Source organism: Haliotis cracherodii, unplaced genomic scaffold, assembly GCF_022045235.1.
Source record: "Haliotis cracherodii isolate W230 unplaced genomic scaffold, xgHalCrac1.p SCAF_4, whole genome shotgun sequence".
NCBI classification, from domain to species: Eukaryota; Metazoa; Mollusca; class Gastropoda; order Lepetellida; family Haliotidae; genus Haliotis; species Haliotis cracherodii.
In genome coordinates, this window is record NW_027266297.1 from 15,549,466 (window position 1) to 15,769,807 (window position 220,342).

The 220,342-nt window shown below is 40.1% G+C and overlaps 1 protein-coding gene across 6 annotated transcripts; it reads left to right on the forward strand.

Annotated features, from left to right (window-relative positions):
- The first annotated feature begins 4,296 nt into the window (after window positions 1-4,296).
- Window positions 4,297-203,427, forward strand: LOC139478597 (microtubule-associated serine/threonine-protein kinase 3-like). 6 transcript variants are annotated; one of them, XM_071261144.1, is made up of 29 exons: window positions 4,297-6,178; window positions 57,851-57,962; window positions 97,559-97,757; window positions 102,892-102,980; window positions 118,994-119,022; window positions 128,976-129,049; window positions 159,795-159,867; window positions 160,788-160,869; window positions 164,673-164,860; window positions 168,461-168,481; window positions 171,643-171,718; window positions 172,661-172,870; window positions 173,451-173,549; window positions 175,323-175,449; window positions 175,741-175,811; window positions 176,122-176,210; window positions 176,632-176,806; window positions 182,509-182,600; window positions 182,854-182,934; window positions 183,393-183,463; window positions 184,351-184,467; window positions 184,877-184,987; window positions 185,454-185,681; window positions 189,059-189,210; window positions 190,879-191,120; window positions 191,908-192,068; window positions 193,474-193,653; window positions 195,683-195,900; window positions 196,972-203,427. In XM_071261144.1, exons 1-29 carry the CDS (start codon window positions 5,076-5,078, stop codon window positions 197,920-197,922), a joined length of 5,421 nt encoding a protein of 1,806 aa, XP_071117245.1. In that variant the 5' UTR covers window positions 4,297-5,075; the 3' UTR covers window positions 197,923-203,427. The 6 variants fall into 6 exon arrangements, with proteins under 6 accessions (XP_071117245.1, XP_071117247.1, XP_071117246.1 ...); XM_071261146.1 differs by having other exon boundaries at window positions 193,474-193,638; XM_071261145.1 differs by having other exon boundaries at window positions 189,059-189,195.
- The last annotated feature ends 16,915 nt before the right edge of the window (window positions 203,428-220,342 follow it).

A 220,342-nucleotide genomic window follows, 5' to 3' on the forward strand; every position in this document is an offset into this window, starting at 1 on the left:
TGACGCGGCTGGGAATTGAACCATAGCTGATATACTGTGAAACTTTGATAACCCAGACTCCACATTACACGACATATGTTATCGCCGATGTAGCGTAACGGTCGTAGCAAGTCTAAATGTCTTTTAGTGACTCCGTTTGTATCGAACTACGGATATCTCGATACTACTTCAATGGTCCTCTGTATTTCGAGTTAACCGGGGCGACGGGTAACCCAGACGTCAAGCTCCTGGGTAGTCTGCGCTTGTGTGCTCAGTAGTTAGCGTAGCGCAAGCGCAGCCTACTCAGGGAACCAGGCTGGTCTTCAAGGCGCTTCAATGCTTTGCAGAATTGCTTCCCTTGGAAAGCCTTTGATAGTGAGTTCGAATCCCAGATTCCCCCTCGTTATGGTTTGCCATCACCATGCTCGTGCTCGTGGGTGGATCTACACTTCTGGTAGAAACTACCATTTTTAGTCTATTAGTCCTTATAATGATAAGATACAGCAAAACCCTTAAAAATGGCAAATTTCTACTACTCTACATCTGTTTCCTGTCAGGTATGCGGAAACTCCCTCACTTACTATCCCGAGTTGTCGAGGTTTCGTTGTACCGTTAATTCGTAATGCGACATTTGTCAATGTCTTTCCGGACCACAGTCGGAGTAAATTTTGTAGGATTTTTTTTTCTGTACCCGTTTTTATAAATTATCTGAAAATCTGAAGCTGATAACGTAGGATATAAAACGTGACGGTTGTTATCTCGGGAGAAAGCTGTATCTTTACGTTCTATATAAGTACTATCTTTGCGCTGTTATCACGAACTGTAATTCATAAACCATGCGATCCTTGGCATTAAAACTTAATAAGCCGCAGTAAAGGTGATGACGATTATTGTCGTTAAATGTCATGGCTATATACGTGAATGATATATATCTGATATCTATGGTTTAATCGGCAATATCCTTATATAAGGTATAGAAGCAGAAAGTTATTGGTTCTAAACTTTGTCAATACTTTTTATATCAGTACAGACAAATAATGTTCGTAATCTAAAAATTAAAACACATAAAAAATATAATATATATACATTTGCTAGTTTGTATTGGTTTTTAAATGTTGATTAGCTTTTAATTTGCCGAAATTAATTGTCTGTATTGATACATGTTACAAAGTTTCAAACAATAACTTTCTGAATCGTTATTTTTTGGTTTTGGGGTCGGGTGGGGGTCGGGTTGGGGTGGGGTGGGTTTTGTTAGATTTTTAGGTCACTGACAGACAAACAAACGATTGTATCTGAAATCAGTATTAGAAAAGAGTTTAGAGGGGAGAAATGTTATAATGAAAGTTGTCATTGACTACATCCATTGTTTGAAAGGCATTTATTAGAGGTTAACGGATGACAAATGTATCCCGAAAATTATGGACAACAACTTCTTTGTTATTCTGTAATATCTACGTTGCGGTATCGATTCTAATGCCATTATATGCGTCTACCACTTTACCACTTTGGTGGAACCCAAGAATATGGTGCAATTTGAATTTGGGATTCGAACCCACGATCACAGTATTCTGACAAGCCTATGGGATGCAATTATGTCATTGAAATTGCCTGATCGATTTTTTAAAAAATATGACACATACATACATGTATATTGTGTTATTGCTTCCTGAAAAAGATTTAACCGGACTGATAATGAAGTCAGCACCATACCCCGCGCGTGGGTTTCACTAAACTGGAAAAACGTCAAAGACCCGCATCAGCTCGGGCTTTCCTCCCACATCATGCAGACATGCTGTAGTGTAACTGGAATATTGTAAAAGAAACTCACTCATTCACTCTTATAGGGCCAGTGATGTCATCAAATGAACGTTGACGTTATATTCCTCTATTGTTTTTATATGACTTAGGAAAGTACGATCTCGCTTCAATGTCTGTCAAAGCCAAAATATATTCATGTGACAATAACGTTACTTTTAAAATAGAAGTCAATATTTAATATATGTTAACCATTATATGTTTATAACACATTTACTTTTATTTTAATAGTAAATATATATATATGTGTTGTCTCACTTATATCTGTAGGTGTAGGTAGTTGTAAACGTCTCCCACAGCGCCACGCGCCACACCCTCTCTCTCTCTCTCTTGCTCTCTCTCGAGAAAAAAACAAGAATAAAACAAACAAACAAACAAACAAAAAACAAAAACAAAACAAACAAAAACCATATCTGGACTCTGTTTTATACAACTGATGAAATCACTTGTTTATATATATAAATATGACTGAGACAACACGGTGTGTAAATACGTTCCGGGTCAGTTTGCCATTTCAGCAGTACATTTCTTGTGAATATGTCTTCCTCTTTATATGTAGGTGTCTGTTTTAATGGGGTATGACTAATCGAAGGCAATCCTCTAGAGTTTACGAGTAGCGCCTCTGGGTATATCTGCCACTAATGCAGGGGCCTGATGTGCCGCTGATGTGGGTGAGTTAATGTGAGTCAGGGGGACACAAGTAGACGGAAGGAAGCGGGAATAAAGGGTTGTGGGAAGTAATTAAATCTGTGATGAAGAGACTAAATGAAAGCGAAAGGTGAATGATGAAATCAAGTGCGTCTGTTCAATCAGAAATCATCTCAAAGTTCGGTTGTGTGGGAGAAGGTTAGAAAGAAGTTACATCCTTGCTTTGTATTGGAGAAAGTTAATATGTACTTTTTGTTTTGTTTGTTGTTTAACGTCGTACTTACCAATGCTCCAGCTATATGACGGCGGTCTGTAAAAAATCGAATCTGGACCAGACAATCAACAAGGTCATCGAGCCTGACCACCCGTTCCCGTAAATCGCCTTTTTGCCTTTTACAGCAATCATGGGTTGCTGAAGATCTATTCTACCCCGGATCCTCACCTATATTCAAGTGTACAAAGAAAACAGTTCATTTTATCTATTCATATAAATAGATGAGCACCAGCTTATGTTGGAAACAAATATTTGAACCCCCCCCCCCCCCCTGCACACACACACACACACACACACACAGCCACGCGAAAATCAAATGGATGCTCCATAAACCCACAAAATACTATATAGAAAATTGATGAGTCGTTCTCCTTATGTTCAATACAGCCAAAGTCAAGTGTATGTCAGAACAATGTGTAATCTGAAAACGTAATGACATTTATTTCACACTTATATATAACAAGTCGTCTCGACCAGTGAAGATCCGGTGTAGAATAGGTCTTCAGCAACCCATGCTTGTCGTAAAAGGCGACTAACGGGATCGGATGGTCAGTCTTACTGACTTGGTTGATGCATGTCACCGTATCCCATGCAATTGCGTGGATCGATGCTCATGATGTCAATCACTGGATTGTCTGTTCCAGACTCGATTATTTACAGACCGCCGTCATATAGATGGAATATTGCTGAGTGCGGCGTTAATCAACAAACAAACAAAACAAGTCGTCTCCCTTTTTTCGTTTTGACTTTAACTCTGTTGTTATTGCATCGCTCGACTTCTGAATGAACATTGGAACATGATATGCCTGCTAAAATGCGTGCCTTTTGTCTTTGTGCACGTGCAGATAAGCCTTCTTCAAACCCATAGGTTTACTTGTTGATGTGGTTTTCTCGGACTTTCTTACAGTGGGTATCAACCAGTTCATAAAAGAAGGTGAAATAAGCGTGCAACAACGCCACTCGAGATTATATACTGACAAAAGTAAGACATCGATTGCTTGATTGCGCAATGGCAATAATGTCAGCACGGGGCGCTTGTGCGCTATCTACCTGCTCGTCGTCACACTCGTTTGTCGTTTAGAAAACACGGAATTCTCGCATTGTCTGACCAAATAATAAATAAGGCGAATTAAGATACTGAACAAACCATAGAACGGATCGAAAATAAACAAACCTTCAAGATAGCTAAATAGTAGAAAGATATATTTCTATAAATAGCTAGATAGTATTTTGTACTTTGTACTCAATGTTTATTCTGAAAATTGATTTATAAATTTCTTCCTTAAAGTGTTTTTCGGTATTGAAATAGAGTCTATTACCTTTAAACATTTTGCTTTAGCGTTTTAAAAACAATCCTTGATATTGAAAATTAATGTTTCACCATCAGAAATTAATTTCTTATTCGCGAAACTATTTGCAAAATGACCCTCTGATCTGGCCACGCGGTCACTCTTGGTGACGCAATGTGAAATTTCTAAAGTTGGGACTTTGCATGTCAAGGTCATCTCACTGACCCCGCGACCTCTAACCCGGATAGATTTTCCGCTAACGTCACTCCCACAATGCTTGCGTACGTAAACTTCTGAATGGAGCCTCTGAGGTTTCCACAGTGGGAATCCACGCGAAGTTGTAGTACACCTTCTGGATGTTGTTATGTTCGTAATGGCTTGGTGAGTGGAAGGATTATCGTTATGGTGTTGTGGTGAATACTGGACTACTTCGGAGACGGTGACCTGCCCGCGGATTTGCCAATCCGAGGGGGACAACAGTGGCCCATGTATGGAAAATGGCCGTCACAACAAACCGAGAGCAGGCCCTCGCACATGGGATAGCGAGCTTGTATGGACACTGACTCATGTATTGTTTCTCAATCATGAGCGTACAATTGCGGAAATAAGCTGTTCGGAACACAAGGTTAATCAAGCTAATGAAGCTTGGTGGCATTTCATTTCACTATGTTTTTCAACAGTGAGAAAAGTTAGGTGTGAAGTAAACAGTTTGTTTATATGCGAGTTACCAACACCACGAAGTGAAATTTACCACACGTGGGCATATCACTAAGTTACATTTCCTATGAAAATTCAAATTAAGTTGTAGATGTAATTGAGGGTCTAACCATGAGAAAAGTATCCGTGGTCGGGATCTTTGTTCTGCATACGGCAGGCTGCGAGTTGGACAGCCAGTTGGCTTTCAGGCCGGTGAAGAGAGTGGAGTGTAAACATTGACAGTCTCCTTGTGGCATGGGAATGTATTTGATAGAGGAGGTGTAGTGAATCTCACATTGTGTGTTGGAAATCAAAATGAAGATTGACTGGAATGCATTCTTAACAAAGTGTTAAATCTACATTAATTTAGAATCATGTCCACGCCAAGGAAATCTTTAACTCCGCAGTTTCAGCAGGCAGCGAGGAAAACAGGTACTGTGAAACGACCGAGGGTAGGGTCATATAATCCAGAGGAAACACGGGGGAATAAAGGTGCAGAAGGAAAAGAGTCTGTGATAACTGACTTGAAGCTGAAAGAACCACCAAAAACAAAATCAAGAAGCAAAACTGAAGAGGTTCCAGATAAACTCATTGTTGGGAATACTGAAATATCAATATTGTCAACAGTAAATATTAGTCCAGTGAAAGATGAAAGTGTTGGAAGTTCAGTCCTTCATACAATTACGGAAGATAGCAAAACAGAACGTTCTATGGAGGAAGGTACAGGAGATTCTACTATGGATACAATTGAGATATGTGATAAATCAACATTTGAAGACTCATTAACACCCATAAAAGATAGAAATAAGCTTTTAACAGAAACAATTAGTACTTCCAAAGAAGAGGAACTGAGCTTTAGTTTGAGAGAAGACAAACTGTATAATCCAACTCCATCTAAATCTGTGGCAAGTCCTCGAACACCGACCATAGCATCCCAGGCCGATGTCAAATTTTTCCTCAATGCAGATGGAGATGAGTTCAAGAGACCCGAGGGCACACCTAGAGATTTGACATCTACCCCTGTAAGGAAAGAAGGTATTTTGAAAACTGTGACCCCCCGACATAGTTTATCAAGAGAAAATGCATTTGATGATGTCGAGGACATGTCCATTTCCTCGTCTGATTTTTCTCCATGTAGTACCTCCACAAGTTTTGAGAGGTACCGTGGGGAAGATTTTAGTGATGAGGGAAGCATAAGTGACAGTCGTTTACGTGAAAGTGCAGAGTTCAGTGACGACACACAAGAATTACACTTACCAGAGACACATTTTCCTTTCAATAAACAGTTACGCATTGTTACGTCAGTTGATAGAGCTCTACATCCGAGACGTCGAAGTTCAGCATCTTCAGCTAAGCCTGTGGGAAGGTCTTCATCAGAAAATTTTGACCATGTTGCTTTCTTAGAATTTATGAAGAAAGTACAGCTGTCATCCTTTGCACAGTATTTTCCAGCGACGATGACCTTAACCGAGTTCAGGTAAGAAACATATTTCAAAATGTTTCTTTTAGGAATGAAGGCATGATTTAGGCATATTGATTGGACTGTTTTTAAAGTGTGCCATTTGTCGTGTTTGCACTTCCTCAGTGATACTGGATTCTTAATTTGTCTTTTCACATGCTTCAAAAATAATTTATCACTTGACTTTAAACAGGAAAGACATTTCCTTTGACTGTTACATGAGTTTTTATGTGTATTATGAGTATGATTATGCACAAGATTTCGTGCCAATCCAATCTTTTCAGTCAACAGGGTCAATATTACTGGATTACACTGTCGCGGCTTCTTAAAGTCTGTCACATGATCTTATGTTATTAAGTATCTTTCAAAACATTTTGTTTTTCTCAATTTCACATCAATTTCTTTACAACAAATAGATGAGACAAAGACACACATTGAATACATATTCAATTTAAGGAAAACAGTCGCAAAGAAATTCAGTTAAAACATTCCTCTACTGGAATTTTGGAAGCCTACCAAAATATTGAAATACTGCTTGCAAAAGAGTACCTGGCAATATGTTTTGTATGGAGATTTACTTTCTGTTAGTTAAACTGCAAATTTGAATCATTAAAGTTTAAAGCATTGATAAAGAACTAAGTGTAAAACTGCTTGAATCATTTGCATGAATAACTGACTATGGTTATGACCCCATTGAAATTAACACAATTATGTTTGTAAGTTTGAGAAGTTTTCTAGCAGGCAAAAGGCAGATCTGTTTAGAACAAGTCCGCAAAACTAGTTTGATCTAGTCAAGTTGACGTTTTTTCACATTCTTTGCACAAGTTGTGACAGTGTATGGATATTTACTTAGTGTTGGTGTTCGCTAAAAGACTGAATAAAGCGGCACTGATGTATATTCTATTTGAAGCATCTTTACACTAATTACATACATATGATGCATAGAGAGTGTTGTAAATGGATAAAAACACTGGTGTACATAACTGTATGGTTGGTTCTTTTTGAAAACGTGGAAGATACATTGATTTTTATTCCTTCCTATTTTTCAACAGATCCTGAGAAAGTACGAAACCAAGTATATTATTTTGTACTGCAACATGAGAGCGATACTGTCAGTCATCGTTCCCCTACACACTAGCTGTAACATGTGGAATTTCCCTTCAGCCAGTGTGGTTAGAGATTCTTTGTACTGACATTAATGGTTTCCAAGAAATTGAAGCTTCCTCTGAGCCAACATTGTTACCTAGTCATTTCCTATCTGTATTTGAGACCCACTGTTCCCCCTTCATTAGAGAATCTCCCATCTCCCTCGGCCCCATCAAGCTGTGCACTGGAGCATGAATTCACAATCATCCCACACACCTGTAGCTGTGTAATAAACAGTAGCTACACATGCATGCTATTTGTGGGGTACCATTTGTGGAGGGATTGAATTAGCAAGGTGCACGCTCAATCTCTATTTCATAATTGCTGTAATTTGAATTCTGCATATGGAGTTCGTTTCATGCAGCCCTTACGTTTTGATCAAAGAGAAGTTTCGGCTGTCTTTGTTTGCAGGGAATATGTGGTGAACATGTGGCTGTCAGGATTTGGGATCGACCGAGCTCTGAAAGTCTACTTTAGGTTAATGCTGGAGTGATTGATTGAACAATCTGTTGATACTTCGATCTGGCAGTACTGCTATTATCCATCTACTGTCATGTCTAATCGATATGGAACAAATTTTTTAAGAATTTGAAAATAATGATACATTTATCATCTTTTGTAATGTTATTTCAATATATATATTCACATAAGGATTGTGAGAGTGTTTACCGGTAATTTCAAGTTTTTTACTGGTAAAATTAGGCATGGATCGGTCATTCATGTGACTGCCAGTCCATGTGGACCGGCAAATAGAGTACCTTATAAATGTTTGTTGTTGAACAAAACATAGGTGATATTCATATAAGTACATTTTTCGAACAAAGTTAGCTTGTTCGTTACTATCAGGGTTTCCCCTGGTCTATTTCTAGATTAAATATCCATTTCTAGCCACTTCGTCTCAATATTAAAAAAGCAGAAGAGAAAATTGTAACAGAAGTTTGTGAGGATGACGTACAGATCTAACTAAGTTACTTCAGAGATGACATCGTTGCACTGAACATGATGTTGAAAGAATTAAAACCAAATCATTTGATACGTTATTTTATTTGTTGAAAGTTGGGACTGGCAAAAATTAGAAGGGACTTGTAATCTTTAGAGGTGCCTGTCCACAAGGACTGGCAGTTTCAAAAGCCAGCGGGAACACTGTATATTCAGAGCCATAGCCAGCACTACTTGTGGTTTTGACATGTTGAATATATTTCCAGAAACTATTAAGATTGTTTTCAGAAGAGACCATTCTTTCTTCATGTTTGTCCTCTGACCATGAAGGATGTCATAAAATGTATTATTGTACAAAACCGAAAGTGTCTCATTTTAATGCTAATGAGTTAATCTTATGATGGCTGTGATAGGCTGCTATATGTTTTGGTGAAGAATGTGCAGAATTTTATAATTTAATCTCAATTCTTAGAGAATAAGATTAGTCCTTATGTTCAAAACATGAATATCTGTCACTGTCTAAATGAATGCATCTTCTCGATTTGTACACACCCAAATAAACAGGATTGCAACTCGAAAGGGTGCACGGGAATCATGCACGTTGAGATGCCCAATGCTAACACCGTTTTCGTGCCTGCGTAATTCCCGTGCACCCTTTTGAGTTGAGTTGATTGGTTCAACTGTGTCATATGGCCCTGTGACGCAGGCGTAGCATTATGCAGATGGCTGTTTCAATGAATGCTCGTTCCACCCGTGACGAACAGGTCTGGTTGTTGATGAAATATAGTAATAGCTAAATAGACAGATCTTTTATTCATGCGCCGATTGTCTTTAAATGTAATATCCAGTTATGTATGACTGTTTAATAATCTCATACCAACTTTGACTGGAGTAGGTCCGATAGGTTTTCAGATATTGTAGTAAACGTCTGTACCTTAAATTACCTTCCAGACTATACAACAACAAAAACAACAACAGCAACAAAAATTAATCGATGCAAATGGGAAAGGCTGTCCATGGTGTAACTATGAGTATGACTTGATAATGATTATTAATATAAAGGTAATCTAGCAAAATAAGAGTGGGCGGTGGTGTGATATTTCCTCTGCACTGTCTGACATGTTAAAGATGGCTGTATAAACACAGGAGCTGATTTGCACCACGATGCACTGGTGCACTGATGCACCGATGCACTGACATCAGCGACATTAAGTGTTTTGTAGCATCTATTGCGCTATTCACATTTTATGAAAGGAAATTATCCTGTCATGAAGTTCTGGCAGTTGACATAGGAAATGTGTTGCTCTTTACAAACTCTCCTGAAACATGTTATAACTGCCAGTACCTCCAGGACATGTTTGATAGGACATTTAAAAAAAAACTCTTTAAGGCCTTTGAGAAAAATATTCTTCAATGGCTGAAGATATGAATCAGACAAAACTCTTAGCTTTAGGTGATGATTGGGTAGGATGACTTTTGCAGACTGAAATTATGTAACCATGGTAACTATTTCCAGGGGTAAAATCAGGGGTAAAACCAGGGGTACAGTTTAAGAACGCAAACCTGCTTGGTAGCATCTGGGGGGTAGTAGGGTCGTGAGGCTTGTCATGCTGATGGCAAGGGTTTGATTCTTTACAGAGGTATCACTGTACAATGTGAGAAGCCAATTCCTGGTATATTCTGTCATCGTATCATGGTTAATTGATTTTTATTTTCACTTGTCTGGAAAAAACCCAAAAACTTCAAAGTTTTCATCTATGTGATGGTTAAAGTGACAATGCATAAGGAAATGTCACTAATCGTGCATGGTGTTTACTTGAGTCCTGCATATGGCTGGAATATTGCTAAAGGTGGTGCACTCACTCACTCACTCACTCACTCAATCACTCACTTTAATTTTGTTGTTGTTGTTGACATCGAACGAGCCAGCGTGTCTGGCAGCCTTCAATATTCAGCATGTTCAGAAAATCTTTTAACAAAGGTATAAGCCTTGGGCAGGTGGGTTAGTGTTAATTTCAAACTCTGGGAAGCCAACTACTCATAATCAGTGATAAGTCCCTGTATGACCACAATAGTGATCAGTCTCTGCACTTGTTCCATCTCTCAGTGCCAGTCTCACAAAGCAATCTTAGCGCTATGCCAGCTTTAGCTAGGGGTGAAGTAAGATTTACATCATTCATTGCTGTAAGATTGCGTTGTAAGACGGGTCCTCCATGCCTGAACCTGATTATTGTTCCTCATTATCAGCTGATTGTGGTCAAGGTGTTTGTAGCAGGGCTACATCTGAAGAAAGGTATCACAGTTTGTACTGGGACTAAAATGTGTCATGTATTTCAAAATATTTGACATATGAAACCCCTATGCATCATTATCATGTAATATTCAAAAGAATTTTAGGACCACCTTATTCTTTCATATTACTATAGTAAATCTGTCTTGCTGTGATTCTTTGATATTACTATAGTTCATCTGTCATGCTGTGATTCTTTGATATTACTATAGTTAACCTGTCTTGCTGTGATTCTTTGATATTACTATAGTTAATCTGTCTTGCTGTGATTCTTTGATATTACTATAGTTAATCTGTCTTGTTGTGATTCTTTGATATTACTATAGTTAATCTGTCTTGCTGTGATTCTTTGATATTACTATAGTTAACCTGTCATGCTGTGATTCTTTGATATTACTATAGTTAACCTGTCATGCTGTGATTCTTTGATATTACGATAGTTCATCTGTCATGCTGTGATTCTTTGATATTACTATAGTTAATCTGTCTTGTTGTGATTCTTTGATATTACTATAGTTAATCTGTCTTGCTGTGATTCTTTGATATTACTATAGTTAACCTGTCATGCTGTGATTCTTTGATATTACTATAGTTAATCTGTCTTGCTGTGATTCTTTGATATTACTTTAGTTAACCTGTCATGCTGTGATTCTTTGATATTACTTTAGTTAACCTGTCATGCTGTGATTCTTTGATATTACTATAGTTCATCTGCCATGCTGTGATTCTTTGATATTGCTATAGTTAATCTGTCATGCGACCGCCTCCGTGGTCTAGTGGTAGAGCGTCCACCGTTCGATCCCCGACCGCGTCATACCAAAAGATGTTAAAAGATGGTACTTGTTGTTACCCTGTCTGGCGCTCGCCATTAAGGGCCTAAAACAAGGACTGGTCGGCTTGGAGTCAGTATGCTGTGTCTGAGTGGGGTATTCATGTTAAACTGTGGCATGGTATCTCAGTGGGCTAGCACTATAAATCGGCATCAGCCCGGACTAGTACAAGCAGCCACAGATACACACACACATGCATGCACGTCGTTATATAAGTGCGATAACCTTGGACGCGACGTTAAACCCCATTTCACCTCACCTCACCTCACCTCATCTGTCATGCTGTGATTCTTTGATATTACTATAGTTAATCTGTCATGCTGTGATTCTTTGATATTACTATAGTTAATCTGTTATGCTGTAATTCTTTGATATTACTATAGTTAATCCATCTGTGCATGACATCAATTATGGCAAAATGAAAGAATAAGGTGCCCTTTACTTATTTTGCGTGGTATATTTTTACAGTTGCTTATTGGAAACAGAAAATCTGTTTGGTGCATGCTCGGGATTGCTTGTATATTAAAAAAAGTACTGTAGAAACCTTCAAATGAAAAGATGTTTTTAAGATGCAAGTGAAAAAGGTTAAAGAGCCTTCATCAAGAGGGCTAGGAAACTCTAGGCATCAGAATCGATGGACATCTTTCATGTCTGGCTTGCACAGTTTCAGAATGATTAGAATACTTATAGCTCATGTAACTCATTGCCTGTGAACATGGTGAAAACAACCTGCCAAGTTTTAGAAATATGGGCTAAGGGACCCAAACAGTTTAGAAATAGAGGGTCATATATGTTTATGTGTGTAAATTACCCAAAAGCAATCTGAACACTTCAAACAGTATGTTAGAAAAACTGTAAAAGGACAAAGAATGTTATCCCTATAAACTTAAGAAATCAAATATTTAATACCATTCCATAAATCGAAACCATAGTAACACTGAGTCAGACCAGACAGATATCAGTTCGAAGGCAAGTGAGAATCTGGAAGGACTCTTTGTCCTCTTCCCAAGTCTTGTTACATTACATAGACCACAGGACGGAAATGAGCTATGGACCAGTCAGATTTATTTCATGGCGACAACCCCTGTGTGGAACTAATGATCGATGATGATGACCTTGGCTATCTCAAAGTACTTCAGAGCAGGCAACAGACTTTATACATGATGCATACGTGTGGAGGAATGAGGATTTGTATCTGGTCAGATCCCGAGACCCCTATGTAATCCTAGTTAATGTCTTGTTAATAATTCACTTGCAGCCATGCCATTGCCTTTGCTTAAGTCCCGAGGCCAGATTTATCTTCTTGACGCCACTGTAATCCTATTACTTCATGAGCCAAGAAGGAAATTTGGCATTCAGATTTTCTTTAAAAAACTGTTTTGGGCTTTATTGTGCTGATTCTTGGACATCATGTAGAGAGATAATATGCTCGGTATAAGAAGTGCCAATGTTGAACTGATGTGGGAATGTTTGTCAGCCAAGTGTGAGATGAATGTTGGAGAACAGATGAACCAATTTCTGACATTCCATGTCAATATTGGCATTATGTGTGATGGGCACTTGTGGAGGCTTATTTATCTGGTAATGCCTTAAAGTCATAATGAGCGATTTGTTCATGGTGGTTGGACAAATAGTTCATCAAGGACAAGATTTGCATTTATGAATGCTGTGTAATCTTTTCCACTTTTTGTTTTGTTAGTTTTGGAGAGTTATGACATACGAGTTACTATAGAAAGCCACCCATGTCGTCTGTCTCAAAGTCCCCAAACATTTAATATCATTTTCCCTTCTGCCCAGCCCTTACCCTAATGCTATATTATAACACTTAATGAAGCAAGTCTAGATCTTCCAATCTCACTTGGGCTCTTTTTCAATTTGAATGGAGTTGTTTGTTTCTATCAAAATTATATATTTTCACAGGCTAAGCGATGGTGTATCAAGCATGTAGCTGTCAGGGATAATGTTTATGTAAGACCTTATAATCTGTTATGACAGATTCTTGTAAAAACAAAGTTTCTTTTGACAAATTCCAAATTAGAATTGAATTTAAATTGATACTTTAGTTTTAATCATTAAACACATTACAACCAACATGAGACCAGCAACATGGCGATATGTATCCACAGACCACTGAGGTAGAACCCCCGGGTATAATTTCACAAGAAGCCATCTTGTTCTTCTTGGTTGTAGTGATTTAATCTTATCCATGTGAAACAGTGAGGCCTGTGAAAATATCAATTTGCCATAAGAATCCGCTGGGGAGGGAGGGGTGGGAGAGAATCATAACATGCCACCAAGGAGAACGCTGTGGTTTTGCATGGCCTAGATACATTCATTGACACCAGTCCCAAATGGGAAGACATTCCTTGGCTGTTGCGGATGCAGTGTGTGGGAAGACAAAGGATTCTGTGCACTGCATTGGCAGCCAGTGCTTGTTGGTCTGGTGGTCTTGCTTCCTGTGATGTGAGAGCATGTGCAGAGAGCCATTGTGTCATCACAAAGGATAATTGAATTTGTATGTTGTGGTATAAGCTTGGATTATTATTTGTGTGATAAGTTTTCATGAAAAGTTTTTAATGCCTGGCTTGCATATATTGCAACGTTTTGTTGATTTTTTTTATTTATTGATCACCATGGCAACTTGACATGCTGCATCATTAAATGTCACAGCTTTGCAGATGCCTTCAACATCAGTTGCATTGATTAGAGTGAACCTTGTTGACTTCACTCTTGCAATCATCTAATGATGTGATAGCTTATGATGGTGACTGCAGTTTTCAATGGAAACTCCCTATGCAAAAATTGCATTTTGTTTGTGAAAAAATCGGTAACGTTGTTGTTTGGCCTTAAAGTGTCTTTGTGTCAAAGGATGTCTTGTATACTGAAAATACACATTTGGTTATTAGTTTATTTTTTGTTTTTGTATACAAGTCATCTAATCGGGTGCGGATCCACGAATTTCCGAGATTTTAGTGACCCCAAATTTGTTAAAATCTGATGGCTTCAGTGGGGCCAAGCTCCCTGACCCTCCCTCAGCACACCCAAATTATGGATCATGCTCCATTGAAAAGAAGTTTAAGCTGAAAAGGAAAATACCCATTCTCATCCCTGTCTAATGGGCAGGCACTCTTTCTCTGTTTGGTTGATACCATATGTGAAATTGTCAGCTTTGCAACAAAGTTTGAAGTCAGTATGTCAGAAAATGACAAATAGTGTTGAAATTCTACATTTTGTAATTAGATGGAAAAAATCATAATCCAGGTGACAAACATAGTTCTACAAGAATATTGATATGCCAGACAATGCTGGCGATGAAGATCTGAGACAGGCAGCCTTGGAGTAATTGTTGCCCCTTGTTTGAACTCCTCCATAAACTTACCCTCGGTATTAGACGAACATTTAGTCCCAGAAATACAGTTATCTTATTCAAAATATGTATATTAAAATAATCAGTTAAATCCAAATGCATCCAAGAACAATGGTTTATTTCAAAGAGCTGAGGCAATATTGACTTGCCAAATTCTAGACTTGAGTTGGATTCAATATATTTATTCTCTTGGGTCTGGGAGGCAGACTAACTAGGTTTGTTCAGTCTGAATTTTTAATCAGTAACATTTTGAAAATACACACTGTTTCTGGGTGATAGGTTTCCTGCAAGCATGGCCATGATGCCCACTTGGTGTTTTGGAACAGATTTTTATTATCAATGATTTCGAAGAAAAAATCTGTAGCTTTGTATTAACAAATCAATGTCTAGACTAGCATTTCTGCTTTGGTGGTGAGTTTATTGAAAACATGACATGACGTTGCTTGCTGACACTGAAGTGGTTGCCATGAGGTTGTGACCGTCATTTCCAAGAGAGCGTGATCAGACAATATGATCTGTCGGCCATATTGAAATTTCTGAGATAATTTGTATTTCATCAACTCTGTCCTTACATACACTGCAGGCTAATAATGCACAGGACAGGATTGCCATTGATTTTGGAACCAAATATTCGTCTTCTGGCAGTCGGAAAGAGCAAACTTGTCAATCACTGCAGAGTAATTGATTTTGTGTCGAAAATATGATCAAAATTACTTCATCGAATGTGCCCCTAAAGAAGATGATGCATTTAAATGTCAGACTGACATTATCTTTTATGTTTCATCCTTGTTTGGAGATTTGATCTTTGCTTTCATGTAGAGAAAAGAGGGGAAACTCGATGAAGGATATATTGATTGTAAATTTAAGAGGACATAAGATTAACTCAATCAAGTATTTAGGAACAATAATTTAAAAGTGTCAAAGGATTTGTGATTGAGATGAATATTGTCATACTTATGGCAAGATTTCTTGCTTAGACTCATAAGGTTGTTGATTTGATCATCTGTAGTTCAAAGTTTGAGCCCTATGTTCCAGTTTATGATAGCAACTGTGCAGTGGAGATAAAATATTGTAAAACTCTTTTGAAAATGTTGAATAAAGCTGTCAGTGAGATTGCCTGTTCATTATCTCAAGTTATGGATGCAGTGTTATTGCATTTCTCCTCGTTTCAGCTGCAAAGATAAAATTTTGTGATAGAAAATTGTGAAAGAAAATTTAAGAGTGTCAGAATAAGCATACAAACCTGCATCATGAATAATTCATGAAATATTCAGTCCTGCTAAGAATGTTGGTCAAATCAATAGCATTAGCTGATGGTTTGTCTAGCACCCTTGTAAGGTCCTTTGGGTCCAATGTATAGGGACAATAACAAGTTGGCTGGAATGCTTGAGCTTTGATGCCTGATTTTATCTTTAACCGTTTCTCCAGAAGGTCACCCAGTCTTGTATTACATGCAGGGAATAATCTTCCCTCCCCATGCTACTGTTGAGAAATGACGCGTTACAAAAGAGGTCTGTTAAAGCAGGTCACCTTAACTTAAAGTGGAGTCACATTTCGAGAACTTTCATTATGCATCAACACCAGGATCAAATGGTTCCTGTGTGGTTGTCCAAGGTCAAACATGTTGTTTCTTCCAATGGGTGAGTGAGTGAGTATGGTTTTATGCTGCTTTTAGCAATATTTCAGCAACATGTCATGGTGGGGAACACAAGAAATATGCTTCACACATTGTACCCATGCTGGGAATCAAACCCGGGCCTTTGCTGTGATGAGCGAACGCTTTATCCACCAGGCTACCCCAACACCCCTTATTCCTTAGCTAAGTGGATAGTGGTTTAAAGAGCTGTATCAAAATTGACAATTGTCTGTAATTGATTGGCACCGCCTCCGTGGTCTAGTGGTTCGGGTCTGGGGTCTGGGGTTCAATCCCAGGCCAAGGACGTTAAAATATGGTACTTGTTGTTACCCTGTCTGGCGCTCAGCATTAAGGGGCTAAAACAAAGACTGGTCGGCTCAGAGTCAGTATACTGTGTCTGAGTGGGGTATTCATGTTAAACTGCAGCATAGTATCTCAGTGAGCTAGCACTATTAATCGGCATCAGTCTGGACTAGTATAAGCAGCCACACACACACACACGCATGTGCATGCTCGTCGCTATATAAGTGCAATAATCTTGGACGCGACGTTAAACTCCATTTCACCTGACCTGTAATTGATTGCGTACTGGTTTTTTTTTACATTGAGTGATTGAATTTCAGATAAGCAGTTAGCCAATTGATTATAGGAGCTATCACCACTTTGTAAAAAGATTGCCAGTATTGTGTGTTGATGATTTACTCTTGATGTCATTAGCATATAGGAAAACAGCACAAGTCCTGTAGCCTGAAGAGTTAATTGTAGGATATTTGAATATCTGTATGGCATTACTGTCAATGTCAGTAGTCTACCTAGGAATAATAAAACAGCAGCTTTGACCTTGTTTTATGGATTTATTGTAATATGACGGCTGTATTTGTTGTAACTAAAAAAATACTTTTAACTTGTACCAGAGGTGAAGATCAATGAAGAGAGATTTGCATAGGTCTAGGTCACTATGAAGGTCATTGAATAAGCGGTCGGGTAGCCTAGTGGTTAAAGCTTTTGCTCGTCACACCGAAGACCCGGGTTCGATTCCCGACATGGGTACAATGTGTGAAGCCCATTTCTGGTGTCCCCCGCCCCCCCCGCTGTGCTATTGCTGGAATATTGCTAAAAGCGGCGTAAAAACATACTCACTCACTCACTGTGTGTATGTAGATGGTCTGTTTGACAAGTCAGATGATAGTTTTAAAAAACTGTTGGAAGTGTTTTTTTATTCTATTTCTTACTTGATTTTATCTTAAAGATGAAACATGATGACTACCACAACATACAATACCAAGTCACTGAAATCTGATTTGATGATGGCACATCTACTTGATGGTAACATCTTAATAGAGCATGGAACTTGAAGATAAGAGTTTTATGTCCCTTCAGGTAAATGGAATGTTTGCCCATGCCTGATGTCCTGTTATTTTACCCATGAAGATCCGGGGTAGAATAGGTCTTCAACAACCCATGGTTGCTGTTGAGGCGACTGTTTGTTGTAGGAGGCAACTAACGGGATCTGGTGGTCAGGCTCACTGACTGATGCATGTCATCGTATCCCTATTGAGTAGATCATTGCTCATGATATCAGTCACTGGATTGTCTGGTCCAGACCCAATTATTTACAGACTGCCATCATATAGCTGGAATATTGCTGAGTGTGGCGTTAAGCAACAAACAAACAAACAAACAAACCTTGTACACATGGTAAATGCACTTGAAAATATGATAAGGTAACAAGGCTGTTGCTGTTTTTGCTTGTTGAACTTAAAAGTATGAATGTCCATATTCACCTCAAAAAGAACAAATTGCTTTTCTCCTACATGTGTTTCTTAATTTATCCTTAGGGTAAGATTAGTTCCAGTGATGAACATCAGTCATGGTCATGGCATGACAACTTTGCTGGGGACAAAAAAATGAAGGCCTCAAACATGACAGATCAATTTTGTTTCTTTTACACTGTCAGTGGGCTGAAAATCCCCTCCAACGACATGAATCTCTCTGTCTCACTGGAAATGTCTGCAAGCAGATCAAGAGGCAAACTAGGGAAGCCTTAGGATCGGAGGACTTTTTGTCCAGATGATGCCTATATCATTTGGAACTAGACAAATCTTCTTGACAACAGGACTTCTCATTTAGCACCACACAACCCTGCTGACAAGTTCTTGCAAAACCTTTTTGTGCTTTGCGTTCAAATTCTAATTATGGCTTCTTTGTTGTAACTAAGCACAGACTACTTTGATGTAACTTTCAATTTCACCTGATGCAATTTTGCAGACATGAAACGCCCCCATTTATCACCAATTTGTTAGGATGAGAAGTTGAAATTGCTGTTGACCATATGCAGAGAAATCTGGGTTGAAGATATAATCTCATCGTGAGTTTGGGCATTATGAGGTTGCTGTATTTAACAGAACTTGAACTCAGTTCTCTTGGCAATTTGCTGCTGGAAAGATTCAGTGTTTTTTTATTTCTCTTCCTTGAAGGTTGTTTTTGTGAAGAAACACGTTCAGAAATAACCTGTTTGTCGTTCAAATCAGAGCAGTTGGTTTTGGCACAGGTTTCACATTTTTTTCTCCAAAATTTGGAGATTATTAGGTTTCTGTCTATTATCCTTAAAGCTTGTGCTTGTTTTTGAACGTGTGATTGGGTTATGTTTCACTGGTGCAGTCATTAACAGATTAACCTTGTGACCTTCATTTCTAAAGTTGTCAGTTCTCAAGGTCGACTTGTTTAGTCTGTACAGACACTACTTAACAGGTCATTATTTACAGATTTTCCCCAATAACGTGGGAACTCAGACATGTACGAATTGATGGTAAGTGTCCAAAGTACCATGAGGATCTTTGTGAAAGTATTGTTTTGAAATAAATATTGTTATCCTGTTAGATCAGAGTATTTGATAAAATTTGTGCTGACTGTTACAAAATAGATAGATATGGAGGTACTATATTTTGTTTACTTAATATGAGAACAGATCTGGCTGAAAATAACTAAAGAAAGTAAATTGGATGTGGGATATTTGATATCCATTTGTTTGCTTTTCTTTTTTTCTCCCAGTATTATGTAAACTCCCCTGACTTTGTATATGTGGTAAGGTGTGGCAATTCACTGTGCATTGTTGAGTCTTTTAGGCTTTAAGGGCCAAAAGGTTTTGAGGCCGCTTGCCTCAATCTACTGACACCATTTCAGTGGATCCTTGTGTTAATGTATAGACTTCATTAGCAAAGCTAACTATACCGATAGACATTTTACTAGACTCGTGGCTAAAGTCAGAGAGTGTGAATGTGGGTTTTAATCTCAGATTTGCCCTGATTATTATTCTTGGTTTGCCTGCACCAATTCAGAATTATGTTAACTCTAAGACAAATGGGACGGGTGGTCAGGTTCACTGACTAGGAGTGAGTGAGTGAGTGAGTGAGTGAGTTGGGTTTAACGCCGCTTTTAACAGTATTCCAGTTATATCGCGGCGTGTCAGCTTAATGTGGTAGGAAAGCCCGAAGTGATGCTGGTCTCAGACGTTTACCACTTTGGTGAAACCCACGATCACGGGTATGGTGCTGACAAACCTAGAAACATAATTGGGACGAACCGGGATTCGAACCCACAATCATAGGTTTCTGGTGTGCCCAAGGGACGCAACTCTGCACAGCGAATCGCGGCGCCTTAGACGACTGCGCCACCCGTGCCGCCCCACTGTCTAGGATGATCTATGCCATTGTGTCCCAAATGCGTAGATTGATGCTCATAATGTCACTCACTGGATTCTCTGGTCCTGACTCGATTTTGTGTGTCATAAACCCGGAATACTGTGGACTGCAGTTTTATACAACAAACAAACAAACAAACAAAAATATTATTCTAGCCAACCATCACAACATAACACCAACCCCTGAAGTGGTCCAAGTGAACCATTGCATTGTTGTCTCTTGTCACATATGTTGCATTCTTCAGCTGGGTAAAAACTAGAGTCAACAAGGTATGCCATATTTTATGTTGTAAGCATTGCTAGGACATGTATATTCTTCAGAAATGTAGATGTACAGGTGTACACAGTGTTGGCGGCATTTATTACGTATTATCAGGCTATATTTCATCAGTGAATAATGTCAGGTGTTGTTGACACAGGTTTCGTCCTGCACAAAGTAGATATATATTTCCTGAGTAGCCTCAACCATAATTTTTAAGTGATTCATATCACAACAAGTTTTTGTGTTTTACAAAGGGACCGTATAACAAAAACAAACAAACCTAAAGTTTGCGCTGAAGAAATGGACTTTATTATTATTATCATTAAAGTAGTACAGTCTATTTGTTTGTTTGTGTATTGTTTAATGCCACTTTTAGCAATATTTGAACTATATCACTGCGGTCTGACAATTATAGTCTGGACCAGACAATCCAGTCTTTGACAAGATAAGCATCGATCTACGCAATTGGGATATGATAACATGTGTCACCAAAGTCAGCGAACCTGACCACTTGATCACGTTAGTTGCATCTTAGTACAAGCATGGGTTTCTGAAGACCAATTCAAACCTGGATCTTCAGGATACATTTTACAGTTACTATAGGCGTGGGCAACCTGTTATTGGGATCCCACGAACCTGTATGTCCCAATAGCCAGTCAGAATGGTGGGGTAATGGAAATACAGGGTTTGACATGGCCATGAGTCCAAGATTCTAGAAAGTTGTAAATATTAGGTACAAACTGCATCACATTCACTTCAGACATTCCTCCTTCATTTCCATGACTTGCTGTGATGTAACAAAAATACTGTTTAATGCAGTGTTAAAGCATACTAATTCATGTTGCATATTTGAAAGGTTCTGTGGATATTCTTCTGATTGTGAGACACATCATTTTCACCCCTCCAGACACAAACATATCAAAGCAAGCTTCCTGCACTCAATCATTCACTGACCTAAATATGTCATTTTCAAATTCTGTTTTATTTGCCTGTATTTTATGCTGAATTTTATAAGACCTGATGCATGGTTTGATCAAAGCTTTAGAATAATATTAACCTTGCAAGATTAGGGATTTTCGTGCATTGTCTTTTTCCATATGGGAAAATCTGATTTCAGTTATGGAACGCCCCCTCCCTTATTTGCTGTGGGTCCTTGCAATGGCCATTCATCAGGTTCTTAGGTAAAGTTATGTGATGGTGTGCAGGGTACATGTTGTTACAAAAGCCTGTAAATGTTGGCTTCATGACTTTGAATTATTGCCTTATCTTGTAATGATTGTTGTTTAGGGTATATGTGTCATGGCACAAACTACCTATAAAGTTGAAGATTTTATATTGGAAACTTACAACATGCATTAAATGTTTGGAACTAACTTATACTTGTTTAGAATTGAGTTAAGTGTACATTTGTGGAGTGTTCAACCTGATTATTGATACTGAAGAATATATTTTTAAATACAAGAAATTTTAAATTTAAATTTAATATAAATTTTAAATTTAACTTTTGATACGATCATGAAACTCTTACTAATACATTCTTCAGCAACTCATGCTTGCTGTTAAAGGTGTTTGATGTAAGAGGAGACTAACGGGATCAGTTTGTCAGGCTTGCTGACTTAATCCATGCATGTCATCGTTTCCAGTGATTGACATCCTGAGCATTGATCTACCAAATTGGGATACGATGACATCATCAATAAAGTCAGTTAGCCAGACCCCCGATCACATTTGTCACCTCTTACGACAAGCATGACAAATTCTAATTAATGGGTCCTTATTTATGGTCATTTGTGATACAGATTGAATATTGATTATGGTGGCGTCAAATAACATTCACACGCTCACTGAAACCAGGCAACAACATCAATCTGTGCCAAAACTAATTTTGGTCAACCAGCCCAGGTGCAACTTTAGCAACTAGTCTGTGGCGCAGGTCTAGAAATTTTCTGTTAGGCCAAGTAAGCTCAGAGAATATTTGTCCATATTATAACTCAAATGAATGGAAGAGACTACTAGCCCAAACTTGTCTTCCTGAGACTTGTATCTTCTACAAATGGACTTAAGTCCATAATAAATAATAAATTTGACTAGACACAGGTTTGGGGCAAGTGTGTGCAGTCACAGACTGCAATACGGTAAGGTACCCTGTGTTGTTCCTATTTGTATACAGTCATGCCCCGCTTATACGGACTTCATATAACCGGAAACCTTGGTTCCCGGATGATTTTCATTCAAAACGAAATAATTACTATATAAATTTACCCGTATATCCGGAAATTCAGTTTCCGGAACCGGACGGTCATTTTCAAACACAAAACACTGAAATGCACACAAAATTGTCTCACTTATCCGGACAATACACTTCCGCTGGTGGTAATCCTTCCGCTAGTGGTAATCCTTTGATTCGTGAGAAGTCAATTAACCAAGTGACACTGAGTTACGTTTGAGACGAGCTTGTTTATTGTACATGTAATCCCCTTCAATAAAGTTGTGTCAAAGTTCAAAGTTGTGTAAGAATTGCCTGTCAACTCACAAGGAGGCTCGTGCTGGACAATTTGGAATTATTGTTTAAAATTCAAACCTCAAAATGTGGTAAAGTTCCATGACAGACTTTTTGAAACGTGTATGAATAAAGATTGAGTGGATGTATCTGTTTGCTCTGTCATCTGTCATGAGTTGCATAATTGAAGGGAAGTAACTCTTCCAGTAAGAAGTTGGTTTCAGTTATACGGAAATTCGTTTATACGGACGAATTGTGAAATGACGCAAATGTCCATACAAACGACGCACGACTGTACAAGCATCTGACACTCGGTACCTCCTTGTTATAGTAGTGCATGCAGGTAAGACACTGTACATGGCAATGTCTGTTTATAGTGCTTATCAATAAAAGTGATTAAAAACATTTCTGGATAAGGTTACCTTGCTCTGCATTCTTTCAGCCAGGTTGTAAACTACCAAAACAGTTAACTTAAGGAACACCCAATTTTTTCATATTAGTAACTACAGTAACATGAGTGAGTGAGTGAGTTTGGTTTTACGCCGCTTTTAGCAATATTCTAGCAATATCACGGCGGGGGACACCAGAAATGGGCTTCACACATTGTACCCATGTCAGGATTCGAACCCGGGTCTTCAGCATGACGAACAAACACTTTAACCACTTGGCAACCTGACCGCCCCATAGTAACATGAAAGAATCAGATGTTCTTTAACTTCTTTTGAGTAGTATATACAGTTACATTAGTGTGTATTGAATATTCCTGTTACATGTTTTCAAAGGTTTTGTGTTCAGAAAGGTTCTAATGTTAAAAGCAGAAGATAAATTGTTCTCTCTTGGTTTACAGGGATGTAATTTGGCTTTATCCTGCTACTTGCAGTCTTTCGTTGTGGTCTCATTTATCAAATGGATGTTGACTTCATATGACAAAAGTGTCAAGTAGGTTTGACTGAAATTTGATATCAGGAAGATGCAGAATACTCTGAAATATGATTGTGATGCTGTGTAGAATTGATGTTACTATTACTAACAGGTTATGCCTTTCACTAGCCTGAGGCCAAAGTCTAGTAAATATTTTCACAGCCTTGTAAACCTCTCTTTAAAACTGTTCATATGACTGTTCATTAACTTCTTTGGCACAAGGGATGACAGGGAGCGAGGAGTGAAATGTCTGACTTCTGAATAGACCTCAAAATCTGACAATAAGCTCTGTGATTGATTTTGACCACAGCTGTGTGTAATTTAATCAGTATTTGGTATAATTACTAGGCTGTAACAGAATGAGCTATCTTGTATGAGGAAGTCATTAGCACCAGGATTCTGATGCAATTTGTCTAGACATGACATGTTCTGATCCTGACATATTAGCAGGGGTTATTTGGCTGAGTGGGAATGAAAGATAATCACCCATGGTCACAAACAAAGGAGATATTTTCAAACCTAATGTAATTTTGAAAATAAAGGCTTCTTTTCTGGAATGTTGTATTGATTAATACTGAAAAATTCAGAATCAAAGGCTTTGTACCTGAGAGTACACGATAGATGTTATTACTGGTATGTTCATTCTTATGCTTCAACAAATTCAATCTAACATTGTTTTTTGAGAAGATAGCAAGTTCTTTCAACATGTGCTAAAGACAGATGCATCACTACAATTTAGAACTTGGAGAAGTAGTGAGTGAGTGAGTATTTTTTACGCCGCTTTTAGCAATATTCCAGCAATATCACCCGAAATGGGCCTCACACATTGTAACCATGTCGAGAATCGAACCCAGGTCTTCGGCGTGACGAGCGAACGCTTTAACCATTTGGCAACCTGACCGCCCCATAGTAACATGAAAGAACCAGATGTTCTTTAACTTCTTTTGAGTAGTATATATAGTTACATTAGTGTGTATTGAATATTCCTGTTACATGTTTTCAAAGGTTTTGTGTTCAGAAAGGTTCTAATGTTAAAAGCAGAAGATAAATTGTTTTCTCTTGGTTTACAGGAATGTAATTTGGCTTTATCCTGCTACTTGCAGTCTTTCGTTGTGGTCTCATTTATCAAATGGATGTTGACTTCATATGACAAAAGTGTCAAGTAGGTTTGACTGAAATTTGATATCAGTAAGATAGCAGTACAGTATTACAGGGCTATGCGGAGAGGAAAATTATGTGGTTCAGGGACTGAAACAGACTAGTTAAAGCATACTCATGGAAAATAAAAATTTGATCCTGAAAGTAAATCCCTGTTAAATTGCAGTTCCTACTCGTATTCATAGATGCAGGTCAGTGAATGGCTGTATCTTGTGAATAACTTGTGAATAACTTGTGAAAGCATGATCATTGTACCAATGGTAACCAAATATTAAGTCCCAGCTCTGATTGTCTAAATCAGTAAGATTTAAATGAAAATATTGAGATGTATTCTCCTGTTGGAATCTTTTTGATGAGGATTTTGTAAAATATGTGAGAACCTACCGAAATCACAGCACAAAAGATATCCGATTGTTGGCCCTTGGACCACAGAGTAATGTCCTGTAATTAAATCTCTCCATGATTACCTTGCAGAGTTCTACTTCATTTATCTCGGAGATGAGAACCATTTCGCCTCCATCACAAAGAGGACGAACTGAATTTTATTGGGCTATTTGGTTGGTACCCTTAAGTGGTTTTCCCATAGCTGATCCAGACATCATTTATTTATCATGGATGACCACCAGGTACCCTTATCAAGGCCCTTATGAAATTATCTTTGGTTATTCGCTTCCCAAATGGCTTGATGTTGATAAAGTTTGCTTTTTTGTGATAAGATGGGCATCTATATGAGATATTGATTCGTGATAGGACTTTTGAGACATCCCAGGTTGGACTGATTCTGTGAGGTTGCCATGACGCCATGATTTACAGGAATCTTCCTCTTAGAAGCAAACTGTCCTGGCTTTGGTATCGGAAATTGACAACATAGCGTTGCTGTTAGGAGATTACAGGGACACAACCTGTGTTTACATGTTATCAAGGTGATCGATTTCTATCATTGTGAAAGTCACATTGAATGTCCTTGTGAAAGAACTGGCAGTGGGATTAAATGCATGTCAAATAATTGTGTTAATTGCCTGGACTTTTTGGTTGTGGAACAGATGCTGCCATTATCACATTTACTGTCCACTTAGAGCAGTTATAATTCTAACTCCTGTTTAATGGCATGGTAAACATTGCAGTGCATACAGGACCTTTTGTAGCTTGTGATGAAAACAGCTCCTTTTTATGTGCAGCTTTTAGTGATTGCTGAGGTAAAAAATATGATTCTCGGTGTTAGAATAGGGTCCAGGACACTGTTCTGTGAGAACAATGATTGCAGTCAACCTATGCGAAAGCATTGGAGTTTATTATTGAGTGATAAGATCACATTGTGGAACAGGTCCCAGGGGCTTTGAGGTATAGTAGTCTAATAAGGACCCCTAAGAGTTTAACTTTAACATGAGGATTATAACAATTCGCTGTACAGAGTTGTGTGCCTTAGGCATACCAGAAACTAATGGTTATGGTTTCAGATCTCAGATTTGCCAGTTTCTAGGTTTGTCATCCTCCTCCTTGTGGGTTTCACCAAAGTGACAAACTTCTACCTACATCACTTTGGGCTTTCCTCCAACATCAAGTCGACATGCTGTGATCTAAATCCTGTACCGTTCATAGTGGAGTTAAACTGAACACACTCACACTTATTCATTGTAAAAGTATACACAGAGGTAAGAAAAAGAATGGGAGTTCCGAGAAAATGACCTCTTGATTTAAACTCTTGAATTATTCATCAGGATATGTTTATGATCTGGGAGTGTCAGTTCAGAATATCAGAATTGTGGACAATATTGTTAGCATGGTTCAAGAAAGTGCAAGCTAGAAAGTGATTTGGAAATCGTCAAATGTAAGATTTTCTTTATCCAGGAAAAGTTGCTGAGTTGCTATTAATCCTGAAAATAATTTCCAGGATAATTTTGCTTTTGACAGAGAAATCCTGCACAATCAATAATAAAGTGTACAGGTCAGAAATATTGCTAGATTTAAAAACCGAGCAGGAAATGGATTGTGGCCATACATTTGGTGGTGACTGATGCCTCGTCCTGTCAGATTGAAGTGAATGATTATAATGTTGCAACATGCATGTTGCCCTGACCCAACACTGAGGTGGTCGCCCCATAAAGTGTTCCTGAGCTTGATTTCTAGTCCTGCACCATGACCGTGGAATATATTTATTTTATGAAAAATATATAATTCTAGAAACGCATACAAAAGCAAGTCTAGCCAGGCCTAGTTAGCTCTATTCCACATGAAATCAGCATAGGGATTTAAAAAAATTTTTTAGAGTCAAGAAGGATATTGTGCAATATAGGATTTTAGAGACTAAATGTTAGTCTATTTGATTTCCTACCTGTTTGAAATCTGGTGAATTCACATTGCTGAAAGCAACCTATTCACTTACTCACCTGTAGAAATGATAGGTCAGACATGAGGACTTTAAGGCCAAGGGTCTTGTGTCGTGTAATAAGGATTGTCACTGTTGTTTTCTCAAGGGTTTGTGGTCCAAGTTCCCTGGCAATCTACGTGACTGAAATATTGTTGACCTATGATCGGTAAGAGGACATTATTAGTTTTAGGAAAATGTGTTTAGATGTCTTTTTCATTCATCAGTCATCGATCACATAAATCAGCCAGTGCCGAAAATGTTCCATATGGTTGTCATCATTTTGGATCAGCCTATAGGGGGCACGGGTGGCCCAGTCGTCTAAGGCGCTGCAATTCGCTGTGCAGAGTTGCGTCCCTTGGGCACGCCAGAAACCTATGATTGTGGGTTCAAATCCTGGTTCCACCCAATTATGTTTCTAGGTTTGTCAGCACCATACCCGTGCTCTTGGGTTTCACCGAAGTGGTAAACATCTGAGACCTGCATTACTTTCGGCTTTCCTCCCACATTAAGCTGACATCCGTGATATAACTGGAATACTGTTAAAAGCAGCGTTAAAACCCAACTCACTCACTCACTGGATCGGCTTAGCCTATTTGACCTAACTCTGGTTTGTGTTGCAGACTGAAGTTGTAGAATGAAAACAGGGTGACTTTAGTATAATCCAAGTCAAGTGGCTATGAGTTGATGTCAGTAAAGGAATCAAGTTATATATAGGCAGGGTTTAAGCAAGGAATCCAGGGATAAAGGTATCATGATTATTTTATTGTGGCCAAACACTCCACGATGGGTAGTAATTGAAGATATTTCCCTTCCTGTTAGGTTTTGATATTTCTTGTGTTTGTATTGACGTCAGTACGTTCCTCAAATACTACTTACAATTAGACCTAGCATGTAAGGGTAATGGATGCATGAAGTATCCACAATTTGACCAACATTCAGTCCCGCCTGATAATTGGTCAGTCTGATGGGCTGAACGCCTCACAGAACACAAATTACACACATCTGAAATAGTTCCCTTGTGATGAATGGTTGGCTGGGAAGTCATATAGCAAATATTCGTATAATTGAACCTTATTGAGTTCATTAAGTAATCTGGCCAGTTTACAGGGACTGATCATTCATAGGAAATATGAGGGATTGAATTTTTTGGATGTATTTGTGTCACTGGTTGAAACTGGAACATTGCCGTTAGGCCCATGACGATTACTGGTACTAAGATAATTGGTTTGATAGGAATTTATCGGGTTGTAAAATGTGTAAACTGGTATTTGTTATCCTACCTTAATATAATTCATAATCATTTGCAGTTATGTTTTTGAAATAATCAATAGAAATACTCTCACAATCTGATTCATTATAAAATTTGCGATAAAATAGTTATTACAAGACCGGAATCTAGTTGGCAGCAGTCTGTCAATGATGTTACAAAACATGGGAAGTCCATGGGAGACAGGAAGTAATGCAGTGAATGTCAGTGAGGAATTATTGTGAAGGGAACTGTTATTTGGACAGTTGTACTTAGCACTGTAGATTTTAGGGGTATTTTGGTACGATGGAAAATGGTAAAACAGTAACTGGTTTAAGATTTTTCAAATGCTGACATCCCTAATTGCCGTGAAGTTTCATTAAAGGGACTGGGTTTTGAAAATAGAAAGGTCCTAGCAAAGTTGACTCAGGTTTTTTAAACCACTTTAGCCCGAATGTACGGATGAATTAATCTCACTGTTAAGGATAATGCTAAGTACTTAGACAATGTCTCTGTGTCACACAGGGGATCAATTTTAATGTCTAGACTGATGCTGAACGACAGGCCGTGCAGTGTAATTCAGGAGGGCAGAGTGCTATATTGAACAGACAGACATATATTATTAAAAGTGTCACGTGAAGGTTTACAATAGTTAGATACGTAATATACATAAAACCACCATTCATCCAGTCGATATATTAGGCTTAAATAATCTATATTAAAATAAGCAAAAAACTACATAATAAAAAGTATGTTATAACAATAGTAGTTGTCTTTTGTACATTAACAGATGATTGAACAGATAAAATTTTCAACTCTGATGACATTAAAATATTTAACAATTTCACATAATCATAGAAGGAGGTAAAATCTATCAAAATCAGAAATTGATATCTGAGGTCATGGTATAAAGAACAATTTTATGAAAAAATAAACCTCATCCATGCGCACACAAAATGGCCATACTCTGTCATACAGTGAGTGGGGGGTTGAAACGACCTGTTTCTAGGGACAGCTGTAGATTCCTGCTGCATAATTTGGAAAAATTCTGTCTCTTCTTTCTTCTAAATATTGTATGTTGATCAGGCTCAGGCTGTCGATCCATTATTATTCTACCCTTGAGGGCCTTCCTGTTTGGGGAAAAGCGTCTTATTTTAGTTGTCTGCCTGCCTGCTTGCACAAGTGTTTTGGACAGGGCATTTAGCCTGACACTGTTGCAGGACAATGGGCCAGGGTATTCAGCATGCTGCACTGGATACTGCTGTAGTTTACTTTGGTTCCTAGATTTTCCAATGTTTTGGAATTCCTGTATTTTCTTTTAGTATGAAAAATTAAACATGAGGTTATTTATCACAAATTAATATCTCTGAGGATTTCGGTGCAAAATATGTCATCAGTTCCCGATGCCTGCTGTAAGAACCTAGAATGAGGATTGGATTGTTGTAATGTGTACCTCATGGATGATTGTTTGTCTGGTGTTGTGGAGTGTTGTTCCTGCTATCAACCACTACTTTACCTGGCCCAGACTTAATTTTTACAAGCAAGACTGCCTTGGTACAGCTGAAATATTGCACGCAACATTCATTCATCTACCAAAGAAAGTGATGTATCTGACCACTTTCTTCCAATCTGTATGGGGCAGTACGGTAGCCTAGTGGTTAAAGCGTTCACTCATGAGGTTCGCGGAGGCCACTGTTAGATTCCACACATGGATACATTCCTTGTGTCCCACTGTCATGTCACCTGAATATTGAAAAAAAGATGTAAAAAACATACTCAACTCTCCAGTGATTAAAACATCTTCTTTTTTTTCTTTTTTCTTTTGTGGGTTTGTGTGTTCTTGTATTGCATAATCCTGTATTCCAAATAGGGTGCTAAGCAACTGCCAATGTATGGTGATAGATTATTGACACTGGCCTGGAATCTGTACACAGCAAATAGGGAACAGTCGAGTATTGTTGGTGTCGTGATCCTGGTGATGTGAATTGACATTGCATGGACAGCTATGCGTGATGTATCAACACAGTGTATTGCAGCATTGTTACACTGCGCCAAGGACCAGGAATCAATTAGCTGCTTGCTCTCCAGCAATATAGATAATGCCCAGTAATAGGTGTCTCGACAGGTATTAAGTATGTATGTAGGATTTGTCATGGTGTTTGTTTGAGAGACTTGTTGTTTTGCCAAAGTTCTTGGAAAATCACATGAACATCGTGTACGTATTTTATGGTATGATTGGTTTGACATCATCATTTTGTTCTAGAAGATGGAGTTTGTAAAGTACAGACTTGCAACAGGGGTATATAGCCTACTAGATGGTGTGTTTGCTGGTCATACAAGAAGTGCAGGTTTGCATCCACATATATATATGTATGATGTCCCTGAATACCGCCTCTGTTCCCAGAGAGTTGAAGGTCGGTGGTTCAATCCCAGCCACCTCATACCAACAGACATTACAGTGAAACCTCTATTAGACGCCTGGGCTTCTATTTATTTCGGACAAGCCTTTGACCGGGCGTCAATTAAAGCCCGGCTTCTATTAATACCCCCATTTCACTATGACCACGAATTTAGGTCCCAAAAAGGGATCATTAATTGTATCAATTGATCGACCCGGCGTCTATTAGAGGCCCGGCTTCTATTTTTGACACTGAACAATTGACCCGGCTTCTATTAGAGGCCAGGCGTCTATTAGAGGAAATACGGAACTTGTCGTTACCTTGCCTGGGGTGGAGTGGTTTATCCATGTTAAACCTGTGGCCTGGTGTCTCAGTAGCTAGCACTATAAAACCAGCATTACCTCAGACTAGTACAACTACAAGCAGCCTTGCACATATGCACACATGCATGCCACTTGCTCTGTAAGTGCAATAATCTTGAACGCCATGTTAAAACCCATTTCACCTCCCGCCTAGTCCCAGACAACACTCACTCACTCAATCACCCTAATCGAAAGACACTCTTGTTTGCTAAAATGCTTCCATTTTGCACCAAAAATCCATTTTATTTTATTTAGCCTGTGCACAGATGACTATTTGTTGTAGGATACCGGCATTCAGAATATGTATTGTGTGAGAGGAATATGACTCACTTGAGACCACTACTGCTGAAGATTGACATTCAGTTTTTGCAATCTATGTCAAGTCCTGTCAGTGCAGCAATCATTATTTGCCTCTCAGGAAAACAGTCTTAATATTTCATACTTACTGGTCTCCAGGGTTTTCTAGAACATGCACTAATTACTTGAGGTAGAATTGTACCCTCTGTGTGGGACAATTTAATTATAATACTGAGGTTTCACTATTGTTAAACCGTGGCAGAGTAGGCTTAACTGTTCACATTGAATATGTGCTAAGTTGCAGTTTCAGACAGTGCCATTGTGCCTATTCAACTAACTCATCCGCACCAACAACTTAAACTTAAAATTTTATAGGTGTCAAACGCTGCACTCAGCAATATTCCAGCTATATTACAGCGGTTTGTAAATAATCAAGTCTAGGCCAGACAATAGAGTGATAGACATCATGAGCATCAATCCACGCTTTTGGTGCGTCAACCAAGTCAGCCAGCCTGACCACCTGATCCTGTTAGTCGCCTCTTACGACAAGCATAGTCACCTTTTATGGCAAGCAATGGGTTGCTGAAGACATATTCTATTCCGGATCTCATTTAAGAATGAGTTTCTGATTTGCAAATATATTATTGTTGTCATGAACTGAGATTGATATAATGGAAGTTTGCATGTATAAAACTCATCCGATGGTAGCAGTACCCAGAGTTTAGCAGGAATTTGTTTCAGAAGTAAAGGTCCCTAATGAGACATAATGACTTGTGTACCTTTGAAAAATGTTAGATGAAAGAAAGTTTGTCCCTGACTGATAGCAGTGACGTGTGAGTGGCCAGGGTGCTGTGGAGCAGCAGGTTCTGGCAGCTTCCAGAATGTTCTTTGTGGCGGCTTCTTGTTGCCGCGGTCTTCGTCCGGTTTTCACCTCCCCAGACAACGAATACAGTGATATATAACACAGGCTGCAACTTATCCAATGGTCTCAAGCTGGATCTTATCAAATTTTGTTTCATATTGTACGCTTAGAAAGGCATTTATAAAGTAAACTATGGTCATAACGAACTTAATGGGACCACTAATTTTAGTTAATTATAACCGTTGTTTGTTATCATCATATATAGAGCATATATAGAGCAAATGGATGTGACCACAAAAAAAGTTTGATATGTTCGCCAGTGCGTTACAAGCTTGTTCACTATAAATGTAATTTACTGTACTAAAATCAACTTAAAAGATCCTAGGAGACATCTTTGGGTACAGACTGTGTGATATATGCTACTGAGTGATTAAATGGTTATTCAGTTTGTGAAACTATATTACTATAGAAACATGTAACTCCATATAAATTGAAAAGGAGCCCAAGTGAGATTGGAGATTCAGAGAAAATCTAGACTTGCTTCATTTGGAGCTCCTGCATTACAAAAAGGGCAGGGGGAGAATAATATGGTTCTGGGACTGTGAAACAGACTAGTTAAAGCATAAACATTGTATATAATATGATTCTGAAAGCAGATTGCTGTTTCATTGCAGTTGTTACTCTTAATCATAGATGCAGGTCAGTGAATGGCTGTTTAAGCAACTGTGAATAACTTGTATAACTGACAGGTATATCAAACTGTTGTTTAGTTCCATCTGTTTCCTATATATTTGCTGTATATATGCTGTATATATAACGAACTACAGTTATAACAAACTAAAATTAGTGGTCCCTTTGAGGTTGTTATAACCATAGCTTACTGTATATTTGATGGGGTATGTTGATTTCTGGAATACAGAACTTAATATTTGTTTGACATATTTTATCCCTGGTGTGCAGATATGTTGTTTGAAGATTGGGGGAAGAATTGTGTTCACAGGCCAAGAGGCAACAGTCTACAGTCCTAGTTAGCTGGATTGTGTAGGCTAGGAAGTGGGAAAACAGGAAGGGCTGTGCCAGAGCAACATGCCTTCAGGTCAATATACTCTGTGGGCTGCCTTCATTTCACAGCCACACTGGAGAGAGTCACACATATCAATGATGAAAAAACATGGAAATTAGATAAGGGTCAATATAAAGGAATCATAGAAAGGGTCAGTTTGACCGAGGGTCAAGTGAAGGGTCAGATTGACTGAAGAAGACTTAACAACTAGCCTCTGAAATGAATTTTACAGAAAAAAACAGTTGTTATATCATCTTAATAAAATATGTTAAAAAGGATCCCAAAGACTCTCTTCATTTTTAACTGAAACTGCAGTATTCTAGACTTGCCCTCTACTTTAGACTTTCATGGGAGATGGTGGACATGCTGGTTTCAGGGTTTGTATGGCAGACTGTGACTGAGGATCACATACAGGGTTTGGCAGAATAACCCTTTACTCTTTGTAAGAGACACTGCCTAGTATTCAAAAGAGTGAGTAAAGTGAGCAGGTGGCAAAATGATTTTAGATACACATATAAAACGATCTGGTCATGCGAACACTGAAGTTTACTACATGAAGTTTTATCTTTATTCAAACATATAAAAGTCATAAGGAATGGGTGCATAGTCAGAAAGAAATGGGAACATTAGTGACTTGTAGTGTAACCAGTTATAGATAATTTTTGTCATTAAACAATATATCACATGACTAACCCTAACCACAGGTCCGGGTAGTCCTGTGGGTACCCGGGTCCTACTCAGTACCCACCTGACCTGAATACCCGAGTTACCCGTCCAAGCCCTAAACTGGTGCCAAATGATTGTGACATGTTTCCACTAATAAATGCATTGTAACTTCTTAAGTTTGACCCAGCACTTACTGGAGTCTGGTGTATATTTTCTTTTCATCATTGGCAGCAACTGACTAAGTCTTGTGGTGATTGCAGGATTTTGTATAGACATTCTCAGAGGCCATAAATCTACAGCAAGACCCAAATAGAACTTCAAAACATCCATATTCAGGTTGGAATAAAGTTTAAGTTAGAATCCTATAGCATTGCATATATTGTGACAGCCTGCAGTCGCATGGGGACAGCAAGGGCAGGATGTGCTTACCCTTTCCGCAATCGCTTGGTGTCATCACTGATCTATGATTTATCTATGAAATTATATCAGTATGTATGTCTCAGATAAACATGCCTACATTTCCCAACAGTGTGAGCATGTAGTATGTAGATCCATACATACATATATCTGGAGATTGAATGTCAATGTGGTAGGCCTCCACCACTGATCATGGGCTAGGGATGATCCCACAGGGAATGTATCAATTTCATGACATTATTTTAAGACTTGAAATTGCTGGTTTGCCTTGAGAATAAAATATGTGCATTTGTGACACATGATACGTGCACCAATGTCAGTGACAGTGCATTTGGTTGTTCATGGGCATATTTGCCGGCCGTTACTAGCAGCACACTTGAGAAGGAGGGTGTATGTTTGTTTAACTCTTGTGATTATTTGGAGCTGAATGTTTGACATGATCCCTGTGATCAGTCAATGGTGGTGTTGATACGACAGGTTGACTACTAGGCTGTGATTACAGTGCTGTACGTCAAGTGACGGCATGACTCGAGTGACAGCGTGACTCTGCATGATATCACCATGGGTCGTCACTGTGCTAGAGTTGTGTCCTTAAGAATCTCATTTCAAAGCTTTACTCCTGATACCATGTGCTTTGTGTAGAGGGTATATATTATGGAGTGCCCTTTGAAATGTGTTTGTGGATTTACCAGTAATTTGAATTTATATTCAAGACTTGATAATGGTATATGTGTTATGGGAGAGATTGAATTTTGTTTGTCCAATGAAGCTGGTTTTGATGAATTCATGTTTTGAAAAAGATACAATAGCTCCATTTTGCTCATTGTATGAGATGAAAAAAAGTTCTGAATAAACTTTGTGTTGTCATTTTGTTGAATTTTAAACATGTTTTTGTGGTTCTTTATAACAACATAGTTTACAGACCTGATTGCATGACACCGGACTATGCATGCATTGTTGGTGAGGAAGTAAAATCTGAACAGTGTTAGAAAAAAGTTTTGTGTAGGCACTATACTTGTCATTGTATATCTATTTAGTGAGTCATTTCAGACATGTGGTAAGTGACAGCCTTGATTCAGATGTTTATATACAGTGGAACCTTTGGACAGTTCTGTTTCAAGTGAAATTGTGAGATGCTGCGATGCTGGGTACATAGTCTTCCTTTATGGCAAGGGTAGGGTGCATGGGACATAGCTTGTATGACAAGTATGGGGTGCTAGGGAAATAGTCTTCTTGTAAGACAAGCATGAGGTGCTAGGGACATAGTTAGTCTTCTTGTAAGACAAGTATGAGGTGCTAGGGACATTGTCTTCTTGTAAGACAAGCATGAGGTGCTAGGGACATAGTTAGTCTTCTTGTAAGACAAGTATGAGGTGCTAGGGACATAGTCTTCTTGTAAGACAAGCATGAGGTGCTAGGGAAATAGTCTTCTTGTAAGACAAGCATGAGGTGCTAGGGACATAGTCTTCTTGTAAGACAAGTATGGGGTGCTAGGGAAATAGTCTTCTTGTAAGACAAGCATGAGGTGCTAGGGACATAGTTAGTCTTCTTGTAAGACAAGTATGAGGTGCTAGGGACATTGTCTTCTTGTAAGACAAGCATGAGGTGCTAGGGACATAGTTAGTCTTCTTGTAAGACAAGTATGAGGTGCTAGGGACATAGTCTTCTTGTAAGACAAGTATGAGGTGCTAGGGACATAGTCTTCTTGTAAGACAAGCATGAGGTGCTAGGGACATAGTTAGTCTTCTTGTAAGACAAGTATGAGGTGCTAGGGACATAGTCTTCTTGTAAGACAAGCATGAGGTGCTAGGGACATAGTTAGTCTTCTTGTAAGACAAGTATGAGGTGCTAGGGACATAGTTAGTCTTCTTGTAAGACAAGCATGAGGTGCTAGGGACATAGTCTTCTTGTAAGACAAGCATGGGGTGCTAGGGAAATAGTCTTCTTGTAAGACAAGCATGAGGTGCTAGGGACATAGTTAGTCTTCTTGTAAGACAAGTATGAGGTGCTAGGGACATTGTCTTCTTGTAAGACAAGCATGAGGTGCTAGGGACATAGTTAGTCTTCTTGTAAGACAAGTATGAGGTGCTAGGGACATAGTCTTCTTGTAAGACAAGTATGAGGTGCTAGGGACATAGTCTTCTTGTAAGACAAGTATGAGGTGCTAGGGACATAGTCTTCTTGTAAGACAAGCATGAGGTGCTAGGGACATAGTTAGTCTTCTTGTAAGACAAGTATGAGGTGCTAGGGACATAGTCTTCTTGTAAGACAAGCATGAGGTGCTAGGGAAATAGTCTTCTTGTAAGACAAGCATGGGGTTAGCTTGGGACATTAGTCAGCATTAGAATCCCAACAGGGTCATGTGTTAAGAAAGCTGACTTGAGTTTATTGATTTACAAGGTCAAATTTCAACAGATTTTATTATTAAAACTTTTTGACTTTATGTTGGAAAACATAATCCGAATGTGTATAAAAAATATTTCATCATTTTCGACCCTCTGTGGAGCCAGATAGTACTGTGATACATGTTATTGCAAATCTTGCATTGGGAAATGTGTCATTGCATGGAGCTTGTTTTGTTGCTTGTGGTCAGTGATCTCGAGGTCAAGTCTGATACAGTATGATAAGAGCTGAGTTCAATCTGGGGTCTTGAGAACTTAAGTGTTTATGTTCAGAATGTTTATTCTGTGTTAATCTGGTCCAAATTATTGTTCGTTCTATGTAAATATTGATAGCTCGTGATGAAGTGTGTGGATTACCCAAGGTTAAGTGGCCAGTTGGGTTCGATTGACTTAGCTGATGCATGGCAACATATCCCGATTGCAGAGATCAATTAGATGATCGATGATGTCAATCACTAGATTGTCAGGTCCAGAGTTGATTATTTAGAGAAGGCTGTTATTTAGCTGGAATACTACTGAGTGCAGCGTCAAGCAACAATCAAACAAATCTTACCCCTTAGAAAAATGATCCAAACAATTGTATATGGCAAGCACACCCAATGGACAGCCTCATTTGTCTGTGAACTAGTCAAGGAAACCAGAAGTAAGATTCACTTGCAAATCCGTGAACCAAACTCAGTATTCTTCGAGTGAGTTTATTTTATTTATACAATACTGCAGTGATATGTTTGCATTATGTACGAAAAATATTAAGTGAACATTTTAGTCAGGTTCAAGATTGCAATTATCCATGAAAAGTAAAATGGAACTTTAACAAGATTTAGTTTTGGATTGGCTGTGGGGCTGTGATACCAATGGCCTTGAGTCCTACATTTAGCAGTATGTTGACAACTTGACATTATGGTATGAATCATCCCTAAACGTACCATCACAGAGGAATGTCGGATCATTTGAAATTGTTTGAATGCAGTGATTAGGCATCTGATGGCTGTCAGTTTGACAGTACAAAGCCTGATACATACTGAGGATATTTGATCGTGACCAACAATTTCAAATGAGTCTGTGAGACTGGTATGTAGCAAGTAATGCTTATCTTATCCAGTCAGTCAGGTTCATCGTGATGCAGCCTTATTAGACCTGACTGATCATTATTGGTAAAATAGAAGTCTCCCCTTTGGCTTGGTTCCTGTTGCAGAAGTATGAAGGTTTGGTTCAGTTGGATAAAATTGTGACCCTGTGTCTGTTACAAATTTTAGTTCCCAGTTGTTTCATGTCCTTCTGCCATACAGTCAAGGAGATGTATTGGGGTGGTGGTGGTGGCAAGCCTGAGGGTTGGGGAGGAAGCTTGAAATGAACCAGTGTGTATCATCACCAGGTGTGGGGGCAGGGGTGGTTTCCCTGGCCCTCATTGCTGCAGTAGGAAGAGTAGAGATGCATCCCTGGTTGTGGGTTAGCCATCGGGATACCACTGATGATGCTTCCATGATAACTGAAATGTCTGGTTAGCAGGCTTCTCGTGTCAAAATCTTTTGATTCTACAAGGCAGAATTTGTCTCTTGGCATCACCTTTCATTCGTTTTAGTGTTGTCATACGGACCTTTATGAACATGTGCTTCCTCAACTGAACAGAATTGAACTTAACGCAGACTTTGGACTTATGGTGAAAGACACAGATTGATAATTTGAGATATAACTCATTATTTACTGATTAAGATATGTTGTCATGCACAACATGATTCTCACATGTGGATCAGGAACATTTCTTTTAGGATCATCAAGAACATCTTTGTTTTTCCTTTAAAGGGCAAGTTCACACGGAAATGAACCTTTTTTTCTTGTACTTTTTCGACATTAAAAGTGTTAACATAGAAGTGTCATAGACAAAAATATAAAAAACATCATATTTAATTAACATATTTTTTGCACTAAAACGATTTATATTTTTCACATTTACCAAGTGTTCTATTTCCATAACAAAAACACCATGGCTTATGTCCCTTGCAATATGACGTCATTGGTGCCAATTGATAAACATTATGACGTCATCATGCTTTGTTAGAGCCGCTTCACGTGGTGTAGGTATAGTTTTGTGATTCTAGCATCTCAGATGCCAGCCAGAATTGTGTTATGCTGAGTCACCACTGCGCCGGAGTGTGTCGTAGACCATGTTGTTTTACCGCAAACTGGTCCTTGATATCTTTTGCGTTGAGAATAGACAGGGACCCAGTTGAATTGGCACCAATTACGTCATAATCTAAGGGGGATAACTCAGGCCTATTTCGCTCGTAAAACGAAGGCCTCATAACGGCATATCACTTTCGTACTATTGTGAGCTTCCTACTTTCACTGTGAAATAAATGAGTGTATATTTTCAAACACAGATACTAACTAATTCTAAAATTGCGTTTTGTTTAGAAAAAGAAAGAAAGTGATTTTTGCGTGTACACTTCCCCTTTAAGTTAGGGGGCGGTCGGGTAGCCTAGTGATGAAAGCGTTCGCTCGTCACGCCAAAGCCCCGGGTTCGATTCCCGACATGGGTACAATGTGTGAAGCCCATTTCTGGTGTCCCCAGCCGTGATATTGCTGGAATATTGCTAAAAGCGGCGTAAAACCATACTAACTCACTCACTCCTTTAAGTTAGGAAGTTGTTTTTAATAAATACTGGAAACAATTTTGCCTCAGGGAATACAAAAAAAATAGTAACTGGTTCACTGGATGTCCTAATGAAAACTTGTAAAATATTGAACTGGAATGAGGGACAAATTCAGCTGTACTGGTTAACTGGAAAGTATTTGGCACAGGCTGTTCTTGGTATAACTGTTTCAGTAAACAAGAATGTTGCTGGACTAGATAGTGGGCGAGACTCTGCACCCCCCTCTATGCAGGTAGTTATTATGAGAATCAAAGTGAATCAGTAACCGTGCTGGCAAAGTAGTGTGACTGCTAATGGGAGCACATGAGCAGGGTCATTCAGGTCAGCTCCATCTCCTCCTACTCAATCTTATTACTGTTGATAGGGCGGACACTGATATATGCTCTGCCGATATCTATGTCACGGCTATATAACTCCACACTGAATATCTCCATGCTCATTCAATCATAATAACAGTGTCAAAAATATTCTTCTATTTATGGGGGTAAAGTCTCAGAGTTACTATCAAAAAGCAGCTCAGAGTAGCCCAAACTTGGCCTTTAGTGCATGAATGGTACCATATTCACCAACAATGTTTGATATAGGAATCAAATTAGAAGATGTTATATTTATTACACTGCTATGTGGAAAATATTGGGTTAAGGATTGAAAGGTACTCCCAGCTCAGGTGTTGACTAAAAATAGATTCTTCAGAAACAGCTTCTTGCCATATGGAATAAATGTCATGAATGTCATGAATTAAACACACTGTGTGTTGGTATCAATCTCTAATTGGAGAGTTTAGATGAATTATTTTTTTGGACAGCAGATTGTTTCTTTTGCAAAGTATATCCTCTGGCCAAGGTACAATGTCAGATCTTTCACCTTAGTTTCTATACACATGAAGGAGGGTTCAAATCCCAGGTTTTCCCAGACTGTGAGTCTTGGATTGTCAGCACCAATTCCATGAATGTTAGTTCCATCAAAGTGGTACGCATCCAAGACCTGCAGCTGTTTGGTTTCCTCCCACATGAACCTGACATACAACTGAAATACTCAAAGTTGGGTTAAATCCAGTTTACTCACTCACTAATTCTAAGACAATTATACTGAGAAGGTGTAGTTGTAGCAGGTAGGATGAAAGTCAAATTTGACTTTGACTTGAGCAAGTACGTTAAGTTAGCTGAAGATGGAAGATGGAAAATCTACATTTAATTATTCCAGTTTGTATGCAGTGTTTGAAAATATAAAAATATAATAAAAAAATCTGTTTTTCAGGTGTCCCTAGATTAATATATTATGACATAATCCTCTATGACTCTGTTCATGACACTTAAATCTCTCTCTCTTCTGAATTAAGTATCATATCTCTACCATACTGAAATGTCAATATTGAACTTTCACCGATCTAATCCATTATCTTACCAGACAAATGCTGCGTGGGGAGATTCTGCATATGGAGATTCTAAGGCTCCTACTTCATCTCTCAACAACCTGTTCTTCAGTGTTGTGAGAGTTTTATGGTAATGTTTTCTAACACACAGACAAGACTCATCAGCCGAGATTCATTTGACGGGGTCATGGCCGTAGTCAGGATAGTTTGTTCACCCCACCTTACGTCTGTCGCTCCCTTGGGAAGTTTAGCTTTCAGACAGTAGGCACTCTCTCGTTTTGTCTGAACTATAAAGGCAGCTCAAACCCATTTCATTAAGTTTTGTGCCACCTTTGTAAACTCTTTGTCAAATGCATGATCGGTTCATTTAAACATTGCAAAGGATATTTCATTGAAGTAGAACTTAACCCTTGCTATAAGCAGTTGTGAAAATTTTGAATTTCAGAGAAATATTCATTTGATAAGACATGACCAGTTTATTGTCCAGTGCTGAGATTTGAAGATTTTCTAAATTATATGAATGAAGTTAGTATCAGTGATAACCTATGGTTGCGGGTTTGAATCCCGGTTTGAATCCCGGTTTGAATCCCGGTTTGAATCCCGGTTCGGCCTGATTTCTAGCCTTGTCAGCACCATACCTGTGTTTGTGGGTTTCACCGAAGTGGTAAACGTCTAAGACCTCGGGCTTTCCTCCCACATGAAGCTGACACGCCGTGATATGACTGGAATACTGTTCAAAGCGGCTTTAAACACAACACACTCACACACTCGCTCACTCATATTTCGATAGTTAATCTGAGATGCCATGACAGACGAAACATGAAACATGAAAGAATTGTGTGGTCTGTAACTATTTTGGAGTAATATGTCATGTAACCATGGCAAGGCAAACCAGTGATTAATAGCATGAGCACCATCCCATGCCATCAGGATGCGATGGACCACTGTCAGTTGACACATTATAACCCCTGACCCTCTTCAGTTGCATCTCATGACAGTCTTGGGATTACTGGAAACCTTTTCTGCACTGAAATGCTAAACTGGGCCAAACATTATCTTAAAATTGCAAATAAAGACCTGATAAAGAAAAAGGTTTGCCCTTAATGGTAATTGTTAATATAATTTTGTGGGAGTGAATATTGTTTTCATATTCATGTCACAGGATGAGAAACACTTGACTTTTAAAACCTTGTAATGTTATTTTAATTGCTTCGGTTGTTAGAGGCGAAAGGGTTAAGGGTTTTCTATGTTGTTTATTGTGGTTTAGGGAATAAAAACCTGCCATACAGGCTTGTTAATGGTTTGTAGTTATATGCTATACGGGAAGAGGTTAGCAAGCTCTATGTAAAATTAAATGGATAACTGCCTCCACGTGAAAGTCAATATGATGTTGAGAAGCTGAATTCTCCTGAGGTGTGCTTGTTGTTGCTGAGTAAAGATCACGTTTAATGACAGGGTTGGCTTAATGACAGCCTTGGCGGTGTGTTGCTGACTTGACATTTCTTTGTGAACACCGAAAAAATATGTGTTGAAGAAAACATTATATGTCAGTGAGTGTCTTGTTCTTAAGTATATCTATATCCTTGAGTTTGTTTTAATATCATTGCAATGACATCATTATGGAACTTCTATTTTGAAATAATTTTGATGTTGATGTGTAATTTTCGATGTTTATGAATTGCATTTGACGTTCAATTTCGAGGTTTAATCGTATTAAACCATACAAGTGCAAGTGGGATCATTTTTTCTACTTATTTGGAGCTCTCACCGCCTATTGTTATAACACCCACGCTGTCGCTTGCCGTGTATTGGAAGCATCTAACAAATATGGCCGACATGTATCCGGTTTAATTCAAGTGTACCTAGGATGACTTCAGTATTGTTTCTTTGAACGGTTCCATTATTGATTCCCATTTCTTCCCCATGTTCATATATGGTGGTATCTCCCGCACCGGCAGAATAAGTTTCACTTGCTAATTTAGAAATTTATTTTTGGAATATACCATTCTGCAAAAATGAGTTGCCATCTGCCTAATGTTATAAGTGGTAGTCCACAAGGAAGTGTCACTGATCTTTCGTGTCCTTTACTCAGGCACTGAATCGTATCCCTTTCTTGTTCTAAGAGCCAATTCTTGATAAGGGATTGTACCAGTGTGTGGCATAACTGAGTGTGTCACGGGAACCTCACATTGCGGATCATTGCTCATGACATCAAACTCTGGTTTGCCCTGTCTCTATTAGATATAAGACTCTGTGGAGGATTTAGAAATGGGTTCCGTCCATCCATGTGCCTGCGTGAGTGTGTGTGCGTCCCGAAATCGTTTCCAGAGCATAACTCAAAAACCGTTTAATATTTCTCTACGAAACTTTGCACGTCTATCAGACTCATGCTGAACTGGTGCCTTTTGCTATTTAGGAATTTTAGAAATTTATATTTTTTTACATTTCCATGGCAACAAGTTGGACTTCTATAAGGGTGGTGTTCATTTCTGGAACGTAACTCAAAAAACGTTAAATACTTATAACAAATAAACTTAAATATTTCCTTGCCAAACATTGCATGTCTATATATAAAGCACATACTGAACTGGTGCCATTTGATATTAAGGAGTTTTGAAAATGTTTATGTTAGAATTTCCATTTCAGCCATTTTGACAAGGCTAAGAAAAATGTTGGGTCAGAAACCTGGTTTGGGACCATAACATGTTAAAATGGGCGGGGGATATAGATGACTTCGTCTACTATACGCTTGTTGTCTCTAAATTTGATCCCCAAAGCTTTTATTTCGTGATGAGTAAAGTGAATTTTGGAGAAACGTGAGATGTCTTTTGTCTCAAAGCTCAGATTGATTTTTGGTTCATTAGAACTGACTGGGTAGAGAATTCCAAGCCTTGGAGCCAGTGGGAGGAAATGGATTTTCTATCGACACAACCAGTGACGCCAAGTAAGATGGCTGGCTTCAAGTGATGTTTTTCTTAGAGATGAGACTTGTTTTTGTCTGAGATGGTTTTACGAAAAGGGGCGCTGTGTTGGTAAATGTTTGTAAATGATGATATATAAAAAACATGTTAAAAAATCGTCGATTTTCTGACATCAACTGGGTCATAGTTGCTCAAGGTTGTGGACTAGAATGACTCTCTATGGCCTTTGTGGTGCTGAATTACTGTTTAATGAGATAAGGGAGTGTGAATTTAGAATAAAATAATTACTTGAATTGAAATAATTATGCCCTGAGTCACTTAGTGTATAGACGTCAACGGTAATTCCAGTATGTCACAAACTCCATCAGCAATAGGTAATATAGGTAATATTTGTTTTTGCTGTAGATATATACATTCCCAGGAAGATATGGGTATGTTAAAAAATCTTCTGTTCACATATTGTTATGGTATGTGCAGTGAATTGAATGCAGATGAGTACATGCATTTAAATCTGTACATGTTTATCTCTGTCTCACATGCACATTGTATGTACTGTATTTCCTCTATAAGACGAGGGCCTTCAGTACACGTTGGCCTCAAAATGATGCCTGTTCGTATGCTCTGTCCGAAAAATAGAAGCTTGGCCTCAATTAGACGCTGGGTCTACAGCGTTAGAAATTGGCGCTAGTCCTGTAGCCCTTGACAAACTGACCAATAGTTAAGGTATCATAAGGACAAGTAGAAAGTTACCATTTTTAAGGGGTTTGCTATATGTTATCATTATAAGGACTAGTGTACGAGAACTGTTAGTTTCTACAGCTGGTCTATAGTTCAATTTTATGCTGTAATATGTTGGTGATTAACAATGACCGGTTCCTGAAAATGTACCCTTTGTATGACTGTAGAATTTGGGATTCGGTAAGGTGTGTTGCCACTGTGCCACATTAAACAGAATACATGCCAGGCCTCTAATACATGCTCGGTCAACCACTTTGAGAGAAATTTATAGACACTGGAGAAAATTGGTATATGGATACATGTTTGTTTATGTGTAAGTTGACCCATCCTTACCATAGTCTCCAGACTGTCGATTGTTCAGGGTTTAATGTGCAGCGGAAATAATATCCCGAAAAGTTTGCCAAGTGTACAAATTGACTCGAAAAGTTTGCCAAGTGTATTTAATTGAATAGACTACTGCCAGTGTAGCCAGTCGGACCTGTCTGCTGAGAGGTGAAGGCACTGCTTGATGTAGTCAGCATTCTTGAGAAATGAGAAGGCATCAATGTTTATCACTGGCTCCCCGACAAGTGGGACAACTCTATTCCGCACTTTGACAGAAGCTGGTAACACTGACTGGAACAACCAGATGAACTCGCTCCCAGGCTGTGGCTGCTCTGCCAAATCACCCTGTTTATGTGTTGGAGGTATCTTGGCACAGACTTGTAGAAAGGTGTTGAGAACTGATTGCTAATTTGCTAGTTGGCAGGATCAAAAACAGCCATTAGTTTTGTATATGGTGTTAGCCTAGAGAGGTATTTGGGGGTTTAGCTGTGCTGACAGTCGAGTGCTTTCTTTCACTGGTCTTTTGAGAGGAATTGGTATGAGAATTCCTGGTAGCATGGTGGCTTATATCTCTTACAAACCCATGACATACAGCTGTATGGAGTTAGATTAATCCCTGCCAGGAGGTATTATGTATGTGAAAATGGAATGTCACAGTGGATCATGGATATCAACTGAAAGGAGGACATTGACTTCTTTGACTACTGAGGCAGATAGTGTATTCATTAATATGATATGATACTGTACTGTTATCATTTATATAATACTGTAGTTTACATACTACAATTAGCCATCTGGTCCCTGCATTGAACTTTTGGACATCAATATTCCTCATGATATTGGTGACCATGGTTCACAAGGTTCAGAGTATTATTATTGTTTGTGGTCATCTCGTTTGGGTCAGTCTGATGCTCAGAGATATAAACAAACCTGTTACTTTTTTGCTGCACATAAACTGAGTGATCAAGACAATGTTATTCTTCAGACAAATATTTTTTCATGTTTTAGAACATGCCGGTGAGTGTGGAAACATTAAATGTGTTGTTTTCCTGATCGGTAAAATTTATTCAAAATTGTTGCCATATTTTAGGAGCAGAACACATTGCAAAGGGACATTACTCTATTGTTTCAGCTGTAAATGAGGATGGGTGGGTTGAAGTTAACAAGGATCAAAATGTGTTTCCACATTTGTTTGGCAGTAAAAGTAATGTCGGTCCAATAAAAAACATTGATATATTAACAAAAAGGCAAACAAAAAATAACCCCTTGCACATCAATACTACTCAAAAGAAGTTAAAGAATACCTGATTTTTTACATGAGTGGAGATAATCTTTCATTGCCATGAGAGATTAACTATAGTCATATGAAAAGTCGGGTGTTCCTTAATTTCTTTTGAGTAGTATAGATCAAGATGAATTAAACCTGCTGGCTTCCTTTAGTGTGTGGTTGCAGTGGATGATTCCTGCTGTCACAGAAGCCTCTAAGTAATTGAGTCTGAACCAGGCAAATCAGTGACTGAAAGCAGCAAACCCAGGAAAATTATTCTTTCACCAGTAATATTTTTGTAGGGATTTGAAAGGTTGAGGAAGTAGTCTAAAAATGAGCACTGTCAACGATAAAATTCTGATGTACACGTCAGTTGATATATGTTGTGATTATTTATATGGCTTATAGTAATTGTTGATCTCCACACTCATCTCTATTGTAAGTGTTGATGTCATTAACATACTTCTGGAGGTTTGATTGCAGCCATTATATCATTTTGACAGTCAGAGCAGAGACAAAAACACAGTCAACCTATAAAGAGTCACAAGGGAAATATCACCTATAACAGCTGGCTGACCGCTGAGTGACACTTCCTTGACCCTACTGTCCAGTGCAGAGACAGACCAAAACAAAGTGGGCATGGTCATTGTCCTTTTGAGGCGTGGTCATCCATAGACATTTATCGGAGTCTTTTCAATAACTGACTATTCATGACGTCATCAACACGCCTTGAATGCATAACATGGCTCAAGGGGTCACAGGGTCAATGGCCAAGGGCATGTGTTGACATTCAAGCCGTCTTATATTATTTAACGTGACAGATTACATTTCCTCGCATGTTTGAGGTACTAATTGCTACCTGGTTCGACTGGTATGTGGTCCGTGTTTCTCAAGCAAAATCCTCAAGGAAGCCATTATTGTGTTGATTGAGTGGTTGAAACTTTCGCTGAGTCAGGTAGCAGACTAATATATTGCATCAATAAATATACACACGAGTTCTTACTTACGACTTGGCTATACAGTTGTAGATTTATTGTTGGCTTAAACAATCATGTCCCATGACTTGCAAGGAGAGCCTGGAGTAGATGAAAAGCCAGCTGTATAGTGTTTCGTACAGACCCCATCTGCGACTTAGTCACTGGTCTGAAGCCTCAGTCTAGGAACATTCTGTTCAGTCTAGCAAGCTCAGTTAATAGTAGTCCAAATTATAACAGGAAAATCTAATGAAAATGATGTTAAGAGCCAGGCCTGTAGACTCAAAAGACTTTTGCACCGACTGCAGGCCCCAGAACAAGAATATTAAGGCATCTTGTATTAGTCCAGTGTTCAAAGTTAAAGTGTTCTGTCCAGTGTTCAAAGTTAAAGTGCTCTTGTCATAACCCTAAAGAGGAGAATTTAGATGTCCCCAGATTTAGATACTATATGAGCAAACATCAAGTACCCTGGGATCTTAATTTCTCACACTCCAAGTCTAAACTAGACTAGATTTCTTTCGTATCTGTTAATGAAGAAGGCTGTTTGGGCTTCTTTCTATAATATCATTTAATGTGATTGTTAGCCTATTGGCTACAGTACACACAATTTGTTGTGAATAACCCAGTGTTTGTAATTAAGGATGAATGTGCAGGACCGTTACGATACCCCAAGTATTTAAGATTGATGATGTAAGGTGGATGAAAATATTATAATATAAACACGGGTTGAACATCACGGACTACCTCATTTGCCCACAGGGGTGGTCAGGTAGCCTAGTGGTTAAAGCATTTGCTCGTCACACTGAAGACCCAGGTTCAATTCCCAACATGGGCTCAATGTGTGAAGCCCATTTCTTGTGTCCCCCCACCGTGATATTTCTGTAATATTGCTATAAGTGGCGTAAAACCCATCTTTTTTTTAGTTAACTATATATTGATCAGTTCAGTTTCCACCCTTGCCAAACTAGGCTGGTATTATGGAGTTACAATTTGGCTGGACTATCGAGTGTATGCTTAGTCCAATCAAAATCGCGAACCGAAATTGAAATGCGGTTCGTAAACTGTCGTGCAGATTTAGGTCGATTGCAGGATTTGCAAAGCATGTGCACCGCCAATTCGTTGTCAGCAGATATTTTCCAAATCTTTTCATGTGCTCACGTGATTTGATGCATTTTGTGACATAAGACCCGTTTTATCACATTATAGATATTGATTACCGATCAGACCATCCTGACTCGGCGCCACCATTTTGTGTAAGGCAAACGCAAGCGATACGAGAGGTGGAATCAGATTGGTCCATAGGAGAGGCTTAGAAGGGACATCACTTGTAATAGCCACTGGTGGCGCTACGATCGAGCCTAGTAATTCCAGCCTAGTTCGGCAAGGGTGGAAACTGGACTTTTAAAGTCAGTTAACTCTCTTGCCTCGGTAAGATGCGTAAAACCATACTCACTCACTCACTCATTTGCCCACATTTAAATGTGTTTAAAGGTAGGCTGATCTTTAATCTCTGAAATGAAAATATGCTTGAGAGTTTGATTTGTTAAATTGTATCGTAATAATTTTTAGAAAGAAGGGCTATCGATACAGATAGTAAACTAAATATCGCTCAATTGTCAATAAGTATCACAGAAGTGACTTTTGAGTAATTATTAAAAAAGTAAAAAAGAAATCAACATGTTACATGCCACTTTTTTTTTAAACAGGGTTTTCACATGCTATATGAGAATAGGGACTTCTGAACTGAGCAGATGTGAGAAATATGTTTAACTGATATTGTGCGTTGTCTGATTGGCTCTATCTTGTGTTTTGGATGGGATTATAGTTCAGCAAGGAATACACCATTGCTGTCAGATCCTGAACTGTGATGGGTATCCCAGTAATGTGTCTAAACTAAACCTGTTCAGTATAACTCATTTTCAGCAGCTACTATGAAAATGACTGTATATATGTCCTCAACTGACACTGATAATTGAAGAGAAGTGTTACTTGTATGTTAAGGTAAACTATGGGTGACAATCTATATTCAAAATTTCAGATGCTTCAATAAATCTTACTTTACTTTAGGCGTGCAGTGTGACTCAATACTTAGATAAATAGGCTAGGTGGTGAGACATCATTCACTTAAAATGCCTTAGGATGTTAGTCCCTGTGGCAGTTTAAGATCACTCTATGACAGCTGCTTGTCATGGACTAGCTATGTATCTGACAAACCGACCCATCTGTTCGGCTGAATTTATTACACAGTGGCAATTAAATTTGTTACTCTATGCTTTGAATAAAGATAACAATGATAAAAAAGATCGCTGATTAGGTCTGTCATCCGACAGATTGCAATTATTGACTTTAGTGATGGTGATTATGATGATGTTTGTTCGTTGTTTAATGTCGCACTCAGCAGTATTCAAGTTATATGACAGTGCTCTGTAAATAATCAAGTCTGGACAAGACGATCCAGTGATTGACATCATGAGCATCAATCTATGCCATATGGATACGATGGCATGCATCAACCTTATCAGCGAGTGTTACCCCCCGATCCTGTTAAGGACAGGCATGGGTTGCTGATTACCAATTCGAACCCAGATTCTTCACAGGACGGTTATGATTATGATCAACATGAGTCATATGTTGTGATTGATTGGTTCTGTGTATTTTATGGAAGATTCAGATTCATGGTCAGAACCCAATTGTTTGTTGACATTCTGACAATATGGCATCGATTATTCACTGGTAGGTCCACTCGCGTTGCAGATTTTTTTAATGTCGTTGTGTACGCACTCTGGTTAACACACCAAATTTTGTGAAAAGGAATCCTTCAATGTTTTTGTCATAACCTTAATGTTATAAGTTAAGGATTTTGGACCCTTCGATTCAAGTACCATTGGAGACGACCGCAAGAAGAACCTTAAACACTCTGATGCACTGACCAGACAGCAGTTAACTATATTTCAAACAAATGAATTAACTTGGTCTCGTCGCTATATGGCTGGAAAAATGCTGATGCGACGTTAAAATTTTAACTCACTCACTCACTCATACATATGATAATGCTGGCTATAACATCATGTTGTTACGTTCACACTGATGTATACCATGATATACACCATGTTGCACTCCATGTTACACATAATGCTATACAAATGTTAAACATGTTACACACTATGTTACACACTGATATACACTTTGTTGAACATGTCATACATCATGTTACACACCATGTTACACACTATGATGTGCACATTTAACATGTCATGCATCATGTTACACACCACATTATGCACACTACAGTGCAGGGCAGCCCATCCTTGCTGACCTGATGATGATGATGATAAATTCAGGACAAACACCATTGAGCTACATCCTTACAAACCTACAAGAAACAGACCACTATTCCCCGGGCTTATTCCAACCATTCCTATCTATCAGTGTACCGTATGCATGGTGTGTGATACATGGAAAGTCTGTTATGCATCAACAAGTGGCTGAGCTATATTGGATTATTCTCCATCACCGCACCATGGCCTCCCTCAACTGATGTGCTCTGTTGTCCATATGTATGCATTACGCTGCATTACGCTACAGTGTTTCTCCATCAATATCGAAGCAATATCAAATGATTCACCCATCTGTCCGCCTCTGTCAGCTTTGTCTGTGCTTGCATAAATATTTCATAATAATGGATCTGGTTTGTGTTTTGGTGGCTGTTGGCTATTCCATCTTTGGGTTGATAGTGCTATGTAGATTGTCCAAGGTATATGCACTGCCGGTTTGAAATTAAGGATTAGAGTTGAGGGTGTTTGTCATAACCCTAATGTTGAAAATTCATGATTTAGACATATGTAGATTAAAGAACTAAAGCAAATAACCTCACAGACCCCAAGACCACTCTAACACTGCACAATAATACTTTGTACCATGGTAGGGATATCTAGCCAAAGGGTCATATATCAATACAAAATGATTCTTGTAAGTAAGTAAGATGTGTCATGTAACTGATAATGATTTTTTAAACATAAGATCTGAAGGATAAGTCTTGAAAAATCTAGTCCGTTAAGAAATTCATTTGGTCTTGTGAACTGAGCTGATAATTAGTCCCTATATTTTCACTACAATCTGCTGTCCTGTGAAGATTCCAGGTTAGAATTGGTCTTCTGCAACCCATGCTTGTCATATGATGCACCTAACAGGATCAGATGGTCAGACTCACTGATTTGGTTGATGCATGTCTACTGAAAATGTTGCCACAAGCTTGTTAGGGGCTGGGAGATGCTGATTGGCACAGATTGTAAAGGTTATGTTAAAACTAACTTGCTGACCACTGTAGAAGACCCTTCATGTATTTTGTTTTTCCAGTCAAGATTTCCTTGGGGATTCTAGGAAGAATGGACCCCCTGTACGCCACGCTTGTCATTAGCACTACTGAGGATTGGGTGGTTCAGTCCTGTGATTTGTCTGGTTGTGTGTTATATATGTCGATGGCATGGATCCTTGATCATGCTTTTAGTAACTGTTTTGTCCTGTCCAGATTTTGATTTTGTGGATTAGAGTCGAACAGCGTCCACTGACTTACCCAAATCAAGAAATCTTTCAGGGTCATAGTTATGAATTATCTTGAATAGGATGCAAGGAGAAATAATAGGAATTTAGAGAGCATGTGTGTCAGGGACAATGATTGACCAGTCAGAGGGTGTGCCTTTGTTTTCAGTCCTGTGTATTTTGAGTAGATTTGACATTTTACCAGGTGACACAAGCCTTCTATGCAGGAGTGCCTTTATTGTAATATGTTGATTCTCATAAAAAGTTGCTGATGTGGCATTTTTAGTAATCGCTCACGCTGAAATATTGATTGCTGGGATGATAATGGATTTTTTCTGGCCTCTTGTCATGTTGGTTGGTAAAGCACATGCAACAGAAGACACAACCTGTTGTGCATGTTCTTGTGGAATACTGCCATCAGTGTGCCTGAAAAAGCGGATGGACTTCAGGTTTGTTTTGAATAAAATTTGAGGTTGGAGTTTGAAGTACATTTTATTATTATTAGGATCCTTTTTACTCTGACGATCCCAAGATAGGATTTCTGGCAGGATTTGAATCCCTGTGGTGTGCCAGAATCCTATGATAGTTGGTTCGAATCTCAGATTCTTTTTTAGGTTTGTTCGCACCTACCCCAAAGTAGTGAATGTCTAACACCTGCATCACTTCAGAATTTCCTCCCACATAAAGATGACATGCTGTTCAAAGTCCCGTTACACTGTATTCACTCACTCTACAAGAAAGATGGGGTTTTATGAACCTACATTTGTTTGAAAACAGTGTCTGTTTTGTTTGATTTTTGTTTACTTTTTGGGGGCAAATATGTAACTTACAGTAAGGCAGGCTCATCAAGTGAATCATGATCCTTTTCGTCAGATAAGGTCAGTGCAATCATTATCAGATAAGGTCAATGCCAAGAAGTCATAGTGCTGTTTCTTCCCATGCCTTTCAATGTGTTAAAGGGAGACTATGTTTGATAAGATTTACAGTCCCAGCCAGTTTGAACCAGGATGTTCAACATCCACTTGACCATCTCCGTAGTCTAGTGGATAGAGCATCTGTCCAGCGAATGAAAGGTCCGTGGTTCGATTCCCTGGTCCAATCATACCAAAAGGACATTTATAAATGGTATTTGTTGTTACACTGCCTGGAGTTTTGGCCTTAAGGTGATGGAACAAGGACTGGTCGGCAGTCACTACAATGTGTCTGAGTGGGGTATCAATGTTAACACACACACACACAAACACACACACACACATGTCCATGCACATCGGTAGATACATGCAGCAACCTTGAACGCAATGTTGAACCCAATTTCAACCCCCCTCCAACCCCACACGTATGTCTCCTTACTCAAAGAGTATTTTATAAATCATCCAAACAGCTGATACTTTCCCTTTTTGCCTGTTGTCACTATCTCAGTTTTACACCAAAGATTTATTTCAACAGCAAGGTCTGATTTGAAAATGGTGAACAGGGGGCAGATCAAGCATCCCCCTTTGACATATCCTGACAACAAAGCAATTCTCACCTGGCTGATAGTGGTTGTAGCTTGTCAGTAGTAAAATGTATTTATAAGAATGTTTGACATTTGTTTATGTCAAGCCTTGGCTGATTGTCACCTAATCAATGCCTTAATATGTTTCCCTACAGATAAAAACATGCTTGATTAATATGAAGCAGGGTGAATTGTTATCAATATGTTTTAACTATATCCTTTTGCTCCAGGTTCATAAATCTTTTAACATTGTTGCTTTCGTTTCTTAATTCATAATACTTTTAACGCTTACAGGGTTTTGTAATGTCTTTCACAATATTGAGAATCTCAGTTGATTATTGAATTGCAATGTGTGGTAATTTTCATACAGAGAAAACGGGAGAATGTGAAAGCACTTTTGAGCCACAGTGAATTGTCAGTAGATTTTAGTCCGAATATATCATATGATACTCCTCAGGGAGCTGTGAAGGTAATTTGAGTGCACACTAATCCATGGACTGAGAGAATAATCTTTTAGTGTGGTGAGAAATTATTCATTATTATTATTTTGGATTTTGCTATTTTACTTTTTATCATTAACCAAGCTAATTACAAAAACGTCCATTGCCTTGAATCAGGCCTCAGACAAAGTGGCTATGGTCACTGTTCAACTGTGCAAGTAGCTCCAGACTGTTTGATCAGCGTGTGTGTCAGAGAATATTGTCTTCTGCTGCAGTGTGCAATAATCAAGCTGTATATTACAACCTGTCATTTGATTTCAGAGTGCCAAGGAGGTGGCCTTGTTTTATTGTCAATGGCAGAATTGAATGAAGTGTTTTAGGGTTTTATGGAGTCAGTGTGTATTGTAAAACAACTGGCCTGAAGTTATGTCTGCATGCATGTTTTTTTTTTAGGGGGAACACACTATGTGATTGAAGGAAGTATTTTGAAGTACCGTAAGATGTTTGAGTTGGTCATAAGAAATACAAAAGGATGTTTTGATGGATGTCTATGAATCCTACCCAAAGATTCCCAACCAGATGTTAAGCCTTATCATGGGATGTTATTGTGTTTTATATGAGAGAGATCAACAACTTGGCTCACTGATGGCAAAGTGACCTCTGTTCTGCCTACTGTGTGAAGCACCTGGACAACCACACATTCCTCGCAGTGCTCCCAGCAGGGGGCGGAGGATGGAAGTGCAGTTACTTATTCATACGTGAATGAATGATTCAGTGCACTGAGGTCAAAGGTGATGAGGTGATGCCTGTATGGGATGATGACGTAAGGCTGTCAAGCTGAAAGTAATGTTACCTTCATGAAAAAAGAGGAGTATCAATCAATTATTTTTCCTCCACCCAATTAGTACTTGATTTAGGGGTATAGTTTCAGCAGTCATGATCTGTGAGTTTATGCACATCAGTTTTAGTCAGTCGTGTGGACCTTGTGTGACTCTGGATATGTAAGTTATTGGTCATGTATTTCAAAATTGTCAGCAATTTGAAATGGATTTTCATTGTATTGTATATTTATTCCAGTTCATGCAAAAAACCTGAGATTTTGTACCAGAAAATGTTTTTGAAGCAAAAGCATTTTCAAACGAATTGTTTTTCAATTATGTAAAACGGATTGGCATTTTGATGGCTCAAATACATTCGGTATCGAGATCAACTTTTCAGAAATCTTCTCATAGTTAATGCCAGAAATAAATATTTTTCAAACCTTGAATTTGTAAGTCATTACATTATAGAGGTTTGGAACCTTTGTGTTCTCAAATGCTTTCCCCAGAAATCTGTATCTCCAAATCTCTGAAGTTACAGTAAAAGTAGTTATAATTCTCTTCTGTGTGTTTTTATTAAATAAAAAAATGGTTTCAACATTCAAGTCTCATGCCAAATTGTTTCTCAGAGATTTTAGAATGCTATTCGACCTTGTGTGACCTTCTCAGAAACTGTTTTGGATAAATCCCTCAATTTCAAGTTCCCATGGTTGATGGTCTGGCCTGCGAATGTTCTCATTTGGCTCTCATCCTCATCTGCACCGAGGCCTGTATTGATTTGAGTTGTCAACGATTTTCATGGTTTCTTGTGTTGCTGCTTCTTGGGGAAGGTTGAACTGCCTCTGTGGGCTTGTGGGAAGAGTGTCTGCCTGGAGAGTGGAGGGTTGGTGTTTCATTCACCAGCCTCGTCACACCAAAAGAGGTTCAAAGATGGTACTTGTTGTTTTCTGTTTGGCACATGGCATTAAGATATAATAAAGAATAGTCGTTTCAGAGTCTGTATACTGTGTCTGAATGAGGTATCTATGTTAAACTGTGTCATGATATATAAGAAACTGTAGAAACTGGATAACAACTGGTTTATTGCATATTGTGACGTTTTAATGTAGATTCCTATAAAGTCATTTGGCTTGTTGTTTTCTGTTTGGCACATGGCATTAAGATATAATAAAGAATAGTCGTTTCAGAGTCTGTATACTGTGTCTGAATGAGGTATCTATGTTAAACTGTGTCATGATATATAAGAAACTGTAGAAACTGGATAACAACTGGTTTATTGCATATTGTGACGTTTTAATGTAGATTCCTATAAAGTCATTTGGCTTTGTCAGAATTTTTTATCCGTAAAGTTTCGGTTTCTTATTTACTCACCAACTTCTAGAATGCTAATCAACAGTGCATCATAGTATCTCAGTGGGCTAGCACTATAAAACCAGCATTAGTCTGGACGAGTACAAGCCGCTACTGACGTCCACACATCACCATAACACAAATGTTCATGCAAGTTACAATATAAGTGTAATAATCTTGAATACCACCCTAAACCCCAATTTACCTTGCCTCACCCTTGGGGAGGCGTTGGTATTGCCATCAAACTCCAGTGTTCCCAAGGAGCCATTAGGTCAGGTGCCATCAGCTCAGATGGTGGAGAATGAGTCCCAGCATATCTTCAGTTTGCTTGTCACAGTAGTAATTTAAAAACATATCTTGACAGGTGTTTCTTTGTAGGTGAAGGATGTTCAGATTATGTGTAATCCATTGCTTGTCACACATGTATTTTTGTATGCAAGACTTAATAACAGAGTCGGCAACACTTGCGTCAGACAGAAAACAACGACTACTGCTGTTGACACAGTTTCTTGTCACGAAATTTTGTTGAAAAATACATGTTGCAGGGCAAGTCATTGGTGAAACTGATTGAAGGGTTCAGGGCAAGTCACTGGTGAAACTGATTGAAGGGTTCAGGGCAAGTCACTGGTGAAACTGATTGAAGGGTTCAGGGCAAATCACTGGTGAAACTGATTGAAGGATTCAGGGCAAATCACTGGTGAAACTGATTGAAGGGTTCAGGGCAAATCACTGGTGAAACTGATTGAAGGGTTCAGGGCAAGTCACTGGTGAAACTGATTGAAGGGTTCAGGGCAAGTCACTGGTGAAACTGATTGAAGGGTTGACTGTTGAAACCAGAGAGCAACAAAGTACTGTTTATAGTTAGATTCGGCAGTGTTTGTAAATAGCCCCAACCTGTCATTTGACATCATTTTCAGTAGATTTTAGTGTTGATGTCACACTGTATCAACACAATCGGACAGGTTATCTTGACTTGAAGTTATATGTATTCATGAAAATCGGACCACACAGCTGTGTTTATGTTTACTTCCTGTGAGGATTTCCTGCATTTGTGGGTCATATTGAGGGTGCCTGCAGCATTTTGAGTGTGGGTCTTGGTGAGATAACATGTGTGTGTATGTTTGTTTAGTGGTGAAGCTGCTCAAGCGAAGTACCCAATTCCGCAGACAATTGTCTTGACATACAGCTGTCGCGACAGCCGTAACTTAGGTTGTGTTATTAGGTAGTAAAAGCACCGTGCAGCATTAGAAAGCTATTAATTGTTTACCTGTCTGCAAAATTGATCTGGCATATTCCTTCTTGGTTGGTAAAAATGGTAGTCCACAAGGAAATGTCACTTGTTGATTCTAAATTTTCCATTTGGGCACTTCAGTTCATTCGTATCCTGAGTCTGAATAAATTCAATATGAGTGAGTTAGTGAGTGAGTCGGGTTTAATGCCGCTTTTAACAGTATTCCAGTTATATCACGGCATATCAGCTTAATGTGGGAGGAAAGCCCGAAGTGATGTAGGTCTCAGACATTTACCACTTCGGTGAAACCCACGAGCACTGGTATGGTGCTGACAAAGCTAGAAACATAGTCGGGGCGAACCGGGATTCGAACCCACAATCATAGGTCTCCGGCGTGCCCAAGGTATGCAACTCTGCACAGCAAATCGCGGCGCCTCAGACGATTGGGCCACCCGTGCCCCCAAATTCAATATGAGAATATGATTGAGTGTTTAGTTGGGTTGATGTTTGTTTGTTGTTTAATGCCACACTCAGCAATATTCCAGCAATTCAGATACGATGATATGCATCATCCAAGTCAGCAAGCCTGACCGCTCAATACCGGTTAGTCGCCTCTTCCGGCAAGCATGGGTTGCTGACGACCAGGTCTAATCTTGATCTTCACGGGTTTGATGTTTGTAAATTATTATGGGATCAAAGTGTTGTTGAAATGAAGTTTGTGATTATTGTTTTCCAGACTGCTGTCTGCTGATGATCTACAGGAGTACTACAACATTGACGATGTGCAGTGTCGCAAGTTGCTGATGAGAGCCGTGGAGAGAGCCAGAGAGGAGGAAGAAAGTGATGAGGTAAGGGAGATAACTCTCAGTACACAGTCAAGTTGTGAACACAAAGTTACATTACTCTGTGTTTTATTCTTATAATTTTACTCAAGGCATTTGAATTTCAAATATTTATCATTGTATGGCATTTTATAAAGCAACTACGGGGCTCAATTTAGGAAATGCAAACCGAAAACATCATAAATTTGAAAACTTAGTTCTATAGGCTTGGGGGTTGACACAAGTGGTTTGCCAGCTCCAAATTTAAGCTGGTTACATTTGAAGACTGTTGTGAAACCCCACATACTCACTGTTAACTGTTGCTTCATTGCTCATCAGATATGGCTGAAATATTGCCGATGTGACTCACTCACTCATTGCTCATCAGCTGTAAAACCATGGCAATATCTACAGAATAAGAATAAACAAAATCAAGAAAAACCTGTTTCCTTTGATCCAATGTAGAAAATATATTGATTCATTTCAAAATATGAGAAAAGGGTACATTCATCCTTTGTGTCCAGTTATGATGCCACCATATCGCATGATGTGGAATATTATCCTACAGGACATTGCCTTGGAAAATAGGTGGGCATTATGTATGAGTTTCAATTATTTATGTCCTCTCATGATTTATTTATAATGTAGTATCATATCGTTGAAGGAAATTGTATATATTTCCAAGACATTCCTGTGTGTCTACATCATGTGACATGGATTTAAGTAGCACCTGAGGGATGAGGACTTCGCATGTCAGGTTCTGGACAAAGACCTTCTGAAGCTATGCATATTTAATCAGCCAGTCTTCAGTGTATATTTGTCTTACCAGGCTGGATAAGCCCTAGGATACTTGCGTTTTGACTCTGACACAGACGTCTTCTGATTCACATTTCTGATCTTGCTGTTGATCATTAACCTGCTAGGGGGGCACGAGTGGCCCAGTCGTCTAAGGCGCCGCAATTCGCTGTGCAGAGTTGCATCCCTTGGGCATGCCAGAAACCTATGATTGTGGGTTCGAATCCCGGTTCGCCCTGATTATGTTTCTAGGTTTGTCAGCACCATACCCGTGCTCGTGGGTTTCACCGAAGTGGTAAACGTCTGAGACCTGCATCACTTCGGGCTTTCCTCCCACATTAAGCTGACACGCCGTGATATGACTGGAATACTGTTAAAAGCGGCGTTAAAACCAACTCACTCACTCACTCACTCACTCACTCACTCACTCACTCACTCACTCACTCACTCACTCATTAACCTGCTAAAGAACCTGAAACCTTGGAAGTATGATGTTCCAGTGATAATTCGGACATTTTGTTGGTTCATTCAGTATCTGTTCGCTGCTGTCTGCTTGCTTGAATCAGTGGCTGCACATGCTGAAATGTAATAAAAGCTGAAATATGCACAGACCATCTACTGATAAGAATTGTGCAGTCATACTGTGATTACATTATCATGTTATTAGGAAATTTAGGCAATAGAGAGATAGTTTTGACAGATGACATTGACCAGGCTGTAGATCATGTTCACTTGTTTGGACTAGAAACCTGGTCTGCATTCTAACTCTAATTGTGTATACTCTAATTTCAAACGAATATGTGATAAAACACACACAAGGAAAACCTGACATTTGTGAGGCTTAATTAGATGATTTGTGAAAGTAATTGTGCCGTGGTTGTTGAGTGGATATGAGTTCTTGAAACTGAATACACATCTGAAGCAGATATTGATTACACAGGCCAGGAGAGATGGTGTATGATCGATCAAAGGGGAATAACCCTGGATACTAGACATGTTCAAGAGTTGTGATTTTACGAGTGTTTTATGTTACTTGTTGAATGTTGTGTTACAAATAAGTTGTGTTATACCGGATAATTTGGTGACATACACCTTTGTTAAAATGCCAAGTATAATTAAAGGGTTAAGGTATGTAAAGGAGAGGGGTATGTGAATGATGTGGGGCATGTTAATGGGGAGGGTCATATCAAAGGGCAGGACTATGGTTAAAGGGGAGGGTTGTGATTAGAGGGGAGGGGCTTGTAATAGGGGAGGGATATGGTTCAGGGGGTATGTTAAAGTGGAGGGGTGTGGTTAGATGGGAGGGGCATGTTAAAGATGAGGGGCATGTTAAAGGGCAGAGGCATGTTTAAGGCGTAGGGGTATGTTAAGAGGGAGGGGCATGGTATGGTTGAAGGGGAGGGGATATGGTTGAATTGGAGAGGTCAAGTTCGAGGGGCAAGGCATGGATGGAGGATATGGGTATGGTTGAAGGGGAGGGGATATGGTTGAATTGGAGAGGTCAAGTTAGAAGGGCAAGGTATGGTTGAAGGGGCAAGGCATGGATGGAGGAGATGGGTATGGTTGAAGAGGAAGAGTAGGGTTGGAGGAGCAAGGTATGATTGAAGGGGAGTGTTCAAGTTTGAGGGGCAAGGTATGGTTGAATTGGAGAGGTCAAGTTGTAGGGGCAAGGGATGGTTGAAGGGGCAAGGAATGGTTGAAGGGGCAAGGAATGGTTGAAGGGGCAAGGGATGGTTTAAGGTGCAGTGGAAGAGGCAGCTGAAGGCCTTGTACCTGGCAGGGAGGAAACAACTTGTACATCCTTGCCATGTGTGCAGTAATGGCTGACATTTCAACAGCGGATGACCTTATTAATAAAGAAGCAAAGAATGCTGACTGGAGTACAGGGCGTCCATCATACCGAGCTGTGTCTAACATTGTCCTGTGGGTGGGGGCTCCACACTCTCAGACACATTCTGTGGGTGGGGTCAATGCAGGTGTAGAAGTGAGGCACATGATGCCCCTCCTGCATCTGCTCTCCAACCACATGGACTACACATGTGCTCACCCTGGCTGAGAATGGTTGTGGATGTACTGTCTGGAGCCTCAGCATGGTGGGGTACGTCTGACTGGAGGGTGTGGGGGACGGGTCAGTTGTTGGGGAGCTTACCTTACCCGTTTATGTAATCAAACTTATATGCATTCAGAGTTACCCAGTGTTATGCACCCCCACGAAGATCTTGGTTAGAATAGGTCTTCAGCAACCCATGCTTGTTGTAATAGGTGACTAATGGGATCGAGTGGTCAGGTTCGCTGACTTGGTTGATGCATGTCATTGTATCCCAGTGGCGTGGATCAGTGTTCATGATGTCGATCACTAGATTGTCTGGTCCAGACTTCATTATTTACAGACTGCCGTCATATAGTTCGAATATTTCTGTGCGGCGTTAAACAACAAACAAAATGACTGGTTGGAACTTGTGATTGTAGTATTGAATTTGAAGGTTAAGGATATGTTTTGTTGATGTATAAATACAGAGCTCCAGATAACTTTTTGTGCAATTGAGTTTTTACTCTGGGGTTTCTGTTTTAATTGGGTTATTAGATTTTTCAATGGGTAACCAAAATGTTTTCACTCATCTATTCAGCACTATATTGGGGTTTTCCCAAAATTAGTGAACATTTTAAGATTTAAAAAAAAATGAAATAATGTTTTTGATGTATATAACTGTTCTAAATATATAGGCTTGACTTGGAAAGTAAATTAGTTTGTAATGGTGTTTCGGAAATTAGCTCCTTTGTATGCATGCTGAAAAGACTTCAATGGGTTTTTACACGAGCTGTTTTTATACATTTGAGATTTTCATTTAATGTATGCTTTTCTGTATGCAAGTCAATTTAAAGTAATTGCGTTTTGAATATTTTGGGGGGTTATTTTACGCAAATTCGCTTCATATCTGTAGCTCAGTAAATATGTAAATGAGTAGAGTTGATAAGTCTGGCAGAAAATAACCATGATGATACAATAGAGCTCTTTCAGGGATGCATTATGACAAATATTGCCTACCTGTATCAAGATTGATAAATGCTTTGTTCTCCAATAACAGTAACTCACTTCTGCAATATAGACGTACCCAGTATGTGAATAATTATCTATCTGTAGATGATTCTATTGATGGCAGTCAGAAATTGTAAGAATGGAAGCATAAGTTTTTGGGAACTTTTGACCAGACCATGTCTGGTGTCCTCTGCCATGATATTGCTGGAATATTGCTGGAATATTGCTGAAATATTGCTGACATACCCACTCAATCACTTTTGACCTGAAAACGAAATGTTTGTCGTTTGTTACTTTCAATGTATTAGCATGGAACAGATGTAAAGATGAGGTACATCCAGCCCAGCAATAGAATCCATATAGTGTTATTAGACCTGTGCAGCTGTCACTCTTGTTATAAAGCTTTCCTGATCAGCCTGTAACAGTAGCATTGCTTCTGCCAGGACAATGAATTAGGATCTCCATAACACTCGTACAGCATAGAGATATCATATAATGACTCGTCAATAATTCTCTTGTTAAATTGATGCGTGTTCTGATCCCATTGGTTTTTAGAGCAATGAAAATATCTTATTACTGTAGTCAGGCAGTGGAGATTTCTGATTTCTTAATGTCTGTTTGACTTTTATCAGATTATTTATTTATTTTTATTTTTTTTGTACCATTATGAATTATGTATCTTTGATTACCGTTTATATTGTTGTGTGAGGTCTTTTATATATTTGGGTGGTCGGGTAGCCTAGTGGTTAAAGCGTTCACTCGTCACGCTTAAGACCTGGGCTCGATTCCCGACATGGGTACAATGTGTGAAGCCCATTTCTAGTCTTCCCCGCCGTGATATTGCTGGAATATTGCTAAAAACGGCGTAAAACCATACTCACTCACTCTTTTGAATATTATTGCTGTTGTCTTTATTATAGTGTCAGATTACTATCAGAAATTCTCATGAATTTGTTTTCGTTTGTTGGTTAGTGTTACTCGAAAACACCATGTACATTGTCATGACTTTCAGCTCCTGTTTGTGACTGCTAGCTCAAATTCACTTCCAAAGAATTCAAATTTAGTTCAGGTGTGTGAATATTATAGGGTCCATGTAATAGCATCATGTAGCCTTCTCTGCTCTATTTGAAGGAGCACTGGTGGCCCAGTCGATTAAGGCGCCATGATTTACTGTGCAGAGTTGCCTCCCTTGGGCACGCCAGAAACCTATGATTGTGGGTTCGAATCCCGGTTCGCCCTGATTATATTTCTAGGTTTGTCAGCACCATACCCGTGCTTGTAGGTTTCATCGAAGTGGTAAACGTCTTGCATCACTTCGTGCTTTCCTCCCACATTAAGCTGACATGCTGATATAACTTGAATAATGTTAAAACTATATAAAAGCGGCGTTAAACCCAACTCACTCACTCACTGCTCCATTTTAGATATGGTGTTTAAAAGTATTTTGCTGTACAATGGATGCTGCATCAAATTATAACTTTGGTGATCAGGTCAAGAATTTCAGTGAACAGCTCTGCTGATATTCGGCATATGAAAAACTACATATGATTGAAGTGCAGTTCCGTCAATTATCAGGTGATTATTTTCTTAAGGAAATACTCTTTTTGTGATAAATGACATTGGGAAAAACGGCAGATTCCTGGTCAATATGAAGTGAGTCATGCAGAGATGGTAAAGTCTGACTCACAACCTGCGTAGCTGTAAGCGTTTAATTGTCATGTTATAAGGAGATAGAAAGTTTTTATTCAGGTTTGTGGGTAAGAAAATTGGGCAGTATGGTTAGTTTCAGTGTTGAAGAATGTGGTTTTAACTTCTCAGGTACAGAGCGATAGTGACCTGTAAGCTTGTAGGTATAACATGGCACAGATCGTATCATTTTACCATTTGTGGGAATTACCACATGTATTTGTCTATTTTCAAAATATTTACAAGCTTGACAGAGCACTATGGATAAAGATTTGTATGATATACCCGAGACAGCTCAATCTGTATGTGGTATTAGTGGGAGTTACCTCCCCTTCCTCACCACGGCTGTATAGTGTTGTGTACTTGTCTTGAGCAGTGACATTGTCCCAAGGCAAGGGAGTTAACTGACTGTAAAAGTCTAGTTTCCACCCTTGCCGAGTTGGCTGGAATCAAAATGACAGTATTGCAAGTTATCCATAGGTCTTGTATGTCTGCACATGGAACCTTACATCAAGGATAAATATGAAATTGGAAATAGTTTTTCACATTTTATGATATTTTCTCAATGATAGTTAACAATTTCATGACATGTTTAACAAAATGTTTAGACTTTTCCAAAATCAAATAGATGAAAACCATATGAAATGTGTTGAATGGACTGGGTAAGGTGGGATGAATCATCACATCTTGCTGGCCTGTGTCAGAGGAACTAGGTTGACAGGAAGGAACTCTGGGTAGGAGAGTACTGTAGCTTGGAGGAGTTTTCGGACATAGAAATCAATACATTGTTTGTGTGCACCATGTGTAAAGTGCAGTATGTTTACAGTATCAGTTACCCTTGAAGATCCGGAGTAGAATAGGTCTTCAGCAACCCATGCCTGCCATAAAAAGCAACTATGCTTGTCGTAAGAGGCGACTAACGGGATCGGGTGGTCAGACTCGCTGACTTGGTTGATGCATGTCATCGTATCCCAATGGTGTAGATCGATGTTAATGATGTTAATCACTGGATTATCTGGTCCAGACTTGATTATTACAGACCTCTGTCATATAGCTGGAATACTGCTGAGTGAGGCGTTAAAAACCAACCAACAATACAGTATCAGTGTCAACATGGTTCAGTCATGATCAATCCGATGTTTCCAACAAACTACCCGGTATGTATTTTGACATGATTGTGTTGGCTTTTGGACAGTGTTTGCCCATCATGCAGCTGATGGCTTGGCTTCCATGCCCACACAAATAGAGTTTTTATGCCATTCTTATGATCATGGTTTTCCAATTCCGGTCATTTCATGATTTTGTATGATGATTAGTTGGAACAGAATTTGTGAGGATTAAGACAAGATAACATGACACTTGTCATCACTCAGGTCAATCATCCTGCATCCATAATAAGTATTTTCAAGTACAGCCAGTATGTACCTGCAGAGTCTGTTATAAATGTAAAGGGCCCCTTGTCATAACTAAAATTAATAGTTACATGTTTAGGCCTGCCTATTTTGTAATACTGGTATTCAGCGGATCGAGACTGTACTTTTAACATGTATTTATATCATATGTACAGCACCAATGAGCACCCATTAATGCATATTAGGCATTCTGTAAATTCACTATTATCCCCTGCCACGATGTGGGGCGTCCATCCTTCCGTCCGTCCACTTCTCAAAGGGAACAAATTTTCTAAAAAACTATTTGAGTCAGAGAAATGAAGTTTTACACACTGATGCTACTGATCATGATCTCAAAAACTGGTGTCGTGAATTCATTTTTTACAAAGTTCTTGCCCTTGCTCTGTGCATTTCAGCTTAGTGAATACTGCGTGAAATGGGGACAAGTTTCTCAGAAACTACTGAAGTCAGCTTATCTAAGAGATACTTATCGAGATTGAGTAATTTTTTCCAGAGAAAGGTGCCTTTTATGAGTATTAATTTCACATTAGTAATTTCTTCTAATGACATAAAGCAGCCCAAGTGCCTATCACTCCTTAAGGCTTTATAGGAATTTGTTTTAGAGCTTATATTCACTGCTTTATGAGCAAACAAAATTCTAATGTGCCCCATGGTGGGGGATAGTGATAACACTGTTATCTTTTATCATTAATATTAATATTATTATTGATACCACAGCAGAAAGAAACTTAAGGATCCAGGATCCCTTCAATAAGTCGCTGGGTATTCAGGTACAATGGGAAAACAAAACACTTTTCACTGTATAGTGCTTTTGTGCCACAACATTAATTTTGTAACTGCCAAAAAATCCTTAACCACAGAGGATCGTTACAGAATCATCCTCAAGGGATGTTAAGATGATCACTGATCATTCGCCTTGATATTAATCATAGTGATCATTATTTTTTATATTCGGCCAGAAAATGCATTTTCTCATGTGCCAACTCACATGCTTGTTTTCCCAGCGGTATGGCTATCCAGCAGATTGTACATGATAATGATGATCTCCGATAATAATTGAAAAGACCAAATGATTTTATGCCATCATTGATCTTGTAATATTACAATATTTTTGCCTGAAATTGTCATGGAAAACACCTCACTGTTTGGACTTGGCTTTCCCAGAAAACCACATTCCTAACATATTGAGCTTGTCAATTCACAGACTAATGCAGATATTGATTGCAATGGTTACCATGGAAACCCTAAAAACAAAATGTTTGCATAAAATCCAACTTGTGCAAATATTTCCAGATGCAAGATAGCTGTTACATGGACATCTGCTTAGTTATCAGCTGGTCAGACTGGGTGGTACCGACTGGACTGTGGGGAAAGCGTGTTTCTTCTGTGGTATTTGCCCTGGTGGCCCCGGCAAGCATTATGACTATCTTGTCATTCGTCAGGAGGGGTTGTTTGTGCTGGGGAACAGCTGCCACATGTGTATCTGTGTTTGGAAGGTGATCAATCCGTTCCTCTATATAGAAGTGTATTTGAATTTCTCAATCATTTTCACGCAGCTTAATGGGTATAGAATTGAATTGCTTGAGGTATAAATTATTGGTGATGGATTGAAAACTAGTTTGTACATCACTTATACAATTGTATTTTGACAACAATTTATTTTATTATAGAATATTTTTGCCAAGATTATGTTTTTGATGGTTTGGCATCTCTTGGAATTAACTGATGGTTTGGTTTAGTTTTATGGTGGTCTATTCTTTAATTTTAATGAAGGTCATTAGGAGTAGATTATTGTAGTTGTATAGGGGTAGATGTATAGGGGTTGAGGTGTAGGGGGTAGAGTTGTACAGATAAAGGCGTAGGGTTAGAGGTATACGGGTAGATGGACAATGTAGAGGGACAATGTAGAGGTGTAGGGGTTGAGGCATAGGGGTAGATGGACAGGGTAGAGGTATAAGGGTAGCTGGACAGGGTAGCGGCATAGGAGTAGAGGTATAAGGGTAGATGGACAGGGTAGAGGTATAAGGGTAGCTGGACAGGGTAGCGGCATAGGAGTAGAGGTATAAGGGTAGATGGACAGGGTAGAGGTATAAGGGTAGCTGGACAGGGTAGCGGCATAGGAAAAGAGGTATAAGGTTGGATGGACAGGGTTGAGGTATGAGGGTAGATGGACAGGGTAGTGGCATAGGGGTAGATGGACAGAGTAGATGGACATAGGGGTAGTGGCATATGGGTAGATGGATAGGGTAGAGGCATAGGGGTAGATGGACATAGGGGTAGTGGCATATGGGTAGATGGACATAGGGGTAGTGGCATATGGGTAGATGGACAGAGTAGATGGACATAGGGGTAGTGGCATATGGGTAGATGGATAGGGTAGAGGCATAGGGGTAGCAGCACAGGGGTAGATGGACAGAAGTAGATGGACAGGGTAGAGGCTTAGGGGTAGATGGACGGGGTAGAGGCTTAGGGGTAGATGGACAGGGTAGTGGCATAGGGGTAGAAGTATAAGGGTAGATGGACAGGGTAGTGGCATAGGGGTAGAGGCATAGGGGTAGATGGACAAGGTAATGGCATAGTGGTAATGGCATAGGGGTAGATGGACAGGGGTAGATGGACAGATTAGCGGCATAGGGAAAGAGGTGTAGGGGTAGATGGACAGGGCAGACTCATAGGGGTAGATGGACATAGGGTAGATGGACATAGGGTAGATGGACATAGGGGAAGATGGACATAGGGTAGATGGACATAGGGTAGATGGACATAGGGGTAGATGGACATAGGGTAGATGGACATAGGGGTAGATGGACATAGGGTAGATGGACATAGGGGAAGATGGAGAGGGTGGAGACATAGGGGTAGATGGACAGGGTAGAGGCATAAGGATAGATGGACAGGTTAGATGGACATTGGATAGAGGGGTAGGGGTGGATGGACATTGGGTAGAGGGGTAGGGGTAGATGGACAGGGTAGAGGTATACTAAAGAGGTATAGGGCTATGTTAGACATGCAAGCTGATTGTGAGCTGTTATGTTCTGTTGTTGGGCATGTTAGGTCACACAGCCTTGTGGGTAGATGAAACACTCATCAGCTGGCTTAGTCCACATTCCTGTCACTCCACTTTCTACCTTGTTGGTCATGTCACATGACATATGGCTCACATACCGTATTCGACGTAATAAGTGCCCCGCTCTAATAAGCACCCACTTTGATATTTGCTAATATATTGGCTAGTGAACAATCCCAATTGGCACCCCTTCCGATTGATTAATACACAAAAGACTTATTTTTCCCCGTATAATACGCACTCGTGTGTTATATGCACCCTTAATTATGGGCAATTAAATTCTGGAAAAATATATCTGTCGTACATAAACATTTCAGGCTGTCAGCATAACCACGAAATCTATCTTTCAACTCTGTTTTCCTTTCACCAAAATAATATTCTAATAAGAGCCCCCTATTTCTAATTCTGAGAGCGCCCTGGGCGCTTATTACGTTGAATACGGTATACTCTAAGTTGTTAAAGTCACTGCAAATTGATGAGTCGGTCGTGTGATTGAATGCCTTCCATTGGTTGATATTTCACATTTTTGAACTGCCAAGTTAGCCTTGCAGCATCTCTGCCAAATCACAAAAGATACAGTAATAACTGATGTTGTCAATCCTTGGTTTCCTATGATGGATAGAGGTTTAACTTTCAGAAATAATTACTTGTTTCACACACAAAAATTTGTGTCACAAAGTCAATTTCTTTTTGCAACGTAACTGTATTTATATTTATAAGAGATGGTGCTTTTTATTACCTTGCCTGGTATTCAGCATAAAGGGGATAAAACAAGTGTCTGAGGGGCTTATCCATGTGTCGCCGTACCCCAACAACAGAGCTTGATTTATTCAAAAGGCCTGTGACTAGACAGAAAGTTGCTGTCCTGATTACATTGCTGAGGCCATCTGAGCTAGAGTATTGTTATTGACTGGGACACAAATCCCTACTTGTTGGATGTTAGGTAACTCTATACAACAGCTGTGTTAAATCCACTGACGTCATATGGTGTAGTATGATATTGCTTGTGCAGAGATTCATTGAAATGGGAATTTCATTTCATCTCCATAATTTGTTGTATGAAATTGAGCTTCCAAGCAAACATTTCCTCACATGGAGGGAATGCTCAGGTGGATCTGTGTTGACGTTCAACATGTTTAAGTGTGTGTTTCATGAAAGGACTGAACCGTGGTGATCTGACAAGTAGTGTTGGCGACGTGTGTATTTCACTGATAACGAATGGGACCATGTCATGTAGATACAGCTCTTGCACTTCTCACTTGTCTGTTGGTTGGCAACAGTGTGTCACACTTGCCTTCATATTTGAATGTGTGACAAATATCAAAATTGTTGCGACCACTAAAAAATGTGACAGAGTCTGAATGTCATCTTGATCCAACTGGATACTGAGACTGAATACTGGGACGATACGACAGATTACTTCACTGGTGTCCTTTATCAGTCATCTGAGACTCGTTTAGCTCTCAATATGTATACAACAGTTGATGTGAAACATTGGACTGTTCGCTTGATGAGTCTGTTGTTTTGGTGCTGAATAGGACACTGTTTATCTGTGAACAAGCTGTGTACATGTGAATCAATACCATAACTATAGGTGGGAATATATAACATGCCCTGCTTGGCAAGTGATTCAGTTGGACTTGACTAACAGTGGAGCCCTGATGCATGCTTGATTATTCTATGGGAATCCTGCTGCCACTGTACACGATACTGCAGGTATTTGAGTCAGAAGCTAGGCTGTGCAGCCAGCTGGTGGAGATTCTTCTTCCCCAGCTACCAGTTTGTTTACCTCACAGACATCCACTCACACAACAAAGAATCTCAAAAACTAAGACATTAGCCATTTTTACATGTGCATAGCTGGAGGAATTTGATATAGTGTTTCTGTGTTGAATTCTCGGTGTGTCTTGACCTGAGAGCCGTGTGCTCTGCAAGGAGGCTGCGGACTGCTATACAGCCAATAATTAATGTTTTATTGCTGTTGGTCATTATGTTTTGACAGTGTACCTGGAGAACTGCTGGGTGTATGTGGAGGTAGATTTAGTCCATATTGTCGAGTGTGAGAGGGGATCCCTCTGGCTCTGGGGATTTGAACTACTTAGTGGTTCTCGGTTGACTGTGTTAAGCGTGTAATTGACAGTAAGTAGGATTGGAAGTTGGAGCCCTGTGACCACTGTCTGAGCATATCTGTACAGACTCACATACACAGCATGAGGTTCCAAGCTGCAGGGGAACACCAACCACACTGAAAGACGTTCATATATCGACTGGTTTGTATTCACTCCGATCACAGCCCTACATTCTTGGGCAATTGCTGTCCGCACGCTTCCTTCACTGACGTAAAAGAAACAATTGGCTCGGTGGAAGCAACCTTTGGGAAGAGTTGTTAAACAGAGTAGTGCTCTGGAGACAGAGCCTAGCTTGCGTAAATGGTAGAAGTAAGCACCGGACGTCGGAAGTGGAATTAGTGTGATAGTCTGGATGGGGACTGTGACAGGTGGAATACAGTGTTTCTAGGGGTCAATCCTCCTACTTTCGACTTTGTGCGTCTGCTCGTGGTTCAGGCGGTTGCACTCCTCTCCCACACAGATATCATTGGCGTAGGTATTGATTAACAGCTTCTGAGATGTGGATCACAATCCATTGAATACCGCGCAGCTTAAAAACATTTTCATGTGAGTTGCAACGTGAGGATGACTCTTTCCAGTCCGGACTAGGAGAGTTGTAGCCAAGAAGCTGGCAGCTGGCAGAACCCTTATCAGTTGGTCACTGGTGATTACCCTGTGTCCAGAGGCGGCTGCTGCTGACCAGAATGGTGACCAGGGTCATGGTACTCCAACTCATCCATGCTTCCAGGTTTCGTTTGCAATATTAACAGTAAAAGATGGGCTAATGCGCTGTGATCATAATATGGAGAAATACCAACAAGAACAATTCCATATTTTATTGATACCAGCTTGAGTCTGGTCATACCAACAGGATCATGTCTCAGAATGGAAGATCGGAAGCCATTACTGGATATCAGTGTATTCCAAACGAACTGAAACTGAACGAATCAACGGTATACGAAGAGGAGGTTCCGGTAATCGTACGAAGAAGAGGATGTATGCTCCGAGTCCGGATAACATCCTTCACGGACACAGAATCCGAGGGAGATGCACCCATCACTGTAGGTTGCTTTAAACTTCTCAAAAATTGGAATCATTAGGTCCATGTCAATCATAATTTCTTTCTTTGCCATCAGTTTCATACTTGGTACCAGATATTGTCTAACAAATCTGTGAATCATTTATTTTGTTCAGACCAGACCTATTATTTTTCAGCATTTTTACCCTGAAAACATTTCTTTTTTTTCCAGTGAAGTGAGGATGAATATTTCATGTGATTTTCTTTTCAATCTTTTTCAATTTCAATCATCTGTATTTTCTGTCTTATAGATATCTAATATTTTTGCTTTCTTCGAGCTTCTTTACAACATCTCAATCATATGATGAAAAACTTATTTATTGCCATTTGCTTGCCAATGTAACATTTTTCCATGTTGAGTAGATATTGTAAGTAAAGTTCTCATCTTGTAAAATTTGAATTTCTAGTATGATGCAGAGTTTCAATGTTGCTGTGTAGAGGAATGGTGAAAGCACCTGTTAGCACTGACTATATTTCTAGATATAAGAAACCAATCTGGCTTTATGAACAATGAGAGTGTAATTTCTCTTTGAAAAAGGATTATGATTAAAAAGGTATTGCCCATTTATAACTACAGATGACCAAACCAGAATGATGAGATCTTGTAAGAAGTATTGAGAAATATTTTCAAAGGTTTTTAGTCGAACCTTATTGATAACACTTTTTTTCAGGTGCTGTGTCTTGATACTAGTATACATTGATTAGATCTTAAATGTAGGATAGATTATTTAATTTTCTTGATGTTTGGGTCTTAGTTTGTAGAACACAAATTCTTGAAAAATAGTTTCAAGGTATTAAATAATACTTTATTGACGACCATCTTTTCAGTGGTATGTCTAAAACAGTCCTAACAATAAAATTTGTAGTCCTTCAACAGGACTGTGAAATTTATATTTTTTAGGTATTTGTTTTTACGAAAAGCCAAGGCAAGTCTAGATCAAACTAACCACGTCTAGTTTGCTTGATTCCACAGCAGAAGAGGAAAGGTTCTTTGAAGAAAATTAATGATAATTATTTTAAAGAAATGTTTTCATTGACTAAGTGTTAGTCTATAAAATTTGACACTCGGTTTATTTAGTTTTCTTGATGATAATTTTAGGGTCTTAAGTATGTGGGACGCCGGAGACATGTAAGTATGGTATATGTGTATATTCTAGTGTATAGCAGTCCATCAGTTAATCTATATTGACCTCCCATCTTATATTACGTATTCCTGCTGTGACAATACTGCCCATATTGACCTTGCACTACATACAATCAGCATTTACCTCACAGCCTTACATGCCTATACTTACTGGCACACAACTCATGCGATAATCTCATTAACGCACAATCTACTTACATCTTCTAGTTAAGAAATGTCTTGGAGTGCAGTTTGTGGTAGTTAAATTTCAAAGTGCTCTGTATGCACATTTGTAGGCTTGAGGCCAAGTGTCAACTAATCACCTAAAACACTCGTGGTTTATTGCCGATCTTGATGCTGAGGCTTTCAGTACTGCCAACATTACAATCAATGGACAATGATTGGGAAAAGGCGATAATGACAACGTGGGCGCTTTGAGTCGCTTACTGCATGCATGCTCAGGGAGCGGAGGTCTTGAAAATATGCAGTTTGACAGGTTTATTGGACCCGGTTGGTTGTCGATATTGAGCTGAGGCAGGCAGATTTTGATTCCAGAAGATTGTATTTTGAGGGAGATCAAGAAATGTGGTCTTGATTGATAGATTAATTTTGGTTTTGAGAATTAGGTATTGTGTAACATTTTAAAATGGGATCATTTTGTATATTTTTCTTGAAAATGATTTACAAAAATGTCTCCGCTCCACTTTTGTTGGGGATGTATTCATCTTTCCATGATCCAGTAAAATGATTCTGATAATGTCATGTGTATATTTAAATATATCTGATGTATGTGATTATCCCAATCAAAAGTTGATAAGTATGGTCACTTGAATCAACATATTTTGATGGCTATGAGATAACAAGTTCAAACTAACATTTAACAGCTTTAATATTACACATCGAGTCCTAAATGCTGGTGAATTTATTGACAGTAATCCTCACTAAGCATTATAAGTTTGCTTTATGCTGATTGGCTCATTCACACCAATTGTTTCATTATGTTGATTGTTTGCAAAGCAGCCCACGACTTGCCGTCATGTCAGGGCGTTGTTAAAAATAATTGAAGATGACGACATAGACTGTTTTATGTGACATAGTTCCAACAACAGACGGACCATGCTGATGTTTCCACTTGAGATTTCTAAGAAAATAAAGACGATGGCCAATATAAAGAATAGCCGACTTGCGACTCTAAATAATGGATTCTCTGTCCCCCTTGAAAAAATGTTGAAAGTCGTTCTCGATGGCTTGGAACTTATAAATTTACTTCTCTCATGACAGTTAATTTGTAAAGCCTTTTAGCTGATGTTAAACTATAAATAGTTTTGATTAAATTTATGCATTATTTGTGATTACATAACAGACGTTTAATCCTGATTGATTATTTTGCAGGGACTAAAAGCAATATACTTCGTGATACAAGTGTAAAACAAGATTACAGTTCTGAAAGGAAACAGCTGGTTAAGATAGCTGACTAGGCGATTGTACCTAGAAATAAGCCATGGCTCCAAATATAATATTTTTAAAAAAAAATGTCCATCTCACTTATCTGTGAATCTAAAATGCATTATTTGGGAAAGGTGAATGTCCTTGGTAAATGCTAATTCAGAATTGAGGCCTTATCTAACCATCTTACTGTGGCGTGCCTGCTGTCCCAGGCCTAGGCTTAGGTGAGTGAGGATATTGCCCAGCTGGCAAGCTATGTATCTTGTGTGACGTCAGTGGTATACAACGATGTCTGGGCAAGCTATAGGAGTCTACCATGACACGCAGTCTAGTTGTCAAACATAAGAGCGCTTTCCACAGTTGAGTGGATGACACACACAATGAGCTAGCACCTCGCTGAGTACAGGTTTTCCATGACAGTCAACCATCCTGGGGATGTTTACACTTGGCTGCCATGACAGTCAACCATCCTGGTGATGTTCATACTTGGCTGCCATGGCAGTCAACCATCCTGGGCCCACTTGCACAAAGCGATCTTAACGCTAAGATGATCTTAACTCATATGCTTTAACATAGGCTTATGATAGTCTTAGTGCAAAGGTTGCTTTGTGCAAGAGGGCCCAGGTGATCTTCACAATTGGCTGCCATGGCGGACAACCTTGAACAGGATGGAACAGATATAAAGCAATAATTTGGAGGAAATTGAATTATGGATCCAGAGACCCTAGAAAAAATATAACTTTTTTGAAGAACAAAAGATAAATCTGAGTTATTTTTTTATCTTTTATTTTTTATTTGCCTACCAACGAGAATGTTTTGCAAATGACATCGTAAACCCAGAAATAAAACAAAGCTTAGCCTTAGGATTAGTCCAATGAGACATTAATGGTATCATTACTTCCATGATAAATACCAGAGCTAAGGCAACCAATAATTCCCCTTCTCCAGCAATGATCACAGAGCAGACACATGCAAATGAGAGGCCTTCTCCTTCCACGGCTAATCACACCCTACAGTATCCCAGTGGGAGTGGTACACTAGAAAAGGCCCCAATTACTTCACAATCATTTTAAAAGGCAACTTAGCTTGGGTTAGTAGACAACACTTGTGCTTCAGTATTGACAGAACTGATTTTGTTGCCCCTGGAAAGACTGGCTCAAAATATTGACCTGTCTTATCTAGTGTCACCATGCCCAGGACAGATTTTGTTCCGAGGGGTGCTGGTTTTTGTCACTAATTTTATTTAGAAAGCATGGGAAGGCAGGTAAAAATTTACTTATCTCCACACTTCAAAGAACATGATTGACCAATCAGAAAGTCTGATGTGAGACAGGAATCCACCATTTTGACTGATTTCAAACATATCTGATTTTTATGAAACCAATAGTTGTTATTCAGATCTACTTTCAAGAAAATGTTGGTTTATTTGACGTATATTTCGTGTACTGTGCAATTGCTGAAATACCTTATTAGACATAATTAGCACCAAGGGCGCTCTCAAAATTAGTAATAGGGGGCTCGTATTAGAATATTATTTTGGTAAAAAACAACAGAGATGAAAGATCGTAAATTTTGTGGTTTATGCTGACAGCCTGAAATGTTTATATACGACAGATATATTTTTCAAGAATTCAATTTCCCATAATTAAGGATGCATATAACACACATATTATACACAAATAAATAAGTCTTGTGTACGTTGATCAGTCGGGAAGGGGTGCTAATTGGGATTGTTCACTATCCAATATGTTAGCAAACATCGCTGTGGGCACTTATTAAAAGTGGGGCTCTTATTACGTTGAATACGGTATATAGATTTAAAAATTTCAATCAACAAGTAAATATGAAAGATGGAAGGAAAATTAACGTTTTTCAGCAATGTGTCTAGAACTATGTTTGGAGAATACCTCTCGCATGGTCCTGCATAATGTCTATCACAGCAATGTCTCTGGAAATGCAGCATTTCATGTTATTAAAAATATGCAGATTTATAAAACATATATTGATGACTAATTTTCCTCTGATTGCTGGGGGCGTTGTCACTACTGCTATAGGTTCATGCTGTAGTTTCCTGCATTAGTGGTCCTCCATATTGAAATGTGTAAAATCGGAAATTGAATTTGATCATTAGTTTCAATCCTCAGGCAGGATTATTAATTCGAGGAGAGCAAAAAGCATACATGGAATTCAGGATGGCGATATAATGAGCTGTGAAGGTGGCTGGGGTAGGATGGGTAGGAATTTCGATGAGAGTAATTAGGCCCACCTGTTGCAATATGTACAACAGTAAGTACTCTCTCAGGTGACTTGTGCTCCTGCTGTGTAATAATGACTTCAAGAACATGAAATCAGACCAGATCTAGTTCTGGATAATTTGTGTTCCTGACATTAATTGCACTGCTGGCACTGTAGCGGTAAAAAGATGGTTAAACCTGTTGCAGTAATCTTATTCAGAAATGTATTGCATGACTAGCCCAATGGTATGAGGTGTTGCAATTCACTGTACAGAGTTGTGTCCCTTAGCCATGCCAGGATTTGCTGATCTAGAGTTTGAACACAAAGATTCACCCTGATTACAATTTTTGGTTTGCCAGCTTCATACCAATGGATTTAACCCGAGTGGTCATTCTGAGTGAGTGAGTGAGTATGGTTTTACGCCCCTTTTAGCAATATTCCAGCAATATCACGGCGGGGGATACCGGAAATGGGCTTCACACATTGTACCCATGTTGGGAATCGAACCAGGGTCTTCGGAGTGACGAGAGAACGCTTTAACCACTAGGCCACCCAACCGCCCCTGGTCATTCTGAACTGCTTTGGCTTTCCCACATTAATTTGGCAAACTGTGATATGACTTGATATTGTTCGAAGCATTGAACCCAACCCATTCAAGTCAATGTTTAGTTTCAAGTTCTTGCTCTTTCCCAAGCTGTATACAGTAAACTATGTTGATAACAAACACGCTTATAACTAACAGACGGATATAACAAACTTATTTTTTTTGTCCTGACTATGTGGTGTATATTTGCTGCAAATATGCTTATAAAGAACTACAGGCCCATGAAGATTCAGGGTAGAATAGGTCTTGCTTGCTGTGAAAGGCGACTATGCTCGTTGTAAGAGGCGACCAAAGGGATCGGGTGGTCAGGCTGGCTCACTTGGTTGATGCATGTCATCGTATCCAAATTGCGTGGATCGGTGCTCATGATGTCAATCACTGGATTGTCTGGTCCAGACTCGATTCCTTACTGACCGCAGTCATATAGCCGGAATATTGCTGAGTGCAGCATCAAACAACGAACAAACAAACAAACAAATATAACGAACTACGGTTATAACAAACTAAAATTAGTGATCCCTTTGAGTTCGTTATAACCGTAGTGTACTGTACTTTAATTTTAAGGGATGTATGATACATGGTCTGAATCATCATATGAAAAGTATGCAGGGTTGTCCTTTAGGCATACCAGAAACCTTTGATTGTGGGTTCAAATCTCCGATTCGCCCTTTGTTTCAAAGTTTTTCAGGAACAATCCATGCTCGTTATCACGAATGTGGTGGTAAACTGTCAACACTTGGCATCACATCCAGCTTTCCTATCACACCAAGCTGCAGTGCTATGTCTTATGATATACTAGTCACTTGAGCCAGTCATTCACTCCATCACATATCTGGACACTTCTCAACTGATGGTGACCCACATCCTGACTCGTATCTGTGTCACTGATTCTTGCCCCTTGACCTGTTGCTATCAAGTGTCCATGAAATGTCCGACACCAGATATGGACTCAGACCGTTGGTGGTGTTGTCGTTGTCTTACACACAATATACCAGCCTAGTTGACACACAATGCTGTTCAGTCTTCATGTGCATGATAAGTGTCATGTGTCAACCATCAGCAAGGTCCTTGAATATTTTGGATTTGGGTTGTTTTTTAAGGTGCTCTTTATACAGGTTTAAAGTTACCTATTTTCAAAATCTTGCTGCAAAAAGTATTAATTCTCAGTATCAGTTTTCATTTGGTATGGAATTTCTACGTTGTTAGTCCGACAGGACAATAGTCATATCCGTCCTCTTGCACGGCCTGACTTTCATATCACCAGCCCTGACTGAGCATATACAACATCTGATGTTGATGAGACCTATCATGTGCATCACATCTGTCCTCCACATTCAGCCCTGTATCTCCAGCCAGTATCCTCCCCCTCCCTATAATTCCATCTGGGTTGTGTTATCCTATTTCCTTATAATTATACTTATGTTGTTGGCATCCTATGTTATCTTGTATCTGCACAATTACTGCTGTGCTGATGGCACCTACCTTACCCTGGTTCTCACAGCCGGGGCTACCAAGATGGCCAGGTAACGGACATATAGATCATCAGGCAAACACTTGGCTGGAATATAGATCCACAGATGATGCCTTTTCAATTACCCATAGAGTTGCTTGGCTGGTGGGTGGCTTTGATTTGTATTGCAATGGTTTGTGTTGAAGTAGCTACTAGCTTAGGTTTGGCTGTGATGGGTTCCGTTTATTTGAAAAACAATTAACGTATTCGATGTAATAAGCGCCCCGCTCTGATAAGCGCCCACGGCGATATTTGCTGATATATTGGCAAGTGAACAATCCCAATTAGCACCCCTTGATCAGTGCACACAAGACTTATTTATTTGTGTATAATACACACTCGTGTGTTATATGCACCCTTAATTAATTATATATCTGTTGTTATAATACGCACCAACTTTTCTTTTGTATCATTACAGGCCGTCAGCATAAACCACGAAATTTACGATCTTTCAATACTTTTTTTTTTCACCAAAATTTTATTCTAATAAGAGCCCCCTATTTCTAATTTTGAGAGCATCCTGGCCACTTATTACGTCGAATGTGGTATATATAAGGTCCATAATGCAATGTGCAGTTACAGGTGTTGCCATCTTGTAATCAGTTTTCATGTGGGGATTCCAGGGCAGGAAAGGCCTTCAGTATCCAGTCATCACAAGGTCATGTTAACAAGATGATCACAATGTGAGACATGGGCACAGTGACACAAAATAGGCCAGGTCCCCTTTCCACAAAGCCATCTTAGCGCTAAGGTAATTGTAACTCCCATACTTTAACACTGGCTTACGATAGTCATAGCGCTACGATCGCTTTGTGTAACGGGTCCCAGGTCCCCTTTCCACAAAGCGATCGTAGCGCTATCATAAGTCTGTTAAAGAACAGGTGTTATGATCGTCTTAGCGGTAAGATCGCTTTGTGGCACTGGGCCTTAGCTAGTTTTGAGTCACTTTGCAGGACTCTGTGTGTCATTCCCCATGCTATCAAAGGCCAGTAAGCCAAGAGGTTAAAGTGTTCGTTTGTCAGGTTGAGGGCCCAGGCTTGCTAAAAGCAGTATAAAACCATACTCGCTCACCCATGCTGTCAAACTACTGGTTTGTCTGGTCCTGACTGGAATAGTGTGAAACAACATCCACTTCGCATGTAATTGGTTATGTAAGGATATCTCCCTCTTCAGATTAGACCGTTTACTGTTTGATTGTTGTGTTGTGATGAGAACCACAGGTAAGGTTAAAAAATAATACTGTCATGTATATTCAAGTACAAGTTGCATTATGAAAATGCTGCCAGAACTGTAGGTAAAAAAGAACATACGCAGTAGATGTTAAGTATTCTGTTATCAGATGGTAGAGATTGGTGTGCAATGTAGTTGCCTCTTTGGAATCTGCTTGTTAGTTTATAAGCTTGTTTAGTGTAGCCCATCACCTGTGTCCTTGAAAATGTCTGGTGCTGGACCGGTTCCAGAAACAGGGTCCCTGCAAGAATGTCACGTTGGGAAGAGTTATGTATTAATCTTCTGGCCCATCTCTTGGGATCCGGACTCAAGTGTCAGACAACCAGATTCAATTGCCCCTGGATCGATTGTAGACAAAAACAGCCGTTATTCGAGTTCTCTCCTGTGATTGCGCTCTTGGAACATTTCACAATTTACCAACTCTCATTTCAAGCACTGTTTTAGATCACCAAGTTTCACTCAGTGGATGTCATGAATTTGTAGGGGTTGTTGAAAAATAATTTGATGTTGCAATCCAATGTAGTTTCATGTTGTAGTTGTTTTTTTTCAGTTTTGAGATGAAAGCCAAGGCTTATTTTGTGACTTTTTGTACATATGGAAGAGGTGTCAATAATGGCGAGAAAAGGTCTTGACAATATGGGTTTGATCCACAGCTCTGATGATCAGAGAGACATCGTGGAGAATTCCTTTGATCTCCCTTGATGGCCGCTCTGGATAAAAATCATTATAAGTTGGATTTATAAAAAGATAATTAATTCTGATGTCAATATGTCCTAGACATATGAATAGCAAGAAATCTTCAACAGGAATTTTTTTTAAATTGGGTGCAGTTAAGTCGAAAGGCTTACATGGTATAAAGTTTGACATTGGTTTATTTGTAGTCAGGGGTTGTTGAGCAGTCATTGTTTAGCATTTGGTGATGATTTGTAAACAGATTTTGAAAAAAATATGAACTGGATTAAGATACAGTGCATTAGACTTCATCATGAGATTGCGATAGATATATTGATGTGGACGAGATAATGTCAGCTATTGAGAAGCATAGACATGTACAAATTTATGAAATGGTAAGTTGTTGTGTGAAACCACTTTAAACAGTATTTCTGATAGTTCATGTGGGAGGCCCAGAGAGGTGCAGATAGTGGATGTTCACCATCCTTCAGATGAATATGGTGCTGACTGTCTATGGATCACCGACTAAACTAATTTTGATAATTCCTCTGAGTACCTCACCTTTATTACATCATACCATTCTGTTTGGCTGTGGATCAATTTTATTTAAAGTTTCACTTGATGTCCTCTTCACTGCCTATCCTTCCTAGGAAACTCAACTGCACATACGCAAGGCAGGAAAACATAACATAACTAATTTGAATGTCTTAACAAAATCTGCAGATTTGGGAAGCTATTGCGCACCACTCTTTGAGTGACTTAACTGTGGTACCCCAGACCATGTGGCCACCTGTGGTTCTCTTCAATCTACAGAACATCATACCTGTTAACAGATTTGCAGCTTGATAGGAAAAATATTTCCTGATATGATACAGCCTTGATATTAACAGTATGGTCCATCTTCCACATGGCTTGCAGATGTAGCATCTTGAAGATGGAGATGATAGAAGATGGCTCTGTTGGAGGAGTCCTAGATTCACCCTTCTGGCTGTAAGAGTCAGGTATGGGGTAATGATGTACCTGGTAGTCTACAAGGACAATGACATTTGGCAACAGCCTTGCCGAAACCATTGCTCCAGGACCACGGTCCTTGACACACTCGCCACATGGGTAAGGATGTGACCTACTGATTGAAGTGAGCCCCGAGGAGCTGAATCATAATTCACATGTTGTCTTATTTTGGCTTACATGTTCAAGTGGAGATCTGGAGTAGGCTTCAACACTAATGATCTCAACATTGCCTGATTTTGTAATGTTGAAAATTATAAGAAAGAACAATCTTTCTTGACAAAGATTCTGTGTTTTGTATGATATGATGTGAAGCTAAATGGGCCTGGCACAGAAGTTAGGCTATTTGAGAACTTTAGAACTGTTGTTGACTGTTTGACCGAAATGTCAGAGGTTTGATCAAATCTTAATTTGGTTACTCATACTCAACTCATACTTGGGGACAGACTTTAAAACCTCCCCAGTACACCATACTTGTCTCCCCATTGGGAATCTGGAGAAGAGAACCTCCCCAGTACACCATGCTTGGCTCCCCATGGGGAGTTGGGGACAAACTTTAATACATTCACAGTACACCATACTTGCCTCCCCACATTGTTAATTTTTTATAAGTTAAGTATTATTAATTGTACTTATATTTGAAACTGTAAACACAATTAATCATTTCCCTATCTGCCTCTACAATAAAGGGTAGGCACAGTTGTTTACAATTACATCTAATACCCTTTCTTTTTCACTCAGGTATTTCTAGAATCTTTATTATTTAGTCCAATGTACTCTTAACACAGACCAGCTGACATAAGTTTGGCTCCTACTTACAATCCTGTTGTAAGCATTAGCTTGAGGTTCAGGCCTGATGAGGTCACTGTCCTACAGAAGCATTATGTATTCCGTTCAGGGACGTAATTGGGGCAGGAATGTTTGAGGCTAATGTCTTGGGTAAAGATGCTGTTTGAAGGGTGCTTCAGTCAAAACTGGTTTCGGTTGAGGTCCAAACATGGTCCGTGGCCTATTGACTCTACATCAATGTCAGTGTAGGATGCTGATAGTGTAACAGCATCAGTGAAAACTATAAGTACATGCAATAAAATGAGAAAATACTGTTACATCCTTTACTTCTCTATTCATTTGATCCATGCTGCTACTAACCTTTAAAGGGTATCCATTCAGAAAACATTCGCCGTCTGTACTGTTGCAGTATTTGTACCCATAGAATGGCAATACTGTTTCAGTATTTGTAGCCAAATTATCACAATACTGTATTTGTACCTATAGTATCGCAATACAGTTGCAGTGGTTGTACCCATACTATCGCAGTACTGTTGCAGTATTTATATCCATGGTATTGCAATACTGTTGCAGCATTTATATCCATGGTATTGTAGTACTGTTGTTGGCCCAGTGGTTAGTGTGTTGGCCTGTCAGATTGAAAGTTTGGGCTTAATTCTCCACACTGTGATTCAACTCATGTGTTCTCCAAGTGGTCATGTTGCTGTTGAGCTAGCAGTAAAACCATACCACAGACTACTATTTCATTATTGACACAGTTTGTTCTTAATTCATGATACAGTGAGATGCTGTAAGTGTCGCATTTAGTCTTCTAGCAGTGTATAAAATCGGGATTCCAAGGATTGAAGTTCATATATCTTAAAAACAAGGCTTGTTTGGGGGTTATGATAGCATTTTTTTATTTTGAAGACAAGAAAGACGGATTTATGAAGATAGATTTTCAGATTATTTCATTTGATAGGACTTTAGCTGACCTTATTTTTTCAACTTTAGTCATGATATAGAAGATGTCCTGTGAAAAACTGAAAGAATGAGAAAATGTTTGAATGCCATTTGTCTCAAGCAAAATCACTGGAAGACAAGATCAGTTCTGAGCTAAACGATGTGTGTCTCAGCATCTCATTGGGTCAAAGTGTCAGTGACCTTCAAGCCAACAGTACTGAGACAGTAAGGTAGCAAAGATTAGGTGCTAACTTGGGTGGAGATGTCTGAGTAAGTGGAACTCTTCCTTTGGGTGTGTTTTGACACCTGGACAGATAATATGTAAATATAGGTTTTCCAGGGTGGGTCCACAGGGCCTTTCTGAAGGGGCAATAATATTTGGGTGTATGTCTTACGATTACCCAATACGGTTCAGCGGATCCAGCATTTTGAAAAGGGAGGAGTCCAAAATATCAAAATCCTCTCTTAGATAATTTTACTGCCTACAACATGCTAAGTGGGAGGGGTCTGGACCTCCTGCACCCCCTGCACCCCCTGCACCCCTTGGGCATCCGCTCATGTTTAGATAGGAACCCAGTCCATCCAAATGCCTCAAGAAAGTAGATATGATTTATGTAATGATATATTTATTCTTCTCTGACAATATTGGAAAATATATATTGCTACAGAAGGGTTGTATTGCGATACGAGTATTGCTGACGGACACATTGCAATATGCCAGTATACCAATTATATTGCACACCCTCATGTATGTTTATTGCCACATCCGATGATGCTATATTGCCATTTGTTGAGGCTGCTGATAAAATAGATAAGAATCATGACATTGTCATGTTTTGACTTCAGATAACCTTGCTAGGAAGAATATGAAATGACTCGTACAATATACACAGATTGTATAAATTCCATGAAATGAAATACACATGATAACATCAACATGGAGGGTATCATTTTGAGCACAATAAATCCAATGGTTATTTTTTTAGGATTTGTTATTTGTTACCTGTTTGAGATTTATTTTAATGAATTTGTGTGTTACACTAGCAACAAGTGTATTTGAAATATGATTCATTCATCTGTTGTCAGTCTCTACCCGGTAGAGAAATCACTGACATTCTCTAACAAGTGAAAATTGATCTGTTTTCTTTCCATTGACGTCATTGATGGCCAATTCTCAAATGAATGCCATGGAAAACTAATCTTCTCATCGCTATGTAGCTGTTGTGTAAAATCTAAAGAAATTTATGAACTTTTCCAACCTTGATGGATCATATAAATATGTACATATTGTACATGAAAACATGTCTTCCTTTCCAGTTATTAAGTAGTCCCTGTTGATTATTTAGGCATTTTGTAAACATATGCACTCAGCACTTCGTGTTATTTGTCTTGATGTTGATTGTGAAGTATTTTTGAAGTGCTTATTTCTTGAAAAACAAATTCAAAATCAGTGTTGAAACGTCTGATTAGTCCAGACACAATAAAAGCTAGGGTTGATATTGAAGGCTTTTAAAATGTTTGTTTGTTGATGAAAGTTGCACTCAGCAATAACCCAGCTACATGATGGTGGTCTGTCAATAGTTGAGTTTGGACCCCAGGCTGTCTAGTGATTGATATTGTGAACAACGATCCACACCGTCAGGGTACGATGAAATGCATCAAGTTAGTCATCACGACTAACCCGCATTCCTGCGATTTCTAGGGTTCCCTGCTGATGTATGGTTGGCTTATTGCTCATTGTGGCCTAAAAAAATTCTACTCTACTTAGACAGTTTGACAGGGTTTGACAGTACTTCAGCTATATCACAGTGTGTCACCTTGATGTGAGAGGAATTGAAACACAAAGAGATGCAGACATAGATGTCTGCAATTTAAAACCCGAGGGCATTAGTGCAGACAAACTTGGAAATAATCAGAGCAAACCAGGATTTGAGCTGTCAATCATAGGTTTCTGGCACACCTAAGGGACACAACTCTACACAGCAAATTGTAATGCCACAGATAAGGACACGTGTGATTTGGACACAGATGATTAGGATACAGATGATGGGGATATCATTACGGAAGTCAAGAGGATAATTACTTTTGAGAATTTGTATTTAAATAAATTTGAAAAGAAGGTGATTCTGTATCAATTTTATGTTTTCTGTTTCATTAATATTTATTGATGTCAGGTAGTTTTTATCTCGTGAACTTAATTTAATTTGTTCATATACCAGAAAGGCAGTTGTGACCCATCATTGATTTTTCCTTCGACATGAAAAACAGGAAAGAAAAACTTTTCTTTCCATTTTTCATCCTGATCATTTTTCTTTGTCACGAAGTACCAATTTTCTGTTGTTTCCCCAGTGAGACATAATGCGTGTCTGGCGAGTTGGTAATTTGAGTATCTGTGGATTGTTAGAAAGTGCTTATGTCCTGAAGGTCATGCTATGCTTCTCACCATCCCTGTAGTATAATGCGGATCTTTGCAAGATTATTTTCTCATTTTCTTCATCCGATGAGCCCCTGTGGCTGTGAGGAGAATATTTGACAATTAATTAAATGAATTATTAGTTCCCGGAAGACAGTGTGGGAGTAAAGGTGGTGAATTACATGGATCTGACGGACTGGGCCAGGCATCTTGGTAATGATATTACAAACACTTTGCTTCAACACGATCACTTGCTCTGGGAATTAACACTTTGTGTGGTGTTTTTTCTGTTAAAGAAATGAAACAATAACAGATGTAACATAGAAGTGTCAAGAAATTGTTTATGATACCTTCAACATGAGCATTCTTTTGTGAAAAATACTAAGTCTTATGTGTGTGCCTGGTGGCTGCATCGGAGTAGATATTTTTGTATTGAGTTGATGTTTATACAACAAAGAGTTCGTGTCATAACCCTAATGTTTAAAGGAAATCATTCTTCTATATTTGAATAAAAATAAATATTATCTGCTTTAAATATGTATTCAAAACACACCATTCCTATATTTACGTCCTCTCATTGCAATTTGGTCACATTTCATGTGAATTTGTTTGTCAACAATCAAGCTGCCTGTTTTTCAAGCAGTAGCTATTTTGCACCATGCTGTCAATCTGTCATTAGTGAAAACGAGCGAGTCTAGAAATACACATGAAGTGATAGCTTGATCAGATTAAAGTTGTTGTGTCAGCGTTATTGGATCTGCCTGTCCACCATGTCATGAGAGTGTCTATGCAATGTTGTCTGCAGTCATCTGGACTACCTTCTCAATTTGAAAACATTTCTTTATTCTATCTCCATGTTTAAAGTTGAGTAAATTAAGCATGAAATTCATGTTGAAGAACTAGAAACCGTCATGTTATAAGTGCACGTTTGGTGGGTAATATTGTCACATTTTAGTTGCAAAATGCTGACATGATTGAACCAATTTTACAGTGTTAGCTGAGTCTGAGAAGACGGTTTATTTGGTTGACTATTAGGCTGTGGGTTTGATGTACTTGACAGTGGTGTGTCTGCAGGAGATTTCACTGTGCAGCATGAGAAAAACAAATTACTTACTGAGTTTCCTCTGTCAAGGAAGAGAGCAGGAAATTGTCAGGACCAAATTACCGAAATGTCTGGAACCTACTGGATCAGCCCTTTGCAGGGATGCCGAACACATAGGGGATGATATTTATGGCCATGTCCTGCTTTTGAACGGATGGTTAGTGTGTTCTCTTTCCAAGGAAAGGTTTTGATCACTTTTGTAAATTTTAAGGCTCAGTTTAATTTCTTGTTTTCCAGATTGGTTTATAGTGGCAGGGGCAATAATATATTTCAAGAAACATACAAACTATATATTTGAAGAGCATATTTTCAAACAATTTAAGACGTCAAAGTTGATTGAAGTACAAAAAACAATTTTTGAAGCAATTCACTGAATTTAAAAAAAAACACACACACAGGAAACTTTGTTAGGTGTATAAGCTCATCTAAAAGAAATGATCTGGCCTGTTCCTTGTCTGTCATACAGACCCTGAAACAGATTTATCCAATACAGCCCACGCCAGTGAAGAACAGTTTGGCAAGTCTAGATTACTGCACTTATTGAATATGAAGAAAGTCTCTGGGATCCTTTTTATTATATTTTGGCTAATATAATTTAACCTTTGTTTTTTTCTGTAAAAAGGTCCTTTATTACCATTATGTTTTGAATGTGGAACTTTGATAGTCAATTAGTTCAGTGGACCCTGATGCATAACCTTTTTAGGCTTGGACTTCATTGATGTGAAGTGTGGGTGTAAATAACTCATCAGGTTCATTTATTCACATGATGCTCTGTCTTCAATCAATAAACATGTAAGTACTTTTATGACTAAGTCTTCTTGAATAAATCATATCAAACTATAAATGTATTTCAGACTTTTATCTGTGTTCATATGAGACAGGGCATGGTAAACATCTCTGTTTAGGCCATCGATTATTGAGGGATGGAGTTTTCACTTTCAGAAATACGAAAAAAACTATTTGCCAGTCATTATTTTAGCAGAAGTTTATTGTTGATTTTTAAGGTTGAGCGCTGGTTCGAGTTGTCAGAGGTATATTTTTACGCAAGCCTTGCTCCATTCTGTTCTGTATAATACGTCCATGGGTGTATAGTAATTATATCCTTATGATAGGCAAGTCTAGATTAGTAGACACTATCTGACGGGGACAACTTGTTATTATTTATATGATCAAGAAATTATGATTTAAGCTAATTATTTTGCCTTAGGGACTTGTGACCCGTTGTCGATCTTAGTGCTAAGGTGATCGTAACTCCCATACCTTAACATAGACTTACGACAGTCGTAGCGCTAAGGTTGTTTTGTACGGGGATTGTGACATAATCGTGGCTGGCAATGTTACTTCTTCTCATAGGTCTAACTAATCTTACGATATTGATTTGACAACCCTCAAGTAAATTTATCATGATACATTTGAATAGTATCGTCCAGTATGTATTAATACATTGACTGATTGTCTTCCAAAATGTCGAACAGATTCATTTCAAATTTGGTAATGATGTCTAAGAATGTAGCATCACAGAGCATGGTACATCGTGGAACTGTTGCTACTGGATGGCTTGATGCTTTCAGTATCACACAGCTGGGGATGGCACATGATTGTTTACTGTTTGTAACACATACCATATTCGACGTAATAAGCACCCCGCCCTGATAAGCACCCACGGCGATATTTGCTAATATATTGGGACGTGAACAATCCCAATTAGCACCACTTCATTGTAAACAAGATTCGCGTATAATACGCATCCCTGTGTTATATGCACCATTAATTATGGGCAATTAAATTCTGGAAAAATATATCTGCCGTACATAAACATTTCAGCCTGACAGCATAAACCACGAAATTTATCTTTCAACTCTGTTTTTTTCACCCCCAATATAATATTTTAACAAGAGCCCCTTATTTCTAATTTTGAGAGCGCCCTGGGAGCTTATTACGTGGAATACGGTAGCTTGTATCAAACCATTATGATGACTGATAGTACCTTATCTCAGTTTGCCGTAAAAGGTGACTATACTTGTCGTGAGAGCCTACTAAAGGGATCGGGTGGTCAGGGTCGCTGACTTGGTTGATGCATGTGATCATATCCCAATTTGGTAGATCGATGCTCATGATGTCAATCACTGGCTTGTCTGTTCCAGACTAGATTTTTTACAAACTGCTGTCATACAGCTGGAATATTGCTGAGTGTGGCGTTAAACAACAAACAAACCTTCCCTCCTTCACAAACAACCATTGCTGTTGCCTTTCTTTATCACATGGCTTGTATCAAACCATCACGACAACCGATGGTATCTACCCTCACACACAAGCAACCTTTGATGTTTATTGAATGATCCACTTAGATCTGAGACGTCACCATCACACAATGTTATTCTTAGTTTATTGTTGTAAATGTGGCTTCGTTATCGGCCAATTGTGTTAACTACATTATGGCCGCGCATATCTGTAGCGGAGCACCAGGAAGACGGCTACGCACAACAGTGGAAGGTGTGAAATGAGGGGGAGATAATTGCTCAGTGCTGCATGAGGAGTGGCTGCTGTGAATACAGTCGTATGTTAACTATCTCCCTGGGTGGTGGGTCTTGGAAATCTTTGCAGATTGGTGTTTTACAGGACTGTAAACTTATGGTGCTCTATGTTGTTGCAACACTATTCCATGTCAATGTTATTTTAATCATTTTCTTTCATTTTTGTCTTTATTCAGATCTTTTTTATATACTAAATTCTAACTGGCCAAATAACAAGGAACTAAATCACTTGGGTAGGCTTGTAGTTAAAGCAGTGGCTCTTCATGCTGATTGGCGATATGGTATAATCTGTGAGTCCCATTGCTGGTATCCCCCTGCTATGATATTACTGATATTTTGCGAAAGAATGCCTCGGGGGACGGGTGGCCCAGTCATCTAAGGTTTTGCGATTCTCTGTGCAGAGTGGAATCCCTTCGGCACGCCAGAAACCTATAATTGTGGGTTGGTATCCCGGTTCGCCCCGATTATGTTTCTAGGTTTGTCAGCAGCATATCCGTGCTCGTTGGTTACACCGAAGTGTTAAACGTCTGAGACCTGCATCATTTGGGACTTTTCTCCCACATTAAGGTGACATGCCGCAATATAACTGTAATACTGGTAAAAGCGTTAAACCCAACTCACTTACTAACTCACTAAAATATTAAATTAATTGGTTACCATGATCAAATAAATGACCATATTCAATTTGGCAGCCAAAATTGTGAGATCTTTTTAGTTTATTAACTGTCCTTATAGTTTTGAATTGCTGTAATATTGCTGATGTGGCAATTTATTAAAAGGGATCCTGGTGGCCTTGAAATCCCCAGCTCTCGTTACCTTTTTACATTAGGCTTATAACAAGAACCCCTGGACTTTTCGTGCTTATTTTTGAACACTGTCTTATTATCACACCTTATCTTAGAAAACAATTCTTTCAGTAAATATATTTCATGCAGAATTTCATTGATGAGATCTAGATTGGTGAAACATCGCAGACTAAAATAAATGATTGACCGGTATAAGCTGATCCAAATATCTAATTCTAATGCCACTTCCTATCCCAATAGACATCGGATATTTGGTGGGAACCTAACATTGACACTTCCAGCATGTTTTAAAACCATGGACGCATTTACCACTTTGAACCCAGAATGCACCAATCCTACAGAGTCCACCTAGGACCCAGAGGCACTGGAGTCAGAACTAATTCTCAATAATTACCTCATCCCAACCATGTTATTATATCCACCTTGAAATTCATGAAGTCTGAGAATTGTGAGTCCCTTGGGGCAGTGTTGGTGTCGAGTGTTCCATCAGTTCAATCTTCCTCTGGCCGTTCACAGATCAGGGGTGAGGTTGTGTGTTAGGTACACATTACCAGTAAGAAGTTAGGAAATTATTAGCACTAAGGTCATCAGACAGGGGCCACTCACGCCATGGTTGTGTTGTCATCAAAATGCCATCGTCTGGCAAGGAACAAAGGGGAAGAAGTCTTTGAACTGAAACGGAGGTGATTCAAGTGTAATGTTATGGTCATGTTTTGGAAGGAAATTTAGCCTGGAACGAGGGTGAAGTGGAATGAGTTTGGTTCATGCGATTTTAATATCTCGTCAGTTGATGTGATAATTACATATGATGTTCTGTTTAGCAGCAGTAGAAACAAACAGTTTCAGTCCACTAGTCCTTATACATGTAATGATAGCACATAGCAAAACCTTTAAAAATGTCAAAATTCTACTAGTCCTTAGGATACCTTTACTATTGGGCAGTTTGGCAAGGACAATAGGACTAGTGCCATTTTCTAACCCTGCTGTTTAGCCATGCATGGGTTTCGGGTGTTCATTCTTCAGGAAGGTAATTGCTTCAGAGCTAGCTTCTCCATTCACTCAGTTATGTTTGTATGGGAGTGTCCAGTGAAGTTGCTCATCTCCAGCATGAGATACAGTGAAGACTTGTTAACTGAAGTCCAACTGCATGGGCAAGTGCTGATATTAGTCTGCGACTTTAGCTACTACTCCAAAGCCGGAGTCCAGTAACAGTTTGTGCGGTCTAATAAGCTCAGAAATATTGGTCCATAGGATAACACTTAAATTACTTAAAATGATGCTGAGATCCAAAGTTTTGTTCCTTTCTGTTCACAAGCTTCTCTCTATAACTGTCCAAGTATCGGTCTCTGTATGACTGTCATCAACAAGTATGATGATGATGCAGATTTTAGCAAGATGATGGTTAAGAATAAGGCTGGTTGTATTCCCTGTGTTAGTTTTGTTTCGTGGTTTGTTTTTCTTTAAAAATGAAATGGGCTGATTTAAAGTGTCATTGACCTTCATCTTTATCCCACTCTTGCCATCTTCAGTGTCAGTAGTCTGTCCTGCTGGATGACATGACAACCCAGTGTCTGTCCCCTTGCCTCCATTGCAAACATCACAGACCTGGTGCCAAGCAGGCTGTGCCGTGAACAATTTCTTGGCCCTGTTATTGACTCCAATATATCTTTGATCCCAGACTTCCATTAATTTCACCCTGTTACTGTCACATCTAAGTTGGTGCCTGACCTTTGGCAACCAGACAGCCTATTTGAAATGAGAGGTACATTTGTCATGGACCCGTGATGTGTTCTATTAAAGTCTGGTGCATTTGTTATGGATATTGATGGTGCAGTGATATGTTTGGTTTGAGACTGGTTGATGACCAGAGTTTAATAGCAGGTTCTTTAACTTTCTTCTTTATAGCTGAGTGGCTAGATTTGCAACCTTGCGATGTGAGCGGGGTTTATTTGGTGATACATCAATTGACTGATCTTCTGAGTGATCAGACAGGTCTGCTGATCCTCTATACTCCTCTCATCTTCAGGACGGAACTGTGGGGCACGGTTTGCCCAGCTGTCTAAAGCACCACAACTTGATGTAAAGAGTTAAGTCCCATGGGCCTACAGAAACATATTACTCTTTCGTTCAAACCCCGGTTTGCTGAGATGATGATTCTAGGTTTGTCAGCACTATACTCAAGCTCGTGAGTTTCACCAAAGTGATAAATGTCTATGACCTGCATCACTTCGGGCTTTCCTGCCACATGCAACTAACATGCCATCATATACTGTTCCAAGTGGCTTTGTATCCTACCCCTTGTGCTGTCCACCACTTGTTTGACTGGCTCAGACATATTTACAGGCTGCCTTGATATAGCTGGGATATTTGCTGTGGTTTAAGACAACATTTCGTTCTCACTCCGGAGTGTCATGGATAGTCAGCTACACTAGTCACTGCATTGTCCTGATATTATTTACTGCCAGAGTATTGAACAAACTAACTTCCTAGATGTTTACTACTGTGTGCCAAGTGTCTAGACCAATGTAGTAGAAAATTGTTTACTTGAAAGATCTTGCAGGGAACCATGCAATCTGAATAAACAAGCTGTGTTGCATCCAAATTAGACATCATGTCACTGCACAACCCTCACAGATCTCTGGTTGAGTCTGTGAAAGAGGCCACAATGTGAAGACTTTCTCTGTATTTGGCTTGTTCGACATTTATACAGGTTTGTCATTCCGTCATCAGCCAGGTGGTGTTGATGTGTGCCCTCTGTCACACTCACTCATTCTGAGCTTTCTCTATTTCATCCGTTTTTCAAGTCTGCAATTATTACATTCAGGGTCCACAACTTTGTGATGAAAGTATTTTCCACTCCTAATTATGAATCCAGGGAAAGTATACTGTGAATACATAAATGTCTTAGGTCTTTGATGGGTAACTCAGGGACTCGGGTCGGGTTGGTCTTGAGCAGGACCTGGGTACCCACAGTACTACCTGGACCCGTGGTTAGTCATGTGACATATTGTTTAATGACAAAAACTCACCAGAGCTCAGTGGTTACACTACGAGTCGCTGATGTGCGCATTTCTTTATGATGATGCACAAATTCCTTTTGACTTGTATATGTTTGAGTAAAGATAAAGCTTCAGTCAACTTCAGTGTACGCATGATTTGATCGTTTCGTAAGAGACCATATATCTATTATATGGTCTCTGGTTTCATACATATATCTAAACAGTTTTTAACCAGGGCTACAGTTAAACTATTCCCAATTAGACATTGTGTTCCCAACTTTTGAGACCTACAGTGGGTACCCTGGTAGGGTTGGGTAATCGGGGATTGGGTACCCCTGTAGTAAATTTGGACTCATCCCAGCCCTAAAATATCTGATATGTTTGGTTCTTGTAGACAGGACATCATACACTAGCCAACCTAGCCAAATATAGGAATCATCTGGAAATGGTGTCCAATTATGTTATTTGGCAAGAAACTGACACCCTTTGGATCCTTTGCTCAACATTCTGGTCACAGGCCTGGGAATAATTGGACAATTTGAAAGTATAGATGTTCTGTCCCCGTGATGTTTAGCCCTGGTCTGAGAGTCTGGGCAACGTGTAATCCTCAGCGCTACATGCCAGTCACTCTCATTGATCTGTTTGTCATGGAATGCATCAATAAGAGGCAGCCACGGGCGGTGGTTGTCTGTGGCGCATTGTCTTCCGCCATTGGTGTCCGAGTCAGCAGCAGGTGAGGAGAAACCACAGGGACATCTTGGCCGCTGGAGACACACTATCTGATAAGAGGAACAAGTCTCTGATGAGGATGGTATTGATGTCTCCAAGAGATGGCTGTGATTTTGTAAAAGCGTTGCAACATCAATATGAAATAAAGACTGCTGATTTCATGATTTGGCTTGATGATGGATAGTCAGATTCAGTTTGTTCTGAATCAATTAGAAATAAGAAATGCTATTGTGTGAAAATGATAAATGTTGACAGTGGTTTGATGATGTCATAGTTATCTTAATTTTGTTTACATTTGTACTTGTCAAAACTACTCATCGTAGCAGCTAACAGGCAAATATCAAGCTAAAGCAAATATCCTCCATGTACGCTCAGAGCAGTGTCAGACAAGGGAAATTTGTATTTAACTTTTTAGAACTGTCTTTTTAAACCTTGTCCGCAACTTTATTTTAGGGAGAATGTGTTAGTCTGGTTGTTTGCACTCAGAATGATTCCAGCTATATGGTGGCCTGTAAATAATCGAGTCTGGGCCAGACAATCCAGTGATTGACATGAGCATCAATCCACACAACTGGGGTCAAGGACATCCATGAACCAAGTCAGCAAGCCTTACCACTGGATCCCGTTAGTCGCCTCTTACGACAAGCATAGTCGCCTTTTATGGCAAGCATGGGTTGCTTAAGACCTATTCTACCCCGGATCTTCACGGGTCTAGTCTGGTACTAATATCGAGTAGACTCGTGAAGATCCGGGGTAGAATAGGTCTTAATCAACCCATGCTTGCCGTAAAAGGCGACTAACAGGATCTGGTTGTCAGGCTCGCTGACTTGGTTGATGCATGTCATTGATCCCAATTACGTGGATCGATGCTCATGATTTCAATCACTGGATTGTCTGGTCCAGACTCGATTATTTACAGACCGCTGTCATATAGCTGGAATATTGCTGAGAGCGGCGTTAAACAACAAACAAACAAACAAACTAATATCCAGTCAAGGTTTAGATCTTGTAGCTACTGCTGAGTATGAATTTCTGACAGTTTTCATTAACTGCTGTATTGAGTTACAGAGTTAGCAGAGCAGACTTTAAATGACAAATTCGTCAACAAAATGGTTTGAATAATATTGGCAGAATCTAGGCTTAAGGGAGAGTTTTCTCACCAAGAGATAGGGAAGATGTGGAAATCGTTTTGCAGGAAAAAACTGAATACCTTTAAATGCTGCCAATGTGACCTTTAGTTTTGATAGATTGGTGTAGAAGTCATTCCCCTTGACAGATACAGAAATGTTCGCATGGTGACTTTGTTGGGGCAACAGCCAAGGAGATGATTGCTTGGAAATAATAGCATAGACTCATTGGCAATATTGAAATGGTAGAGAGAAGATTTGTTTTCAATCTGTCATGACATCAATGGAGGGGAGATGGGCAGAGAGGTAAACCAATCTGGCAGACCATGAGCAGGAGGAACTCAGACTGGAATAATCCATCTGGTTCATGTGGAAATGAAAGATCTGGGTGGGATATCCCTGTTTATTGTGGCAGCATCAGAGTGACCAGGTTGAAGTTTCGGGAGAATTGTCATTGTTTCATACAGTCCATTATCATGAGAGCCTTGCTTGGAGATTAGGTCTCCTGCCCCGCATCTTGTAATTACACGCCGGACCCGCCTGATTCAGACACGTTTGTGTTGGACAAGAATCGAGCCTTTAGGTAGATGGCATCAGCTACAACATCGTCAAGGAAGTCGTCTTAAGAGTTTCCGTGCTTCAGAACTTTGGGTTAAGCTCTCCTGTTGAGTTCCCGTGTACGTAGACATTTCTCTGACTTGAGCACTTACGGTAATTGAATCCATTGACCTGAAGTGATAAAATTGCTTCTAAACAAATTAGTACCAGTTTGGAGATGTAGAAACTGGGGGGTTGTTTCCATAGCGTGTGATCATGAAGCGACGGTACAACCTTGTTATCGCAAGTTTTGTCTCGCTACTTCAGTTAAGACTAATCAAGGTGTTATCTGTTTATATGGCTGAAAGTTAGTGATGATGACAAGATCTGTGAGAACAACATGAGGTTTCAGTTTCGCACAAGTAATGACTGGGGGGCAGTGATTGAGTGTTGTTTGATGCTGCAGTTGGCAATATTCCAGGTATGTTTTGGCTGCCTGGAAATACATTGTAAATATTCTTGTCTGGGTCAGGCACACCAGTGGTTGATAGCACGAGCAATGATCCTGTCAGTGTACAATGTCGCTATCAGCTTTGTCACACACCATGCCATGCCACGCCACGCCACGCCACGCCACGCCACGCGCTCTTGCTTCGTTTGTGTAGCTGTTCAGATGTACCTATATGATACTAAGTGTTATGGCAAACATCATCACATGTTTATGGTATATAGATGATAGTGTCAGTGAAGTAGAATTGGAGTGTTTGTTAAGGACTCCATTCATGAATCCAGGTTGTAAGTTTATCAGCACCATGATGCATACAGAAGACATGCATTGTGGAGAATATGATCTTAGATTGCCCCCAAAACCTGTTGATATTTGAGAATTTGGGATTCAGGCTGTCTGTGAGCGAGTATGGTTTTACGCCGCTTTTAGCAGTATTTCAGCAATATCACGGCGGGGGACACCACAAATGGGCTTCACACATTGTACCCATGTTGGGAATCGAACCCTGGTCTTCGGCATGACGAGCAAACGCTTTAACCACTAGGCTACCTGACCGCCCCTGGGCTGAGAAATGGCCCCCAGCAAGCTATGCTTGTTGGAGGCGACTTAATGTTTTGGGTGGTCAGACTTGGTGGCTTGATTGATTTTCATTCTCTGATGGAGTGGGACATTCATAATATCAATCACTGGATTCTTTGGTCTAAACTAAATTATTTACAGGCCACAGACACAGACACAGCTGGAATAATGCTGTGTGTGGCATCAAACAACAATCAAGAAAACAGAACTGACAATATCAATACAACTACCAGTATTCTGAATATGTAAGCAGTGACCTAGGAGCCTGAGACAAAATGCACAGTCGGAGTCATTGTGTGAGAGTGGCACTGTCACCTGTAACAGTAGTCTACGTGGCTCTGCATTGAAAGCGAAATAACAGTCAACAATATTTGGATCCTCCCTGGCATGCATGGTGCAATCTTGTCACAATACATCTACACATCTTCACTACACCTTTATATACCATTGGAACGGTTTAGATTCCTCTACTGAAGTTGACCATGGACCCCATACCACATTGCAAATTTCTATCCTCAAAGGAATTGAAATGAAATTGAAAATTACAATTATGAAAACATATCACAGTATTCCACCTATGAAGATCCAAGTTTAAATAGGTCTTCAGCAACCAAGGCTCAAGCAAGTATGCTTGTCGTAAGACTAACGGGATCGGGTGGTCAGGCACGCTGATTTGGTTACTGCATATCAACGTATCCAAATTGCTTAGACCTATGCTCATGACGTCAATCACTGGATTGTCTGGTTATCAGTTTTTGGAAGTCACTGTTTGTGTACTCAAACACCTTCCTGCACTTTATCAGGATGCAGTGATTTTTAGAATTAGTATTTTATTGCCATACAATGTTTTTGAACCCAATATGTTATATTTGAAAGAAGCTGTATATGTTGAGATTATGATAATGGTCATGATAATGATCATAATCTCCACTGAAATATGACAAAGACACAACATAGGCAGTATATATATATCACATCACATGTATCCTATAGCCTTTGTTTCAGACATGTATTGTAGCATGACCCATGTATCCTTGTGACTCCTGTCAGAACCCTTCCCACATACATAGGTTGCCAATATCCCTCTGAATCCATAGACCTTGGATGGTTTCCTCTGTCAGCTGTCAGCTTTAGGTGTGTGGGTCATGGTGTATTTGATGTCCAAAATCTATCAACCCAGATATATAGTCTTTTTTATTCATTTGCATTAAGTGTATTTTGGACCAACTCTTATAAGTTTGGGGGCACTCCCCTTTTCCCCAAAGTAGTCTGTCATTTTTAAAGAAACAACCTGCCCAATATTAAAATCATCTTCAGCTATAGTGAAACTCCTCTTCAGTATGATTTTCATTTGTTATAATTCAGGCACCTGCTAACAAAATTATGTTTCCCTCATAAATTTGTCAAATGCACCCCAGTGGTCAGTGATCAGTTGGGTGTTGGTCTTGTTGAAAACGAGATAACTTTTTGGACAATGAAAACTGTAAATTATCATAAAGAATCTGTCCTGTTTATTTCTATTCATGAACGTTTCTTCCTTGTTGCAGTCTGATTTCGGCCCCCTTGCCTCGCCGTCCCCGCTACCGTCACCACTCCTGAAGAAGTGTCGTGATGACCTGCCATTCAGCATCCCTGGAAGCCTCCGGCGACTGCAGCGCACTTTGTCCGAAGATGCCAAACAACGGCGCCGAGAGAGCATGCCCTCAACACCAACCGGAACCCAGCCTATTTCCCACATGGGTCATAGTATGTGCTCTTTCTATTTCAATAAGGAGAACTGAAAAGCGAAAGTCTAAGACATTGCAAAAGGGGAAAAAAGAATATGTAAATTTATTCATTAAAATGACCTAATAGAATAGATATGGAGTGTGTATGTAGTGCATGAAGAACTTTGCTTGAAAAATTCCATACATATCTTACATGGGTCTTTTTGTGAAATCTTAGCTTTGGACAAGAATTAATTACCAGTCTCAACTTTGATATCTGATGAATCAGATGTCTTGATTGACAAACTGAAAACTGAAGGTTTGATAAATTGGTATAAAGCAGGGCCTGCCCTGCAATATTTTCACCTTTCCTTTTACATTTTATGAAATGATGGTTTTTTTCATCAACACAACCATCTCCACAATTAAAGACTTATAGCTGCCATTTCCCTGACAAAGTCAATCACATTTACTTTGACATTCGAACATCGGTAAAGAGTTGCTAATACCAAAATAAAAAATATTATTACCTCCCTATAAAAAATTGTTTCGAGGGTTGCTGCATAAACGTTTATTTCTTCAACAGAGCTATTTCCAAGTATGCCGTCTATTTATGATGTAAGCAACATGTATTTCGTTTTCATTTCTGAGAACATACGAAATATAACATATTTTAGGTTCAAAATTATCCTGCATATTTTTATGAAAATGATTGAAGATGAATTGATATGACTGAAATATGTACTCGCCCGGTAGGACAAGCGTTTGTTCAGCTTTTCTCACCGTGCGTGTGCTGCCACTTGGCAATACGAGCGGGCGAGTGTATTTTTCAAACCCAGTAAAGTAGAGAACGCCTATCATAGCCTACACCCCATGTGTGTGCTCACCACATCAATGTGAGCGTAGCATCAGAGCATAAACAGATTGATGAGTCTGCCTTCTCTGCATTCTCACCTTCATCAAGACATTGATTTGTTGCACCTGAGTCAAATTCAGTGCAATTAGATGCTCTGCTTGATGGTGGTGTGTGGGATGCAAGCCAAGGCAGCCAGATCATGAACATCGTTAAGTGTACTCTGTTTTACAGCAAACACATATGGATAATAGATACACGTTTGGTTACTGCGTGTCAGATTGGCTTTTTAACCTGGTGGATACTTATGGTAGAAAAGTAGATACAAAAATGTATCTGTTATAGATGATGATATTGGTTAATTCTTTTTTAAATGTTTGGATCCTTTATTTTACCCTTGGGGTTGATAGGAGTAGAGTTCTTCTCATGTTGTTTTCTTTTCATTATGTTGATAGGTGAGTATGGTTTTATGCCGCTTTTAGCAATTTTCCAGCAATATCAAGGTGGGGGACACCAGAAATGGGCTTCCATCATTGTACCCATGTCAGGAATCGAACCCGGATGTTTGGCATAACGAGTGAACACACAACACACGCATGCACGCACGCACGCACGCACGCACGCATGCACACACATAATTCTCCATAATTACAACCCCATCCCCCAACCCCACCCCACCCCACCCCACCCCACCCCACCCCTCCTCGGTGGTAAACAGTACCTGCAGAACACAACAACATCCCCCCACCCCTTCTCCATAATTCCTCTCCCCCTCCTCGGTGGTAAACAGTACCTGCAGAACACAACACAACACTCCCCCACCCCTTCTTCATTATTCCCCTCCCCCCTCCTCGGTGGTAAACAGTACCTGCAGAACACATCACAACACTCCCCCACCCCTTCTTCATAATTCCCCTCCCCCTCCTAGGTGGTAAACAGTACCTGCAGAACACAACACAACACTCCCCCACCCCTTCTTCATAATTCCTCTGCCCCTCCTAGGTGGTAAACAGTACCTGCAGAACACATCACAACACTCCCCCACCCCTTCTTCATAATTCCCCTCCCCCCCTCCTCGGTGGTAAACAGTACCTGCAGAACACATCACAACACTCCCCCACCCCTTCTTCATAATTCCTCTCCCCCTCCTAGGTGGTAAACAGTACCTGCAGAACACATCACAACACTCCCCCACCCCTTCTTCATAATTCCCCTCCCCCTCCTCGGTGGTAAACAGTACCTGCAGAACACATCACAACACTCCCCCACCCCTTCTTCATAATTCCCCTCCCCCTCCTAGGTGGTAAACAGTACCTGCAGAACACATCACAACACTCCCCCACCCCTTCTTCATAATTCCCCTCCCCCTCCTAGGTGGTAAACAGTACCTGCAGAACACATCACAACACTCCCCCACCCCTTCTTCATAATTCCTCTCCCCCTCCTAGGTGGTAAACAGTACCTGCAGAACACATCACAACACTCCCCCACCCCTTCTTCATAATTCCCCTCCCCCTCCTAGGTGGTAAACAGTACCTGCAGAACACATCACAACACTCTCCCCTTCCAGGGTTCGTCTACCCCAGAGTTCCCCAGACGAGGGAGGGGAAGGGTAGAACTGTTAGCTCTGGAACGAGTCCAGGTGTCTGGTGATGCAGGAGTACAACCAATACCTGCTGTAGCACCAGGCTGGTGTTTGCACCTCCAACTATTTGCTCTTTACTCAGTGTGCTCTACATGTGATACTCACAATGAAATAAGCCGCTATCAGGAAGGTTTTATGAGGCTCTAGAATCTCGCGATACGTGTATTCGGTGCTGTAGGACAGGAACCATCAAATTACTTAGATTAGATTGAAATTTCTTGAGATATGTGAGGCAGTGGCAATGGCTAATAGTGGTTGGGGAAACTTCAGTGTAAACTTGATATATGTGATAGTTCTTTGAGACAGAGTATTATGTAAAATACAGTGTATGCAGAACCACAAAATTAATGCATGTTGAGAATCAAGACTTATAGTTACCTACTTTAAAGAGACGATGCATACAAACGGAAACATGTACATATATTTTAGACTAACATCTAGTCCCTGAAATGAAAATATTTTACCAAGAAATAAACCCCAGTTAAATTATCTTAATGAAATATTATAAGGAGCTCAGAGACTGTTCAGTTTCAGGTGAAACTGCAGTGATCTAGACTTGCCAATTTTTATAGACTTGCATCATCAGGGCTGTTTTGGATATGTTTGTTCCATGGTCTGTATGGCAAACTATGTTTCATTCTAGAACTTCAAGAATGTTTATGAACAATGAGCAGCAAACTGTCATTCTCACTGTAAGAACTCAGTCGGTATCATGTGTGTCTACCATTTGCATTCACTGCTGCGACATCTCCAGGATTGGCCACTGGGATAACGTGGACAAATTCGGCTGCAGTTGTTGGCCTTTGGGGAACTTGATCCAGTAGAATTGAACTCACTTTCAGTGTGTGTGTGTGTGTGTGTGTGTGTGTGTGTGTGCGTGTGCGTGCGTGCCGCGTGTTCGAATTTTATGTTTCTTTCGTGGTTCAGTATAGCTTGGGATTTAATGGAGGTTATCTGAATCACAACATCAAATAGATAACCAGACATTCAAGATAACATCCTTTATGTTACTGATACAAATCAATGAATGTAATCTTTTACTATGATTATTATAACCATCTGTATTGAATGTAAATTCCTGTTACTGTTTAATCTTAATATTCCATATACTATTTCCCTATAGACAATGAAAATCAGCATGGATGGTACACTCACTCATACTATTCATCTCGATATGATTAAGCATTGCATACTATATTTTTCAATAGAAAATAGCCATTATTAAATTGTATCTTGTATTTTTTATCTGACGAAACATTTGTTTTTGTTTCCAAAGTGATATTCGTACATATTGATTTACAGAAACCCAAATGGATTCTGTAATGACTTGTTTTGTAACTATTCCATCACAATAGTAATTTCACTACCCTTGCAAATGCATACTCTGCTGCATCTGTTTGTCTTGTTATCTTGTCACATCAGGTTCCTGTTGTTATCCCAGTGAGTTCAATGTGTGGGAGATGTGTATCTGGTCCAGTGTTATCTTGCTTGTTGATTAATCTGGGACGAAAACAATCAGATGTGAACACCCTTAGAAAGGTTTCAATATCTGGAACCACTTGCACAAAGCGATCTTAGCGCTAAGATGATCGTAACTCCCATACTTTAACATAGGCTTACAATAGTCTTAGCGCTAGTCTGGGCCCTGGAGGATGCAAGGCATTTTGGAAGTGGGAGATATCTCATGGAGTAATTACACCCCACGCTGAAAGCATGTTTCCACCTCTGTTCCATAAATATCCACTGATACAGGGAGTGATGCCAGTATCATTTACATGAAGCTCCTCATCAGACAATACTGTCAGAATATTTCACATCTTTCCTTTTTCATGCAATTTTTATTGCTGACTTTGTTATTAAAAGGGTGTAATGTGATCCTAGCAACTTTTTTTCAAAATTTAAGTGACACATCTGACTTAATATTGGGTTGTCCTGTTTTTTGGTTATTTTTCATGAAGGTTGTATGTCAGTAGGTTTTTGTTTCTCAGTATATTTTCTTCCAGTTAAGATGGAGCTTGTCTTTTCAAATGAGTATGGGGGAAGTGTATCACCTTGTGGGTCATGCCATGGGGATTCCTTGGTTGAAATAGGTCCCTAGCAACCCGTGCTGGTTGTAGGGGCGACCAGTGGATTGGGTAGTCAGACTCTGAGACTTGGTAGCTGGACAGCATGTATCATTGCTCAAAATGTCAATCACTAGATGTTCTGGTTCAGACTGGATTATTTACAGGCAGCTGTCATGTAGCTGGAATATTACCACTGGGGTGGATTGTGATGTTAAACAACAACAAAAAAATTTGCTTAATTGTCATCCCAAAGGTCTGGTTTGATTCCCCACATGGGTACAATGTGTCAAGCCAAGGTGGCCCCTGCCCTGAAGTAGTTGAATATTGCCAAAAGTGTGCAAAGCTATACTCACTCACACCAATGAGTAGGAAGAATTTTCTACTTAAGGAAATATTGGGCACGAAAGTGGCAATCGATATTTGTGAAACATATTATATATTCCCTGAGTATCAGTTAAAGAAAAGGGTGGCATCTCAGTGGGTCATATGCATGCTTCTGTTGTTAATTCATCTACCATAGACTAGGAATCGCCATCTGTATTTCAGTGTAAAACACCTGGGTATTTATCAAACCTGTCATTAGCATTTACAATTTCCCTGTATTTCACAGGTGTGGGCGCCTTGATTGAGCCAACCAACTTACTGCGGATGAGGAACACTATCCTAGGGCAGTCTGCTCCTTCCCTCTGTGCCAGTGTGGTAAGTACATACAGCTTTATGCCACAGTGGATTCTGAGGCTGAGTCAGTGGTTACAGTGTCTGGTCAAGGTTATAGTATGTCATTGTTCTCTGAGAGCATGGATCATTGCTCACTGGTCTGCGTGGCCTGACCTGATTATTTACATGCTATACAACGTTAGAAATTGGCACTTGTTCTATAGCCCTTGCCAAACTGCCCAATAAAGGTATAAGGACCAGTAGAAATTTGCCCTTTTTAAGGGTTTTGTTATATGTTATTATAAGGACTAGCTGGAATATTGCTGGCTAAGTGAAACAATTTTGACATGTTTTTTTGTGTTACATCTTTTGTTGTACGTACTTGGTTGTGCAGGAGGCACAGGTGGCCCATTCGTCTAAGATGCTGCAATTCACAGTGCAAAGTTGCGCCCCTTGGTCACACCAGGAAGCTATGATCGTGGGTTCCAATGTTTTGCATCCACGTTTCCAAGTTTGTCAGCACTAAATCCGTGCTCATTGGTTTCACCAAAGTGGTAAATGTCTGAGACCTGCATCACTTTGGGCTTTCCCACTTTAAGCTGACACGCTGTGATATAACTGGAATAATTTTCAAGGCGGCATTAAACCCATCTAACTCACTCACTGGTTGAAGAAATGAATATGAACAATAGTGTGAGGAAACATCTACTTGAAGTATGAATAGACAATGCTTTGTAGTTCTTTCTTGAAATATTAACTCTAAATATGTCTAACAAAAATGAAAAACAAGAATTACAGAACTGAAAGACATACATTTTGCCATCAAAGCTGACAGTCAAAATTAATTTAACAGAGCTGGAACCACATCTAATCATGGTGAACAAGATATGCTCCCAATTCCAACTGTGTCTTCTTTTGTCTTCATATCCCAGTACAGTATGGAAAGGGAATTACATACTTTGATGAGGTTCCATTTACACAGCAAAATATTCCAAAGTGCTTGGTATTCCTGCTGGCTCTGGGGTATATAGGCTGTCTTGAGCATACTCCATAAACTATACATGAGACTACAGAGCCTATTATCCTACCATGGCAGGCCCAGCTCCAGCAGGCTCTGGGGAAGGTGCTTTGGGAGTACTCAATGCTATATCCCACCTGGTACTTGTGAGGAAAGACTGATTGCTTAAAGCCTGCAATTGGTGAAGGAAATTGGAAACAGTATGTGATCGTAATACACAGTGACATGCCCATGTTTGTGTCTGGATACGATTGCCTTGGGTTGGCTCCTGATTCAGTGAGGTTGCAGGGAAATGTACAGGCTGTTGTACAAGAAGATTTTATGTGTCAGTGCCATTTAAGCAGTACTCAAAGAAAAAGGATCCTGGGTCCTTAAAGCTTGCTCCTGTTTTTCAGACTTGATTAAATTGTAAACAAAAATATGTTAGGCCTGACAGGGACCCCTATAATGTGTGCTTGATTTAAAACATTGTAAGGTTACAGAGTTTCTGAATGGTTCATTTTCTAGGACATTGACTGATTTTCATCAAATATATTTAGTACAGCTGAATAAGCTATTAATATTTGCAAAAAATCATGAAAATGTCTTGATGACATTTCTTGAACACAATCCCATTAAAATTGGATCATTTCCATAGAAGGTCACGCCAGGTGAACGGCCCAATCAATACATAGAATGTGTGTGTGTTCTTAAGCCAATCATGTCAGACTTCTCTAAAGATTCGGCTTCCTTTCTTTACTGCCTTGATTTAGAAATTTTGATCTCTGCCATAGAAAATCACCACAGAACACAAATATACACTCCATAGTAACCTTTTGGGAGTAGATGCCATGATGCCCACAAATGACAGGATGTATTCATATGCATTTCCTCAATGTATTTCTGAATTTGCTTGCTCATAACAAGAATTTAAAAGCCTAAAGTTATGTTGAATTAATGATATTCATCTCTGCCATTAAATTATCTGTTGTAAATTGCAATAAGTGTATATCATACTTAAAAAACAGCAGGCCCTTGGCTGTTTCTGGTTGATGCTGGCAGAGGACCAGCAGTTGAGTCTACTAACCATCTGCTCTGTTCTGCCTGAATGATGATGATGTTTATTTGTGTTCCTACTTTAAGCCTTGTCTGGCTCACCAATATTGATCACCCCTTTTCACCCAAGGACAAGGTGTTATATGCACCCTTAATTATGGGCAATTAAGTTCTCGAAATTATATCTGTCTGACTTTTTTTTGGTATCATTTTAAGGCTGTCAGCATAAACCATGAAATTTACGAACTTTTTTTTCTCTCACCAAAATTATATTCTATTAAGAGCCCCCTGTTTCTAATTTTGACAGTGCCCTCGGCGCTTATTATGTCGAATACGGTAAGTGTAAATTTGGATTATTTATCTATTTTTTTCAGTTTGGAAGAAAATAGGGTCAGCAGAATCTGTGTTCCACTAAATAAATAAAAATGGCCTGATCAGGTTACAAGTGCATGTCTTGTCCATAAAATACAGTGCCTGAGGATGAAATGAGAAACTCTTCATGTTTCAGTGAAGGATGTTTATTATGAAGTGGGTAGACTTATCCCGAGAGATCATTATCACAAATGACCATGTTTCTTTTTAAGCTGAATTCACAGTTGAAAGCGATATTTTTTTTATTATTTGATGTAATAGAATTGAAGAAAAAGCTGGTCCGTGTAGGAAGCTAATATCTACATGCTCCTTGAGACGGTGTCACCCGCAGTGTGTGAATGTTGCTATACGATAACTGCTTTAGAATATCTCTTTACAAAGGCATCCATACAGATTTTATCCATCTGATATTGATTTTTAAAATCTTTAACATCGGAGAAGTGCTCTCAATTCACTGAAGGGATGTGGTCCATAAATTGGAACCACAGATTTTGTATTGTTGAGGTCAAAGCCTACAAATTTGATAAGCAACACACCATGACTGGAGGCAGCCATTTTGAATTACCAGAGGAAAAGCTGGTGATTTACTGAATTGATTTTCACTGATGGATGTCAGCTTGTGTGACAAATCTGCTTCCCCAGTTCTGTGAGAATTCAAAAACAATCTTGGCTATTGGATGACCATGACACAGGTCCCGAATATCCATGAGTCCAGGATTCATGCACTGAGCCCTCCATTATTCAATGTGTCCTCACTTACGTAATTCGTTCTCATTTATCTTGTTTGTCATGGATCAGACGTAAATATTTTTTTGTGTGAATCTGGTGGATTCTCAAGGCATAATGTCTGTCTGTTGGTTCAATATGCTGGAAGAGAAAGTGTTATAGCCGAGATTTGGCCTACTTTTAATCTGATATCCACCTACTCTACCCTGCTGTCTGAGAAGGCAGGGTCACAGCCTGGTTGCTTTCCTTTCCTGATGAATATTTTCTCCCCAAACAAAGTTTCTGCTGTGAGTGTCTGAGTGTGTAAGAACAGGCAAACCCAGGTGAGATGGGATGATACTTGTAAACAAGTTAAATTGTAGCCTTTCTCCTCCTTGTCTGCAGAAGGGGAAAACAGGTGGCCTAGTGGTCTATTTTAGGCACAACAACTGGCCTCCATTGGTGAGTCCAGGATCTGCTTACCATGAGTTTGAATCTCTGGTTCGCCATTATTATCATTGAATTGTCAGCCCCATGAATCTACGACCTTCATCACTCCTGCATTAAGATGAAGTACCTAAATACAACTTACATCCCCTGTGAAACATAGGTCCCCAGCAACCTATGCCGGTTGTAACAGGTGACTAAATGGATCGGGTTATCAGGCTGAGTAACATCGTTGATTGCATGTCATTGTACCCGGATGGTGTAATTCGTTGCACACCATATGAATCACTGGATTGTCTGGTCTAGGGTCAGTTAGTTACAAGCTGCTGGCATATGCATGTATCTGGAATATTGCTGATTGCAGCACTTAACGAACTTTGAATTACATGTACCGTATTCGACATAATAAGCGCCCGGGGCGCTCTCAAAATTAGAAATAGGGGGCTCTTATTAGAATATTATTTTGGTGAAAAAAATCATAGTTGAGAGATAAATTTCGTTGTTTATGCTGACAGCCTGACATGTTTATGTACGACAGATATTTTTTTTCCAGATTTTAATTGACCATAAATAAGGGTGCATATAACAAACGAGTGCGTATTATACCGAACAAATAAGTCTTGTGTACATTGATCAATCGGAAGGGATGCAAATTGGACTTGTTCACTAGCCAATATATCAGCAAATATCGCCGTGGGCGCTTATTAGAGCGGGGCGCTTATTACGTCGAATACGGTAGCTTTACTTGAGAGCACACTAAACACCATGCTTCTGAGGATACATTAGGATTTCAAGAAGACTGTCAATAACTGGGACTGAAGTAAGAACATGTGCCCTGTTACGTCTTGTTCAGAAGGAAGTAACCTGTAATCTTATAGAATTTACAAGCACTCTGCTGTTTGACCTTTTCTGTTTCACTATCTATAATCTCCAAGAAGTCCCTTGTGAGAAAGTTCTGTCAAGATCACATTTCACTGTATTGAATATATCAGGAGTGGGGATGGGTTGTTTCATTATTGTTCATTGGCTGTAGTAATAAGAAATACTTTAATGAACACAAGGTCAACACAGATGTCTTTTTGTCCTTTGATTTCAGAGTGGAATTAGTTGCCAGAAAGCTAGTTGTAATGATCCATTCATATAATTTTAACCGTTATTTTGTGTTTTACACCCTATGACATCTGTTTGGGCAGATAATCGAGCATGGTTGTTCTCTGTCGTTGACGTTTTTTATTTCCAAATAGCAAAGTCCCAACTTTAAATTTGCTGATTGTGAGACACTATGGACTGATTCTCACACTATCAACCACAGGTTAGTCAGGTCCAAATCATGCAACTAGGCTTAACACTTGGCTGTATTATGGCAGTAATGGCATATAAGTTTCACCTTGCAAATCTAATAATGCCAGTGTTGGCATCTAAAGTTGTTGATTTGAAGTTTGGCTGTTGGGTTTGATTTCAAGATCCAAGTGTATGAGGAATTTGGTGGTTGATCCCTGAGGTGTTTGGTAGCAGCAAAATGTTCTTGAAGTCTAATGCTAGAGGCCATTGTGATACAGCTTTATTGTGGAGTGTGATGGGAGACTGAGTCACTGCTGTGTTCCATGGGGATAGTGACTAAGTTTACAGAGGCCAGAGCCTGAAGTCACATTGTTTAGGTTTGCTACTAAAGCCTGTACAGTGATAGAAACTAACTGTTGTAGTCTACTAGTCCCTATAACAAATGTTATATTTGGGATAACACTTTCTTAGTAAAGTACAGATTCTCGTACTTTTTGGGATTGAGACCCGTCCAGGATTTGAACCCACACTTGCCTGAGTGAGGCACCTAATCGCCAGCACACAAAGTCAGCGATCTAACCCAGTCAGCCACCGAGGCTTCCACAAAAGTGAAAGTCCGACAGCTTGTAGTTTAGATCACGTACTTTGTATACCCCTCTGACAAGTGTAAATTGGCACGGCTCCCATGGCCGAAAGCTATGAATACACAGTGCCATTTAGAAAGTGGGCAAATGTAACAAATGTTATATTTGGGATAACACTTTCTTAGTAAAGTACAGATTCTCGTACTTTTTGGGGTTGAGTCCTGTCCGGGATTCGAACCCACACTTGCCAGAGTGAGGCACCTAATCGCCAGCATACTAGTCCTTATAATAACATATTCAAAACCTGTAAAAAATGGTAACTTTCTACTGGTCCTTATGATACTGTCATTGGGCAGTTTGGCAAGGACCCTAGGACTAGTGCCAATTTCTCATGCTGCTTTATTAATCCATATCTTAGCCTCATACTTGTTGAAAAACTCTCTGAAAGCTAACTTCAAGCTTGTTCTAGTGTTAGGGACCTTTTATCTTGGTTAGAGTGTAATTATTAGTTGCAAACCATAATCACTAAGGTATCACTTTCCATACCAGGATTATGGGCTCAATGTCTATTCTGTATCTTTGAATGGCAAATAAACTTGATACAGAGAGGGTCTCATAACAGAATAGTATCTCAGTTGACCTAGACAGTTGGCCTCTCTAGCTTGATTAGGCTGTAGAAGTGGGACAGTGACTGATAGTTGTTCCATCTGTACATTAACAGGCAGGCTGGTTATCTCCGTCCAACTGTTTTTGTAAGATGCTTGGACAAATATACTACCTTGCATTAACATGGAACATACTGTGTATAAAGGTACTGACCCATTTTGTGTATAAAGGATGTTGGTACCTTTCTTCTTAGCTATTAGTGAAATGTTGTGCGTTGGTTTCTTCAGTGCTGGGTGATGGATGGATGTTGGCTCATAATTCTCATTTAGTGGAAGAGCACAACAACCTAGTTGTCATAGTAGCTTAATGGGTTTGTGGGTTTGTTTATGAGCCAGGGGTAATTGAAGGTGAGATAAATGTTTTGGTTTGGTGTAATGGAGTCAGTCGGTCAGCCATGTTTTCTGGTGATCCTACTAAAACAGTGACCTTGATGTTGGTTCTGTAAACAGCAGTGTCATGGTTCTCAGAAACACATGTGTCAGAGTGGTCGGGTTTGTTACAACTTGGGGAGTAGCAGATGTAGCCATACATACATACATACATCATCAGCCTGCTGAGTAGAATTCTTGGGCAGAGTGTGTCAGTACTGTTATAGAACCTGTAGGGATTCTGGGGAAGAATATAGGTCCTAAACAGCCTATTCTTGTTGTATCTGGATCGGGTGGTCAGGCTCGGTGACTTGGTTGATTGCATGTCATTTTTCTCAGTTTTGAGTATCAATGCTCATGATGTCAATCACTCGATTGTCTGGTTCAGAATCGACTATTTATAGATGCTGTCATACAGCTGGAATATTTCCGATTGCCGCGTTAAACAGCAAACAGTACTGTCATGGGACAGGGGTAAGACACAGTTGGTCGTATCCAGATCATTTTGGACTTTGGTTTCAGTACAATTACTCGCTTTTGGGAAACAACGAGTTCCTTTAAGTCTGGTCGACTGCCTCCGTGGTCTTGTGGTAGAGCGTCTGCCCGGAGAGCAGAAGGTCCGGGGTTCGATCCCCGGCCGCATCATACCAAAAGAAGTTAAAAGATGGTACTTGTTGTTACCCTGTCTGGCGCTCGGCATTAAGGGGCTAAAACAAGGACTGGTCAGTATACTGTGTCTGAGTGGGGTAATCATGTTAAACTGCGGCATGGTATGTTCAATAATTTTGGACGTGACGTTTAACCCATTTTCACCTCACCTCACCTGTCATGCAGACACAGAAATGTGAAAAAAATCCCAATAAATCTGTAGTGATACAGCAAATAATGATTTGTTCAGTTCCCCTGGGCTCATATCCATCATCACATATTAAAAGACAATTTATCAAAACAACATCATATGATAATATCATTCAGGGCTGCATCCAGACATGTTATTAACATGCATTGTGAGAACAAACAAGGACACTGCAACACCTGAAATTCTACATGCCTTCAGGACACCTTTAACATTAGACAAACAGACTGGGGCTAGCTGGCTGGTGCCAATTTGCAGGATGTGCCATGTGTTGGTGGTTCCAGTAATAGCCTTGCTTGTTTGAGATCCAGACTTAGCAGGTCCTGAAAGAGAGGTTACAGTCAAGTCTTGTTAATCTGTCACTTGACACTAGTGATGGGGACCGATTAAATCAGTGCTAATTAGACCTGTTAATCCGACAGTCTTGCACTCCGACTCTGACACACCTAATTTGCAGAGAAAACTACTTCAGCAATAAACAATTAATTCTTTAAATAAACAAAACAGGATTAATCACATGTCTAGATTACCTCAATCTCGCTGCTGCTGAGGACACCCTATTACAGGTCACGTCACAATGACCTTTTGCGAACTTTGACCAACCAATAAATTGACCAACTGGAAGTTGACGTTAGACAATAAGAAAGCAGCTTTGGCTTTGCGGCACTCATTTTAAACTGGCCACTTCCATTACAGACTATGCATTCAAAACCAAAACGTGTAAAATAACATGCACTCGTACTTTGCAGACAGCTATAATACAGTAATATACATGATTCTAGATCTGTTTCTGTAATATATGTGAACTAAGTCTGTTTCCTCTTTCCATCAATATTTGGGGCGGTCGGGTAGCCTAGTGGTTAAAGCGTTCGCTCGGCACGCCGAACACCTGTGTTCGATTCCCGACATGGGTACAATGTGTGAAGCCCATTTCTGGTGTCCCCTGCTGTGACATTGCTGGAATATTGCTTAAAGTGGCGTAAAACCATACTCACTCACTCACTCCATCAATATTTTAACAATTATGCATAGATATTATCCACGAATGAAAATTATTCATCATAGTAAACTGTTATTTCCAGGTTATATTTAAAAACATAATTTAGATGGTGCTGGTAGCATTGCCACAACTTATATCTGAGACCAGGGTTCCACCAAATAACTCATCCCTAATAGCATGTCTAGGGCACAGCATTTGTGAAATGAAAATTAATGATCAATCTACAGGTTCCACCATGGCGTCATTAGTGTCCAAATTTTTAGCATTATGATGTATAAATGTCATGTCTTGTTATATGAAACAGTTTCTTTTATACCTGGAACTTAGTGAATGTATATGTACAAAAATTATCTTATGGGGTGAAAGTTTCATATACTCAAAATAATTCTTGCAGTCTCTCAAGAACTCTGGCATTTAATTTGGGCTCACTAGTGGTGTACACTGGTAGAAACACTTCATAATATTTTGGTATGAGTAACACAATTGGTACTTGACCTTCTCATCTTGACAGCACTGTAGATCAGTGTTAACTGGAAGCAGTCTTTCCCCAAGTGTGTGGTATGAACATTACTGAGGGTACATGTGGAGCTGGTAGTGCTGTAGCAGTATTGTTGAAAGATGAAAGCAGGTGTAGAGCTGCACCACCCAATCAAGACATGTCAGGCCAGCTGGACCACTTGCAGCTCTGCAGTTCGGTGGCCATGGGGCTGTGGTCTGGTACCACACACTTGGCCATGTTTACAGCTCATCTTGAACATCTTTCGCACCCATTTTACTCCATAAAACTGGCTCTGCATTAAATAAAATGGAGTTTGTGGGAGTGTTTATGGCTGTAGTGGATTTATCTGGTGTTTTAGAAAAGTTGATGAATGAATGTCATTCAGGCTGATGTTATTAGCTACACTCGGTTCAGTTTCAGTGTTGCAATTCATTGTGCAAAGTTTCATCCCTTGGGTATGCTAGAAACCTATGATTGCGGGTACGAATCAAGGTTCGCCCGTTTATATTTCTTGGTTTGTGGGCCCCATACTTGGCTCATGGAAAACATCTGAGACCTGGGTGCCATTGTAGGGGCGGTCGGGTAGCCTAGTGGTTAAAGCGTTCGCTCGGCACGCCGAAGACCCGGGTTTGATTCCCGACATCGGTACAATGTGTGAAGCCCATTTCTGGTGTTCCCCACCGTGATATTGCTAAAATATTCCTAAAAGCGGCGTAAAACCATACTCACTCTCTCAGTCACTGGGTGCCATTGTACAAAACAACCTTAGCTCTACACCGGACGTTCGTCTATGTTAACATATGGGAGTTGCGATCACCTTAGTGCTAAGATCGCTTTGTACAACGGCACCCTGCATCACCCCGTGTATCCCTTCCTTATTAAGCTGATACCCCATGAAACCCGTGATGATCTGGGGTAGAATAGGTCTTCAGCAACCCGTTGTTACTGTAAAAAGCGACTATGCTTGTCGTAAGATGTGACTAGCGGGATCGGGTGGTCAGGCTCGCTGACTTGGTTGATGCATGTCGTCGATCCCAATTGCATGGATCGATGCGCATGACATCAATTAATCGATTGTCTTGTCCAAACTCGATTATTTACAGACCGCCGTTATGTAGCTGGAATATTGGTGAGTGTGGCGTTAAACAACAAACAAACAATGATAATCCATGATATAACTGGAGTCATTCCACAAGAGTTTTTAGTGCTGCATGACCGTGTGTACTCTACCTGTACTCATTGTGATAAGGGGACATGATAGGGCACCACAGTTCAATGCACAGATTTGGGTTTCACCAAAGTGATGGATGTCAAGAGATGCATCACTTTGAGCTTTCTTCACACATCAAGCTGACATGAGTTCTGTAAGTGTAATAGTGTTCAAAGTGACATTCAGCCTCTCACTCACTCACTCACTCACTCACTCACTCACTCACTCACTCACTCACTCACTCACTCACTCACTCACATACATACATATATAGAATACATGGTTCTCGCACAAGAAACAAACCCTCAACCTATGGACATGGCATATAAATGCTTTACTTTATATCAGCTCCATATGGACAGGGTGATCTTCCTTTTCTTTTTTGGTGTCTTTTTGAAATATGTCTATGTTTTCAAAGGTTGAAAAACTAGTTAAGTTTTATGTCAGATAATTTCTAATCTAAGGAGTTGGTGAAGCAAGAAACTAATGTCAAGTGGTATGATAAACATGATAATGTTGTAAGTTAGCAGTAATATAGTTTGAGAGGTCCCCTAACACCGTAATACTGAGCCGTCTGAATGGCTCTGTCTCGGCTCGTATCTCCTCCTAAACCGAGACTAATGAGGAGACTGAGGTGACACAGCATCGTTATGTAAATAAATACACCAATTACCTGGCCACTCTGCAACGATTGGAAATATGGGCCAGACAGAAATATAGTTTCATTTTCTAGTTAGTGAATGATATATGGCCTATTCATATGTTGATGTTTCTGGGTAAGTTTGTTGGAATTACGGTTTAAGGTCAAAGCTTCATTCTTTGAAAGTGGTATCTAATAAGCACACTATCTCTGGTATGAAATTGTTGAGGTTCTATCCCAGTTCTTGAACCGAATCTTAGCTGCAGTCATGCAATAAATGTTGTAAAAGTAACCATCATTATGTGTTCTGTTGTGGATCTTGGATTCTGAGGCAGAATAGGTTTGTAGAACACCATGCAATAGGATCAGGTTTCAACACTCACTCACTCAACCACTCACTCAACCACTCACTCAACCACTCATTCAACCACTCACTCACTCAACCACTCACTCACTCAACCACTCACTCACTCAACCACTCACTCAACCACTCACTCAACCACTCACTCAACCACTCACTCATTCAACCACTCACTCACTCAACCACTCACTCACTCAACCACTCACTCACTCATTCAACCACTCACTCAACCAACCACTCAACCAACCACTCAACCACCCACCTTCCCACTGACATATTGACTCCACTGTCCACCTCTCATGTTTGTTGTGATTCAAGGGAGATAACTCTGATCGCTGCTTCAAAATAAAAAAGTGTCCACCTTATTCTCAGGCTTTTCATGAAGAACAGTTTGGCTCTGATGTACATGGACTTCAATCAGTGTAGTCATTTACATCAATTAGATAATTGACGACCATCAAGTTACTGATTATTCATTACGTTGTCCCACAGGAAATGGACTTTGTAGTCAGCATAAATACTAGATTGAGTGAGAAAAGAATAGGTCCCTATGAATGCATCATCGGCAGAACATCAATATCTTTTGAAAAAATAATGATCTCTTATGTCACTTGGTGAATTTATTGAAAAGTTTTTCTTGTCCTGTGAGATGCACCTGGAAAAAACATGATTCAGGCGGATGATGGATATGTTTGTGTCAAGTATTCAGTGTAGAGTGATCAGTTTTTGAAGCGGAGAATTGTGATTATTTAACTGACTGAATAGGAGAACTTCTTGTTGCAGGAATAGTCAGTAAGTGTGTGCATGATGTTTAGAGTGTTAGACAGGAACAGTCCCTGTGTTAGTCCTTTTTGTACTACTGTATAGATACGGTTATTCAACAAGCAGTCGCAAAACACGGAACTACTTTTTTTTCGTTTAAAGTTTTGTTTTTTGTATGCCTGAATTAGGCTTTCAATTTCAATTTAATTTTACATCGAAATTTTAAACAAATTCAAATTTACAGGTTTTTCTTCATCAACACTTTGGACAAAAAGACAAAAAAAGGGCCTTTAGTAATCTGCCTGCTCATGTGTTAATATGATAGTTTTTTGTGTCCACAGAACATCCCTGAAAAACTTCGCAGAACACTTTGTGCAGCAGATACGTCAACAGCCATGTTATTGTGCCTGACAGACACGTGGCTCTATTGCCTTGTTAGGTCTCTCATTAGCCCACTTATACAATTTATTGTTTTCAAGGTTGTACAACTTCTCTAATGTCCTTCACCTTGCTTTGTGGAAGGTTTAGTGAAGGTGCAAATCTATTTTGACAATCAATAAGAGTAGAGTCTGCCATGTGTTGAAATGGATGAACCAGTCGTTCCTGCATTGGACATGTGTTAATTATTTGGTTTTTAATGTAGAGATTGGCCAGATTTAATCAACATCTTGTTGGAACTGGTGCTCTGACATTTCTACATTATTAACAGCTTGGGAAGTCGACTGGGATGACCTTGCTGTTGATTTCATTGTTCACAACTAAATTTCATGTTTCATAAACACAGCCAGTGACTACTTCACATTGCGTTGTTTATGATGTATCGTCTACACAACAGCTTTTTATCATTGACAAAAAATCATGTAAGTGTTCCAGTAACCCATGGAAGGTTCGCTCGAGGGATCCACACATCGTTGGGTTTCATGAAGCAGTTTGTAATATTTCCACGGTGACTTGGTGGCTGTGAGGGCGGCTGCAGGCCAATAAACATGGCTGATATTTGCAGGATGCGGGACATATTAATATGATTAATTAAGAGTTTATATCACTGGAAGGCATGCTGCTGAACTTGAAGGTAAACACTGTCATGTTGCAAGCCTGGAAATAGACCATTAGTTTATGTAGCTACGTGTTTGACCTGACCCTGTTGCTACAAATATAACTTTTTTAAGATATGGAGGGAGTTTTATTGAGACATAGTCCAGTTTGATCTCCATTTTGTTTGACATCACTGCAAACTGTGAACATGTTGGGGGAGGGGTAGCTGTCGTTTAAATTTGTTCCTTGTTAATTATGTATCAGATGTTCAACAGTGTAAAAGGCGACTTACGTGATCAGGTGGTCAGACTTGCTGACTTGGTTGATGCCTGTCATCGATCCCAATTGCGTGGATCGATGCTCATGATGTCAGTCGATTGTCTGGTCCAGGCTCGATTATTTAAAGACCGCTGTCATATAGCTGGAATTTTGCTGAGAGCGGCGTTACGCAACAAACCAACAACAACAACAACAGTGTAATATTCTGTTTTTTCGATTGGATCTTACAAAAAGAAACCTTTCTTAAGATAGGCGGTATATATGTATTCATTTTATATTTTTTTATTGCTTTGCTGTCATGATTTTCCAGATCTCCTGTTCTGATCCTATGACTTATCTGAAATTAGCACTGGGAGCCAGGGTCAAGGCAAAGGCCATGTGCCTTGGAGGTGGATTAGTCGCTTGATAAGATCTCGGGGACTGCTCAGGTTTTAAGAGATCCTATCTCCTCCATTCAGGATAAATATACTGATGGAAAGAAATAGGGAACAGGTTGTACTTTACAGAAAGGTTCTTTTTTTCTGTGTTTGATAAACATGCATCAATAGTGAAGCTTCAAATCAACATTAAAAGTGTAAGTATCGTATTGCCTGATACACTTTTAGTGTTGTTTTGTTTGTTGTGTGAAGCGACACTCAGCAATATTTTTGCTACGTATGATGGCAGTCTGTAAGTGGTCAAATCTGGACCAGACAATCCAGTGATTGACATCATGACCATAGATCAATTGGGCTACAATGACGTGCATCAACCTAGTCAACTAGCCTTACCACCTATTCACGTTAGTCGCCCTTTACAATAAGCATGGCCTGCTGAAGACCAATTCTAACCCGGATTTTTATGGGTAGTGATGTCATATCAAGCACATGCTGTCTTCGTCTGTTACATGTTTTATCCATCAGTCTATATATGCTAATGTAAGTGAGCCAAAGAAGTTATGGTGGTAAGATTGGTTTATGGAATGAATACTTGATCCATGTCAATGTTGAGATAAACTCAACAGGACTTATGGTTTTCACAAAACTTTAAACATGTGAAGGTCACAAAATGGTTCTAACATTTACACATGATTTTCTTTAGATGTGACCTAATACTATGATAATGGTCATGTGACCAAAACCACAGAATTCTAAGAACTTAATAATGAGGATATTTTACAGCAAAGAGGGCAAGAGGATTAAGCCAAACTGTTATATTGCTACTTCCGTATTCAATGCTCAGTGGCTGGCACCTTTTTCAAATAGTGGTCTAGACATTGTTATAAATGCCATGTGTGAATGTAGACTTTTGGCTCCCTTAGTTCCCTCCTCCACCCACCTCGGCATTTATTCCAAATTTAAAAATTCCAAAAATTCAATATAATTAAGCAACCCCTAAAAGCCCCCTCTTGGGTTGCACACACCACTTTCACCCTTTTCGGAATACACTTAATGGTCTGGCCAGGCCTGTGTGCGAAATACGCTACAGTCTGAAAGCGCACGTTAAATCTTCTATATCAGTCAGTCAGTCAGTAGACTTTTGTCTTTATGTAATTAGGGTAGTCACTACCTGCCAGCCTGGTACACCACTAACTTTGGTGTTAGCAGACTAAGGAAGAAGGTTTTAAATTACTTTCATCAACATTGTTTGGACTGCCAGGGGGCCCAAGCTCAGTGTTCTGTCAGCACTTTGACAAGTTAAAATCTAACTTTTAGGGGTGTTCATGGTATTCTTGAAGTCTCTTCCTTGTGTGAACCCTAAATCTTTAATTTTGAAGTTCCAATGTTATGACCAAGACCTCCTCCAACACTGTTTTACCATTCTGTACAGCAGTTAAAACCCTACACTTGGCATCGATTACGGAAGACAGACAGACAGACAAACAGGCAGACTTGTTTATTTAAGGCTCACTCATGGTGCAGTTGAAAAAACATAGTATAAAATTCATGAAAAATAAAACCATGACCAGTCACCCAGCAATTCATGAGAGACTATATACATATATTACACCTGCTTGGCTGATGGTCAGTCCAGGTGACTGATGCAAGCTGACCAATCAGTGAGCTTGGGTGGGCAAGCTGTCAACATGAACCTCAGCTAGTGTGGGTCAACTCATCCATGCTGATTTGTCAATCACCTGGGCGCACTTCCTACATTTACTGTCTGGACAGCTGAGCAGGACCTCGTTGATAGGTGTCACAAGCACTTGGAGGCTTTTGATGATATGTTGATAGCAATGTCTCTTGCCAGTAGCACTATGTGCACTGGTAGTTGTTGGTGTTAGAGAACTAGTGGTTAGAACACGATGGGATGACAGTCGTGATGAACTGGAGGGTGAAACTGAAGAAGTGGGCGAGTGTTAATGATTGTGTTTGAAGGAGTCAGATTATTACACTATAGACCTCTAGTATCCTGAAGACATCCATACTGTTATTCGGACCTGGAGGAGATGAAATCAGTGTTTTAAAGAATTTGTAGTCACAAAGTTGTACATTTTCTTATGTATTTGAAGGAGCCAATATAACATTAGTGCTGGCCCTGTTGTTTTCATTCAGTGTTCTTACTGTTATTTGTGATCAAACAGAAATGAAATAAATTATTGAATAGTTTGCTACGAGTGTCCTTTGATAAAAGATAATCTATTGATTGATTTTTCGATGTTTTCATATGTATACTTTGATCTGTTTTCTTTTTTCTTTTCTTTGTTTTGAATATGGGGTCAATCTGTACTATAAGCAACAAGCCCCGAGGCTCCAGTCTCGTAACATTTCGTAAACTTGGCTTGTAAGTGTTCATATATTACAACTTAAATCAACTAAAATTTATGCAGGTGGATAAAGTTCAAGACTCAAAAGATGTAGGCACAAACTTGAGGGTTGTCAATCGTATATTTTGGAAATGAATGTTTTGATTTCTTAAGATGCAAGTTTCTTGAACTGTTTTTCTTGTGTTTTTCAGAAGGAGCTGAGTGTGACAAGAAGGGGAAGGTAAGAAAAACCTGCAGCTTCTGCTCTCTGTCTGTGTTGTAGGTCCTGGGCAAACTGACATGAGGATTGGGTGGTTACAATGTTGTGGCCTGGCTGATTATGACATGTCCTTGTACCCCAGACCGCCTCCAAGATCTAGTGGTAGAGCGTCCGCCTGGAGAGCGGAAGGTCCGGGGTTCGATCCCCAGCAGCGTCATATCTAAAGACGTTAAAAGATGGTATTTGTTGTTACCCTGTCTGGCGCTCGGCATTAAGGGGCTGGTTCGGCTCGGAGTCAGCATACTGTGTCTGAGTGGGGTATCCATGTTAAACTGCGGCATTGTATCTCAGTGTGCTAGCACTATAAATCGACATCAGTCTGGACTAGTCACAAGCAGCCACACACACACATACACGTGCATGCACGTCGCTATATAAGTGCAATCATCTTAGACGCGACGTTAAACCCCATTTCACCTCACCCTTGTACCCCAACAATATGGATTGTTGCTCCTGTTAACATGGAGCTGGAGTTGGTCCCTAACAACCTATGGTGGTAGTAAGAGGCGAGCTATCAAGACCATACGCAACGAGCTGTAGTGAACAAACGTAGTTCAGACATCTATGAGCAAAAGCTTTCTCCATAACAGTTACCAGTGTTAGAAATAGGCACTTGTCCTATAGTCCTTGCTAAACTGCCCAATAGTTATGTGGGACTAGTAGAAATTTGCCATTTTTAAGGGTTTTGCTATATGTTAATATAAGGACTAGTGGACTTAAACAGTTAGTTCCTATCGCTGGTTACTAGTCATTTATATAATACTCTTGCTTTTTTCTGTGAAAAATTGCAACATTCACTAGAAAATGTGGACTCATGTAAATTAAGATAACATACAGAGTGATTTAGAACTTTTGTTAGGGTATGGTCAATATGGTTATAAAAGTATAATGTACTGAAATTGATGTGAAGTGCCAAATTCAGGCTTGTAGACCAGTAGTTTTAGCACAGACTGTATGTGGGAATTTGACCTGCATCTACATGAACAGATATTTTGACCACTAGACTAGCTCCTGATTCTTCATTGCTGGACATTTTCAGAAAATTAACATAGAAAGTATGATATATTGATTTATAAAACTGTTTTTTTGTAAATTGAATTGTACTGGCTGCTGGTTTAATGACGTGCATTGGGGAAAATGTATATGGATGAGGTTGAATTGAAAAAAAACAATCTTCAGGGAGTGGGGTGAGAAAGGGAATTTATTTTATTATGTTTTGATTTGCAGTAAATTTCATTATATTGATTTCTCTTTTGGTAATGTTCTGGAATTCAGTAAAAAATAAGGCAGCGCCAAATAGATTCCACACGTGCACCCATCACCCTTTCTGCATCTTCTCGGGGCTGATCACGAAACCATGGAGAACAGTTGTACATTTTCCAAATGATTGGAAAAAGGATGTAAATTTGATCAGGAGGTGTGTTGTGGTGATGGTAATTTGATTGTGGAGTCAGCTCGTTCTGCCTGATCTAGACCAGGCCTGGCTCGCGACAATCCCGTCAAGTCCAACATTGATTTTTGGAAGGGCAAATTCTCTCCAATGGTATTGATTCCAAACCAACCTGTATGTTTTTTTATCTTCTTTCTTGGGTCGCCTGACACTCAGGAAGATTCTGTCATTATTTAGGAGCCAAAAAGTATGGAACAGTTTCAGTTGACCTTGACTTGAGTTGAAGAATTTAATTGCTCAACAGTTTGGGTTGAAAAGTGGTTGAATATGTATAATGTATATATGTATATGCTCAAGAAATGTTTAAATGAAAGTGGCTATTCCAGATAAGACTATTAGTCAGTATTCTCTGGGGTTACTGGGGCTCTTATACAACATTGTTTGGCAAAGACTGGGTGTATATTAAGTTGTTCACAAGTCACAATGGACACAATTATGGCCATGAAGATTAACCTACGTCTTTGTTAGTGCTTTATGTTGGTAATATTCAACCATGAAAGGATGTCTCTTGTCAGTGATTTTGTTGGATAATATAAATATTAGGAAATTTTCATGATTTTGCAAATTTAGAACATTCTTCTTTTCCATCACCAAATTTTGAAAATATCATGTTGGATAACATTCAGTCAATGTCCTAGAAAATGAACCGATCTGAAAACCTGCTTTTTGTTTTTGGTGATCACTTAAGAAAATTACTGTTCTTCTAGATGGAATATTGGTCTGAGTAAATGTTTTTAATTTAATCAATTACTGATGAAATAATTGTTATATTTGGGTACTGATCTACCTCTAAATAGAATCGGGCGGTCGGATAGCCTAGTGGTTAAAGCTTTCGCTCGTTACGCTGAAGACCCGGGTTCGATTCCCGTCATGGGTACAATGTGTGAAGCCCATTTCTGGTGTCCCCCGCCGTGATATTGCTGGAATATTGCTAAAAGTGGCGTAAAACCATACTCACTCACTCACTTTAAATAGAATCACGAATTATCATGATTATTTATTAATGAAAAATAGCTGTATGCGTGCTAATGCTTATAAATTGAAATCAAGCCATTTTGGTGATAAGGAATATTAATAACAGTAATGATCAAATTTGTGCTTTGCAAGAAATATCCATTTTGCTGGCGATAAACATCACCACTGAGTTTTGATCATGTGGAACGGTTAAATGGAGCAGTGAGTTCATCTTGAACAAGGTTAATAGCATAAACCAAGAGCAAATATTATTTTGAAGCATATAGAAGTCTTCAGTTTGTTCAAATACAATCTTAGTTTAGCCAAACACTTTTTAGGATGAAAGTTGAGTTTTATCATTAGAATATAAGACCCTAGGTCTTCATCTCCTGGTAATGGCTTACCCCACATGGTGATTGCCTCTACGGCATAGTGGATAGGGCATCTGCCCAGCGAGCAGAAAATCTGTGATTCTAACCCCTGTCCGTGTCATACCAAAAGATGTGAAAAGATGGTACTTGTTGTTACCCTGCCTGGGGCTCGCCATTTAGGGGACAAAACAAGGACTGGTCGGCTTGGAGTCAGTACATTATGTATGAGTTGGGTATACATGTTAAACATCAGCATGGTATTTCAGTGCCCTCGCACTATACAAACGGCATTCGTCTAGACTAGTACAAGCATCACACTCAAACTATAAATGCTATAATCTTGAACGCGATGTTACAGTTTTTCCACATATCTCCATGGAATTAGCTGAATGAAGGTTTCAGTCTGACCCACATTACAAATTGTTACAAGAACCTCGCCAAACTGAAAGTATGGATGTGCATGAATCTACTTTCTTCAGCAAATTGTATAGCAATTAGGGGCGTTCATGTGTAGATTTACGCCTTGAAGCTGCCAGAAAATGCTCGGCACAGATTCAACTCTTAGATTCATCCTTGGTATGTTGGCACCCTTCCTGTCCAAAGTCTGTGACCTTAAAACTTTGGGGTGCACGGGTGGCCCAGTCGACTAAGGCGCTGTGATTCGCTGTGCAGAGTTGCATCCCTTGGCCACGCCAGAAACCTATGATTGTGGGTTCGAATCCCGGTTCGCCCCGATTATGTTTCTAGGTTTGTGCTCGTTGGTTTCACCGAAGTGGTAAACATCTGAGACCTGCATCACTTCGGGCTTTCCTCCCACATTAAGCTGACACGCCGTGATATAACTGGAATACTGTTAAAAGCGGCGTAAAACCCAACTCACTCACTCCCTTAAAACTTTGCCACCAATTATGCTGACAGGCTTTGACTAACAGAAATTGTCTTGCCTTAAGCCTTGCACCAGCTTGCAAACTATATCAGATATTCATTGAATATTTATTTGGTTGGCGCCTAAATGGGGAAGCAAGTTTAGAATTAAACAATGTGATAAGTGGGTGTTACTGAGTAGATTATCGAGTGACAGACGAGTGGTTTGATGACGTTATTGCCTGCTCTTGTTAACGAGGCTGTCACTTAATGTGTTTGTCCCCAAATCGGATGGATTAGTACACGCAAGACTTGCTCAACACAATTTGTGACATTAAAATGCTTCCTGCTCTTTGTTGATGCACAAAGATTGGATCAATTAGATCCAGATAATTCAATAACTTACTTGATTTTTGTCTTGTCTCTTGGATTTCACTTGCTCTGGGATCTGAAATGGAAAAAAGATCTTTGAGTTTCTTTGGCCATGATACCTGATAGAATCTACTTGTCTGAAATTGCCGAAAACTGGACATATATTTTAAAAGATTTTTAATTTCTTTTCAAACCATCAGCTTATTAGCCTTTAGCTCTGCATGGCTGTTTCAGTCCCAAATCATTCAATTTTAACCTTGTGGGTAATGCAGGGCAGAATAGGCATCCAGTATCCTATGCTTATGGTAAGATTGTCAATGGAGGCTGGCCGGTCATCATGCCTAGATAGTGGTGATTGTTTCTCTTACTGTCCACGACTTGTTTGAATGAGTCTTTTTACTTACTTGCTGCCTTAAGATAGAGCTTTATTGTCTGAAAGGGAATTCTCTTTACATCAGTGTCACAAATCTTACACAGGACATAATACATAAAGGGGATTAAACGGATACATAGACATATAATATTAAGAACTTAAAGAGTTTTAAAGGTAAATGAATCAAGGGCTGTAGATATTGGGTTAAAAGGCTTATAAACACTAGGATTTATGTTTGTTTAAAATTGACAGCTGGATTAGTTGAAGATTTGATGTAAATATTAGAGGGAGAAAAGATTTAGCAAGGTCACAATACATTGGTCATGATACGATATGTATCGCAATACACATATTTACGTCAAATTACGTGGAAACGTCTTGACTTCATATTTCAGAGTAGGTTTAAAAAGAACAGCTGGTTTTGGACACCTGTTCATAGTGGCTATGTTTAGTAGTGAACTTGAAATGCTGATTACAAAGCATCTTAAGATATTTGACTGACCATCACGCTGGATGTCATTAAACGAGTAGTAAGTCATTTATTTAAGCAGTAGAAAACATATCGTGTATCATATCGACGCCTGAACGATGCACGATGAATCTTATCACTCTTAGTAAATATGTCTAATGCGATACATATCATATCATGACCTATGTATCGTCATAGGTATCGTGACCTTGCTGTATCGTTTCACCCCTAGTTCTTTGTGTTTTGATATTTGGATGGGGTGGTGAGGTAGCCAAGTGGTTAAAGTGTTCACTCGTCACGCCGAAGGCCCGGGTTTGATTTCCCACATGGGTACAATGTGTGAAGTCAGTTTTTGGTGTCCCCTGCCAAAAATTGCTGAAATGTTGCTCACTCACTGATATATGGATGTGTTTTGAAAGCAAGGTGAGTCAGTAAGATTTAAGTAAATTTCCAGTAATATGAAGATAGAACTTGACACATTGTACCCATGTGGGTGATCAAAGCCAGGTCTTCAGCGTGATGAATCGAAGCTTCAACAATGCGGCCACCCCACTGTGGCCTGTCTTCTTCAGGCTAGACATTTCACATTATATGGATGTTGAGACTGTTATGGCGCCAGTAATTCACTCAGCTATTTCGAAAGCAGAACTCTTGTTGGTAACTGTTTTGTGACGTTGTGGGAATTGAGATTTAGAATTACATCTTCTTTCTTTAGCCGATGAATGCCTCTTCTAATGAAAATAAGTTCAAGCCAATAGTTAGAAAGTTTTTGAAGTTTATTGATTATTGACTAGTTGGTTCATTTATTCTCAGTATCCTTGCTCCCCACAAAACCACCGCTCCTGAAAATCGAAATCTAAGATGTAATTGGTCACACCCACAACCAAGACCCCCAGGTTTTCAACCGACTGTTTCATGTGTTGTAGACAGTGATAAACCCGCAAAAGTAATTGACGAGATTTCTTCAAAATCTAATGACACAGCTCTTGTAAGCACTATTTTCCATCTCTCTCTTTTATTGATTTCATGAAGCTTGAGGTTGTTGGGAGGACATTGTGTCAAAGACTTCCCCGGCTGGCCTCTCTGCCAATCTTTTAGAAAAACATGCGAGCCAAAGGAGAATTCTCTTCCCTCATCCTCCACTCTCACTTTTGGATTCCACTTTTTGAGTTTGAGGGATTCTGAAATTAGGCTTCTTCGTAGAGTTTGGTTGTTAATTGTTGTTGGCAGCATGTCTCTGGAGAGTAGATTTGTATTTACAATGTAGTGAAGTGTGGAGGTCATTGGCATCTGATGGAAATTGTGCTGTTGCACTTTTGATCAATTCTAATTTTAGGTTTTTGGATTTTATGTGTTAATTATGTCGTAACAAAGGAAGCAAATGAAACTATATCTGTAAGTATGAGTTGAACATAAAAGAATGTGTTTTCTTCATTTCTCTTATCGTTTGCGTAAGTTAGGTACATTTACAAAATATGGAAAGAAGAAATCGTCCTGAGGTTTATAAATGCTGCATGTCACTGTAATGCGATTGAAGAGACATTTGTAAAGAGTATGAAAGAAGTGGTTTATTTTGAGAGTTTACCATTTCTTCCTGTGTCTTTATCCAGTGTATTCATGTATGAAATAGATTGTAGATAACAAACAACCATTTTGATCCACTAGATCTGCATAATTTAGATAAATGTAAATGTTTCATGATTGAAAAAATTGTTTTGAAACATAGGTGTTCATTTGAATAAGGAAAAGACTGTCATGTTTTGGATTTATGATGACTCAAAGGGAGAGGAAAGGCTAACAAAATTATGATTTGGAAAGATTTTGTCTGATGTTTGAAGATGAGCAAGCTGATTTTCTCTGTAAACCGATGACATCACCATGGTGGGCACATGTCGTTGTTGCGATATCTCATAGGCGATTTATTGGGTGTGAAAATAAATCTTGTTGGAAAATGCTACTTTTTAGGTCTTACAACTAATATATAGTATGTTGGTTTTAATAGAAAATATTGCAAATAACCTAACTAAAAAGCCTTGAAAATGACTGTGAAGTTTAATGTTCCAGATCTGTGTGAAACTATTCCACCCAAAATAGTATCTACAACTAATGTCACCATTATGTCACCATTCCTCATTAAACTGACACCCGGTTATATATCTGAAGCGGGACGGTCGGGTAGCCTAGTGGTTAAAACGTTTGCTCGTCACGCCAAAGACCCGGATTCAATTCCTGATATGGTTACAATGTGTGAAGCTCATTTCTGGTGTCCCCTGCCGTGATATTGCTGGGATATTGCTAAAAGCGGCGCAAAACAATACTCACTATATATCTGAAGCAGTGCTTGAAATAATTTTAGAACCCAACAACACAGTCCTGCAGGTGACCCTTTAATGTTGCCCACCTATCTATCTAAGTTACCTTCCGGCATTCAGACATTATAAATATTGAAAAATTGCAAAAAATGATGTCTAGATTCAACTGAAATAAAGCAAACAATTACTTGAGATTCTACGAGGTGACAGACAGTTGGGCAGGTAGAGGAAAATTTAATGCTGCCGATACAAAAGTTGCCAGCCATGGGCAGGCAGGCAGTTATTTCGGATGCTGATTTCGGCCTCAAAGTTGCAGCTAATTTGGTCGCCATTGCTATCAAAATTTCCGTTTGGCGACCATTGTTTTTTAATCAGTCACCACTTAGCTACTTAGTAATATCAGGTCACCGGCTTGATGTTTTTTAAACTGCATGGTAAAGAAATACAATGCATTACCAAATACTGATCGACTAAACTAAAATTTCATTTTAAGAAATCTAAAAATTTACATTGGAATAGGTAAGATAAAAATTAATCGCTCATCTTGTTAAGTAATTACAACACCTTAAATAACAACAAAGCTTGTTACACCAAAGGTAGGAATTGGTATTGCAGCAGTTAGGCAAATTAGATATGGGTCAACAATATTGTGTATTAGGACTATAATCTTGAAGTTTGGCTCCTTAATTGTTTCACCTGACTTCTTGAATTTGACATTGGCTTCCATGAAAATTGTTAGTAGCCAATGGCTCCTTAGGAGCAAAATAAATTTTGAGGCCTGTAGGAGTGTCATTAATCTCATCGAGCTCACTTATTATCTCTGTCCTTAGCAAACTTTCACTAATGCAGTATTTGGCAAGGGATAGTGTGTAACAGTTTATGATCTGACAGGTACTTGGTACTCTCAGCGACACATGCATAATGAAAACACTTGATTGTTTTCATTCCCCCTACATGCATTCTATGTGCAGCAGTGTGCGGGCAGTGGTCCAAGATGCAGTGTTCTCACCAAGGACATGCAGTAAAGGGTATATGTGTCACAGTCGCTTACATCATCAATTAAAAACATGTTTTCAAGCATTTAAGTTGTTACCAGCCCAAATGTTTGTGTGACGTTCCACGACTTGAAAGAAAAAAAATCAGTCATTATCGTCTTTCTTTGATTCAGCTTGAATAACAGGCTGTTGCTTCCTCGTCAGATGGACAAATGATGAGAAAATGATTGCCAGAGCAATTATGCTAACATTTCTTTTGAAACATCTGTCAAAGTCCAAGGAGAAATAGCACCAGGGGAATGCAGCATTTTCAAACAAACCTAGCTTTGCGTAAATCGTTACTGACAGATGTGGAGTATGTGAAATCGGTGGTTATGAAAGATTTTCTTTTGGCTGTATATTGTGTCTTGTCTGTCAAGGCATCAATCCCTGCATTGGGGCTGTTTATTCTGGATTGTTGCCAGTTTCTGGAAAATAGGTTGATAGGTTAGTGGGAGTTGTCTCCCTTGGATCTGATTTGTTGAAAAGTGTATCGAGATTTTATGGTGCTTCGGGGGGGTTATATTCATGGACGAAAGCCAGCAGTAGTGAATAAATAAAATATATGTGTTTATTTAAATATGAATATTTCCGCAGGGATAGTAACTATAATTTAACTAGCCTACAGTTCACCTGGTCCAGTGATCTGTGTATGAGTAGAATTATGCAAGGAGGCAACATACTGGTCCTTCATGATCTGCACTTGTCTCGGACTAGCAGACAAGTGATTACATCTGACTTGTTTCAAATGTTTATTTACATGAATTTAAGAATCTGACGTTTTAGTCAAATGAATTTGAAATCTTAGTGTTTGCTACATGCTGTCCAAGAAGCAAATTTGAGACCAACAAAAATTGTAGACTGAAGGCATAGATATGAGTGATTACCCTGAAATTCAAAATATGACTTGCTGGATGATAATACACTTATGTAGTTTGAAATTTAGCATGAAAGTCAAGATGTCCTTTTGTCAACCCTTAAGTTAATAGGTAAGAGTTTTTGGGTGCCTAGATCATGTTCATGTCAATCACTGGAATGTCTGTTCAAGACTCAATTATTTACAAACCGCCATCATATAGCTGGAATATTGCAACAACAAACAAACTTCCCATGCTCAGAGCCCTTAAGCTTTTAGCAAGTTTTGATTGAAGAAAATCATCCACTGACACGTTTGAAATAGTGTTTTGTATCAGTTATGTGCAGTGTACTATTTTGATTAACCTGTGAAGATCTGGGGTAGAATAGGTCTTTAGCAACCCATGCTTGCCTTAAAAGATGACTATGCTTGTCGTAAGAGGTGACTAATGGGATCGGAATCGATTGGTCAGGCTAGCCGACTTGGTTGATGCACGGTCATCGATCCCAATTACGTGGATCAATGCTCATGATATCAGCCACTGGATTGTCTGGTCCAGGCACGATTATTTACAGACCGCCGTCATATAGCTGGAATATTGCTGAGTGCGGCGTTAAACAACAAACAAACCACCCAACCAACCATTTTGATTACTTTTAATGATTCAAGTACAGCTATACTCCATGATTTAAGGTGTAAATATTTTGTACAATTCTCAAAATGTAAGCCTATAGGCAATCGGAGATATAGGTATATATATGTTCAACAAAAGAACCTTTCATTTCTGGTGCATGTAATTAGCATGCTTGTGATCTCCACATTAAAACATTAAATAAACCATGAAATGCTTGTGTTTCAGTCGTAAGAAGACGGTCCATGGATCCACTACCTCGCCCACCTTACCTCAGAGATGTCCCTCGCCACAGATACTTGGTAAGTCACAGTTTGAATCAGGTTCAAATCCTACAGTCATCACGATCATGCTCCTTGTTTTGTCCAAACCACAGCTATGTGTGTTGGCTTTACCAGAGTGGTTAACATGAGGACATGCATCACTTCGGGCCTTTCTCCCCGACACATGCTGTGATAACTGAAATACTGTTCAAAATATGTTAAATCCAACTAACTCATTCACTTGTTGCTCCGGCAAGAAAACATTTGGTGAACATGTCTTGAATCTAAATTCTTACAGATCAGTATCTGATCTTAGTTAGGATGTATTGAGATTGATGCTGGTTAATACGTTTGCAAACGAATCGCTCCAGATCACTGATATTGTATAGAATTATCAGCTCTGAAGAATATTTCATGTCTGCTTCTCATATGAAGGGAGGTAACTCTCCCTACCAAAACTGATCTACACTGGCTATGTTTGTGACAGGAGAATGCAACTTCACTAAGTATTATGTGAACCTTTACTGGCAATAAGAATATGTTACATTTTTATTAATTGATTTTATTTGAAAAATTAAGAATAGGTTAATGATAGAAATAATAAAAAATAAAACAAAATATACAGGGTTTTACCCCAAAAGTTATCTTATTTTACCCTGAAGCTATCATTTAATCTACTGCAACATTCCTAAGTAAAAACATGTTAAATTTGTCAATAGTTTTATCTCTTACAGCTCACATTTGTTACAATGTCTGTGACTGGAGTGAGGGCAATGTCCTGATTAAACCTTTCAATCTTTAGATGGCGGTTCGGTTTTAAACTATTTGTTTTACAAAACAATGAATCTATGAGCAGAAAGATTGCCAATGGTGCCAATGGTGCGTATAGACTTAAGTAGAATAGGGTATTGATTTGTCGGAGATGGTTAAATAACAGGAACAGTATGTTTACTGTCATCCTGTTGTCTACCCTTTGGCTGGGCTTAAGACAGGACAAATGTGATCCATGTGGGAAAAACAATATTGTGGTAAGAGGTAGCAGGTGGCAAACTGGTGCTCAGACTCGGCGGAACACTTATCCTGTCAGTATCTCAATGGACAGTCAGTTCCGGTATTTAACACCTTTTTGTTGGATTGATTACACGGGACAGGTTTGGCACAACAGTGTTGTGGTTGATGCATGATGTTTAAGCATTGTGTTTATTCAAGAAACTTGGATAGATTGTCAAAGAATGAAGCATCAAACTGGGAAATTTGTTTGTTTGGATAATGTTTTTGCTGATTTTGAATAAGAAAAGATGGATTGATGTCACTTCCTTGCGCTCTTAGGGGTTTCCATTTGTGAATTGTTCATTGACATTATTTTATTTGTTTTATGATTTCATGTCAGGTTTAAGAAGATTAAATGTTGTAATACTTGTTGATTTGCTATCTTTGCATGTTCAGTTTACTAGTTTCTCAGAATGATGATCATGAGGCTGTGGAAATAAAATGCTTCTAATAACACATAGACATATAGCTGATACAAAAATACAAAGATTAATTATTTTTTTAGATATATAGAGACCTTACTTTTAGACCATGTCAGTTTGGTGTCCTTTTCTGAAGCGAAAAATGATTTTGTTAGTAACTCGCGTAATTTATTCCAGAAGTTTGAAATAGGAACAAGGGTTTAGTTAATTTGGCATTTGCCCATAAGGAGTAAGTATTTCGTTCAGTTTCCCATTTGGGTACTTTTAGAAAGTTCATGGTAGATGTCCTCTGCTCTACCTCCCTGAAATGTTGTCACAAGTGACTTAAAAGCCTTGCACCATTAAAGACTGGTCATGCCGTTAATCAGGGTCTGTGCTTTTCCAGTCCAAGAGCCCATTGCTCATCTAGGACCAGGCATTATGCCATGTTTGGTATAATACTTGCTTTTCCCTCTACCTGGTGTTCACATGACAAAGGACAGACCCGTGAAGATCTGGGGTAGAGTTTATCTTCAGCAACCCATGCTTGCCGTAAAAGGCGACTGATTGTCGTAAGAGGCGACTTACCGGATCGGGTTGTCATGCTCCATGACTTGGTTGAGGCATGTCATCGATTCCAATTACGCTTTACCCAAAACGTTATCATAATTAACCCTGAAACTAGTAATTCTTTGTCATTTAATCTTCTGCAACATTCCAAAATGAAAACATGTTAAATTTGTCAATAGTTTTATCCCTCACAGCTCACATTTGTTACAGTGTCTGTGACTGGAGTGATGGCAGTGTCCTGATTAGACCTTTCATCCTTTAGATGGCGGTTCTGTTTTACAGTATTTTGTTTTACAAAACAATGAATCTATGAGCAGAAAGATTGCCAATGGTGCCAATGAACAAGAACAAGAAATAAGGGTTTATTGATTCATTGAACAGTTTCAATAACTTGAAATCATGTCTATAAAGCTTGTTTGAATTCCACGATGTGTTATCTCCTGCTCAACATTTGCTAAGGACCATACCCTTGACTGAAGATGACTATTTTAGTCCTTAGCAAATGTTGAGTAGTATCTCTGTGTGTGTGTATATAGCTTTTCATTGCTGGTAACTAATAAAGATATATGGATTAATGGCAAACATAAGATATGAGGTGTGATTCATAAAAGAAAGTGTTTATTCAAAGATTCAGACATTAAAGTATTTCATGCTCAATGTGTGACAGGAAGTTGTGATGTAATAATTTCAACACGAATCTAGACATGAGATTTCTGGCAAATTGCAAATCAATGAAATTTGCAGGGATCGATAGAGAATGCTGGGATAAAATCTTTTTAGGGGCAATATGTAGGCGTGGTGTACTTACCCTACTTGGCAGGAGGATGCAGCAGGCACGACCCACAGATCAGGATGGCGCCGATAGGATCTCAGAGCATTAGATGTGTGACAATTACTTTAAATATTCATGCTAAGACCAAAGGTGATTGTTATCCAAGATATACTCGGACAACTGCAGGCAGTGTTGAGGATATATGGCTGATGTATCATCATCACTGAGTCACCCATGCTGAGATTCTGCCAATGTTGCTTTTGATGATATTTGATTGAGTTAAGTCATCACTATCGTTTGCCATTGATTCAAAATCATATGCAAAATGTATATATATATATATATATATTATATATTTTTGTATTTTATTTCTTTTTTTTCTTTTTTTTATTTATTTCTTTTTTTATATCTCAGATCAACTTTGAAGGCTGTTGGGAAGCATACTGGTTTACATTTTCTTTCTAAGTGTCCCTGACTCCAATATTGGGAGAAATTCCTGGCAATGACTTAAATTCATCTGGCATAAGCCTGCATGTGATATTTCAAAGGTTTTTTGTTGTCTTTTTTTTATCCCTGACTCCATGCAGTAATTTCTGATGAAAAACAGTTTTGCTTGACAACGGTATAAGGATCTATACCAAAACGTCGCCCTTACAGTAATTAAAGAAGTTATCCATTAATTTTGTCTACTTTGTCATCTGTCAACTTGTAAGTAATGCCTATCAAACAATTCAGCATCTGATTTTGTTTATTTGTAACACATTTCGCTAAACACTGTTACATTACTTCCTTTGTGTACAATCACCATGATTAATTCTCACAAATTGCACCTGTTTCTCAGAGTCTTTCTCAAATGAAAGCATGACAGGGATAGAAAGAAAAGATGCTTCTCTCGTCCTTGTTTCATTGTTGTTCCGTCGCTATGACGATAGATCAGACTCTATGTTGCTGGTGGACTGTCTGTGGGCAAGTCTAGCTAGGCCCTCCTTGATGTGTGTTGCTAGTGGACTCTGTGGGCAAGTCTAGCTAGGCCCTCCTCGATGTGTGTTGCTAGAGGACTCTCTGTGGGCAAGTCTAGCTAGGCCCTCCTTGATGTGTGTTGCTGGTGGACTCTCTGTGGGCAAGTCTAGCTAGGCCCTCCTTGATGTGTGTTGCTGGTGGACTCTCTGTGGACAAGTCTAGCTAGGCCCTCCTCGATGTGTGTTGCTGGTGGACTGTCTGTGGGCAAGTATAGCTAGGCCCTCCTTGATGTGTGTTGCTGGTGGACTGTCTGTGGGCAAGTCTAGCTAGGCCCTCCTTGATGTGTGTTGCTGGTGGACTGTCTGTGGGCAAGTCTAGCTAGGCCCTCCTTGATGTGTGTTGCTGGTGGACTGTCTGTGGACAAGTCTAGCTAGGTTCGATGTGTGTTGCTGGTGAACTGTCTGTGGAAAAGTCTAGCTAGGCCCTCCTTGATGTGTGTTGCTGGTGGACTGTCTGTGGGCAAGTCTAGCTAGGCCCTCCTTGATGTGTGTTGCTTGTGGACTCTCTGTGGACAAGTCTAGCTAGGCCCTCCTCGATGTGTGTTGCTGGTGGACTGTTTGTGGACAAGTCTAGCTAGGCCCTCCTTGATGTGTGTTGCTGGTGGACTCTGTGGTAAAGTCTAGCTAGGCCCTCCTTGATGTGTGTTGCTTGTGGACTCTCTGTGGGCAAGTCTAGCTAGGCCCTCCTTGATGTGTGTTGCTGGTGGACTCTCTGTGGACAAGTCTAGCTAGGCCCTCCTCGATGTGTGTTGCTGGTGGACTGTCTGTGGACAAGTCTAGCTAGGCCCTCCTTGATGTGTGTTGCTGGTGGACTGTCTGTGGACAAGTCTAGCTAGGCCCTCCTCGATGTGTGTTGCTGGTGGACTCTCTGTGGGCAAGTCTAGCTAGGCCCTCCTTGATGTGTGTTGCTGGTGGACTCTCTGTGGACAAGTCTAGCTAGGCCCTCCTCGATGTGTGTTGCTGGTGGACTGTCTGTGGTAAAGTCTAGCTTGGCCCTCCTTGATGTGTGTTGCTTGTGGACTCTCTGTGGGCAAGTCTAGCTAGGCCCTCCTTAATGTGTGTTGCTTGTGGACTCTCTGTGGAAAAGTCTAGCAAGGTCCTCCTTGATGTGTGTTGCTGGTGGACTGTCTGTGGTAAAGTCTAGCTTGGCCCTCCTTGATGTGTGTTGCTTGTGGACTCTCTGTGGGCAAGTCTAGCTAGGCCCTCCTTAATGTGTGTTGCTTGTGGACTCTCTGTGGAAAAGTCTAGCAAGGTCCTCCTTGATGTGTGTTGCTGGTGGACTGTCTGTGGACAAGTCTAGCTAGGTTCGATGTGTGTTGCTGGTGGACTCTCTGTGGACAAGTCTAGCTAGGTTCGATGTGTGTTGCTGGTGGACTCTCTGTGGAAAAGTCTAGCTAGGCCCTCCTCGATGTGTGTTGCTTGTGGACTGTCTGTGGGCAAGTCTAGAAAGGCCCTCCTCAATGTGTGTTGCTGGTGGACTGTCTGTGGACAAGTCTAGCTAGGTTCGATGTGTGTTGCTGGTGAACTGTCTGTGGAAAAGTCTAGCTAGGCCCTCCTCGATGTGTGTTGCTGGTGGACTGTCTGTGGACAAGTCTAGCTAGGCCCTCCTCGATGTGTGTTGCTTGTGGACTGTCTGTGGAAAAGTCTAGCTAGGCCCTCCTCGATGTGTGTTGCTTGTGGACTGTCTGTGGGCAAGTCTAGACAGGCCCTCCTCAATGTGTGTTGCTGGTGGACTGTCTGTGGACAAGTCTAGCTAGGTTAGATGTGTGTTGCTGGTGAACTGTCTATGGAAAAGTCTAGCTAGGCCCTCCTTGATGTGTGTTGCTTGTGGACTGTCTGTGGAAAAGTCTAGCTAGGCCCTCCTCGATGTGTGTTGCTTGTGGACTGTCTGTGGACAAGTCTAGCTAGGCCCTCCTCGATGTGTGTTGCTTGTGGACTGTCTGTGGGCAAGTCTAGCCAGGCCCTCCTCAATGTGTGTTGCTGGTGGACTGTCTGTGGGCAAGTCTAGCTAGGCCCTCCTCGATGTGTGTTGCTAGAGGACACTCTGTGGGCAAGTCTAGCTAGGCCCTCCTCGATGTGTGTTGCTGGTGGACTGTCTGTGGGCAAGTCTTACTAGGCCCTCCTCGATGTGTGTTGCTAGTGGACTCTCTGTGGAAAAGTCTAGCAAGGCCCTCCTTAAAGTGTGTTGCTGGTGGAATGTCTGTGGGCAAGTCTAGCCAGGCCCTCCTCGATGTGTGTTGCTAGAGGACACTCTGTGGGCAAGTCTAGCTTGGCCCTCCTCGATGTGTGTTGCTAGAGGACACTCTGTGGGCAAGTCTAGCTAGGCCCTCCTTGATGTGTGTTGCTAGAGGACTCTGTGGGCAAGTCTAGCTTGGCCCTCCTCGATATGTGTTGCTAGAGGACTCTCTGTGGACAAGTCTAGCTAGGCCCTCCTCGATGTGTGTTGCTAGATGACTCTCTGTGGGCAAGTCTAGCTAGGCCCTCCTCGATATGTGTTGCTGGTGGAAAGCTCTAGCTAGGCCCTCCTGTCAGTAGTCATTGGTAATAGATTCCCCTGTGGGAGAGAATTCTGAGATCAATACAGGTGACTGGACAAGCAGGTGTTGTGATAGTCGTTTATAGGGGGTTAACATCACAGAACTGTAGTTAAATTATTGTGTGTGAGGCCTCTGACAACGACGCAGTGTATGCAAAGGGGATAAAATTACCTACGTAGGCCAAAACAGCCAACTGATGAGATCTTTATGAGGTTGAGCCAGTGTATCCCTCAGCTATGTGTTAAAGGTGAACGATTAACCAATATTCTTCTACTCAACAAAATGATAGGACACTTTTGTGCACTTTCTTCACATATAATCATCTTTTCTAGAGTTGTCATTTAGACTGATGACCCTGCTTGTATTTTTTGTTTTTTGTTGTTGTTGTAACTTTGAAGTAAAAAACCTTCTTTGTATGGATTTGGCTGACAAATATCACCAGATTGGCAGAATGTTTTCATCTCGGGATTCATCAAATCATTGGTGTCAACATGAATGAATAGAGTGAGTGAGTGAGTATGGTTTTACGCTGCTTTTAGCAATATTCCAGCAATATCACGGCGGGGGACACCACAAATGGGCTTCACACAATGTACCCATGTTGGGAATCGAACCCGGGTCTTCGGCGTGATGAGCGAACACTTTAACCACTGGGCTACCCGACCGCCCCTCAACATGAATGGAGGTGGTATGGTAACTTTACTGTAAACTGAGTGTGTCAAAAAAACTATAGCTTAAATCATGCATAATTAGTTTTGTTAGACAGCTGTTCAAGCTACATCTGAGATCAGCATCCAGATCTTATTGCTATGGGGGGTATGGGTTGCCCAGTCGTCTAAGGCGCCGCAATTTGCTGTGCAGAGTTGCGTCCCTTGGGCACGCCAGAAACCTATGATTGTGAGTTCGAATCCCAGTTCGCCCCAATTATGTTTCTAGGTTTGTCAGCACCATACCCGTGCTCATGGGTTTCACCGAAGTGGTAAACGTCTGAGACTTGCATCACTTCGGGCCTTCCTCCCACATTAAGCTGACACGCCGTGATATAACTGGAATACTGTTAAAAGCGGCGTTAAACCCAACTCACTCACTCACTCACTCACTCACTCACTCACTCACTCTTATTGATGTGACTTACAGCTTTATTTGCAACAAAAACAGTACCCATTGTAAACTGCTGTCAGCGGTATTGGTGCTGTAACAGTGTAGTTTTTATTGACACCCTTAAGTCTTTGCCTCAACTTCTTCTGGGTCCCTTGAGTTTTGCTGCTATAATAGTTGAGTCTAGGGACCCCTAAATCTTTAGTTGTAACATGTGATAGGTTATGATGTGTGCCCCTTAATTTAAAGGGCTTACGAGACTGCCTCTGTGGTCTAGTGAATAGAGCGTCTGCTTGGAGACTGAGGTCTGTGGTTCGATCTCAGGCTGTATCATACAAAAAAAAACGGTAAAAAATGGTACTTGTTATTTCACTGCCTGGTGCTCAGCATTAAGGGGATAAAACAAGGACTTTGAGTCCTTCACGTTAAACTGTGGTATCTCAGTGGGCTAGCCCTATGAAACTAGCATTAGTCCAGACAAGTACAAACAGCAGTGCACACTGCTATATAATCACAATAACCTTGAACACAATGCACGTCCCCATTTCTCCTCACCTCAAGCTCTTATTTCTGGTATTGCAGTCAAGAACTTCTCTTGAATAATGCTGGCTCAGTAACAAAATAAGGTTGGCTCAATGTGTGTATTGGGCATAGGTGAATAGAACAGAATGAAGGACAGGTTTCAGAAGAGGTACCGGTTGCATTGTTTGTGTCCAAGATGTGATGCTTTTGCATATCATAAATGCAATACAATACGTTGGCAGTTATTATTTTTCATTATTAGCAATATCAACATTTTGGATCCATGTCACATTGACCCGTGTCATCGGATACAGTAATGCATGTGTCTGGTGCCTGTCAATCCATAGATCAGTGTGCCTTAATGCAAATGTACAGCTACACATTCCATATTTGGCGAGAGAGGAGCAATGCATCTTGACAGCTTCATAGCATCATGTGTGTTTTTACTGTTGACATAAGTTAATGTCAACTGTTGACATTAGAAAATGTCAACAACTGAAAGCAACTGCCTGTGTTGTATATTGATGTTCATCCTGATGTGACTTGAGGCTGCTTTTTGCTTGTGAAAAATATTCTGCGTCTCTTCTATTAATATTTTATTTCCTCGCCTGTCTGGATTGTTATCATTACTCTTGATATTTAACTGCCATGTCATCGAATCGATCTCCCTTAGTCTGGTGCATGGGGGGTGATCCAAGGTCAGATTCATTGTGAGGTGTTATTATGATGCATATTTAGGATGCAGTTGATATTCATTATACTATTGATGGAGTGATTTTCCAATGGCAATGGCAGGTTATGGTTATCTATCAGATGTACATAGGTGTCTGATTTTTGGTTGGGTATGTTTATTGTTTTTGTTAGCTTTTTTGTTGGTGTTTGTTGTTTAATACTGCACTAAGCACCCTTGTGTTTGACCATTGATTGCACCACAAGGCTACCCCTCATGGAGAAGATTTGAACCCTAGTGCTTAACCCGTGAAAGCACCACAGAGACTACATCACCTTTCAGAGGATTTGAACCCTTGTGTTTGACAGGTGAATGCACCAGATGGACTAACCCATCTTTCAGAGGATTTGAACCCTTGTATTTGACCGGTGAATGCACCAGAGGGACTACCCCACCTTTCAGAGGATTTAAACCCTTGTGTTTGACTGGGGAATGCACCACAGGGACTACCCCACCTTGCAGAGGATTTAAACCCTTGTGTTTGACAGGTGAATGCACCACAGGGACTACCCCACCTTGCAGAGGATTTGAACCCTTGTGTTTGACCGGTGAATGCACCACAGGGACTACCCCACCTTGCAGAGGATTTGAACCCTTGTGTTTGACCGGTGAATGCACCAGAGGGACTACCCCACCTTGCAGAGGATTTGAACCCTTGTATTTAAACGGTGAATGCACCAGAGGGACTACCCCATCTTTCAGAGGATTTAAACCCTTGTGTTTAACTGGTGAATGCACCAGAGGGACTACCCCACCTTGCAGAGGATTTGACCCCTTGTGTTTGACATGGGAATGCACCACAGGGACTACCCCACCTTGCAGAGGATTTGAACCCTTGTATTTAAACGGTGAATGCACCAGAGGGACTACCCCATCTTTCAGAGGATTTAAACCCTTGTGTTTGACCAGTGAATGCACCACAGGGACTACCCCACCTTGCAGAGGATTTGAACCCTTGTATTTAAACGGTGAATGCACCAGAGGGACTACCCCATCTTTCAGAGGATTTAAACCCTTGTGTTTGACAGGTGAATGCACCACAGGGACTACCCCACCTTGCAGAGGATTTGAACCCTTGTATTTAAACGGTGAATGCACCAGAGGGACTACCCCATCTTTCAGAGGATTTAAACCCTTGTGTTTGACTGGTGAATGCACCAGAGGGACTACCCCACCTTGCAGAGGATTTGACCCCTTGTGTTTGACATGGGAATGCACCACAGGGACTACCCCACCTTGCAGAGGATTTGAACCCTTGTATTTGAACGGTGAATGCACCAGAGGGACTACCCCATCTTTCAGAGGATTTAAACCCTTGTGTTTGACCGGTGAATGCACCACAGGGACTACCCCACCTTGCAGAGGATTTGAACCCTTGTGTTTGACAAAAAAAATTCTGACTATAAGAAGCAATAGAAGAAGGTTATGTTTGTGTCTTAGTAACAATGTCCCATTGTCAGTCTAATTGGCAATTTAGCACCTGCAAATTAGTTGGTGGCAGTAATGAGAAAAGATGGAAGGATCTCCGGAAGGAATGATGCAGTAATTGCATCAAGTAAGTGATTACACCCCGAAACACGTTTGTCAATGTCAACAGTGTGGGCATGCAAGTCCTGGTCAGGTAATGGAAAGTTATCCTATTGAATGGGATAGAGACATAGTGTCTTTACTTGTGTGGCTTTCTCTCAACTAGGGCATCAGAGATGATCAAAGTATGTATCTCATTTTGTGGTCACAAAAGATGTGTTTATTGTTGCCTGGTTGGATTTGTATGATTAATTTGGTGCAAGACAGAATTGTCAAGACTGTCAGGTGATGCTAACATGATTTGTAGTAAGGTGATTTGCACTATCCTGATCAAGATACAGAGCCTTCAGATTCGTCTCTCCCATTAATGCTGGAAGGAGAATGGGCTACAACTGAACTAGAAAAGGATGATTGTCGGTCAGAAGCTTAGTTTGGTCTGGTGTTGCTTGTAATTAGTCCACATATGGTGATTATTGCAATGCTGCTATCTTTCCTTGGCAATAATCAGAGGCGAGAAGATATCCGTGTTGGGCACGCTCTCGTGCACTAGTTGCTAAATCCGACAGCACTCCCAGTCGGTTTTCATCTCTCCTCTTCGATGCATTCATCAAACGTCTGCATCATGTAGATTATGGATATTTTTAACAAGATCTCTTCCATTCAATATTTGTTGAATTCCTCCCATGCAGGTAGTGGCTGATTATAAGTCGAATAATAGAATGGATGTTATGTCAAAGTAGACCAGTCTCAAAATGGTGGTCAGCGTCTAATATTATCAAGTGATACACTGATGGCTGGGGAGTCCAGCTTTTGAGACCTGGCAGCACAATTGGCAGGCGGATTAGAACATATTTGTAAAGCTCTTCGAGAGATTGTGTTTGATTGGCATTATCACCATCTGCACGAGCAGACGACATTGTAGGTCCTGCTTGTGAGGTCTTGTCGAAAGCAGAGAGCAAAAGATAATGACTGATTAACATGTGGAACCACGCTTTCTACATGAATATTGCAGTGCGAGACTGAAGAGCATGCTCGACCAGCCATCAAGAGACGAGTGACCAGTGCGACCACATCAATCTGGTTACGGTGTGGCCATATGATTTACTGTGCTACTGCCAAGTCTACGAATGAACAGACAGCAAGCTAGTATTGCTTATAGCTTGCAGTAGATACTCCTGGATTGGTGCTGGTGGGATCAGGGGATTGATTTTCATTGATGAGCCTCCGCCACATGGAAATAGATGGATGGATGGAGTAGCTGCTGTCACAACTGCATCTTCAAGGCTGTGTATTGATTATCTGGGGGTCGGAAAATTGGGAGTATCCCTGGGCTTTTTTTGTGACGTGATGTGTGATGGAAGATGGACGTAATCTATTGATAGGGAAAAACAGTGGAGATTGTCTGTCGCCTGTCACATCAGGATCACATTTACCCGGCTAATATCATTCCTGCAATTTAATTTCCTGCAGATTTGAACATCAGCTCAAGTTGTGTGACACCAACGACACTGTAGCATGGCGACACCATGAACATCTTGCTTTTGATTTGGGATCTCCTTCCAATCTCCACATTGTGCATTCTGCCCGGGCATGTAAGTTGATCGGAATCAAGAGAACATCTACCTGTAGTTACACGAGTTGACAGCGCGTTGACAGTATATTAGGCTTGTATCCACTGGGAACATGGAAGAGGATATTGTCATTTTTCGCCGCTCACCTGAGCACATGTGGTTTTCCACATCTATTGAGAGTCTCCACCCTCCCACCGTTGAGGATGCTCGCAGGAGCCGGACAAGATTCAGGAGAAGTAATTGGCTTTTTTCATTGCATTTGTTTATTTGGTGTTATGAGGCGTTATATAGAAATTTGGTCAGTGTATTCATTTTGACAAGATGTCGTGACTATTACATTCATGTCGTTAACCACTGAAATATTTAGTGATAGTTTTTTTCTGAAATGCTGAAATGTACTCAGCAGCAGTTGAATGTATGGTAATTATATACTGATTGTGAACGATTGTTTATGTTTAAATTAGGGGCAGTGGTGTAGCCTAGTGGTTAAGGCGTTCGCTCGTCACACTAAAGACCCAGGTTCGATGCCCGATGTGGGTGCAATGTGTGAAGCCCATTTCTGGTGTCCCCCACCATGGTAATGCTGAAATATTGCTAAAAGCGGTGTAAAACTATACTCACTCACTATGGTTAAATTTATTTCATTTAATTATTGAAGAAATGGATAAAGCGAATCAAATTTGTGATGGAATGTTCTAAACACTTTGACATTTAAATAATGTATCAATTTGAAACGTACTTCTGTTTTAAGGTTATATCTAGGTATGTGGATTGATCACACTACCTGAACTGTTGCTGAATGATGTAGCATCAAGATGTGGATTCACTTTCAAATCATTTTCAGTAATGAAATAGCTTTTTGAATGACTACATTAGATATAATACTTTGTCATAAACCTTTGAGGTTATCAAAACAGAACCTGCTAATCTTCAGTTTCATAGCAGAAATGCCATCACACAGGATTTTTGAAGATACATTTGTAATTTTCTGTTCCATGATATGGCTGTGATTGTATTGAATTCCTTTGAACTTTGTCCTAAATAACATCTCTGTAAGCATGGAAACCAGTGTGTTTGTCCCTTTGTGCTCAGCAACCAGTATCTGTGCCCATCTGTGCCCATCTGTGCCCATCTGTGGCCATCTGTGGGGACTGAGATTAGAAATGTATATTCAAACAAGTGGCAGTGTTTAGAATCCTGAACTAAACACACAGAACTCAGAACCTAGAACTTTAATACTACTCATGCTGAGTGCATTGTCATGTGAACGACATTTTCATCATAACATGGCAGACTGGATGTTTAGATTTCAAAAATGATGGGTGACTAAACACATCAACAAATTTATTTCACATGCCCATCTTCTTATTTTGATAAAGTATTGAACTGTCCGTCGTGGGTTATCATTTCATTAATTTTAATATGCATGGCAGTTGCCAAAAATTAAAATCAAGATTAAATTAAATTTAAGTCCACTCTTCTTGAGACAAGTCACATTCAGGAGAGCTGATGACATTTGCATGTGTACTGCCTCTTTTGCTGTTATGTAGATGGCAAAGCGGTAGCGGATAGTTTGTCCAAGTATTTCAGTGAAAATAAATATTAATATACAATGAATTGGATGAAAGGAACAGGTTTATGATGAAATATTCAAGACACTTTGACATATAAATACTATATACATTTGAAATGCTTAGTGCTGAGGTGTGATCATAGTGGCGGTACCATGAAGTTGTATTGGATGGCTTATGGTGTATAATGAGGACTGTGCTCCTCAGCCTGTTGCTGAGCTCCAGCCTAGGTCCAGACATTGAATTGAAGGTCTTGTGTGAAACTTGAGACATCCTCACTGTGTAACTAGGGTAATCAGTAACTGTTGGATTAGATGTATCACAGGTTTGAGTCAGTGAGCACAAGACGGATGGTTTGACTTGCATTAATCTTGCTAGGATTGCTTTTAATGGAGTTTTCATGGTATTTAAAGGTGGTCTTCATACAGGTAGTATGATCAGGTCCTTTAAGGCTAAAAAATAATGATGGCCCTTGTCTTGGTGATTGCCTGCATGCCCTAGTTGATCATATTCATAAGTGTCCGCCCAGAGAGCAGAAGGTCAGTGATCGATCCCCGTCCTTGCATACCAAAAGACGTTATAAGATGGTACTTGTTGTTACCCTGTGCGGCGCTTAGGATTGAAAGGCTAAAACAAGGACTGGTCGACTCAGAGTCAGTGTACTGTGTCTGAGTGGGGTATCCATGTTTAACTGCAGCGTGATATCTCAGTGGGCTAGACTATAAATGAGACATTAGCCCGGACTAGTACAAGCAGTTATATTGAACTCCCATCTCATCTCACTGTGCCTTGGTTGTGAGGCATTAAATGATTAATGCTAAACAAAATGGAATGCTTTTATCTGCAGATCATGGCCTTTCTGTGGCCTATGTAGTTGGGGTTAACATTAATGTATTTTGCATTTCATATTTCTGAAAAATAACTATGATAATACCCCTCAGACAACCCATGTTAGTCTCGGCTCCCACACTCTGTTGCTTGTCCTTTTAGGCAACTCTGTGTGAGTGTGTGAGTGTGTGAGTGAGAGACAAACAATACCGTGTCCCTAGTCTGTCTTACAGACCCTGACACAAATATATATCAAATACAGTCCATGCAAGTCTATACTATTTGGCAAGTCTAGATTACTGCAGTATCAGGAAATGAAGAGTCCGGGCTCCCTTTCATTATATTTTTATTGAGATAATTGAACAACTGTTTTCAGTATGACATGTTCATTTCAGAGACTAGATGTTAGTCTAATAGGTGCCCAGCACCCTACGTCGAAAGAGTCAATGGTGAATGGATCATGGAGGTCTGGCTTGGTGATTAGGTCCGATGGAATGCATGTCATCGTACCTCAGTTGTGTGGGTTCATGCTCATGATGCCAATCACTGGATTGTCAGGTCCAGACTCAATTATTTGATAACTGCTGTGTGCAACAAACAAACACACAACTGGTAACAAGCCTCCTCCTTCTTTAATGATTGAAGAATGTATAGAATGAAGTTTAATATCCTGGAATATGCACCCATTTCATGAACACCTCGTGTCATCACCGATTTTCAGTGATCCATTCATATTATTTTCACTGCTATTTTGACGTTTACGCCCAAGTATCTTTTGGCGAAAAATCAAGAGTGATTAATCTCTGATGTTGACATTGGTTATTTATAGCAGTTTTTTTATGAGATTGCCATAAGGCCATAATGAATTGAGATTTTCATCCCTGCTTGTCTCACTACAAAACACCAAGTCACCAGATTTGATTGTCTCCAAGTGCCTCCAGATGATGTGGTGAAGAAAACTCCAGTGTGTTCTCTTCTTTCTTTCACGCGGTCGGGTAGCCTAGTGGTTAAAAGCATTCACTCGTCATGCAGAAGACCCGGGTTTTGGATTCCCCGACATGGGTACAATGTGTGAAGCTCATTTCTGAGGTTCCCAGCCGCGATATTGCTGCTAAAGTGGCATAAAACCTCACTCACTCACTCACTCACTGTGTCTGAGTCCCTTGTTGGAAGCCTGAGTCTTATCAAATTACTATTTGTTAAGTAAAATTAACTGATAATTATGGAATAATAGTCATATGCAGACACTAAAATCTTGTGTAAATGGCTAAATGCCAAGTTAGAAGTTCAGACTTGTTAGCTCAAAACCTTTGACATTAAGTGTGTAAGCTATATCTACTGGCAGTTAATGTACACAGATGCCTGAGACATCTGAAATATAAATATGTAAATCCTCCCGCATCACTGTTTTTTACAAAATAGGTAAAAATCGGGTAATTAATTTGTTGTTGAAAAATATGGGAAATCATTATCTGAGTTGTTTTGACGTGAAACTAGTGTTCTATGCTGCAGCTGGTGTCGGCCATTAAAAATCTCTTTACTCTCTGTCAGTATAAAGAAGTATGTAACCTGTTTACATTGTCAGTGAAGGCGAAGTAACATTGATATTGTGACATGTGTCTAGAAGACATCACAAGAGGGATGGAATTGTCAGAGAGCTCTTATTGTAAAATCATTTTTGTGCTATCTCAGTATTTTGCCCAAGGCAGGTGGACAGATATGAAAGATATTGACAGCTGCTATAAGTGTTGCTAATCATTATGATGGTGAGTAAACAGTGTATTTGAGTTCTGCCACATTGTTTATGTGTGTAATGTTTCTGTGATAAGACCCATTATGATTGTTATTGTCTGAGCATATAAAACAAACAGATTATTGATGGAATATCAACCCGTAACTTTACTAATGGCATCCATAAATTCACTTTACTAATGACATCCATAAATTGACAAAAGACCTTGTTCTGACAAGAGGTTGTGAGATTGAATCTATTTGTCCAACCTGGTACCCATTTGTACAGCTTGTTTCAGTTCTAATACTAGCCCAGTTCATACTCAGTATAATAGTAGTATAATTCTGAGTTTCTTTATGCATGTCAAGGTTTGCTCAGATTTAAAGGAGATTATGTACAAGGTATGATACAGGACAGGTGCTTTCTGGGTAAATTGAAATAGGCCTGCATGCAGTTAAAGCCGACTACGCTTGTCGTAAGAGGCAACAAACAGGATCGGGTGGTCAGGCTCGCTGACTTGGTTGATGCAATTCATCTTATCCCAAATGCGTAGATCGATCAACATGAGGTCAATCATTGGATTGTCTGGTCAAGACTATTTATTTACAGACCTTTGTCATATAGTTGGAATATTGCTGAGTGCAGAGTTAAACAACTTTCAAACAAAAATTTGAAAAATTAATCTTTGGGGATAGTTCGATAACTTAATTATTGATTGATTGTGTGTTTGTATTTGTTTAGTGCACACTCAGCAAAATCTTAATTATTGAGGACCATTGAACTCACATTGTAAGTCAGTGACAGCTAGATCCTTGGACTCAGATTGTTTATTGTTCAGTACAGAAATCACTTCAACTGCATCAAAGACCTAGAAGAATGGCTGATCCCACCCACACAGCAAGGTGATCTTGTGATGCATTGTTGTTGGCTAGTGATGTCAACCAACAAGATTGGTGATATTATTCTGAACTATTCTGGTATTAAAGATCTTTAATATTGTTGTGGCTAAGTTAATTGTTGCCATGAGGTGATGGAGTGATCATATTTACATACATACATGAATGGCATTGATCTTAGTGTAAGTGGAATAGACTTGAGTAAAGGTGGCGGTTCAGCTACCCAGGCCATCTCGACGCAGAAGCAGCTAAAAACAATAGTAACAGACTGACACAAGGTCAGAATGTCTTCACTTGCATAGCAATTGCAGACAGACCTCAATCCAACTCGTTGCACTCTCATAAACTGACCGGTTACCTGCTTGTGAGCTTTTCTGATCGATGCTTACTTTTCTGAAGCTAAAGAATTCCAGTCATGGCATATAGCCATGTATACAGACAAGGCATTGATTTATGAGGATGTTTTGTTGGTGTGTTCCTGTGGCAGTAAACAAATATAGGAAACATTGATTGGATTGTCTGCCAGAACATTGATGATGGACACATTGATCCACACTGGGAGAAGTGATGCATTTAGTGATTGATCAAGACTCTGAAATTCTAAATATGATGGGTCAAGAATCCTGTTGAGTTCAGTATTTATGTAAGGGGCACAAGTGGCTGCTGGAACACAATGTGTACCAAATACTGTCGTGTATGTTAGTCCGACATGTTCCTTGACACTATTTTCAGTCGATCTTAGTGTTAATGTATGGACTTTTATTACCAAAGCTTGTGATACTGAAAGAGATTTTGAACATGGTTTCTTGGTGTTTCCAAAATCAGCATTGACTCAACTAACTCACTCTAGTTGTCAAGAAATGTCTTTCCATTTTTGATGTCGTTAACAGATATGCTTTTCTCTCAGCATGAAAAGTAATGAAGGAGTCATGCGAATCATTATTTGAAGATAAATGGATCTTTTAAACAGGTGATAGTCCTTAGTAAATGTGAACATAATGGTGGCATGAAGACAGATGACAGAGACATAGTGCTCGTACAGCAACTATTGTCATGGAAACTGCAGCATGAACCGAGATGTAGTTCTTTGCTGGCAGAGTGGTGTTGACATCATCAGGTAGTTTAAGTCTAACCTAAAGCCACAATATATTGATTTTCTGCCATTGAAATGTCGTCAACATGACCAAGATCCTTGGATGAAGTTGTGATCATATTTCAGCAAGGTCCCCAGCCATCCAATTTACCACCCTATGGCCTCTGTTTGCTGACTGGCTTCAGAGGCACATTCAAAGAAGCTGATCTTTTTTCCCACTATGAGGATTAGGGAAAGGTCACAGGATCTGTTAGTTATTTTCAGACATATTCGCAGTATAATCCAAGCTAATTGAAGCCAGAAGAGGTCCAGTATTGTTAATGCTATAACCATGTTTGCTCCTTGCATCCTTCAGCTATTGGACGGAAGAGCTCCACCACAATGGTGTTTTGGAACTTAGAGTTTAACTTTATGTAAGATAAATAGATTTTGAAAGAAACAGAAATAGTTGTTCCAGACTTTCACTGACATTTTTCTTTCACTGACAGGGCGGGCTTAATGCCAGTTGTCTTTCAAACAGACCTTGAAAGAAATATATGGGGAAACTCATAAGCTGGTCTTCAATACTTTGGCAGGTCTTGTTTTCCTGAGTTCTGAAAATGAAAAGGTTCCTTGAGCTGCTTTCAATTATATATAAAAAGAAAATTTAATCCCTCAAAATTAAAAAATATATTTCAAAATAAATGTTAGTGTAAGGGCTGACTCTCAGCTCTGATTTGGAATCTATGCTGGAGATAGGGAAGCAATTATAACTATGAACTTGGACTGGAGATGAGTTTGATTACCGGTAAAACCTTGCTGTCACTATGCTGACAATCAATGCACACAGGATCTATCAGGACTGGGTTGCTGCCCTCCAAGCCAGATCATCTGTTGAAGCATGGTATCACATTGCTTGATTTTGCTGACTACAGCATTTAATCTGATTATGTAAATTTTTATGGCTGTGTGTTGTGGTAGGAAAGTAATGAACGGAATCATTTTACTTTGTATTAGGTATCAACTTCATCACTTTCCTTTTTCATTGCCTTCAGAATGGTGTTCATCAATATCCTGCATATGGAATTGATTTTCCTTTAGCTGCCATGACAATTTCAGTTCAAATTTAAATTTATTTTATAGGGGTTGGTTTTTTTTGGTTTTTTTAATTGTGTTGATTTATGAATAGTTGACAAACGTGATCCCTGTTCACAAGATGATTAAAAACGTGCACATGATTCCCTGTGATGAAAGCAGTGGAGAGTACATCGCAGCATGAGGTCCACATGTGGTTGAGAGGAATTTCACTTGTATTCTTCTGGCCACTTATATGATGTATTCCATGCATTTATTTTTAATTAGAGTTCTTGAATGCCACGATAACCAAACTGACCAAGAATAGGCCATACATGCTCCATCACTTGGTTTATGATAGTCATACAAGCTCCATCTATTGATTTATGATAGTCATACAAGCTCCATCTATTGGTTTATGATAGTCATACAAGCTCCATCTATTGGTTTATAATAGTCATACATGCCACCATCTATTGGTTTATGATAGTCATACATGCCCCCATCTATTGGTTTATGATAGTCATACATGCCCCCATCTATTGGTTTATGATAGTCATACAAGCTCCATCTATTGGTTTATGATAGTCATACATGCTCCATCTATTGGTTTATGATAGTCATACATGCCCCCATCTATTGGTTTATGATAGTCATACATGCTCCATCTATTGGTTTATGATAGTCATACATGCCCCCATCTATTGGTTTATGATAGTCATACATGCTCCATCTATTGGTTTATGATAGTCATACATGCCCCCATCTATTGGTTTATGATAGTCATACAAGCTCCATCTATTGGTTTATGATAGTCATACAAGCTCCATCTATTGGTTTATGATAGTCATACATGCTCCATCTATTGGTTTATGATAGTCATACATGCCCCCATCTATTGGTTTATGATAGTCATACATGCTCCATCTATTGGTTTATGATAGCCATACATGCTCCATCTATTGGTTTATGATAGTCATACAAGCTCCATCTATTGGTTTATGATAGTCATACATGCTCCATCTATTGGTTTATGATAGTCATACAAGCTCCATCTATTGGTTTATGATAGTCATACATGCTCCATCTATTGGTTTATGATAGTCATACAAGCTCCATCTATTGGTTTATGATAGCCATACATGCTCCATCTATTGGTTTATGATAGCCATACATGCTCCATCTATTGGTTTGTGATATGACAAAACATGCACTCTTCTGATATAATTCAACAGTGTTTCACAGAAAACTCTTACAGCTCTGACTATCTTAGTAGAGCTATCAAGGTAGAGCTATTGGCTTGAGTGAGGCTGATGGAGGTTGATGTTGCATGTGCTGTTACTGATGTAGAACTGAACATGTCTGCCTATTTGTCTACAATCAGCAACGGATTATGGGTTGCCTGTAATGTGCCTCATTCTATAAGACTTTCTTAATGTATTTGTACAATGGCATCTTGTTTTTGTATATACTGCATCTGAAGAGTGTTTTCAATGTCACTATTAGACTAATGAGGGTTAGAATAGGTCTTCATTAAACCATGCTTGTCATAGAAGCGACTAATAATGGAATCGGATGGTCAGGCTCGCTGACTTGGATAATACATGTCGTCATATCCCAACTGCATAGATAGATGCTCATGATGTCTTTCACTGGATTGTCTGTTCCAGACTCGATTATTTACAGATGCCATCATATAGCTGCAATATTGCTGAGTGCAGCGTTCAACAACAAACAAATCTTATGACGGCATTAGAGCTCTGGGAATGTATTCTTGTCCAATTTCTGGTTGTAAATTTAGGAAGATTGCTTAGTTGTTTCTGTGCATCAATATTTCCGCACCATGTGTCAGTGCTGATGTATGTATTGAATGCTTTGTCTCGACTGATTTCAGAATAGGGCTATTGAACAGTCTAGACAGTTATATAAAGACCATGTGGATGAATAGCTTCAGGCCTGTAACAATCCATCTCGGTCAGGAGATTTGCAGAATCATCTGCTGTAGTTTGATTTAGGCTCCTGAGAAATATGCTTGGATTCCATGTGGGGCAGTGAGATGGTTCGTCAGTCAGAAGATTGGCATGCTATGTCAGTGGCCCAGTTTCAATTTTCTATTGTCAAGGGCCAAGTTACATAAAGTAGTTTTGGTACTCCTAGATGTGGAAATCACACCGATCATTGTCCTAAAGTGCTTCTCGGGATCAGGGCCCACTTGCACAAAGCAATCTTAGCGCTAAGATGATCGTAACTCCCATACTTTAACATAGGCTTACAATAGTCTTAGCGCTAAAATGCTTTGTGCAAGTGGACCCAGGGCTCATTTTCACAATGCAATGTAGTACAGGGTTAGAAACTAACAGTTTTTGTCTACTAGTCGATTAAAATGACATTGAGTAAAAGTAACGCAGACGATAGCGTCGAATATACCGAACCATATTTCCGTAGCAATCAAGAAGTTATAACCGAATCCGATACTATAAACGCATCATTAGATACATTAATTCAGAGGATACAGGAAACTTTAGAACGCTGGACTAATAGAGGTTCGGGTTGGGGTGTGGATAGAATCGATAGTTTATATTTAGATATAGCGAATTATATGCCCTTCAAAGGTGGATCTTATATAGATTTACCCCCGTATTATAAGAAGAAAAAAGCTATAATTAACGTAAAAAATAAATCCGATGACTGTTTAAGAATGATGATAAGATCTGCATTGTTCCCCGTAGACAAGCATCCGGATAGACCTTCTAGCTATCCCCAAAACGATGGACTCAACTTCGATGGTATAGACGAACCTACACCAATATCGCAAATTGATAAGGTGGAAAAGCAAACTAATTTAGCTATAATTGTTTTCGGACATTCTAAAGGAATTGTTGTACACAGAATAAGCTCCGCTCCGGAACATATTCCCAGAATCAATTCATTTCTGATCGAAAAAGATGGAAAATATCATTATACGTGGATAAAGAGTTTAAACAGGGTGCTATACGATCAAACTAAATATAAGGGAAAGAAATATTTCTGCGAAAGATGCCTGCATGGGTACAGCAGACAAGATCTATTAGAATCGCATAAAGAAGACTGTAGAGGTGTTGGACAGACAGCTATCAGGATCGATATGCCTAAAGAGGGAAAAAATATATTAAAATTTGAACATTATTGTAATCAAATGCCAGTACCGTACGTAATTTATGCCGACTTCGAAGCGCTTATCAAGCCCATAGAAAATACCGAACGCAATAATCAAGAGAGTAGTTTTACGTACAAAACTCAAGAACATATTCCTTGTGGGTTTGGATATATAGTTGTAAGGTATGATGGGAAAACAAACACTCCCGTGATTTACAGAGGTCCCGATGCAGCGGGAAAGTTCCTAGAATATCTACAAAATGAAGAGAGAATAATCAGGGAAGAATTATCGTGTAAGAAACCCATGCGTTTGACGATAGATGATTGGAGGGCCCACAAGAAGTCAACGAGTTGTCACGTTTGTAATAAACCTCTGGATGGGGATTCCGTAAGAGATCATTGTCACGTCACGGGTAATTATCGGGGAGCCGCTCATAACGAGTGTAACTTGAAACTAAAAATGAATGCTCAAACAATACCCATCCCCGTTGTGTTTCATAACCTTAGAGGATACGATTCACATCTCATTATGCAAGCTATCTCAAAGACCGACGGCGGTTTAACGTGCATTCCTAACAATATGGAAAAATACATATCGTTCTCATTGACTAAACCTATACATTATAGGGACAAGGATGGGAAATCTAGAATAAAGCAAAGTAATGGGCTTAGATTCATAGACTCCGTACAGTTTCTGTTATCTTCCCTGGACAATTTAGCTAAAGCGAACAATCCCGATGACTTCGCCATAACAAATCAATATACCGATCAGATAACTCGTCATTTGCTGCTGAGAAAAGGTGTATATCCTTATGAATATATGGATGATTGGTCTAGATTCGAAGAAACTGAATTACCACCCCTCGAATCATTCTATAGTAACTTAACGGAATCTAGAATAACAGATGCCGATTATGAACACGCTCTGACGGTCTGGGATAAATTAGGTTGTAAGAATTTAGGCGATTATCACGATCTGTACTTAAAAACCGATGTACTGTTACTCGCCGATATATTCGAGCTATTTAGAAAGACGTGTTTAAAACAATACGGCTTGGACCCGGCATGGTACTATTCCAGTCCCGGACTATCGTGGGATGCATTGTTGAAGAAGACCGGCGTAGAACTAAAATTACTCACAGATTACGATATGCACTTGTTTATTGAGAAAGGATTAAGAGGTGGTATATCGATGGCGGCGAAAAGGTATTCCAAGGCTAATAATAAATTAGTGGAAGGATACGATCCGAGTAAACCCGACACGCACATATTATATCTCGACGCTAACAATTTGTACGGATGGGCTATGAGTCAACCTTTACCCACGGGGGGTTTTGAGTGGGTCAATGTGAATGATATCAATGTGAATGATGAGAATAAAGGGTACATACTAGAAGTTGACTTGGAATATCCGAGTTCCTTACATAGAGACCATAACAGTTATCCGCTAGCTCCCGAAAGATTAATGGTTAATAAAGACTGGATGTCGGAATATCAACGCTCCTTGATGGGTAATAGTAGGTTAGCTAACGAAGAAAAACTCGTACCAAATTTGATGGATAAGACAAAATATATAGTTCACTACAGAAATCTCCAGTTGTATCTATCGTTAGGTATGAAACTTAAGAAAATACACAGAGTTCTAAAGTTTGATCAAAGCCCTTGGATGGAGCCCTATATAAGGCTGAACACAGATTTAAGAAAGATAGCCACCAGCGATTTCGAAAAGAATCTGTATAAGCTCATGAATAACTCGGTATTCGGTAAAACTATGGAGAATCTAAGGAAGCGTGTTGATGTTAAATTAGTCAGATCTAATGAGGAAGAAAGACTCAGGAAACTTATAGCCAGTCCGGCTTTTAACAGAAGCAAGATATTCGATAACGACTTAGCCGCGTTGCATATGCAAAAGAGTAATATAAAATTCAATAGACCGGTGTACGTCGGTATGAGTATTCTCGACTTGTCAAAACACTTAATGTATGACTTTTATTACAACGAACTTAAGAAGCAATACGGCGATAGATGCGAGGTGTTATATACCGACACAGATTCTTTGTTGATGGAAATACAAACCGAGGATGTGTATAAAGATATGGCAGAAAAAATAGATATGTACGACACGAGCGATTACCCTAAAGATAATCCACTGCACAGCGTAGTAAATAAAAAGGTGTTAGGTAAGATGAAGGATGAATGTGCTGGGACTCCTATAGCGGAGTATGTCGGATTAAGACCTAAGATGTATTCTATAAAGAAGTCCGATAATGGAGAGATAAGAAAAGCCAAGGGTGTTAAGAAGTATGTGGTAAAAAAGCATATCAAACATGAACAGTATAAAGAATCATTATTCAATGGTAGAACGTTCAAACACGAGATGAACTCTTTAAGAAGTTATGATCATAGGATATATGGATTAAGAATGAACAAGACATCATTATCCCCCTTAGATACAAAGAGATGGATTGATAATGATGGTGTAACTACCTATGCTTATGGTTATGGTGGTAATACCGTACCGTCGGGAACTATGAACAACTCTTCTCGTACAAATGCCCTACCCGGTCCATCTTGAAGATAATAAAGAATAGGCTCTCCTTCTTTCATAACCAATCGACTAATGTTATACGTCTTGAGGGACCATATGGGATCGGTTGCGCGACGTAGGCCTCCTTCGAGTTCACGGGGCTGGTATAAATATCTTACCCTTACTCTATCCGGAAGTTTTTGTTCTTTGCCTCTCCTCGGTGCTGAAGATTCGGAAGTCACGGATTTCATTTTAATCGCATCGGATGGTTTCTTCCCTATTAATCTCGTTACTTCATTATTCAGCGCTGATACAACGGCTGATAATCGTGTCACCCATTCGGTTGATCTCAATCGCTCGGATTTCATTTCGATCCCATACTGATAGCCAAACAAACGTTCCGCTAGAGTCCTGTTAAATCTTTCGACGATAGCTTGACTGCGGTGGGCCTCTCTTTCACCACGGACGATTTTGACGTTGTGCTTTGTTAAGAGTTTAGTTACCGATCCCATAAACTCGCGACCGGGATCTACTTGAAATAGCTTAGGCCATTTTAGCGGTCCGCGTTTATATATGTGACTCAGTGCATTAGCTACTTCTGTTGAATCTTTCGAGGTTAATGGCTCAGCCTCTTTGTATCGACTAGCCACATCCACTACTGTTAAAGCGTATTTATACGTTTTGCGTTTTACCTTATCGTGAGGAAGAAACAAGAGGTCAGCCTGATGAACTTCATTCGTCGTAGAAATATCAAACTTCTTCCTCGGTATATAACGCGGTGCCGGTAAATATATTTGCCACAACGCTTGTTTCTTTAACCAATCCTTGGCCACATCTTTAGATACCTTAGCCGCGGTGGCTAATTTTTTTATTGCTCCTACACCTTTCCAATATCCTCGTGGGCTATAGTAAATTTTATTCATTATTAATTAATATTGATGTTTCCTTTAATACAAATCATGACTATCGTTGAATCGCATAATCATTTTGGCATAAAAAATTCCCCCTGTAGTAGCAGTATAGGTATATGAATCCAGCTCCAGTGGAAGTGGTCCAGAACCCCTATTACCTATACTACTAGTCCTTATGATGATAACATATAGCAAAACCCTTAAAACGGCCCAATTTCTACTAGTCCTTAGGATACCTTTACTATTGGGCAGTTTGGTAAGGACTGCAGGACTAGTGCCAATTTCTAACGCTGTAGTACTGATATTGCTTTGTGTAGGTAAGCCCTGGACTTAAGTGAACTGTAGAATTCCTGTACTTAACATAGTTTGTTCCCATGTTCAATTCCCTGCAGTCCAGGCACAGTTCCCTGACACAGATCCATCCATGCAGCCATGGCAAAATTCCCATCAGTCATTCAGGATCACCTTTAAGGGCATTTTGGATTGTACACCAAGAACTCAACTATCCCAAATGAATACTGATGAAGAACGAACCTTGGATAATGTTACTTTGAATACATATTTTACAGAGTCATATGACATTATTCTGCTCCCTTTCAATCTTTGGCTTTCATGGTGATGAACTTAAATTAATCAGAAATTCTTTAATATTTAAATTAAAAATGATTATGTTTGAAAAATAATTTTAAAATAAGTGTTCTAATACATACCAGACAAAATGGTTAGGGAGCATGTGATTTGTTAAAATTTTACTTTTAATACTTAAATTCTACCTAGTGCTTCGAAACACCTTTGGGAAATCAGATCCCCTTAGAATTCTTCTCTGATGTGGGACTCAAAGATCCAGGTTGGAATAGGTCTTCAGCAACCCATGCTTGTCGTAAAAGGCGACTATGCTTGTCGTAAGAGGCGACTAACAGGAATGGGTGGTCAGGCTCGCTGACTTGGTTGATGCATGTCAGTTGTGCATCCCAATTGTGTAGATCGAAGCTGACGATGTCAGTAACTGAATTGTCTGGTCCACACTTAATTATTTACAGACTGATGTCTTACAGCTGAAATATTGCTGAGTGTGGCGTTATACAACAAGCAAACAAAGAAATCAAACACTGATGTGGATAACAAACAGTTCTTGCTCAACTGCACCGTCAAGGTTCCCTTCAGACCTGAGCTGCATGGTGGTCTACCATTGTCCTCAGTAGATTTTGATACATCACTTATGACTGACCACCACAGTTTACACCTGATAGCATTGTCCCTTAGTTCTCCAGTAGACATCTTGACGTTGGCAGTTTCTTCTACATCATTGGGTAATTAGGAGCAAAGTAAAGGTCAGTGTTCTGCTGTCTGTCTCAGCCCTAGAAACAGTTCAGTCGTCTCCACTGTAGTTTCATGACTTTCATGAGAAGATGACTTGTGCAGCCAAGAGTAGGACTCACATTGAGATTTTGTTTTCATTGGTAACTTTCATGTAGGCCTATGGCTGTCATCAGTATCCCAAACTTGTAACAAGTTGGGTTAAAGATGACTGGTTGTGTCTAAGACCACACAATTGGGTATGTAGAGTTGCACCCCTTTTTTGTGTCAGGATCTGCTAATTGTTTGAGACAGTTTCACCATGATGATTCTTCTTGGTTTCTCATCACCGTACCCTTCTCAGTGGTCAATAGTCAAGGAAGATAACTCTGGTCTAGCATGTTTGGAGTATATAAATGAATGTATTGTTGCCCACACTATCAACCACCAGAATGTCTGATCCAAGCTGGAGTGATGTGGCTGGAATTTTGCTGACTGTAACTTTCAACAGGTTTCGCTCACTGGTTTTGTAAACTACAACCTCTTTGCAACCCTTCCCTGTATCACAATTGGCTTGTCAGATCCATACCTGAACATATGGGTTTAACCAAAATGGCCGCTGCTACCACATTAAGTTGACATGCTGTTATATGACTGAAATACTTGTCAAAGCTGTGCAAAATGCACTCACTATTGCAGGTTCTGTATGTAGTTCATCAACCCACTTTCCATGGGGCTTGGTGTCACAGACAAAGCCTGACTTTGTCTAGGTGCACCTGCTCAGGTGCTTACATATTCAAGCACTGTTATGTGATGTCGATGAAATATGACCTATAAATTTTAGTTAACACACAAGGAAACATAGAAAATATTTTGCATTCGTGTCAATTTTATGTTCCATACATATGGATCAATATTCAATCTCTAAACCATACTCTCTGCATTGTCAATAGTGGTTTTAAGGAGTGCCTTCTTTGCTGTTATTGAGAATGCAATCCTAATAAATAGTTTTCCAGTTCATGTGAATAACCATTTGGGTTCTCTCCCGAAAGCGGTCAAGCCAGTACATGAGAAGTTTTACAACCATGAAAATCTTGAAAACTTAATTGAAAATATAATGTCACTTTTTAAATGGTTCTTGTTGTCATGTCTCTTGTAAGTTGAATTATTTTCTTGTGGCTGATATAATAGAACGAGATGATGTTGAATTCTGCAAGAGATTCCTTGGTGTGTTAATTGTGTCCAAATCTCTTAGCTTTGGAGATTTAGTTCTATAATTTATTTCTGTACTGATGTATATCCCCAGAATCCTTTTCAATTGTCTATGATTGGCGTTCTTGGCATGTCCCCATGATTGCCATGGCAACAATGAATATCCCTCAGGGAGTACCACCCTTAGATCTTGGCTGCAAATTTCCGCTGTCTCCACCAGCAAATTAATGCTTCACAATGGGCAGGTTTTGGTTTGCGAAAACACATTGTATTCCATTGTATTCCGTGTGTCTGTAACCTGGTTGTCACGGCAACCCTATATTAGCTGTATCATATGCTGTTGATGACAGGAGGCAGACGACACTTTTGGGAATATCAGCGAAAGGTGACCATACGATTTAATAAGCAACAGGCCATCAGCCTTTCCAGGTCATAAGAAGCCATTTTATTATGCGTGTCCCTCTCAAGTTGTCAGAATTCATCATTACGGGTGTTTTGTTTGTGTCAAAGTGACAACTCTGACAAGCTCATCTTGCAGATTATTATCACACATCATTTGATTTGTATCAAAATTGCTATTTTGCGTGAATCTTAAAACCAATCATTTTGTAATACAACATCCATCATGTTTTCTCTTTATGGAACACAATGATATTGATTATTCTATTTTTTCATTCACACTATTTCCTGATTTGATTGGTAATTTCCTTGTACTTAGTTCCATCGGATTGATGTGGAATTTCATTCTGTGGCATTTAACTGTCTTGTTATTGTGAGTAATGAGCATTTGAGGAGGAGGTCTTTTGAGATAATTTTATCTTATTCTGTCTCATGTCTGTGCAAAAAAACAACATGGGGGTTCCGGTTGAGAATGGGTCCCCATTCTATGCTGGTTGTAAGACAAAGGGGACACTGAATAATCGAGATCAGACTCTGTGACGTGGATGATTGCACGCCATCGTACCCCAATGGACAGGGTGTTGCTCATGTTGTCAATCACTGGTTTGTGAGGTCTGATTATTGGCTGTCATGTAGCTGGAGTATTGATTGAGTGCATCGCTGAACACAAATACCAAAATAAACACTGTGCTGGTGGGTATTGTTCATGTTCTTGTCGGGGATTAATTATGTAGTGGAAACATTCACCTTCACATTAATTGATTTGAGTGTGGATTGCAAAATGTTCTCATTCCAGTGGTAAGGCGCTCGGTTCAAAATTTAAATAAAGAGGTATCTATTCTACAGTGGGACATCAAATTTCAAAACACAGTAGGTTTATCTCCTAAATGTCGTCATTCCAGTGGGATTCATCTCACATTGATCAGAAACATAATTCTGTTGTGGAAGTCATGTTATGTGAGCATGGTGACTATACGAAAGTGATTCGCTGAAAATAATTGTAATGGTTATTCATTGCAATGCTTTGAGATTGATGTTGGGGAAATTGTACAGGTATATGATTTTAATAATATTAATGTATAATTTTTTTTAAACTTACATGAAATTCATTGAGGATTGACAAACAGGCTAAGTCTGCACTGTTCCCATTTATCGGTAATTACCAATTTTTACCAGTAATATTAGGCATGAGCTGGCGAATAAAGTATGTTAGAATCGTATGAGTAGTGTTTTTAACAAAGCCAGCTTGTCTGTTACCATCAGGGTTTCTCCTTGTCCCTATTTAGTGCATTTCGCTTTCCTTAGAGGTTAATAGGTGGCTGTGACTTAGTCTCGAAACATTCAAAACAAGAGAAAATTATGATTGAACTTTATGTGAATGCTGGTAGATCTAACTAATTTACTTCAGAGATGACGTCTTTGCATTGAACGTGATGTTGAAAGAATTACAACCATGTAATTTTCATGCCTTTTTTTTAATTGTTAAAAGTTGGGACTGACAAATATTGGAAGGGACTGGTAACTTTTTTAGAGTTGCCGGTCGACCAGGACTGGTAGTTTCAAAAGCCAGTGGTGACTCTGGCCTGTGTAAATTCCTCTTTACTGGTATTATTTGATCACATTTTGAACATTACGTTTACATCCAGATGGCAGCTGAAAACAATATGGAGTTGTTGATATTATACAGTACATGTGATGCTCAAATAACCAACACACCTTCAGTTTGACAAACCTTTTGTATCGGCTATAATGTACAAAATCATAATTACAATTACAGTTAAGTAAATAGTACATTTGATGGATGGATGACACTTGATCCGACTTTCTTCACAAAACTATTTTCAGTACAACTGTTTATCTATGTAGGTGATGCAACTGTTGATGCCTTTAGCCGGAACTTGGCCTTGATTGCTTCTGGAATAGGCGTGAGAATGTTTTGGGTTACCTGAAAAATAATTGATTTGTACCTGAAGGAGCAAGGACTGATTTAATGAATTAGTACTGTATTCTGCTCCATACCACTCTTTGTTGACTCCAGATCCAGGTTAGATTTGGTCATCAGCAACCCATGCTTGTTGTAAAAGGCGACTAATGGGATCAGATGGTCAGTTTCGCTAGATTGTCCTTACTTAATTATTTACGAACGGCCATCAAAGCTGGAGTGTTTGTGAGTGCGGTTTTAAACATCAAACAAACAAACTACCCATTGTTGGCTATCTGATGGATTTTGCCATGTGAAGATTTCTGTTACAGTTTAGAGGAGTGTTAATGAAAGTTCTGGATTTAAAGGGTAACATCAAACCTGAAATTGACTATTTTTGTTTTTACTTGCAGGAAGCCCACATGAAAGCCCACGAAACCTGTCACCAAACCAACATGCAAATTTTGCATTTCAAGCCATTAAAAAGTAAGTGCCCGGTTTATTTGTGCAACAGTTGATTCCGATTAATCCTGCACATCAGTGGACTGTTGATCCATTGTTCTGCTGCTCATGGAGTGGAGAGACACTTTCAACCAGTGGAAGCAATTTATCATATTACCTTTTTAGTAGTGGTCTGAACGTGATACTGCCACTTGCTGAGCAGAGTTATGTCCCTTGTATGACCAAGGCCCACAACTCTGCTGAGTAAGATCAGCTGATCATACAGCAGTGTATTTTGCAGATCTATGCCGATCCAAATCCATTGGTTTCACCAAAGTGGTAAATGTCAACAGACATACCCATTGGTTTCACCAAAGTGGTAAATGTCAACAACGTACCCATTGGTTTCACCAAAGTGGTAAATATCAACGATTATGTCACTTTGGGGCAAATGGCATGGGCTTTGCTCCCACAGTACATCGACATGACATGATATTCAGTCAGTTAAAACACAAAACACTGCCATTTGAGGATAAACAGAAACATTATACCTACTGATTGATATCTGCTTAATATTATTACGAGCCAAATGAACAAGTCCCAACATATTTGTCTCTCTCATATCAGAATCTTTACATCAATAACTACAATAATGTCATATCTCAGAATAACTCTTTACCCCTTGGTCAGGCTCATGGAAGTCGGCGCCTGTGAATCAGTATGTTCATTATTTACTGCAAGTTGAATGAATTCCCAATAAACACTCTGTTTCAATGAGTTAATGAATAGAGGCATGACATTTATGTCCAAATCAGATTAAGGCAATAGGATTAATTAAAATATGTTTTTGAATTGCATTTCCCATTTCTGCTCCTATTTTCATCCCCTTCTAATCTATCATTAATTTGTCAACAAAGTCGATGTCCACGCTACAACTCTGTAAGAAATGCTATCATGTCTTCCAGGTGTGATGGCCGTCGGTGGTCATTTGCGTCCCTGCCATCTTCTGGCTACGGCACCAACACCCCGGGCAGCTCCAATTACTCAGTAAGTATGACCACTAGAGGGCGCTGTCTTCCAAATTAGACAAAATCGCCCCTTGTCGTATCAAACAGTGTAATGAGACTGGAAACTGTCAACAGGATCATAAGCTGTATTTTGGCAAGGATCAATAATGATTGGGCTAGTATGAACATGTACGTCATTGCGAGTGTTACTGATTGGTCTTATTAGTGATGTGTCGAGATCAACACTAATTGTAGCCAAGACGGACATGTTTCAATATAGGGATTGATTGTTTGAAGGGTTTTACACTTGGTTGGAGGGGGAAATTAGCAGGTTTAACTTTTGCTGATTGGATTGGAGATCTTGATAGATGTTGATGGTGACTGCATCTTCTGAATGTGCTCCTGCTAACACTCAGGGATCGTATTGGTTTTCTCAGATGAAATATTTTTGTAGGGGTTTGATTTCAGTTAGAAATTTGAAGTTTAGGAAAGGAGGTGTGTGCAAATAGCACTTTGAGCATGCCCCTGAGTGGTGTGGAAATATGCGCAATATAAATAGCCTATTATTATTGTATATGTATTGTGCAGATAAAATTATGATGACGTGATCTCAGATCAGAATGAGAACCAAGAAGTATGTCACTATTTTATTATTTCTGCTTGTATTTTAAGTAAAAAATTTGCTTTGTATGAAATTGAAGTGCAATTTTTTATTGCATTGACATTAGTCCGGCCTAGTCCAACACCACTACCTAGCACACACATAATGTCTATGTAAGTGCAATCTTTAACATGACATTGAACCCCGTTTCACCTCACCTCTGGAAACATGTTTTAGTCTGTCAGCACCATATCACTTCTTTTAGTGATATCAAGGAGCTGTATGGATGCCATTGGAATCAGGAGGACCTTGATTGTTGTCATCTACTGGGAAATTGATGACAATGTCATTATTGATTTATCACGGCCTTACATTTTGACGATATGTTTATGATGAATTCAGAAGAATCGCATACTATAACTCTGAAAATCTGTGAATATACCACATCAGGTGATCTACAGCTTTTGTACTCTTATTACGAGGCAATGAAAGATTGTGAGGTCAAAGAAAAGCGATATTTAAGAATATGTTTGGTATGTTCAATTCAGCCATGAAATGGAAAATATTTGACCTGATCGCAATGCCGAGATGTTTAATGAATGCAAGTAACAAACTGCTTCTCAAAGATACTGGTTACCTCTTCTTGAAAACTTACCGATTTTCTGATGGACACCATTTGAGGAGCATGTTGTGTACAACAGCTAACCCTAATCAATACATGACTGTGTTGGCATGAGAGCCACCAGCAATATGGTAAAGGTCAGAACATAGTGGTCATGACATGAGGTCATCAAACTGGTATTGATATTGTCTGAATAGTTAATTTTATGCTGTTGACCAGATTAAGGTATTTGAGACATTATTAATTTGTTAGGAATAGCTTGATATGTTGTTTCTATTGATTGTGTGCTTAAATCCACATTGATTTTAATTTTCACTGGTAGAAAAGAAGTATTAATAATAAAAGAATACATACTCCTGGTAAATGTGAGGCACCAACCCTTATGTATTTTCAAACTTCCAGGTATCTTGCGGAAATATCTTCATATGACATTGATCTCCAGTATGCCAGTGGGCACAATGTGTGAAGCCAATTTGTGGTGTCCCCCGCCGTGATATTGCTGGAATATTGCTAAAAGCGGCGTAAAACCATTCTCACTCACTCACTCCAGTATGCCAGAATCTAGATCGGAAATGAAATATTATGATGTATTGCTATTAGATATCCATAATGGTAAGGTTATTTGGGCATCAAAAGTTAAGCGCATCTTATTTTCTTTCGGCTTTGGATATGTTCGGGAACATCAACAGTTACAGATATACAAATTTAATAACTTAAAATCCTCATTAAGTACAAAGTCAATTATATATTATTATATATTCATTACACAAAATATATTTTGCCTTAGAACTGTATTTGCAAAAAGTATCCAATTGTAAATCTTGACTGCCCTTGCTCTGGTGAGATGCTGTTCCCAACTGCTTCAAATCGAAACTGGACGATATGAAAAGGAATTAAAACATCACAGATTGTGTTTAGTTAGTAAACACAATACTGTTGAAGATGAATGTCATTTTAAGATTGTTTGTGATGTTGCCAATGTCTACAATGTTAGTATGTTCCCTAAATACCGTCTTTTCCCAACGTATCCTAGATTTGATATGTTAATTATCAAATAATGTTTCCATTATACAGAATTAACCTATTTAAACTTATAAAGCAATTTCATTTGCCTTTGGATGTGAACTGATGTATTGTGAATGTTTTCTCCCTTGATGTTACTCTGTAATGTAGAATGGGCATGTGGCCTACACTACAGAATGAATAAAGATTGATTGACATAGACCTCATTTGGTAAAAGAAAGAAAAGTTACCTTTAATATCATTGAAATAGGGTTTTAGTGCTCGCTGCTGCCACACAAAGATCTGAGGACATCCCATTACAGGTCCCATCACACTCAGATGAGATTGTGCTGAAATGTTAGTACAAGAGCAATGTATGTTGTGGCAGATGGTCCTGTCATACGATGCCAGGAAGCTCTGGAAGCAGAGGCAAGGGTAGTCGAGTAACTGATGCCATGGAACACATATAACACGTGCCATTAGATAATAAGGCTTAGTTTCTCTATTTCAATACAACAAAAAATATATTTCTTCTAAAAAAGAATGGAAATACCTTCTTTTTTTCATGTAAAGCGGTGCTTCATTTCTTTTAAGGAGTATGTGTTTCATCTCTTTCTATTGTCTCCTGGGGCGGTTGGGTAGCCTTGTGGTTTAATGCTTTCGCTCGTCTCGCCGAAGACCTGGGTTTGATTCCCGACATGGGTACAATGTGTGAAGCCTATTGCTGGTGTCCCAAACCGTGATATTGCTGGAATATTGTTAAAAGCGGCGTAAAGCCATACTCACTCACTCACCCACTCACTCACTCTATTGTCTCCTGTTTTGTATATCAGAATTTGAAGAATGACTTTTTTGTTTTCCTTGAGAAGAGCATAATTCATAGCTATTAATTTCCAGCACTTAAAATATCAATTATTTATGCCAGTTCAATCTGTAACTGTCATTGAGGAGTTGATGACCTGTGGTAAGAAAAATACCATGGCCAAATGCCCTTGTACTGTTTTCAGGGAAACTAGCTTACATCTGGTACGGCAGTGTGGTATAACGTACAGTCTGTGTAACACACATTAGATTTAACATCAATCAATAGTAAGCTTACACGGTGAGGTAACGGTAATAGAGTTCAACCCAGTTACACTCTTCATCTGGATGATCTTGTTTTCCTCATCTTTGTATTCGATGAAGTTACATGTTTGAGGGAGCATACTTATCCTCCTCGACTGATTTGTTGCTCGTTGTTGACCTGGAGATCAAACTGCATATTTGATAGGACTATTGCATGTGTTTTGTGTCGGCAGAACCTGCCAATTTCAAGACTCTGCTAAACAAGGGATGCAAGGGCGATGTCCTTAAAGTTTCTGTATAATTCTGATTGTATTGTTAGGAATGTTTCTGTTTTCGTTCCATGGGTGATAGTTGTATGTTTTCAATTTCAGGACTAGCATGTTCCCGTTCTTTATTAATTTGACAGCAAGTTGATTGCTGTACGTTTACAACTTCATGTCTCATCCATTCCCCTTCCTGAATTCTGTGACTGAGAGTTGATTGTTGTACATTTTCAACTTCATGACTAGGGCAATCCTGTTTGACAAACTTTCACCCAATGTTTCACTTCCAGTCACGGTACTCCTCTCAGGAGAAGCTGCACCAGCTGCCGTCACAGCCGACGGCGGAGGAGTTGCGTCTTCTTTCGCGACATTTTGGTAGTTCGGAAAACAATGCAGCCGCTGCCAGCATCGCATCAGCGACCTTGGAGGACGATGGAAGGTGCTCTCCCCTGATGCGGCCAAGGTCAAGGAGCTTGAGGTATGTAGGTCGCATGTGCATGTTTTGGTTCCGTAGTGCCTTGCTGCATCTGTTTCTGCATGATGAGTGTTAGAATAGAAAACTTGGTTTTGGAAAGGTTTCACATTTTTGAGTTTTACTAACAGAGTGTGGTATGTTGTTATTAGTTCGTTAGGCTGTGTTTGTGTGTCCTGTGTTTGGAAGGAAATGTGAATACATTATTTCTTGAATGTGATACCGTGAAATATTTCACAAAGTAATTTCAATTTTAAGGATAATAGTTATTGTTGTAATAACAAGTAATAGTTGTAACACCAGGGAATCGTTAAAAGAATTGTTGATTCTCAATAATGTTTACAAATAAAGAATCCTGTAACTGATGTTAGTATATGATCAACTTATATATTCATCATCTTATGGTTTCACAGCAATAGAATTTGTGGAATTACATTCATTCTTTTACAAATACTGTAACATATTCTTCAGTGCAATTTTCATGGTATGATTTTTTGTTGGTTCCAATAAACATAAATCTGGATGTAAATAACTGTTGTTATCAGGGCTTTTGGGTTTAATGCCTGACTAGTTTTATGGAGGCTAGTAGAGCTACACTTATATCATCAAGCTCTGTTAATCAGCTGTATTCCGCAAGGGAGCACCATCTTCACCTCAATGAATCTCACAGTCCCACCAAAATAGGATGAATACACCCTTATGAGCTCTCCTTTCTTGGTATTCTAGACGAGTTCTTTCCACTGTCATGGACTGTAGATCCAACTAGCGTCAGTGTATTGTATCTTATTTGTCTTATCAGTCCCTGGTGATCAAGCTTTCAGATCACAATATTCGATTTGAATTTCTTGGGGTGTATATGTGCTTGATGAGGAGGGTTAATGTCTCCTGATAAGGTAGTCGGGGCGATCACTTGAATCATTTGTTTATTTCAAGCTTGGCAAAGGCATCCATCAGTTGTAAGCCTTTTGTCACAGATTACCCTTGTGACTGATCTGTCTGTGGGCTGTTGAACTGCCGCAGTACAAATTGCACTGTAGTTTGAGTTGTTGCTTGTCTGGTAGGCACAAGTTCAATTCCCTTACATAGTTTTGAAAAACAAGTCCCATTCCTGAAGAACTTTGAGATTAAGTGGGACACAGCTCAGCAAATTGGTAGTGCTAGCAGGTAGTTCGGAACCCAGGTGTTCGTTATGATCTGTGCTTGCTGCAAGAGGTGCCTAAGTGGATCTGGTGATCAGGCTCGGTAACTGCTTGTCATCCGTAAAATGATGGCATGGATCATTTCTCACAGTATCAATCACTGGATTGTCTGGTCCAGACTCAAATATTTAGAGCCAGTTGTCATATAGCTGGAATTATGCTGAGCGTGGGGGTTAACAAGAAACGAACAATAAACTATTTACTCAATTTATAACCTCTCAATCTAGACAGGAAATAGCACCTTTATCTTACCTCTGCCCCTTGAGTATACAGCTGCTGTATGTGACTAAGGTTAAATAAGAGCTGATTTGCTTACTCTAACAGCATCTAACGTCAGTTGATGAACATTGTGTATGCACTGTAAGATGGAGTTCAGACTGGGTAGCCTAGTGGTTGAAGTGGTTGCTTTTGTCATGGATTCAATGACATCTTATCCATCAAATTCCATTGCTGGAATGGTGCTGAAAAGCAGGGCAAAGCTCAGCTCACACACAATGAAAGTTATGTTCTGTATGTTTTGATAGGTACATTAACCCCTGTGTGGGATATATTCATTATGTCTATATAGCAGGATAGCATAAAACTTGTCTCTGATCACATACGGGAAAGCTCTAACTTTAGAAAAATCAAATATAGGATCGTTAACACATCATTCGTTTCTTATCACTTATTTTCACAGAAGCATGTTTATTTGCTCTCAAATTTAAATTTGTTAATCGCACAATTACATCCAAATGTTGCATCCTTGGGTTATGAGCACAAATTGTATGTCTATGGCAAGAATAATTTGCATGAGAAATACATTTCACAGAATTGAATATATATTAACATAACACGAAGAATTTAGAACGATAAGACCAACTTTTGTTTTCTGTTCACGTAATTTTTTAGTACAAAAGAATGTTATTGACAAGGGGCCTCACAGTGATGGGTCTTCAAGCATATGCATGCAGAGCTCTTTAAACCTCCCTGTACTCATGTATATATGCTTGGTATCACTAATCAAGTGTTTGGTATAGCAAAAGTGCCATGAAGAAGACTCAGAATTTTAGTTCGAATTCCCAGTTTCAATTTCAAAGACGTCCCAATCCTATGGCACAAAGAAGCTGAGACAGTCTTCTGTCGTGACCTAGCTGCTGATGTGGGCCAAGATGACTTGTTCCAATACTCACATTGATTTTGGATGCTGACATTTTGACAATGCACGCCTCACTCAGATGAGGCAGCCACATATTTTAAGGCAGTGCAGTTATGTCCCTTAGTTAGCTCTGCAAGTATCCACTGGGTCAGATACAGATTTGTCTGGATTCTTGTGTTGTCATGTCATGCCTCTGTTTATGGATCTAGGATCTGTACTACTGACCTGACCCGTGAAGAATGGGTCTGCAACAACCCATGTTTGTCGTAAAAGGTGGCAATTAACGGGTTCGGTTGGTCAGGCTTGTTGACTTGGTTGATGCATGCCATCGTATCCCAGTTGTGTTGATCGATGCTCATGATGTCAATCAATGGATTGTCTGGTCCAGACTCGATACACAGATGGAATATTGCCAAGCGCAACATTTTCGAATTCAATCAATCATTTAATCTTCCTTTTCGTCATTAACTTGCACTCTGATATACTTAAAACGCTGTTTAGTTCAGCATTGATCAAACTCAGTCTGTCAAACAAGTGAAGTTGTTCATCCATGGAACAAAGATATGTACCAAAATCAATTCCTGCACAAAATCCATCAATCCTGATGTTCAGCGGGAAGTCCATGACAGATGTTTGTTTATCAAAATTCTGAGTCTGCCTTCTGAAGCTTAAGTATCTGGTTGACATTGCTAAATGTTGTAACATTTGCGGGTCAGGAAAGGAACTTAATGTTGTCTTTCATTCACAGCTGTGTGTAAATCAACCCTGATCAATGTTGTTTCTTAAATATGTGTATCATAAACCATTGTCATTCAATGTTCGTTACGGAAAATAACACCTGTACAAAAATGTTGTCGGTAAAATAACACTTTATATAGATCTATATATAAATTATTTCAACTTTCAATGTCAAAAGTGCCTGAACAAGAACTCAAAGCATGTTCTCTTCAGTCAAGTATTTCGTTCCATATATCTCGCACTTTTTTAAATATTGTGTAAAAACTTACATCTTTCTCAATCAGCATGGGCATGTCCTCTTGTTCTTTCCTCTAACAAATATCTATTCAACATCAAATAGATTATAAAACTGACAGAAAAAGCGTAACTGAATAAAGTATGAGAATATGATGTGAATCCTGTTGCCTAACTTAGATCTTTCTTGTTCAAGTTTCCTTAGTAAATACTGTACTGTTGAGTAAGTTGTGTATGATTCTAGTGCTATATTTGATGATGTTTATCTTCTTTTTACCTCCCGCTTGGGCTCAACAGCCTATCCTGGCTTGCTCTAGAGTAAGACATTTTTGTTGTTATTTGTTTTGTAGTACTCGTAGTAGCAAGTAGTATGTAGATCTAATACAGCACCAATCATACGGATCAAATAGCATTAAGATGTTGCTGTACTTGTTGGATGCCGTGGCCCATTCATTGAGTTTATGGGTACGAGGCTCTGAGAGTTGCCTTGTGATAAAGATTGGGAATATAGCAGAGCAAATATTAGCCAATCTGATGTGAAATCACCGAGGGACACATTCATATGACTGAAACCTTGCATTTATTAATTAGTTGGGTATTGTAGAATAATATTGATCATCTTCAACGTATTTTGAGTAGGATATATGGTTTCTTGAAACCTATTTTCTTTGGCTAATTAATGCTATATTTTTGGACATACAAAAATGGTGTCAGTGCTTACATGGAGACACAGTTTGGGTACTGCCGAAACAAAACAAATGTTATGTCTATTCACTGGGCCAGACCAATTGGTTGTTTAGGGGCAAAAATGTATTGAAGATTAATATTTTAATAAAATTGGTTGTCTGGCTAGATGCTCATGCTATCAACCACTGGTTTGTTGGATCCAGACTGGATTATTTATAAGCTGTTGTAAGTTAGCTGTAATAATGCTGACTCAGCGCTAAGCCCAGTCTCCCCAATTAATAAGTCGCTGAGGGGGATAGCATAATGCAATCTCATTCAAATATAATCCTTTAGTGTGACAGATATGTCTCTACATGAAGAGCTTTCTTATGACCCAATTAGCGTGAGGCTTATAAATGTTCGGTACGAATGAGCCAACCATTCCAACAGGCATATCTGATGTCTGTATCGCGGAAATGAATATATTGGAGGCTTCCGCATGCAGAACATAAACGCCATAAATGTTTTGTTGTGGATATTTCACAATCTGTTTTTTTTTCTTGTATCTACACCAAAAAGGTTCACCTCAATTGTGTTCTGTGTGGGTTTTTTCAAATTTCCAAATCAAGGCTGTAAAAGAAACAAAGCCGAATCACTTCAGAAAGCTGACATCCGATTGGCCCATAACCACTCATCCTTAATTTAAATTGAGAGGTTCAATTTTGCTCAGAGTTCAGCTGACGTGACCTCCTCAGGGGGTTTGGTCACATCTTGATGCAGAGAGGTATCGTGTCGAAGTAAAAGATTTGTTTTAAATGAGATTGAAGTTAATGTGACATTCCTGGTTCTATATATGTCTTCACCACCTTTGTACATACTGCATGCTTATTCATGGGTTTAGAAACTGACACCATGACACAACTTGACAGGAACTTAACTGTACCAGTTTTCACATTATGTCAATCTATTGTTGTCTTGATATTGAAATTCTCCACAAAATGGGTAATTATCACATATCTAGCTGTTATTAATGAAACAATTGACGGGAAAAGATAAGGTCACTAATTGATAAATGAAAACTATTTTCCAATAGAACAGTTACAGAGGTTTTTTTCTGTTTGATGTAAAACAACAAATAGATTTGTATCAAAACATAAATGAGATCCAGTGTCGTAGATAGAAATATTCAAGCACATATTCAGCAGGGTACCATACTGTATACCTGTCAGCCATATTTGTTTGATACTTCTCACACAGGGTGCACGATAGTTTGGCTATTTTAAAAATATGGGGATACAGCTAAAAATAATTCCAAACAAATTACCCTGCTTGATTTGTATGGTTTAAGGGGCGGTCCGGTAGCCTAGTGGTTAAAGTTTTCACTCCTCACTCCAATAACCAGGGTTCGATTCCTGACTTGGGTACAATGTGTGAAGCCCATTTCTGGTGTCCCCATCTGTGATATTGCTGAAAGGAGCGTAAAACCATATTCACTCACTTGAATGGTTTAATATGATTGGACCAGGAAATTCTACATCAAATCATTTCATAAACAAAAAATCCCACAGTCTCATTGAAAAAGTATTCAAAAATAGTGGTTCTATAGCAGCTCCATCAGTCATGTGTGTCAAGGCCACATTTCAACAAACATATATGTTATTAACTTTGGTAACTGAAAATAACAATTAGAGCAGTTATTATTGCCTTGTGCTGGACTTGTGTTAGTTCGTGTGGATGTGTTATCCGATTAGTTGTGCATCATGTCCATTGTGTCAGCTACTCATGTTGAGTTCTGCATGATTGTAGGATGTACAGGAGAGGAGTAGCATGATTTGGTTGGAGTCTTCCGGATGAAGCATTGATGATGCTGATAAACTTTACGATGTTATTTGCGTTTATTTCTATCAGCAATGCTTCAGATTCTCATGATTCTTATGCTTCAATACATATGTACTCCCTATATTACATTAAGCTGGTGAAGATCTGGGTTGGAAGTGGTCTTCAGTAACACATGCTTGTTGTAAGAGGCAACGGACAGTATGGGGAGGTCAGGCTCGCTGACTTCATCGATGCATGTCATCATTCCGTCATATGGCTGAAAAACTGCTGAGTTCGGTGTAACACGGCAAGCTATAAGTAGCTGAAATATTGCTGAGCCAGTGATTTGTTGATTTGTTTAAGTATGACTATTGATACTTGGTTAGATTGAGGATGCATGTCATCGTATCCCAATGGCGTGGATTGATGCTCATGATGACACTCACTGGATTGTCTGGTCCAGACTCGATTATAACAGACTGCCATCATATAGCTGGAATATTGCTGAGTGTGGCGTTAAACAACAAATGTACTATATGACATTTATATTGTTACACGGCTTTTGATTAATATGTAAGAAAAAGGACAGCACTTACAAAAGTAACACCTTACAATAACTGTGCTGTTGGGAAGGCTCATGCTTATTAATATTTCACATCTAATATGGTGGTATGAAGATAAAAACGTTCTCACTATCAGGGTGTTGAAATTCCTCAATGATTGGCAACAAAACATGTACAACAGACAGATATAATCTTTAATGTGGATTGCCATAAGTAGCCTCTTGAAGATCCGGGTAGAATTGGTCTGCAACCCATGCTTATTGTAAGAAGCGTGTAATGAGATCGGGTGGTCAGACTCGGTGACTTTGTTGATTGCAACACAAACAAAGCCATAAGTAGCTGAAATACTGCTGAGCCAGTGACTTGTTACTTTGCTTACTTTGTCTACTTGCTTACATTAAGAATGCATTGTTACCCCTGTGTCTCCTGCAGTAGTCCAGCTCGGTCCCCCGGTGGCGACTCGGAGATCATCATCATGAACAGCGTGTACAAGGAACGGTTTCCCAAGGTAAGTAGTTTCTAATTTGAGAGTGGGTATGGATGGTCCAGTCTTCTAAAGCGTTGCACTTCACCGTGCAGAGTTCCATCTTTACCAGAAACCTTCAGTAGTGGGCTTGAATCCTAGAGTTACAGGTTTTACTGCACTTTGCAAGTTGTCACAGGTTACAAAGTGGGAAACATCCATCCTCTGCTGTGACTTCAGGGTACCTAGCTCCCACATTTAGTGTACACACCTTAATGTAACTGAAATACAGTTCAAAGCTGCATTAAATAAACTTCTCACTTTGATTTGAGATCTTGGCCTCATTGCTCAGATTATTCGTAGTGCTACTAGTGTCGTAAATCTGTTGAAGTTTGGGGGTTGCGATAGCTGTACCACTGGAATCGCTTTTTGTGAAATGGTGCTGAAATGTCTTATTTCTCCAACACACAGAAGCACTCTGAGGGTCCTGTGTTCAGCTCTCATATAAATTAGTTCCAGTTTAATTCCCCACTTGAATGTATGAAGCCAGTTTTTAGTGACCGTTTGATTGCGATTTCGTTATTACTGATAGCTCTGTCAATATGAATGGAGCTGTACACTCACAACTTATGAACTGACAGTAAAAACACTGTCACTCTTTGTCACATTTCAGGTATTTTAGTCTCTTAATTTAATGAAAATGTAACTTCTAAGGTCAGCAGTTTTAGTATTTGCTTCTGATGCAAGAGACCCAAGTCAAATATTGTGCCACTGACTATTTTAAAGACCTCCGTCATATAGCTGGAATATTGCTGAGTGTAGCGTTAAACAACAAACAAATGAAAGCCATTCCTTGCTTATATTCCAAATTGTACAGACACACCAAAGGAGACAATAATTGGTGCAAACATGTAAGAAAAACAATGCATTTGTTTTTAGAAAGATCATTCAAATATTTATTGTGTGTTGAAAACTTTGTGTGTGTAGGCGACAGCCCAGATGGAGGAACGTCTGCGGACGTTTGTTCGAGACAGCAGTAAGCTGGGTGAGGAGAAGGAGAAAGATGCTGTGCTGTGCTTCATCCACCACCAGGTGCTGGAGCTGGCTCGGGACTGTCTAGAGAAGTCACAGCAGAAGCTCATCACCACCAACTACTTCTATGAGCTGTCTGACAATCTCGAGAAACTGGCCAACGATGTGAGTCCTTGGTTGTAATTTATAGATGTTAGGATATTGGTCTGTGATTATTCCCTCATTGAATATGTGATACTTTCTTATAAATGTGGCCACTTTTGGTCAGTGTGGTTCTGTGAGATTATTTTTTCTAAGCTGATTGGACTCTGATTATCTCTCTGAGATCAGAGCAGGGATTCAGATCGCTTCATTTTCTTGGACATTGACAGATTGTCCTGAAATGTCCTGAAGATTTTTTCCAATTTTGGTGATGACATAGAGGAATTTCCTGTCAGTAATGAATAAAATCGTGAAAATGATAGTTGTCAAAGGGAGGTAATATCCACAGCTGATTTCATAGCTGACACACAAGTCAAGGGGAGATAATTCTCACAGCTGTTGTAACAGATACAAGATTCAAAGGGAGATAACTGCTCACAGCTGTAGTAACAGATATGCTATTCAAAGGGATACTCCCCTCCAGACTGATTTCATGGCTGACACACAAGTCAAGGGGAGATAATTCCCACAGTTGTAGCAGTAACCAAATAAAAGGGAAATAACCCCATACAGACTCCGTTAATTAGGCTGTTTGTTCCCTCAGGCAAAGGACAAGTCGGTTGAAGCCTACACACACGTGTACCCCCTCATTAAACAGCTGCTCATCATCATCTCGCGACCCGCAAGGCTCCTGGAGTGTCTGGTGAGTACGTCATTGCTGCTTGCAAACAGGCCTTGCAGGGGGATGCCAGGTTGGGTAGCATTTCGTCATCATGTTAGGACTATTTTGGGAGGTTCTTTCAACTAGGAGGTCAACTAAATACAGTAGTGATGATCAAAAGCGTGTGTATTTTATGTTGGCTATTAATAAAAGTTAATCCTGAATGGGAAGGTTTCGCTGGATGTGTTGACATGTGTATTGTTTCATCACAATGAATCGGTATATTCCAGTACAGTATGATTGTATGTTAACATCAACTGAATTTCCACAGTTGAAGGCAACAGTAATTATATTCTAGGTTTCACTTTTAAAATTGAACAAAAAAATGTTGGTTTTAATGCGATGTCAGCACCTTAGTCGTGCTCGTGGGTTTCACCAAAGTGGTAAATGTCTGAGACCTGCATCACTTTAGGCTTTCCTTTCACATTAAACTCACATACTGTGATATAACTGGAATAGTATTCAAAGCAGTAATAAACCAAACTCACTCACTAACCCATGCAAATAGAATTCATGTTTCATTATAGTTCTTTAAGTTTCACCATGCTGAAGCCCATGTGTTTCATTTTCCTTCAATCAAAACAGTAAATTGCAGTCTGAAACATTGTTGGGAATTGATGCTTATTATTGGTGGCTTGATGTGTCTCGCCTAACTTCTGCTTGTTGTTGAGAGAATGAAACCTTGTTCGTCCTGGTTTGAAATCACCCTATATATCTCCTATATTTGTATTGAAGAGAGCAGAGAGGGTAAGAGTTTGTAGTTTCGGTATGCCAGTAGTGACTATAAATCACTTGTACACAGTAGTCAATATAGTAACCAATATTAAAACAAAACCATTTAAAACATATTCTTAACATTTGACAAGTGTCTGAATGACAAATATTATACTGTTGTGAGTTAAACACTAACACATGAACAATAAGTAACTTACTTTATTATGCATTATGCATGCATCTAGAACCCGGGTATTCCTTATTACAAAATTAATCAAAAGGGAAAAATTGCTTCAATTTGTATATAACTTGAGCAATGTGCAGATATGTACAGAGCAATGACAATTTCATTCAGTCTGAAAAAGCTGGGTTCCATTCATTTCTACATGTAAGGGGGCAGTCGGATAGCTTAGTGGTTAACACGTTCGCTCATCACACCGAAGACCCAGGTTTGATTCCCGACATGGGTAGATTGTGTGAAGCCCATTTCTGGTGTCCCCTGCCGTGATGGATTATTGCTAAAAGCGGCGTAAAACCATACTTACTCAGTCACTTGTTCATGTAAGACTTGTGTATGATAATGTAAAACATAATGTCAAGTTGTGAGATCTGTCTGTCCAGAATAGTTTTAACATATAAGACAAAAGTGTAATATGTAGGTAACTAGAGGCAACATAAAACTAATTTGGATATTGCACCCTGTTTCTACTGAACCTTATTCTTTTCATGTTTGGATAGGGATAGTTAATGTGAACATGAAGAGTAGATTTTGACAAGACAAACTGGACTTTCTTTTAAATGTCACCTGCAAATGCTTTTGTACAGTTTGACTGAATTTTGATGATTAGATCAATCTGTTTTGTTACCCTGAAACATATTTCACAACAAACCTAACCATTTTATCATTATGGAACTTTCATTAAAGGAGTATGGAATCTTCTTTTCAATCAGACACTTGTTGGTGTGCACAAGTTGGTGTGCACAAGTGTTGGTGCTGATGTAAGTCTGTATGGGTGTCTCGTATGGTCCCTCTGTGTGCAGGAGTTTGACCCGGAGGAGTTCTACATGCTGCTGGAAGCTGCAGAGGGAGAGGCCAAGCAGACCATCAAGGCAGACATCCCCCAGTACATCATCAACAAACTCGGGCTCAACAGAGACCCTCTGGAAGGTAGGAGAAACAATAGTGAACATCATGAAGAGGATGATGATGATGATGATGATGATGATGATGTAGTCCTTGGTGAAATGTTAGGTCCAATATTTGTTTTTGAAAAGATATACCCAAGAAACAATGAGAGCAGACTTTTCATTCAAATGCTGATTTCACTATAACAGTGAACACATCCTGTGCCCTTAAGGAACGTGGTTACAGTGAGATGTATATTTTGTTTCTCCGCTTCAACATTGGTCAGAGCAAATGTGCAGAATTCAAGTTGATGGTTCTGTGGCTCTGTTGCAGGTATCCGAGACGTCCCTATTGTGGACGACCATTTTGATGGCAAACTCCAAGAGGAAGATGAGGACCCCGAGGTCAGTTGTGGTGCATCTCTTAAACATAGGCGGAAACTTAGAACTACTGGGTTTAAGGCCATGACTGGTGATATTGGTGTCACACTGTTTCTTGAAGCAGGATATCTACAGGACAGATATTATGGTGTCTGTGATCACTTTAATGTAGTGCCTATGAACCTTTCAGATTTTACCTTCAGATTCATTTTAGACACCTTGATGTTTTATTCAATTGTGTATTTTGGCACCTGTGTCTGTAATATTGATAAGCCATTTTAAATACGAACTAGCTCACAACATTTGACATTACATGTTATTGTTTGTATTCCAGAGCAAAGAGATTCAGAAGCTGATGAAGCAAAAGCCTCCATGTGAAGAAGACTTTGAGACAATCAAACTCATCAGTAATGGTGCTTATGCGTAAGTAGATGAGATGCTGCTTATCTGGCAACTTCCCACACAGCTTTGTCACTCTCAAACATCTCTAGTTTCCCAGAACCTCTGAGAGGGATTAGGATGGGGTGATAAATGCTTCAATGTGTGATCTGGGTGGATGCTTAATAAGATCAGTATGAGAACTGGAAATTGCCCTCTTTGTCTGTGATAAATTGCATTGGTTCAAATTCAGACAGCATGCAATGTTGCTCTTGCTATCAACTACTGACTTGCTAAATCTAAACCTAAATCTAAACCTCTTTATGGAGTAGGATCCATGACAGTAATATGTTTTGATACATAACCTAGAATTTGCTTCACATGGTAAAAATGAAAGGTAGAGGGGTAAGCAAGATGCAATCTTTTAAAATGCTGTGTTTCTGATTCTTGTACTGTTGTGTTATAGGGCTGTGTTTTTGGTGCGTCACCGAGAGAACAGGCAGAGGTTTGCCATGAAGAAGATCTGTAAACACAACCTGATGCTGAGGAACCAGATTGAGCAGGTGTTCCTGGAGAGAGACATCTTGTCCTTCACAGACAACCCATTCGTTGTCAGCATGTACTGCAGCTTTGAGACAAAGGTCAGTCCCTAAACAGTCTGTGTAGTCTTTCTCACTCACTCACCAATATGATTAGTGGGTAGAGCAGAGAGAGCGGAAGGTTGGTGGTTCGATCCCCTGGGCACATCATACCAAAAGACATTAAAATGGTACTTGTTGCACTACCCTGGCCCGCAGCATTAAGGGGATAAGAGCAGGACTGGTCGGTTTCCAATCTCATTAAAATCAGATCTTAGTTCTTGCTGCCGCTAAACAAAGATCTGAGGACATCCCATTACGGGCCACGTCAGACCGACCTTTCTAGAACTCTGACCGATCAATGGAATTACTGACAAGAAGTTGATATTAGCCAATCAGACGGCATCTTTCTCGTGCTTTATGGTCTAGATTGTATAGATTCAGTCGTTAAGCCCGTAACTATCGTTTGGAATACCCCGTTTTAAAGTTTTCGAGGCTGCATGATTAGAAATCACATTCCGACTGTCACTTTCGTGATCTGGTAAGCGACGCTCTGATTGGTCGGATAAAAGGTCGTTCTGACGTGAACCCTAATGGGATGTCCTCAGATCTTTGTTTAGCGGTAGAGAGAACTAAGATCTGATTTTAATGTCTGACTGGTGTATTTATGTTAATGCTAGGGGTGGCTGTGTCTTGGCACACTGGAAACTTATGATCGTGGATTTGAATGCTGGTTCGCCCTGATTATGTTTCACCACCATGCCCGCACTCGTGGGTTTCATTGAAGTGGAAATTCTGAATTCAGCATCTCTGGCAGCAAAATCCACTCACAGAAACACCTGCGTATGGTGCTTATGGAGTATTATCAGGGTACACGGGGTACATGCGTAGAATGTGTTGCCATCTCCAAATTTCTTGTCATAAGAGCTAGTAAATTAACGTGGTGTTTCCCGGGTTAGAATTGGTCCGTCAACCTTTGCTCGTTATAAATGAATCGGGTGGTCAGGCTGGCTGATGGTGTGTCATCATACCCTAACAGCCCGTATCATTTCTCATAATATCAATCACTTGATTATCTGGTCCAGATTTGATTTTTACAGACCACCATTACATAGTTAGACTATTGCTGAGTGGCATTAAACAATAAAACAAAGAGTAAGACCTGCCACCTTCACACACTAATGATGTTTATTACAGAAGCACCTGTGTATGGTGCTTATAGAGTAAGACCTCCCACCTTCTCACACTAATGATGTTTATTACAGAAGCACCGTATGTATGGTGCTTATAGAGTAAGACCTGCCACCTTCACACACTAATGATGTTTATTACAGAAGCACCTGTGTATGGTGCTTATAGAGTAAGACCTACCACCTTCTCACACTAATGATGTTTATTACAGAAGCACCGTATGTATGGTGCTTATAGAGTAAGACCTACCACCTTCACACACTAATGTTTATTACAGAAGCACCTGTGTATGGTGCTTATAGAGTAAGACCTGCCACCTTCACACACTAATGTTTATTACAGAAGCACCTGTGTATGGTGCTTATAGAGTAAGACCTGCCACCTTCACACACTAATGATGTTTATTACAGAAGCACCGTATGTATGGTGCTTATAGAGTAAGACCTCCCACCTTCACACACTAATGTTTATTACAGAAGCACCTGTGTATGGTGCTTATAGAGTAAGACCTACCACCTTCACACACTAATGATGTTTATTACAGAAGCACCTGTGTATGGTGCTTATAGAGTAAGACCTACCACCTTCACACACTAATGTTTATTACAGAAGCACCTGTGTATGGTGCTTATAGAGTAAGACCTGCCACCTTCACACACTAATGATGTTTATTACAGAAGCACCTGTGTATGGTGCTTATAGAGTAAGACCTCCCACCTTCACACACTAATGTTTATTACAGAAGCACCTGTGTATGGTGCTTATAGAGTAAGACCTCCCACCTTCTCACACTAATGATGTTTATTACAGAAGCACCGTATGTATGGTGCTTATAGAGTAAGACCTGCCACCTTCACACACTAATGATGTTTATTACAGAAGCACCTGTGTATGGTGCTTATAGAGTAAGACCTACCACCTTCTCACACTAATGATGTTTATTACAGAAGCACCTGTGTATGGTGCTTATAGAGTAAGACCTGCCACCTTCACACACTAATGTTTATTACAGAAGCACCTGTGTATGGTGCTTATAGAGTAAGACCTACCACCTTCACACACTAATGATGTTTATTACAGAAGCACCGTATGTATGGTGCTTATAGAGTAAGACCTACCACCTTCACACACTAATGTTTATTACAGAAGCACTTGTAAATGGTGCTTATAGAGTAAGACCTACCACCTTCTCACACTAATGATGTTTATTACAGAAGCACCTGTGTATGGTGCTTATAGAGTAAGACCTACCACCTTCTCACACTAATGATGTTTATTACAGAAGCACCGTATGTATGGTGCTTATAGAGTAAGACCTGCCACCTTCACACACTAATGTTTATTACAGAAGCACCTGTGTATGGTGCTTATAGAGTAAGACCTGCCACCTTCACACACTAATGTTTATTACAGAAGCACCTGTGTATGGTGCTTATAGAGTAAGACCTGCCACCTTCACACACTAATGTTTATTACAGAAGCACCTGTGTATGGTGCTTATAGAGTAAGACCTGCCACCTTCACACACTAATGATGTTTATTACAGAAGCACCGTATGTATGGTGCTTATAGAGTAAGACCTCCCACCTTCACACACTAATGTTTATTACAGAAGCACCTGTGTATGGTGCTTATAGAGTAAGACCTGCCACCTTCACACACTAATGATGTTTATTACAGAAGCACCTGTGTATGGTGCTTATAGAGTAAGACCTACCACCTTCACACACTAATGATGTTTATTACAGAAGCACCGTATGTATGGTGCTTATAGAGTAAGACCTACCACCTTCACACACTAATGTTTATTACAGAAGCACTTGTAAATGGTGCTTATAGAGTAAGACCTACCACCTTCTCACACTAATGATGTTTATTACAGAAGCACCTGTGTATGGTGCTTATAGAGTAAGACCTACCACCTTCTCACACTAATGATGTTTATTACAGAAGCACCGTATGTATGGTGCTTATAGAGTAAGACCTACCACCTTCACACACTAATGTTTATTACAGAAGCACCTGTGTATGGTGCTTATAGAGTAAGACCTGCCACCTTCACACACTAATGTTTATTACAGAAGCACCTGTGTATGGTGCTTATAGAGTAAGACCTGCCACCTTCACACACTAATGTTTATTACAGAAGCACCTGTGTATGGTGCTTATAGAGTAAGACCTGCCACCTTCACACACTAATGATGTTTATTACAGAAGCACCGTATGTATGGTGCTTATAGAGTAAGACCTCCCACCTTCACACACTAATGTTTATTACAGAAGCACCTGTGTATGGTGCTTATAGAGTAAGACCTGCCACCTTCACACACTAATGATGTTTATTACAGAAGCACCTGTGTATGGTGCTTATAGAGTAAGACCTCCCACCTTCACACACTAATGTTTATTACAGAAGCACCTGTGTATGGTGCTTATAGAGTAAGACCTCCCACCTTCTCACACTAATGATGTTTATTACAGAAGCACCGTATGTATGGTGCTTATAGAGTAAGACCTGCCACCTTCACACACTAATGATGTTTATTACAGAAGCACCTGTGTATGGTGCTTATAGAGTAAGACCTACCACCTTCTCACACTAATGATGTTTATTACAGAAGCACCTGTGTATGGTGCTTATAGAGTAAGACCTGCCACCTTCACACACTAATGTTTATTACAGAAGCACCTGTGTATGGTGCTTATAGAGTAAGACCTACCACCTTCACACACTAATGATGTTTATTACAGAAGCACCGTATGTATGGTGCTTATAGAGTAAGACCTACCACCTTCACACACTAATGTTTATTACAGAAGCACTTGTAAATGGTGCTTATAGAGTAAGACCTACCACCTTCTCACACTAATGATGTTTATTACAGAAGCACCTGTGTATGGTGCTTATAGAGTAAGACCTACCACCTTCTCACACTAATGATGTTTATTACAGAAGCACCGTATGTATGGTGCTTATAGAGTAAGACCTGCCACCTTCACACACTAATGTTTATTACAGAAGCACCTGTGTATGGTGCTTATAGAGTAAGACCTGCCACCTTCACACACTAATGTTTATTACAGAAGCACCTGTGTATGGTGCTTATAGAGTAAGACCTGCCACCTTCACACACTAATGTTTATTACAGAAGCACCTGTGTATGGTGCTTATAGAGTAAGACCTGCCACCTTCACACACTAATGATGTTTATTACAGAAGCACCGTATGTATGGTGCTTATAGAGTAAGACCTCCCACCTTCACACACTAATGTTTATTACAGAAGCACCTGTGTATGGTGCTTATAGAGTAAGACCTACCACCTTCACACACTAATGATGTTTATTACAGAAGCACCGTATGTATGGTGCTTATAGAGTAAGACCTGCCACCTTCACACACTAATGATGTTTATTACAGAAGCACCTGTGTATGGTGCTTATAGAGTAAGACCTACCACCTTCTCACACTAATGATGTTTATTACAGAAGCACCTGTGTATGGTGCTTATAGAGTAAGACCTACCACCTTCTCACACTAATGATGTTTATTACAGAAGCACCTGTGTATGGTGCTTATAGAGTAAGACCTGCCACCTTCACACACTAATGATGTTTATTACAGAAGCACCTGTGTATGGTGCTTATAGAGTAAGACCTACCACCTTCACACACTAATGATGTTTATTACAGAAGCACCGTATGTATGGTGCTTATAGAGTAAGACCTACCACCTTCACACACTAATGTTTATTACAGAAGCACTTGTAAATGGTGCTTATAGAGTAAGACCTACCACCTTCTCACACTAATGATGTTTATTACAGAAGCACCTGTGTATGGTGCTTATAGAGTAAGACCTACCACCTTCTCACACTAATGATGTTTATTACAGAAGCACCGTATGTATGGTGCTTATAGAGTAAGACCTGCCACCTTCACACACTAATGTTTATTACAGAAGCACCTGTGTATGGTGCTTATAGAGTAAGACCTGCCACCTTCACACACTAATGTTTATTACAGAAGCACCTGTGTATGGTGCTTATAGAGTAAGACCTACCACCTTCTCACACTAATGATGTTTATTACAGAAGCACCTGTGTATGGTGCTTATAGAGTAAGACCTACCACCTTCACACACTAATGATGTTTATTACAGAAGCACTTGTAAATGGTGCTTATAGAGTAAGACCTACCACCTTCTCACACATGTGATGTTTATTACAGAAGCACCTGTGTATGGTGCTTATAGAGTAAGACCTACCACCTTCTCACACAAGTGATGTTTATTACAGAAGCACCTGTGTATGGTGCTTATAGAGTAAGACCTACCACCTTCTCACACAAGTGATGTTTATTACAGAAGCACTTGTAAATGGTGCTTATAGAGTAAGACCTACCACCTTCACACACTAATGATGTTTATTACAGAAGCACTTGTAAATGGTGCTTATAGAGTAAGACCGGACCTACCATCTTCTCACACATGTGATGTTTATTACAGAAGCACCTGTGTATGGTGCTTATAGAGTAAGACCTACCACCTTCTCACACAAGTGATGTTTATTACAGAAGCACCTGTGTATGGTTATGGAGTATGTTGAAGGAGGGGACTGTGCTACACTACTCAAGAACGTAGGTCCTCTGCCACTTGACCTGGCCAGGTGAGGAAACCTTTCATTTTGTAAACTGTTTCTGTCAGTTCTAGGTATTAAAAGTGAGACTCAGAACTATGCTACGTTCAACTTCTTTCTGAATTTTGTTTTGATTAATAAAATAAGGAAGTGCTTTGAGCTTTCCCTAGTTTTGTATGGAAAAATGGTGCAATATTAATGGCATCATTATCATGATGATTATTGTTATTATTACTCTGCATTAACCAGTAAGCTCATGCTGACACTCTGCTATCTGTTCCAGGATGTATTTTGCTGAGACAGTGTTAGCCCTGGAGTACCTGCACAGCTATGGCATCGTGCACAGGGACCTCAAACCTGACAAGTAAGTCCACTACTCACCAGCTATGGTAACCATGTTAATTTGTTCCATGTTCCTTAAATGTTGGGTTGGTGGGGAGCCTTGTGATTAAAGCGTTTGCTCTTCACGCAGAAGGGCTGGGGTCAATTCCCCACATGGCTACAATATGTGAGGCCCATTTCTAGTGTCCCATGATGTTGCTTGAATATTGCTATAGATGGCATTAGACCATGCTCACTCCAATGTCATATTTGATGTGCAGTGTTTCCAAAAAAGATGTGAGCAGTAGGGTAGCCTAGTGGTTAAAGCGTTCTCTCATCACGTAGAGGTCTGGGTTCTATTTCCCCCATGGGTTCAATGTGTGAAACCCATTTCTGGTGTCCCCCGCTGTGATATTGCAAAAAGCGGTGTTAAATCATACTCGCTCACTCCTAAAAGATATAAAAGATTGAGGATGATTGAGATTCTTTCTTTTCTTGCAGCCTACTGATAAACGCTACTGGACATGTGAAACTGACAGACTTTGGGCTCTCCAAGATTGGTCTCATGAGCTGTAAGTATGATGTCATTGTGTACAGTATTTACTTGATGCGACCCGTGAAGATTAGGGGTGGAAAAGGTCCTCAGCAACCCATGCTTGCCGTAAATGTGAAGATTAGGGGTGGAAAAGGTCCTCAGCAACCCATGCTTGCCGTAAATGTGAAGATTAGGGGTGGAAAAGGTCCTCAGCAACCCATGCTTGCCGTAAATGTGAAGATTAGGGATGGAAAAGGTCCTCAGCATCCCATGCTTGCCGTAAATGTGAAGATTAGGGATGGAAAAGGTCCTCAGCAACCCATGCTTGCCGTAAATGTGAAGATTAGGGGTGGAAAAGGTCCTCAGCATCCCATGCTTGCCGTAAATGTGAAGATTAGGGGTGGAAAAGGTCCTCAGCAACCCATGCTTGCCGTAAATGTGAAGATTAGGGATGGAAAAGGTCCTCAGCATCCCATGCTTGCCGTAAATGTGAAGATTAGGGATGGAAAAGGTCCTCAGCAACCCATGCTTGCCGTAAATGTGAAGATTAGGGGTGGAAAAGGTCCTCAGCATCCCATGCTTGCCGTTAAAGGCAACTATGCTTGTCGTAAGAGACCACAAACAGGATCGGGTGGTCAGACTCGTGTCATCGTATCCCATTTGCGTAAATCAATACTCATAATGTCAATTATTGGGTTGGAAATCATATGTAAACACTATTAATCAATTATACTGAATAGACTTACAGTACCTGGCACTATTGGTAAGAAATTGTACTGAGAGTAATAGTTGATTGAAGTACAAACTACATACCATTAAATCTGTAAGCTCAAAAGAATGGCAAATTCAATTTGGTCTTCATTTAATTAGGAAGGATAACACTGAGATAAGAGGAGACAACAATTCAAACATATTGTGTTTCAGTGACCACCAACCTATACGAAGGGGCCATGGATAAGGACTACAAACAGTTCAAGGACAAGCAGGTGTACGGTACACCTGAGTACATCGCCCCTGAGGTCATCCTCCGACAGGGATATGGTGAGTGGTTGTCCTGCAATGAAGAAACTGAGTGAGCCTAGATTGATGTAGCAGCTCAAGTTATTAGTTCTTAAATTAAATTGATCTCGAACTTCCCTGTTAGAACATGCTGGTCAAAAGAGGCGACAATATGGATCAGGTGGTCAGGCTCTGTGACTTGATTTATAGCATGTTGACAGCTTGGATCATTGCTCAGAATATCAATCACTGGATTGTCTGGCCCAGACTCTTTCAAAATACAGGCCACCATCACATAGCTGGAATATTTCTGAGTGCTGCGTTAGTCAACAAACAAACTATCGGTAAACTTTTATGGTATCACTATTTTTGTTGGTCAGGAGTGTGCAACTGTTAGTCGAAAATACTGAGCATCTTAGACAGGATTGTAAGATCGTCTCTACTGTTGCAGGCAAGTGTGTGGACTGGTGGTCTATGGGAATTATCCTGTATGAGTTCCTGGTGGGATGTGTGCCCTTTTTCGGAGGCACCACAGAGGAACTTTTTGCACAAGTTATTCACGGTATGTATTTCTGGTAGTGAAGTCATTGTCCTTGTCCTTAGAACATTAAAAAGTCCATAGTAGCAAAAGGAATGACTTATAAGACTACTTTAATGGCCATCCTTCTCTATATGACCTTAGTGTATGTGGAATGAATATGTCAGTGTCATTCGTCTGATTATAATAGAAGATATTTTTGGAATAATTATGGCAATGATGATGAGGAAGAGGAGGCAATAAACGCATGCTCATAAGATAGTCAGAATCATACAGTCGAGTCTGCTTTATGCAGAGGTTACTATTGGATATGGAAAGGGTTTTGTTGTCTTATTCAGATATTATCTTTTATCCTGATGATAAAATCTTGATCGATGATAGTCATGACACAATTTCACAATTAAGCGACCCCTTGAATTTGAAGCTTTTAACATAGGGTCATGAGAGGACCCATTTGCCTTATTTCTAACACTGCATGGTGATTCAACAGAGGAGATTGAGTGGCCGTTGGAGGATGAGTGGCAGGGTCGGGATGATGCCAAGGACCTTATCACTCGCCTGCTGACTAACAACCCAGTAGCCAGGCTAGGAACTACAGGGGCGCAGGAGGTCAAGGAGCATTTGTTCTTCATGGGGCTCAACTGGGAGAGCCTGCTGCGACAGAAGGCGGAGTTTGTACCCCAGCTGGACGATGATGAGGACACTAGCTACTTCGACAGTGAGTTTACTTTAACCCACCTTGTGAAGGCAAGAACAGTATCATGTGGAATAGTTTCATGTGTAAGCCCTTCTAAAACTGGTTGTGTCTGCGGTACCCCATACTTTTAAACAAGGCTGTTACAATGTTGTATGAATATTACTAAGAGGGGTAGATACAGAACCATAGCTTTAGTCAGCTGTCCATCAATACTTGTACTGAACCAGCCCTGGTATGTCCATCAATACTTGTACTGAACCAGCCCTGGTATGTCCTTCAATACTTGTACTGAACCAGCCCTGGTATGTCCATCAATACTTGTACTGAACCAGCCCTGGTATGTCCATCAATACTTGTACTGAACCAGCCCTGGTATGTCCATCAATACTTGTACTGAACCAGCCCTGGTATGTCCTTCAATACTTGTACTGAACCAGCCCTGTTATGTCCATCAATACTTGTACTGAACCAGCCCTGGTATGTCCATCAATACTTGTACTGAACCAGCCCTGGTATGTCCATCAATACTTGTACTGAACCAGCCCTGGTATGTCCATCAATACTTGTACTGAACCAGCCCTGGTATGTCCATCAATACTTGTACTGAACCAGCCCTGGTATGTCCATCAATACTTGTACTGAACCAGCCCTGGTATGTCCATCAATACTTGTACTGAACCAGCCCTGTTATGTCCATCAATACTTGTACTGAACCAGCCCTGGTATGTCCATCAATACTTGTACTGAACCAGCCCTGGTATGTCCTTCAATACTTGTACTGAACCAGCCCTGTTATGTCCATCAATACTTGTACTGAACCAGCCCTGGTATGTCCTTCAATACTTGTACTGAACCAGCCCTGTTATGTCCATCAATACTTGTACTGAACCAGCCCTGGTATGTCCATCAATACTTGTACTGAACCAGTCCTGGTATGTCCTTCAATACTTTGACTGAACCAGCCCTGGTATGTCCATCAATACTTGTACTGAACCAGCCCTGTTATGTCCTTCAATACTTGTACTGAACCAGCCCTGGTATGTCCATCAATACTTGTACTGAACCAGCCCTGTTATGTCCATCAATACTTGTACTGAACCAGCCCTGGTATATCCTTCAATACTTGTACTGAACCAGCCCTGGTATGTCCTTCAATACTTGTACTGAACCAGCCCTGTTATGTCCTTCAATACTTGTACTGAACCAGCCCTGTTATGTCCATCAATACTTGTACTGAACCAGCCCTGGTATGTCCATCAATACTTGTACTGAACCAGCCCTGGTATGTCCATCAATACTTGTACTGAACCAGCCCTGGTATGTCCATCAATACTTGTACTGAACCAGCCCTGGTATGTCCATCAATACTTGTACTGAACCAGCCCTGGTATGTCCATCAATACTTGTACTGAACCAGCCCTGGTATGTCCATCAATACTTGTACTGAACCAGCCCTGGTATGTCCATCAATACTTGTACTGAACCAGCCCTGTTATGTCCATCAATACTTGTACTGAACCAGCCCTGGTATGTCCATCAATACTTGTACTGAACCAGCCCTGGTATGTCCTTCAATACTTGTACTGAACCAGCCCTGTTATGTCCATCAATACTTGTACTGAACCAGTCCTGGTATGTCCTTCAATACTTGTACTGAACCAGCCCTGTTATGTCCATCAATACTTGTACTGAACCAGCCCTGGTATGTCCATCAATACTTGTACTGAACCAGTCCTGGTATGTCCTTCAATACTTTGACTGAACCAGCCCTGGTATGTCCATCAATACTTGTACTGAACCAGCCCTGTTATGTCCTTCAATACTTGTACTGAACCAGCCCTGGTATGTCCATCAATACTTGTACTGAACCAGCCCTGGTATGTCCATCAATACTTGTACTGAACCAGCCCTGTTATGTCCATCAATACTTGTACTGAACCAGCCCTGGTATATCCTTCAATACTTGTACTGAACCAGCCCTGGTATGTCCTTCAATACTTGTACTGAACCAGCCCTGTTATGTCCTTCAATACTTGTACTGAACCAGCCCTGTTATGTCCATCAATACTTGTACTGAACCAGCCCTGGTATGTCCATCAATACTTGTACTGAACCAGCCCTGGTATGTCCATCAATACTTGTACTGAACCAGCCCTGGTATGTCCATCAATACTTGTACTGAACCAGCCCTGGTATGTCCTTCAATACTTGTACTGAACCAGCCCTGGTATGTCCATCAATACTTGTACTGAACCAGCCCTGGTATGTCCATCAATACTTGTACTGAACCAGCCCTGGTATGTCCATCAATACTTGTACTGAACCAGCCCTGGTATGTCCTTCAATACTTGTACTGAACCAGCCCTGTTATGTCCATCAATACTTGTACTGAACCAGCCCTGGTATGTCCATCAATACTTGTACTGAACCAGCCCTGGTATGTCCATCAATACTTGTACTGAACCAGCCCTGGTATGTCCATCAATACTTGTACTGAACCAGCCCTGGTATGTCCATCAATACTTTTACTGAACCAGCCCTGGTATGTCCATCAATACTTGTACTGAACCAGCCCTGGTATGTCCATCAATACTTGTACTGAACCAGCCCTGTTATGTCCATCAATACTTGTACTGAACCAGCCCTGGTATGTCCATCAATACTTGTACTGAACCAGCCCTGGTATGTCCATCAATACTTGTACTGAACCAGTCCTGGTATGTCCATCAATACTTGTACTAAACCAGTCCTGTTATGTCCATCAATACTTGTACTGAACCAGTCCTGGTATGTCCATCAATACTTGTACTGAACCAGTCCTGGTATGTCCATCAATACTTGTACTGAACCAGCCCTGGTATGTCCTTCAATACTTGTACTGAACCAGCCCTGGTATGTCCATCAATACTTGTACTAAACCAGTCCTGGTATGTCCTTCAATACTTGAACTGAACCAGCCCTGGTATGTCCATCAATACTTGTACTGAACCAGTCCTGGTATGTCCTTCAATACTTGTACTGAACCAGTCCTGTTATGTCCTTCAATACTTGTACTGAACCAGCCCTGGTATGTCCATCAATACTTTTTCTGAACCAGCCCTGTTATGTCCTTCAATACTTGTACTGAACCAGTCCTGGTATGTCCTTCAATACTTGTACTGAACCAGTCCTGGTATGTCCTTCAATAATTGTACTGAACCAGTCCTGGTATGTCCTTCAATACTTGTACTGAACCAGTCCTGGTATGTCCTTCAATACTTGTACTGAACCAGCCCTGGTTTGTCCTTCAATACTTGAACTGAACCAGCCCTGTTGTGTCCTTCAATACTTGTACTGAACCAGCCCTGGTATGTCCTTCAATACTTGTACTGAACCAGCCCTGTTTATGTGGTCCTCAGCTCGCACTGACAGGTACAACCATGAGCTGGAGGCAGAGGACACGGAGGATGATGCCGATGACCCCCTCTTCCACAGCTTCTCCTCCTGCAGCCCCCGCTACAACAAGGTCTACTCCAAGATAGATGAGCTTCATGAGGTACTTAGAGTCAAGGTCGGGGGTATTATCTGGTCAGCCTGTCTGTGTACTGTTGTGGATGGTATGTCTGCCCTGGATGTTCTGCCCATGCATGAGGGAGTGGAGTAGTCCTGTGGTTACAGCGTTTGCTTGTTTGGTCAGGTTTGATTCTCCACATCAGTGTTTCCATGCTTGGGTATGTGCCAAATATTGACTGGTTAGTTTACTTCTAGGGCTGTTGGACAATGTGTCTAGTACAAATGCTGTATGCATTCAGACTTTTAAGCAACATTTAACGTTTACAGGATACACCCTCTCTGTAAGTCTTTATTTCAGAAATGGATCAGGAAAAAAATAGACACGTCTGCTTTTATTCTGGGGTCGGGGGGGCATCATACGTCTGATGTATCACAATTTGCTGTGCAGAGTTGCATCCCTTGGGCACACCAGATGATTATGGGTTCAAATTCTGGTTTGCCCTGATTATGTTTTAAGGTTTGTCAGCACCATATCCTTGCTCATGGTTTTCAGCGAAGTGGTAAACGTCTTAGACAACATCAAGCTGACATCAAGCTTTACCGAGCTTTTCTTTGGACTTTTCTCATAGGCCTTATAGTACACAAAGATTGTAATAAGCTGACATCTAATTAGGCAGTATGTGACATAATTCAAGAACATTGCAGTGGTCTAACATTGTCAAACATATTTGAGGGAAAAACATGACTATTTGAAAAGGTTGTAAATATTATCCAAAGGGTAGTATTTAGTTACGTCCACTATTTTATTGTGAAACCAGTTGTGATGACTGTTTGAAATAAAACCACTGGATACACGGGGGTGCAATGTGTAAGTGAATTGTTGGTGTCCCCTATTGTGATATGGCTTTACATTGCTAAAACCCAACTCTCACAAGCTCTACTAAGTCTCTCACTTCCAATGCATGTCTCTCTGTTGTTACTCACCCTTCCACCAACAGTTACTGACTCTCCCATAACATAACAGTGCCTTCCACACTCCCTGTGGTAACTCCCATCACAGTCTTTGTAGTGATATGGTGGCTTTGCCAAACAGATTCCCGATAATGCCATCTGTGTTTGTAGCATTCTGTGGAGGTTATTGTAGTTACAAGCAGCATAATGGTAAATGGTACCACCGATCGCTGATGTGCGTGTATGGGCATGCCAGAATCCTCTCATCATGAGTTGAATCGTAGATTAGCCCAATAATTTGTCTGTTGACACTTTGGGCTTTCCCTCCTATGTTTCTTGCAAGCCAGAACTGAAATACTGTTCAAACTCATCTCATTGATAAGATTTCTGGGGATCCAGGCTCTGAATAGGTCCCCAGCAGCCTATGCTGGTCGTAAGAGGCAACCAAATGGATTGGATGGTCAGACTTGGTGACCGGTTGATAGTGTGCCCATATACCCCGACGGTGTGGATCGTTGCTTACAATCTCGATCACTGGATTGTCTCGTCCAGATTTGATCATTTACAATCCACTGTCATAGAGCTGGAATATTGCTGAGTGCGACAGTAACAAAAAAACAAGAAGGTTCTTTAGTCAACAAGTTGTGCAATTTAAGAATAGATAGGCTATATGGTTCTCTTATGAATTTCTCCTGAAACAAGAAGAGGTTTTGAGTTTGTAATTTTAGGTCAGCTTGAAAACAGTTTGCAACAAATTATTTCCTGTACTCTTCAGGACCCTAACGAGAGAGACAGGCGCCGTCACTCCAGTGCTGACGACTTCCGTACACGAGTGTTGGAGAAGAGAGCTTTGGAGAGGAAGGACTCCAATCAATCAGAAAGCTCTGAGGGATCCATTGAAGTCAGGAACGCCTTCAGGAAGGATAGCACAGACAGGCAGTCAGACACGACAGACTCCCGGACCGATGCCAGTACCATCAAAATGGATGAAGATGTCTTCAGTGTTTCCGAAATCAGGTAATCATTCAACACACGATCGTAACCTTTCTAGTAAACAGACTGTTGACACAGACTAAACTTATGTGCCGGCGCAATCGAAGCTTCGCTTTGGCATGAAAAGGCAGTGCATTTCAGACCCATTGCTCGTCAGTCCAACCTTCAAGCCGTGAAAAGGATGAATTTAAGACCTAAACGTTTGTCAATAGGCCTTAAATCTAGCAAGCTTGGTTGCAGCTCAGATACTTACATGGGCTTACAGTAGTCCTACAGCTGTGTTTGGTTTGTGCAGGTGGGCCCAGCCCCATCATGTACAGCAGACACCCCTGTGAGCTGGTCAAACTAACTCATCTGTGTGGGTTCCAATCCTGGATGGGACTCCACCCGAAAATGTACGAGAATCTGTACTTTGCAAAGAAAGTGATATCCCAAATATAACATTTGTTACATTTGACCACATTCTAAATGGCATTGTGTATTCACATCTGTTTGTACTAGTGGAAGGTCGGTGGTTCTATCCCGGCCGCGTCATGCCTAAAGATATTAAAATGTAGTACTTGTTGTTGCTTTGCCTGCACTCAGTCCGAAGGGGATAATGTGTCTGTGTGGGCAATTTTGAACCAACACAGCACGTTTCCTTGCATACCGAGGAGGTTAAGTTAAACAGGTTCTCCAACACTGTCATTACAGTAGCACAGATAGGCATCAGTACGTTAAACTGTTTACATTTGGACCTTTTTTGAAGCACTTGTGCAAGCAAAACAAAATGACTGTAGAATGGTATCAATATTGCTGTGTTGATTTCCAGCATCCCTCGTTCCCGTGACAACACCAGCATCTCAGACTCCTCTCAGACAGACAGTGACTCATGCGGCTCCCCGCTCGTCACGAGATCAAAGCCTTCAATCAAAAACATCATTCCCCGCCTTGCCATTTCGTCGGAGGAGGAGAGGTCATGTGGCTCCAAAGGTCAGTGGTAAAAAATAGTCATGGGTAAAACTAATGGATTAAACTTGGGGCAATATGTGAAGGTATGTATCAGCATGATGTTGAATGACTGTGAGATGTTAATGTTTGCTCAGGGGCGGTCGGGTAGCCTAGTGGTTAAAGCGTTCGCTCGTCACGCCGAAGACCCGGGTTCGATTCCCGACATGGGTACAATGTGTGAAGCCCATTTCGGGTGTCCCCCGCCGTGATATTGCTGGAATATTGCTAAAAGCGGCGTAAAACCATACTCACTCACTCACTAATGTTTGCTCAATACTGGGTGGGGGGACGGGTGCCCCAGTTGTCTAAGGCGCCGTGATTCACTGTGCAGAGTTGCGTCTCTAGGACACGCCAGAAACCTATGATTGTGGGTTTGAGTCCCGGTTCGACCCGATTATGTTGCTAGGTTTGTCAGCACCATACCTGTGCTCATGGGTTTCACCGAAGTGGTTAACATCTGAGACCTGCATCCCTTCAGGCTTTCCTCCCACATTAAGCTGACACGCCGCGATATAAGTGGACTACTTTTAAAAGCGGCGTTAAATCCCACTCACTCGCTCACTCAATACTGGGGCTGGGATGAGGTCAAATTATTTACCCAGCTACCCAACCCCCTATTATTCGGACCCTACCCGGGTACCAGTTGAAAACCTCTGAAGAGTTGGGTAGAAAAAGTCTGGTTGCGAATTGTTTAACCGGAACCCTAGCAATAAGTATTTAGAGACACATATGAAACGATCTTATCATTCGTTCACTGAGGTTTACTGAAGCTTTGTCTTTGTTCAAACATATACAAGTTAGGAATGTGCATTGTCAGAAAGAAATGTCAACGTTAGTGACTCGTAGTGTGACCATGGAGTTATCGATAATATTTGTCGATAAATAATATATCATGTGATGAACCACGGGTCTGGGTCGTCCTGTGGGTACCCGGTTCGTACGTACCACCCAACATGAGTATCCAAATTACGCATCCCAACCCTTCTCAGTAGTAGGATTCTGAACAAAAGTCATGTTTATTTTACAGAGGTTAGACATGGATCAGGTGGTCATTGCAAGTCATCGTATCAAAATTGCGTGGATCGATGGTCATGATGTCAATCACTGGATTTCCTTTGAATTTTGCTAAATACCAAAATATTTTCCCTATTTGGAACAAAATAACGAATGTTTGCAATTTGAATGCCATGGGCATCATGTTCGGAATCCTAGATAAATCACTGTGCAATGAAGCAATGACCGAATTTGAGTATTTAAAGGACACTGTTTTATAGCTGCAATATAGGAGCACCATAGTCTTTCACAGTTCTTCTTTCCCAACCCCAACCCCAACCCCAACCTGCAGTTGTCCTCACACAGTGTTAATATTCCTGCATCTGTTGTGTAGAGCTGTCACCGGTGGATGAGGCAAAGGAGAAGATGGAGGATATCGAGAGGAAGAAACCGTCAGAAGGGACGTCGGCATCGGCGTCAGCGTCAGCATCAGGGGAGAAGTGTGGCATGCAGAAGTCAGCGTCCGCAACTGCTCTCACTCTGCTTATACATTCAGGAGGTAGGTGCTGGCAAAGTGAGTGCTACTTATTTCCCTTGTTTAGTAGTTGCAATTATGTCAGTGTTCTAGTAGGAGTTAGTAGCTGCAATATGTTTTTGTATCCTGTGCTCACACACATTCACACACTCTTCTCACACCACACACTGAGACATGACAAGCACACACACACACACACACTCTCTCTCTCACCACACACTGAGACATGACAAGCACACACACACACACACTCTCTCTCACCACACACTGAGACATGACAAGCTCTCACACATCACACACTGAGACATGACATGCACACACACACACACACACTCTCACATCACACACACTGAGACATGACATGCACACACACACGCTCTCACATCACACACTGAGACATGACATGCACACACACACACTCTCACATCACACACACTGAGACATGACATGCACACACACTTTCACATCACACACTGAGACATGACATACACACACACACACTCTCACATCACACACACTGAGACATGACATGCACACACACACACTCTCACATCACACACTATGACATGCACACACACTCTCACATCACACACTGAGACATGACATGCACACACACACGCTCTCACATCACACACTGAGACATGACATGCACACACACTCACATCACACACTGAGACATGACATACACACACACACACACACACACACTCTCACATCACACACACTGAGACATGACATACACACACACACACTCTCACATCACACACTGAGACATGACATGCACACACACTTTCACATCACACACTGAGACATGACATACACACACACACACTCTCACATCACACACACTGAGACATGACATGCACACACACACACTCTCACATCACACACTATGACATGCACACACACTCTCACATCACACACTGAGACATGACATGCACACACACACGCTCTCACATCACACACTGAGACATGACATGCACACACACTCACATCACACACTGAGACATGACATACACACACACACACACACACACACACTCTCACATCACACACACTGAGACATGACATGCACACACACACACTCTCACATCACACACACTGAGACATGACATGCACACACACTTTCACATCACACACTGAGACATGACATACACACACACACACTCTCACATCACACACACTGAGACATGACATGCACACACACACACTCTCACATCACACACTATGACATGCACACACACTCTCACATCACACACTGAGACATGACATGCACACACACACGCTCTCACATCACACACTGAGACATGACATGCACACACACTCACATCACACACTGAGACATGACATACACACACACACACACACACACACTCTCACATCACACACACTCAGACATGACATGCACACACACACGCTCTCACATCACACACTATGACATGCACACACACTCTCACATCACACACACTGAGACATGACATGCACACACACACGCTCTCACATCACACACTGAGACATGACACACACACACACACACTCTCACATCACACACTGAGACATGACATGCACACACACACGCTCTCACATCACACACTGAGACATGACATGCACACACACACACACACACACACTCTCACATCACACACACTGAGACATGAAATGCACACACACACACACTCACTCACACACCACTCACTCACACACCACACACTCACACACCACACACTCACACACGCCAGACACACACTGTTTGATTAAAGTATAAGATCATGATAAATAAAAAAGATTTTGAGAACAGTCCTTTTCCCTCCCAACGACCATGTTAAAAGCTTTGACAAGTTTCTGTAATAAATAATCCTTCAAAGTTGTTTGAAACAGGAAGGAAAACAGTTTGTTGATTTTCCATTCAATAAGACACTCCAAGCAATTTAATTCCCCTAAAAGAAATGTATTGGAATTTATTATTATCTTTTGACTGCAGACACTATGATTTAAGAATATAATCCGTAACATAATCATTGGTAAATATTGTGTCTGATATCATAATAGTAACTGTGTTCCTCCCCAGACTTCAGCATTCCAACCACGGTTGCCTCCCCTGGGGGGTCAGGATCCAGCACCAGCTCCCGTGATGGCTCCCCAAACCGCGACTCCTCCCCCATTGCACGCAGCCTCAAACCACCAGTTGTTGTCAAGAGAGGTGCTCGTGGATTTGGCTTCAACTTCCAGTCTATCCGGGTGTACATCGGCAATACTGATGTCTACACCATTCAACACATCGTCACGGTAGGTGGATGAAACCAGATGGATGTCAAGGTGGAACCAGGGCTTGTCAAACATGGGCCTCCAGGTTATGGATTTCATCTGTGTTCACAAAATGGATCTGCGAGACTAAAATAGAAAGGATCTACCTCGATGTTTCTGAGTAGGCTGTCGTCAAGAAATATACTACTCCACTTTTGATATGGATACTCATATATTTAAGTATAAACTTGACGTGAGTGAGTATGGTTTTACGCCGCTTTTAGCAATATTCCAGCAATATCATGGTGGGGGACACCCGAAATGGGCTTCACACATTGTACCCATGTCGGGAATCGAACCCGGGTCTTTGGCGTAATTAGCGAACGCTTTAACCAGGCTACCCGACCGCCCCAACTTGACATGAGAATCATTTTAGTGTATCATGGAAAGATGTAAATATTCCAATAAATGACAGAGTAGTGGGGTTCAATCACCCTTGTGAATAATCAGAAATGGAAGTCTGACTTTAAGAATTTATAAAAGAGGAGCTGTTCTGGTCAAATTCGCAGACCCAGCAAATTTGAATAAGTTTAAACAGCAATATGATCGACAGTGCCCAAGAAACAAGGATATACTATCTAACATTCTCATCAGACTGGAGCAAAGACACTCTTTATCTGCTATCCCTTCTATGTAATGCCGACACAGGAATGATCAAACTATGTTATTATTTTGAAGCCGAAAATGTTAAGCCACACAATAGCTTGATGATGTCCATATATATGTCTAGATGAGGGGGGCGGTTGGGTAACCTAGTGGTTAAAGTGTTCGCTTGTCACACCGAAGACCTGGGTTCGGCTAGAATGTGTGAAGCCCATTTCTGGTGTCCCCCGCCATGATATTGCTGGAATATTGCTAAAAGGGATATAAAACCATACTCACTCTAGATGAGGGTCCTCGTATAGAGAGTTTCTGTTGGATCTGACAAGCTTGGTTTTAACTTAGATCTACATGTTTTGGGAGAATGACTCTCATCCATATACGGTCAATTTGTGTATCATACCACATGATACTTGTCATCTGAAATTAATGAAAGCTGTGTGTTTGTTACAGGATGTGATTATCAACAGTCCAGCTTTTGAGGCAGGACTTCGGCCCGGTGATCTGATCACCCACATCAACGACACTCTGGTGGAGAACTTGTTCCACACGCAGGTCGTGCAGCTCATGAGCAGTGGCAATGTCTTCTACATCCGCAGCACACCCATCGAGAACACCTCCATCAGAACCGGTGCTCGCAAGAAGGGGTCACATCCTGGCAAGATGGCGCGAAGATCGCTGAAGAAGAGACAGCGAGACAAGGGTGACAAGAAGAAGACTGGGAGGTCACTCCTGAGACGACTCAGCTCTAAGAAAGCAGAAGGCCACATGGCCCATCCTGGTTCACCAGGAACACCATCCCGGGCTCTGGGAGGATTCCGAGCTCATTCATCCAGTGACTGCACCCCGCCTCCAAAATCGGGGCGATCGCCTCCCCTCACAATTCCCTGGACTCCTGACACTTCAGCCAATATGAGCTCCAACAGCAGTTCCCCTGGCTCCAGTGCTCCAAACTCGCCAGCCAACACAGCGCATTTTGGCCGACCCAGCTCCTTGCACGTCGTCAACAAGCATAAGAAGTCACAGAGCCTCAAATCTCCTCACAGGAGAAAGTCAGTTCATAATATCCCCCTCTCACCCCTCGCTCGCACTCCCTCTCCCTCCCCCCTTGCCTCCTCCCCGGCGCGCAGCCCCTCCCCCCTAGCATGTGTTCATGGGCATCAGGTGGGAAGCTCCAACATGCCGCAACAGACCATCCCCTCCTATCTGAACCCGACCAGCGGGGGACAGACCTCTACCCCGACCACGAAGAAAACCCTGACAAGGCCGAAGAGCTGTGAGCCTAGTTCCCCGTTACTGAGGAGGGCATTGTCCCCGGACAGGCTGCACCCAAGTTCTGCTGAAAAACTGCCCGTCCAGAGGAAAGCTTCCCTTCAGGAGAGGAAAAACACTCTAGATTTGTAATCTATTTTACTGTTAACTAGTATGTTGTTTCAAAGGTGCTTAATAACTGTGGTTGTACATCCGCGAGAGATTGTGTATTATTCCAATATTTTCAACATGGAGCGTATTCTACTGTCAGAAACGAAACCAAACCACAAGCTTGTTGCTGTTCATATGAAGTGCTGGGTGTTCGTAAGAGGATTGGAGACGGGACCTCGTCAGCGTGGTCCTGGTTGTACAGTGGAGATATATTTTGTATAAGATGTACATAATGTGTTGGCGAAGACCTTGTGGGGAATCATCCAGGACAGTATGGGACTTCGTATGGGATGCAATGATGTGCTGGACACACGACTTCTGGAAGTGCTGGAGATGTAAATTATTTTCTCGGAGGATTGTTGCGTGTGGCCAAACATTCCAAAAGTCTTTAGAAGTATATCGTTCAGGTCTTTGCTCATGTGAATTGGTCGACCGTTTTGAAGACGCTTTGAAGGATGGTCAACATTCACATGTGGATACGTGGTTGACATTGACAAATCAAATGTGATAGCACAGTGCTGGATAGGATTTCTTGAACAGATTTAGTGGGAATAGGAACTGAATGTGTGTTTTGCTTGGACTTCCTGTACAAGCAGTTGTAGGTGGCATTATCTTGATCTCAGTGGTGTGTGTGTTTCGGACATTTTCAGTGGTCAGCTTGCCATGATACAGAATTACGCTGTCTGTGATTGGTCAACAAGGGATGTATATCAAGTTGTCTCATTGAAATGTTATTGACAAGCTTTTTTTACCAATTCAGAGCCATTTGCAAATGAGTATCCGTAGGATTTTGAGTTAATTGTTAGCAATGTCTTTGATCTTTACTTTTTCTCTTTATGGCAGAATAACATTCGATGAAGGATAATCTTTATGATCAAGAGTGGTTAGTTATTAATGCTGAATCAGCAGTTTTACATTACACATCATGTAGGGGGCACGGGTGGCCCAGTCGTCAAAGCCGCTGCGATTCGCTGTGCAGAGTTGCGTCCCTTGGACACGCCAAAAACCTATGATTGTGGGTTCGAATCCCGGTTCGCCCCAATTATGTTTCTAGGTTTGTCAGCACCATACCCGTGCTTGTGGGTTTCACCGAAGTGGTAAACATCTGAGACCTGCATCACTTCAGGCTTTCCTCCCACATTAAGCTGACACACCGCGATATAACTGGAATACTGTTAAAAGCGGCTTTAAACCCAACTCACTCACTCACTACACATCATGTAAAAAGTTGATAGATGGAAAAGTGGAATTCATTTAAGGAAATAGGAAATAGTGCTTCTTTACCTCAAGGTATGCTGCTTCAAACCCCTTGTCTCACTTTATTCCATATGCTTGATATTTTTTAATCAATGGTCCGTTCTTAATCTACGTACAGTTGGATAGGCTTGCTGCTAGAGACATGCACAAATTAAGTCATAATTGTTCAATATGCGTAATACGAGGAGGCTACCATGAAATGTTGCAAGACTCCTTTTGTGTACTGTATACATACTGTGAATATTGTAAATCCTTTTGTGAAGTGCTTGTAAGTATGTCATTTGTATAGAAAACATTACACCCCTCAGTTTTGATTTCAAAGTACATGTAGTTCGTTTTTTTTAATCAAGGGACTGACTATATTGTGTCAAACTATTTTTTCAACTTGAGTCTTATTTACGACTTAATGTTTTAACGTGTTTGGTGCTGATTGTCCTTTTTTCATGACTATTTATATCAGGTTCAAAGGTCATGTTTCAGAGACTTAAAATTGCATTTCATGATCAACTTTGTGGTTCATGTTTGAAGATGTGTGTGGTGTAGGTTTGTCCGCGGACAAAATGCCAGCTGGGACAAGAAAGATACGTATATGCTAGTTGTGGGATGGTTAATGTCTTTTATTAGTTAAGAAAAATGACAGCTTCTTTTGTTGGTAGCCAGATAAATGTGTAAAATGCTTAATATTGAATTGACACGTTTGCAAATGAAAGTAACGTACAGGTAACTTGCAGAGGTTTTCTTACATGTTTCATCCCACTGTATGGCAAAATATACTTAAAATACTATAGCTAACACCCAAATAATTGAATATGGGTTAACAGAGCTAGGGCTTTGATAGTGTTTTTATGTCTGTATTTTGTTTTCTTAGAACACCCTCTCTGCATTGGATACACATTTCTTAAGTATAAGAGTTCTGATAGTGATAGTTGTGACATGAAGATTGCTTTGTGGTACAAGGCCCTTGGTCCCAGCTGTCGAGCTGTAGGAGTGGGTGTGGGTGTGTGAGTATGTGGTCCTAGCTGTAAGCTACACAGTGTGGGTGGGTGGTCCCAGCTGTAGTGTTGATGTGGACTACACTGGGCAGGAGTGTGTGTGGTCCCAGCTATATACAGCTGTAGCCTACAGGGTGTGGGTGTGTTTGTATCAACTGCATAGAGCTGTAGACTACACAGTGTGGGTGGGTGGTCCCAGCTGTAGTGTTGATGTGGACTACACTGGGCAGGAGAGTGTGTGGTCCCAGCTACATACAGCTGTAGGCTACACAGTGTAGGAGTGTGCGTGTGTGGTCCCAGCTGTAGTGTCGATGTGGACTACACTGGGTAGGAGTGTGTGTGGTCCCAGCTATATACAGCTGTAGGCTACACAGTGTAGGAGTGTGCGTGTGTGGTCAAAGCTGTAGTGTCGATGTGGACTACACTGGGTAGGAGTGTGTGGTCCCAGCTATATACAGCTGTATCCTACACAGTATAGGAGTGTGTGGTCCCAGCTGTAGTGTCGATGTGGACTACACTGGGCAGGAGAGTGTGTGGTCCCAGCTACATACAGCTGTAGACTACACAGTGTAGGAGTGTGTGGTCCCAGCTGTAGTGTCGATGTGGACTACACTGGGTAGGAGTGTGTGTGGTCCCAGCCACATACAGCTGTAGACTACACAGTGTAGGAGTGTGTGGTCTCAGCTGTAGTGTCGATGTGGACTACACTAGGTAGGAGAGTGTGTGGTCCCAGCTATATACAGCTGTATCCTACACAGAATAGGAGTGTGTGGTCCCAGCTGTAGTGTCGATGTGGACTACACTGGGCAGGAGAGTGTGTATGGTCCCAGCTACATACAGCTGTAGGCTACAGGGTTTACAAGCTGGTTGGAGGATCCCAGCTGTGTGCAGCTGTAGGATTGGATGAGTATATGTGTTTGACATTTTATCTTAGCAGGAACCCCATCAGTATTCATCTCAATGTCTAAACTGTGATCTGTACAACTCTAATCTATATATAGTCATCTAGAAATTCTCTGCTTGTTCTATTTGGTCCCAGTGTTTGATGATATGAAGCGTTTGGATACAGTCTTCTCTTAGCAAAAACCACTAGTTTTGTCAGCTAAATTGTTCTTTGTAAAGTCGCAAACTGTTGCTTTCTGTTCTCCATTGGCTATAGGTTTCAACCAATGGAAATGCAAGTTCTGATGCGGGATACACAATGTATTTGATGTTGTAGAAAATCGTCCCATGGTCATTACGGACGCTCACTTTGCTCATTTATGACGTTTGACATGTCTTTCAAGCATATCAGTCACTGCCATGTGACCCTGTTGGGAGGCCATTTTACATGCTGGAGGTTGGACAAAGGGAGGTAGAAAAAAATTCAGAGAGTTGTTTCTTATGGCCAAGGATTGACTTTAGATTTGGTACAAAATACCACAGGTGATTGGGTTTTAGTTTGTTTGGATGTGATCCTGAAATACCATATTCGATGTAATAAGCGCCCAGGGCGCTCTCAAAATTAGAAATAGGGGGCTCTTATAAGAATATTATTTTGGTGGAAAAAAACAGTGTGGAAAGATAAAGTTGATGGTTTATGGTGACAGCCTGATATGTTTATATACGACAGATATATTTTTCCAGAATTTAATTGCCCATTATTAAGGGCGCATATAACACACAAGTGCGTATTATACGCAAATAAATAAGTCTTGTGTACATTGATCAAAAAGAAGGAGTGCTTATTGGGATTGTTTACAAACCAATATATTAGCAAATATCGCCGTGGGCGCTTATTAGAGCGGGGCGCTTATTACGTAGAATACGGTAGTTCAGTTGCTATTAAAGTCATTAACATTCCTTTGTGACACAACTCGGTGTAGGGATATGTTCAATGGTAGCTCAACTCTTCTGAAACTTTCACTATTATATTGGTATTTGTTGTATACTACTCAACAATTATTGAGGACCAAAAGACACATCTTAAGTCGAAGGTGTGGTCCTTAGCAAATGTTGAGTGGTATATGCTTACAAAGATCCATAATTAAGCTCTTGGTGACCTGTCTTGTGTAAGATGGCCTGACAAGGGGAGACAACCCTGTGTAACCATCATTCTTGTACACTATTATCACCACTGTTAAGATCATAGCTCATCATACATCCTGTCTTTCATGTCCATCATTACATATGTCCCTGTTTATATAGCCACCATGGGATTTTTCAGTTGGTCTGATCAGTGTTAATAAGATATATATTTGAATTCATGTATTTAGAAAAGCTGTGTATTTTTGATCAGGTGTTAGTAATTTTTTACAGGATTTTTCTATTGTATTTCATGTTAAGGAGAGTTTGTAATTTGGGGGTATTTGTTCCCTTTACCAGATTTGTCATCTTGCTGTAGATATGCTAGCCAAGGCTGCATCAGTAGGGTGTATTGCTATGCTTCAATGTCAGTCAGTACATGATTTCATTAGTTGGAAGTTATTTCATTTTGCACATTTGCTGCAATCAACTATATATTTGTCCAACATTTTCAACATTTTCAACGTAGTTCGTTTGGTTCGTTTTGTTTTACTGAACGTTTCGACTAATATCAAATATTAACGGGTGAATGTTTAGTGTGTGCCTGTGTGATGGGCAGGCAGCAGAATGATTCCTGTCGTCTCCTAGATTCAGATAAGTCACCAAGGCCTGCCCCGGGCAAGCTGTGTAGAGTGTTTGTAGTACTGAGAAATGGCATTGAACTCTTAACCTGGTCACTCGGTTGTGTGACAAAGACACATAAGATTCTTAAAGAATTTAACAAAAGTTAAATTATTATAAGCAACAATATAACTGTTATGTTATGATTTGTTACTATATGGTTCTCATTGCATTAATGGGTAGGGGTATTTGAGCTTGGAATTCATTTTAAGGGTTAAAAATTGTTTATTTTTCAATTTAAAAATTAAGGGGACTACAGGTGACATTTACAAAAGAAGCCAAGGGTTTGAAAAAAATCTTCAAAATTCATTTTTCATCTTTTGTAATTTTAATTTCCTCCTTGTAAATTCCTCTTATTGTACATTGTAAATAACACGCTTACTGCCAGTGTTGTCGCAAATCACTGGCTTTGTATGAATTTTGTATAAAAATGTGTATAGAAATCGATGAGTTGTACATAACATTGTTGCTGCCGATCTTTGGCATGTCATTGACACTGATTTCCTTGCTGTCACTGCAGTCCGCTGTGGATCCATCGCTCCGTCATTAAACTGTGTTGTTAACATCATTGACATGCCTCGTCTGTTGTCTGTTGCCTTATGATGATCAGCTAGAGCATGGTACTTTGTTTTGTTGTTTATATGAAGTCTGAACTAGACAATCCAGTGATTGACGTCATGATGATCAAACTACACAACTGGGATACAATGACATGCATCAACCAAGTCAGTGAGCCTAACTGTGTGAACCTGTTAGTCGCCTCTTCTGACAAGTATGGGTTGCTGATGAGGAGTTCTAACAAATGACCAGGGAAGGGGAGGGGGAGTACCTTGGCAGCTATGCCTTGGTCTGATCCATGCCAAACAGCATCGTCAATAGGTCATGGGTCTGTATACACTACGTTCTTCCCTCTACCCTTAAGAGAGTGGTGAGTGATAATGCCAGCATTGGTCAAGATTTTTTTGGAAAAATTCCTATCAGCAATACACCATCAATTATGTACAGGTTTGCATGCAGTACACATTCTTCCATTACCTGTGAATACATAAGGTCGCATTGCATTGCGGTGTAGTCGCTATTTTTAACCAACGATTTGTGCTATGTCCTGGTAAACCAGCAAGTGATCAATGAGCACTCGGATTACATCGCACAACAACGCTATGTGTCGCGCAACCTGCTGCAAGCTTGGAAGTTGTGGTCATCTGTCTGCACATAGCTTCATTATCAGGCAACACTAAGGTCCGCCTAAAACTCATGCATGGAATAGGATTCATTTGACTCCATGAACTAACACTTGACTCATTTCATTGCTCGAATTTAAGTAGGTTTGTGTCACTTATAAACAAGTAGGCTGGATACATACTTTTGTGTCCTCACCCATTTATGCACACATGTTGCTGTTACCTTTGGATATTTATTTATAAATGTTATATCTAATGTATCAAAAATGTAATCCAACGAGTTTTTAAGCCTGAAGCCCCCCCAGTAGATCTTTGCTCCAGGGTGATACAAAGCCAATGGATGTACAGTAATTCTACCCTTGTAATAGGCACGTTTTGATAAGCGGATGCCAGTCAGGGACAACTTGTTCTTATTAATTATATAATCTAGATATAATGATTTATAAAAAACAATTCTCAAGTTGGACGACATTATCCTTACAGTGTACCCTCCCACATTTTTCTGTCACAAAATCACAAGACACCGTCATTCATGGGTACTGAACGTATGTAGTGCCGTTTTCGGCTCATCATTGGGGGTCTTCTAGATAACAGATCATGACGAGTGTGCCAAATGGCAACGTGACCTTAAGTGTCAGTCATCACTTGGTCCATTCCGTTCATTTCCCTAGGGACCATATACCTCTGATTTCCGTTACTCCTTAGACACTTAGTAAGGACTTAGTCGGTTAGCTTGTCGGGCTAAAATCCTAAAACGCTAGTTCGTTCCAATCTCACTCGGCGAAGCTAACTGGATCGGGTGGTCCGGCTCGCTGACTTGGTTGATGCATGTCATTTGGTCCAGGCTCGATTATTTTCAGACCGCCGTCATATGATTGAAATATTACTGATTGCGGCGTTAAACAACATACACGCAAGCTTATCATAATCCTTGCGATGGATGTTCCCCTTTTGTGAGGGTGTTGGCGTTAAGATCGCTTTGTGCCACGGGCTCCTTGTTGTCAGACTTGGGCTATAACGTGTCATCGTTCCCCGAGGGCACGGGGCGGATCGCATGCGTTCGTGCGTACGTAATACTATTTCAGTTAACTCTACCCATTATTTCTTCATAAGCCAGGGGCGATGTGGTAGCATAGTGATTGAAGCATTCGTCACGCCGAAGGCCTGGTTTCCATTCCCAGCATGGGTGCGATGCTCAAAAACCATTTCTGGTATCCTCTGCCGTGGACCAGACAGCGCAAAGGGGAGGAGGTGATGGTAGGGGCATTGCATCATTATATTATTCACATTCAGCAACTCCCTGTCCTCTTCACAGTCATCTTGACAAGCCCAAAGGAGGAGGTAGCCATGTATTTTGTATCTCTAGATAAACACTAATCTCCATCGTCTGTAACACGGTCCAAGGCGCTGCAATTTTCCGTGCAGATTTGTTAACCTTTGCTGTTCCAGGACCTGCTTCGCCCTGATTATGACCGCCGTCCGTCATTGTTGCACGTGTGGAATGAGATATCCAAGTTGTGAGCCTGTCGCCAAGGGCAAGTTATTGTGTTGAAGGTTTCTAAAAAAGAGGGAGTGAGTTGGGTTTAACGCCGCTTTTAACAGTATTCCAGCTTAAAGTGGAAGGAAAGCCCGAAGTGATGCAAGTCTCAGACGTTTACCACTTCGGTGAAACCCACGAGCACGGGTATGGTCCTGACAAACCTAGAAACAATCGGGGCGAACCGAGATTCGAATCCACAATCATAGGTTTCTGGCGTGCCCAAGGCACGCAACTCTGCACAGCGAATCACGACGCCTAAGACGACTGGGCCACCCGTGCCCCCTCTAAAAAAACATGACACACATTTGAGACAAATGTATGTTAACGACATATTTCTCCATCAGAATATGCAACAAACCATAAGCCACGGAACAGTAATGAAACTTAATTTGACAGTTGCCTGGTATGTTTGAGACGCCTATCTTTTCATATTTCTTTCAGACTGATTATTTTGACCTGATTGCAAGTGCAATAATTAGCTACCATAATAATACCAGTATAAGTAGTGAAGAATTACAGAAGGGCGATAATGCAGAATGTTAAATCAGCGTTAATCTTGAATGGCATATTGAATGACATGTCAAACCTTTCGAGTACTTTCAAAGGTAGGTCAGCAATGATGTCATACTGAGCAGGTAATAATCATATTACCACACACACGGCTAACATTCAGCTGACGTATAACGAGACCGTTAAGTGGTTCACACGAATGTTACAATGTCTTTCATCTCATCAACACATTATTCGTTGACGAACATTCTCCGATCCGAAAGTATCCGAATATTTGGAATACTAGTATCTTTCTCTGGTGTATCTGGCACCATTTCAAAATTACGTCACAGGGTATTGTAAAGTGTTTGAAATGTTTGCACTACCGGATTCTAAAGGTAGACCTGTATTTTCAATGCAGCCAGCGTAAATTAAATCAGCTGGAACAGTTAAATCCTGAGCAAGGATTATCGTTGTTATATTCATACAATTATGATGTTCTCAGTTGGCGTATACAGCAAGGTCAAACACAGCCGGGTCCGATCCGATCCGATCCGATCCGATCCGAAAAATACTACCGCACGCCTGGGGGCGCTGCGAGCCAAAGACAGCTTGTTATGAGTAACCAAATCTTGCATCCGGAGTTTTACATTAGGTACGCTACCCCACTCTACTACTCTAGCCGAGCAGCAGCAACACCACGCACCATGGAGAATTTGACAAAAATCGTTTTGTTGTCAGGACTATTCTTTTTCCTTGGCTTGCTTAGTGACATCGGACTTCTGAACTGCGGTGACTCGGGGCTTCATGGTCAGACGGTTATATTCTGGACAACAGGGTATAATATGAACATATACATCCTCCAAGACAACGGTAACTTTCGTTTCTTCCATGTATTCATGTTTCGAATGTCATTGATGAATGTGGAGAGTTGGTAGTAGTTGGACAACTGACCATCTGAACACACGCCTCCGAATATAGACTAACATAAAGCCTATGAAATCTTTTATTAATACAGTAATTTTCTCTTTTTTGTTTTCTAATGCTGATTTGATATGCAACATGCTAGTTAGACTTGCCTATGTTACTGTCTATAGCCAGCAGATATTAGTTGGTCATGGCGCACTAAAGCAGGACAGTGGTCTTGGAATCAGGGGGCTTTGCAGATTAATGATATATAAGAATTTATCACTCTTACGTAAATCGCAGAAAGTATATGAAAGTCAAATAATCTAATACGCTCTGCCACAGCTTCTAGTTACATAGCTCTGTCCCGTTTACGGCTGATGCGGGCACGGGTGGCCCAGTCGTCTAAGGTGTCGTGATTCGCTGTGCAGAGTTGCGTCCCTTGGGAACGCCAGAAACCTATGATTGTGGGTTCGAATCCCGGTTCGCCCCGATTATGTTTCTGGGTTTGTCAGCACCATACCCGTGATCGTGGGTTTCACCGAAGTGGTAAACGTCTGAGACTTGCATCACTTCGGGCTTTCCTGCCACATTAAGCTGACACGTCGCGATATAACTGGAATACTGTTAAAAGCGGCGTTAAACCCAACTCACTCACTCACTTACGGCTGATGCCTGTCACCGTCCATTAGACAGCTGGTTATGTTTGACCAGATTATAGATTTTTCGAGGGATTACAATATGTTTGTGATGCAAACTTAGTTCCTCTTATAATGGCCAGGTACCAGATGTGTTTGTTTATCGTTGTATGATTCTGTCTCCTTGTGTCAAGGTCACCAATGAGTGAGGAACTCAGGAATGTCGGATGAATACAGTGCAATGACAATTTTAGTACAAAACAATATCCTTCTAGAAAGGGATACTTTCTGCGAATTGCACTGTTGTAATATAGTGTGTCATCACATCTTCCATTATCAACTAAGGTGCCGCCACTTGTTGCCGTGGTTCAACTGCCCATGTTATGTTTCGGTACTTGTAGGTATCAGTGGGTATCACGGGGCCACTGGAGTGGGTCAGGGCAGATCTGCTCCCTCATATTACCCTAATATCAAACACGTGATACAGTTAATGTGTTCACAACAAGTGCTTTTGTTATGGGGGCAAGTTATGGCCTATTTTTCTGCTGATAGATAAATACATAGATTATACACAATATCAATATATAGATTATAGATTATAGACAAATCTGTTTTATATAGATTCTTGCTTGACAACGGTATAAGAATCTTTACCGAAACGTCGCAATTACAGTATATTAGAGTAGTTGTTATCTATATAAAGAAAATTAATCTAGTTTGTTATCCGTTAACTTCTATAAAAAACCTAGAGAACAGTTCATACACAGACAGATATGGGTTTTACAATCTGTATTCAAATATGGCTCAACCAGGTATCAGTTAAATTCGGATCCAATGATTATGAGCGGAAACTGATCACAGAACAACGTTCGTGTTGGGCAGGGGAGGTCGGGTGGCCTGGTGGTTAAAGCTTTCGCTCGTGACGTTTCTTGAATGAATATTTTTCATGTATAATTGACGAAATTGTTGATCAATATCGTAAGTAATTGATCGTTATCACAGCCCCCAGTCAGCAGCCTGTTCTTATTGAAATAATTGCCGATATAATACCAACAATATATTCTATTGATATCTGTTTTGTAGCCGCACCGAGTATCACGTACCCACCACGTGGTATCACGTGCACTAGCGACAACATCGTGTATACATCAACGCACGTGGTCAGAGAGGTGTTGGTTTGGCATCTACTGACAGGACTGGTTCTGGTGGCAGGAGAGGTTTTGTTCCAGGTGTCAGCAGACAGATTCCTCACCCCGGACCAGCGACCCTGTGTTGCCGTCCAAGAGACGGGTAAGGTTGAACAATATGTTTGTCTTGCCTCCTTAGACACACGACATCTATCTTGCGCTGTAAACGACGGATTTGTGAGTGAGTTAGTATGGATTTACGCCGCTTTTAGCAATATTCCAGTATTATCACGACGGGGGACACCAGAAATTGGCTTCATACATTGTACCCATGTGCGGAATCGAACCCGGGTCTTCGGCGTGACGAGCGAACGCTCTAATCACAAGGCTACCCGACTGCCCCACATGTTTGTAGTGAGGATTCATTCTTATCATAACAACAAACACTTCTATGCCAGAAAACCTTAACACGTACAGGACACTCGATGGCAAAATGAACTGTGATCAAATGGATTTTTTCCAGTTTTAATAATAATTGAAAGGTAACAAGGTTTAAAATTATTTAGAAGTCAGACAACCTTCATATAAACAGGCCGGGGAGACCGCTTTAATGTCCTGTGTCTGAAAGAAGGTCACGCTGCACACTGTTGTAAGGGCGAATGAAAATAGCCTCTGAGGGTCACTGACAGGGTTAGAGGTTAGAATAGGTCTTCAGCAACCCATGCTTGTCGTAAGAGGCGACTGACGGGATCGGGTGGTCAGGCTCGCTGACTTGGTTGATGCATGCCATCGTATCGTAATTGCATATATAGATCGATACTTATGATGTAAATAACTGGATTGTTTGGTCTAGGATCGATTATTTTCAGACCGCCGTCATATAGCTAGAATATTACTGAATACTATAAACAGCGTTTGACAACAAACAAACAAATAAACAAAACAAGCACCATATGTTATGTAAATAACACAAAAATGCAGACAGATTGCCCGAACATGAATTGGATAACATTTCAATTTGATCAAATAAATTAAAAACTTCAAAGTATCAATTGGGTTGGTCTTTAACCGTGGTCACCAAGGCCTCGGGCCCCAGTCTCGTACTTCGAGCGGGGCGGTCGGGTAGCCTAGTGGTTAAAGCGTTCGCTCGTCACGCAGAAGACCCGGGTTCGATTCCCGACATGGGTACAATGTGTGAAGCCCATTTCTGGTGTCCCCCGCCGTGATATTGCAGGGATATTGCTAAAAGCGGCGTAAAACCATACCCACTCACTCATACATCGAGCCGCAGGTCGTGGTCAAAAGAGGTTATGTTGTACTGCGGCTGGTTGATCTTCAGTCCAATAAAGTATTTGTTCAGTTTAAATATTCAAAGAAAATGAGAAAACATTTTTTTAACTATGTGTATGAATTATCTTCACAGGAAGAGTATCTTCTCTCATGTTTTCTTGCAGCGCGAGTTCCGCGGTCTCATGACCATCTGGCCTGCTGACGACAGATGAACCAGCTCTGAAGAACAGATCTGCCTGATGTGCCTTGCGTGTACATGTAAAGACGACGACCATTCCGGAGTTATGTCAAATTTCCCGAAATGTTTGTTTGTTTGTTTGTTGTTTAACGCCACACTCAGCAATATTCCAGCTATATGACGGCGGTCTGTAAATAATCGAGCCCTGACCAGACAATCCAGTGACGGACATCAAGAGCATCAATCCACGCAATTGGGATACGATGACATGCATCAACCATATCAGCGAGCCTGACCACCCGATCTCGTAAATGTAGAAGTATATTAAGTTGCAAAATAATCACCAAATTTACATACAAGCATATAGATTTCAAACTTATGAAATAAAATTATAAATCTTATATGATTGGTTCTCTTTAGTAGTTTTATCAGGTGCAGATCTCCTTTGTTGGGACATTAATGCTAAATGCATGCATATTGGCGTAACCACTTTTCTTCATGGTATGGTGCTGACAAACCTAGAAACATATTCGGGGCGAATCGGGATTCGAACCCACAATCATTGGTTTCTGGCGCGTTCAAGGGACGCAACTTTGCACAGCGAATTACGGCGCCTTAGACTGCCCCTGGTGGTGAATTAAGCCAGTGAAAGAAAGGATTATTTCTTTACGTCACAGACTCGCGTTCGTTTGGCCACCCAAGTACAATGTATGAAGTAAATTTGGGGGTGCGTCCATCGTGATACTGGTATCAACTGCCTACCTCACTCACTCACTCGGTAATACAATTGAGAAGCTGTTAATGTTATGTATAATTTCGGTGCCGTAGCGCCGCGCTTAGCAGCACTGTTCACAGCTGCATGCCGAGAGTCTGGAGCAGAAAAACAGGTGATTGGTACTATGAGCAACATCACACGTCGTAAAATGACACGTTATCGACCAAGTCACCGAGTTTGACCATAAATCAATTTGCAACAAGCATATGTTACCATAGGACCTCTTCTAAGCCTGAATCCCGGGGATGTGTTGGTAAGAAGTTTCAGATACGTCGATACAGCGCAGGACGTTCAGTGAATGGTTATATATTTCAAACATCCTCAATCCAACACAGCAATGTATGCATTACGTTTAAATATTTGTTTCATTAACACAATAAATATTGTGAAATGAAATCATATAAGAAAAATATATTTCAAAGAGGTTACATTTGTAAATCTAGGACATTCAACCATTATAATATTTATCTTTTGAGTTGATAACATTTTTATATATTGACTTTGCTGGTGAAACCATAAGGTAATATTGTAATATTCACAGAAAAGATCCCTTGCTAGAAAACTGTTAAGTTGTCTACTTCCGTGTGTGAAGTGTACTGTTATCTACATGAACATGCACCTGATCATGCGATGTCTCTGACACACGAAGGATCAATAGTACCTCAATAGTAACCACATTATTCCTCGTATATTAACGTATTATCAGTTACATTGTCATGTCTATAACCAGCACGATGGCGTTAACTGACATCAACGTCACACCATTAGAAAGTCACAGATCCGAAGCGATCCGATCCGATGAATCCGAACTCACCCGTAGGTAATGTAATCCCCGGCCTCTCTCTCCCAACTCCCTACTTCACGTCATAGTCCCTTCACGTCCCTAATCGTCATCAGTCGACACTCTGGCAGTAGGCAAAGCTTCTTGCAAGGCAGAGGTATGTTGTTGATGTTTTTTCATAATATACTTTCGCTTTATAGATGGGGGTATATTAATAAGCATCGATTTTAAAGCAAAGTTATTTTAACCTGACTGCAAGTGGAATACAGTAAACTACGGTTATAACGAACTCAACAGGACCGCTTTTGAAATTATGATATATATAAGATTAAATTATGAAAATAATGCTTTCTTTTACATCCGTCGAGAAATATATTTAAGAGCTATTCCTGCCAGTCCATAGACTACCACTGCTACTTCCATACCAAGTACGGGGTGGTCGGGTAGCCGAGTGGTTAAAGCGTTCGCACGTCACGCCGAAGACCCGAGCTCGATTCACGACATGGGTACAATGTGTGAAGCCCATTTCTGGTGTCCCCCGCCGTGATATTGCTGCAATATTGCTAAAAGCGGCGTAAACACATACTCACTCACTCACCCATACCAAGTACGTATGCAGCGATTATAGTTGCTAATAAACCAACACAAGCTGTACCAGGCCCCATGCTAGCTGCTATAAGTGTAGTGTCAACTCCGTCAGCTCTGGGATACGTTTAATATAATCCAATTCGAGAATTACGCTCCTGTTACGTTGATGTTTTATTACACTTATTTGATGTAACCGAAATCCATCAACAGTATCCATCTTTTCTGATGCTTCATCGAGTGCAGGATATAAACCATAATATATGTATATATATTATTCAAGAGTCTGTCAATGGTTCACCGGCAATGTCTCAAGACTATACGTCAGCCTTAAGAGCTGTATATTATAGGGCATAAATATCTTAGTGAGGAAATGCCTTCCACAAATTGAACCCGCTACACCTTCAAGGCTTGAAAAGAACACTCTTTAGACTACTTGTTCCATGTACTGTAAGTATATTACAATGTTGACATTGATGGATTTTACTGGTAATACAGTGAGGACATCTTCTGGAGCATCCCCAAATATTATAAGACTTCAATCAGAAGCGTAGAGCTATAAGGTGTAGCCTTCAAGTTATTCAATACATCATTTAATACACCAAATGTAAGTAAATATCTTTGAATGCGGGACGATTTACTAACATATGGCCTGGTTTCTCCGGTACTTTTTATCTTAATGAAATACTGACAATTAAATCACCACACGCTACACTATTCGAGTAATTTTTAAGGTAGGCAAACAAAGCTGTTATTACCTAGCAGGTGATAATCATATTACCACACACACGGCTAAAACATTTGACGTATAAGGAGACAGTCAATGTGGTTCACGTGAATGTAAAACTAATACTGTCTATGTCTACTATCTTATCATGTCATTATGCAAAGACGGACCTTCTCCGATCCGAAAAGATCCGAATCCTCGTTGTCGGCAGTTGTCGCGTTGGGGCAACAATTGGATAATGCGCTATAGAGATTTATTATTACACGTGTTCCGTGGGCTCACGCGACACTACTATCTAAACAACGGCGTTTTACTATGCATACTTGTTTCCTACAGAACTATTTGCTTCGGTTCGCTCACACGAGAAGCATCAATACCAAGGAACAGGATGAATTCGACAATGAAGAGTTTGACAGAAGCCAGTTTGTTCTATTTCCTTGGTTTCCTTACTGGTATCGGACTTATGAACTATGGTGACTCGGGACTTGATGGTCAGGTCGTTTTATTCTGGACTACAACGTCAAACATCAAGATACTAGTCTACATCTTCCATAGCAATGGTAAGTCTCATTTCTACCATGTACTTACATATTTCGAAGGTCAATAATGAATGTCCCCGAAACTAGGCTAACATAAAGTTTGTGAAATCTTTTATCAATACAATACATTTCTCATATACTTTTTTCTAATGCTGATTTGAATCCATCATAGCTAGCTAGACTTGTCTATTTTTACCATCTAAACTTTACGAGCAAAAGAAACCTTACCAAACTGAAAATTTGACATGTTGGGTCTAAACCCTGAATAGTGCTAAAAAATGTTTGAGCGACAATCGCTCAAGCACGTCCCTTGGGCACGCCAGAAACCTATGATTGTGGGTTCGAATCCTGGTTGGCCCCGATTATGTTTCTAGTTTTGTCAGCACCATACCCGTGCTCGTGGGTTAACGCCTGAAACTGGCATCACTTCGGGCTTTCCTCCCACTTTTAGCTGACACGCCGTGATATAACTGGAATACTGTTAAAAGCGGCGTTAAACCCAACTCACTCACTCACCACTCACCGCCCTAAGGGGCGGTGGTGCAGCCTAGTGGTTAAAACGTTCGCTCGTCACACCGAAGACCCGAGTTCGGTTCCCAATATGGGTACAATGTGTGGAGCCAATTTCTGGTTCCACCCCGCCGTGACATTGCCGGACGTACCTAACGTACCACCGTAACAGAACTTTAATCCCGCCTACATATAAACAAAAGACATTATACCCGCCTACATGTAATTGTATCGACGTATTATCAACACCAGCTTGTACCGCACGGTTCAAGTGGCGAGGTTGAAAGTTAGTGAAAATGTGTTACGACACTGATCCGCTTTCAATTCCTCACAGAAGTACAATGTATGAAGCACATTCGTGGGGTACTACTTTGCCTTCCGTCAAGTTCTAAGTAATGCCTATCAAACAATTCAGCCACTGTATTGTTTTTGATTTGAGTTAAATGAGTATTAATATCGACGATGCTGGCCTGTTGGGAATTTCTGAATAATATTGGCATGTTCAATGGAAAACGTGAGAAAAGTGCATTTATTTTCAGTCATATTTATAGCTAACATTCCTACAAATTAAACTACTCAACATTTGAGAGGTCTGCTTGGGTATTTCATACTGTTACCTAACTAGACGAATTGTATATAACTGTAAGTGAATTGTATGTTTACTTTTATTAAATTTAAATGAAGCTGAACATGCTCTAGTTTATTTGTGTGACACCAACCACACACATTCAGGTCCCACACTGAGAACATCCCAATCAGCTGTTGAGTAGTATAAATCCGTATCAAAGTGCAGTCAATATGCAATCTCATAGAATGATTTCCGCAAGACGGGCAAACGATGACTTGCCCCGTGCCAATAGAAAACCAACTACACGAACAGTTACAGATCCGAAGCGATCCGATCCGATTTATAGAAGTGGGTCACGTGACCACCGGAATGCAAGTTTCACAGTGATACACATGTATGGTGTCGCTAACGTGTTTAGTTAACACGGTACATTACAATGCAGTGTAAGGGTCTGCAGCCACATATTGAACAGTCAGGAAATACTCTTTCGAGCAGAGGTATGTTGTTGATACTTTTTATAGATGCATCAATTATTAATTCATCTTGTATAAATTGTACCACATGTATTTTAACGATGTCGATATAACGTCGAATATGTGAATACAATGCATGTATTACTGGCCAGTGGGATAGTTAACGCAGACATAGCTACGATGTCGCATCGATGGTGAGTTCCAGACACCGTATAGTTGTTGGTGTAAGTTAACCTATTCAAACCACCCCTTGTATCTACCCACACCAACCCATCGAACACCAAAAGTGGGATATCGCGTGTGGCGACACAGAAACTCTTAAAGATAATATATAGCAAATATATTATTCCAGTTCACGTCTCACGTGCCTCACACTGAATCTCTTATTTCAGAATGCATAAATACATAAGTTACCAAAGCCTTTACATCACGCTTGCCATGGAAACTAAACTTAAACTGAATTATACAGGTACAAATGAGTGAGGTTGGGTCCAAGCGGGTCTTCGGCGTGACGAGCGAACGCTTTACCCACTAGGCTACCATACCGCCCCTATACAGGTTAAAGATATCATCAGTATGATCACCTGTGTACGATGTGTTCCATTAATGTCATCGAGTTTTAAAACTATGTCACCTCGTAAATCAGTTCCATATACAATCTAGGTTATCGAGTCGTACATGCTTAAGGAGCACATATGTAACATCGTTTACCACATAACGGTTGATTTCTCGGCAAGAGAAAGCTGGTTCTGTCCTTTGGTTCAATGAAAAAAAATGACTGCCCGGTACATGTACTTTCGACCAATAAATATCCTTGTATTGGAATATCTCACATCCCGATACGCGATAACATGTCATGACACACGCAGTTTTGTTTTGCAACCGACATGCTATTTGTGGGATTGCAATTACCGGATCCGAAAACATCAGTCGGTCGTCACACCCATTAGATAGATATAATAACGTTTGTTAGCCGTAATAACGTTTGTTAGCTTGAAAGCCGTTAGCTGTTGTCTGGACATAATGTTTAAGGTGATTGTTGTATGGGTAGATTGGCTGTGGTGTTGGTTGTATGGGTAGACTGTCTGTGGGGTTGGTTGTCTGGGTAGACTGACTATGGGGTTGGTTGTCTGGGTAGACTGACTGTGGGGTTGGTTGTCTGGGTAGACTGACTGTGGGGTTGGTTGTCTGGGTAGACTGTCTGTGGGGTTGGTTGTCTGTGTAGACTGGCTATGAGGTTGGTTGTCTGTGTAGTCTGTCTGTGGGGTTGGTTGTCTGGGTAGACTGACTATGGGGTTGGTTGTCTGGGTAGACTGTCTGAGGTTGGTTGTCTGGGTAGACTGACTATGGGGTTGGTTGTCTGGGTAGACTGTCTGTGGGGTTGGTTGTCTGGGTAGACTGTCTGAGGTTGGTTGTCTGGGTAGACTGACTATGGGGTTGGTTGTCTGGGTAGACTGTCTGTGGTGTTGGTTGTCTGGGTAGACTGTCTGAGGTTGGTTGTCTGGGTAGACTGACTATGGGGTTGGTTGTCTGGGTAGACTGTCTGTGGTGTTTGTAATACAAATCCGGATTTAGAGTATCCTCGAACCCCAACGGTTGGTATTGCCATCACTGCTGGCCCACGGCTTTAAAAATGAGGACTCTTTCTAAATAACAATCGCACATAGAACAAACAGTCCATATACCTTGATTGATAAATAACCCATGACACTCTCAAGTTATTCAGTTCAACAGTAATGAGGGCATGACTATATAATAAACTGGAACAAACCTCAGGTTTTTCAACCACTATTCTCTCCCCATCACACACATCCACAAACACCACACCCCTCCAACACACCCCCCTTTCTCTCCAGAACATTAAACATTAACGGTCGGTCCCTGTACGTTTGACTTCTGTTTGTAGGATCTAATCTCCAAGTGGCCGAGATGTTGGCGTGTGTTCTGCTGATAGGAATGCTCCTCGTGGCTCTCAAGACTTTTACCACCATGATCTTAAACCAACGACGTCCTCATCACGTAGCCGTCCAAGAGACACGTTAGTGTTCATAGCAATTTTACTTTAAACTCGGCAGTTTATTTGCTGTCGAATTCTGTTCACATGTTGGGGGGCACGGGTGGCCCAGTCGTCTAAGGCGCCGCGATTCGCTGTGCAGAGTTGCGTCCCTTGGGCACGCCAGAAACCTATGATTTTGGTTCGAATCCCGGTTTGCCCCGATTATGTTTCTAGGTTTGTCAGCACCATACCCGTGCTCCTGGGTTTCACCGAAGTGGTAAACGTCTGAGACCTGCGATATAACTGGAATATTGTTAAAAGCGGCGTTAAACCAAACTCACTCACTCACTCACTCACTGTTCACATGTTACATATTTCTAGATCTACTGACATAAGTTTCCATTATGATAAATCAATTATCTTTATGAAATATGAAGGACTATATCTCATATTAAAACGCCTTTATTGACATAGAAGTTTCCACGTGGGGACTGTGGGTTAGAGTAGGTGCTGAGTTTGGATTGGTTGGTCAGGGTCGGTGACCTGGTTGATTGCGCGTTATCATAACCCGATAGTGGATCTTGCTCACAACATCGATCTGACTTGATAATTTACAGGTCGCCATCATAGAACTGGCATATTGCAGATTGGACATACATGTTTAAATTCTGGTCGATAATCTTAATGACACAAGAATCGATACATATAACCAAGGCTATCACGTAGCAGTTATCTAAATGAAAAATGTATAAATGTACAACTGTTGTATTTCAGTGCAAACCTCCCAGCCCCATGGTCAGCTGGTCTGCGGGTGACTGGGGTTCAGACTGAAGTGACCCCTGTACTGGGCTGACCACAGGGGAAGTTCTGGAATGACCTGCACCTTGTTGGAATGCATGGACTGGTTAGGACATGGCCATTGGGAGATCTTTCAATACTTAACCATGAACTTTTGTTTAGTATGCAATTTGCGTACCAGGTGTATCTGCTGATTACTAATACCTTTCATGAACTTGTCACTATCCCATAAATGTATTTGACATGTCCTCTGAAACCTCTAGGTTCATGCAAATGAACCTTTTTCATATCGATCTCTGAACTGTTCTCACAAGATTTTGTCTATTAGATCTCGGGAAATGGGTTTCCTGAAAATATTTTAAGAATTGTCGCCATGGTAACGATATGGAATTATCATTTTAACCACAAGTCATGTGTATCATGTATATGCCTATACAGGATACGCTTCACGGGTATCAGTCTTTGTTACCGTCATAATGTATGTGGTGTGTAAGGGGGACATATGTTATTCTTGGCGTATTGAGTGTCTGTATTTCTTTTCCTGTGTTGCGGAAATACATTGCCATACGAAAATGAAAAATGACCAGACTAAGGCCGTAGACTCGAATAACCTTAAACTGGACAAGGAAATCACCACTGAATAGGGACAGTTGCATCTCCGATGGTATATTGTTTTTCCAAGACCTTCAGGAAATGCCCAAAGGGAGCTAGTCTTGATTAAAATAGAAAGATTCTAGGCCGGTCAAAAATAAGAGACATCAAATCAAAAACTGCAAGGTGAGCATTCCCACCGTCTGTGGAAAGTGGGATTCTGTCCTTTAACCAAAACAAATAATCGGGAGAAAATATTTTAGTGCAATACTAAAGATACCAATACAAATTTGTGCATAGACATTTCACCGAGAGATCTGTTAAGGGTGAAACTGTAACATGTATTCTGTGAACTAGAGGCTGGCTGAAGACATGATGCATGTATTTGAATGTACACGTGTTAGCTCATGTAACTCAGTTGGTAATAACAAATCTTTAAGATGGATCAAGTTCAAGTTTGATCTTTTCTGGACGCTCCTGAAAATAACCCACGGATGTACTTGTTTTAAGTGCAACCAAGGATGAAATATTTCAGTCTACTATGAACCTATTTCAAACGGACGCTATTATTTTTCAGACTTTATTCACGAAAGTAAATTATTCATATTTTCACCCGAGAAACATTACGATGTAGTTCATGTGTGTTTAATGTGTCAAAATGTGTATGGGATTTATAGCTTCATTTCCTTAGTTTTAGTGCTGTACCCTGCTTCAGACGACGTATGGAGACGTGTCTTTATACCATATGCTTACCGTTTTCTTGTGCAACCGAGTGAGCGAATGTTACCTTTTGTCGCAGTCGGGTACATCATGAGTGCCTGTATATAAGCGAGTGCCAGGCAACCGAGTGAGCGAATGTTACCTTTTGTCGCAGTCGGGTTCATCATGGGTGCCTGTATATAAGCGAGTGCCAGGCAACCGAGTGAGCGAATGTTACCTTTTGTCGCAGTCGGGTTCATCATGGGTGCCTGTATATAAGCGAGTGCCAGGCAACCGAGTGAGCGAATGTTACCTTTTGTCGCAGTCGGGTTCATCATGGGTGCCTGTATATAAGCGAGTGCCAGGCAACCGAGTGAGCGAATGTTACCTTTTGTCGCAGTCGGGTTCATCATGGGTGCCTGTATATAAGCGAGTGCCAGGCAACCGAGTGAGCGAATGTTACCTTTTGTCGCAGTCGGGTTCATCATGGGTGCCTGTATATAAGCGAGTGCCAGGCAACCGAGTGAGCGAATGTTACCTTTTGTCGCAGTCGGGTTCATCATGGGTGCCTGTATATAAGCGAGTGCCAGGCAACCGAGTGAGCGAATGTTACCTTTTGTCGCAGTCGGGTTCATCATGGGTGCCTGTATATAAGCGAGTGCCAGGCAACCGAGTGAGCGAATGTTACCTTTTGTCGCAGTCGGGTTCATCATGGGAGCCTGTATATAAGCGAGTGGCGGGCAGATCAATCGTTGATAGCCTGAACAACAAACAATTTAAGCCACCGGTACGGTGACACAGTCAGCCTGGCTACACTCTATAAACACCACATCAACTACTGCCATCCCCAGGGACCAACCATTTCATAGCATCAAGTGGTGGGCGTGTGGGACTTTGTATGGAGACTGGATATTTTTCCATTTACACCTGCACCTGCAAAACCAGATTATTATTTTTAATTTTGACTATGAGCCTAAATGATTTTGAAAAAATAATCTTGCAACAATGTACTTTTTGTTGCAGACACTATCCTTTTTTCTACAGACTGAAGACTTCTTTTTTTTCAAGCATTTTCTA

Bases quoted from the DNA above. Each gene is read 5' to 3' on its own strand.
- LOC139478597 (XM_071261144.1), top strand. From the start codon at position 5,076: ATGTCCACGCCAAGGAAATCTTTAACTCCGCAGTTTCAGCAGGCAGCG. The intron at 102,981-118,993 runs GTAAGTACATAC...TGTGTTTTTCAG, and splicing joins CTTCCCTCTGTGCCAGTGTG to AAGGAGCTGAGTGTGACAAG. The intron at 172,871-173,450 runs GTGAGTCCTTGG...TTGTTCCCTCAG, and splicing joins TCGAGAAACTGGCCAACGAT to GCAAAGGACAAGTCGGTTGA.